Source organism: Patella vulgata, chromosome 8 (genome assembly GCF_932274485.2).
Source record: "Patella vulgata chromosome 8, xgPatVulg1.2, whole genome shotgun sequence".
Taxonomy (NCBI): domain Eukaryota; kingdom Metazoa; phylum Mollusca; class Gastropoda; family Patellidae; genus Patella; species Patella vulgata.
The window spans coordinates 45,730,286-45,983,461 of NC_065886.2; the positions used below are offsets into that span (position 1 = coordinate 45,730,286).

General features: G+C 32.8%; 7 protein-coding genes across 17 annotated transcripts; 3 read left to right on the forward strand and 4 right to left on the reverse strand.

The window, feature by feature from the left end:
• Positions 1-6,654: 6,654 nt before the first annotated feature.
• On the reverse strand, positions 6,655-8,657 carry LOC126829784 (putative Ras-related protein Rab-33). The gene is made up of 2 exons (XM_050559914.1): positions 8,283-8,657; positions 6,655-7,909 (listed from the first exon to the last, which is right to left on the reverse strand). Exons 1-2 carry the CDS (start codon positions 8,523-8,525, stop codon positions 7,412-7,414), a joined length of 741 nt encoding a protein of 246 aa, XP_050415871.1. The 5' UTR covers positions 8,526-8,657; the 3' UTR covers positions 6,655-7,411.
• A 186-nt stretch (positions 8,658-8,843) lies between these two features.
• LOC126829894 (N-alpha-acetyltransferase 15, NatA auxiliary subunit) lies at positions 8,844-23,905 on the forward strand. Its single transcript, XM_050560066.2, has 22 exons — positions 8,844-8,988; positions 10,124-10,208; positions 10,361-10,465; positions 10,980-11,068; positions 11,319-11,387; positions 11,958-12,092; positions 12,460-12,607; positions 13,137-13,256; positions 13,888-13,983; positions 14,568-14,674; positions 15,255-15,327; positions 15,865-16,040; positions 16,440-16,592; positions 17,071-17,199; positions 17,909-18,058; positions 18,326-18,392; positions 18,909-19,096; positions 19,217-19,325; positions 19,689-19,787; positions 20,130-20,273; positions 20,793-20,890; positions 21,193-23,905. The coding sequence occupies exons 1-22, from the start codon at positions 8,932-8,934 to the stop codon at positions 21,361-21,363; spliced, it is 2,568 nt and encodes an 855-aa protein (XP_050416023.1). The 5' UTR covers positions 8,844-8,931; the 3' UTR covers positions 21,364-23,905.
• Positions 23,906-25,045: 1,140 nt separating this feature from the next.
• Positions 25,046-39,487, reverse strand: LOC126829796 (signal recognition particle receptor subunit alpha). The gene is made up of 14 exons (XM_050559925.2): positions 39,308-39,487; positions 34,275-34,358; positions 33,875-34,068; positions 32,555-32,679; positions 31,532-31,679; positions 31,064-31,217; positions 30,599-30,705; positions 30,055-30,176; positions 28,894-28,980; positions 28,099-28,271; positions 27,364-27,577; positions 27,127-27,212; positions 26,691-26,867; positions 25,046-25,907 (listed from the first exon to the last, which is right to left on the reverse strand). Exons 1-14 carry the CDS (start codon positions 39,422-39,424, stop codon positions 25,779-25,781), a joined length of 1,917 nt encoding a protein of 638 aa, XP_050415882.1. The 5' UTR covers positions 39,425-39,487; the 3' UTR covers positions 25,046-25,778.
• A 2,825-nt stretch (positions 39,488-42,312) lies between these two features.
• LOC126829569 (upstream stimulatory factor 2) lies at positions 42,313-49,981 on the forward strand. 3 transcript variants are annotated; one of them, XM_050559509.2, is made up of 8 exons: positions 42,313-42,491; positions 44,298-44,365; positions 46,216-46,323; positions 46,501-46,604; positions 46,969-47,131; positions 47,272-47,409; positions 47,945-48,039; positions 48,231-49,981. In XM_050559509.2, exons 1-8 carry the CDS (start codon positions 42,460-42,462, stop codon positions 48,471-48,473), a joined length of 951 nt encoding a protein of 316 aa, XP_050415466.1. In that variant the 5' UTR covers positions 42,313-42,459; the 3' UTR covers positions 48,474-49,981. The 3 variants fall into 3 exon arrangements, with proteins under 3 accessions (XP_050415466.1, XP_050415467.1, XP_050415468.1); XM_050559510.2 differs by having other exon boundaries at positions 47,275-47,409; XM_050559511.2 differs by having other exon boundaries at positions 42,314-42,491; positions 48,252-49,981.
• A 509-nt stretch (positions 49,982-50,490) lies between these two features.
• On the reverse strand, positions 50,491-159,455 carry LOC126829532 (uncharacterized). 6 transcript variants are annotated; one of them, XM_050559469.2, is made up of 23 exons: positions 159,366-159,455; positions 157,242-157,297; positions 129,834-130,090; positions 105,747-105,805; positions 103,467-104,242; positions 96,701-96,800; positions 94,290-94,375; positions 84,369-84,453; positions 77,756-77,980; positions 76,813-76,905; positions 76,301-76,423; positions 74,433-74,510; positions 73,079-73,178; positions 69,259-69,408; positions 68,175-68,277; positions 67,547-67,691; positions 67,296-67,372; positions 66,714-66,821; positions 65,884-66,026; positions 64,457-64,649; positions 63,921-64,033; positions 61,207-61,341; positions 50,491-58,001 (listed from the first exon to the last, which is right to left on the reverse strand). In XM_050559469.2, exons 5-23 carry the CDS (start codon positions 103,613-103,615, stop codon positions 52,090-52,092), a joined length of 8,118 nt encoding a protein of 2,705 aa, XP_050415426.1. In that variant the 5' UTR covers positions 103,616-104,242; positions 105,747-105,805; positions 129,834-130,090; positions 157,242-157,297; positions 159,366-159,455; the 3' UTR covers positions 50,491-52,089. The 6 variants fall into 6 exon arrangements, with proteins under 6 accessions (XP_050415426.1, XP_050415418.1, XP_050415419.1 ...); XM_050559461.1 differs by lacking the exons at positions 157,242-157,297; positions 159,366-159,455 and adding exons at positions 63,274-63,459; positions 150,482-150,624; XM_050559462.2 differs by lacking the exons at positions 129,834-130,090; positions 157,242-157,297; positions 159,366-159,455 and adding exons at positions 63,274-63,459; positions 107,910-107,978.
• LOC126829540 (coatomer subunit delta) lies at positions 105,337-168,583 on the forward strand. 2 transcript variants are annotated; one of them, XM_050559487.2, is made up of 10 exons: positions 105,337-105,455; positions 162,018-162,057; positions 162,421-162,644; positions 163,082-163,261; positions 163,574-163,868; positions 164,192-164,264; positions 164,626-164,939; positions 165,818-165,926; positions 166,296-166,500; positions 167,073-168,583. In XM_050559487.2, exons 3-10 carry the CDS (start codon positions 162,447-162,449, stop codon positions 167,160-167,162), a joined length of 1,464 nt encoding a protein of 487 aa, XP_050415444.1. In that variant the 5' UTR covers positions 105,337-105,455; positions 162,018-162,057; positions 162,421-162,446; the 3' UTR covers positions 167,163-168,583. The 2 variants fall into 2 exon arrangements, with proteins under 2 accessions (XP_050415444.1, XP_050415443.1); XM_050559486.1 differs by lacking the exon at positions 105,337-105,455 and adding an exon at positions 159,848-160,005.
• Positions 168,584-175,749: 7,166 nt separating this feature from the next.
• LOC126829536 (ATP-binding cassette sub-family G member 1) lies at positions 175,750-209,063 on the reverse strand. Of its 3 annotated transcripts, none has more exons than XM_050559480.2 (15): positions 209,004-209,063; positions 200,364-200,678; positions 198,077-198,194; positions 196,009-196,198; positions 190,618-190,763; positions 185,303-185,426; positions 183,845-183,959; positions 183,094-183,428; positions 182,627-182,644; positions 179,972-180,073; positions 179,443-179,611; positions 179,144-179,244; positions 177,432-177,587; positions 176,747-176,865; positions 175,750-176,183 (listed from the first exon to the last, which is right to left on the reverse strand). In XM_050559480.2, exons 2-15 carry the CDS (start codon positions 200,596-200,598, stop codon positions 175,958-175,960), a joined length of 2,154 nt encoding a protein of 717 aa, XP_050415437.1. In that variant the 5' UTR covers positions 200,599-200,678; positions 209,004-209,063; the 3' UTR covers positions 175,750-175,957. The 3 variants fall into 3 exon arrangements, with proteins under 3 accessions (XP_050415437.1, XP_050415436.1, XP_050415438.1); XM_050559479.2 differs by lacking the exon at positions 209,004-209,063 and adding an exon at positions 200,834-201,063; XM_050559481.2 differs by lacking the exons at positions 182,627-182,644; positions 209,004-209,063 and adding an exon at positions 200,834-201,064.
• Between the last annotated feature and the right edge of the window lie 44,113 nt (positions 209,064-253,176).

The window sequence follows — 253,176 nt, forward strand, 5'->3', positions numbered from 1 at the left end:
GGCTTGATTATATCATGAAATCTTTATTTTTGGATTTAACATGGCAAGTGAAGGGGTGGGGTGGGATGAATGGGTTATGGTATGTCATTGAGTCAAGTAGCATGGTTTTGATTCCCCGCATGTGTGTGACAAGGAGTGGGGTTGCTTGTCCAACCTCATGTGATGATTTCATTGAAATGCACTGCAGGGTAGAGGCTTGTACCCTAAATTGTTTAATGGTCAAGAGCAAGACCATATGTTATATACTGAAACAACTCTCCGGCTAATGCCCTTGTGAAGTATCTATATAGTACCTAATGTCTTGCTCTTCTCGACCATTAAACCACACATAAAGAAATGTAGGACAAGATTTGTTGCATTCTGACATACCTCCTGGATCAAAAAGCCACGATTATGGCTTTGCACTCTCTCGTCCAAAGATTGTAGAGATTGTAAAAGGAATAGAGGATCAATGTTGTAGAAAGGGTAGCTAACTTGTTTATGAATAATACCTTAATTCTTGACTTGACCCACCAGGTTGGGAAACTTAAGGTGGATTGATGGGCTAAATGGTTTGGGAGGTCTGATGACATGAACATGTCTCGACCAGTGGGAGAAAACTCCAGAAATTTGGCAAGAGTGTCCTATTTCTCAGATTCGATCATAGAATCAAAACTCCAAATTGGGTATCGTAGGATCTATAATTTAACATTGTGGGCCGCCCTAACCTTCTTCTTCTTAATTACAGTGGTTAATCTCCAGAGCAAGCAACAATATTTCATCCAACAAGAATGCCTTTCCCTCTACCCTTTTTGGATATTTACATGTAAATTCTTGGCACATTGTTTTGTGGCAATGTCAGTCCTCGTCAACACTATTGAGAGCAAGGAAAATACATGCATGTGTCAGATGAAGTAAAAGGGATGTTGAAAACTGTTTTATTTGGTATCTGACAATTTATACTACTGTGCTTACATCTCTACAGGTATCGTATGACATGTTGGACTTATAAGTCTTATAAGTATCTATCAATGTAACTTTAATTACAAACAATTATTCAAGATATGAATGATTTTATTTTATAATTTATAATCATAATTACTTAGACATTCAAAATTTAAAGAGATAATATAATCATGCTTTGAATTCAACCCACAAAAATTTCATGATAAAAAATGAAATCAGTTACATTTAAATAATTCCATCTCGACCTTCCCCTCGTTTACACTGCAATCCTTATAAAAGTCTGAAAATTAATCAAGATTCAAGACTCAATATTTTATAAATCTAAAACAGACAACAACAAAAGATTTAAAAATATAGCAATACTTAATGACTCATAACAACAGAATTTTTTTAATTGTTTAAAGCTTTTTGAGATCTTGCAATTTAGTTGGCTGCTATGATCAAATCGTGACAAGAGACAGAGTGGGAGGAATGTGTAGATAAATTTCAAACACCAATGGAGATATGATTTAAAAATTAACAGTTTATTAATAGTTCATCAGTTGATTAAAAGAATCATGCAGACATCAACAACCACCATATAATAACAACATCTATAATAGATACTTTTTGAAATATGTTTTAAAAAGCTTGGGTGTGGGTTAGGGGAGACTGTTCATTTTTTTTTATCAGGTTTCACTTGAATCTATACTCCTTTTTTGGGGGGATGGACCAATTCTTATCCAATTTGTAATAGGCTACAATATGTGAAAAAAAAATTAAGAATTTCTATACTGAATCCACAACAAAATTTGATGAAATTGAATTTAATAATTAATTATTTTTCAAAAATAATGATGAAATATTTACAAATGGGGTATAATTTCAAACCATGCATATCACAAAACATTTTGTAGTTAATAATATTTAAGAGTTTTATAGTGCTAATTTTTATTTTTAATTGTGTCACAAATGAAGGCCATAGGATAATTATTTGAAAAACATGTTTACTGGTGTTGTTTCTAATTAAAAAAATAAATAAGTATTTTTATGTAAACCAAATGAGATATTATATATCATGGACCTTATAATACATATATGGTCTATGATAATATGAATGGAAGACATGTTCCTTTAGAGAAACAGTGCTGTGTAGTAAAATATACATAACAATGTCACAGCAGTGTTATATCTAGTCAGTTTGACTACAATATGGTCATATCTACCAATTAGGTCAAGTCTTCTACACAAGTGTCAATTTTAATCTCTCAAATATTTTTATTACTAATCCAAATACAATCTTAATCCAATTACTTAACAAAAGCTATATCATAATACTTATCAATTGCAAACCGGGACCAAATTTTGTTCAGAAACTACAAATATCTTAATTCTTACCCATAAAACTGCATTTACAGTGTATTTCAATATCCCAGAAAAATTTATGTCATGGGCTTGAAATCAATTTTATTCAAATCATGTGAGACACTCAATACTGAACCCTCACACACAGCTTGAAATTTCCAAATTCAGGAAAAAATGGTCACATTTGGTCCAATTAAGTGTAAAATCATGATTTTTATTTACTTTTCATAATGTTTATTCAATTACAGTAATCTTTTTTTTTAAGACCCTTCTTAGAAACAATATTTTCTGGAATATATGAATAATAAGACAATAGAGTGTTTTAGGGCCTAATGATAACATGCAAATTGACTGGCCTTAAAACTTTTCCCCTAGCGAATTGATTAAAACAACAAAGATGGCTATTCATGTAGGTACCAGTATTCGCTTTGAATCAAAACAACTAAAATACCTTAAGAAGTTCTCCAGCTCTATATTAATGTAGTTCCATATTATCAGGAAAATAATTGTAGATATGTACTCAATTCATGCAATTCCAATAAAACTTATATATTATTACATTCTTGCTTTATATAAAGAAGAGAGCAACAAGTACCAAGCGCTTATATATAGACAAAATTGATATATTTCAACACACAAAATCACAGACAACTTTAGGCAAATAAATTTTTGTTTAAATCTATTACACACTATTTACAAATAATTCATTTTGTGAACAATTAATACAGGCATATAAAATAACTGTTCTTTAAAAAAAAAAAAACAATAATAATTGATTATAGTGTATGTATTGTTTCTTTCAACCAAAAACTTATCACAGTTACTGTTGTGTTTTCAATCCTGACATGGATACAACTTTTTCAAACACAAATACTTTCAGTAAGTTTCCTACTGTCATTTAAAGGAGAAGTTCAGCTATCTCAGATTTTTTTTTCATATTTCATTTATTATCTAGTATTGAATCATTTTCAAGAATGCAAAATCCAAAACACTGATAATTTTGCCATTTAACTAACAAATTGAACAGAAATTGTGACATTACAAGGAAAACTGTACATAAACAAACCAGCATCATATGCCAAGATAACTATTCCTCATTCTAATGTGACTATGTGAACCTCATAAAAGGAAAAATGAATATTAAAGCACATTATTTTTTCATTTATCTACAGTGACTGACAGTTCCCTTCAATAATTCAAGGCAAAATAATTTGAATTATTGAAACTACTGTTCTAAAATTAATGTAAAGAATAAATAGATAAACAAATAGTAACAACTGCAGTTCTCCTTTAATATAATTATTGAAACTATCCTTCTAACATTAATGTAATGAATAAACAGATAAAGAAGTAGCAACAACTGCAGTTCTCCTTTAATATAATTATCCAAAAATGAAATACACATCTGATAAATTATTAAAAATGTAAAAAATTGTAATTTTCATGTATTTTTAATTTTCAATTGCTTCATCTCAAACTGTACAGACACAACATGCACATATATTTTTCTTTTTCCACATTTTCACTAACAAAATCAACAAATTTATAATACCCCAAACACTCATTTATTTTTTCATATACTATATTCAATCAAATAAGTGCACATATTCTATGGAAGACCCACATCTGAAAAATCCACCTATGATTTGCCATTTGCTCTATTTCTTTAAAGCTCTCATCTATTGCACATAATGATTCCGGTTGTAGGTAGAAAGAACCAAACAATTTGTGTCAAGGACATGTGGCAAAATACTGACCAGCAGTGTATATTGACTTGAATTTGGGAGCACATAGAGGCACTTATTTGGTTAAATGCGGTATTTAACACCATTTAACAGTACATCAGTAGTGACTAGATGAGACACATTTAAAGCAGCATAATAAATAAATAATCCTTGGTGTTAAATTGAAAAACAACATTAATATGATATATTTTGCTGCGATCTAACCATAATAATTATGTACATAATATGTAGATCAAATAACTTATAGCTACATAATGCCCAAGTGAAATGTCACATAAAAAGTGTTTGGTGCCTAACTTAGATTAGATAATAAAATAACTAAGTGCAGAATTATATTCTTATATTCTGAAATTGGTTAGTTATTAAACTTTTGTTTAAAAATTCAACGACTATAGAAAGATATACTTCCATGAAAATAATTAGGTCATCCATTTAACCTTTCTAACCATATTTTTATCTGAAAATATATTATTTGTAATGACCTGGAAAAATCAAATTATTGACTCATATTACCTAATAAGAACCAATAAAAAAACATAATTAATTATTACGGATTGTCAATTACTGTTTTTTATTTTACTGAATTAATATCATTTATAAACATTTTATACCGACAAAAAACATATCAAATTCCATTAGACTTAATTGATATCAAATAACGGATACTAAAACATCTGTTTGAAATACCTTGAAAAATGATTCTAATTTGAATAGTTAAATACTTGTTTGAGCTTTATTATAAAGCAAAAGCGTAGTAAAGTGAATATTTCTTGAAAACCCATTAAGAGATTTTTGAATTTTCTTTGTAATGCACCATAAGATTTCTATAATACAATTAATATATACTGTACATTCCTGTTGGTATTTCCCCTTTCAAATGAATGATTATTAATAGTTAAAATGTTATTGTTACTAACTCAACATTCATTAATTTATATCAAAGGAAAAAAAACAACCTAAATTTCAAATGTTACTACATACAACACAGTTTCATTCACATAAAAAATAACATCCCTTGAAATGAATCCTAGCTTCCAACTTATTTTGGGGGGTACATAATTTATACACTTTACTTTAATACTTCTCCATAAAAAAATTTACAATGTAATATCTATATATATGATCTTTAAAATAACAAAAACAAGAAACAAATATCAATAAATGTTTGTATAGTAAACGTAAGATAGCACACAACAATAAACATTCACTTTATATATAGGGAGAATTCAATATATAGACACACCATTTGCAGACTGGGAGTATAAATAAAGGGAATTTAAGCTTGGAGATCAGGGGGGTTGGGATGGCCTAGTGGTCTAGAGTGTCATGCTTCGACCTCTAGCTGGCCGGTCACCTCTGGCTTGCGGTTGTGGTTCCAATCCCTGATGTGAGCATATGTGGCTTGGAGATAGGGGCGCCTTCTCAACCTCGTGGGTTTACTCCGGGTACTCCGGTTTCCTCCCACAGGAAAGACCCCTGCATGTGCGCTAAGATAATGAAAATAAAAAATAAGACAACTTGTCTGCGATATCACCTTTGGTGGAAGCGGACGTTAAACACTAAGAACAACAACAGCTTGGAGATCATTTGAATTTCTGAAGGCAGTTGCATCAAATGTTACATGGTCAAACCAAGAACAAGTTTATTCTCATAAATCACAGATTTCACATTGTGAAAAAGACAATTGAAAACTAAATGACAATAAACAGTTTTGCATATTTAAATTAGTCCTGGAAAATGACTAATTTTACAAAAATACAGGATTTGAGGCTTTTCTGACAGTAGAACATTTTGCTACCTTGAAGATCTGGGATGGGCTGTAAATAAATATAATATTACTTTAATCTACTGTTTCATACTGTTGAAAAAATATCAACCATTTCATTTTATGATAATAAACTTATTCTTGATTGAAGTGATTTTAAGATATACCTTTTAGAAATGAGAAAAAAAGGCAAATGATAAAATTAGAAGGGCCATGAAAAAGCTATTATTCCCTTTATTTTAACTCCTTGAATGATATCATATATACATACTGATTCCTTTGGACCATCAGTGAGATATGTCATCTGAATCGCTTGAGATTAAATATACATGTATTACAAACTGTACAACAACGATGTTCATCTGAACCGATTCATTTGAAAAACAAAAAAAAACCAGCAAATATAATGTCTTACTGGTTCAAATAGTCAAATGAAAAAAGATGTTTACAGAACAATGTAAATGTAGACTACTGTAATATGTACCATTACATTAATCTTACGCAAATCCTTTTTCTTTGATTTGTTCGAGTATGAGAGAATATTGAATACCAGTAATAATTATATACATCAAAAGTCAGGTTCCCACTATTGATTTCAAGACAACTTCTCAATTATTTGTTTATGTTATCCTCTTTCTTTGTCAAAGTCATTTCAAATGTCTACAGAAAGAAACAATTAGATTAGATCTATTCTCCTTGATTTTAGCCACCAACTGAGAAGTTTATCAGACAAACTGTGACTTATCTATAGTTTGAACCATCTGATTCTTTAATGCATGAGGTTAAAATTTAAAACTCAACACTGTCTTTACAGATCTATAGTGTGAACCAAGCTTAATTCAGCTTCATATAATTTACACCATATTTTTGTTTAAAAACTATGACAAAATGGATTTTAAACAAAGAAACCCTTTTCCTTATTGAGAAATAAAATGGGAGATTCATATCGTCACAGTTATAATGTACCAGGGCGATAAAAAGATTGCACTCAATTTCAGTAAATCAGACTTTACATATTATTATTAAATTAAATCATAGTAATTTCAATTCCATTTGATTTTCCTTAAGGAACATTTAATACCAATCTGGTGCTACATCTAAGATACCAATAAATATAAAGGAATTTTTACATTCAGTAAAGAATGCAGAAACAGATCAGTGTATATTATCATAATACAAGTTTTTGAAAGATATGTTCCTTCAAGGTTAATAAGGCCATTGGTTTCACTGTCCAGTCACAAAACTTATTTTGATCTGAAAATATGATGCTCCTAACGACCTGGAAAATTGAAATTAGAGATCTAGGATATTTATTAAGCCTGCAATAACTGAAATAAGCATAGCAACTAGTAAAATCACAGTGATTTGAATACAGCCACAAGATCTGAAACCGCATATATCATTGCATCTGACAAAGAATAGTAAATATCACTATGTTTAACAAAAAGAGTCTCTAAATAAATTTGAAAAATACAAATGGCAGATGTTTTAGAACAGCCAAGAAACTTTATGTTAGTTTAGATATATTAGTCTCGATTCTCAAAAGGGATACATTTTAAATTGATGTGATGTGGTATATAAAATGTATTTTAAAACTACTGTCAGTATAATATCAACAAGCACAGTTATCAGTTTTTTCTTCATTAGGATTAATAGATTGAAGACCTCTATGATGTGGACTAGCCCGTACATTAATCACCTCTCTTATTTCACCTGGGGTATAACGTGACATGTGTGGTGACATCATGGGCTTGGCATTTTTCAGTTTATGCGCCATTGTCATAAATATAGCATCCACATGATTGGCCTTTTCATCATCCTTTGCTGAGGTCTCAAATAACGGCATGTTATGACTATCTGCAAATTTCTGGGCTAAATTTGTGTTTACTGCTATTTTATCTTTCATGTCACATTTATTGCCCACAAATATACGGGGAAGATTTTTGTCCAAGTTATGTCGATCACATTCTTCTATCCATTGTGGCATATTTTCAAAGGAGCTCATTTTTGTAACATCAAACACAAATACAACAGCATGCACATTTCTGTAATAATGTTGTACCATACTTTTTCTAAATCTCTCTTGGCCAGCAGTGTCCCAAAGCTGAAGCTGTAGAATAGAAGAAAAAAGATTATGATATAATACTAATTATGATTCATTGTAAATTTAATCAAATTCAATCTCCCTTGCAATTGCACATTTTGTTCTTGCATCCAATTTTTCTTAATTGATGTCCATATTTGTGCGTCATCTGCTAAAATATGTTTGTATATTGTATGTGACTTATAAAATGTAATAGGACCATCTAGTTATGTTTTAGATATAACATTACATTAATATATCTAGCATTATTTGGTGTGAACATTTGCAGATTCCAACTCAATGTTTATCACAGCTTCACACCACACCACACCACACTACAACTTGCAAACTACTATAATAGATAGTATAGTATTATAGTCTATTTTACCAATGGCAATACCTTTATTTGTTCCCCATCTAAATCCACAGTCTTTTCTCTAAAGTCAACCCCTATGGTTGCTTCAGTCTTGTCAGGAAATTTTCCACTACAAAAGCGGTATGTCAAACACGTTTTACCAACATTAGAGTCACCAATTACTATAATTTTAAAGATTCTTCGTTGTGCTTGTTTTTCAACAATTTTGACAGCTCCAGACGATGGCTTCACTTCCCTTGATTGATCTATTGATTGATGGGAGCTCATATTTGTTGTCTAAGAAAGAGACCTTAAAAAGTAAACTATGAATTTGAAAAACTATTGATGACTAGACGTCGATAAATATGGAAATTACGAATAAATTAGTAATTGATTATTTTTGACACAACTCACTGGAAGTTGCCATCTTGGAAATTTACGTCATTTGGTGCATTTCGGGAAAACTTTTACAAAATAATTTTTACTTTTTATTCAAATGATTACTGTTTAAACATGATATAAAGTATTTCAGTATTCACCAAATCGTGTTATAAAAATTATTTCAGGTTCCTTTCCTGCGTGACTTGACGGAAGTATCTGATCCGCCATATCGGAATTCGCACCACGAGGTGCTTGTTTTTGGGTTGAGATTTCAATACCTGTAAATTCCTTGATTTGTATAAAAGCAACCGATATGCCATCCATAAACCCGTTGCCTCCCAAAGAGAATGCTCTTTTTAAGAGAATATTGGTAAGTGCTCTAATTCATAAACAAGCAAGTAAATGAATGGGCCTATCCAAAAATAAAATGAACACTTAATTTGCAAAAGCGACAAGCGTCATTTCAGGGATGAAAGGGCATCGGGATCACCAAGGGGACAGGCATTAGTTTTCAGTATCACGATATTAACATTTTAAGGTCCTTTGGCGCTGTGCTAAATTTAATATACAACACCATTTCATTTTCTTCCAACGAATTATGCAAAACAAAAGTAGGCAAATATAAATTTATGGTTTTTGAAAGCAGAAACTTTTCATGTCATGTCCATTACCACATTAGAAGCCACAAACAATAATAAAACTGTCAGATTCTAGCCTACTAGTCAAACCTGTCATTTGTCAGGTTGCCTTTTGCTATTCCGTTTTATTGACATGATTGATGAAATGAAGAATTAGAGATGAAGTTCATGTAGAATAATTTTACATCTGATCTTATTTATTATATTATATTTAGCATCAACTCAGCATTGTAATTTAAAATACATATGATTGGATTTAATTCTGGCATTTACATGACAAAGACTTTGTGATTTTGCTTCAGGTGCTGATAGTAGGCTATCATTCAGTGTAGCCTAGTTTCTTTAGGAACAGTCTCTCATTGGGTGTTCTCCACAGACCGTACCTATCCATCCCTATGTCATAGTATAGCTCTTTCCCACCTCTGTGGTATTTTGGAATCCTTATCTTCTATTTTTCACAGTGATGCTTATTTTTCACTAAAAGGAATCATTTCTCGCCACATCTAATACAAATTTATAATGCAACACTATTTTCAAGTAGAATTTTGCGATTACAAAAACATGCAGTCTGTGCATGTTCGATTCTCGTAATGGTTCGTCAGTTCAAACATATTTTGTGTATGGTATGTTTTTTAATCACAAAATTCTACTTGAAAATAATGTTAAATTATTATAAACTTGTGTTAGATGTGGCAAGAAATGATTCACTGTTGTTTGACCTACAAGAAGTACATTTGATATACTTTAGTTTCAATATTGATATTTTACAAGTTGTCTTTGACATAATTTGTATAGTACATTATTTATTATATGCATTATACACAAAAAATGACAATGTAATAGAATTTGAAAATGATTTTGTTTCAGAAATGTTATGAACAGAAACAGTATAAAAGTGGGTTAAAATTTGCCAAACAGATTTTGACAAACGTCAAATTTGCTGAACATGGAGGTAGATTTTTAGTACAGTTATTAACCGTTTAGTTGGGGCTACTGTTTTATTGTAGCATGTATATGATTACATAGAGTCCAGGAGATTATTTATGACTTTGAACATTGAATATCTATAATGTGTGTATATTTGAATGAATTTAATAATTTCAGAAACTTTGGCTATGAAAGGTCTGACATTAAATTGTCTAGGAAGAAAAGAAGAAGCCTATGATTATGTCAGGAGAGGATTACGTAATGATCTCAAGAGTCATGTCTGTATCCTTGATATTAAACTAAAAAAACTGAAGTCTTATCGTTGGACATATTGTTAAAACTTACATTAGTCCAGTTGTTTGCCATAAAATGGGAAACCCTTCCCCCTATTATACGTTGGCATAAATTTTTAATTTTTTTTAACAACTTGACGATACTATTTATTATACGCATTCCAGTTAATATTCTCTGAACATCCGTGTCATAAGAAGTAAAAGCCTTTACTAAACCCTTTAGTACATTTCGTGTCATGATATTGAATAAATATGTCTAAAAGGACACTGGTTAATATGCCTTATTCATTTTAGTTAATTGATTTAACTGAAAATTTTGATTTTAATTAGCTTTTTATCTGACTTGGTATTCAATGTTGAATAAGCCTGTTACTTATTTTAACATCTAAGTCCTGAAAGTTCTTCGTAACCAAGCATCCAAAAGTTTAAGAATCTGAATTCTGCCAAAAATTGTATTTGATATTGTGACATTTAGTATTTGTGCTCCTTAATGAAGTATCTAGGTTGGCATGTGTATGGGTTACTACAGAGATCAGATAGAAAATACGAAGAGGCAATTAAATGTTACAGGCATGCTCTTAAGTGGGACAAGGTATTGTCAATATAAGTATATAAACTGTTTGAAGGAAAGTAGTTTTAACTTCTCTCTGGAGAAAAAAGACAATTATTACTGTATGTTGGTATCACATTGGTCTCGTCAGCATGTTCTCCGATTTGAATCTAGGTGATGACAGATAAGAATTTTTGACAAACTTTTACAATCCAGGTTGTCGCTTGTTTTGTGAGTCTTGTCTAATGGAATGGTGCCATTCACTCTTATTACATTTACTTGTTTTCTACAGGATAATTTACAGATCTTACGAGATTTATCATTGTTACAAATACAAATGAGAGATTTAGAAGGTTACAAGGTAAGGTCTAAAATCAACTACATATTACATTTTTGGGGTATTTTGACGTACCATACCTGGCACCGGAGAGCTATATCTTCATTATTTTGTATATGCTCCATCAAACCTTTAATCAAACTCCTAACTAGTCTGTCATTTGAAGAGTTATCACTTTCATCAAGAAAAGGGGGGTTGGGTAGCCAAATGATTAACACGTGTGCTTTGCATCATAAGGTCTGTCATTCAGTCAAGTGGCTTGGTTTGGATTCGCCACTTGTACCTGACAAAGAATAGATTTAGCTAATTATCGAAAATCTAACGAATATTTTCCACAAGTGTTCATCACATTCTTTTATACAAGCTTGTGAATTGAGAGTTCAAAATGATGGCTTGGCAGATTAGACTCATATTTGGGTACTGTTTAACCTTTAACTGCCCTATCAATCTGTATTACCAAATCACATCAATTGTTGTAAAAGGTAATACTTCTTTATATGGAAGATTAATGATATATTGTATTATTTGTTGTTGTTTAAAATGTAAATTATTTTGTTTAATTAATATAGACAATATATTCATTGAATGTTTTAGGATACACGGTATCAACTATTGGTATTAAGACCTGGTCAGAGAGCATCATGGATAGGATATGCTATGTCCTATCATCTATTAAAAGATTATACCATGGCGTTAAGAATTTTAGATGAGTTTAGAAAAACCCAGAGTGTAAGTATGAGGATGAACTTTGTTACTGGATGCTATTTGTCGACAAAACTCACATACACTTAAATTGATTAATTTGCTATACAGCGCTTTTGAATCTACTGGTGAACAACTTATGTAAAGTTTATGATTTATGACAGTAGCCTCTTCTGTTTTTTGTTGTAGGTGGATGTACAATAACCTAGCAATGTTATAATACAATATCATGAGATATTTTTGTATATACTCCTGTTTTCCTAGTTTCTCATTACTGGTAGTGATAAAAGGAGACACATAAAAATCTCATTTAAACAGTGTTGGTAAATTACACCTTTTCTTTTTTCAACATGTGGAGTTTGCTGTTAAATATAATATTTGTTATGTATTTCAGGTAAAAACATATGATTATGAACACAGTGAGTTATTGATGTACCAGAATTTTGTTATGAGAGAAGCAGGGATGTATAAGGAGGCCTTAGAATTTCTGAGTGAAAATGATGAACAGTTATTAGATCGGTTATCTGTACAAGAAATTAAAGGTAAGTCGATGTTATCTCATTAGTTTTTGTAGAATTAAAAGAAAGATTTTAGGCAATGGGCAAGTCATCCTATATACTGGGTTTCAGCCTTGCTTGGGTTTGGCATAATTTGGGGTTCTAATTTAGCCCAACGTTAATGGGCAGGGGGCAAGGAATGTATTTTAGTTATTGCTGATTTATAATGTTTTTATTATAGTTTTGTTAGTCATTTATTTGTTATATTATTGATAAACAACCTTTTACACCATAACCAGTTGTTTTAGTTGATTCTTGGATTGAGGTGCACAAAAAATTGAACGTATGATAAAACGGTACCGTTGCTCATACACCATGAATGTATACACACTATGGGCAATCAAGGCTTAAAGGGACAATTTTTAGGGTATGACTACTAATTAGATTTCCCTTTTATGGCTTATTTCTCTGTTAGTTATTTGTCAAACAGTCATAAATCCATCTTCCCCATATTCCATCCATTTAATTTTTAAACTAATTCACTTTTTGTAAATGTGTTCTTGTTTTCTTTCAGCTGAGATTTTATTAAAATTAAATAGAAGAGAAGAGGCGGCTAAAATAGCACAGGCTCTAACAGACAGAAATCCTGAAAACTGGGCATATTATAAATACTTAGAAGATGCACTGCAATTAGGTAAATAGTTGGATCGCTAACCTGGAGGTCCCATGTTCGATCCCTGCGTTGGCCGAGAAAGCTTAACAGGATTTTTGTTGTGGTTCCCCCTCGTCAGCGGTGCTGGACATAGACCTGGCAAGGAACAATGTATAGTCATTTGGACGAGATGAAAAAATACAAGGTCCTGTGTACACATTGGAGTACACGCAAAAAATCCCTTGACAGTTGGAATTTGATATAAGAGTAGGCCGTAGTTCCTCTATCCAGGCAAAATTTCCCTTAAAGCACACTGTATGGCATATGCCCGTCTTCATTAGCCCAGTAGGAGTAGAACAATAGGATGTTAAATCCCATATTATTTTATTTCATTCCATTTATCATCATTTATACCTGAATGATGTAGGCTAATTATTTTTACCTTTGTTTTGTTGTGTGTTGATCTATAGATGTCTCCCAGGATTCAGTTCACAACTCAAATACTTGACTCAGCAAGCAATTTCATCAAACAAAACAAAGGTTTATTCAAAAAAGGAAACGATATAGGATCAGTGTTTTAATTGGTTAATTAATGTTGCGAATGCTTTGCTTAAAATAGCTTTTCTCTCACCTTATCAGTTTTATAATATATTTCTGGTATATATTTATTCAGACAATGTGGAAGAAAGATGTAAGATATATTCCGAGAAAGAGAAGAAGTTTCCACGGGCAACTGCACCAAAAAGATTACCATTAACCTTTACAACAGGTAATGTATATCAAATATACAGATCTCTGATTAATTAACTTTTATTAATGTTAGCAGAGCTGGCTGGTAAAATTGTTTGACATACCAGTTGAAAAAATATAAACCCTATTAAAATTCAGAGTCGCACAACAGTCTGTAGAAGAGTTACTCCCCTTGTTGCAGAAACCCTCTTAATTCTTTGCAGATTTTTTTTTTCAAGTTAGCTGAGATTGTTCAGCAAATCCTATAGAAATTCAGATTTGCCCATCAATTATCTGCATTGTTAATGCCCATAACCTTTAAAACATGTAATCCAGGCTTCAAAATTCTGTGAATTTTCAAACTAATAAGTGCCTGTTGTAAACACCATTCCTTTGTAAATTTCCAATGAAGATAGACTTAAAATAAGATGTACAATTGTCATGAAAGTAAACCATCACATGCATTGGATCTTTTTGTTTGGTTTTGGTAATAAGTTCACTCTAATGTTGATCGTTTTAAGGAGCTGGGTTGGTGTAACATTTAATACAATAGTTGCATGAATTCTAAAATATTCTTTTTATATTAGTGTTTACATAGTTAATAAAACTTTATTTTTCTTTCAGGTGATACATTTAGAAGGTTAACAGACACATTTTTGCGGACAGCTATTAGGAAAGGAGTACCTCCACTGTTTGTGACAATGAGACCTCTTTACACAGACCCAGCCAAGGTGACATATTTGCTTGTTTTAATAGCATCTCAAATTTAAAGTGTACTTTAAATTATATAGTGGGGATACCAACATAATATTAAAAAGTCAGGAGTAATTTTCAAGCCCTATACCCATTTTACATAAATATCACAGTCTTGCCATTGACTCCTCCTACCATTGCATATGTAAGCTTAAAAATACACAATTATCTTTTTATACACTGACATTGAAATGTTGTATTTTGTTGTCGTCCCTGTCTATTGGTCTACAGACGACATTTATCATCTGATCTCTTTAAGATTTATATATGTTGAGATGGAGAAATCCTATTACAGCGATCAATTGATATGACTCGTAAATTGAAAGTTATGTTTGTCTCGACAATGCCTCAGTAGGCAGAAGTATCTCCAATTTTGCATTTAATTGGATTTGAACATAACTTGCTGTCTGTAACTAAAGTTGAATCAGGTCTTTAACTATGTTATGGGAGTCACCCCCTTTTTAAGTCCATGGTACACCATGGTGTCATTATTAGTAATAGATTTGATATATTTGTATCGCACAGATTATAAATTGTAATTGGATTATTATTTGTTAGGTGAAAATTATAGAAGAACTTGCTCTGAGTTATGTAAAGAACTTAAAAGAAACAGATTATTTTGAAGCTAACTGTAAGTAATTTAATGGATGATATTACTTATGATACATGTATATTGTTATCAAGTTACAATAATTTGATAAATACAGTTTTAATATACGGTTAATGACTTACTTCGTTAATGCACAGTTTTTATTGTCCTTGATAAACTCACCTTGTAAACCTGACAACAGATCGTTAAATCAATTGGATCAATGGAATTGTATAGAATTATACATGTTAATTATATCTATAATATATGTATCTTAGTTAACAACAAACTTTTACATGCTTATCTTTTCACCACTTCTATTTTCTGTTGTATGTATTGCATGTGCAGTTAATAGGGTTAGTGTTCAGTTCAAGTTAGCTTATATTACTGCTCAGATTTTGAAATGGTTACAGCTTTTTTTCTAAAGAACAATATGATGATTTTTGTTGTGGATTCCCCTTCTGATTCAAATTGATGAGAATTCAACAACTGATCGTTCTATAAAACCTGATTACCCTGATCTCTAATAACAATATTCATCGTTATTAAAAAAAACCTGCTTACTTTCTGTTTTATCAGGTGATACATCCGAAGAAAAAGAACCAGCCACTGCCTTATTGTGGACATATTATTATCTAGCTCAACATTATGATTATTTAAGTCAGACACAGAAAGCTCTAGAGTATGTAGATGCTGCATTAGAGCATACACCATTACTAATAGAATTATATGTTTTAAAGGCCAAAATTAAAAGGGTAAGCTTTATTAGATATAAGAAACTGTACTGTCTGCCTAAAATCTCACATTGCACCATAGACATATTAGATAAAGTATTAATAATAGAACAATATGATGAGATATGTTGTGGATTCCCCTTCTGATCAACACAATGATGAGAAATTCAACAACTGAATGTTTTATTAAATTAGTCAGATCACTTTCGATCCAAATTAGACCTAATCTTATTAAAAGCATTATTCTAGATTTTATATAGTTTTAATGTAAGATATAGCCACTGGGAGTTAAATCCTTATGAAATGAATTAATGTTGCTATCATTATTATCTGTATTTGTGAAAGATGATAATAGTTAAGAAATTATTTCATACAAACTATGACATTGTGCCCTAATTTTGTGTAATATTATAATTACAGCATGCAGGTGATATAAATGAAGGTGTTAAATTAATGGATGAGGCCCAGTCATTAGATACAGCAGATAGATATATTAATTCAAAATGTGGTAAATACATGCTTAGAGCTAATCTTATACAAGAAGCTGCCGAAATGTGTTCAAAGTTTACAAGGGTAAGTAGATTTATATTGTCTTGAGGGTTACCAACCTTTCTACCTAGTTCTTGTGTTTTTTGGCAACAGTAACCTGCGTATTCAGCACATACCTACTTAAATACATTTATATTAGAGGCTTTTATTGGCTAGCAAAAAAACCGAGGTCCTGTTTACACATTGGCGTGCACATAAAAGACCCCTTGACAGTTGGAATTCGATATATATAAAAGTAGGCACTAGGGCTGCTGTCTGTACAAAATTTCCCTCATAGCACACTGTATGGCGTATGTCCATCTTCATTATCCCAGTTCGGAGCAGAACAGTAGGACGTTAAACCCCATTTCATTTTATTGGCTAGCAGATAGTGCTCACCCGCTAATCAGCATTTTAAACCAATCTATTGAATTATGAAGGTGTGAGTTCAATTGAAAGAGTTTATTTTATGCCTGTATTTAGAGATGAATGTCATTGCCAATAAGAATGTATATTATTATAGGAGGGAGTATCGGCAATGGAAAACCTCAATGAAATGCAATGTATGTGGTTTCAATTAGAGTGTGCCTCATCATATCAAAGATTAGGAAAATGGGGAGAAGCACTTAAAAAATGTCATGAAATAGATAGGGTAAGTGAACACATATTACTTATTACAAGATGATTTGAATATTTAATAACAATTTGTATTGGTCAAACCAAATTGTGTTGCTTTCATGAAGAATCCAAGGAAATCAACAAAAACCTTTGTTTGAATACATGTGATACTAATAGGCACAGGAGATATTTGTAATCATTTACTACTCCTTTTGCAGGATATTTATGAAATATTCTTTAATTTGGCATATAGAATATAATTGGTTAAAAGAGTAATGCATTCTGTAGTTTACAAAAAATGACTGAAGAACAATATGATGAGCTTTGTTGTGGATTCCCCTTCTGATTCAGATTGATGAGAAATTCAACAACTGATTGTTCTTGAGAACCTAGTTCTTATAACAGTAACCTTTTTTAAATGGGTAAATTTTATTGTTAAAGAAGGACTTTTACGTAATTAAATTTAACAAAATAAAGATCAAAAGGTATTCAATGAAAATATAAAAAACGTAGGTAATATATATGTATACCATCTGTAATGATATGAGTTATTGTTCAGGTGTCAACATATGATTATAAAAATATAAAGATAGGGAGTAAAAATAATATGAAGTTAAGATGGCCGCAATCAACTTTAGGATTGAGTAATATGATTTTTGGTAATGCGACTTTCAATGTATATCGTCTGAAAGTCCTATATGTCTTTTGAAACTTAAGTTAAATTTGTTCTTTTTTTCTTATAGCATTTTTCTGAAATAATAGAAGATCAGTTTGATTTTCATACATATTGTATGAGGAAGATGACATTACGAGCTTATGTAGAGTTATTACAATTAGAAGATAAATTGAGAAGTCATCCATTTTATGTCCGAGCAGCTCACATTGCAATAGAGGTAGGTCTTTTAGAACAAATGTAACATAAAGCTATTTTTGTCTTCATAAAGAACAACATGATATGTTGTGGATTCCCCTTCTGAGAAAACTTGATGTGGAATTCAACAACTGATTGTTCTTATATCAATGATTTAGTCTGTTCACAGTTGTTGTTGGACAATATCTGATCTCCGCTTCCTTGATCCATCCTTTAAATATACTCAAAATGATTATTTAACATTTAATTAGGATTTTAACCAAAATATAATAATCTGACTTTATTTCAGATTTATTTACATCTACATGATCATCCCTGGACACCTGAAAGTGAACAGAACAATGATCTAGATTCAGGTAATTATTCTTCATAATTTATATTTATACGAATACTCATCTAGCTTACTTAAATATAAGGAAATAAAAGAAATCAAATTATCAGTCTATAAACTTTAGTTACCTGTAATCTCAGCTTGTATAATTGTTCTTCAGTAAAACAATTTAAATTCAAGTCTTCTGTGATGGTACATCGTGTGGGAGAAGATTGTTACATTATTATTACTTTAAAAAGTAAAGATTATCATGTGGAAAAGATTTTGAAAAAATTTCAGTTTTAAACTGTTTAAAAATTTCAAATCTTAAACGATTGTAGTGTTGTCTGCTTGAGTTTCACAGGTTTGGAGCTACCGAAGTGAGCAATTACTAATAAGTTCTTGCTGTTAGGAAAATGTATTTGGATGATATTTTTTAAAAGTCAATTTAAGAATAAAATGTGTGTTATTAATACTTCATTTGGAATTTTCTATTCTGATGTATTTCTTATAAATACATTCTGTGTACCTCATCATAATACAAACTTTGTTTTTATTGTAGAAAATTTAACACCAGCAGAATTACGAAAGTTAAAAAGAAAACAGAAAAAGAAAGAAAGGAAAGCAGAAGAAGAGAGAGAGAAACAGTTAGCTGAACAAAAGAAAAGAGAACAACAGAATAAAAAATCTCAGGATAATGATCTGGATGGACCGAAAGAAGAAGAACTTATTCCAGATGAATTAGCAAAAGTAAGATTATATCTTGATTAAAAATATAATAAAAACCTACTTTCAACCAAAAAATTGTCAATAAAACATATCAAAGATGTCTGCTGTATTTTTATGTTGGTCCTTGTTAATTTATTTCAGACTGATAATCCACTGGAGGGTGCCATCAAATTTTTAAAACCACTTCAACTGCTGAGTCCTAATTTAGTCCAAACTCATGTTGTAGCTTATGAAATATATTCTAGAAAAGGTAAATAGAATGGTATAGATATATATAATATAATCAAGGTTATATCATCTTCTACATAGAACTTGACTTGATTATCAAGGCACTTGGGATATGAAAAGATTTATTATAAGGTTGCGATTTGGTTCGTATAAAGATACAAAAGCCATGTTTCGACAGGCTATTGCATTCATATACACAGTTGAAAATTTGGCATTTGTCCCTCTGAATTGACAGTAGATAATATGACTTAGTGGATTCAAGATCTATTTCCTAGAGTAGTCTTGTGTGCTATCTTAAATTAGCACATTATTTTATTAGAGAAAATCTGTTAGAAACTGATATGCCAGATGTCTGTGTTAAGTATTTTGTTTAATTATGTTACAGGAAAGTTATTATTGATGTTACAGTCTATAAAACGTGGTTATCAGATAGATAAAGATGATCCTCAATTTCATACTTGTTTTATTAGATTCTTATTACATGGTAAGTATAATACATCCCTGATAAATGATTGGCTTCTCACAGGCTGACATGAAAAATGTGGGCAGTTGTTTGGATATTCTGGTTTCTTCCCACTTATTGATATAAAGATATCCATTATGTTAGTTATTGTTGAGTGGAGATTAAACCCCAAATTAAGTTTACTTTGTGTATGCACGACATGATAATAATTAAGTAAGACTTGCTGTACAACCTGTTTTATTTCAATTTTATAGAAACTTCTGATCTACATTATCAGAATTTGTCAGAAATTTCATGTTGGTACGTATGTGAATATTGATAATGGTTGATGTAAATGAATATATTGATGTTTGATATTTACAGTAAAGAAAGTAGGTGAATTAAGTGAAGGAGTTAAAACTGTGATAGAACAAGAAGTAGAAAAATTAACAGATAATAAACCAATAAGTCGAATAAATCAACAATTCCTAGATCGTAATCATAACTCTCTTCCTCATTTATTTGCGGGTAAGTTTTAATAATTTGTACTATTTGAAACTCATGTTTAATGCTACCTGTACAAGACTATATGTCTAGATAAGTTATAATTGCCCACTGTAATACCTGGAATGAACAAATTATAGTCTGAATCTTAAAAGAATATTTAGATTTAATGTGCACTGAGGTTTGATGTTTTGTGTTAAAGATGATTTTGAGTTAAATTTTGATGGTTAATTGGTACAGAAGATGGCCTTTTGTCTGATAAACACTCCAGTGAAATATATAACCACAGGTCTCTACAATTGTACCGATAAACAAACTCAGATAAATATACATGGTACTACACATGATTTGATCAATTGAAGTGTGCTGTTCGTAAATTTACGAATTCTTTGTGAAATGGACCCATGGTGAGGTAACACAATCACGTGTAAAAATTAACAAGTTTTGGTTGCTATGAATGGAGATTTCAGTACGTCTGTCCAGCTGTGGTGTGTCATAAACTGGTGTAATTATATTCTTCTGTATGTGTAATATGTATTCTAGGTGGTCAGATGATGTATTTAATTGATCCTTCTACAAGGGAATTAGCTATAAAATTAGCTACAACAGTATCAAGTAATGTTAAAGGTGTAACAAGATTGGTAAGTTCAGATAAAGATTTATTCTGGACAAACATAAAACTGATTCAAACAATTTAATGTTAGACAAGTCATTGTTAAGTATCTTCACTTGTCACATAAACAAGACGAATATACATTCAAATACGGAAAGACAAAATACTATATTTACTAGGTGACACTCAATCAAGGCAGTGTATTTAGATCACTGTTCCACTTAACCTTACAAAGACAAATTTTTGATAAGAGACAGAATGTGCTTACCATTAAACAATATTTTTTTTTATGAAACCGGCCATTGAAAATATGTTTATTCTGTTTTTCAGGTGTGTATAGATGTACTTGATTCTCTGTGTAAAGGAGATTTTGGAATGTGTGAACGTGAGGCAACAGACTATCAGGCACAATGCCACAATATTTTCCCTTATGCAACAGCATTTATGATACCGGACAATAATCCAACAGAACCCATGTTATCAAATGGATCAGCGTCTTAATTTACATAGTAAATAAATTTGGAGTGGATTAAGATATAAGTGTGGATAAACTGTGTGTCGAGTTGTTCTAAAGGAAAGTTTGGAGTGACCATCTATTACAGGCATAATGGGGAATATTAACCTACAAACTTTCAACTATGTTTTCCCACATTACGACAAAAAAATTGATGCAGTTTATATATAATGTATTATACATGTTATTTTTTATGAAACGTGTGAATAGAAGTTCTAGTTCAAAATAATATACAGAGACTGTTAATAGTTATTATATTATTATAACTTCTCCCTCCCTCCCTCACAATCCTATATGGCAAATTTCAAATGTAATTTTTTTTTTCCACAATTTTTTTTGTCTGATTAACGAATGAATTACAAAATGTTCCGAAAAAGAGATATGATTAAAAGTTTATTTTGATTGACAGCTATCTGTAATCCATTATAGTCACACAATTTGCATTTAATTGTATATATCTACGATTGTTGAATATTAAGTTAACAATGATGAAATATCTGATTAATTTCATGCTAAAATATGGAGTGTTATCCCTGATATGGATAACCATATTTTGTGTTTATTAGATTGTGATTACAGAAGATAATCGAGTCTTTCGATCAAACATAACAAATCTATAAGCAATACAGTCTATTAATCTGTAGACTTATTGTAATTTCTGATTTAAAAACTGTTAAATCTGTTCATGGAAAGATATTGTCTAGATATTGATCCATAGTTTTTCACTACATCAATAATATATCACTTTAAGCAAGCAATGCAGCTGTTACTGAGAGTTAAACACATATTTATTTGTTAGAAAATCTGAACTTGATGTATATGAAATTTTCTAGCCAATTTTGTAGATATGGAATATATGAAGCATCAATAGTTTAACACTTCTATTGGCAATAGGTTAAATAATAATTTTTAGGCAACTGTCAATTTTTAAATCAGGAATATTTTTTTCTATAAAGTGTATTTCTACTAAATTTTCTATCTGTGTTATGTTTAAAGGTTGATACCAGATGTTGAAGGATTTTAAAGGGTCATGACCTATAGAAAATATTTCAATGTCCTCAACTAAAGCCAAGAAACCTCAGCTTTCAGATCTTAATGTTGTGCTTGTTATGAAAATATTCCATTCATTAAATGGAATCAATCTATGTACTGTTTTTTTTTTTTTCAATGTGTTACTGGCTGTCATCTTTAGGTAATTCAGATTTTAATAAAACAGAAGACAGCCAAGTGGAGAAAATGTCTGCTGTACAACAGAAGTTTTGAGCTGGCGTTCCTTAGCTTTATAAAGTTCTTTAGAGAGAAGAAAAACTTTTCACATGACAAAATTCATGGCTTCTTCTTATATGGATCGTTTTTGTGTAATTGAATTTTGATTTAGTTGTTGTCATATTAATATTCTATTTATTACAGACTCTAAGTTATATTTGATGAATTTTGTTAAAAATAATTTTGTGGTCATCAAAACATTGTTGTGCTTAGTGTAAAGAAGAATTTTAATTAATCATGAAGAGTAAAATCAGAGAAAGGAATCAAATTTCTACTTAAAGTGGGTAGACATCTTTTACTCGGTGATTATATTTTCCACATCTATGTTAATTTCACAGTATTTTTATCTAATTTGTACTTTAATTTTTATACCAAATAGAATAATAAACATTTGTGTCAAATATTTTCATAGAAAAAACCAAAGTGAATTTATCTCTCAACTTTGAGTGTATATCATTTGGGATTGTTGGTAGATGAAATCATAACTTGAAAAATAATTATATTCTTTCACCCAACATGTAAATTATTTGTAATAGTACAGACAGCTTTATGGATAATGTTTCAATAAGATTACTGTCAATATCACTGCTTGATAACGGCGAGAGTAACCTTCTTATTGAAACGTTGCAGTTGATATATGTTGTTAATGTTATCCACAAAGTTGCCTGTATTATTATATATTGCTAAATTTATTTTGTACTGGATCATTGTATTGGAAATATTAAATCCATTATTCGCTTGAGGTTCGATAGTTTATTAGCAAGTTGAATTCTTTCATGGAATTAATTATTCCATATCTAGCTTGTTTCACATATCACTACAGATGTTCACCAGATTCATTGATTTCAACACATTTATTAATTCATCTGCCAGTGGTGATGCTTTTTATAAATATATTCTTTCAGGGAAGTTGTATGTAAAATTCTGAATACTGGTATAGTTATTAAATTCTATTGATGATTTTGCTTGATATTAAATCCTGTGTTTAATCAAATTATTCACAGTATTAAAAGTATTTAATTAAATATTATTAAAATCAGCTTTGGTTGTACATTGTACCAAATATACAAGTTTTAATCTTGTTCTGTTAAAAGCAATTTGCGTCATTTTCAACGTTATTGTACAGAGCATGATTTTGGGGTTTTTTTTCAAGATAATGTATTTTGTAAGTTTTCTTTGGCTAAAAAAAATATAGGTTTAAAAAATATTGCAAATGAAGGCAATTGTGTGCTATGTGAATAAACTTTCGTCTTTTTTTTATGAACATTACCTATGAAAATTTGTTTTTTTTATATGTTGGTCAATTTTATTATTGCCTATCTTTCGAGCAAGATAACTTTAATTCTAGAGAATTCATTATTATACACTGATGTGACTGTTGTCAAACATAATGAATCATGGTTGTAAACTAGACATGAGAAGTAAACAAACCACAGAGACCATAACTTTATTTTACAGGGAAAAGTAGTCACAAGGGGTAAAAATCAAGTCATTAACTGGGTGGGGTCGGCACAGATTAACATGTGAACCTCTTGCAGTAGGATGAGTACTGGTAGTGTGCAATTATGTAGTCTTTGTAAGATAACTGGTCGGTCTTGTCAACGTGCTGTTGTCCAGGCCCCTGTCTGCTGAAAACTTAGTCCCAGGATGGTAGGAATTTTAATTCAAACCCCATTTGTGCATAAAGTACTCGGCTACATGGTTGACTTATTGTGAATGGATTGTGATAAAAGAACAAGATCACAATCATGTACCAATGTTCGACCATGGATGACAACTGCAATCTGATTCTATGAAACCCATAACTTTACTTCCAGTGATTGGATATCAACTAAACCATGACTGAATTAACGTTATATCATCAGTAAGTCAGAAGATTAACATCGGAACATGTCTAAATAGCCTACTGCAATCTGATTGGTCTCGTCATTTAAAATGAAATAACTTTACTCTTAGTATCTGATTTTGAGTTTCCAGCGTATTTGGTTTCAAATAATGTCCTAAATCTCAAAGGCAAAAACTTGTGGGCATGTGGTGTAGAAAATTTCAACTTACAACTGGAAAAATTTTTCCACTGCATTGCTCAATTTTTTAGATGAACCCATTCCATGTTGGGTCTACATTGAATAATCAAGGTCTTCTACTGTTAGTACATGCTTGTTGGGTGGCAAAATGATCTAAAGCATTGGATTTTTGATTGGGGGAATCTGTCCCATACACACATACTGCATAATTAAATTTAGTGAGGAGCAAGCTTGTGTGCACAAACTTTTATGGGGATTCCCAGCAATGCTGAAGTGAACTGATGAATTAAAGATCAACTTTTTATTAATCTCGATATGCTATAGTGTTGGAGTACACTGTTAAACTCATTTTTCAACTTTCATATTAAATACAAGAAAATTTCAAGAATTAAACATTTTATTATAAATATAAACCCACACCAAAAATCGGACGTGGACATTTAGTAAAACAACCATAAAGGCCAAGTTCCAACACCATTATGACAAAGTTGTTTTTTCTCTACATAATATATTTAAATAAAACATTTATTTTATATCTGGATTGACAATAATTTAAAAAATTCAGATTTAATTTGGTAACAGACAGTAATATCATTTATATACAATAGCATAAATTTAACAGATATAATTAACATAAAGTATTTGATGTAGTGACAACCTTTAACTCGCTATGACACAGACCAATATTTTGGGGATAAAGAAAAACAACAGATAAATACTGAACATACATAGAGGCAATGCTACCTACATGTGGTTGGCTTTCTTCTCAGCTATTTCAAATTTTTTTGATATTTGGTGAGCTCTAATGCGTTATAAGAATCTGACTTTTTTTGACTGACGAACAAAAAAATTTTGATTTTGACAAAGCATTTGGTGATTCTTAGTGGACTTTTAGATGTACTTTTAATTATCAGAATATATCATAATATTCGATTTACAGAACATTTCACTATTTTACTGGATTAAGATTTATTTGCATGACCAGTGGTCACCATAATACCATACAAACAGAATTTGAGATACAGAAATAAAAACAGATGTGACAATATAGATACAATATTGTAGGTAAAATAAAGTTCAATGTATGTATGTACAAAGAAATAAAATTCAATTTATGCTTTCAAAAGAGAATTAACAACTGCCTTTGCATTAAGATTACGAAGGTCTGTGTAAGTTTGTCCAGTACCTACAAATACTATAGGTTGACCTGTGGTATAGGTCATAGATATAGCAGCACCAACCTGTAAAAATACATTAATAAAGACTGAAAAGATGCAGAAATATCAGAGAATGTGACTATGGGGACTGAACAATCCCTAACCTGGGTAGAATTCTGATTATTATTCAGCTCTGTAAATGACTATAATATTGAAACACTTTGAGAAGCATCTGCTGATGATTAGGTTATTAGAAGAGAGAGAGCCATGGGGTTTAATGTCCATTCAACACAACTAGGTCATTTCGGTACTGGGCGTAGAGAAAACGCGGTAATCCTACTCCTTATCAAAACCATGCCACTTGACTCAATGACAGACCTTATGATCTAAAGTGCATGTGTGTTGACAATTCAGCCACGCAACATCCAAGGTTTATGAAAATACATGTATTAATCTGAATATGACAAATAACAGAAGAGTGATGAGGTCAGTCAGTCCTGATAACTGACTAAGCGGTTCCAACGACGGCAGCATTATTCCAGCTTTTCTTACTGATAAGGTTCACAATTTTAATACAGAAGGGAGAGAAATGGGCTTAACATCCACTCAACACAAACTAGGTCATTTCGGGACTACCATATGGTTCAATTTTATTTGAATAATTTGCTTGTGCTTAGGGGTCTTTAGCAGTGGGAGGAAAATGGAGAAAACCCACAAGGCTTGACAGGCGACCCTACTAACTGTCACATACAAGCAGTGAATCAAAACCACACCACAAGACTCAATGACAGACCTTATGATGCATGCATTAATCATTCGGCCACCCAACCCCTCTTAATACAATATTGCCAAGATATTTATACAAACCTTGTCATCAATAGTGTCAAACTTGGTGAGTATAATACCATCTATAAGACGAGGATCAGTCATATTAGAATGGTCGGCTAAGGCCTGATTAAATTTAGTCAGCTGATCAACAGCTTCGTTCCCGACTAGAGCTTCACCCACAAATAAAACCAGATCCGGCTGGTTGACTTTGATTAACTGAAATATAAATACATCAAATTTTATTTATCTTCTGATAAGCAGAAAATAATATATTTATCAATGTGTGTAGATTATGATCCACTATTCAGTAATTATCATAACAAATTAAACAGGAATTCATTTATCTCTTGATATGCTTAAAGATAAATACGTCAAAATCTATTCATCATTTCTTCAAATATTCATACATTTTACATTGCTTATTTATTTTGAAAAAGACTATAGGTTTATTATCTAAGAAAATCCTATAAAATACCTTAGCTAAAGCTCTCATAAGAGGTTCATTATCCTGCATTCTACCAGCTGTATCAACCAGAACTACATCAATATGACTATCACGTGCTACAATATACAATATACTTTATTACTTAAATAACTCTTCTTCTCAATCAATAGAACAGATTAAATAGATCAACTATATCCGAACAATTGTAAAACATTTCTTCTTGGCTACTTCATCTGTATATCATACAGAAATATATAAAATATTTACCATAATTGATGGCTTCCATGGCAATACCAGCCGCATCTTTACCATAACCTTTCTCATATAGTTGTACCATCTGCTGACCACCATGAGCTTCTGCTGGATGGAGAGCGTTTAATTTACGAGTGTGTGTTCTTAGTTGTTCTACAGCACCAGCACGGAAAGTATCACAAGCAGCTATCAATACTTTGAATCCATTCTCAATCAACCAAAAACATATCTAAATAGAAGAAACAATCATTTATTATGATGTATAAAAGAACCGACTTCCAAGTTTTATTGGCAGATGTTTGATTGCCAGTACGGAACGTCCCGAATTGACAGAATTAATCACAACATGTTTTACCCTGAAATCACCCCATTTCACTCAATTGTCACTATTTTTGGGATGAAGATAATTGAATTTCAGTATATTGTATCATACCAATATATTTATAGTACAGATACTTGAATTATTTAGGTTTTCGATATAACATCATGATTGTAGTTGATCATGTGTGTAAGTGGACTTATTGGCTCTTGTTTCTAAGTCATCAATGTCATTAACATTAGGTAAGAAAGATCAGATTGAAAAAGACTTTACTTCAAAATTAAATTTACAAACAAATAGCAACGTGAAAACAATAATAAAGGGTGGAAATATTAAAATTTTACGGCTTTATATGAATTTTAGTGTTATAAATTATCAAAGACCGTAAATAATGGCGAGGTCTTAATACTGTAATTAGTATAAGGATTTACCTTGGCTAGATTGGTAGATTTACCAACTCCATTCACTCCACAGAAAGTTATACAGTATGGACGTTTCTTTATCTTACAATCCATAGCATCACGTAATATATCTATACGTCTTTTAGGTGCCAACAACTGAACACATGAATCTTGTAGAGTCGATTTTACAGTTGTTGTAATTCCTAGTAAAAATAGAAACAAAATTATTTGAAAATCACATGTAATTTGTATTAGAGTGATACAAATAAAATCTAAACTTGGCCATTACCCCACAAAATCCAGAAATCCATGTTGGACAAAGAAAAATACACTACACATCTTTCCATTCACAAATTTTATTTTTTTTACACCATAGGAAAATTAACAAGAGTTTTAGTTGAATTTTTAACCACATTATTTGAAGTTATTATTATTATTACAGCATATTCATAGTGCACCCTTTCATATAACATGTTAAGGGGCACTTTACAATAAATAAACAACAAGATTATGGACATGTTAACATTTAGAATATCCACCAAATGTATCTAATCAAGTATATTTATGAAACAGTAGAAAGTTGGTCCTCACGATCAATTCACTGGATTTCATATATACCTATGTTGTTTGTTGATTGCAATGTCTCTGTGGTTTATGTATCTTGTCCGCATGTTTGTCTTAACTATTTTATGTCTTGTGCGGTCCTCCTGCACGTAGTAAGTATAGTGAGAATCAAGTAATATTAAAATATACAAACTTTCAAATAAATGGAAATCATATTAATTTAAAATAACATCAAAACAAACAATAAAACTATCAACTCACTACTAAAAGTTCCAAGAACTTTTCCTTCTAGTTTTACAGCAACAGAATCACATAATTTCTGTGCAATGTCAGAGGCAACATTTTTGGCTGGAAAATAAAGATGACAAATCTATAGATTGACATAGGATACAATAAAAATACTGCCAGAAATCACCAATGGTCTAGTTGGAAAAGCTTTAAAATTAAGTTGAAAAAAGATTCAGATAAAGTGTCATAGTAATTATATCTCATCATATCCTGCATACATGGTGGGTCGATCCCACCTTTCATGGAAGAGTTTGCTCCCCTTTATTAGTTATTGGAGTCCTTTGGAGTTATTTCCCATTATGTAATTTTTGACTGAGAGACTAATCTCTATCATTCAGGCAAATGAAATGAAATGGGGTTTAACGTCCGAACTGGACTAATGAAGACGGGCATACGCCATACAGTGGGCTATGAGGGAAATTTTGCCCGGACAACAGCACTATGGCCTACTCTTATATCGAATTCCAGATGTCAAGGGATCTTTTACGTGCATGCCAATATGTACATGGGACCTCGGTTTTTCATCCCATCCGAACGACTCGACAGCTGTCCTTGTCAGGCCCTCCGTCCTGCATCACTGACAAGGGGAAATCACGCCAGAAAATCTGGATGAACTTTCTCGGCCAATGCAGGGATCGAAAACCCGACCTCCAGGCTAGCGAGCCAGCGTCTTACCCACTTAGCCACGTGATCCCCCTATCATACAGACAAATATGGGGCTCTGGCTGAAAACCTCCACTGCCCATGATGTGGCAGAAAAAAAGAGGGTTTTTGCGCAAAATATATTTTTTCTGAAATGTTTCGCAATATGATCAAGTAAAGGTGGTCACCCTAGTGTAGGATTATTCCGGGAAGGAGTGCCATTCATTCTTAACTTTAGCTAAAAAGTTCAATTGCCGGGAGTTGTTTTTTTATGTGGTTGATTATCCAGTAAAATTTCGTCAAATGTGAATAACTGACCCAGACCCTCCGTAAGATGTCCGAGGCTATTTAAAGACTAGAGAGAATAAATATGGTTGATCTCACAACAAGTGGTTTGGCATTAATTGTATTCTAATCCATACCATCAATGGATAACCAGATAAACTACCCCCACAGAGCAGTATTATATAATGTTGTTGTATAAATACATACCAATTAAATGGTCTCTCATTTTATCAAGAGCTGGTTCCACATCTGCTTTAGTTAAAGCTTTTGATCCAACTAAATTCTTAAACATACTAAACATTCCATATCCACCAGCAGATTTACTAGACCTAAAAAAATAAAAACATCAATACTGTTAATATAACATTGAAAGAATGAGGAGCCACCTGAAGATAGTTACCATGTCAGTAATACAGAACGAAGGGTCTGGCAAAAAACATTGTCTAGTTGTTCATACTGAAATGAAATGAAATGGAGTTTAACATCCTACTGTTCTGCTCCAAACTGGGCTAATGAAGACGGGCATACGCTATACAGTGTGCTATGAGAGAAATTTTGCCCGGACAGTGACACTACGGCCTTCTCTTATATCGAATTCCAACTGTCAAGGGATCGTTTACGTGCACGCCAATGTGTACACGAAAATGTTTACAAAGGATAGGTGGAAATGCTGCTGTAGAATTTTAATTAACCTTTGACCTATAAATGAATGACACCATCCCTGTATAACAGAGTAATAAATAAAACTTACTTAGCAGATGTAGTTACTGGTCTCTCATCATCTTCACTCTCCTCTTCTTCACTACTTTCTACTTCTATATCTTGTAAACTTCCTTTCATTTGTCCAACAAGAGCAACCTAAAAAATACAAACCTTTTAATAAAATATGAAAATATTCCACACTTTTTTTTTAAAGCATAATTAAGTTAAACAGTCGACACATTAAATTTACTATCATCTGTAAGTATCCTATTTCAAATGACAAGAAAATATAAATTAAAAGCTCAAATGGCACACTAAGCCTGCTATAAATGAAATAAGTAAATTATAACACACTGTCAACCACTGTTTGGCCATTTGTTCAGGAGTTTTTGATATATATATGGGTGATGATTTTTCGTTTCACAAAATTGGAAATTCTGTCTAATACAAGGTTGTATTGTAACATCCATTTATATCTATTCTTTATGAGAGACCCATGTCAGTTAAAACAAACCTCAGCTTCTGATGTAGCTATCAGTTGTTCCTCTAGACCATTGGACGATTCTTGACAATAATTTAAATCAACCATATCTTTAGTTGTTCCAGCATTATCCCATTTTCTAGCAGCTTTACCTTTCTTCTTTTCACTTTCAGCTACTGGACTTTTACTGTAATATATTTACAATACATGTACTTTCATATATAGATATTGTAAAGATGAGTTGACAGAAAGTTAACCACAGCAGTTAAATCTTATGAGCAGTCCATAAATGTGATCTGAATGAATTGACCACCATCTGGATTTTTCAATGATTAACGACTGTAATTATTTGAAATTGATGGAAATCAACAGCAATTTTCATCTCATTAACATTAGCTGTTTCATGCTAGGTCGTTGACATGCACCACTAACTAGGGTAAACCCAGCTGAAAAATCACGAGGAACATTCTCAGCCAACACTGAGATGGAATATCAACTTACGATTCTGCTTTTGGCTTCTTGCCTCTATTGAATAATTTGGCTCTATTCTTGAGAATAGTTTCTTCATCCAGTGCACCATTACTAGTATTAGTATTATACGAGTCTTCTACCACATACTGTTTAACAGGAGTTGCTGGTGTCTCAACAACTACAATAAATAAAATCAATACATAAAATTATATTCTAATGTGAGAAATAACACGTCCAGGGGACGTAGACTTAAATAAAATATTTCAGGCTGTTATGTCTAATCCAGTTGATCATATTAAGATCCCAGAGATATATTTCTTTAACAGTCACAATCGAAAATACAATGATAGGAAAATGGGAGAATACTTTTGTTACCAAACACATATTTTTGTGATACTTTAAGAGTAGTTCAAGTTGACAATCTACAAATGTTACTAGAATTTGTAATGATGTATATTAATTATACGGGGAAATTTTTGACTGTAGTTAGGTTCTTAGTATGTTACATAATAATAATAAATTCGCTGTTAAATTGGACACATTCAAGAACGCAATATTATTTCATACAACTTTTACAAAGTTCAATTGTGTGCCCAAATTTTCCCAGCATTTGGTGCCCAAAATGGGGGGGCGGCCACCCCCCCCCCCAGTACCCACGCCTATGAGCGATGCACAAGTAATAACTGTACTAAAACAGCAACATTAAGACACAGTGGTTAATGCTTCGTAATATTTGTTATACTTTCTGATATAAATAAGTTTTTGGGGGTCAAATAGATGGCTTATCAAAAGTATTTCTGTAATTAAGTTAAATACTTGATGAATTTCATCCCCAAAACATTATCTGCGTACATTTCTCAGCGGCTGGATATTCCAACTGAGAGAGAGAAATTAAGAGATCCATAACTCATTATGAAACCTAAGGATAATGACACAATAACAAAGACCAAGCAGCTACATGTATATATGTTTAATCATGAAGAGCATTATATCATTTGTGTGTCTTATTTTAATTCCTTGTTTGAATTTTGATTTACAACTATTTATTCTTACCTTTTGGTAGTTTATTTTCTTTTCCTTTAGGTTTTTTATTATCTTTACCGGTGTCTTTTTTATTTTCTATCATTGATGATACGTTTTTTTTAGATTTGTTGGATTCTTCAAATGTTTTCATCTGCCTGTAAGATAAAACAATAAATAACATAATTACCAAAATGTCTGTCATCAGTTTTCAGTGATGAACTTTATGAAACAACAGCTTCGAAGATTTTTTGTCAAGGAAGTAGTAATTAAGAAAGAATTTATTTCAGGTTAAATTCGTAGCTGTTTCAGAATTTAAATTATAAAATGTCTTCTATATCGTTGAAGGAGGTTGGGTGACTGAATGTTTAAAGTGTGTGCATTGGATCTGAAAGTCTGTGTGATTTCTGTGTGCCAAATATTTTAATAGAATGGAATGGACTGTAGTGCCATCTGTTTAAGTTACCAACTTGTTAAATCTCCACACTTGTTCAGACAAATGACTATTCTTTCCGTTAATTACAATGTTTGGGCTTTGAAATGGTAATGGCTTATCATATATCTATGGGAAAACCCCAATCAAAGCGAATTTCAGTGTATAATTTAAGAGATTTAACATCATCTTACAGATTGGCTGTACACATTGACTTATCTATACTAATATTTGTGACTGTCGTTTGTCTGTCCGTTTGTCTGTCTGTCTGTTCGGGGTTGGCGGCTACACTAGGTCTGCCCCGAGTCTGAAATTTGGGGTATAGGGGTAGCTCGGACCTGGGAGTAACATAGGCCAGGTGGCGTTAGTCTACCACTTCCGGTTTCGGGGTTATGACCCCCGAGCGAAGCCGGGCATTCTTCTATAAATTTATCATGATTTTGATAAATCTTTTAACAGGGGTTTGACACTTGTGATAGGAGATGGTATTATTTATAGGAGAGGTGAAATCAAACACATACATGTATACCCAGAAATACAGTTATTCCTCAGCTCCCGACTTAATTTAATTAGAAAAATGGTGTTCAACGTTCACTCAACACAAACTATGTCATTGTTTGGACTAACATATGGTCAATTTTTATTTATAATTCACATGCGTGATAAGAGTCAATAGCAGTGGGAGTAAAAGTGGAAACAAGCTACAAGGTTGTACAAGCAACACTAATCTTTGTTTCATACAAGTCTGCAATTGAAACCACGAAACATGACTCCTTGTGTATGACCTAAAATATATTTTTTAGAAAATAAGACCATTCCCCCTCCGCCAAGACTAAAACAATATGACATCCTTCAACACTTAGATGCTCATCTCAAGATTAATTGAAGCAACTAAGAAACACATCAAAAAATAAACTTACTTCGGCTTTCTTGCCTCTTCTTCACTCTCTCTTTCTCGAAGTCTTAAAATACTTTGAAAGGCATCCGAGAAATTAAAAGTCCCACAATAATTTTTATCTTGTAAGACATCTTTATACCGATTTCTAAACTCAATCTGAATATCGGTTAAAAACTTATCGACATACGACAGCTTCGCTATATTCTGATACGCCACCTGCCAAAAACAATTAAATTAGACTCTATTACATCAATGATTCATTTAGTATACATGTATATTTTGTTGATAATTTGACCTCCTAGCTATGTGTGTCAACTGTCAAGCAAGAACCACAGATATCACATGTAACTCAGTCCAAAATCATGTACCACTAGTACCAGTAATAATTGTTGTGATTCAAAACAATTCAGAAAAGTACTTACAACAAAAACTAATTCAAACTCATTGTCAAGTTTATATTTTAGTACCAACTTTTCATGAGTGAACGAATTGCTTCCACTTCTCTCCTATAAAAAAAAAAGTTAAAATGGCTTTCTTGTTTTAAAATTGTAAGCACTAGGGTTGTGCTGATATCGATACCAGACATGGATAGCCTATAATATGAGTTTCAGTCTGAGACAGTGAAAACACACCACTTTTTTTAAGCTCATCGTCGCTCTTGAACAACAATTTGCCTGTTAACCCATAGAGACAACAGTTTTGGGATCATAAGAGCCTAAGAGGATGAACCCTTTCAAATTTCATTGCTCTGTGACCTGTTGTTCCTAAGTTGTCCCCCTTTGCCTTTTCACCAAACCTAGTTACAACTCCTGTATTGCTGCTACTGTGAGGAGTTCACAGGTTCTTCAGTGCTGACACCATTCATCAACAACTATACTACATATTTCACTCACTGTAAAGTGGTAATTCAAATGTCAAGTTTACAATCATGCCAAAAGTTACATGTCAACTGCACTTACACAGTGGAAATAAGTGATACACGCAGGCTACATTTATATGATGATGATACATAACTTTCACAATATTCAAAATATTGTATCTTCCCAAACAATTCTAATAACAGTATATAATTTTATAGCAATGTTCCTTGGGTTTATTTTACCATTACTCTTGGGTCAATGCGAGTATTGAGTGTTATTAGTATTAGTATTATCGGTTCATTCCCATATCGCCGACTCACCGAATTTTAGAGGAAAAATTTTGGTCGACGTTATGGGAATGAGTGGCCAAGAACAATAGACCCAAGCTGAAGGATAAACCTCATTAAGCAGATAATTTTGGGAGCATTTATTTTTTTTTTTTTAAATTTATAATACATAACATAACACAATTTTAAATTTTTGCACGCAGTCCAACATAGTCCAAAAATTCTAATAAATTCAGTCTTCATTGTTAATATCTATAACATCGTTATGCACTCTAAGGAGTGCGGTTTCAGTGCTATGCCCTTCTCGATAAGCAGACTGGAATTTACCGAGCAGTGAGTTTCGAGTGAGATAAAATGATCTTTTCAAGCAATTTTGCTAAAAATGAAATATTTGACACTGGTCTATAACTTTTGAGTGCATCACGGTCAAGACTTGTTTTTTAATCAGAGGTCTTACAAAGGCCTCCTCTACAATCATCCGGAAAAATACCAGAGGAGAGCACATCATTTATAATAATCGTCAAAGCTGGTGCTATTTCATCCAGACACTCTTTTAGTAGTTTTGTAGGAATTGGCCTCCTCTACAATCATCCGGAAAAATACCAGAGGAGAGCACATCATTTATAATAATCGTCAAAGCTGGTGCTATTTCATCCAGACACTCTTTTAGTAGTTTTGTAGGAATTGGGTCCAGAGCACATGACTTACACTTCATGCGACACACCACTGATATTACATCATCAACATTCAATGGCTCAAAAGCAGAGAAATTACACTGGGGTGGGACATTAATGTCAGTGTAAGGGGGGGGGGAGTCAACAAACTTTTCACAAATTTTAATAATTGTTTCTGCAAAAAAGTCAATAATGATCTGTGGTAAAAATCAATTTCAGTGAACTATATTAATAATGACTGGTCCCTGCCTCATTAATGCTTTTAATCCGTTTTAATCAAATCAAAGGGTGCCGCGGTCGATTTTCCAAATCTCAGTGAGTCGGCAATATGGGAAGACCCCGTATTATCTCGACCTACTAAAAAATACTATAAATACCTGATTTGTGATGGTTTCATAATTATATTTATACATATGTAATTTATCTGATTCTTACAACATACGGTATCATTTTTGTATATAATATAATAATTAGATATATATTTAAATAATTACAATCTTCAAAAAATCTAGCTACTGTGTGAACCATCGTAAATTTTAAACGGATTTCTTCGATTATGAACAAACTACTTAACTTTGGTTATTATAAACTTACCTGTGTGTTTGTAATGAACTCCCGTTCGATAAAATCCATTGCGCAACTAATTATCACAACGATGAGAACAAGTTCTCTCTTGAAAAATTTGAAAATTTACTTGTAATTTCGAGTGAGTCGATGTCAACAATGTCTTCGTGACGTATTGGTCGAATCCAATATACCTGTTGCGGGGGTTGGTTAACATTGAAAGATAGTTTGACAGCGCGATCATTTTGATCGTATATGGGTTTGGGCGACGAAAAATATCAATTGAAGGCAATTACATAGGAGATTTATATGGAAACCATTGATCGCCAGTCTATCAAATTTTCTTCACAATTAAAATATCACTGATTGCTGGATACTCGTAAAAATAAAGTCATGTATAAACTATAAATATCCTATCTTCTTTATGTTGTCTTTGAAAGGCATTTAGTGAAAGTGATATATAATAACAGACAGCTTTATGGATGACATTCACTAGGTTTATTAACTGCAACATTTCAATGAGGTTACTCTCACCATTATCAAGCAATGATACCACTAGGTTTATTAACTGCAACGTTTCAATGAGGTTACTCTCACCGTTATCATTGCTTGATAACGGTGAGAGTAACCTCATTGAAACGTTGCAGTTAATAAACCTAGTGAATGTCATCCATAAAGCTGTCTGTTATTATACTTCTTTATGTTATAAATAATTTAACAAGGATCATGAAGCTTACCTCCGAATTCTCTGAGTGTATTTTTAATTTTATACGCATTCTTTCGATCGAATAATAACCGCTTCAGTAACATATATAATGGTATATAATGCTACTAAGCCCGTATGACCCCGTAAGAAGCGGAACATTAATTCTCGATTCGACAGTTTTGACCGAAGTGTGATAAAGCCCGTAAAACGAATGTATAGTTGTGTTTGTGCGGCATGCGTGTTCAAAAGTAAATAATCCCATCCGAGTCGCTAATCAAATAATTAGAACAAAAAAATTCAAAAAGTAAAGCTATAAAATTTGCAGAGATTTTACTAGAATGTAAAAGACGGTAACTAAATACAGGAATGCGGGTAGTTATGTGTGCAAACGCTCAAACTCAATGCCAATTGTCGTAGGTATCCAGACCACTCGGACTAAAGACTACTCGGACTAAGACCAGTCGGACCAAAACAAGACCAGTCGGACCAATTAAATTATATTATAAGGCTAGACAATATGCTATTTATTTATTATTAAATCACAATACAAAGAAGCAAATAATTCTTATACGGAATTCTTATATTTAGAGTTGTTTAGTTCAATTTTGTGTACGGAAAATAAATCAACGATTAGTTTTAAAATTAATTAATAATGGTGCCAAAAAAAATATCAATCTAATTTTTCTTATTTACTCTTGCAATGAGACTCGGTATGTCCAGACTTTTGACAGTTTCTACATATACGGGTATACTGTTCTTGTCTGATAGCCTAATTTTACTTTTTCCACATTCGCGGTATCCCCAGTGGTTTCATTCCGTTCTACCCCACTAACCCCTGGGTTACTATATATGGGGGGGGGGAGACACGTTTTCAAGTTATCCGCCCTTGATACGTTAATATAAACAGCACATAATAATACGAAGACCGGACGTTTATATGTCCCTTTTTAAAAGTGACTACAAGTGTGGTTCTCGATATTTTGCGATTTGGAATACAATTATAAATTTATTCAAACAACACGTTATTATTAGTTCGAGTAGTCATATTAAAACACACACAATTAGCAATTTATTCAAATAACACTTTATTATTGGTTCGAGTAGTCATATTAAAATAAACACAATTATCAATTTATTAAAAAATCACTTTATTATTGGTTCGAGTATTCATATTAAAGGCTCAATACCACTCTTGTTGTAACTGAATAATATGTCCCAATCTTTATTCTGGTCAACAAATTGTACTATTTTAGAATATTTCAATTAATTGATGATACAAATTTCATCTTAACACACCTTATTTAAAAATTTTGAAATATTCAACATAATGGTTTGAAACGTCTAACATAAACTTTTAAAAATATTTTCGAACCCTCTGGACAAGTAAAATAGGATGTAATGGATAATTTACACAACAGGTAGGACACTTAAACATCTAGTACTTAGATAGAGATATTATTTATTTTCTGGAGCTTTCAAGCCAGCAAGAGTGTTATTGTCCCTTTAAAACAAACGCAATTATCAATTTATTAAAACAAAACTTTATTACTGGTCCGAGTCGTCTTTCTGTTCGGTCCGAATAGTCTTTTTGTATGGTCCGGGTAGTCTATTTGTTTGGGCTGAGTGGTCTATCAGTTGGTCCGACTGGTCTTGAACCGAGTGGTGTTTGGTCCGAGTGGTCATGGATTCCTGTCGTAAGTGTACTTGAATTTCCTATGCTGTCACCCCTAATACAAAATGATATCTTCCGCAGAGTGACGTAACCATCTTCCATATTGGTATTTTTCTCTGGGAAAAGTTTGTGATATTTCAATTTTTCAAGAGAGAACTTGTTTTCATCGTTGTGATAATTAGTTGTGCAATGGATTTTATCGAACGGGAGTTCATTACAAACACACAGGTAAGTTTATAATAACCAAAGTTAAGTAGTTTGTTCATAATCGAAGAAATCCGTTTAAAATTTACCAAGACTCAGACAGTAGTAGTTATTCCAGTGTTTTTATTTTTTCATATCAGGCAATTCTTTTGTATATATGTTAGTATCTATAAATATACCGACCGGAACACGCAGTGAGTGAATTGAGATCCGTGTCGTGTTTTATTAAATGTCCAATAATCAACAACAAATATAAGTATCGTTACACTGTAAAGTTTTGTATCAAGGTACAACAAACTGGACCTCAAAGAACCGTTATACCCAAAAATTATTTATCGTCTGATTTCAACATAATTATTTATATTGCCAATATTGAATATTATTATTAGGCCTATATGGTTTCAATGTTTTGCATCACATTTTCATGATTTTGTTGACGTCTTGATTTGACTACATAGGAAGATCTACATAATTACAAAACTACTCACTTGTAAAATTACGCTTTTGATCAAAGCGTTCACAGATGGTGTGAAGAGTTGGGAAGTTCCTTGAAAACACCAAAGAACTATTCCACCTTTACTAAAAACACTGAAAAAATCCAACATCTTGAACAGATATTTTCATACAAATCTCACGTTGCTTATTTACCGGATATGACGTTTACACGGGGATTACGGAATCGGCAACGTTTTCATGATGGGAAATTTCTTGAATATATGACGTCATATCGCGCACCTGCCGTAGCTACCTAAATAAAATACCTCTTAACCGTCAACCGGGAACAAAATATTTTAAAAGTTATTTTATAATTAAAATATCACGTGAAACCCTTACCCTGAATTACAATCATCAAATTCCACTAATACTTCAACTTGAAAGTTATTGATTTGATTATTAATCAATCGCTGTTTTTAAACGGCTATATAACGTCGTTTCCATCAACAATTCGAAGCAGGTGATTATCTATAAAATAATTTTTTATTTGCCAGACCCTGCTTTTGTAACGCGCATAAATGTGAATATTTAGAATATTTGACTGAGAATTCGCATTCTCCGTCTGTGGCGAAGCTCATAACAATAAATTTAATAAATTTTTAACAATTTGAGAAAGGTTTATTTTTTATATTGACCATAATACATGTATGTACGTCATGCAATGTGCTAAATATATGGAGTAAATTTTTGTACGCCAACGTTAACACGGGATCTCGGTTTTTAGTCTCATCTGAACGACAAGACGCTGTTTCTTGCCCCCCCCCCTCCATTCTGCAATTAACTTCACGATTTCACCGCAATGTTTACCGACATATTGATAACTGTGCAATGTTTATACACTTAAGAAATCTGACCATATAAGCAAACATACGTCTTCGCCACCTAAGATCTTGTGTAAAATCTTTTGATGGGCTTCATTTTAATCCGCGCCAGCAGATTATCTACCGGTGATATTTGGATTACATTACGTGAATATTACACTATAAACAAGGAAATCCACTCTATCAAGCTCACCGTGACAAAAATAAAAATAAAAAACCGGACTAGCACAATTTTATGGACCCCGCTATTTAATATCTATTTGTAGAGAAAGGTGGTGAGAAATGGGGTTTAACGTCCACTCGACATAGACTAGGTCATTTCGTGACTAACATATGGTTTCATTTTATTTCAATAATTCGCTTGCGCTTAGGGGTCTTTAGCAGTGGAAAGGCGATACCCTACTCCTTGTCACGTACAACCGGGGTTTCGAAACCACGCCAGTTGACTCAATGACAGGTCTTATGATACAGCACGTGCTAACCATTCGGCCATCCACCCCCCACTATCTATTTGTATCTATTTTCATAAATGTATAGTGTGTGTGTGCTTTATATTGTCTGGTATGAGTAGGTAACTACGAGAACGTAGCTAAATAAATTGATATACTGTGATGTGTTTGTTTTTGGAGAGATCATGAGTAGGCTACTCGAAATTGGAGCCCGTGTATAATTTGTGTACTTTAATTTTATACTTTTGTATATATCATATACTGTCCTCAAAGGACGTTTCGAAGCAATAAAATTCCATTCCATTCTTTTGTTCGTGGGAATTACCGCACTTAAAGAAGCATTGTGTAAGATTCAGATAAAGAGCTGGTCGTTCTTGCTATAATATAGTTCAAAAATAGATAAGGCAAAATTAATATATTGAAAACTTCATTCAAATTAGGGCTTACTTTATTCTGAGCGAAAATATTAGCCTTTCAGGGTTAGACAAGATGTGTGCATTGTTTGTAACCACCGTACTGGTTGTTCGAAGCTTAGCCTCGTTTCTCCATTTTCAAATAACATTGGTTGTACTCGATTGAACGTTCCGGAATTGAATTCTCTCAATCCCAAAAATAGTGGCAATGGATTTCGGGCTACAACGCATGCGTCGACTGAATCAGTAAATATCTCAACCAACCATGCAGCCGATACATTTTAATTACGTCACGATTCTACTCACACCACCTCCGTAATTGTCGGGACTGACAGAACTGTGACAGAACTGAATTCCACGTTACTCGATTGCAATTCTGTCAATTCGGGACGTTCTGGACTGTGAATCGAGCATCCCCATTGTCATACCGTTTTAATCTATGTAATATCGGAGACATTTGTCATTTTTTTCTGTTCAATAATTTGGGGTTCATATGTTTGTAAAAATAAGTCATTTGTATATACACTCAACTTTAGAAGTGTCTCATTGGATTGAGGGGGGGGGGGCGAATGGTTAGCACGTGCGCGCTGTATCATAAGGCCTGTCATTGAGTCAAGTGGCGTAATTTCGAATCCTCGGTTGTTCGATCGTGACAAGGAGTAGGGTCGCCTGTCCAACCTCGTGGGTTTTCTCCGGGTGCTCCGGTTTCCTCCCACTGCTAAAGACCCTCACGCGCAAGCGAATTATTGGAATAAAATTAAACCATATGTTAGTCACGAAATGACCTAGGTTGTGTCGAGTGGACGTTAAACACCATTTCTCTCTCTCTCTCTCTCTGGATTGGTGCCATTGGATTACGTCTCTATATGAGTGACTGAATGGGCTAACCCAAAATACTTCATCTGTAAATTTACAAAAAAGTCACAAAAACTTCATAACGAACACTAATCTAATTCAAATTTTACACTCTGTTATATTTCTGGCGATACGAATTACCCAAATATTCTGTTTACTATCTATATAATAAATGTTTTTTATATCAACTAAAGTACTTAAAAGGAAGCGTTCGGTTATGATTATTTAGTAGAATAAATACGGCATTATACGTCCGGCTTTGCCTTCTCGGCCAGTCTGTTTGCTTATATTCGGCTTGCGATATAAAAAATAGTTCTGAATACCAGGTCCTTAGATACTACTATTATTTGAAGGTGGTACAATAGATTCCCATTTATATATTTTCCCAGTGTATATGACTCAAATGGCGATATTGAATCCTGATAATTCTACAATATATGAAAGCTGATTTCCAGAAATTTGTTCTTATGTTAATGCGCTATAAACGAGCTCTGGATCCGCCATTTCTGTCACATGTTCATTTTCCCTTCTCACATGACCTGTTGTTTGGCCCCGTGATCAAATTGCTATATTTCCTGGCAAATTCAAAACCACTTTAAAAAGCCACATGGATATGCTAGACCAAGCACTGGAAACAAGGTAAGTGATGATAGAAGAAAGAAAACTAAGACAAATGTGGGCGGATATCGCTTGTTTGCCCAGAAAAACCAGTCGCCGACATATCATGCAAATACGTGAACGAAATATACACGCAGTGACTGGGAATACTTCTGTCACCTGGAAGGCGAGTGTCGGCTGCTACAAAACTGATATTTAACGTGTGGTAGGCGTGGTCCATGGTCGATATTGTTTAAAGTTTTATTGTTAGTAAATAAATTGGCTCAAGTGATAAGGCAGTTTTTAGCTTAAAAATGTAGGTCATCATTTATGCCTAAACTAGGCCGCCGCATTAGTATTTGTATTACATGATACAAGCATGCCGGTTGCGGTTAACAACCAAACAGTTTGACACGGAAATGTCGCAAGACACTGCTGAATCACGACCCCTAAATGGACTAAAAATAGAAGATTTATGACATTATTTGTTTTGCATTGAAATATTTGAAAAAAGATGCTTGGCTTAAGCTTTATGTTAAGCTTATGTTAAATTAAATTTCGTGAAGGCATCCTTCCCAGCCTATCTTTAATATTATAAGTCTAGGTAGAGGAGTAGGGAAAACGAGTCCTTTTGGTCTTCACTGACGAATTATTAGGTAAAGTCAATGCATGTACCTAGCAGAAATGGAGAAAAACTTTACAAAATAATAAATAAGTTAACAATGAATGCATGTCTGTGAATGTGGGTGGTACTTGTTTTAGTGTATGAAAATGGAATTTATTTCCTCTTTGAATAGACTTAATAATCCAGCCTTAATAAACCATCACAGCAGGATATAAACCAAGTTGTGCATATGGTTATTTTTATTTTTTATATAATGTTATAAATAAATAAAAGTATGTGTTATATTAACACAGGGTATAATTTTATGAATACACAATTACTGAATTTTACAAGTTCTATGGCATGTTTAGATGAGGATACTTTCATCTTTATCAAGCCAACTCCTGTAATAGCATAAACTTTAGTTATCATTCATGATTCTTTTTTTATGGTGTGGTTTTTTTAGTCTATTAGGTTATCTTTACGGATTTCCTTGTTACATCTTCGTCATTGATTAATCTGTAATTGTTTACCCTTGTGCATTTATTTTAACATATTTTATGTTCTTTACATCCCACAAACATGCATTCTCTTTCAGTAATTGTTTACCTTTAATAGGGTTAAGTATCATTTCATCCTAATATAATTTAGTATCACCATATAAATTACAGTTTGACACGGAAATGTCGCAAGACACTGCTGAATCACGACCCCTAAATGGACTAAAAATAGAAGATTTATGACATTATTTGTTTTGCATTGAAATATTTGAAAAAAGATGCTTGGCTTAAGCTTTATGTTAAGCTTATATTAAATTAAATTTCGTGAAGGCATCCTTTCCAGCCTATCTTTAATATTATAAGTCTAGGTAGAGGAGTAGGGAAAACGAGTCCTTTTGGTCTTCACTGATGAATTATTAGGTAAAGTCAATGCATGTACCTAGCAGAAATGGAGAAAAACTTTACAAAATAATAAATAAGTTAACAATGAATGCATGTCTGTGAATGTGGGTGGTACTTGTTTTAGTGTATGAAAATGGAATTTATTTCCTCTTTGAATAGGCTTAATAATCCAGCCTCTGATAGGTCTGTAGGAATTATTATGCTTGTAAAGTTTAATTATTAGGTTACCGATTCATGTAACCCCCAAACCATTTTACTTGAAAACATCACATGCAGGATCATTAATATTTAGAGTACTACGTATTTGATTTAGTATTTATTATTATTTTCTTTTTTTCACAGCCAAGATAAGGGTAATGATTCACCAGTTTCTGAAGACCACATACAGTTACAAACCCATGTACAAGAAGGTAATACTAATACTTTTAACTTATTTTGAATTCAGAAACCTTTTGAAAAAAATTTTTTCCAAAAATTATAAATACATTAAAAAATTTGTAGTACCTCTTTCATTTTAGTGGAAGTTATAATTGTTGATTTAATTAAATTTAAACAGACATTATGCAAGAGCTAAATCTACCTATTTAAATTATTAATTAGACATTTATTAACATGACAATACCATAATCAAGTCTAGATGCAAGAGCTAAATCTTCCTATTGCAGGTCTTTCTTTAGGCCTTAAATGTTACATAAATTATTAATTAGACATTAATTAAGTTACCTTGACCATAATGAACTCCCTATGTCATTGGGTGGCTGAGTGACTCCGATATTAAGTAGATTTAAATACGTTTTTCAAGTGTTGATTTACAGTATAATTGAGACTTTGTTTATTATCGTAATAATGGTAGCAATGATAATCAAGGCTACAGCATAATTCACCGATAACTCAGCTCAGAGTGAAGTAATTGAACTGAAATATTGAACATATTTATTTTTCATTATCTATTTTTTAACTATTATAGCGAGAACTGTCAACTCTTTAATGCCCAATACCTAATAATAAGTAAAGGTGTGGTTATTTCCTACATTTAAGGTTTTTTTTCATAGTTTGGCCTGAAAGCAAAAATTCAAAATAGTAAACATGTGGTTAATATTTCAGTACCCGAATTTAATTGTATTAAAATATAATTGAAATAGAACATCTGTCAACCTGGTTCTTGAATATATTTTGATCTAAATTATATTCTGGTAATAAACTGGTTTTGATTTGTTAAACAAACAGAAAAAAATGCAAAGAATTGTAAATCTAGTTTCTTAGCTGTATTCTGCTTTATATTGTGGGTATTACACAAAGCTATAAATAATGATAATGAAATTCAGATAACCTACAAAAATAATAAAACATGTACACTGAAACTACAGACATGGCTTATTGTAGGATGGATAGTCCAAATTAACATGGTTACATTAATATTACATACATGTAGCTTTACTATATGATTATTATTTACTAGATGACAATATATATGAATGAGTTAGGGTTTTCTTTTTGGCAAGTCATAACTTATTCATTCATCATTCATAATTATTTCTATAAAAATTTATCAGTTTTTCAAACCATCACAGCAGGATATAAACCAAGTTGTGCATATGGTTATTTTTATTTTTTATATAATGTTATAAATAAATAAAAGTATGTGTTATATTAACACAGGGTATAATTTTATGAATACACAATTACTGAATTTTACAAGTTCTATGGCATGTTAGATGAGGATACTTTCATCTTTATCAAGCCAACTCCTGTAATAGCATAAACTTTAGTTATCATTCATGATTCTTTTTTTATGGTGTGGTTTTTTAGTCTATTAGGTTATCTTTACGGATTTCCTTGTTACATCTTCGTCATTGATTAATCTGTAATTGTTTACCCTTGTGCATTTATTTTAACATATTTTATGTTCTTTACATCCCACAAACATGCATTCTCTTTCAGTAATTGTTTACCTTTAATAGGGTTAAGTATCATTTCATCCTAATATAATTTAGTATCACCATATAAATTACATGTACCTAGTAGGGTTTCTTTTTGTGTATGTTTTAATTGTATTCATTGTTGTTGTTGCTGCGTAGTCTGTATGAATTTGACTACTATCCACATATCTATATTATGTGTGTTTATAGTACTAGTAGTAATTAATTTAGTAAAATTTTGTATGCATAAAATTATACTTTCTGTTAATATGTTCAATCAATAAATGCCTATCATCAATGATATTATTGTGTTACTAATGAGATAATATATTGTGTTATAGGTGAAACAACCGAGGAACAAGCAGCTGCTATAGCTAGTGTAGCTAATAGTCAAGGTTTAACATTAGATCCATCTACTGTACAGTATCAGTTTCGTGCCGATGGACAAGGTAACTTTGTATTGCTGTATTTTTATCAATGTATGATGAAAACAGTTTGGCTGCTCCTCAATGTATAAATACTGATGAAAATTAAAAGATATAAAAGAAACCATAATTGATTATTTAGTCCTCCAAGTTAGCTCAAAGTAAGAAATTTAGTCATAGATTTATTTTTTTATATTATAGGTGGACCAGTAACATATAGAGTGGTACAGGTTTCACAAGATGGATCTGAAGCTACTGCTCAGGTTGTTACAACTACAGGTTTTCCACAGGCACAGGTAGCACAGGTAACACATACATTTTACATGATTTTCTGAAAGGATTTGAGGGACTACTGTCAACAATGTACGAAGATGGTCCAATTGTTACATACAGAAAGTGATGGAAAACTGAACAACTAGATTAAGATACTAATAACATCACTATGCACCTGTTTCCGATAATAAATACATAATGTCAAAGTTATTCCATAAATTAATGTAGGAAAATTATGGAACTATGAGTCCAGCTTGGATTATTTTATGCCCCTGCATAATACCCTTTACAGGTGTCAGCGAGATGTACCAAGAGTATCTGTATATAATGTAATTATATTTATGTATTATTTAGTTTTGTGTATAGTATCTAATATTTATAACGTATATTTTATAGGCTGTCATTCAAAGTCCATTTAGTAATGGTGGAAGTCCAACTCCAGATGGACAGGAACAAAGATTTGCTTATTACCAAGGGGCTGGGGATGCTACAACTGTAACAACACAAGCATCTGCTGATGTCACAGCAGCAACTCTAGGTCAAGTGCAATCAGCTGGAGGTAATATTACTATTTATATTGCTAAGCTTTCACAATTAGTTGAAGAAAAGAGAACTTTCTTCTTTTTTTTAGATCTATTAAAATTCTCTTAGGTGTCTTAAACAAAATGGATTGTCACCTTGTTATTTTTATTTCTCAAGCAGGTCAGTTTTATGTTATGATGTCCCCACAAGATGTGCTTCAAAATCAGAGAAGTATTGCACCAAGAACGTCTTACACACCCAAAATGGATGGTAGATCACCCAGAGATGATAGGCGAAGAGCAACACATAATGAAGGTCAGTTGATGTTTTAATTTCTTCGAGGTTTTGTTTCATGGAAAGAGTTATTTCCCTTAAATTGATATCTTCAACATTGGATTGGTCGTTTTTAGACGAGTCTTGAACAGTATTGATGTCTATTTGAAAATATGGTGTTTGGTGTTGAATTTACATACATGTACTGTAGACAGAAAATTTGGTTTACAAAAAAATATCATATGTCAATGGTAAGCGACCCTGAGTTTAAAAATTCCTGCAATTTCTTGAAAGGTAACCCAAATCGTGCGGCTAAAATTAGTCGTGTAACATACAGAAGAAACAAATATGACCTTGATTACTTTTAGCTAGACTATCATAAAGTGTCTATGTGCAAAAAGAAGTAAGTTAACAACTGCATAAAACTATTTGTTGATTTAGTAGAACATTATATACCATAACATACTACTTTTAGTAGAACATTGCATAACATACTACTTTTGTTTTAGTAGAACATTATATAACATACTACTTTTGTTTTAGTAGAACATTGCATAACTTACTACTTTTGTTTTAGTTGAGAGAAGACGACGAGACAAAATCAACAACTGGATTGTTCAATTATCTAAAGTTGTACCAGATTGTGCCTCAGAACAAGCTAAAACTGGAGCTGTGAGTTATATTATTATTATAAATAGATAAATAAATTATGACACAACTAATTTTGTCTATTACAAAATATAATTGAATTATTAAATAATATTAATAATTATAAAGTAAAATTATGTATGATATATACATGTATGTGAAATGTATGCGAGAAAGATGGTAGATGTAGTATATTTTATTAACTTTGTTTTCAGAATGTCAATTTATCATTGCAGAGTAAGGGAGGAATATTATCAAAAGCTTGTGACTACATCACAGAGTTGCGTACATCCAACGCGAGGATGGCAGAAACCTTAAAAGAGACTGAACGAATATCTGTTGATAACGAATTGCTTCGGCAACAATGTGAAGAACTAAAACAAGAAAATGCCATTCTCCGTAGCCATTTACAACAACATGGGCTCGTACTTCCAGATAGTATGCCCTCGTCATCGTAAGAAATGATCTTAAAACTATAAAAGTGTGTGTCGGTGTATATGAATGAAGATATTCTATATTTTAATCTATTATTGTGTTATCTGAGATATATTTCTGAACTGATGATAACGATGTATAAGAGAAGACAAACAAGAAAGACATATTGTGGTATATTTTACATGTGTGGACTGATAAGGTTGTGGATCTTGACAACAGTTTAATATTTTATTTTCCTCTGTGTTTAATAAGTGCTTTTCAAATCATTGTGGTATTAATATCTTTGAAATGGTCCAATTATTATCAGTGTTTTTTATGCCTACGGTGTCATTCTTAAATCAAAAGATGTTATATATGTTTGTTAAAATTTATTACAACAATATGTTATTAAAAATTATATTATTGTACGACACAATTCATATTCTATTTCAACAAATATAGAGCTAAACATAACGATTTAAATCTGGTTCATATGGAAATACGGACATAAAAACAGGAGTTTTCTTGTAAATGAAAATGTTTTTAATTTCACAGAAATTAATATTGTTCGGATCAGTTAAATATTATAAAATGATATAAATGAGTTGTTTCGGATAAAATATATGTTGTGTGAAATGACAACTTGTCTTCAGAGATGAAATCTCGACGTTTGTTTTTTGGCAGATTATATAAAATCGTGGATATATTTAAGTGTGTGCCAGTGAAGATAATTTACAGATAATGTATTGGGATGGGGAGGTGGATATCAAATTAAACTTAATTTTAATAATTTTTATAGACTTATTGAAAATAATAATTTGCCTTGACTACCTTCTAGTTGCATAGAAGTACATATTAAGTATTACATGTACCCATATTGTTTAAATTATTAATTTCCTCAGTTATTTTATCTTAGAAACTATTTTAAACATTAATTTATTTCAAAACTAATTCCCATTGGTATCGATCAAATCATTCAAATGAAATATTATGAAATCAAATGAAACTGACAAGTCAAATAAAATTTGGATTGTTTGAATACTAATATCAAACAAACATATCTTTCCAACTACTCTTTTGTTATGGATGCTAGGAGGCCCACCGCTGAGACAGAAAGCAATCATTTCAATTTTTGGTTTTAGGTAACGCCTGTTTTGGTTGTCATCAACTTAAATACATCCTCTGATTAAAGTGGAATATGATTGGTTACCAGTGGGAATCAAAAGTAGGTTCAAGTTGATTAGCATGTATATTACACTGCTTGTCATTATGATCATTTGTTGGTAAAATTATCTTCACTTTTACAAATTTTAGCACAATAATTAGAAACAATTTTCTTTTGTTGTATATAGTCTTAGTCAAAATGATCATAGTTTCTATAATTGAGGGGTTTAATTTGGTGAAGAATTTTATTTTAAAGATGTACTTGTATGTTGGTAACTTGAATTGATCAGAGTTCAGTTTAAATATGCCGAAGTCCAACCTGTATTTGTGTGCTAGAAAACCTTTTTTTGTTACAAATCATGGAATAAAATGTATTATGTTAACTGTTTATGGATGTTCTTTATTCTTTTCTCAGTGTAATTTAGGAAGTAAGAAACTAATCCAGTATAGCGTTTATTACGTGTACTTTTGGATTCTAAACAGACTACAGGTATACTAATCATTGTTGCTGATGTGAATTTCACATTTTAGATTAATAAATGTCTAGATGATTCCATGTAGAGACAACTGCTCATTAAAAACAGATTCAACAAGAAATATCCGTATGCAAATTATTGCATTGCAGTTGACATGTGCCAGTGAATGCAATGATCTAGGAAGATTTCAGAGTGGAGCCATGGCCAACACATATTCCTGAAGCAATGACCTGAGAAATCCCCTTCGAGTGGGTTTATGTCTAATCAAAGGAAACACTGCGAGGAGTATTAGGATACTCCTATCCTTACAGGTCGGCATAAACCCCAATAGACACTTCATAAAGTCTAGCGCATTCTTAACTGACATAACCTACAGTTAAGACCATGGACAATATCTGAACAAATGAAAGCAAACACTGAGTTTACAAATAAATTGCTTTATTATGAAGTCCATAAATTATGAACAGCTTCCTAAGTATCTATACTCTCAACACTCAGTTATATATAACTTTTACTTCATTTAATCTAAAATATCAATTATACAATTTTAACATGTTATCTCTCATTATGGATTATTTGCATCTATTCATATTTTAATCAAACACTAATTTAATAAAAATTTATATGATCAACTTCTAAATTTGGATAATTCAAATTGAATTAACAGATAAACACTGCTTTTAAATTGAATTGTTTTTAATGATATTTAGTTATAGCCGAAGTAAAAGCTATATTCAACCTAAATTCATCCCTAACATCAGCAACAGACAACTTTGTTAAATAAAATGTTAAAAATTTGGCAGACACACATCTTTTTTAAAAACAACATTTAAAAATAATTGTGGTAGGCATACGTCAATAAAAAAAAAGAAGAAAATGAATTGAATAATTTACAATGGTCTAAATGTCTTATTGTAATTATGAATAATGTGCAAGAGTTTGTAAAATATAGCGGTTGTGGAGATACATCTAGAATTTACAAATGAATACACATTATGATAAAATTAAAACTCCATTATTCTATTATTAAGATACAAGTATTAAATGTACAAATTACTAATTAATGAGGCATGAACTAAAATAAAGGTGCAGAAATACGAACAAAAACTGCGGATGAAAGAAGAAAAAATAAGACAGCTACATAAATACTGGCAAGATTTATAAACATATGCACAAAAACATTTCTTAAATAATAAAATAAATACAAATATCTATAATCTTCACTTCAAATTAAAACTTTACAATTAAAATATTAAAATCAGCAAACCAAGCCATATATAATTCGAATGTGTCAATTTTTGCCATTGTCTTGGAAATAAAATTTTAATTTAAAATCTATGTACAGTTGGACTAGTCTCGTGTATCAAACAATATAAAGCAATACATATTATGTCTTATTTTTGATAATATACATATTGTGACATTAATTATTTATATATTGCAGATGGGGGATTACTTCATGAATTTGTTCTTAACGCTTTGAGCTTTATATATATTGAAATTTCTATAAAGATCTTGATAAATTTGAAGCATTAATTTCATTGTCACCAGTTTTGAGCAGCTACATTTTTAAAGTTTTGTCCCACTACATGTATCTTGCATCTTATGTAGACATTCTTGGATTTATATTCACATTCAGAGCTCAATCATGATATATTTAATTTCACACTCTCCATATCAATATTTACAAACGTATTATATTAAAAATATACAAAGATATATCAGAGAGCCTGCTGACAATCATAACATAAACACACTCAGAATATATTTGCACTTGTTTAAAATTCAAACTTAAGATATACATACATACAAATATTTACAATTGACTCTTTCCCCCAAGATAAAAAGAAATGCTTAGAGTCACACCTTGTACTCCAGTAAAAACAATATAAAAAGCTTTTTGAATTATGTAAATATATAGCACAATATTAGATAATACTTAACCAGCAAATAATTCTTTTATTTTATATTCCACATTCACAGAAATGAGTCTTGATTTTCACAGATGATTTAACGATGGTCACTTTTTGGAACCATAAAATGGTTTTGGTCCTAATCTCACAGCCTGAGGTTTTAGAACTCCTTCGGCATGTGATAATGTTGATCCACTGGGTAGTTCAAGACTAAACCTCATTGCAGACGTGGAAGATATTTCAGATCTACCAGACGTCTCCCTAAACGATGGAGAAACACTTTTGATTCTATCTTGACTTGTTTTAACAGCTGAAGAAGTTGATTCTTCTTGATCAGGGTCAGATTTACGACATTCGAAAAATTCACGTAATTCTTTAATGCTGCCTCTTCGTTGTAAATCACATCTTTCAGGAAGACTATCCTCTATAGATTTACGAATTGCAGTTTCGCGAAATCTCAGATCTGTTCGATTTTGATCCCTTAAAATAACATCACAATCGGTTAGTCTATGAAGGAGTGTATGATCATGATGTAGCGAACTTTCAGATTCTGATGTTGAAGATTCACTTTGAGTTCTTGTACGAGAGTTACTTCTATATTTGGGAGGTTTTCCCATACTACTATATTTTTCGGATCTAGATTTTTGTTTTCTAGATCTATCGGAACTACTGTCACTTGGTGAACCTTGAGGTGGAGGAAAATCTAAATCTCGAGTACGTTCACCACCTGGTGGTTTGCGGTTGGGTGTGGGACTCCTTGATTGCATACGATTTTCCTTGTCTGAACCAAGTCCACTGCTTTTTCTAGCTCGATCTCTCGACCGGGATCGCGATCTGTGACGAAAGCTATTAGTTCTTACCCTAGTAGGTGTTAATTCATCATCTGTGTCTGCCTCGTACTTTGATGATGATTCAATAGAATGTGTTAACATGGAAGGTTGGGATGATGTCATATGGCGTCTGTCTTTGGGTCTGGTACTGGGGCTAGAAGAATCAGAATCATTGTTATCTGACACACTTTCAAACAGTTCCACTAGTGACTTTAACTTTTGGGATCGTTTGACCCTTAAGGATCCTGTATTGAAACCAGGCTCTTCCTCTGCTTCTGGACCAAATATATCATGCCGTTCAGCTACAATTGTTAACAAAGATTCATCTAAAGAGGAACGACTGCTGATCATTTCATCCACTGCTTTGACTGATATCTTCACAGGATCACTGGAAACCTTTTCGATGCTTGAAACCCTTTCCATTTTACCTAAGCTTGCCCGGAAATCAAAATCCCTATTTTCAATTAATTTGTTTCTTCTGAAGGCTTGTGAACTTTCATTGACATCGGAAAAGACATCGTCATCAGTACTTGATAACCCAGATGGATCAGCATCTGATGGACCTGTGCTAGAGAAGTCAGTGGTTAATGAATCAGAAGTATCATCCATATATTCAGCTAAATGACGCGGTGGATAGGACATTTTACAGGAGTGAACTGATTTTGCATTTTTGTTTTCTTTTGGCCCTTTCTTGCCTTTTATTACTGATGGTCGAGTTACTTCAATGACCTCTTGGTGTGGAGGGGGTATGTCATTTGTGCCAATTCTAACCGATGTTCTAGCTTTTGGTGAGGGAACTGGAGCAACAGCGCTTGATATGAAAGATGGCGCACGTAAGATGTCCCCATGAGGTACGTTAACATTTGATACATCACTGGCTCGACAAACAGCAATGGGTTGTCCAGGTAATATCCTACTTTCCAGGGATGTATTTTTTTGAATAACCTGAGACGTAGGCAATATTTTTGTGTCGATATGAGCTTTGTCAGCCTGTATTAAAGCTTTACCTCTATTGATTACATTTTGAAATTCTTCTGAATCAATTTCCCCAAAACTTTCTACACGTAATAATTGAGACTCTGTTATTTCTCCTGTGGGATCTGGGGCTGTTTTTTCACATCTGCTTTCAATTACTGTGGCGGGAAGATGACTTGCTGGAATGAAAACTGCATTATCGGAGTTTTTTTTTGTACTGAAGTTTTTTTTTGTATCACTGTTTTCTGATGATGAACCGGACCAGGAATTTGACATTGAAGGTCGACCATGGTGTGAACCGGATGAATCGGAGTAAGAACTTGACATTGTGCTGGGTTTTTGAATGACAGTGTAATCGGCCGAATTTCTATTGCTTGGTAAATCTACTTCTATGTGCTCAAAAACAACATCTTCTAGCTTTCTTCCAGCATTTGATGAATCTAACATTTGGAGCATCTTTTCACCATCTTTAACAGTTCGATGAGCTCTTTTGATATCTGCTAATGTCATCCTTTCATCACCTCCCTTCTCATCCATTTTAGAAGCTGCTGGAACAGTTGTAAGTACTGGTATGTCATTTCGAACAACAGGTAATGGGGGTTCATTAGTAACAACTGTAAGAGGAACTTCATTTGGTAAAAAAGGTGATGGCACTCGATTTCTTGAAGCATTCATTGTTATATCCATTCCAAGATTTGTCATGGGATATTGATCAGGAATGATCATGTCAGGTCTAGGACTCACCATGGTGACATCTCGTGAATTATAATCTATTACTGGTATTTGGGATCTATGTTTTGGTGCTGCTTCCATTTGTTGTTCTCTTACCAAATCCTCCATTTTCTGTCCCGCATTTGAGGAATCCAGCATACGGAGAACTTTTTCACCTTCTTTCACAGCCTTATGAGCTTGTTTAATATCTTCGATAGTCATACGATTATGGTCAGATTGTGCAGGTTGTTCAGTCATTGGCCGATGTTGGATTTCTATGGGCTGTGGAGAAAATCTTCGAGAATTATCAAACTCCGGTTGACGTCCTGAAAATTGCCAGCTATGTCGTTGTGGTTGCTGATCAGCTGTAGGCCATGCTTCTAATTCTGTACGTCGTTCTGTAAAACTGCTTCTAGACTTTGGAGTAGGATCTAATTGCTCAAAAACCACATCTTCTAACTTCTTTCCTGCATTAGAAGAATCTAATACTTTCAACATTTTTTCACCTTGTTTGACAGTTTTATGAGCTTTTCTAATATCCTCATTGGTCATTTTATCATTACCATCATCTACAAGTGTATTAGGTACTGGTGAAGCTCTAATTGGTGCTGCTTCATCAGGTAAGGGAGAAGCCCTCAAAAAGAAATTTGGAGATGGTTCTCTTGGCACTGGAGAAGCCCTTAAAAATAAATTAGGAGATGGTTCTCTGGGGTGTGGCGATGATCTCAGAAATAAATTAGGAGATGGTTCTCGGAGTACATTTGTATTCTTTGGTACATCTATATGTTCCATGACAACATCCTCCAATTTCTTACCAGCATTAGAAGAATCCAACATCTGCAACATCTTTTCACCTTCTCTGACTGCTTTATGAGCTTGCTTGATATCTTCAATAGTCATACGATCACTGTCCCTGGTATCTTCTTCTGCCCTCAATTCCGAAACTGTTTTCCTGGGTTTTGGAACTGGCACATATGTGGATTGAACAGCTGGTTCTGTGTTGAATGATGGTTCTGTATTGAAACATGATTCCAATTCTTTTTGTATGATGGAATCCATCTCCAATTCTGATACAGTTGTGGACTTTTTGATGGTCGGTTTCTGAACTGTAAGAGTGTCTTGATGCACATGGACTTCTGGTAAAGAGGTGGATGTGTGGAGCTGATTATTCATGACCTGATCTGCAGACATGTTTAAACTTTGACTGAGTGATGTAATATTTTGTTGGGTGAACGCAGTGTTATCATCTGAACGTCTGAAAGTTCTTGGTGTCTGCCAGCCATCAGGTATGGGAGACGTAGTTTGAGGTAGAGAAGATTTGACAAAAAGATTTGAAGATGTCTGTTGTTGTGGCATGGACTGAAGATTTCGAGGACTGCAGCGGGGACTAGGTTTAGGACTAGCATCGAAAGTGATGGGACTGGTTGTTATTGTTTGTGGATTGGCACGATTAATCTGGCAGTAAAGCGGTTCATTATTGTTCAGTCCATCATAAGATGTATTAATTATAACACTGCTGTGTTTATCTTGTTGATGTATGCTCTGTAAGTTTTGACCAGAGCCGTTAGTCGATGCCAAAGTGGGACTAGTTATGTTTTTATTTATTCTAGCATAATCAGGACCATCAGATGAACCACTGTTTCTCCATGCTAACTCTCTATCTCTCAACTGTTGAGTATAAAGTTGCGAACTAGTAAGATCAACAGGGAAAGGTGCTGTTTGATCTTCATCTTCAGCAGGAAACATGGCATGGCCGCTGATCTCATACTGATGATGTAAAGATGGTTTATCCCCCAGTTGTCTAGTTACATCCACTCTAGCCATTTCGGTCGATGAGTCAGATGAAGAAGAGTTTCGTCGACGGTAAATTCCTGCTATAGAGTTTGTGTGAGTATCTTGAGTATAGCTTGGAGATTTATTCATATTGCTAGATATTTCTGTTGTGTTATTTTCAAATAAATCTAACGGTATACTCGAGAGAAAAGTTGGATTTTCTCTAGAAAGTTTTTCATGATGGTCTTCTATTAGAGATTTTGAGTTTGAATCTGGGATACATTCGTAAGAATTATGAAAACTTCTCTTTTGACCAACAGCAGAAGGGTAAGACTCGGACAAGTGTAGAGAGTGAACATTGTTTCGATCGTGTTCATGACGATGGTAACCTTCCCCTTCTAACTGTAGTGCCCTATCAACATTCTGCTGAAAAGTTTTGTCCATTTGTTGATTTATTTCACGTAAAGTCCGACATAATTGTGAATCGGCAGCATTTAAACTGTCACATGATGCACTTCGCCGTCTGCGAGGATCTCGAACATAACGACCCTCTTCATGATTAAAACTGTGATTAAAGCTGTCAACTGATTGAGATAATTCACTAATAGTAACAGATGACAATAAGTCCATATTACTACCGGCAGTAATATTTTCTAATGATTTAGCAATGTCAGACGGCACACTTAAACATTTTGACATTTTGTTTTTTGATGAAGACTTGTGGATGTGTGAACCGAGTTCCACAGCTTCTCTATTAGCACTAGCTGATGAATTATAGTTTTTAATATCATGTGACCTCTGACTATCAGTGTGGGTATAATCTAAACCAGCCACTGTAGGAGAGATTTGAGAGCCATTCTGTTGAGGTGTTCGCTTTTGAACCTGAGCGTAATCATACGAATCATTTAAACGTCTGTTAAATTGTTCATTATTTTGCCACGAAGTCTGAGAACCATTTGATAAGCGTTCTTTTTTCTCAGGAGAATCGTCAACATACGAACTCGATTGTTTATGCTTGGCGAATTTATTATCTATGTGTTCAATAAAATCTCTCATATCACACGGAGAACACAAAATATCACTATCACGATAACTAGAATCACGATTCCGCCCATTTTCCTCATCTGACATTATTTCGGCATAATCATGAGTCCGAGAGAAGAAATACTGATTTGTGTCAGACGGTTTTGCAGGTGAATCTCCCAACTTAATTTTTCTCCGTGCACCTGGACTTTCAGGCAACTGTACCACTTCTTTTAATGGTGGAGACTTAGGTGATTTATCAGGTGAATTATTTTTAGTTTTTTTACGACCTTTAGGCGGAGTTTTAGCTGAACGTTTTTGAGGAGTAAGTTCTTCAGCAGATTTAGCATATTTTGCTTGACTACTTATTGGAGAGAGATTGTTTTTTGGCTTTCCCGTGTTTCCATCAATGAAATGTTCACCATTTAAGCTTTCCTCGGATGAATGGATATATGTGTACACTTGTCTACGTTGAACTTGGGAAGGACTCTCTAAAGCCGGTTGTGAAAGAGTCTTCTGATGAGCCGAGACCTGTTGAGATTTAGTCGTACTACGTTCTTGATTTGGAGTATTAGGTGCAGATGGTGTACGACGATGATGTAACGGCAACCTAGACGAATCTCCACGAATGAACGAACCTTTTCCTGGATCCTCACGTCTCATTGGTCTAGACGTTCTTGATGGTGACATTTCTATGTCTTCCATAACTGAAAAACATAAATGGAAATCTAAATTTTACAGAAACACAAAAATATTATTCTTTAATACTGAATGAACAATGTCCTGTTGTTTGACAACAAGCAGATTTCAGAAATTAGGTCAACATCCTGACTTGGCCATCTAAGTAGATTTCGGCACAATAAGTCATTCTATGATTACATTTGAAAATAGGTCAGTAACATCAGTTCTATTTTTAGCCTTTGAATACACGACCTCATTGTCGAATTAGCCAATAAATTGCATGATCATATATATATACAATGACATATGAACATATTATTGGGTGTGACAGATAAACATGGTCAATATCAAGTGAATACTGTCTTCTACCGGAAATATCAACAATATTTCAACATAGTCGTTAAGTGTCATTTAGCGATTGTACTTGATAACAATAAGAAGATACTTGTCAAAACTTCTATAGAAATGTTCATATTACTTTAATTCAAACAACAAAAATCATTCTTCAATATAACCACATTGTTCAATCAAATGAGATTTGAAAATTGGATGATAAATTCAATCAGTACATATGAAATGTTTTTTATTTGAAGGAGGTGAATTACTATAGCTCAATTTATTTTATCCAATAAGTAATAAACTGTTGAAGATTAAAACATTATGTCATAATTTATTTTGACCATTGACACAAGCTGGTATAATCCAAAATTGAAATAAAGTTACCCACCCACCCTAAAATCAATGTGACCTGATTGATTTTATGAGCTTAAGGTTTTACAGAATGTGAAAAAGATTCTGTAATATACTGGTGACAATATACATATTACGATAATTACAGATGGTGATCTATAGAAAGTCACAATATCAAACATGTAACAACGGTAAAAACATTCTCAGAAACTAATTGTCTCTGTTCAAGTTGGATGGCAACCAAATCTGTTGCTTTTAACTTCCATATTACTCTGTTTAAAAAATAAGTATGAGCATACTATATGAACTAGGAACTGAGCAAGAGAGAGAGAGAGAGAGAGAGAGAGAGAGACATGGGGTTAACCTTCACTAGACACAAACTAGGCCATTTCAGAACTGACACATGCTTCAATTTTATTTCAATAATTCACTTGTGCGTAGGGGTCTTTAGCAGTGGGAGAAGACCGGAGTACCCAGACAAAACCCACAAGGTTGGACAAGCACCCTACTCCTTGTCACGTACAACCGGGGAATCGAAACCACGCCAGTTGACTCAATGACAGACATTATGATACAGCGCGCACGTGCAAACCCTTCGGCCCCCAGGAACTGAGCAATTGATGCATAATTTGCCAAGGAACAAGCATGCCACCTTTACATCGATCGTACTTGAATCGATCGAAGCCTTAGGATTTTTGAAGAGAGCATTGCCCCCAAAAAAAGAAGAACAGCAAGATGAGTTGTGGTTATTTGGTCCACAAAAAAAAACCCATCTAATGGCATCATTATATGCCTACATAGGAAGAAAAGAACAAATATGATTTGGCTAGCCCTGAGAGCTCATGTTTTGGAGACAATGTTTGATACATATATACATACAAAAATGATTTGGCAGGCAATGAATGATTTAGCTCGCCTTGAGAACCAGTGAAAACAGGGGAAACAAGCCAACAGTGAGGCTGATGTCCCCCGCCGAAATCCAAAAATAAATAGATGACACATATTTATTAATCGCACATTTATTTTTTTCAAAAGTATCGAGCAATCAAACTATACACTAAGTTTCAGCACTCTCCATCAGATAGAATCAAAGTTATCTTGTCCCAAAGCATCGACTAATGTAAATCATTGAACTCAGCCATGACATGACAGCAGAGAATATTCATTATCGAACTAAGTCAAGGTATTGATGTAATAAAGCTATACACCAAGTGTCCTCACTCTCACTTAATTCGAACTAAAGTTATCGTGTCCCAAAGCATCAACCAATCAAATTGCTTATCCCTGCTTACCCTAAGCAGAAAATTCTCATCTTCAATTTCCATCAAGGCATTCACCTATCAGACACCTACGCCAAGTGTGAACATTCTAACTCAACTAGAATGAGAGTTATTGTGTTCCAAAATCTTGACCAATCAAATTGCTTATCTCTGCTTAACCTAAGCACAAAATGCTCATGTTCGAACTCCATCAAGACATTGACCTAATTAACACCTACACCAAGTTTGAACATTCTACCTCAATTAGAAGGGGAGTTATTGTGTTCCAAAGTCTCGGCCAATCAAATTGCTTATCGCTCTGCTTACCCTAAGCAGAAAATGCTCATTATCGAACTTAGTCAAGGTATTGATGTAATGAAGCTATACACCAAGTTTCATCACTCTCACTTAATTAGAACTAAAGTTATCGTGTCCCAAAGCATCAACCAATCAAATTGCTTATCGCTGCTTACACTAAGCAGAAAATGCTCATCTTTGAACTCCATCAAGGCATTGACCTAATAAACACCTACACCAAGTTTGAACATTCTGGCTCAGTTAGAGAGAGTTATTGTGTCCCAAAGTATCAACCAATCAAATTGCTTATCTCTGCTTACCCTAAGCGGAAAATGCTCATCTTCGAACTCCATCAAGGCATTGACCTAATAAACACATACACCAAGTTTGAACATTCTAGCTCAATTAGGAAGAGAGTTATTGTGTCCCAAAGCATCAACCAATCAAATTGCTTATCTCTGCTTACCCTAAGCGGAAAATGCTCATCTTCGAACTCCATCAAGGCATTGACCTAATCAACACATACACCAAGTTTGAACATTCTAGCCCAATTAGGAAGAGAGTTATCGTGTCCCAAAGCATCAACCAATCAAATTGCTTATCTCTGCTTACCCTAAGCGGAAAATGCTCATCTTCGAACTCCATCAAGGCATTGACCTAATAAACACATACACCAAGTTTGAATATTCTAGCTCAATTAGGAAGAGAGTTATTGTGTCCCAAAAAGTGTGACGGACAGACAGACGGACAGACAGACGGACGAACCCATTTTAATAGTCCCCTGCTTTCTTCGAAAGGCAGGGGACAAATACAGAGACAACATATGATACAAATACACAAACAAATGATTCACTTAAAATAAACAGATACAGACAAAAAATTTCCTTGTTTTTAACCCAATTGCCTCCATTGTTGTTGTGAGACAATGATATTCTTTGAAAATAATGTGAATATTTAAGGCCCTGAGCGGACTAACACAACATACCATGAGGTACAACAGACGAATCAACATCTATAGGCATTTCACGCCCACTTTCAAGAAATATGGGAATATGGGAATGCTGCGATAAAATGGCTGTAGCATCGGATGATAAAGATCTTTTATGGTGGGGTCGCTCTTCTGAAAGATGGAACCAAACAAGAAAAATAAACAAAAGGCACACAAACAAAAAATCAATTTAAATAAAATAACGAAAAAAATTATAAGATTCACAAATGACTGAATAAAATAAAAGTACTTTAATTTGGTGTGCAAATAATGTGCTATAATAAACATGGAAGCATATTCAATAAGATAAATACAAACAAAATATCCAAGAAATTGGAATATACATTTTAACATGCAATTTATTTCATCTTTTTAAAATCATGGTACACAATTCAATATCTTAAATTAAGAGTTAGTTATACGGGTTATTTTTAGTCTAACATTATTTAGAGTTAGTTATGCAGTTTATTTTTAGTCTAACATTAAAGTTGCAATTTCATATTTTTAAGTTATATTTTTAGAATTTATTAAAATAAAGCCTTAAAATACCGTTAGATGGTATCTATAAACAGTCCTACCTTGATAGGAATAATCCTATTAATCTTATAATTCACTATTGCCAGTTGAGAAATTGGCAAAATTATCATTTTCAATTTTAAATTCAAACATTTGAAGATAGCTATTCCATGGGGGGGGAATAGAAAAACAAGGGAGGTAATTGTGTTATTATTTCCGGGGTCAAAGGATTTTTAAGTGGGAGAATAATACCTATGATCGTATAATAGTGAGTTGACAACCTATTGAGCAAAAGACATAGAAAATAATTATGTTTTGACTTTCTTAGAAAATATGAAATTATCGCTGTATTTTTAATTTTTATGATTTCATGAGCAATGGATTTTAACGGCCATTTTGTACAATGGTACAGATCATTTGGTACAATGTTATTTCAATTATTCAATTATGTGTAGTGGTCTTGAGCAGTAGGAGTAAACCGGACGACCCAGAGAAAACCTTGGAGGTTCGACAGACGTCCCTATTCCTTGTCAATTAGACGCTTGGGATTGAAACCATGCCACTTGACTTGATAACAGACCTTATGATCTAGTAGCGCATGCTTGTTCATATACTAAATATCTAATAGTATTTGTCTGTTGTCAAACATCATCAAATATTAATATCATATAGATTTAGATCATGCCTCATCAAATTTTCTGGCAATACTTTATAGTTCAGACTGTAAGTGATATTAGATGTACCAGGATTATAACATTGAAACAACTCATGCAAATAATATTACAATATAAACATCTAAACCCATGGTTCAAACTGAATTATCTCCCTTCCACAGAAAAATAATAAAAACTAATGGCTGCCAATAGAGAGAAATGGGGTTTAACATCCCCTTGACACAAACTAGGTCATTTTGGGACTGACATATAGTTCAATTTTATTTCAATAAATTGTTTGCATTGGAGGAAACCGGAGAAAAACCACTGAGCCGGATAGGCGACCCTACTCCTTGTCACATACAAGTTGGGAATCAAAACCACACCACTTGGCTCAATGACAGACCTTATGATCTAATGTTCACGCATTAGACCATTTGCACCCACCCACTGCCAACAGAAAGGTAATGTCAGGAATCTAAGAGAAAGACAGCGAGTATTCAAGTTTGAACCCTGTTAAAGTCATGATAGTGATTACCATTGTAAGTAGTTTTCAAAATGTAAGCTAAATAAAATAGTCCTAGTAAATTATTAAAGTTTAATCTACTTTCAGAAATAAAGATATTAACATGCTGTGATAAATCAATCAAAAATTTAGTGAAATAAACCAAAGGATCAGCTTATCAACTTAATAAAATTTCAAAACTTTAAGCATGTCTTTCTTGAACAGATTATTTTCAAACATAAGCCCTACGGATGATCATTTTTTATTTACTAATTTCTACTATCATGCTATTATAGTTTAAAGTGTGATGTGTGTTTACTATGATAATACTACAATAACAAAATGAAAGAGAAGTTAAAAGTGCTACGACGACAGATGAGCGAGACCAACCTTTATAGACATTTAAAACCATTGTGTTATCTGGTGCCTTAGCTATCCGACCACCGCTGCTGCGATTTGAACTGGCCAATGAGAGCAGAGATTCTGCACTTTTGGCACTTCGTAATCGCTTTTTCCAATTGTGGACGTCTTCTTCCGTGAGAGCTTTACCCTGAACTGGTGTTATGCTGAGATTATCTGTGGAAAAGCGTGCAGATGTCAGAAAACCAGAAACCACCCTCAGTGAAAAGCTTTATAAAAGGACGTAGGGTTGGGCAAGTGTATTCAGGGAAATTTTTTTTAATAAAATGATGTAAATAATCTAAGCCTAACCTATAAATAAAGCAGTGGAATCAGGGAGAGTTTGATGAAATATAAAGTTTAAGTAACCAGCACCATTATATTATTATAATTAATACTACAAATTGCCCATTTTTAACTTTTAAGGGAAAAAAGTGAACATTTATTGATAATATATCCTGTATTCCCAAATTTATTTTGAATTTGAATTGTTAGTGTATTTGTAAAAGGATATAATAGAAAGTTATAACAAGTAAGGATTTTGTTTGTATCACAAGAAGGGAAAATCAAATGTTACTCAAGCGACAATAAAAACCCAAACAACACCAAAGATAAGTTATAATGATCTATATACATACCTTGAATACTGGATTTACGTGCTTTTTTAATACTGCCAGATCTTGGTTTAGAAAATATAGATTTCCATCCACTAACTGGAGATTTCTTAGTTTTAGTTGAGACAGATTTTTTTCTGAAAATATAAAGAAGCAAATTATGAATATTTATTGTCAAAGTCTGTCATTCTTACATTTTAGAAAGTTATACTAATTAATTTTTATTGATCAAAACGATTGTGACCAAATGTGTTTTTAAGGTCAGATTATATACAGTATTGTTATTTCAAATTCAAACTGTCAAGGATTAATTCATGTGCACATGGGACATTAATTTTTCATCCCATCTGAAGGACTAGATGGTGTCCATGCCAGGCCCTCTTTCCTCCACCACTGACAAGGGGAAACCACATAAGAAAATCCAGGGGAACTTTCTCTTCCAACACAGGGGTCATATCCCAGACCTGGTTAGTGAGCTAGCGCCTTACTCACTGAGCCACTGTGGCTCAAACTGTCAGAAAAAAATTGAGGAAACAAAATGATGTTAAATAATAACTTACTTATACCCTGGTAAATCTATGACTGTATGATATTTAGCTGGAAGACTATCAGGACCTCCACCAACATCAATAAATTTCTGATTCATAGGAATTAAACCACCTACAAACGCCCTTTCCCTCGCTTCTTCTAATGTTAATAATCTTGTTGGTGTTGATATTGCCAGAGACTTCGGTCTCGGCTTTTTATGCGCTTCTGCCAAAACAAATAATTCATAGAACTGAGTTACTGCTTACTAGAAATAACTGCATAAAAATGAAGTAGTTCTTTAGAGGGAGACCATTAAATTACCTCCCTTGTTATGAAAATGATTACCTCCCCTTAGACCACAGAAAAATATATTTTCGTTTATAAATCATACTTTTAGTTAGATATTATTTATTATATTTTAATAAAAAAATTGATGTTTAAATACTGTTATTCTAAATATATTCAAACATTCAAACAACCATGAAGAAACACTTAAGATTGTTTCAAATATACATGTATATCAGCAGGGCTGCCGACAACCAGTATCGCAGCGCAATTTGCGATACATATTTTGTCCGTTGCTAATCAAAAATTAAAATCTAACGTTTTTGATTCGCAGTAACTGCGAATCATTAATATGCCTGTCATTTTGGATATTGACACAAAGATTTATCCACATTTCTCAACGCTTTCAACGTGTATAAAATATCAAATAAATCTTATAAACAAAACGGAATTCTCCGTGTGACATTTTCTTCTCGAACTACCCAGATTCAATTCATTATACTATATAATACAGGGACAGAACTCTATGAATCGGGACGATTAAACCGGAAATAGGGAATCAAGTAGTACCACTCACGTTGCGAGACATGCCAATTTCGAGTAATTATATCAGTATTCAATTTGAAAAAAAATAAATTCAGTGTATCCCCCACCTATTGTAAATAAAATATAAAAAATAAATACATGTAAACAAACGTATTGTAAAATGAGAAATCAAAGTAAGAATTCCCGTAAACTATTATTGTATATATCGCGTGCGTCTAGTTAATCGAGATTATTCGTAAAATACCGCGTGCTTCCGATTGAACAAAAATAATAACACACGATAAAAAGCAGACGAAATTGTTTTTTAATGAAGAAATAAGAAGCCACTGCCAAGAATTTGCTTCAGACATAAGGCCTAACCAAAAGTCTACATTCATTCAGAAATGTTCACAGCTACCTGTAGAAGTTCTAAAATTCTAAAAAATCTTAAGAATGAAATCTAATCATTTGTTATCAATTAAAATTAAAATAATCTTGTTATTTAGGTGTTTTATGTTGAAACTGAAAAACTGCTAATCAATTTTTAAATTTGCTAATCAAATTTGGCAAAATTGGACTTTTTGATTAGCAGTGCTGCTAATCATCTGTGAAAAATTACCGACAGCCCTGTATATCAGATAGAACTTACTTTGTAGTTCGGGTGATGAGTAAGATGGCATTTTATCACTAAATATAATATCACTATAACATATTAAACATTCTGTAACAACAGCTTGTATTCCTACACCCTGTAACGCTGCAGCACCACCACCCATCTCTAATTCTTTAGATCTAAAAATAAAAATAATTATAATCAAAGATATATTCCTAAAAACATAATTAGGTAATTTATTCAGGCCATTATACTTAACTGAAAGTATGATAGTTCTATTGGGCTAGAAAAATTAATTTCTAGAATAAATAAAGGTAATTACTTTACACTATTTATAATGGCACCTGCATTAAAGATACATTATGGGAGATTAGATAAAGAGCTAGCTAATGTAAAAGGTATTTTCTGAAAATTTCAGTCAAATTGATCAACTGTGAACCGAGAATTTAGCGATTGAATTTTCGGCCTAGCCTTGATCATCATTACTAATGTCGGTACGATAAAAAACGTAAGTCTCGATTATCCATTTCATGATTTAATCATGAATGAAAGTTGAGCAACAAATCAGATCCTAATCCAATAAATATCAAAGGCTAGCGATGAGATCGAGAGTCTGGATAAGTTAATTAATGTTTAATTAATAATTAAGATAACATTTCAGGCATAAAGAAAGACCTGCAATAGGCAGATTTAGCTCTTCCATAATGTATGTTTAAGATCTGTACTGCTTAAAATATGCTTAGTCTGAAGTAAGATATGTTTTTGGCAAAACATATTATTTTACTGGTAGTTTGAATTATTTTCTAATCAATGGTCATGTATCGTGTATCTTAAATGTTGAGCAAGATAAATAAATGTTAAATTACCTGAGAAGATTTGGAGCCCACACTATGGCTAAATTTTTTGAGTGCATACCAGTTTCATGGCTATGCTCTGCTACCCTGGCTAAATGTTTCATTAAATACTCTGTGGTTCTGAAAATAAATAATAATTTATAGATATATTCTTCTCTGCACAGAATTAAGTCGAGTTCTGTCAATCCCAATAACTGATCAGGTGGATTAAAACTATGATATTGATAAGCATCATTCGTATGTGGTAATGAGTGGAGATATTTTACAGGCATGTAATTAAATTTATTTGATTGTCACCGACTGCTGGATTCAGAAAAAGCAAGAAATGGAGATTAATATATCTAACAGACATTAACGAGGTCACTTGGGTAAAAATATATTGTTAATATTTATTTCAATAATTCTCTTGCATGCAGCATGGATTTAGAAGTGGAAGGAATGCGTAAGAAAAATAGTAAAGTTTAGACAGGCAACTATATAAATATTCCCCGGGGTTTGAACCCTTGACTTGCATAGATAACAGGGCACTCGGCCACCAAACTATCCCTTGTTTGATTAAGAGATCTGAAATATAGAATAGTGATATAGACAAACCTGTAATGTGGAGGAGGTAACTGTTGTACAACATCATGTATACGTAATAACTTGTTATCTTCATCTCGAACAGCATCCTGTAAATTTAATATCATTCAATTAATCAAAATAATAATTATCTAATATACATTATTGTTTACATAAAATAATTTTTCTTATTAAATAATCTAAAAGAGTGAATTAATAAAGAATTATCTGAGAACTAGAATATTTTTGTATTGTTTAGTATTGTATTAATGTTCTATACTTACAGCAAATTTATCATATAATTGATAAGTTAAGAGTGGATTAGGGAGTTCTCTAAGATACATCTTGAGCAATGAACTGATACTATGTATATCTTGTAAATAACAATCATCACGTAAATCAGGTACACAATCTTCATCAAAAGCTAACCTATAATATACAATATATAAATACACCACAACACTCTGATTTCCTCACACAGGAAAGATAATAAAAATAGACATCTTGTCTGCGATATAACCTTCGGTGGAAGTGGATGTTAAACACCACAAACAACAAGATTCCAACATCGATAAGACATTTCAACAAATCCATTACAATTTGATTTGAAACCCATGATTGGTTCCCAAATAATCTACGTCCTTACGAAGTAAGAAAATATGGTAATCAGAAGTTCTATTCTTTTCTTCATACAGAATAAAGATTTCATAATCATTTGGCAAAAATATTATGAACAAGTTACTTTCATTTTTTTGATGCACTCTAAATGTAAGAGGGTATCCAATTACATCTGATAAATAGACTTGTACAATGTAAAAAGATAAGGATTCGACACACCGAACCAACAACCGTGTGGATGCAGATGTAACTAAGATGAAGATATCAAGAAATATAATATTTCAACACATTTACCTGAGTTTTTGTATATTAGACGTTATTCCTGATAATCTATATATACCATCTACAATACCATCACGTTCAATAACTTCTGTACAACTTTTTAATACTAATGGCACTGTAATTAAATATAACAATTTCTTGATATATTTTCTTGCTATATAAAAGTCTGATTTGTTTAAATCAATATCATGTTTATATGACACAGGAACGACCATCTCCACAATGTACAAGTCACCAAAATTTACTGTTTTGTAACAAGCACCATGATTGGTTCATTTAGTGATCTTTTTTTGTCATTAATTAACTGCTTGAAATACTTCTCTACTGGTAGTACAACAAGTCAGATAATGTTGTCAAGGTATGGTATAAGTGTAAAAGTGTGAATATGTTTAAATGATGGTAAAGAATGGGGTTTAATGTCTCATATATACTTGACTTAAGTCATTTCTCCTCGAATTTCTGCCTACATATCTTTTATCAAACGCTGAGGGATCTTTTGTGTGCATTCCCCTTTTGTAAAAGGGGACTGAGTTTTTAAATGATAAGTGAGAACCCATCTGGAAAAATCAATATTTATATTACAGACATACAGGTATTCAATTATCATACTGATTCCTGTTATTACAGAATTTATCTTCTAGTCAATTAACTACTGACATTTCTACTTCTAAGACTTCTCATAGGTTCTACAGATTATTCAAATTACAAGCGTATTATGGACCTCAGTTTCACATCGATTGTACATGGACATGGCAACAAAAAATGAAATGAAATGAGGTTTAATGTCCTACTGTTCTGCTTCTACTGGACTAATGGAGATGAACATACACTATGCAGTGAATTCCAACTGTCAAAGAGTTCTTTTATGCGCATACCAATGTGCACACAAGACCTTACTTTCTCGTACCATTAGAATGACTATACCTTGTCCCTTGCCAGGCCATTTGTCTTACATCACTGACAAGGTGGAACCACACCAAAAATCTTGATCGAACACGGTACCTCCACGTTAGGAAGTCAACGTCCTACCCAATGAACCACTGTGGTTCCCAAACATGGCAACAATAAGAACAAGATGAGTAGCACTTCTACTTACCATCATGTCCTGAGTTGAGTAAATGTTCACCAAGATCACAGCCAAAAACTCGTTCTTTAACAATACCCGACTGTTTTAACTGATTTCTGGCTGGCCGTGTAGAGAAGAAGGTGCGTAAAAAAGACATCAATTTACCGTGTCGTCGTATTACTGAAATAATAAACACATTATTATTATTATTATTATTATTATAAAATCAACAAGGTCAAACCAAACCAAAGACATTTATACGTGGCATTAAACTAATTTAATTAAAGAATTTTTTTTGAATTTGTCTAATTCTCATGTTTAGATATTTTTTTCGCATTTATTAATAAGAAATAACTAAATATATCATTTTCATTATATCTTAAATTAAAATACATAGTTAAGTATACAGAATGACTTCCTGCTTTATTAAAACATTCTTTCATATGAAATTATTGCCAGATTTAAAGGAGCTAATCAAGATGTATATAAGTCAATCAAATGGGTTCATTCTGATGAAAGAATCCTAGACAGTTCTTTGCAATTAACGGTATGTTTTCGCAAAAATACAAATTTTTACGTGAAAAGCCCCTGAATTCCACTCTATTCCCAAATGCCTGGGTCGTCATGTCTACATATATGCATAAGATATAGTGGTAAGTTATCATCACAATTACCAAGTCCCCCAAAGGAATTCTTTAAATGAGTTACAAAACCCTGTTAAGAAAAACTTGCTATATGACTAAATATATGACTGTCCCTTTAAACCTACACAACTTGTAAATATATAAATAAATATGTTTATTACTGTAGTTTACATGACAAATATGTAGAAATATAAATATATTGTTGTTATTCTAACTCACAATCTCATGCATTAGACTTTATACTCAAACAATGCAATAAACAAATTCAATTATATAACTATTTTTACTTCTTCTGTGTGCAAGTGTCAACAGATCATGTATACCTTCATGGTTTTCACAAATATTGTGACTCCATCTAAAAGCATTTACACTTAACTTTATAAAGGAAAAAATGATAGAAACAGACTAGCTTTGTACTTCAAATTAATGACTAATTCTCATATTATGTCTACAAATATTTTGTTTTTCATTGAAAGTGCTATAATTAAGGATGCATTATTCAAGAGCTTAATCTGCCTATTGCAGGTTTTTTTTTAGGCCCCAAATGTTATATAAATTATTAATTAGACATTTATTAACATGACAAGACCATAATAAACTCTCTAGGCCAGAGGTGTCAAACATGCGGCCCGCCAAGGGGTGAATGTGGCTCGTGGAACAAATTCCAATAAACTGACATGTCAATAATTCTTAGAAACTAGAGATGGAAATCATTTATTATTGTTTTCCGGTTTCAGTAAAACTTTTGCACTGTGTGTCATAGATATATAAGTTGTATGTAATACAAGACAACGTTGTGTTCAATATTATATCTTGGCAATTTGGAAACCAGTCTAAACCAGCGGTTGCCAGGCAAGGAACGCCCACATTTTGCAAGAAATGGATAGAGAACAAGCTAAAAACAAAAGTGATTTTTCGTACAATCAGGGGACATAATCCAGAAAGTTATGGCCTGAAATGCGCAAATATTGAAAGGGACTGAGATCTTTGGGATATAAAGATATATATTAAGTTTCATCAAAATCGGATAAACAGAGTGACCTGTCGAGTGTCAACAAACAAATTGTGGACGGACGGACAGGGGTGATGGCATAATACGTCCACATGAAAATGTAGGCATACAAAAATTACCTGTGTCCAGGACTTTGGCTTTGTTTTTAGTATTCGGTAAAGTTCAAGGACATTTGGCTTTATCGTGATATTTTTATATATCTCTGGCCCACTTGATGTAAAATTTAGTTTATGTGGCCCCTGAATCGAAATGAGTTTGACACCCCTGCTCTAGACCATCGGTTGACTCCGGTTTTATGTAGATAAGAAGGATTTGGCTATTTAATGATTTAATTTAAAAAAGGAGAAGCGAGGCTAAGTCTGAAAATACCAAATACGATAATAAACAAGCAATGCACACATCGTGTCAAAACTTCAAACTGTGATAACTGCGCTCAGAATAAAGTAATTTGAATGAAATTTTTGATATATTCATTTTGCATTATCTATTTTTGAACTTTTATATCGAAATCTTACATAATATATCTTTAATAGAAAATCATACGAAATAATATAAAATATTAATGTTTAATATTTTATATTATTTCGTATGATTCATTGTTAATTCTCACTTAAAACATCACTAAACCTCTGACTGCCATAAAAAAAAAAATAAGAGGTTTACTTCCATTAAGGTATTAAATATGCATTATGTACGATTTTGATACTGAACTAGCCGTACTTGCTAGCATAATAATTCTAAACAGATGATTCAAATTTAATATATTGAAAATTTCATTCAAATTACTCTAAGCAATGTTATCACTGTTTGAAGTTAATAACATAGACTGTTTATTGCCGGAACATTACTTGTTAATCGAAATTCAGCCTTGCTTCTGCATTTTTAAATTAATTCATTAAATGGCAATCGTATTTTAATAAGTTTACATCTACGCCATCAGATGGTCTAGGGGGTTGATTATAGGCTTGTCATGTGAATAAATGTTTAAATAATAATTTATATAACATTTAAAGCCAAAATGAAAAACCTGTAATAGGCAGATTTAGCTGTAACATAATGCATCTATAAGAATTATTTTAAAAATAAAACTCATTGCTTCACTTGGCATTTATATTCTTCAAAACCTCTTTAATTTCTCATTTAAAAAAAAAAGAAAAAAAAAAAGAAAACAAATCTTTAAATAGAATAAGATTTAATTAGGTGATTTATTTGACCCACTAACCTTATTTCTATCAGACGTTAATTTCTAATAACACACAATTATATTTTTCAAAACCTCTTAAATTTGTACTGTTTTTTTTATAAAAAAAGAAAACAAATCTTTAAAGAGTATAAGAAGATTAAAGATCTAATTAGGTCATTCATTTGACCCACAAACCTTATTTTTATTAGATATTAATTTCTAGTGGAGACACAATTTCTTTAGCATGTCATTCGTAATGGCATGTGTGATAATATTTGTATTTTGATCATATGCTTGATTTGAAGTATCTCTCAAGAAATATGTTTTTCCTGGTAATTAGGTGATATTTTACCGCGATGGTTATGCATTTATCATCTCGACTGTTGAGGAAATATATTTTTAAGGTGAGAACATTTAAAATAATATAGTTTAATTTCAGTGTAGATTAGCAATAAATTAACCTAGAGTTTACATAGAATATAGGTATTGTATCCTAAATTTGAGAATAACTGTTTTACACAGAAACCTATAAATTTATGGCCACCACAATATACCGTCTAAAAATTATAATAAAATAATTAAATGCCTCTTTTGAAATATGTTAACAATTCTTTGAACCAGGGCTTCCACTTTAAAATTTTGATTGATTATCATTTCTAGTAATGCCCAGCAACTTTGTAAATAAAATTCAGTTTTTGTCAGTCTTGTGTACATACAAAATAAAATCTTATTACAATAATTATTTATTATTGAAATATTTCTATTCATTTATTCAATGAGCTTTTATATTAAAATCTGATTTTTTGGTTCAAGAAAAATAAAGAACTGAAAAGACCATTTCAACATATCTTACAAGTTTTACTACATGCTGTAGAAAACACACTGACCTTGATTGTTTTGAGTAGTTTAATAACTTTGATTTATCACATTTAATCTATCTCGTGTGACATTACTACAGTTTTAAAAATTATGTTTTTTATAAGACCAATGAACAGCAATCTAAATACTTACAGGGTTTTTTGGAGGCAGCTCGACGCAAAATACGAGTGGCCATAGAATTAGGAACTTTATCACCGATAACTTCCACACATTCTCCAGGGAAAAAACCAACCTGATAATGAAGCAAAATGCATTACATGCAGTTAATAATTAAACAAACTAATGATATTATTAGTGGTGTAGCTAGAGTTCTTCTACGGCATTCAGGTTTCTAAGGTATCAGACTACAAATTTAATCTCCATCTTCCCAGATTAACCCCATGTTGAGGGACCGATGATAGGTTTTTTTTGTTTGGCCTAAGCAAGGTGCATTAATCTTTAGGCCATACCCCCTCACAAACCTAGCTACGCCACTGTATGTTTGTGTATAAGTAAGATATACATAAATAAATAAATGCTATTATATGAAGGAGGTTTTAAACTATGTTTTGGGATAAAACACAAATCGCTTGGTTAATCAAAGCTGTAAAAATATAAGTAATAAAACTCTTCAAAACTAAACCAATCAAATAATGCTACTTTAGTTGAAGTTACAGGACATAAAATTTGTTGAAATTTGATTTTCTCAAAGCATTTAAGAAAGGGATAAATGATAGAAAAATTACCCCCAAAAATTATGAACTCAAATAGCTGATTTTAATTTAGACACTTACAATTTCAACAAACTTTACGAGATCTCTTTTTGTTTAAAATAAAAACTGAATGTATATATGTAAATAACATTATATTTCAGTTATGGTTCATGCATAGGATAGTACGTCTGTTACTTGTATACCTTCAGACATCATAATTTTCCAACAGATAAAAGGAAATAATAATGTGAACTTCAAACATTATTTTAAAATCATCTTAACTGATGTTGATCTGTTAAAGGTTATTAGGATGCATAAATATTAAAATGGTAAACTATTATTGGCTATGTCTGCCATTAATGATGTTATAGTCTAAATATCAGTAAATCATTGAAATACACTACATGCTCACTCTTTCATGCCATCAAATACAATCACACCATGCCATCACTCACAAATATATTCTGGTATTTTAGAATCCATGGACGACGGTACTTTATCTCCGATCAGTTCTACACATTCACTTGGAAAAAATCCAACCTAGGAATGGATTCAGTGACATTAAAGTTATTGACTGTTTGATTTAATTACATGTATACGTTTATACCAAGCATGATTCTACATAAATAATACATTTTAAATGTCCCCATACTGACTATAAATAAGATTTTGTTATTTATCAGGAAAACCTGCCTCATAAAACAAATATCAAGTAATGGCGTTTTTCAAATTTATAGACTTATCATAGCAAAGTACATGTAAGCTACAAACTAAATAATAGAAACAATTCTCACCTCAAAACCCCTTTTCCCTCGCCACCATATTGTGTCTTCAGCTGGCGGCATGTCAATTACAGACACTATATCTCCAACCTGCAATGAAACAATATATTTTTTATATTAACAAACGTTTTGGTTGTGTGGGATGTATTTTCATTCTGCTTTTAAATCTGACATTAAACTTAAAATGGCTAGATGTTTTTGATCTGGTTCCAAAACAAAATGTTGATTCTATTGTTGATATATATTGTGGGATGACAATCTGTCTTGGTTCAAAATTATAGTCCACAGATAAAGAATGTGTTGATTGATTATTCATGTGTCAACACAAGAAGCAAAAAATAAAAATAAAGAAAACAGTAAAAAAGCTGATTTTTCCTTAAAATCTCTTGAAACAAACATTTAATCATCCCATTCACTTTCTGATAACAATACGTGATAGGTCACTTTGTGATAATACATTGTTGTAATGTGATAGGTCACTCTGTTGTAATAAAATGTGAAAGGTCATTTTATTGTAATAGTATGTGGTATTTTGTGACAGAACACTTTACTGTGATGTGAAATGAAATGGTGTTTAATGTCATACTGTTCTACTAATTGCAATACAGCCCAGGTCATTTTGTGGTAATATTTTATAGCAATAGCATGTGATGGGTCACTTTGACACAATATGTGTCTGATCACTTTATTGTTATAATATGCGATAGGTCACTTTGTTGCAATAAAATGTGACAGGTTGGTCATTGTGGCAAATTATTTTATCTTCATGCAGCATATAGAATAGAAATTTGAAGGCACTTTCTGTTACTTGCATCTGTCTTGTTTGTCGAGAGATTATAAACAGCTGTAACCATTGTTATAAGATAAACGATTTATTGTCCTCATGTACAACCACTCGAGACAGTGTTTTATAAGTTTTTTACGTCTGAATTCAACTGACATGTCCACATGAGAAATCACTAAAACCATTTTCAGATAATCATTGACTGATGCATGCAGCTACAATCAATTCCTACGAAGAGGATAGAAAGTTATTGGGATTTAGGTTCTAATGATTGCCATGAATAGTTTTTTGGGGGGATAAAAATAAATCAGTTCAACAGAGAATTAAATTCACAATATTACTCTGAATTTTCAAGGTGTCACATGATCTATCACCAAAATATATCAAAGATCTTATCGGTCTATACAGATCCACAAGAACTCTTAGATCCACAGATAAACAACTTATATATCAAATATCAGTGCATCTTAAAATCAGAGAAAGATCTTTCTCATTCTCTGCTTCTCTCTTTGGAATTCATTGCCTTACAACATTAGAACCATTGACTTGATAGATGTATTTAAAGTTCAAGTGAAGACATTCCTATTTACTGAGGCAGTTTCCATAGTGCTATAGAGAAAACTTCAAAAGCGCAATAGAAAGTTTGAGTATCATCACAAGGATTATTATAATTATACTCCCATTTAAATAAGAAAAACAACCCGCATGGCTTAGTAAGAAATCATTTTCGATGTGAAAGGATAGTCACACTTCCATACTAAGACAATCAGATTAAAACATATTAAAATTCTATTAAATCTATCAATCCTTCACTGAGATACAGATGTTTTACCCTTCATTATGAGTCATACAAAAATAAAGCCTTTAGCGGTTCAGTGTGGACAATCCTAATATAATGGTTGATTTATGTACATTGGTTTTCTTGCCTATTTAACAAAAGCAAGCATTCTTTCACAAAAGAAGCGAGGGACCACAGTGAATTCATAGTATACATATCTGTTTTGACTGTCAATTTCTCTCTAATGCATGTTGTATACCCATGCAACAAAGATAATACAAGTAGATATATACATCATAAGTATATTAATATTCTTACCTCTAAAGAAATCTCATCGACTGCTTGTGCGTTGTATCTTTTAATGGCGTGAGCTGCGGCTATAGCTGGCGTGTTAATACCTGAATCATCTACAGCTAATAAACGATTTCCACGATTATCCAACTGGAAAAAAAAAAGACAATCATTTAGACAGGCAAAACAACCAAAAATAATAGATCATTTTCTTGAACTAATTTAAAATTTCAATATCACGCCAATATGATGTTTTAGTAAACATTTAATATTAAATTCCATCTTATATTCATAGCCTATAAATATTTATAAAAACATTCACTACTGGAGATTATGACTCAGTATTGTTGAAGAATAAAATATCTATTACAAAATCAAAAGTGAGGTAATTGCTTGTAAGCCATTACTAGAATTGATATTCTTTAACAATAATGGAAACTGTAAGAAATCTATTGATTTTCTTCAACCAAAAAATCTAAGTTAAATAATTCTTTCTAAAATCAATAAGACAACAATTGTTGAAATCAAGTTCCACTAACCTCTAACCAGTTTAAAACTGATCCACAATTGATCATGCTACCAGCCAAATAGGAGAATCTTTCCAGATATCGGCGTAATATCCTCCGAAGATCCTGAAACGTTCAAATCCATGAATCAGTTGAGTGAATCAACATCAAGTCACAAAATCAATCTAGCTTTTACTAGTCCGTCTGCTAGGAGAGATGATATGCGAGTAGCTTGATTATATCGCTAAGTGTGCATTGCATGTCAAAATGAAGGTATTCTGTCAGAAACAGTATGGTTCCATGGTGAATATCAACTTTACACAGTTATTGACCGCAGGTTTTTGTTAGCTATTGAACATATGTACATTATATAATACGACGACAGAGATGAAATAAAATGGTGGTTCTGTCAGTGTTCAATAAATATTCTAGAATCTGCTTAAATATTGTTTAATCTGTTCATCAGGTTCACGGTATTCTTAAAGATCACTGAAGTTTTAATACATCAATCAATGCTATAGGGATAATTGCAAACCTTTTAGATTTAAATGCACATGAAAAATGTGGTATGTGTGAGAGAGAGAGAGAGAGAGAGAGAGAGAGAGAGCTCATTATGAGACTAAAATAGGGATCAAATTTATTTCAATAATTAGATTGTCAAGGAATTTAGCAGTGGGAGGAAACCTGAAGAACCCTGAGAAAACCCATCAGATTGGCCAGTTGACCTTAATCATTATAACATACAATCTGGTAATCGGAACCAATGACAGAACTTATGATCTAAAGCGCACAATATTGTAGTTTTCAAAGGATTTAAAATCTCTCAACGACGATCAGGAGTTTCAATAAATGTATCAAAACCAATATCAAAACAAATATTCATCTATATCAACTTTTAATACAATTTTTGTCATTTGATATAGCTTGATATCAATGAACAATCAATATTTTTTCTGAATAATAAGTTAAAACTTACTGTGTTTTCTTTCTCTTCATCTTGACGCTGTAATTCTACAAGTTGACTAAATTTACGATCAAAGATGCATCGATGCAACTGCTTATCCAGACTACGAAAGTTACCAAATGTCCGTCGAATGTTCCAAGCCTTTTCATTAGATTTGACACGCATGAGGAATGTATCTTCGATTCCTTCCTCTTCATTATGGTGGTAATTTTCACGGTCGTCATCACATAGGTGGACCTGTAAAAATTTAATTTGTATTGATAAGACTTTGTATCATTTAATCTGTCCAAGTTATATTAATAGTTTTTTTTTTACAAATAAACAGTAAATATTCAGACAGACTAAAGAGAGGGGAAGAAAATAAAGGCGGTCCGGTGTTCAAATTTGAAGTACACGCAAATCGTGGAATGGAACAGGGTTTAACATTTCAACACATTTTGGGACTAACATATAACATTCATTTAAATTGTCACGAATGCAATGGGAGTGGAAGAATTTTGTCTACACCTCTTTGAATTACATGCTAATCTGTACAATGGGTTTTCTTTGCAAATTATTCTTATTGGCCCGTGACAAGTGAGAACTGGGCTTCAAATTTTCTTCTTTGCCTATTCTAGTTGATTTATTGTTTTAGTGGGATTGAGTATGAGGTTAGGTTGATGATTTTTATGTCTGATCAATGTGAAACTGGGCCATATTTAATGGGTTATATTATCATAGTTCTTGTGTATCTAATCTACGTATCAATCTGATTATAATACACATCTATATTTCCATTCGGTTTTTTATACTTTCGATAGCCTACACTACCTGAAGATCTGACCGATTGTAGCAATAGGTGGCGTCAGAGGTCAAACGAGCGGCTTTTGACCCTATGATGTCAGACATTTGATTAACCAATCAGCAATGATGTTACTAGTGGATTACCCACAGTTCCGTGCAAAATACGTCTAAAGCTCGCTGTAACAGACCGTTTCATTGGCTAAGCCCTCACACCATTCAGAACACATCAATGATAACAACTCTTCCAGATCCTAGTGTAGTAAAGACATGTGAAACGAAATTTTGAACTATAAAAACGAAACGAAATAGGATCTGTGATTTAATCAGATTGATCTACATATGTGCACTTCTGAATTTATCTCTTCAGTGATTGTGAAAATATACCCCACTTAGTATCTACAAAATAACGGAAAATTCAATCTTTGTTATTCAACTGAAAATGCTTATGTCTTTAAGTTAAAAATACTTTGTGCAGTCAAGTAAAGACATGTGAAACGAAATTTTGAACTATAAAAACGAAACGAAATAGGATCTGTGATTTAATCAGATTGATCTACATATGTGCACTTCTGAATTAATCTCTTCAGTGATTGTGAAAATATACCCCACTTAGTATCTACAAAATAACGGAAAATTCAATCTTTGTTATTCAACTGAACATGCTTATGTCTTTAAGTTAAAAATACTTTGTGCAGTCAAGTTGTTCCTGTATATATGACAACGAACCCAAGTCAACCATTTTAAATTTGTTCAAAAACTCAATCCTTTAATGTATTACAAGTAATATAGTGTACATTTACATGTACTTCTAAATTTTCTCTTTTGGAGCACAATTTAGTCAGTCTACATCAAATTTTAACAAGTTGGTTACACAGTCACATGACACACAACAAACAGTGACATAACACACAATAAATACATTCCGTTCGCTCAAAGGTGATTGCTGTCATTAGTCATACTGTTCACATAAGTCTTCTGAGATGAAATGCAAAGCCTGTATAATGGAAAACATTCTAAAACATGATGTCTGTGAAAATGAAGAAACTTACAAGGCAATTTAAAGTGCAGTCGTTTATTTATTTATTGTAATATCAAACTGATATATTGCAGTCTCCAGTGCAAATTATTTATATCATATTTATTTTTAACATCCATTGATTATATTTACATATAAATTATTTATTAAATAGTTCGTTAACATACATTCTTTATATTTTCATAAAAATTATTTATTAAATTTTTTTGTTAACATCCATTCACAATATTTTCATATAAATTATTTAATAAATATTTCTTTAAAATCCATGCATTATATTTTCAATAAATTATTTATTATATAACTTTTTAAACTTCCATTCATTATATTATCATATAGTATTTATTAAATATTTATTAAACTTCCATTCATTATATTTTTATACAATCTGATTAAAACACAGATCCAATTTCGTTTCGTTTTTATAGTTCAAAATTTCAATTTTACTTGTCTTTACTACACTTGGATCTGGAAGCGTTGTTATTTAACTCGTGTTCTGCTTTAAATGAGGGGTCAGCCAATCAAATGGTCTGTCAAATCGAGCGTTTGAACTGTGGGTAGACATTAGCGGCAATAGAAATCAAAACAAAGTAAAAGTAGATAAAAATATATATGGCGGTCGCTAATTGGTTAATCGAATGACTGACGTAATCGGGTCAAATGTCGCTTGCTTGGTACCTGATGTCATAGAACGTGAACTCCCACTATAACTTGTTAGATCTACGTAGTGTAGGCCATCGAAAGTATAAAAAACGAAACGAAATATAGATCTATATTTTAATTAGATTGATTTTTATAGTATTTATTAAATATTTTTCAAACTTCCATTCATTATATTTTCATAGAAACTATTTATTAAATATTTTTTCAACATACATTCATTATAATTATTTTTATAGAAAATTATTTATCAAATATTTCTTAAACATCCATTCATTTTTATAGACTTAAGAGTAGTGTTACAGTAGTTACCTGATGCAAATACATATTAAACATTAAACAAAGTTAAAATAATATTCTGTTGCTATGACATCTGTGCCTGGCAGGTGCATATACAAGTTTCACTTCCAGTTTACATCAATTGAGTATAACTAGTTCAGGTAATAACCACAGCAGACAGCATATTGTATAATTTAGCAGGTCTATGGTTTTATGACTGTATCATATAAGATTTTATATCATTCATTAATGCATAATTGCATATTTTCTAAGAAAGTCAAAACCTAATTATTTCTACATCTATGTGTATTACCTAATAGGTTGTCAAATCACTACTATACAATCATAGGAATCATTTTAGCACTTAAAAAACATTCACATGAAAATTTGAAATAATTCTGCTTGCTGACGGTATTTGGAAATATATCATTTCTTTTCATTGGAAACCTAAGTCTACACAATGAATGAGGGAGTTGTCTTGATTGTTCGTGGTTAAACAGATATGGATAATGATGCTTGGTTGAGCGAGACTTTTCAAACCTGCACATGTGATAACACCATAAAATCCAACATTAAATTTTATTACGAAAATAAAATTTGCCAATTTCTCAACTGACACTTCAGTGAATTATAGTATTTCGGATTACTGTGTTTCAAGATGCCATGTATTCTAAGGCTTTATTTTAACATATCTTAAAATGCACTTATCATTTTAATATAAAACCATTTCAATCATAAAAACAATGTTCTAATACATGAACTGGTTCAATAATATTGATTAATTGAACGGGATGAAAATAGCCAGAATTCGATGCCCTGTCTATATTCTGATACATAAACGTGTTCAGAATATTTCTAAAATCTGTTCACTGGGAACAAAGTTACTGGTCTACAGCCTTGTTACACCTGACAATAAAATATTCATGATGTTAGTCTACATTATTTCATATTGAACAGCTAATTCATCAATTTAAATTTAAAACCAGAGATTATTAAAACTACTTTCATCATAGTCCAGAGATTATTAAAACTACTTTCATCATAGTCCAGAGATTATTAAAACTACACTTTCATCATAGTCCAGAGATTATTAAAACTACAACGATTGTTCTTCTAAATCTCTATAATAATACTTTTTAACTCTTTATCTGTTCACAATTCAAATGATGAAATTATTGTATTGGCCTTATGGATTTCAATTTGAGGAAATTATATGTTTTAAATTCCCTATTTAAAAATGTATTAGCAAAATTGTACAATTAATGAAAGTGAATCCTTCCTGTGTGTAATGTAATCTGTATAATATCCAACTTAACATGTGAATATCAGACTAAACTTTCCTGGTCACATCATGCCACTTGAAACTCAAGTGCTAGCCATTAAACTGGCCCATTTATCAAGCTCGACTTTAATTCAATACAACAACTGGAATTTTAAGTTAAAAGAACTTTAAGAGGAAACATTAGGTCAATGTATATTTGTGATCATAAAAATATTTCAGGGTGGGGACTGAGAAACAAAATGTTGAATAATGACAGATGTACAGATTGAAAGACTTGTTGAAAGGATTGCAAATTCTGAAATGCAAATATATTTTTCATCGGTGAAAATTTAGGATGCGAGACTCTCTTAGTACAAATACGAATAGATCAAATGAATTCTTAATAAATATGCAGCTCGATGCTAAAGCACATGGCCACTAAAATAAAGTGTTCGTTATTTTAAGATTTGTTTAGAATGCATTTTTCCTTGCTAAATTCCTTATGGTACATATTTTCAAAGTCGTTACTGCACATGGCTAACAGATTTTCAACAAATAAATGAAATAATAACCTTCAATAATAACTTGAATCGATAATTCAATGAAATAACTCTTTTATATGTCTGAAATAGGAATATATCTCGGAAACTTTGGGAAGACAACAAACTTCAATAAGATAGAGATCGAAATCAAGGAATAAATTATTCTCAAATTACAGAGCTATGTCAAATTTTGGCTGGATCAGTTTTAATTCAAGTGAATGAAAGATATTAAATGACTAATGTGTGAAATATTATTTTTACAATTAATCGAATCCAAGTGAGCGTCATGTATGATACAGGGTATGATCAAATACACAAATACAGATACATTTTTATTTTGACGACCAAAGCCTTCCTGCAAATTTTCAATGTGAGCATAACAAGCACCTGACTCTTGTGCATAAAGGAAGTGAGTAAATATAGCCTTGATTATACCAGACTGACTAAACCATTCTACTGACTTCTAATAGTATTCTTGTACCACAGGAAAATATTATTGTAAATTACATTTAAACCAAACCCACCGAACTGACGTAATTTGTACCACGTGATAAACAGATTTGTGCATAATCATCTAAATTGCAGTGTCTACAATAACTACAAAAAAAAGGAGAAGCTGTCATTTTTCAACTACAAGAATTGAATTCAATTATGAGGTGTTCCAGATACTTGTTGACAGGGGAAGATGTCTGGAAAATTAAGACTATGAATACAAAGGTGGAAGGAATTAGGGGCCAATTTTAATTTATTAATAAGCGCACACAACCCCCTCCTTTTCACAGATGAAATTTCATTACCTGTCTGCTTTAAACAAATTCAATTGTATTTATCACGATTTCTGTCGAGAAGCATAAATCACCCAGGGCGTGGGGGCAGTAATTACGGGGGATACAATATAATGGAAGATTAATGTATAAATCTACGACAATACAATAACTTGACTGCCTTTATTGGATAATTTGACAAAGGGAACGCATCATAAATCTCTTAATGGACTCATGGCAAGACCCAATAATCCAAACACACTTTATATAATAGACGAGGAAGAACTAACTTGCACCATTAGGTATGGTAAACGTGATATCAATATGTCCAACTGTTCTGTTTATTTTACTCAACCTGACCCAGTTCTGGTGTCTAAGACTATAACAGCATCATCAAGGCATCCCGAACTTAAATCAATTCACAATCAATTACATTCCACATTGTATTTACTCAAGTAGGTTTTAAACAAATCAATGTAGGTCAAATTAATGTGATTCTAATATGTATGTTAAACTAGTGGATTCCTATCATCCATTATTCAGACAATATCTAAAAGCTAAATGTCAATGGTAGAGATAATCAAGCAGCTTAGATTTGAAGGGAATAAAAAGTCACCATCACGATTACTGGATATTCTCAATTATCAAGTACACAACCCTGATTAATGACACCAACCAATCATAAAGTGACTCACGGACAATTAGTTATTTTCTTGTAAACAAACTTGTATTGAGCTTAACATACAATAACACCATTATAGATATGTAACTTGAGAATTAGTAATTATGTAAGTGAATTCCTGTGAACAGCTATTTTTGTGTAGCGGTATGTTTAAAATCAAAGGGGGAGGGAGAAATGGGGTTTAACTTCCACTCAACACGAACTAAGTCATTTTAGAACTAACATGGTACAATTATATTTCAATAATTCACTTGTGCGTAGGGGTCTTTAGAGGTAGGAGGAAACCATATGATCTGGAGGAAACCCACAAGGTTATCCAGGTGACCATACACTTTGTCACATAGAAATGTAGGATTGAAACCATGTGACTCAATGACAGATCTTATGATCTAAAGTGCACATGTTAGACCAATCAACCACCTAACCCATCTTGAAATCAATACCTTTACTGTCAATAAGACAGTTATGTAAGAAGAAATGTCTCATGTTGGTACTATGTAAAAGTTAATCTATATCAGATCTTGTGTGTTTATACAGTCATTTGTTTGTTATGATTATTGTAAAGGTTATATATGTTAGGACAAGGTCAAGATTAGAAGAAGATGTGAATCTGCTTACCTCAATAGGTCCTAGTTCTACTACATCATAATGAAAGTGTGCACATTCTTCTAACTTGGGAAATCTAGTTGTTCCATCCAGTAAACTGAAAGAGATAATATCATCAAAATTAGTTACACAGGACCAATAAATATATATTAACATTTATAAAGCACATAAATACAATAATTATAAAGTTTCTAATGTGCTTCTGGGTTCTAGTGTTATCACTAATTATTTTTTCCCAAGGTATTTTAAAACAGAAATGTTTAGAGCTGGGATTTGAAATTTCCTTGGATTTTGAAAGTCTTAATGATGATGATATCCAGATTCCATGACATGTTACAAGAGTTCCAATTTCTTGTTACATTAAACATAATCAAGCTAATCGTAACATTTGATCCATCAACAAATGACATTAAAAAAACACATCTAGAATAATGAATATGTATGAATGATTACATAATGATCTCACATATTATCATACCACAAAACAAATCAAGCAAATGAGACCAACAACTTTATTTTTTACCAAAATAAAACTTTAAAGGGGTCTGATCATAATAAAATTTAATCATGAAGGGTCTGCACTCTTTCATCCCATAAAACAATTAAACAAATATAAATTCAAATAAAATCAATGAATTAATTTTTTTACGCAAAATAAAACTTTAAAGAGGTCTGATCATTTTAAGATTCAAACCCAAAGGGGTTCTCACTCTTTTTGTCTACTTCCATTTTAAATCCGGATTTATCAACAGGTACCCTGTAAAAACAGGGATGCCTCCTTTAAGTAAGATAGTGACAGATGACCTTTTATAGTTTGATCAAATCAAGTCACAAATACTGATAGATGGTGTACACATGATATCAATGTGTTTTCTATATGTATAGGTTAACATCAAGTTTAGTTTGGACAGAAATCAAGTTAAGATATAGACAATAACAACTTTCTCCATCATCAACATAAAACTTTGAAATGTTGCTGCTTGAAGATCTACATAAAAGTCAAAGTACTATATTTATTTCACAAAAATTTGAACTGCAGGAAAACACGAAAAGAGAGCTTCAATAACCATTAATACCTCAGAAAGAACTAGATCATTTCTGGATAATCTTAATTCAATATTTTGCTTGTTGACCAGGATGAATTTGAACTGGAAGGAAACAGAAGAACCCAGAGAAATCCCACAAGACTAGGCAGATGACCTTACTCCTTGTCATAATACTTTTGTTATGTTCACTGTGTTATATACAGTTATAATAAAGATAATTTCTTGATATGAAGGATATGTGGTCACACAGTCTAATCAGTCAAACTTTGCTTCCATTTAAACTTAAAAAAAACCTTTTCAAATCTTTGGAAAGAAAACAAATTGTCCGCTTATAAATATGCACTTGAATGTACTATATTTTCTAAAAAAAAAACCAACACCATAATGTTCAGATAGGAAGATAAATCTGCGGATAGGAAGATAAATCTGCGGATATTTTGAGTTAAACCTCTTATTTCTATAGATGTGTGCAATTTGAAGAAGGCAAATTTTACCCAGACAGTAGCATTTCTGTCTATTCTTCTTCCAACTGTCAAGGGTTCTTTAATATTTCTATCCTACTCTAATAACTGCACACACGTTCTATATCAGTCTCGCAGGTTTGAACCCTGACAATGAAGAATCTTCTGAGTTCCTACAGGACATCAAGAGCCCAGTGTCCAGCATATTCATGAAGCAATGGCCCGAGAAATCCCTCTCTGGCCATTGCTGGATTAGCTTCTGATACTTGCGCTTTTGAGGGAGTGTGTCTATTCTTCCCGTTCAATCAAATCTACCCAAAAGCACAGCAACATGAAAGCCCTTCGCTTAATCAGGGGTCTTCCCTAAAACTTTGGACAGTGATTTAAGGTATTAAAAACGGTGAAAGTGTTGTTCGTCTCAAAACAATATTGTTTACATTATATCCACAGAGTTTTTCTGCAATATTCTGCTATGCACTGGTTAATTGGGCATAATCAAATCGTGAGTCATGATGTAACGTTATGTAAACATATTTGGTCCAATTTGGAGCTCTGTTTGGTATTGTTACGCAGTAAGCTATTGGTTGTTAATCGGACTATTGACCAGTCATAATTTAGAACAAGAATTTGCTTTGTTTACAGCAGTGAGTAGTGGGATTAGCTCTAATCAAACGAAACACTGCGCAGAGTATGAGAGTCCTGATGACTTGACAACCCCCTGTCAATCCCCACCCCAGAAGAGTAATACTAGGATGAAAGTATATCACACAGCAACTCACTATACACATCAATATACAGGTTTACCATCATACTATTCAACTATTCTAATTACATCTGGCTTTAACTCTATAATAGTTGGCACATATTTACTCATAAAACTTACATGTTATTCACTAATCTTTATCTTTTAAAGATGTTTACATTAACACATGCAGTAATCTCATGTTTTTACTGGCTACTATACCTGTGTCTAGATGACGGAACCGTATAAAACTTTTTACACAGATTCTCTAAAGATCTTGAACAACGCTTCCAATCAAATTTTGACACAAAACATCCTCTGGAATAATCTTTATCCATTTTATAATAAATCCTACATAGGCACGGCACTCCCTACAGTTACAGACAAAACATACAACACACAGCACACGCACAGACATCAAATGCAGAACTAGAGGCAATAGTTTCCATGAAAGAAGAGCAGTATGAATTCACCTTAGTCCTTCAAATGTCACAGACTCCTGATTAGATTCATACCAGGAACCAAATACATAACATCATCACCACCTACATATACCATAACACATACGTATGGAATGACAAATACGTCAAAAATATAGCACCACAACTAATATGAAGAAGTGCATTTTAACCTCATGCTGCAAACAAGGCTCAACAATTGAGATAAATATATTTTTCAGTGCAGTAAATGATGCTACATACATTTACCAACAGCTATTTCAAGCTAAATATAGCTCAATTCAGAAATCTAACAGAACTAGTAATAAATAGGTGTGATACACCAGGCAGTTCATACTTATCCATAGCTAACAACATTTAATGCATTTCTTAAAGTATATTTTCACGTTTTCTAACTCTTGTCAACTTTCTGTTTTTCCATCATGTGTAACCTCACACAACTGGGTGTATGTATTAGAAGTTATTTTGAAGGATTCAGTTTCCCATACATGTTCACACAACACAGCTATTTATATAGACTGATCTGTGTACTGCAGCAGTGCCAGCTAAAAATATATACCTGGGTGTACATCATTAGAAAAATACTCATATCTACTACCAATGACAGACAGGGTGATGAAAATACCAAATATTTTGTCAAGTGTTGAGAGATTTTCCATGTTTATACCACAAAATCACCAAATCATAATCAGTTACATGGCAACATGGCCACCATGGAAATCCAACCATTTCTCTTTTTTTTATACTTTAAAGAAAATAAACCAACACAAGAAGGTGTGAAGCATTTCTACTGTTTTCTGAAATCACAGTAAACTGATACCAAACACAAGATCGTGGTCTCTGGGAAGTTTTAAAGTCTTTCCTAAACAAATCTAATCTGACCTGTTGTAGGAATCCACCTTACATTAATACTATAGGCCACAGCTTGTTCCTAAAACATAGCCATCAAATTCCCACCCTGTATAAAATCTTATAATTTGGCACAGAGCAAATGTTTTGAGATTTTTCTGAGCGCAAGTCATTTGACAGTAAGTTCCTTCCATTATTTTACTAAAGCAATGGTTACAAGCCTTTTCAGCTCAAAAACCATGGCTATATTTACTATGCTAAAACAGTGTTTTGATTACTTATCTTCTTGTAGAAACTTTACAATGTCAACACAGGGCAGGATAACATGAAAACAGACATGTAGTTGTTCCAAAACCCAGATGGATTCCAATACACAACTTATGATTGATATATGAACTATACCGTAATCAGTGTTAGGTTGAATGATGTAAAAACTGTTGTAATATAGGTTTATTAGTAATACAAAGCAGACTGATGAAAACAATCTCCCATTATTGCTATAAAATGTGGCAATGAATGATTAATGAGCCAATGTTTTCTACCATTGCTTTGAGAATCGTAGGTTATCCCAACTCCTTGGGCATTAAACATTAATTGCCCTTGCAATTTTCCAGAAATAATAAGTATTTTCATGTAAAATTGCAACAGCAAACCTCAAATCACTAATTCAATATGGTGCCTTAGCAATAATACTGCTTAATGTCATGGAGCACATGCAGTGGTGGTATTCTTTTTCTGACAATAACCCTGTAGGATATCGATGGCAATGGATGTCAAGAGAACTCGTGACTTGTGTTTAAAACCAAATTCCAGCATGTGTAATTGATAATTATTGTCAGTAGAATGTCAGTGAAGACATTAAAACAACAGACCAAATCACAAACAGGAAGTCCTATCTATTACTGATTTAGATGACCCATATTCATAGGTCAAATCACTCTATTACAAGCAGACGGCAAAACCACAAGCTGCATATTTGCATTTTGTAAACTTAGGTAACAAGTATGTTTTGCATATGTGCAGTATTCCATTTCTGTTGCATAAATAAAGCGTGTACGTTTCCTCTATGGGTATTTACAGCTTATACTACATGTAGAAAATGTATTTCAGATGAAGAAATAAAAACAGAGTTTGAATGATGTCCAAGAGCCATCTGTTGTAATATTATATTATAATACTCACACCTATTATCTGGTAGCTATATATAGAGGCATGCTCACTGACACTTATTAATATGTATACAGATGATCGTTCATGTAATATTCAACCATTATAGGATATTGAACTGGAGAGAGGATTATCCTAATGTAACTTTGATTGGCAATATTTCCATGATATAATCTACAAAGACATGTTTTAAGCTGCAAGTTCTTATCGTCTTATCGTATGAAAATACTTAAAAGGCCAGACAGTATAGGAAGCCAAAAATTCTCTGACACTATTCATTAAATTGTTGGTCATTTTGAGAAACCAGTAATTGCTCTTTAAAAAGATAGTCATTCTCCAGTCATTATCCAACACCAATCATTCTCTGACAATATTCATTAAAAGGTTGGTCATTTTGAGAAACCAACAATTGCTCTTTAAAAGAATAGTCATTCTACGAAAGCAACTGTTATATGTCAAAAATCAGATCAGTCTTAGTAACCAAACTAGTTGCAAGACCAGTTATTCACAGAAACCAATGATAACTCATTAAAAGGCATTTTCAGAGGTCAATTGTCACTTTCTAAAAGGCAGGTCAGTCTTAGTAAACTAATCATTCCTAGTTAAAAAAAAAAAACCACCAATTGTGCTCAGAAACTAATTAATCGTCACACATTAAAATCATCATTTTACAAGTAAGCGAAATTGGATTACAGAGAATGAAGGCCAAGGTATGTTGTTTCAATTCAACAGCAACTTTGGGTTTGCTAATTATCCAACAAATATAGATTTTAATTTTGTATGGCATCTGGTAATATGCTCTATTATCAAAATATATCCCTAGCTCATACATGATGTATTACTAATCCCAAATATACATTAAAATATACAAGCTATTTTGTAATTGATTAATTTTAACAATAACATGACAGTAAGTGATGATGTTCAATCATGGATTTTGTTATTTGTTTACCAAGTACAGTTGGTCTAAATACCAATGTAATGCCTTTAAAAAAACTCAATTAGTCTGTTATTATAATAGTAATTTGTCATACCTCAATAGCTGTAATGGTTCAGTAGGACAACAGTAAAATTGTGACAAACCGCATTCTTTAACATTGACATTTTGTATTAAAGATCTGAGTGGTAGAGATGGACTTCGTGATGCCTTTGGTTTAGTAAATTTAATATAATCCATCTGAATAATGCTAATCTGAGGTTGTTACATCAATCCAAAATTTAATCCAGATATGTTCCATTTCTTCTTTACATTAAAGGTAATCGTATTAACTGATAGCCTTTAAGCTACCTTAATACACTTTAACTTATTTAAACGAAAGAATTTGAGTAAATGCCAAATTTCAAGTACACCCTTCATTTCTGAGCCACCGACTTTTATCAACATATGTATAATAGCAGTAATTTTTGAAGAAATTTCTTTAAGAATACTGTTTGTTGAGAACTTGTCGCCACTCATTAATGCAAGTTTATCTACTTTGTGTGCTATGCATCCATTTAATCCTTACATTTTTGAAAACATATTCCCGCTTAAATTTGTGGTAGCTACATCATCGTTTATAAAATCATATTACAGATTCACATTACTATTGTACATTTATTTCCTGTCTTCATGAGGCTTGAATTCGTCCATCTACACATGAAACAATAACACTTGACCCAAACACTCAATAATAATCACAATCAGTCCAGCCTTATAAATTTCTGAGTTATCTCTTCTTGATTATCAAATAATCTTTCATAAATTCTGTCACATTCAATCTTCTAATCTTACGTCTAATTTGTAAAAATACAGTTCATTTAACCTTCACCTAGTCCTTGCTACATGTCATAAAAAAGATAAATCACGAAAAAGAACTGAAGGAATTATGGTTTGTTTGTTGATTCTTGGGCTGCTTCATTACCAGAAGAAATATCTTTACATCCTCCTATCCTTTCTTTCCAAGTCATTACACAGAATAAGCCAGAAAATGAAGTCGGTTCTTTCTTAAACTACTTTAAAATTACACTGCTTCCTTACGCTGCTCATTACTATATTCGTACATGTGTTTGAGTCGAGGAAAACATACGTGGTAGTAATGGTAGTATGTATATTATAAATATTGCTCGTATAATTACTCAATTTTACTCTCCTGCCTTAATTTAAACATTGGCTTAAAATGAAGTAGCAGTACCAGAATAGCTTTAAAACCTCTCTCTCTCTCTATGTATATTAGTCTTGTAGAGAAATTGACAGCCCACCTATCTGCGTAAGAAGTATTTTATAATGAACGTTTCTTATGGTCTCTCCAGCTGTTCAAATCATCATAGTGTAAGTTTTGAATAAAGTTACACTTTCTACTAGTATTTTTACCTATATCTAACGACTGGTAAACCGCTTACCTACAAATCTTAACTCGAACAGGTATAGCTCAGTGATGTCAGTACTAAATAATTCATATATTTTCAGTTCTCAGTTTTATTTTAACATTCAAGGTGCTGAGAAGACAGCTGCATCTAATATTTTTGGAACTCGGTTGCTGTAACTGTAACAATAAGTCTTTATCTGTCAAAATCTTTAGAGATTTAGGAAATTTCTACAATTGCTTCATGCATCTGGTGAAAAATTACTAAAAGTTTTTTCATTATCCTGTAACACATTACTATGAAACATCATTTAATAACTTTGCCATACAATGCAATCAAAGCCTATCATTTAAATTAATTTTTACTATTTATTAGAAATACATCATACTTTGATATAATCAAGATACAAACTGACCCCTATGAGTGTTGAATTCATATCCTAATTAATCTCTTATAAAGAAATGAAATGAAGTTTAACGTCCTACTGTTCTGCTCCGACAGGACTAATGAAGACGGGCATACACCCTACAGTTTGCTAAGAGGGAAATTTTGCCTGGACAGTGGCACTATAGCCTACTCTTATATCAAATTCCATCTGCCAAGGGATCTTTTATGTGCACACCAATGCATACACAGGACCTCAGTTTTTCGTCCCATCCGAAAGACTCTCATAAAATGTAAGAGAAAGGTTAAACATACATTATGCAAGAGCTAAATCGGCCTATTTCAGGTCTTTCTTTAGGCCTGAAATGTTATCTAAATTATTAATTAACCTATCCAGGCCATAATCAACTCTAGATGGCAGGGCTAGCCTGCGATCTTTAGTGGATTGTAAGCCGATTTACTGCATAACTTTCCTTCTTGATTAAACAATTAAATGGATAATCAAGACTATGCTGTTTATCGTACTGACTTTAGTAATGATGATCGAGGCTTATGGGAATTTCAGTCGCTTAGTTCTCGGTTCATAGTGGATCAATTTGAATGAAATTTTCACAAAATTGCCTTGACATTATCTAGTTTTTAACTATTATAGTGAGAACTGCCAACTCGTTACCGAATCCCCCATAATGTATCTTTAAGTTATTAAAGAATGTCTATCTTGTTTTAAATTAATTTAACTAGTGACAAAACAAAAGGCTCAAAATTATTTTAAATTAAATATCATTTTGAATTTATATAGAGGATCTAAGTTATTTCAATAGAATTAGGGATGGTTATTTTAAAGATTTTTTTTTTTAGAAACATAAAAACCATTTAAACTGTAACCGAATTCTTTTATATGTTTGTACTATACGCTATAGGGTATATAGTGATGAAGATTAAATATCTTATGTTGTTGAGGAATGGCTATAAACATACTAGCAGGTAATATTATTTACACCTTTACAATATAAACTAGATCATATCAGGTGCCAAGATAACGCTAGAGAAATATAGTCTACATAAAAAAAAGGTATTTTACTGATTGCCATAAACCTAGTACACCCTTATTACAACTAGACATTATTATATGTAGACATCTGAAGACATTGTCAACTGTCTGGATCAAATTTAACGATTCATGAATCACTTAATTAACCACTATTATTGATTAATTAACGTATTACCTTATTATTACATTAAGATATAATACATGTAGACATCTGCAGATTCATAAAACACTCACATACTTTTTAATTAAAGCATGCTCACCTGTACTAGACAATTCACCCAATCTAGCCAATTATTAATTTTTCAGTGCTTGTATAAATGACGTTTTAATATGTGACTCCAATAAAACAGTTGCTCACTGATATCAACAAAGTGAATTAAACGCAAATATTCTTTCAATGAATACATCTTTTGCAACAACTGGACATTTATGGTTCTCAAATTGACACAAATATATTCTATTAGTCTATATATAGAGAGGGGGTTTATTTGATTGTTTGTGTGCTTGCTATAAGAAACCAAACAGTTGAACATTATAAATTTTCTAATAACTTCATAATAACCAGATTTTCCAAAGAATTTAATGGTTCTATCTATTCTTACTTTGATGCAATAGTTAATGATTAAATTCGCAATTACTAATTATTAATGACCAAAAATCCAAGGCTGGGTTGTGGGAGGTACATGTATCTTACCTTGCATAATACGGTAAGGAAGTGAGTTCAAATTAACTTCATAATAATCAGCTTTTTACAAGAAATTTAACGATACTGCATTGTATTTGATGATGAAATTGACAATAAATGATTTTTACTTTATTATGGATATTAAACTCTACCAGTACCATGCAGCTCTACTATGCTGGGTAACATACCTAGTAAACTAATAAATAATGAAAGAAAATTGTTCATCAAAAACAATAAAAAATATGACCCGGACAGTACAAACTCACACATTTTTGACAGAAAGATTCAAGAAAAGAAATATTATGAAAATGTCTACTTCACTAACTATCAAACACATCTATTTAACTTAGAAACCAGGTGAATGATCTTTAATGTATTGATTTTAATGTTATTTTAGCTGACAATTTCACAGAAACAATCTGATTTTTCATTGAATACCTAAGATATCAAATTTATTCAACTGTCTCTCCGACTACAAAATCAATATGATAAATTGTAAAAAAATTATTTTACACTTAAACCATTTATAAAACATTTATCAAACCTTTACGATACAACACATGTTTTTATTAATCTGTTATGTCTACCCTAGTAATGTAGTTGTTTCATAAAACTGATATAACACTGACATAATATTTGGTAAAACCGCCATATTGATTTCTTTCATGCCATCTTCTCCTCCATCTTTATCAAATACTACAAAAAAAACTACACTTAAATATTCATGCTATCAAATGAGAAAGTTACCTTGGAATTCTTCGTATTTTCATACCAGTACTGCTACGCTTAGAGTCCAAGCTATCGGTACTGTCATAGATAGGCAGTATACCATGCTGAAAGATCAAATCATTATAATATTAAATCTTCTCCAAAATCAGCAAGATATAGAATCTAGTCCATCGTAGAAAATCTAAAGAAATTAATATTGAAAGACTTACGTAGGAGTAAATCTTCATGACGTATTAGTGTTATTGATTATGCTAGTGGTAAAGATGATAAAATTATGATATGACAGCTCTCTATTCCTCAAGTCCTATTAAGTTTCACACCAAATTTCGCCAGCTGATTACAATTATTAACCACCAATACACTTTGAATGGTATGTCATTAACGGTTAACATTTTGTGACGGATGCAAATAAATGCTCAAAGTTTTGTAAATCACTGCCTGGAGATTTTTTCCTGGTCTACACCCCCCGAAAAAAAAAGAATCGAAATTGACATTGAGAGATTGGCTACAAAATCAATAGAGCAATAGTGAGTCACAGTAACGAGTTCTCTCATCTAGCGAGTGCTACAGATGTCTAGTAGAGACTGACCGAGTGAAGGACTGTTACTGTCCTTCCCCATACTTCAATACCCATGAATTTCTCCGAGACATTGACGAGAAAAATGGTCTTCAACCCTGATGAAAATGGATGTTCGTATTATCAAAGCCATTATTCTGGCAGACATTGTTAGATCAATCCAATCTCTGCCATTTGGGAGATTTAGACGGCTTAAAGCTATACATATTCAAGCTGCAACAGCTTTGTAAATCAACGCAAGAGATAACACAGAACAGAAGCCATGAAAAACTCATCATTATAGTTACCATTATGTAATGAGATAACCTTATTTTGCCTCTAAGCCATCCTCAGAATTTCCATTACACATATTTTTCCTTGCCTTCTAAACATGTGCTTGCTATTTTTAAGTTTAAAAAGCTAGAGATCATTTTTTTTATGGTTGCTGTCACCCATGTAAAGGTCAGAGTATTAAGAGAAATTGGAGCACATCAGTTTCCCCACTGGTACCAAATTATTAAGTCAAATGAACAATTTAGTCTGTGCCACTGTTAGAATTATGAATTATCCCTGTTAACAGTACTGTTATCTTAAACATCAATAGTCTAATTGCTGCTATAATTAAATACAAATTTGCTTCACTGATTTCATTATCTTTGCTTGTCACAATGCAATATTTTCAATTACCCAAATAGCTGTCTGCTTTGGTCACCATCAAATTAACCAATAGCGGATTCCCCATAGATTTCTGCAGCATAGTTATTTCAAAGGCAAATTAGACTTATTTCCCCTCACTATCCGTTGATGACATAATATTAATTGATGAGATAGGGTATTTCGATTAATCTCATGAGATTTGAAACTTCAAAAGACATCATAGGTCCAATTTGTATTTTAGTTAATGAAATGTATTGAAAAGAAGTTCTTAAAGTGTATATTAGTTCACTTAAAAGAACAAAATGACATTGCCCACTTTTTAAATCAAAAACCATTATTTTGCAATTAATAGCAAGTAGGGTGAAGCTTACCATCTATACTACAACAAATTCCAATTGGGACTACATGGAATGGGATTTTAACAGAAATGAAATCAAATAGGGAGAGAGAGAGAGAGAAATGGGGTTTTACGTCCACTCGACACAAACTAGGTCATTTCGGGACTAACACATGGTTCAATTTTATTTCAATAACTCGCTTGCGCGTAGGGGTCTTTTTAGCAGTGGGAGGACCCTGAGAAAACCCACGAGGTTGGACAGGCGACCTAACTCCTTGTCACGTACAACCGGGGAATGAACCCCTGCCAGTTGACTCAATGACAGACCGTATGATACAGCGCGTGCGCTAACCATTCGGCCATCCAACCCCCCAAATCAAATAGGATTACGTCCTACACAGAACTGGGCATTCGACATACAGTGTGCTATGAGGGAAATTTTGCCTGGAGAGCAGCACTACAGCGTACTCTTTATATCAAATTCCATCTGCCAAGGAATCTTTTACATGCACTCCAATGTGTACACAGGATATCAGTTTTTCATCCCATCCGAACAACTATACTTGCCCCTGGCCCACTGTTCTGCACCACTGACAAGTAGGAATCACGCTGTAAAATCCCGGAGAACACAGAGAGAGTTTAACCTGGACTCGAGACAGACTAGGTCATTTCGGGACAAACATATGGTTCAATTTTATTTGAGAAAACCCACAAGGTTGACAGGCAAGCCTATAAGCGAGGAATCAAAACCATACCACCTGACTCAATGACAGACCTTATAACGCAACGTGCATGCATTAACCATTCAGTTATAACACAAATAGTTTTAATATTTCAACTATTACTTTCCTAGTAGCAGAATGACTGATCTTTACATACCTTGGAGTAATACTGTGATGCAGGTAGACCGCCCTCAGATCGGACAGTTCCCGAGCTGGATTTTCTGTGTGGTACATCTTCCTCTGATAATGACACATTTCTGAAAATGACAACAAAAAAAATGTCTAAACAAAGTAGCAATTGTTTTCATTATAAACATTATCAGTTTGCATAAAAAACTAAGTAACTTCTATGCATGTTTCATGAAACTGTGAGTAAAGGTTAATAGCAGAGATATAGAATCTAATATTTTAAAAAATAACACAGAAAACATGTTGATAAAATGTTTATGTAACAAAATAAAATTCTGCCTTCCTTTTCTGTCTTGTCAAGCAGGGTTGACAAGATTTCCCATTCAAATTAACCTTCTTCAAAACAAAAGTGTTTATTTATGTGAAAACTGCAGCTGTGTAGTTAAGTGGGAAAAAATTAAAAGCCCAGATTCAGAAGATTTAGTTAATGGCTTTCTCTACTATACATGCATCGTTGGAACGGATATATTAGACTTCCATGTTTTGTGCATATTATATCATGTAAATGTTAAACTGACAAACACATTGCTTATAAATAAATCAGATGCTACAAAACTGACTGGAAAAAAAAATAGGCAATTACTAAAATGTAATTATACCATGAGTTTGAAATAAAGAAAGGACATGCTGATGTATGTGTGTGTGGGGGGGGGGGGGGGAGACATACACATGCTGATGAAAATAGACATAATTCTAAAACTATGTAGACAACTGATTGTTTCACTTTAAATGAGAAATTAAAACCAAAATATCAACAGTAGATAATCTCCTGCCATCACTTCAAACAGACTAAAAACAGGCTGATCAAAACATTTGACCCAATGCATATAGGTGGTGGTGATGCCGAAAGTTGACAAATTTCCAATTCATCACTGGACCATTTTTAGACTGATATACTTTGTAGTTTTATGAGATTCAAAATGCAACAAGATATTTAGTAGGTTTAAGGAACACTTGTGATATATACCTTATCAAGTAAATGAGTCTAAGATTATTTTGAACACAAAATTATTTTGTTACGATGGATTATAACTAAAGTATGTGATGACTCGGATGATATGCCATAAATATAACAAGACATCTTAACAGTTAATACCGGTATTTAAATTGCTACAAACTTAAAGCAAGTTTATGTTAACAAATGTATAATCCAGTTACTAATTACAAACCTCATATTGCTTTAGTTAGTAAGAAACGGTTGCATAATCCGAAAACTAAATGTATTCCAATATCTGTCCTCAATTTTACACACAAAAACACTTCAAGTATTAGGAGGAATATATGAGATCACATATGTAGGGTAGCCAAACTTTTATCCCAATCTCAACATTTGGTTAAAAAATAGGTAAGTTGAGTTTACAAGCCATGTACATCTATAAGTAAAGTAGATGTTCAACAGTAAACATCATCTATTAGCTTCTAGATCTTCTTACACACCAAAAATCTATCTTAAATTTCTGTACATCTCATTCTGTGTGTATATGGGGCCATCTGTTTTAACAGGCAGCCGACAGTCTCCAAAATTCCCATTACTTAATCTCAACATTTGTCTGTATCCCTCCCCATACATACACACCATTATATACAGACAAGCTCAAGGGCAATCTAACGAGCCAGTTAAGTTGAGATGCCTGTCACTCAATTAAAATCAACACTTTTTTTTTAAAAATGAAATATATATCTCATGAAATAGGATAAACCAAAGCCTTTTGTGCTCTGTTCGAAATATAAACTTTTCTAACATTTTGTTTACAAAAGATGCATCACTGTCGTCTACAATGTATGTCATATACATGTATGAGCTGTATATTCATTCAAATGTAGTAAAATGAGGCCATTTTCTTTCATTGTGCACTTGTATAGATATGCAGACTGCATATTGTTGTTAAGGTTAATATAACCATTTCTATGATCAGTCAAAACATTTTTGAAAATAAAATATTTTCATTCTTTCGGATATTGGTCAAAATCATAAAAGCAGTGGCAAAAACTAGGATACCGCCCTAATCCAATTATATATTGCGAGCAATGTTTTTACAAGAAGACATGGAGGGCATTAGTCTACATATCAACCTGCCAGAATAGATTTACTACATGTATCATGGCACTAAATTTAAAGTACCTAATAATAAAATGATTGCTCTTTCACTGAGGTAGTCATACATGTATTAATAATGTGTAGGTTATTCCCCAAATCAGAATATATAACAGCTTTTTCTCACTTCATTCATGATTCATACATTGAAATGGATGATGTCAAATTCAGAAAACTTGAAATGGTTGATGTCAAATTCAGATAACTTGAAATTATCTTTAAACAGCAGGTTCTTTTAACACTGAGTTATTGTTGTATTAGAAATATCTGGAGTTGAAAATAAAAACAAGGAATATTTGTATATTAATATTAATCTTCATATTTCTTGCTTGTTTTCACTCTGCCTTGTGTTAAATGTTAAATGAGTCAGCCATAATGTAAAACCCCAACATGACAGAAAGAGTTGCAACTGAGTTTGGTAGGTGAGTCATGCAAGGCTCCTAACTAAATGCCTCCTTATTTGTTTGGTGTGACCGAAATAATTGCCTCTTGTTTTAGAAGTGTTGAGGGCGCCACTTCTACCCTTCAGGCCTGTCAATCAATTAAATCAATATTACAATTGCTGTCTGCTGTGAAAACAAATCATGTTTACTTCCCCTGATTTCTAAACAAATTACATTTATTTATACACAGCATTGTTTTAAAAAGAATTGAAAACTTCTTCTGGTCAACAAAATTAAATCTATTGACTCCAGATGAAACTAAAGATCATTAGAAAATTAGATCTGAAGCCAATGACCTCCATTCTAAAACAAACTTTGTATATTTTCTCAGGAGAAGGCGTATCCTGATACATGTAATGTTAACATCTACAGAAAGTAAATCTAAACAACAAAACAAAAAAAATTCATCTTCTTCAAGTCTTTTATTGCATGTAAATTTGGCAGCGTTACGTCATAAACTATTATCAAATTTCAATCCAGCCACAAAGTAATTTTCAAGAAACTGATTGCCATACAACAAAATCAATGTGTGTCATTAAGATGGAATTACTTCAGTAACGAAGCTTAATTTAGCTGTTTAATCAAAATGTTCATTTGCTAGTTTGCACATTAGCCATAAACTGTCTCAAAAGATTAAGGAAAAAGATATGAATGAAAAAGATGACCAATTTTTTTTTTGTCACTCTGGCCAATTAGAGAGAAAGAGATAGAGATGAGTTTTAATGTTTACTCAACACAAACTAGATCCTATCAGGTCTAACTTGGTAATTTGTTTCCCCAATAATTTGTTTGTGTGGAAGAGTCTTTAGAAGTGGTAGGAAACCAGAAACAAAAACTCAAGGTCAGGCAGGCAACCCTACTACTTGTCATGTACAAGCCTGAGATTGAACCCATGTCTAGCATAAGTGATAGGAGGCCTTATCATCTTTTTTGAACTGCTTTGCCATCCAACCTCTCTACAACCTAAAACTGCATAAAAGGCTACTATAATGTTGATAAAGATAATAAAACCGACTCCATTGACCATGTCAGCTATGCCCTTAAAACATTTTATCATAATTCGAAAAGGGAAATAAGTGGATTGCCTCTAATAATGGAAATCTCAGCAACCGTTCGTCAAAATATTGATGGGGAACCAATGGAATTATTCCTTAAAATGGTACAGTCAGTTGTTATTGAAATAACACCCCAATGGTATCAGTACTTGTGATTATGGATGGGACAGAAACAAAGCTGAAAAGAAGTGATAGAATTAGAGAGTATGACTCATTGATAAGAACTAAAGAGCGATCTGGAAAGTTTCTTTTTCTGACAACTCACTCATCCATTTACCAATATGAAAAAACTACATCAGGAATATGAAGGCATTTATCATTATATTTGTTCGCGTGATCACCGATGTGAACTCACGCTGTATAAACATCGTGCAATAACCTTTTTAAGGTAATGAAATGATGGCAAATCAGGGGGTTCGTAAAACACATCCTAATGCCAGTGCTGTCATGACTAATCCATAGAGATCCGTTAAGTTGTTCTGAATAAGAGATAAATGAATCCCTCGCTTAGTATAAACTGATTAAAGAGGACTTAAAAAAAACAACAAGTTTTACGGGTGATTCAATCTGGTGTGCACGTAACAAGTAAAAATCAATCTGTATTAACTAGCACTGCTAAATGTAACCATTTTGATTTCTCAAGACTTCAAATAGAACAAACACTACAGAAATTGATTCAAATTTAGAGAGACAATTTCCAGTAAGACGATCTTGAATTATAAAGTCCTATCCTTTTCAGAAAAGCACACAAGTCGATGACAATACAATAGCCTTACTTTTTAGATTGTTGGAAACCATGCCTTACAGTAAACCTGTGTTATAGAGAAGTATAATAAATTCTGACATAATTTAGTTTATTTTCCATCAAACTATTTACCATTTCCACCCAGATGTATGTGTACCATAAGTGAAATGTACTTCTAAATGACTTCAAAATGTGTGAGAAATACAAATCTTTTCTGTTGCTTGTAAATGTATTACATGTCAAACCAAGCACAATGGTACACCTTCATACAAAAATCTTAACAAGGCAATCCTGATATGCATGGTTTTCTTTTTTTTTTTATACTGATGTCCAATTAAAGTCCCGATGCAATATTTGCATTTTTGGTAAAATATCAAATTTCTCATGGCTTAATAAACAGGCATTATGCAAGAGCTAAATCTGCCTATTGCAGGTTTTTCTCTATGTTAGATAAATTATTAATTAGAAATCAATTAACTTACCAAGACCATAATCGACCCTCAATGCCATCGGATGGCTCCGATATTAAATAGATTTAAATATATTTTGCTGTTGATGATTTACTGTAAAATTGGATAATCGAGGCTTTGTTTATTATCGTAAAAACGTTAGCAATGACAATCGAGGCTACACGGTTATGGTATGGCTGATATCTCGGCTCAGAATGACGTAATTAGACTGTAATTTTCCACATATTCCCTTTTCATTATCTATTCTTTTAACTATAACTGTCAGCTCTCATCTACTCTTACTTAATTCCCCTTTAATGCACATCCACACTAAATATATATGTACCCAGATTGATTATTCAACATTTAAACATAAATTATGGCAGGTCTTTCTTTAGGACTGAAATGTTATCTAAATTATTAATTAGACATTAATTGACTTATCCAGACCATAATCAACTCTCGATGTCAACGCTAGCATGTGATATTTACTGGATTACAATCAGATCTGCTGCTCAATTTTCATTCATGATTTAATAATGAAATGGATAATCGAGACTTATGTTTTTTATTGTACCGACTTTAGTAATGATGATCGAGGATAGGTCCAAAATTCAATCGCTAAATTCTCGGTTCAGTGTGTATCAATTTGACTGAAATTTTCAGCAAATTCCCTTTACATTATCTAGTTGTTAACTATTCTAGTGATAACTGCCAGCTCTTTATCTAATCTCCCATAATGTATCTTTAATTAAGAAAGCAAAATCTAATTACCAACGCTGGATAATCTTTTAAATGATCTTTATATCTTTATATGTTTAAACATGTTTCGAAATGATCATTATGTTCCATATTAAAAAAATCATTATATAATTGATCATGTTTTAAAATGATCATGATATTTAATATGTTTTGAAATGATCATTATGTTCACTCATGCTTTGACATGATCTGCAGCATGCCTTTTTAAAAGATGATACAAACATGTTTTCAATTTATCATATTTAATTCAACTCACAGCAGACATAGTCATCTAACAGTCTCAAATATACATGCACACCACAGGAGGAAAATTGTATCAATACGAACCAGGCTAAAAAAAAACTAAACAAATTTTCAATCGATTCTATAAAATGTGTGACTAATCACATGGAATGAATTAAACTCGACACAGTGTATTATTGATTTGCTCTTCAATTGAGGAACTCAAAGAAGATATCTTTTATCAAACTTGCCGTCTGCTGTACATACTTAATAAGATGGCATGGCATGACCACCTCACTATCAGAGCAACAGTTGGCTAATCTCAAACAATTAATCAATTCTTTACTGCCATGTTTTACAGTTGGTTACCATTTGTACTGGATGGTTTATGTGCTTTTAAGATTGATTGGAAGCACTAAAACTCAAGATATCGGCAAATAAAACAGTATGGAGGATTTGATTTACAAGTTGTTTATAACAAATTTTGTAACTAAGAAAGATGTAATGGAAAGTTAATTTCCCACTGAGCGATTAATTATTTAACAATCTGTGTGTTACAAAGATGGAATAAAACCTCAATTAAATCAGTCAAAGATGAATTAATAGTAAATGAACTGTCCATGATTTTAAAAACACAAGAAACAAACAAAACACAGAATTAAAATTTAAGCATGCAAGTTATGCTTTGTTTATTTAAATCTTCAAACAGAGCAACTGTAAATAATATCTTTGATTCAATTTGTTTAAAAAATAAGTGAACAGAATACACAGTACATGCAGAAATGTGTAGAACTAAATTTTCTAAATCATGCCATTCAAAATGCAATTATCTTCAAAATGCAATTATATTCATTGGTACAGTACTAAATTTTTCTAAAATGTCCAACTGGATCTATGACAGGTCAAGGTCTTCTATAAAACAAGTGACAATGCAGCAGGCAGAGTAATTTATTGTTTATATACCTCAGGTCAATCAGGGTCATTCTCCGAGGTCGCACCTGAATACACGGTCGTTTCCGTGGAATCTGTGGAGTTCCATAAATATTCTGTACATTGAATAAACGCTGTCCATTTACTGAGGCAGTGTCAACTTCAGTCGCCTGTCCCTCCATCTTGACTGTCACAAATTAGCAGACGTCACACCTCTTCTAATTTTTCTTGACTTCGAAAAAATGCACATGTAGAAAGTCCAGGTTAATTCCATAGTACCACATCTTATCATAAAAATTCCAGTGGATAATCCAATCACAAGACAAACCTTGTAAGAAAAAGTAAATTTCTCACTCAAAACATTAAAACTTACATTGTACTGGGATGGTTTTCCTTCACAGAACAGCACAAGTCCATATCCAAGACGCTCTGTTGGCCTTAATCACTGACTCAATTCACACACTAATTCATCAAAAGTGTATTATGTCATATCCGAGATTGTAAAGCACTCTATATCCTTTTCCTCAGTACAATCTTGTTTATAATATTACCACAAGTCTGACTGTTTCAAACTAACTTCTTCCGTTAACAATGTACATGAATACACTTAATGGATTATTTTCACAAAAATCAATAATGCATTCTTTAAAAAGTGTACACATATTTGCCAGCGAAGTCAAATTCAGCTACACTTTAAAAATGGCTCAGAAAAGTTGTTCAAATATATAGTGAGCTCTTTACGATACAAAGGTTATCTTAAGGTGTGGTTTTTGTCTCCCTCATAACTGAGATTGTGTTTAGAAATCAATCTGAAATTTAACAATATACTTGTAATTCAGTAGATTTATGCAAATTTTACGTTTAAATTTATATATCACCTGGAGCATGCTATTGTAAACGACAAAAGGAAGGGGAGATTACTGGTGGGGAATAGAGTTTGAACAGATTTGATTGGTTTAGCAACATGTTGACATAAATCAAGATTATCATAATAGTCATGACATACAGATAACTATGTGTCATAAAAACTGAAATAAATTATTTTTTAGCAATAGCATTTTTCATTCAGTGTCTGTTTTATAAATAGCAGATTTCATTCAACAGGTTTCTCTATATTCACAGTACATATTTCAATCATTCACTCAGGTTTTTTTTCCATTCTGAAATTTTTGTTTAAGTTTGAACTAAAACCGCCAATTTTATAATCCTGCCCCTGGGCTAAAAATAATCTGTATGTATGTATGTACTAACACCTCCTTTAAAATAATTTATTTTAATCAAGTTTTACAATCATTTGAATTTAGATACATCTAAGTTATACATGTCTGTTAAAAGGAACGATATAGTTGAAAAAATTAAATGCTACTAACATTGCATAAAACAATTTTGTTTATAAATAATCACCATGACTATTAATAATAATATGCCATACGCCTCAAAACATTACAGTTTTGTTTTACATAAGATTTACCAAATGTAAAATAATAGTGCCTGCTGACTTGCACATGGCTGATAAAAACTACAACCATTCTTTCTCACATTGGTACAAATTGTACATTTTTCTACACATGTATTCTTTAATTAAAATTACCTTGCAATTCTTTAAGCATGTGTTTATGTTTATATGTAGCATTAACACACATGGTTCTATTCTTTCATGTTCAAATAACAGTTGTCTTGAATTACATTTTCCTTTTCATATCAAAAGAAACAATAAAAACTTTTCTACTAGGCTGCTGTCTTACTTCATTTCAAAGCGTAGCATACAATTCTAGCATTTAGATAATTTGATTCAAAATATTACACACCATGTTTGACCTTTTACAATGTAATAATAGTTTCTTAATGTTGATATTTAATATGTAATAAAACATAAATTTGTAAACAGAATCATTGTCTTATGGATTGCATACATGTAGAGATGCTTTTCTTACAAGCCATTACTAAAATAAAACAGCAAGCATTTCTGAAGAAGACACCGTTTCATAATTCTTTTGTGCATACATTATATTTTGACTACAGGTAAGACTTGAAATTGAGCTATTTTTTAATTTTATGTTTAATATTTGACCTCTCGCAATAAGTTGAAGAATGAATGGAATGTGATTTCACAAACCAAAGATCCTCCAAATTTTGATTACTTGCAATAATTGGTTTAAAACAGCCATTTTCTTTTGCCTGTTTGTAAAAATGAAGAAACACAATCCCTTTAAAAGTAATTACTATTGGTTATAAACATGCACTTTCCTCCATGTTAGTGTGTGTGTTTTGGATTATAACACACCATGCTAAGTATTAGTTATCATCAAATACCTGGCCATTATTCTGTGTAATTTTCATTCAAAACTCTCATCTTCTAATTGTTCATTTCACTGAAAAATGATTTTACTCAAATAAGAATTTTGAACTTCTGTATACACTCTGCCATGTAAATAATAAAATTATAGAAATGAGTATGCATGTTTCTTTATAGAAATTTAACAAGTTTGTATATCGAATGTAGTATGGTCAAAGGACAGACATATCTTGGTTGATTTATATCAGCATGAATATAGTTGGTTATCTTAAATATTTTGACAGTTGTAAATAATATAGTCTTAATTTATACTCGTACAAGAAAATCATTGTCAAAACCTGTTGTTATATCTGCAGAATCAATGATACTGTCAAAGGGAGATCACTCACTTTTAACATGTCAAAATATTGTTATTGTTAAGACTATTTGCAATAGAACATTGGTAAAACCCAAATTGATTTCAAACAAAGTTTTAGTGTATCTTAAAGGGACAATAACACTCTTGCTGGCTTGAAAGCTCCAGAAAATAAATAATATCTCTATCTAAGTACTAGATGTTTAAGTATCCTACCTGTTGTGTAAATTATCCATTACATCCTATTTTACTTGTCCAGAGGGTTCGAAAATAATTTTAAATCGAATTTTCATTTGAAAAGGTCTACGTTAGACGTTTCAAACCATTATGTTGAATTTTTCAAATTTTTTAAATAAGGTGTGTTAAGATGAAATTTGTATCATCAATTAATTGAAATATTACAATTTGTTGCCCAGAATAAAGATTGGGACATATTATTCAGTTACAACAAGAGTGGTATTGAGCCTTTAAGAAGGCAAAATTTTAAAGATTAGAATTAAAAGTTAACCATCCATGGAAAGTGCAAACTATCTATTTTATAACAATCCAAAACTGTATAAAAGAAACAATTGTTGCTAATACAATTCCTTTCACTCAACTATTCAAATTTCTAAATAAAATAGTTCAACACTAATTGAACTATGTTCTGAATTTTAAGAAGAATTCATACTACTGACATCTACATTCAGTCACTGTCAATAATTTATACTAGAAAAATAATAACATTTAGTCCTTAACATACTGCGCACTTGGACAAAATATCTACTATATAAAACCAGATTCACTATCCAGTGCATCCCTACACAATAAAAGTTTAATGAAGATATCTTGATTGGTTTCTGAAGTGTGCTGCAGAACAATAAATGCATACCAATAATTAAGTCAAATATGTTGCTAACACAACAATTTTTCAACTGAGAATAGGTTGACACGAATACAAAGTTTTATAAGATATCTTGAACAGTTTATGAAATATGCCCCAGAATAATAATCATCTACCAAAAACAAACTCAAATTGCTTCAGTGGAAACACAGAAATAATTCAATCCTAGAAATATGTTTTCATGGAAACACGAAAATTATTAAATCCAAGAAATGTCTAATTGCAAAATGGCCTAATATGTCATTTTTCCTGAATATTGAGCAGTAATGTATGTATAATTGGAATTTTTCACAAGAGATTTTGGCATTTATTTCTATGAGAATAATTATCTCTTCACTTGTTCTTGTGAATATAAACAACTGAAATAATACGACCACAAATAGTAAGTTCCGAAGAACCGTACCTACACAACAACCACATAGAAATACATGTATAGACCTTCATAACAATAAATTAATATTTAAAATAAAATACCAGTAGGAGAGTTTTATATATATCATGCATCCTCAATCTAAATATAATTTAAGTTGAATAAATTATTATCATCTGAATTATTAAATGTTTTTTCATTATCCATATTGTATTTTTTTGTTATGAAAAACCTATGAGTTAATGCATAAAAAAATTATTAAAATCCATTGTAGAATTTATGGGCAACCATAATATAGGCCTTTCGAAAGAAAGCAACAAACTAACATGTTTCTTTACTTTATAACGGAAACTGATAGAGCACACCTTTAAAAATGAATCAACACTATTTACACTATACATGTAGATAAACACAAACATAGGATAACCATCCCAATCGACTCCCGTATTCACATGAACATGTGTCACACAAATTTTAAAATTCTAAGTTAAATTTCTGTGTGGCATTATTTCCACAATAAATATTCAAAAATTTCACAACAAATAAAAACAAAACTGTGTATGTAAACTCACTTCATGGTAAAACATGTGTTCCTATAACATTCCTGGCTTATCCTATTTTCTGTATACAATTACATACTAAACAGACGGCCATTATCATTTACCAATGCCAAGGTCACTCACCTTGCCTTAAAGGTGAAGGATCATCAAAGGTGTAAGAAGTCTATTCAAATGTTAAACTTAAGCAGACTATATTATTAGCAGTAAATGGACAGACAGAAAGGAATGTAATAGATAATAGTGTATCGAATTCTTTGTACATTGATTCTACCGAACTTGGTCACACCTGACTGAACCAAACATTCAATTGTAATCGATAGACATACAACTCCATTTACCCGTAATTTAGTTTGACTAGGAACATGTTTGAATACAAAAGTATTAACTTCTGGACTATATTACTATCCTAACACTATATACCTCCAAAAATACTTAAAATATCATAGATTAGACAATCCTGCACAATTGCACTAAGTGACACATTAACCCACATAAAAAACATGAAACTTATCATACTGGTTATAAAGAATATCCGCAATTAACATACTTGTATCAAGTTTCTACATCATGAATTACTGAAAATATTCTTGGTGGCAATTTAGTATGCCACTTAATTAAACATACTGTATATTATTACGCTTAATCGTTATTTGGTTTTCGCCAGTGTATAGTCTGTAAGACAGTGAGAAATTCCTTCTTAACAGTGCCAAACAATATGTTGCAAGTATGGTGCCACTGTGTTTCAGTGAGTAAGACCCTGGCTCACAAACCATGAAGGTCCTGGGTTCAATCCCAGAGTGTTGTCCAAGAAAGTTTCTCTGGATTTTCCAGCTCGATTTTCCCTAGTCAATCAGTAGTGCCTGATGGAGGGCCTGACAAGGAACATTGTCTCATATGAATTTGGATGTAATGAAAAAAAAACCCAACACATTGACCTGCACATAAAAGAACCCTTGACTGTTGAGACAGAATTTCCGTCATAGCACCCTGTATGACGTAAGTTTATTTTTATTGACTCGGTAGCAGCAGAAATGTAGTACAGGAAAACCCCATTTCATTTCACTTCAAATTAAAGCGGCATTATGTGAGATTAGATAAAGAGCTGGCAGTTCTCACTATAATAGTTAAAATCTAGATAATGTAAAGGGAATTTGTTGAAAATTTCAGTCAAATTGATCCACTCTGAAGTGAGAATCTAGCAATTGAATTTTCGGCTTAGCTTCAATCATCATTACTAAAATCAGTACGATAAAAATATATAGTCTCAATTATCAGTTTTTGGATTAAATCATCAATGAGCATTGAGCAGTAAATCGGATTCTAATCCAGTAAATATCCAACTAGCGATACCATCGAGAGTTGATTATGGTCTGGATAAGTTAATTAATGTCTAATTAACAATTCAGAAAGACTTGCAATAGTCAGATTTAGCTCTTGAATAATATATGTTTAAGTATACAGAAAAACATCATAAAACATACCCCATAATAATAACCAATGTCTTCAGAAACACCAAATTATCTTTAAAAAATCAACTTCTTTAATATTACTGGTACTTTCAACATTATTCCACTTCAGCAGAAAATTTGACATCTCTTAATTACATGTAGATGATGTCCACCAGATTTATATTTGTGAAGGATGAAACACCATAAATACAAACACAATTACTGTAAGAAGTTGTCCAAATATTTGGAAATCACCGAAACACTGTAACCCCTCACATATCTCCAGCCATTTAACAAGATGAGCTGGTCATGTTCCAACATAATAAAATGACTGCTGTCCACATCAAATAACCATTGTTAACGGCCAGTAAAACAGCCATAGCTAACAAGAATTTGACCGGTATGTGACCACCTTAACTCATTCATGTCACAGCCACAGTAGAGGAGAAATATTTGTCGAGAGACAAGACTTGGTGTTGAAGCTAATGAAAGTATTGTACTGTTGGTATGATAGACTGTCCTGTTATTGGAAGTTAAATTCTCTGTGGACCGTTGGTCTGGTAGAAGGCTATTTTACAGAGATCAATTCATGAATAAAGAAACAATTTATATGTCTCCCCTTATTCTAAATTTAATTCAGTTTCTCTAATTTCCTACCATGGTGTCTGTGAATAAATTGATTTTGCGATGATATTATAAACAGCAATCGTATCATAAAAGTATCATAAATTGGGTGAATAGATCAAAACTTGTCATAAGTCAATTTCACGCTTTTTAAATTACACCAGCATTTTGTATTAAATTTATTCTTGAAGAATGCAAAAGAATGATGATGTTTACCCCCTCACACACTCTGTAATCTACATGTATAATTATTGATTCTCAAACAACGACTATAAGAAACATTTTCTTTTTGTATATAAAATCCATACTGTTTCATAAGATTAATCAACCTAATTATCAAAAAAAACAAGGGAACTGTAGTTACAATCCCTGACTTAGTATAGCAGCAACAGTTATACAGACCTTCATATTAACATACAACATAAACTCTCAGCAGGCAATCTAAATCATGTTATTACCATAGTTGATAATCTAATGTGTGTTGACCCTAAGTGACCATTGAGAGCATATCTATTTAAAATCAATAATTTGCCACATTGGCTGTAATCCATCAATAGTCTCGAAGATGATCATTGTGCCTTTCACCTCCCTGAGCCATTATCAAAATTAAATTAGTAACTAGACATTACGAATTGGACATATATCACTATGATAAATAACTTATTAGTTACCCTGTAGGCGAGTCATAATATTTATATCTTATAAAGTATTACAGTCAATTTATGAAGTGACCCATGCTATTTTAACATTCTCATCTTGCGATCAACTGTCCATTTACAACCAGTGTTAAAAATATTTCAGTACTTCATGGTTTATTTGGTCTTGACAATGCCGGGTTAATATGTCATCGGTCAGATAACATGACTGGGTTAGTCCACTTGGGCTTGGTTCACATTGTGATTAGTATTCCAAATTAGGATTTTGATGATAAAGTTTGAGTAGGAACCCAATGATTCCCTACCCATGAGATATCTCGGAAGTGTACATGAGAAAATTTCTGGACCACCAAACAGACTAATCCATTTTTTCTGTATACAAAAATTCTTATATTGTCAAGTATGAACAAAACGTTGATTGGAACGTATTTGGTTTAGGTATTTTACTTCAGATAACATCATCAGTTATCTAAACGTAAATGTTTAACAACAATCGGACGGAGATTCTGGCAAAATGACTGTGGTACTATGTTGATCACCCATTATTTTCATCTTATTTTGGTGCTGCTATAAACATATATATTTAAATGTAAAATTTCACCGGCTCTGGATTATATTTTTCACTGGAGATCTGATCATTACATGTAAAAGCTAAAAACGAATCCATGAGATTTGTAGAGTTATTATAAAATAGAGCTAGAATTGACAGCTGTTTATATTGATCTGCAAGGTAACTGGTCAGGGCTAGGCTAAAACAATAAAACTACATACCAACACACCTTTGTACAGGTTTTAAGCTGAAATTTGAACCTTCCCTTGCATTAAATCCAATGTGGGAAGGACGAAGGTGGGTTATTTTTCATTTATAGGGTTCTTAAGACGACCCTACTCCTTGTCACGCCAGCTGACTCAACGACAGACCTTATGATACAATGCGCACACGCTAACCATTCGGCCATCCAGCCCCCACCAGGAATACAGAGTGTCAGGCTTTAATATACTCATTCTAAAACATCTGATGTCTTTTTTTAGTTCACATACAAGTAGCTAAAGTTTTTGGTCTACCTTTGTAATGACAAGAAGTGATTCTGCAAGTCTAAAATGCATATACAAGTTAGTAAAAGTGTTAATTGTAATCCAATAATGGCTGTAAAACATTGTCTGACATTTTCCATCTGTTTCTATTGAGTTATATTATAAACATTTATATAACAACCACTCTACAACTCTGTTTTACATATTTCAATTATATATAATGACTTGTAGATGTACATGTTACATTAAAGCAAGATGTATCATGTAAATATATTTAGCAGCACTTTTTTGAATATGTCTTAGCTAAAGATATTCGATTAGCATGAATCATTTAATAGAACATGAATCATAGTTGACTACCCTCTCTATAATCACCTCAACAAAATAAATGTGTTTGTTGGTAAAGATGTTGTCATCACTACCAATAAACACTTATCTTAATCACCTATCTTCTTACCTACATGTATCCTTGTTTCATCAATTTATCTATTATTAAACACTGGCAACATCCCAATCTTTTAATCTACTTGTAAGACCTTTGACCCAGTATCTAACACTCAGTCAACCTTATAACACTCACATTTTATTCATTTACACATTTCCACATAAATAAATGGCAAAATGAAATATACCATTAATTTAAATGTCAAGATTTTAAAAATTGGGGATAAAAAAATCTGTCTGACCGGAAAACTGTATTATCTATAATGTCTAGTTTGATTATTATAGTAAAAGGGGCATTAACTTTGTGATGGTGGTAATAGTCTTGTAAATGGCACCATTAAATATACTAACAAGTCAGATATTTTAGATATAATTGATATAACAGTGGAACACGCAATATAATATCATAAATCAATATAATCATGTAAAAACTCAATATCCACCAGAACATGGTATATGTATAGAGGAAGCAAATTATTATCATTATCAGGACAAAATTATAAATAAACTCAATAAAGGCAAAACCAATTTTATATTTTGTTCTTCTGGACACATATTAAAATTCTGTCTCCAATTTCTTTAGGAAAAAAACTAATTTCCAAACTTAGTAGCTCTTCTCAAAAGCTGTTAGACCCAAATATTTAAGTTTTGAAATTAAACAAAACATCGCACATAGGAATTCATTGAGTTATTTATTGATCAAAACTATGAGAAACTAAAAATTAAACTGGTTTGGGCTAACTGTTCACTTTTATTTTCAAAAACATGTATTGAGGCATTATTCTTCCTAGTGAATTCTTTACTCAGATTAGGTATTATGCTAGATATATGTATATATATATATATAGTAACATATAATGAAGTCAGTTTCTTCTATTTGCTTCATAAATTTTTGTAATCCTTTGGAACTTTTCTTCTACATTAACTAGTAATAATTGCAGAATTCCTGATATTATGAAAGAAGATAAAACAACTAAACAGGAATAAAATTACTCTCTGTAGTGTCAAGATCTCATTCTTTTCCCACCAAAAATATTTAAACAATAGTGATTTGGCACTAGTACCTGGTTATAATAAACTGTAAGATAAGCCAAAAGAAGGTGCAGGAAGGTGGTTTCTTTCTTTCCTACATATCTTATAACATACACATTTCTATAATAAGATTTGTTATTAGGTTCCAACACTAAAAAATGGCTGACTCATCTTCCTGCATGTATTTTGAAACATTTCTGATCAAACTTTGTGCCTTTTTATACCACAGAAATTGTCTTCTTGTACTCTCCTAGGTAAATGTTTTGCGTTAATTGTTCTGGCAAAGTGACAAATGTATCTTTGATAGAGATTGTATGAAGTTTTTTTAAACAGGTTGTCATCAAGACAACCAATGCTATGTAATTAAAGATCCAAAATGATCGACAGTTTTTATCTTAACTCTATATTTCTCAAACAAATCAGATTTGATTTACCCTCCAAGTACAGTTTGTGAGAATCAATATAAAAACATAAAACGTAATCCTGCTAGAAAATTTACATACATGATTTACTAGTTGTTTGAAGAGAAGCAGGAGCTGTGTGATCAGAACCGTGGATTCATCGAGGGCTGAGAAGAACCTTAGGGATATTTCAAGCCCAGTACTCACATGACAGGAAGTGTTGTATCTATGGAGCACCGACAAGGAAACTGTGTCTAGTTGTTCAGATGGGACAAAAAAATGAGACCCAATCACAAATTTGGTAGTGATAATAAAAAAATAAGAATAGGTAGAAATGCCACTGTACCTGCTAAATTCTCCCTTTTGCATTTGAATTGCAAAAGTAATCCAAGCAATAAAAATTACTTTATGTAAGCCTAAAAGTGTTGATGAGAAACCAAATCATATTCGATTTGAGGAGAAACTCCAAAATACAGTAGGCCTAACTAATCTCGATAAAGATGTGCATCTATTAATGAATCAAAATGGTGGCTGAACCCATTAACATTTCCATATCAATTTGCTAATCACTCCGGTTTATTTATATTGCCTAGATTTGATGGTACTATAGCTGACCATGAAATTACAATGAGGCATCAAGATAAGCTGTAAAATAGTTGATGTAGAGAAAGGAGTTTATCTCAAATCATGTGTGACCTGATAAATCAGACATTAGGACAAACATTGATGCACATGCACCAGCTGAACTCTCATAAAAAATGTGATATGTAATAAAGTAGAGGTTGCTTTATGGAAGCTTTCAAATATAAATAATCAAACTGATAAAAGACATTTTTTATCTTCACAGTAAAATGGGATTATAGTCTCAATAGCAGACTAGATGTATTTCGGGGTGATTCTATGAATAACTTAGAAAATCTATATCATGGCCAGTAGGCAGTAGCTGTCCAAATTTCTCTCATAAAGCTAGTAGTCTTGTTCTTATGCGAACTTTTTAGGCTAAAGTGAGACACATATATTTATCTTTTTACAAGTATATTGCTCATCTGTATAATGCAACAAAGTTGTTTAATAAAACTCTTCTCTTTTATATACGTTTTATAAAAATGAATGCAAACCACAAATTGTTTATATATTGGTATGGAATTTAATTGAGGGTATAAAAAGAGAACCATGTGGAAATTGTTGTTCCATAATATTGGAACCAGTCACTGGTGATATTTAATACTGGTGATATTTAAGTCTGATATGAAATATACTTGACCATCCATATTTCAACCCAAACAATATGGATGTAGATCTATTATTATGACCTTGAATTATCAAAGAATTCTAAACAAAGCTCATCTACATCTTATACTGATTCACAATACAAAATATTAACATGTGAAAACTGACCATTGATAAATATCCAGAAATTGGAACAACCTGTTTCAAAGAATAGGAGAATATGATACTAATACGGCACCATTAGCAGATAGCCTGCTGGGTAATGGAGAGCCAATATCATTCTATGTGGCTGTTGTAAAGCCCCTAGTTCCTGGTAGTAGAGTTTTGGTTAATGCTAAGTAAATGGACCTCCTCTCTGGAATGTATACATTGTTTACATGATCTATCTACAACAACATGCAGAGAAATCTCTGTACATCTTTCTGTCCATCACATGTTTCCAGCAGCCAGGTCAGTTAAAGAGAGATTCAGCTGGGTGAAGATCATTAAAATCAGTTTACTTGCTGATGTAAATTCAGTGTTTGCATGTGAAATCAGTGTTTTTAACAAAATAAATGACCATACAGAATGACATGCTTCATTAATACTCAAATCTAAACTTTCTTAGGTGTTTATAAACAGAAATTTCAGATGACAATCAGCATTGGACACTGGAAGTTCTGGAACTCAAAAGGCACTGTTACACCTTAATTAAGAAAATGGAGGCGGTAATATTTCTTAATCGCTCCTCTATCTCTAACCTATGTTACAAAAGTCTAACATCTCAGACTCGTATCTTATGTAAGTTTCTTAGGAAACATTATTCTGCAATATGACCCTAGGTGAAAGTGGAGGTTAAACACTGTGAACAAACGAAAGATGGCAATTAGAATCCTAAATCTAAAACAGACTCAAAATGATGAAGAAGTTGAGTTCCTCTTAAATGACCATGCTGGTTTGCACGCTACAAGGTAATATGGCGGAAAAAAAGTCAATATGAAAAGTGACAAGGGATGTAGTTGAAGGAAATCAAGCACAGAAAACAATCATTAATTCTACTTTCTACCACAAATACCCGATCACATTATCATCAAGTTTACTTTGATCTATGGTAATTACTAGATTGACTTTCAGTTCATACACAATTATCTCTTTATATTAACCATTTGTATTGAGATAGAGATCAAAGAAGAGATGTAGACTTAGATCTAGTGTTGTAGTGTTAAATAAAAAGTCAGGGAGCCCATTTTGAAAGTCTTACTCAAGAGTCAGATGGTGGGAGCACTTGGGGCCACATTTGCCAGACAGGAAAAGAACAAGATAATAGCAGCCACAAGCCTTTAAGAAATGGGAGGGAGCAATAAGGACTGGAACAGATAATGAGTCTTTCCCATATCCCAATTAAAAATTCCACTACATTCTAGAATTGTCAGTTTTTATGTATGGTACTTGGAATTATGAGGGATTGTTATTCCTCCTCCCAATCAAAATAAGGGAATGTCGTTCCCACAACACTATACCACTGCTTATATCTCTAACTATTAATATACATGTATTCAGATTTATATTTGTAGCACAATTATTTCTCTCTGCTCTTCAGTCCCAATACAGCCTCTCTCTACATTTAATACCAATTTAAGTCATTTTAAAATTTTTTTCCCCACACTTCATCCTTTTCAGAAATCCTGCATGGAGCATAGCTACTCCACCCCGTTTATCCTAAAGATAATTTATTGATGTCTATGAACATAAAGTTTCCCATTGTTTGTTCTACTAATTATCCTTTCTTATCTGATAATTTCTATTGGTCATCAGGCTCAAATCAAACAACATTCCTAGCAAATGGTCATTTTGATAAGTCCTCGTTTCAAATTTCCATACAAATACCATGTGTACAATTTTACCTCTATCACAGGATGGTTTTGGAATATAAATAAAGGCAATGGCTGATGTTATCAGTGATTCAAGAACCTTGTAGCAGAAGTCAATTTGAGGATGGTATATTTCTTTCTCTAATGTAGTAAATTAGTCTTGTTTAGAGGGAAAATAATGCTCAGTATCAAATATCCTGGTATTGGAAATACATGGGGAGAAAGCCAGCATGTACATTTCAATTTCTGAGAAATGACACTGATAAACAGTGAATGATATATTGCCTATATTTATCATTGAAACTTTATATATACATTAATTTTTATATTTTCACAACATGTTTACACTGGAATTAATGTACAGAAAAAGTATTTAACATGAATAACATTTCTGATAATGGCTGTAGTTATTTTTCATGCTAGTGGGTTTATCAGGGTAATAAACAACTGATATTTCTGTTCTCTCTATTCCCATTAACATCTAGTAATTTTGGGCTGGTGACAACAGCATAATAATATCTTGGACTTTGAGTCAAAATAATTTGTGATTTTCTGTATCAAAAGTTTTAATTGGTAGGTTGACCAATCACAACCTGAACCATACTGAACGCACGCTTTAATGAAATGTTTTCATTAATGAAATGAAATGAAATGGGGTTTAATGTCCTACTGTTCTGCTCCTAACCTGGGCTAATGAAGACGGGCATATGCCATACAGTGTGCTATGACTATGAGGGAAATTTTGCCTGGGCAGCGGTGATACAGCCTACTCTTATATCTAGAATTCCAACTGCCAAGGGATGTTTTACGTGCACCCCAATGTGTACATAGGACCTCAGTTTTTTGCCCCATCCGAACGATTAGACAGGCCCTCCATTCTGCATCACTGACAAGGGCAACCACGCCAGAAAATCTGAATGAACTTTCTCGGCCAATGCAGGGATCAAACAAGAACAAGATGAAGGAGAGTACCGGTACACAACCAAAAAAAAAAATGTAGCAAACTGTTGATTAATGTTAATTAGACTTGGTAACAAAATATGTTGAACAAACATAACTCTTTGTGACTTGTCCCAAGATGAAATAGTTTACCTACAATTTAAAGGCAGTTATCACTTAATGAAGAACAAATTTAATTAATTTTCATATTGAAAATAATCCTATAGATTAACCTAATTATTGAAAATCCAAACATATCCATGGATTGATCGATCCGTTCCACATTTTGAATGCAATCTAATTTACTGGTACCGGTAAATGTGCCAGATGTAACTATACAGTCAAATCACATTACTTTTTAACAACCAAAAGGTACACCAAAGAGCTAATGCTTGTTTAAAATATCAATGTCATTAAATATACCATATTATCCTATTTATTGAGCGATATATCAATTTTACAAGATATATATCATAGCATAAATATTTGAACATCGTTAATAATTTAGATTGGTAACAGTTGTTTACAAGAATTGACATTTTTATAAAAACAGTATTTTGCTATTGAATCAATACTAAAACATGGCAGAATGAATGTTATTAGTGAAAATAACAAATCAATTAGACTGAAAAATATTCAGCAGTTATTCTAGTGCATATTGATTAATAATTAACCAACAAACTTTTGTTTTTATTTCCAGATGAATTCATGCAGGAATTCTAGATATCTATATGGAGACTCACTTTGTGTTGAAGCTGAAATAAAACGTATCATAAACACGCAATTGTCATTTTAAATGTGCTGTGTTCTTGTGCTGACGTAATTCTGCAAATAATGGACTCGAGAGTCATTTCACCTGTTCAAATAAATACAGAGCTACAAATTTTGTGATTTACATCTCAATTTGTTTGAAATATTTGTGGTTTGTTCGATTTTGAGGACAAATATTTCAAAGCTTTCAAATTTTTGGCTCTAAACTGACAAGACAACAATGAAAAAGCTTGAGTAGTAAGATGATTCACATAGCCATGGCAGACGGACATCGAGGCTGGAATACATCTTCTTATACCAAACACAATAACAACCATTACTGATCAATTTTCCTACCTTAGGTTACCAAATGATTTAAATCGTTTCTTCCATGATCCTTTATTAATATTGTCCTCCGCTTTATTTTTCTTTTTCTTCCTAGCCACCATAGCCTGCATGGACACTATTAAAAATCCTCACTATAAAAAGCTACACAACCATTATTGTATTAATCCGTTCAGATGAACTGTGAGCGATGCTACTCAAAGGTGGCCGACTGCACAAAGCCATTGTCTGATTTTTCACCTGCTGCCTGCTAGCATGGCCTGAGTGATATAATCAATAGGATATATGACATCTAGGGTGATAGATGAAGATGTTTTATCAGTATTTTGTACTGATTATAGTTTATAACACTACACTGGCTACATCATAATAATGTCAACAAGTACAGCCTCTTTATTTGTTCTTTTTTCCACAAATAGATTAGAATGTGTTCACTTGAAAAACATGTAGGCCACCATTTTTTGAGACTTGAAAGGACAATATGTTATTATCTATTAATGAGCTCATTGTTATTCAATTTTGTGTTTAAGGGATAGTTCTTTTGGAGTCATTTTTTAATTTCTATCAAATTATTCATTATGGGATTTTCATGTTTTCTATGGGTGCCATTACTCAAGGCCGCATTTATCTTCGGATTAGTATCTTAAGTTAATTTCTCACAATTTTCCACTTAGTGTTTGGGAATGCTGATACATGTACTACAGGTAAAAGTTCAATGACACACACGCCTTCTCAAATATAATTGACTAGAAAAAGCTGGTGCATTTTTACGTGCAAGTTAATGTGACATTTTTCAACCACCACCAATAGACAAAACCATTTTATCTGCTTAAATGAATATTAAGTCCAATCAGTAAGAATAAAAAAGTGGACATGAACCTATATAGTTAAGGTGAATTGCTTCAGGTAATATCAAAAGATTAATACTTCTTGTAATATTACCATCTATATATCTGTTTGTTATTAAAACATTCACCTAGATATAGTGTTAATATATAAGTAGCCTACAGCAATGTATAATATATAGATGTGACCTGATGACAAGATGATATTGTTTATTATATGTGACAGTATTTATTACTAGAGTGACATAGTAATAAATACATACATCTTTAAAATGATGTGACAACCATAAATTACATATAAAATTTTTTTTTTTTTTTCAATCTTTATTCACATGTAAAACAACCACATATAACAGTCAAGTACAAGTACGTTCTCCCCTGGAAATCCTCCCACACACTCAGTTTTTTAGAATTTTTGATCTAAAATACTACTAGTACTATATACTAAAGAAAAACAATGCTCTACATAACTGAGATGAGCATGCATACCTTGTCTCGTGCATGACACCAATTACGACTTATAGTTATATCAATAGAAAGGAGCTACTTTCCAAAACCTTCATTTTTTTAAAACTATTCTCAAATTCTTGAAATCTGTTAAACATATTTTATATGGTAATGTATATATGTAGGCCTATGTAAAAGAACAAATGAAATACATGTATTGATTTAAAATATTTTAAAATCATTGACATTATATCTAAAATCATCATGTTTGTCACATTTCAGAAAAGTGGATATCAAAAGTCATACAGGGTAGAAGCCTATGTACACTATTAAACCTCTGGGAAAACTATAGTACAACTAATCGGATATCATAGATTTTACTGACAACCTGTAATATAAGGCGTGTCTAAGCTTTTGACAAATTGCATGTTTATAAGCTGCGACAGTAACGCCTGCTTGACGAAATATAAAACCTTAAAAACTCCACACTAATTAACAAATATTGTCACTGATCAATCAATGCTATGTGATAATTAATAACCATCTATTGAACATGTATTAGGACAATAGAAATTAGCAAATGGTCATCCTATAATCTTAACCTATTAATTAATAGCTCTAAGCTATGATGCATAAAATTCTTATTAACACCCATGAAATAATCATTACTCCATACCTATGTATTATAAATTTATTGTGTTGATATTAAACAGAATCAACATCAAATTAGGTTCAATTACCGGGGATGGGGATGGCCGGTCACCTCTGATTTGTGGCCAGTGGTTTAATCCCCAGGTGAGAGTACGTGGCTACTTGACTTCTCTTGTCATACCCCTCCCCACACCCCCTGGGCTAGGATTGTTGTTACTTATGTTTCATTGTTGTGTGAAATTAGGTGATTTTCTTGCCTTTGAAGATATGACAAAATGTAGGTGTCACGTTTTATCAAATTCAGTTAATGAATCATTTCAGGGTGTTTGTATGATTTATAATTCTCTTTGATCAAAATATCCAACAATTGTACGTACTATCAAATAATCTCTTTAAATTGATCAATAACCTAGATGCAGTTAGTAATCTTTTTCTCTAATGACTAATGTTGAAGAATGATCAAATTGCATGAGAATGTGTAAACTATATTCATCGTTCAATTGTCATCTTCATGATCTAATTCAGTCAGATTTCCGCTGCATCTTAATCACACAATAAAAATGCTTTGAAGAAAAATATCAAATTTGTGATTAAAATATAAAAATTAGTCATGGTTTTTCATCTTCAGAATTTAAATCGGTCAGATTTCCGCTGCATCTTTATCACTCGATAAAAATGCTGTGAAGAAATTTGTGATTAAAATGTAAAATGTGTAAAGTATCTGCACCTTTTAATTGTCATAAAAATTAGCCAATGTAAAAGCTTCCCTATGATCTAAGTCGGTCAGATTTCCGCTGCATCTTAATCACACGATAAAAATACTGGAAAGAAATACTTGTAAATTTGTGATTAAAATGTAGTAAAACTACAAACAGCTGTATATCTCATCATGCTTCCTACATCAACTCATCACAAAGAAATAAAGGTCTTTTTTATTTTAAGAACTTCCTTCTAACAAGAAAGGCAACATTAGATCATTAAAAACTACTACCCAGTAAAATTGAAAGGATGTATAGAAGGATGTTCACATGATAAAAATAGTTCACAGTTCATCATTCTGCGTTATTTTGAAGTTTAATTTATATCGTTAAACAGGATTTTTCGAACCCTGCTCATCTAAAATAAACATTTACCAATTTCACTGACAAATATTTAAAAAGAAAATAAAACCCAAATGTTCTAACGCATTCAACATTTGATACAGATCTATTCTTGATGAAATATCTATTTGAACTTCACCATAACAACCATGATTCTGAACAGTCATTGCATGAGATTATGAAGAAGTGGATTTGTCAGTTGACTGCATACAGTAGATTAAGATATTCTAAACAGAAAATGCAGGACTGAAGACCATAAAATACATTTTAAAACATGGTTCAATAATATGTAATACAAGTTACTTATTTCTGACGATGTTTTAACCAGGGTTCTCTATTATTTCTCAATCAAAGAATGATATAATTTATCATTGAATGCTTTCAATGTCATTAAACTGAAATGAAAAACAGGACACAATTCTTTGGAATAATAAATGATAGTTTGGTAATAAACAGAAATTGTATTCCAATAATTGTGTCCTATGCATAAAGACAGTAAAGAGAAGACCGAAGTGTTTGCACAGTAAAGTTATTATCTATCAAATTATTTCATATTACCTGTACATACATTGTAATATCCCCATAGATTTTACCCAATCATTTTATAAAACCAGAATACATGTATGTGTAATTCTTATGGTAATTACATCTGGATGCACTCATTTATGAAATACTTCAATTATCTGGGAAAATGAACAGCTTCATTTATAAAATATTGACTAATTACTACCTTATACCTGGTACAGTTAAATTAATAGATTTTAAATTAGTATGTAAAAAACTTAAGAAAGTTATGATAATATGATCCACTTGAAAGTGCAAAATAAATAGCTTAAAGACCTTGTAGAGATCCTAGTTGATAAAGAAACTAAAATCAAAGTGGAATTCAGCCTTAACAAGCCATTCTAAAGAAAATCACACTAAAACTTGAGGGCCATATTCCCAAATGCTAAGGAGGGATAATCTATGTTTAAGTGTTCTTTGCCCCTTTAAGTTTATGGCCCTTAGTGTCTACACCTAATTTATGATAGTCGGATATACTTTAATATTACTATCCTATCTCATTCAAGGCGAGATATTCTAACCTGCAGATTGTAAATCTAAATTACAGAAATACCTGTCTCACTGCCATTGAAGAACACAAACAAAAAGATCATTATTATCACCATTTTGTTTGCATCTCCGAACAAATTTCTAGTCTAAAAAAATGAGGACCCTGTAAATGAAGTGTTCTTAATCCAGATCAATTGCAATACTTTCAAAATTTTAGGTGTGTAAAAATACGATTAAATGAGAGGAAATGAGTGTTGCTGCTCCTACTTGGATTTTTGTCATTCAATCATACATTTTGATGGATTAGTTGTTTCCAAGATCCTCACATTTTGTCGCTTTAACAGTTACAGTGTCGGAGACATTCTTTTAATTTTAAAGATTTATAACGACACATACATGTACATGTGAGGTAAATGTGTATTCTGAGATTATTATCACACTGTTTGTCCTGTTAGTAAATGTGTAACCTAGATTAAATTATCATTTGTCTTGTTTGTAAATATATATATTATTTGTCATATTGCTATATCTTGATGTACATGTTCATATTGTATGCTGTCCTCAATAATAATAGGAACATTTGTATAGCCAATTCCACACTTAAAGTATGCTCTATGCGCTCAATGGATGTTTTGATACAATAAAATCTTGTAAAATTAGCCAACTAATGTAACCAGCCCAGATATAAATGTGAAAACTTTTGCTACGACTTTAAACCTACTGATAATATTGAAACTCATAATTTATCTACAACTCTCCAGTAAACTAGTATATGGGTTTGGTGGACATTGATTTAATGGCTGAATTGGAGTTTTCACATGTCTGGGACACTGCTATTTTTCACATATATTTCCACGAATAAATGTCGAATGAAGAGTATTATTATTGTTTTCTTGTCACTTTGTTCAGTCACAACTAATATAGATGATCTACAGCTGATGTTTCAAGATAAATTTAAACTGAGCAGACACCATGATCCATGGGAATTGTCTAGATTATGATTGTTTCTGAAGAAAGTTGATGGCTAGAGTTGTCTCAGGTGAGTTCCCACAAATCTATCACCGAATAGTGATACTAAATTCTACTTCTTTTTCAAATTTTATTTTAAGGATATACAGAATTTATTTCTTAAAGTATATAGACAATATAGCTAATAGTAAGGTTATCATTTGGTTTTTCTTTACTTTTAGTGTTAATATTTTGATTTAAAGTCTATAAAAAGTAATTGCCTAAAAGCATGATTGGCTTTGACTGTTTTATAATCTTTGGATGCCAGTGGGCTTATTAAGAGAAACCTTGAGCAAAGATTTATACAGTTAACAATGCAGTCTGATCAATGCCAATCAAGTGTCAATGCTTTTTAATTCTTTATGGCTTAAAGCTTATTAGATCCTATAAATTATATTTCACTATGAAACTTTCAACCAATGAAATTTATATATTTATTTAACTTCTTTTCATTTGATGTGTTACAATATTTTTATCTTTAATTTGATTTGTTGAAATCATTGTCCTTTGTCTGTATACAAATTAGTTACTTTAAAAGACCTCTACACACAGACAAGAGGACTTGTCTACAATATCACCTTAGGTGGAAGTGGACGTAAAACTCCAGAAACGAACGAACGAAAGACAAGAGGGCAGATGAAATTAGAGACACACAGACAAGGAGATCGAATGCCTTGTATATAATTTGTAAATAATGTATTTTTAAAACTGTATATAAAGTAATATTGAAATGAATTTGGAATTGGACTTTTAATGAACAGTACGACCGCCTTCACCAGAATACTTCTCCAGTAATGAGCTATACACCCCCAATCCTAGCTCATCCATATGTATGAAATATTACATATGTACATATGTATCACCTGGGTGCATATTCGAACCAGAATAGCCCCCAAACACGCCGGTGATAAATCTCTATTCATGAAAACTTAATTAGTTTAAACATACATTATGCAAGAGCTAAATATGCGTATTGCAGGTCTTTCTTTCGGCCTGAAATGTTATCTAAATTATTAATTAAACATTAATTAACTTATCCAGAACATAATCAACTCTCGATGTCATCGCTAGCCTGCGATATTTACTGGATTTGAATACATTTTGTGATGGATAATTTAATTCCTAAATGGATAATCAAGACTTTAGTTTTTATTGTACCGACTTTAGTAATGAGGATCGAAACTAGGCCTAAAATTCAATCGCTTATATCTTGGTTCAGAGTGGAGAAATTTGACGGAAATTTTCAGCATATTCTCTTTACTTTATCTATTTTTTAACAGCGAAAACTTTCAACTATTTATCTAATCTCCCATAATTTCCCTTTAAAAATACTGATGGTTCACTGACTAAGCACTAAAATCATAGCTCAAATTTTAGCCAATGAAAAGGCTGCATTCTTAAAATATTTTACTTTCTTGAATAGGAATCCTTTCACATACATGTAGCAACAGTAAAAAGTCAACTTACACATTAGCTGACCTAGTTGGCAATGGTACAATCATTTCAGGTTGCTTCTTCATGATCAAATATTTTTTTACCAATAAGCCATCATTACACAATACATTTAAGGCAAACCTATACAATTCAAGAGTTGACTTTAAAATCCCATGTATATTAACTTAGTTCTAAAGAACCAGTCATGCAGAAATTAGTTAATTTCATTTGACTATATTTTATTACGTGATTAGTACCTACTAATATTATACTGTATACCTACAAATTTAATGCAAACTTTGTGTGATTAGTTTTCTATAAAACCTGATCATATTAAATGTCACCTGTCAAATGTAACAAATGATTTATTAGTCGTAATCATATCAATCAACACCTTTAGCAATTCTATCATTATTATGACAGATGATGAATTTCATTTATAAAGTTATACAATATTAATTCTGGTATTTCTTTTGTTTCTTAAATTGCAATAAATAAATGTCCTATTATTGTATTTAACTATTACATGCAGCATTATTGGCTTAGAAACCTCTCAATGGACAGAATTAATATTGGTTTATAGAAAGACAAATGGGATTTAAGGTCCAACTGACACAAACTAGGTATTTTTGGGACCAAAATATGGTACAATTTAGTTCAATAATTCGCTTGCATGTAGTGGTCTTTAGCAATGAGAGAAAATCAGAGGACCCAGAGAAAATACACGAGATCTGGCGGGCGACCCTTTTCCTTGAGACATGCAAGCTAGGGATCGGAACCAGCCCATGTGATCTAAAGCGCACACGTTAGACCACTCCCCCCTTCCCCCTCTCTGCCCCTCCCCCCCCCCCTGGCATATACACTTGAAAGAAATAACTCCAAAGACTTTCTTTTGTACTTTATATGATTTCTTATGTTTCTATAATTTAATGTAATAAATCCTAATTCTTTTTTTACCATACATGTATATCAACTTGCTTTATGGAAGGAAACTGTTTTTAAGTAATCACTTTTTAAAAGTTTTATCTTTTTCCTTGAACAATTTTTATCTTAGAATACACAGATTAAAGCACAACAATTAAATATCTTTTTACCATAACGTTTCTTCAAAAAATTCCTAAGATAGCAGAGACCATCCTTGTCATTTACTTTACTATTAATAAGAACCTGAACATAAATTAGAATTTTTACAAGTCTGCTTGGCTCCAGCTTTGGCATTTAATGCATCTCAAGTGTTTAATTAAATGGGAATTGAGCATTTTATTTTCTTCTGTAGATAACCTAAACAATGCAAATGGCTGTGGTGATATTATACTGACAAAAATAAAGCAGACATAAAATCTTTTAAACCAAAAATTTTATGGAATTTTTCCAGAAAATGGAAATGAAATGGAGTTTAACGTCCTACTGTTCTGCTCCTAACCTGGGCTAATGAAGACGGGCATACGCCATACAGTGTGCTATGAGGGAAATTTTGCCAGGACAGCGGCACAACGGCCTACTCTTATATCGAATTCCAACTGCCAAGGGATCTTTTACGTGCACGCCAATGTGTACACAGGACCTCGGTTTTTCGTCCCATCCGAACGACTAGACAGCTTTCCTTGTCAGCCCCTCCGTCCTGCATCACTGACAAGGGAGAACCACGCCGGAAAATCTGGATGAACTTTCTCGGCCAATGCAGGGATCGAACACCCGACCTCCAGGCTAGCGAGCTAGCGTCTTACCCACTAAGCCACGTGATCCCCCCAGAAAATGGAAGGTACACGATAACTTTTCAGATCAGAGAGCATTTTAATGCAAGGCATAACTGTTGGGAAGTTATCAGCTCCCCAATGTACAACAAATTCTTCATTTCCTAATGTATGAAAAAATTTTGTTGGTCATTCGTATTACTGGTATTACTTGTCAATTTCCGACAATAAAATAGATTTAAGCAGGCGGCTCATTATTTTTCCGGAAATAAAAACATGGAGCATTCAAAAAGGTGCATGATGCGTACATAGATGGCAGGCTAATATAAGATGGAGTGAGCAGAAACATTAATTATAACAGATTATGTGACATTGGGTTAAATAGACAGGAGTAGTGAAGAAACTGGTAGTATGTCACTTAGTTTACAGACGGTATATGGAAGCCGCCATTAGACCGGTAAAATCACACTGTAGTAAACAGGTGATATGTGCTGTTTCGCAGGATTTGTTTATTCAGACTACCGAAAAAAGCAAATGCGTCTAATTAGTATGAACTAGTCAAACAAGTTCTCAAGGCTGACCAAAACAGTTGTTCTTTTGTTTGTAAACTCTGCCATGACACTTAAAATGGCGATTCAAACCCATTTCTGACAATCCCAGCAGAAGATGAAAGATTAAGATGGTTGAATACCAGACTTAATAATCAATTACGTCTGAAATGAGAAGCAAACATGGTCAGGGCAATATGCTTTGATGTGACAGTAAGATTCTTCAAGCAAACTAATCACATTATTCAAGCTCCTCAAATTCACCTATTTCTCTATACTGGGTAAGCAAAGTCTATTCATGTACCCACACATAGGATGTTCGATGGATGATGTGTCTATTCGGGCATCCAACTTCTACTGCATCAATGTGCCAACACGACTTTTTTCTACTTAAAGTATAGTCGACACAAAACTCTTGTCATTTTGAAACTAACATATAGTAAACTATATTCTAAAGTTATTTGATCAGCACAAGGAAGGAGAATTTTGCCCATACAGCAACCAACTCTTTGCCTACTCTGTCTCGATTTAAAACTATCAAGGGTTCTTCTTACTTTTTGTTCCACCCTAAAGACTGCCAACCATTATTAGAATACAAAATCTATAATTTGATTATCATCCCATATTGCTGGGTATTGAATTTGAATGAATGAATAAAATGGCATTGGGGTTTTTCTCCACCATCCAGGCTAATGAAGAAGGGAATTTAAATTTTTACTATGATGTATGCAGAGACAATTTAGGAAATAAAATAGACAAATGGAACTTTACATGGAAACTTGTGAAAGAATGTCTGTTATTTGGTTTTGTCAACATTGTTTATGGGCTGTTAAAACAGCTGTATATTGACAGATGGTCAGTGAGAGAATGAACATAAACAACCAATGTCCACACATGACATCTCTTTACTTCTTCTTCATTTGTCCAGTCATTGTTTCAAATTATCTTCTTAAATCCTCAACCCTCCTCAATCTTTATTCTGACTTCTTCTGTGAAAGTATTGCAACAGATTGGGCTGTACAATCCTCTTTCCAGACGTGAAGATGTAATGACAAGAATTAGAAGTAAACAATCGTAACATCTGGTCCCAGAGTTCACGAAGCATTCTCCAGACTTAATATCCTGGATCAGACGCAAGTCACATAGCATTTATCTCTACATGACCTTAAATAATACTGAATCCAAAACATAAATACTGTACACAATGTTTCAATCTGTTGTCAATTTGGCATTTCACAAAACAATACTACATTTTGAATTCAACAAAATCTGTAAAATTTGGAAATGAATCTGTTAAAAGTTTGTAAAAATTGGAAATGAATCTGTCAAAATTTCGTAAAATTTGAAACTGAATGAAATTGAGAATCAAAAAAATTCCAAATCTTGCAATTCTTTCCACTCAATGGTAATTTGCTATTTTTTATTTGGTTAAGATGTGCTATCAATCTGTATTAACATGAATGTATCAACATCAAAACTAGAAAATAGCATTAAAGAAATACAAACGGCTCGAAAAAAAAAATAGTGATCATAAAACGTAATTGAAAACCAGCAAAATCCTATTTTAGTAAGCTCTATGGACGGTTAAATTATAGATTTGGTTCAGTAAATCAAATATCAATCTTCTGTTCCTTTCAGCTGTCTTTCATCACAGAAAACACCACATTACAATTATATCCTCACATTGTAATATATTGGATTAAAGAAGATTTGACAAGAACAAAACGGATCCTGAACAGACAATGTATTTCAATAGGAATATGATTGAAACAGGAGAAACAATTGATAGATGAAGTGAGGCCTACATAGTCTATTCCAGTTATGAGACTCCTCCCAATCCCCCACCCTCATGACAAGAGGAAGATGAAAGTGTGTTGTTTTAAACACAATTGAACAATGTCGAATATGACAACAGATGTTTAAGACTACAGTGCACGTAAGAAGGCTCATATGTGTCAAAAATATTATACACCTTGGCCGGCGGAACTAGGATTCAACGGGAGAAGCCTATAGGTAGATCTGGCATATTACACACTGTACTCCCAAATCTAACAAAACTTTAAACATGAGAATCAAACACTGTAATGACTTTTACTGTTTTAAGACAAATTTAAGATGGAATCATAATTGAGCCATGGAATTTCTAAAAGTACACGCGTGGATTGATATCAAATTTCAAAAGTTAAGTTGTGTTGTAGAAAATTAAAAACACATTTCCAATTATCTTTGATTGGCATTTAGACTCAGAATCTGTTTTAGTTTAGATTACTAATTGTAAGAGATTAAATGTTTTTGAAAAACATCCATTGTGCATCTGCAATTTAGCATAGTATTTTTTATTCAGAGAACATATGTTTGAAGTATTTTTCTTTTGTTCATTATATAGTAATTTTAATACCAACCTCTTTCTAAAGGACATGTGCTCCTAATTTATTTCCTCACATGGGTTTAATCACAGTTTGAATCTGTATTTCCCCGTCTGGCACCAGGCGCCTAATAATCACTATCCTCAGTCTTTAGTCGTACTTTGTCTACTACTACATATATCCGGTTTTAGATTTTGAAGATATATCCCTGATCTTTTATCCGATATTTGGCATTGACGTCAACATGGGTAACCATTTACACATCTCAATAATCCAACTTCTGATTTGTGATTCTGGAATAAAAATAAGAGGATGAAAATTAAATGGGTTGAAAGCTGAGATACTCTGTGGTAACAAACAAAAGAAATGTTAATAGCTTTCTGCAGTTTATTGTGCAGAAGTTATTGATTTATTTCTAGATCTGATATTAATTCACTTTTATGGGTTAGATAATCGGATAAGCGATTGGCATACATTAATACAATTTACCCATGCCAAGGCAATCTCTTTCTACTTTCCAAAACAATGGTTACAAGCTTCAATTCATCAAGTATCAGACAGAGATTGAACATGTATCAAATGCAGCTGTCAATTTTTCTGTGTCAAAAACAAACAGAGAGATATTCATTTTAAAGAACTAAAACGGATTTTGAACTTTTTCCAGATAAATTAATTTTGAAAAGACCCAATTTTCTTATTAGTTATTTGTCTCAAACGTAAATGACAACTCATAAATGAGCCAGCGACGACAGAAATCTTAAAAAGGTACAACAGTTTTTTATAGATTTATCTTCTGTTCGTGAATATTTCAGTTAGATTCACAGATATCTTCTATTCCAGCTACAAATAACTACCCCTATTAAAACCGCATTTCTTCACTCAAATTTTAAAATTTATACAATTGAATACAATACAACCACATTAAATCCAAATAATACACAGTATTATATCCATTATAATCAACATACAGTTAACTTTGTGAGTTTTCTAATATCCTGTATTCCAAAATAATTAAGCATACACTGTCTTGTGCATGATAACTGCCACACTCTACTTATTGCACATAGTTTACATATAATTCACAAAAAATAATATATCAAAGCAAGGGCTTATAATAAACTTCCAAATGAATACCTATATAAAGTGAGAATCCTAAATTATAAGTCCAGTTGAGATGATTATAATTCATATGTTAATGACTAGTAACTTGTTAATTACAAACACAGGGACATGTTAATTTGATCAGTGAATAATTAATGAGTGTATGTACTGATATACATATAAGCCAAGACTTGTTTGTGGCACAATTTATTGAAAACTCTTGCCAATTTACACACTGTATAATAAAGACTCACAATATTCAATTCAAAATTTTGAAGAGGTAAAGACATGATGTATGAATGCATTGTCAGTGCTTATATTGACAAAACAGGTCACCTGTAGCTAAAATCTGAGCAGGAATAAATTTGTTTAGTTAAAGTACATCACCTATATAATAAACTTGGGAGAAATATGTTTTAATGTCCTAAACAGGAGATAATATTTTGGAACCAACATATTATTTTGTTTCAGTCGCATGCATGCAGAGCTCTTTAGTTGTGTGAGAAAACAAGAAAGAACCTTGAATAGGATAGGCAGATGACCCTATATCTTTTGACATACCATTTATAGAAGTATAGATCCAAACCCAGATCTGATCCATATAAAGCTAGTCAGCTACCCAACCACCAGCCATTTAACAGATTTCATATAAGTTCAACAAAAAATCTTTTTAAATGCCAATTATGTCTTTTTTATATTATTTCCTTTGTACCATTGTTAGAAATTTGTTACAATTAATAAGGTCAGTGATTTTTTTATCAACTAATCTGATAATCTGATTACCTGTTGTTATTATATATATATATATGTATCAAGTTATTCAACTATGTATACTATGTGGTGTTAAAAGGTCAGATTCCTCACACTAAATTTGTAATGCAGTTGACCACAAAGATTTCCACACCTTTAATTCACAATAAAGGTCAGTGAATTATGACACCCACCATGCGCAACAAAAAGTTATCTAAGATTTAAACTTCGGCAATCACACCCTTTCCCAAGACTTTTTAATCATTTGGACAGTCTAAATGAACTAGTGCTAAAATGAAAACAACAATAGTAATTTGGAACACTGAATTAAATCCCAGTCAGTAAATTTCAACTAGCTCATCGGTAAAATGTTACAACATGATTATATTGTAAATGTACCTTTTTCAATGTTCTATCATTTAATTTGCTTGATAGAAACCTCTCATTGTTGTGAATCCCACTAATTACTGTCTTGACAGAATTGGTTCTCATTTCAAATATTGGTACTTGATTATCAATTGGGATCTAATATGTGTCTTTGTTTTGTGAAATCAAGAATTTTGGATTTATATCTTTCTGCAATTATTCCAATTATTCAATAATTATTTGAAGCACACAGACAACTATCTACTTGGAGAATAGCAGCCATATCCAAATAATTAATATTAGTACTGTATACTAATTTGGAATATGGTTCTGGTCCGTTTCACATCTGTTATACATTCAAACACTAAATAAACCCTTCCAATTTTATTATATGGAAGTGGAATAAATATTTCTAAAAATTATTGAAATTTACTTAAAGATTGGTTCCCAGAAAAGTATTTATCGGGTGGTTATTTCCAACAAAAGTATGGTAATTTTGGTATATATGGAAAGTAGAGATATCCAATCTTACTAGAAAAATACTGGATTCCCCGAAAAACACTCATGTAGCGTACAGAGGACAAAAATGTAAGGGTTCCCCTAATCAACAGCCCGACGATTAGGAATTTCTGCACGCGTGATGTCAAAGATCACACGCGAACATTGAGCGCTTGATGTACAAGTTGATAACTTTATGAAGAGTTAGACGTACAACACTTTCTGAGATAAAAATGACGCGGGTAGTGGATAATCCGAGAATTTAATTAGGATTCGATATTTGTAATAAATATTAAGCGATTAAAGACAACATCGTCTTATGTATGCAATGAATTCTCCTCTGACTTCCAAGAGAGGTAAGTCACATGATGTAAACATGACCTGGTTTGATCAAATTTTTATAGCAGGACATTCCTTCGCAATTACAATGTTTGAGAAGGATTTGAAGCAAAGTTATGACAAATTAATTAGTTTGAATATGTTTTTAGTCCATATATACCATTTAATCACCCAGTTTGTACGCGGGAACCCATCTTTAAGATTTTTCGATTTAGGTATGAAAATGTTGGCCAACTAGCTAACTGTTCTCTGGCTGAGCTAACTGTTGACAGACCACGTAACTTTAGTACGAGTCGTCCATTCAGTCTATTTCAGGGTTACCATATAATTGAACTAACACCAACAACAGCAGGGATCTTGTAAGGTATTAGATAAACAATGAACAGATTGAACCCAAATTAAACAGGAAGGTCCTATTATTATCAATGAATCCACAATGGTCCCTGCTGTGTTTCATGTAGTCTTAAACTGTAATGGATAGAACATGTTCAACTCCATGAAACAAGTGTTACCAATAGTTAATTAAAATGTCAATGACCTACATATTGTAAAACATGTCACCAGAAACATAAAGACAAATGTTACAGTCTGCACACTAGAAAATTCAAAGGTAATATCCCAATCATTATTTTTCAATATTATTGTTTAAGTTTCTGCCATCTGGTTACAAAAATGTGTCATTTTCCCATTCAATTAAGAAAAAAATTCCTCAAGGACAAGTTCAGTCACCCAAATTATGTCGTCAAAAGCCTGAAAATCAAGTACCATAATGTTGTAGCATACAGGAAAGTGATTATTTAAATAAATTACACAGAGAGCTAATGTATAATCAACTCTAATGTAATCAACACACACGGTTAAGTCTATATAATTTACAGTTAAATACTGTGTACACATAAATTTACACCAATATACTAATTCATGTAGACATTTCAGATCCATAATAAACATGATAATTCATGGTGGTTAGAGATATTTACCAGTGATAGATATACCATGTATCTATGGTAAATTTATACCTATTATATGGTAAATGTTTTATTACTGTAAGTGTAAATACATGTGCAAAAGTGTCTTAAAATGATTGGATACAACCATCAATTTTGTTTGGTCCAATTAAATATTAATAGATTTGGACTAAAATCAATTGCTTCTTTACTAACAAACAGAAATGGTGAGTAAAATAAATTTGTCTACAAACCTATGAGTTTACAATTAATCCTCTTAAATATGATAAATTCCTTGTACACAAAAATCACCAGCCAGTCAAAATGACCACAGCATATAGAATTTCCAATCAAAATATGGACTCCTCTAGCAGTCTCCCCCTTTAATCCTGACCAAAGAATTGCCTTTTATCACACATATTTGTGAGCTTTCACTATTGATAAATACTCTGCACCTAAATCCTTGAAATAAACTCTACCTTTGTGTATGCGACTCTACAGACTGCATGTAGTTGGCTAATAAACCGGCTGAGCAGTTACACTTTTAATTGACCACTATTTTCCCTCTCATATTGTTATCCCTTCTGGGCTTTTGACAGGACTGGTCCATTCACTATAGTAAGGGGTGTTAAGGTGGCGTAATGACTGACAATAATGCCACGGTTTGTGGGTTTCAGGCTGTAGACGACCCTGTATAAGCTAGGTTAGGTAATAGAAAATAAGTTTAACCTATTAACTCCCCGGCTTTTATTGATCTAAACTCCCAATGAATCATGGTATTTATGCCTGAGGAAAGAGAGGCTTAATATTATTGGTTTAAACATAAAAATATAAATATTTAAGTCGGGCTGAATCCGGTCTACCTCCTTAATTCATTACTGGCTCACTTCGTGTTGATTTCTTGCAAATGGTTTACATTTTGAACCATGGTAAAAAAAAAATGAAGGTAAACAAAAAGGATTCCTTTCTTGCAAATATGCACAGAAAGGTATTCCGGCACACTGACAAAAGAGTTTATTATGTGAAATTGACGTAAAAATTCTTGAGGATATCTTCGGGCCTTAAAATATGTAGCTGTGACAAAACATTCCCGGTAAAATCTAAAAGCAACTGGTGGTACCGATCTCATACAGAGAGAAGACAAGCAAATTAATACCCACATCAACACTCGATAGGTTATAACCTAAACACAGTGCACCAAAGCTGTCAATAACTGATTGTATCTTTTAATAACATGCCAATTTATTCAGATCCTACATACAGATAAGCATCAGCTTAAGAATATCAATATGACTCATGCAAAACTCTAGTTTAAATCAGAATAGCAGGCAGAGTCTTTGATTCTGCTGATTCTGACTCCAAATGCATCAAGCCTACCAAAAATCTTCAATTATAATATTAATCTGAGCTGACAGGGCTAATGAAGACGGCCAAAGGGGAAATTTTGCCTGGACACCAGCACTACAGCCTACTCTTATTTCAAATCCCAACTGTCAAGGGTTCTTTTATGGGCACCAGACACCGTTCCTTGTCAGGCCCTCGATTCTCTACCACTGAATGACAAGGGGAAACCACGCCTGAAAATCTAGAGGAATTGTCTCTGTCAACACAAGGTGCGAACCTGAGACCTCAGGGTTAGTCAGCCAGCATCTTATTCACTGAGTCACTGCGGCTCCAATCACAAGTAAATCATGTATCACACAAGAGTAGGGGATAATGGGATTCATCAGATTATATATCTTACAAATGATCTTAATCAAATAAATATCATTAGATACCATCGGATAATAAGTTGGATCGGATCTGGTCTCATTATAGACGTGATGGTATTTCACAGTGATGAATCATAAAGAAAATCATAAAAATAACAATTCATTAAGATATTGGCAATAATATTATGATACAAATTCTTAATATTTCCAGTTTATTTGAAGTTTCGGATTAAACAGGGATACACCACGCTTCTGTTGAGATTTTCGACTGTCTGTCTGACCTGCAACACCAACAACCAATCTTGGACGGCCCCAGATGGGCGGTAAATCAATCAGATGAAATCATGAAAAAGTTATGATCCATCCAAATGGTTGCAGCTCATTTACCAACAGTTGGAACTCTTCAAAGTTATTGCTGTTGAATCAGAGAACTTGGAATTAGCAGAAGTCAAGAATACCCTTGTTACTGATTCCAAGCACACTTCAACATTATCAGGAATCAAATGTCTTGGACATGATTTCTATGGTATAAAGATCTGCTCTTTTCTATGAATAAAATGGCTTGTAATTAGCCCACTATTGATTTTGCTGAGTTGGTGTCAGAAATGGGGTGATATTTTAGTTTTGAAATCAATTGGTTGTCCACAATATCATATAATTACAAATATTAATCATTTTCCAAAATGGTTGGTTGGTAAAAACATGAAAATCCTACTTTCAACAGAAATATATTGAGTCCTTAAGACATATATATATAATTACTTTTGATTTAATGTTTTCTTTTCTTTTTATCTAGGTTTTACTGTCTGTTTTGTATTCTAGTACTGTTTGTTCTGTCTGTGTCGTACTGTGCAACCATTCTGCTTTTTCTACTATCAGTATATGAATGGAATAGAAGGATAAGTAGCATTAATATTTTTGTATAATTTTTGTTCTCTTACCACTAAAAATTCTTCATGTGTTATGCTCAATGGAATAAAGAATACTTAGTCATCAGTGATTATTATGCAGCTGTTCTAACTTAGTGCACACCACTGAATCTTTAGTGGATAAAATACAGTAATAATGTATAATTCAGAGAAATAAATATTATTACACCACAAGTTTTTCCTACTGAGACTTCTGTAATGGTCCTAGAACAAAATAGCATTAAAAGCTGGTACCAGTTACTGAAACTTCACAAATCAATACAAATCATATTAGAGTACCAGTAAAAGTCAGTCAATGTTTCCAACATTTACATATTCACCAAACAGTTTTTTATAATAAGATCCAATTCATGTAGTTCTGATATTAGCAATAGGCTGTTATTAGCCATTCACAGGAACAATTTTGCATATATTTGTGGACATGCACAAAATACCAAACTAATAATTTTTAATTCTATATAGTAAACAAGTGTGAAAAAATCATGAGTATTTTACAAAAATCCTTAAAACAATTGAAATAAAGTAAATTTCCTTACAATTAAAAGTTATATTAATACAAAGATCGAACAGTCTCTTTGAAAATAGAGTGAAAATATCAAAACACCAAATTTTGATTTGTGATATCTATAACAGAAGACCTGTATTCGAACATATCTATTTGACAGCCCTAATTAGCATATATCTGTATCGGTGTATTTTTGGGTTTTTTTTTTTTAAAAAAACCCAAAAAAACTCCAGTTTAAAACAAACTATATTTATCTTTCTGGCAGATGTATCTGAACTCATTAAGCAATACTTCCTGTTTATATATTAAAGTAATTGTCACTGAAGCAGCAAATGGTTTCTGCTTTTAATTGCTCATTACCTTAGACTTGGAATGTTTGATGTAATTCAACTAATTAGTTTTGACAAAACCTAATTAATTATAAAACCTGCAAACAATTCAGAATATTTGCTACCATAGTGATAATGTTCAAATCAAATATTTTCTTTAATATAAACTATAATAAAAATGATACCATGTATTGCAATTTTGAGATAAACATAATTTTTCATGACAATTAAAAAGTTTTAAAAATCATTATGTGATTGAGAAATTTCATATAGTGACAATGCAATCAACAACCATGTCACTATCAAGAAACATTATTTCAATGAAAGAATTAATGTGCCAATTAGCCCTACTATTCACTTCATACAATTGTGGAGATGTTCATGTACCCCCCCCCCCCACCCCCACTACCTTTGCTTTAAACTATCTTTCTTCGACGCAGAGGTAATATGTGTCCTGTCAATACTGGACATTCAACACAAATGCTGAAATATCCATCCCCAACCCCCACCTCCAATTTTTAACAATGGAAAAATGATAGTGCTTCAATTATTTTACTGTAAACAAATCATCACTTCTGTTCAATAGATCCAATAGTAGGCTTATATTAAAGATACATTATGGAAGATTGGATAAAGAGTTGGCAGTTCTCACTATAATATACTCTTCAAAAAAAGTAGGGGATATTGAAAAGCAAATACTTATGCAGGTTGTGATATGATAAACAGTCATGGACACTTGACATGCTTTGAGAGTATGTTCACAGATGAAGAACTTATCGCCCCAACAGAACCACTGAGCTGCATGTGCGACACGCAATAGCCCCATACAGGTGGGGATGGTGGTGTCATTGTCAAATTTGACACTTCAAGGAAGGGTTGATGAAAACTGCCACGTGCTTGTTTATACTATCCATGTTTGCTTTCCTATCGGTTCTTGAATAAGATTTACTGTTTAGTGTATCTTTGCTTTAGTGTGTTGCGTTTAATTTGCAATGAGACATCTTCAACATGATGAACGTCTACATGCTATTGCCATGCTTCAAATGGGTTCTACAAAGCGAGAAGTAGCCAACATGCTTAATGTGTCACAGCCAAATTATCACTGTATGTTGTTTTGACAAGATGTGTGCATTGTGGTAACCTGGGCACTTGTATATTTGGGACTTAGCCTCGCTTTCCAATTTATAACTAAATTTTTAAATGGCAAACCGTTCTAATCTAGTTAAAATCTTGGGTATCTTATGCCATCGAGAGTTGATTATAGTCTTCTTTTGTTAATAAATGTCTAATTAATAGTTTATATAACATTTCATGTCTAAAGAAAGACCTGCAATAGGCAGATTTACTTGCATGTATGTTTAATATTTGGTATTGCATTGATAAGTCAAATATGTTTCCTTCATAAGACAATTAGCCACATAGTTCTACTGAAAATGATCCAAAAGTCATATTATGATTAACTTGTGTTACCACTTTGTAGTGCTTCCTGAATTCCACAGAACATGTTATTGCGGTGGATAACAGTGCAAACTTCTAACATAACGCTAAAATATGTTGTACATTGTTTTATTTGTCAGCAAGATTGTGATTTGTGTATAAATAAGTTCAATGTTTCCAGAGCAAATACAATCTTTCGTAACATCTCGTTAGTTGTTTTTATGAAGGTTGTTGAATACAGATGTAGATATTATTACCCCATATTGTCTCAATTACCGTACCATGTTGTAAATCCTCTCTACAAGAACTCATCCAGTTACCTAATTCTACCAGGTAAGAAAGAAACACAGGCCACTGTTTTATATCAAGTACCACTTTGCATGGTTTATCTTTACCTTCAGTTTAAAAGAGTAGAGCTACATATTATCAACCAATTCTTCCAATGCTTTTACTGATAAAATTAATCTACAAATTGTGAAGAAAGTGTATGTTTGGGAAAGTATGATACCACTTCTCAATTTTATGGACAGTTTATATAACAAACAATTTCTGTTGTACCAGTTTCTAGCCATCTGAATATTGAGAAAAAATCATAAATAATCGTACTGAAGATACTGTCGTTCTTAGTTAAATTAACAACCAATTTGCATGCCACCCATGTTTTTTATGCATGGCTTTGTTTGGCAGCTAACATCTTGTTATCAGACCTTATTTAAGATGCAAGAGACTACTACAATGCAGTCACTGTCATCATATAATGCATCCAATCAGCTTCATTTTAGAAATCTGACACAGAAATGCTTCCTTTCACGCCACACAAAGTGACTAGTTTTCTTATCCTTAAACATTGACTAAAAGTTTGCTGTATATATCAAATCTGAAAAGAAATAAATACTAATATTTGTGACTGTCGCTGGTCTGTCTGTCTGTCTTTTCTGGACTGGAGGCTACACTAGGGCTATCCTGAGGCTTCGGAGTTAGGGGCACTACTTGGGCAGCGCCAGGTTATTCGCTGGTATATTCATAATTTTAACATGAGTTAGCCTAGTTGTACTTTTTGTACTTAAACCACTTCACTGGTAACTATGGGATAGTGTCTGTGGGGCCATGCTGACAAGGAAAGTGTCGTTCAGAGATCAACCAATGACAGTGGGAATTAAATGAATAATACACGGAAATGAAGCTGTCGGTGCAAAATTCTCTTCCCTAGTATCGCACATGTGACTATAGAAACAATAACCCATATGTTGGTCTCAAAATGATTTCAGTACGGCTGGCAAGACGTTAAACACCATGAGAGGACAAACCTTACCGATTTTAAGCATTCCATGACTTTGGTTCCAGAGTTATGTCCCTTTTTCCAAAACCCTTGTGAAAGCAATAAAGACTATAGTTTTTAATGGATCTTTTTCACATTTGGCTTGTTCAATGTGGTCATTGGAAGCAATGGGGTCATAAGAAAAATGAACCCTATAGATTAGATTTCTTTAAGGATCCTAGATCTTTATCAAATTTGCTCAACATCCAAGTTTTCCCTTTGGATTAACTGCAGTTGAGACAAAGCTGCTGTGTGGACATATTTATCTTTATTCGATTCTAAACCCTAGACTATTCAACTTGTTAGGCTTTTGTTTTAAACAAAATCGAGTAAAGCCGAGGATAATAACGAGTGTCTAACACTATATTGTGTAAGAATGGCATATGGCATTGACAAAACTATTATTCACCAAGACCGGAGGCCAATATAGGTAAATCTGGCACTGTATTCTGTTAGGTCTGAGGTTACCTTCTACAGTGATGGTTCTATTATATGGTGTCAAATCTTATGACTGGCCAGGAGATATTTGGTACAATTATTAGAGATCAATAAATCATATCAGCTAAAGAATTATAAATGTGATCCACTTGAAAGATAAATTCTAGAACAAAATTGCAAGACTAACTCATCTGCAATCTGTAACAATCATATAAACATCAAAAGATTTATTTACCCTCAAAAAAACATAAACAAATTCAAGACATTACAGTAGCTAAACTCTATAACCGTCTGCTATGGCAGACATTTGCAAATTTAATGATGATAAATTCTAGTTGGTGTATTAAATGTATGAAGGCTGGTTTGCTTCTATCAATATCATAAAATTTTACCATCTGGTTCACAAATACACCTGCTTCCTTATCTCAATGGAAAGATAGATTCTTTGATTCACAAGAACAATGCTTTATAAAATCTTGGTTTTCATAGCAACCAGACCTCCTCTAAATATAAGGCTATAATATACTACAATATAAACCTATTTTTTCCCTGCTTAAATCGTGTGTTAAAAAAAAAAAAAAACGCATGTAACTAATTAGGATTCTTAACTCCATATGGAGTTCTATAATTTCTGGCTTCCTAGCTTTCAATTTATTTTTTCAATGCGTATCAAGCACAGTAAAGAAGTAGGTATTACATGTTACTCATCTGTTATTTAATCTTTAGCTTTCTATTTTCGGTGAAAGATTAGCGTTACATTATTTCAATGTTTATGGGCACAAATCTGTTATCATTATTTCAAGTGTTCGGAAAGTTTTTTGGGTCGGTCTGTTTATGTATCTAAGGTTCTAATGATTTAAATCAAAATATCTTTTGACAACATTAAATAAATATACTCAATGTGTGGTATCACAATGGTCTTCTGTTTATAAAGACTTCTTTTTTTTTGTTTGGAAAACAGAATTCTTCAAACCTTAAATTTAAGCTAGCAGTTGCAGATGTAACAGATTAATGCAACATTAAGCAAAGTCAGTGTGCACACTGACAGAATTAGAATCTGTACATTGCAGATGACAGTATGGATTAGTCGACATCATGAATTAGTCGTTTGGTTGCTTTGTAATAAGAAATCATATAGAGATACAGTCAAGATATGATGTGTTCATATTGGAATTCACTCAAATTGCATCAAATAATCAATAGAAATTACATCATCTGAGACTAATTGAAGTACCATATAACCATATTATTTCTCACGTGTCCATGTAAATAATTATATTCTTATGGCAGCTGTGGACAGATTTCAGAGCATATGATTCTAATAGGTCATTAAGGTCAGATTACATCCTGTAATTTGGTCAGTCTACTTCCTCTAGACACAAATCAGAAACTATGACCATTTGTTGCCAGTTATAAAACATTTGAGTATAATTAATAGTAATTGTAATAAAGGAAAGAAAAAGTCCAGTTTAGTACATACAATATTTTGATCGTTTGGAGACTAAAATATTTTCTTTACTAGTCATATGCAATGTTTGGAAGTAGTATTTTGCATCAGACAAAACTGAGTGGTATTTTATGACTTGCAAGTTATACATTGGCAGATCTTAGATTTTCATCCCAAACAAACCACTATACATATTAATGCCAGCCAAGCAGGTGCTACCCGTAACAAATACATAGGAACTGGGGTTTTCAAACTTAAAACATTCTAGTCACAATAGTCCAGTATCATATGAGGCCCTATTGAATTGTAAAATTTGAATGTACTAATATTTGTAAATTTCTGGGTGCCTGAAGGAATTTATAATGAAGGATTGAAGCACTACACTACAAGTTGGTTAGATAAATCTTAGATTAACATTATTCCAACTAAATTATATGATATACAATTTTCTTAAAATCACATATTTAAACAATCGGATTAAAACACAGATACTATTTCGTTTTCATTTTTTATAGTTCAAGAGAGAGAGAAATGGGGTTTATCATCCACTTGACACAAACTAGGTCATTTCGAGACTAACACATGGTTCAATTTTATTTCAATAAATCGCTTACGCATAGGGGTCTTTAGCAGTGGGAGGAAACTGGAGGACCCAGAGAAAACCCACGAGGTCGGACAGTCGACCCTACTCCTTGTCACGTACAACCAGGGAATTGAAACCGATTGACTCAATGACAGACCGTATGATACAGCGCACACATGCTAACCATTTGTCCATCCAACCCCCCTTTATAGTTCAAAATTTATTTTGTTTTACTTGTTTTTACTACACTAGAAACTGGAAGAGTTGTTAAATAACATGCGTTTTGGCTGATGTGAGGGAGTTGCCAATGAAACGATCTGTTGCAGCGAGTTCTAGATGTGCGATGCACAGAACTGTGGGTAACCTACTAGAAACTACAATGTTGATTGGTTAATCAAATGTCTGACATCATATGACCCCTGATGCAACCTCCCACTACAACTGGTCAGATCTTCATGCAGTAGAGACCATCGAAAGTATAAAAAAAATAACGAAACGAAATATAGATCTGTAATTTACTCAGATTGATAGTTGAACAAATTTCAAATTAATTTTATAGATACTCATAACAAATGTTATAATCAACTGTAAAGTTCATATTGCTACTACGTACACAAGAAATTCATTTTGTAATAACAAAAGTAATGACACACATGGGACGTGTACGTGAATAAATTAATCAATTTCATCAGTCATTTATACATGCCAATTGTGAATAATTCAAGCGAGTCATAATGACCTGGTCAAATTGTATCCTTACTGGTATAACAATACTATTACCTAGCTTCTTTTCAATTTGGCATTTAGCCATTTTAATTCAATGCTTGAGTTTAGTCTATAAATATATTTCAGATATCATACAAGATGGCAAATAAAATTGATAACCAAATTTTATCGTAATGGATAATCCATGTCATAATATGTTTACATAAATTATATATATGTTACTTTAATATTATTAGAAAAGTTTCCCATAAATTAATCTTATCAGTTTATTTAATTATAAATTTTCGCACAACCAAAAATTTGTATGCACTTTAGACCATTGGTGTAAATGTCCATTCTCCCCCTTTCCCCCTCGAGTTTAAGTGCCAGTTGTGTGTGGACAGTTGCAGCTTGTCCAAATGACATCCATTTGCAAGTTACTGTCTACAAGTAGTTCTGCTTGAGAACATCATAGACACAAACATTTTAATTCCTAAATTGAGGATTTTAGTCGAAATCACCAGGGATGCTTTGTGTATTTTTTAAAAGAAATTTATTCTGCTTCCATTTAATAAAATTGAAAATATTTATTTAGTCTTTGTGTGTATGACAGATGTAAAATGGATTAGAACCACAATACAAATAGTATACTAGTTTTCTAAAATGGAAGGCATTTGGGGCAGAGATCTATTCTAAAAGTCAATAGTTCTCTACAATGTAATTTTTGAACATTATCTTGGTTGATCAAAAATACAGAACAGGGTAATAAAGCCTGTCATTGAAGAATAGTAATCTGCCATAACTCTTGTCATTTCTAGACCTCTAGGTAATTTCAACATTTTCAAAGCTTGCCATTTAAGGAACAAGAATAAATACATTTTGACAAATGATTGCATTAACATTCTATATGACCCTTTATATAGTAAACGCAGGGGGACTGCACCACACATAATTACACAAAACAAATCTACGAACAAGACACAATACGTAGAAATCACAAACAAACGTACATATCAAATTAAGTAAATGGATATGTACGCAAGCAACTAATTATTTATGGGATACTCTTTGAACATATAGTCACATTCCAAGGCAGCAAAAAAACCTTTTCTTTTCAAAACGGTGGTACAAAAGATTTATTCAAAATTTTGCCTTTAGGAATTGTGGTCAGACGGGTGTGCCGACAATACACATACTATTGTGGGTGTGAGTAAAGCAGAAAGTTTACATTCTAAGCAATGTCGCTAAAGAAGAAAATAACTAAAAACTTACAGATGATACAGATAAATATTTCTAAGAATCATCACAGAAGTTGGAATCTAAAATTTAAAAAGAAATTCGGTCATTTCTCTTTGAAGTTGATGTTGATAAATTTGACAAAGTTGATCAAAGCAGGCTTTATTAAAAAGTTCACACCCATCTACAAAACATGGTCTTCAGATGTTAGAGAGTGAGTTTGGACAGATTTATTAGAGAGAAAGAAGGTTGCTGTAGACAGGTCTAGGGGTCAAAAAAGTTCAAAGACATATCTAGATGGACACAGGAAATGGACAGACAACTGACCATGATGTAAGACTCCACTTTATCTTCTTGTTCATTTAACACATTATGAATAACAATAGTCTGTTAATAAAATTAGTAATAATTCTGTCAATGTGATCATTATTTTGCTAAAATATACATACAAGTCACATCCATAAAATTTATCACTTTTTAAGCATGAAATACACATGTTATTTTGGGGTATATTCTGTAATAATTTATTGTGGGCTTATTGCATTACCTTATTTTTCAGGATACATGGCTGTATAAGATACTAAGGTATTAGTCATTATATATACATCTCATAAAAACAAGTTTTGAGATGTGAACATATGACCCAATTATGTTCCAGGCAAAATATCGGCAACTTTGGAATATGAAAAATATACATACCTACATCTATAACAAACCTGATTTAAACAGAGTGATAAAATGTCATGAGTGACTTGGATTGTGTTCCACTGTCAAAGTAGAAATAAGCCCTAAAAGATTACAACATGCGGAACAACTGCAAATAAACCTAAATAAATCCAAATTTCATTATCCATGCAACAGATTGAATTTCCTTTCATAAAACAAAGAAACGGAAATTAATCAAATTCTAATTTGCAGAGTTTCCCTTTCTAATCATAAAAATGAAAAGGAAACTTTGAAATGTTATAATCTTGAATAATTACAGACTTCCACTTCTTTCATCATATATACTCATACATGTGGTGTAAGCTTTTAGTTTTAGTAAGAAATCAACCCAAACCAAGGTCTCCTAACAATTCTGTTACATTTCAAATTGTCCACACACATGTATGTCAATTAACAGTGAATATTAACTTATTTCCTAAAATATATGTGAATGTGATGTCAAACTATTCAAAATCCATCAGGAAGATAGGTTGCCAAGCTACAAAAAATACACACACAGCAGAAGAGTCATCCAAGTAGTTCACAAAGGCTGTCGCATATATTCTTTTATAGGTAATGGGAGCATTTATAACATACTAAAAACTGAGCAAGAGTAACAACCCATGAATTAATAAGAAATTAAATATTGTTTAGCTAATAGTTCTTCCTAGTGCTAACATTGTTTTAATACAAACCAATAATCAGATGAAGACCTTAGTTATTGGAAATCATGAACATCAACACTGTGTAATAATTTCAAATAAATCAGATTAAAACTATAACCAATAAAGGGTCCACAAGATTTTTCAATTTGCTCAAGAACCATACCTCTGATGGTAATCATCAGAAATCAACTGAAAACATTAGACTCTCCTTAATCAAGGGCCATAACTCTGAAAATTACAGGTTTCTTGGTCTCGTGAAAATAAACACTGTGTACAAATTTCAAATCAATTGGAGGATAACTTTAGCCTCTAGTGTGTCAAAAAGCAACGTGGACATATAACAAATTGATATAATGATCTTGATTATTAATCACTAATGTTCATTTGTCTTCTAAAAGAATTGTCCAGAGGATCTGAAATATAAATATTCCCAACAAAACATATATACCACTGCATATACCAGTACAAATAAATTGGCTATAGATAATTGAATAGAAGCAAAATAAATATAGACCATAATGGTCTGAGGAATGGCATGTAGAGCAGAAACATCAATATATACCGTGTGAAGTTAAGCACAAACTAAACCCAAGTCTATGGCATTTCGACCTCTGTACATGTCATGCTGTCCCTAAAACCTTACATGGAATTACCATAATCAGTAAGATCATCAAAACCTTATCAATGTCAGATCTTCGTGATCTTTCTGTCTTGCTTTGATCACTTTAACACTGGATAATCTTGTCTAGTTTGATTTGTGTCTAAATAAATGATCGACACTGGTCACAAAAACTGATCAGATGACCTAATATTTTTGACTACACATAAAGTAAATCTAACAAAATTAAATTCACATCACAGTCTGTTTTACTCCAATTTTTAGAAACACTGAGGTCAATTATATTTTTAGTTCTTCTGGGTGTTGATCAAGAAATAACCCACTCAATTCTTGTGTACGATGTTTTGTTCAAATTTCAATATCAGGAACTAAAAGCTTTTATAATAAAAAAAGAAAAAAAATTCAAATTGATGTGGCCTAAATATAAAATATTATCAAATGGTATTGTGACTGTTAATTAATATGTTTTCTGTTTTAATATGTACAGGTTAATAACAGGTTATATAAATCAATATGTCTGCTTGTATGAAATATTACAACAAGTAGAGATCATTACGTCTGCTCTATCAGGCTATATAGTAATTACATGCACAATAGCGTTTCATATCTACAGGTAGTCGAATTGTATGTTTTATTTATAAATTTGAATATTATTACGCAAACCCTAACCAAAACCTGATTTTGAAAACTGACTTTCCAAAGAATGAATGAGATTAAATGAAATGGGGTTTAACGTCCTACTGTTTTGCTCCTAACCTGGGCTAATGAAGACGAGCATACGCCATACAGTGTGCTATGAGGGAAATTTTGCCTGGGCAGCGGCACTATCGCCTACTCTAAAATCGAATTCCAACTGCCAAGGGATCTTTTACGTGCATTCCAATGTATACACGGGACCTCGTCTCATCCGAATGACTAGACAGCTGTCCTTGTCAGGCCCTCCGTCCTGCATCACTGACAAGGGGAAACCACGCCGGAAAATCTGGATGAACTTTCTCCGCCAATGCAGGGATCGAACACCCGACGTCCAGGCTAGCGAGCCAGCGTCTTACCCACTTAGCCACGTGATCCCCCATGAATGAGATGGTAGAGATGAGCCACTTTTCATCAGATCAAGAAGGCCAATTGAAATGCTCAATACCTACACCAAATCTCAAATGTAAACTTTTTGTGGTGGTTGACCTTTTCAAAAAAAAGTTCCAAATTTCTTTTCTAATAATAGACATGAAGCCATCTGTTAAATATTAAAATATAATCAAAGGTTTACTATAAATGCTTAATTCATATTCTTATTTTTTTATATGAAAAGAGAATTTATGGTCCAAAAAAAAACTTCCTTTTGAAAACAAAACCATTTGATAATTCCTGCCTTATATTTGGAATTTTTGATCTAAATGCCATTCATTTACGGCTTAACATTACATATTTTTAAATGTTATTCAATCGTGATATCCAAAGATATGGCATGTCTTGTAGTACATACTTATGTCATCAGTTAGATATCAAAATATAGAATTCCTGCAAGCCTATGCTGTATTTTACAAATGGTAGGCGTTAAGGTGTAACAAAATGCCTGTACCTAAACCTGTCTGCTTGTACATGCATTTAAAAGACAAATGAGCAACATATCAGCACAATCAATAAAAACATAGGAAAGCTGTTGGATAAAAAATTCAACATGTGATGATATATGAACATTTTTATTACTGAGCCGTGGTATAAAAAATGTTAAGACTTACACGAAATATCATATTTCAATCTTACCCACAATTTATAGCGTAAACTTTCTGGAATATTCAGATCTTGAAAATTAAACAGGTAATTCATGGAGGAGCTCATGTTAATATTGTAGTCCGGGCATTACAAAGAAAAATCGCCAATTTTTTAAAAGTGATTTCCTCTCTCTTGCATTGTTTGAAAACACACGCACAATAAAGTCAATTTAGAATATGACTTCAGTCATATTTGATAGATTTCAAATCGGAATAGCAAGATAGAAATTTGTTTTTATCAAACATGGCCTAAGATGGTCAACTCTTCAATGATAATTCCTAACAACAACAACAACAACAACATTGGGTATTGGTCAATAATTAAGGATATCCATTAATTATTTAGTTAAACAAGAAGATTGAATGTTTTTGTTCATCATTAGAATATTACTATCTTTTGAACAACAAATAAACAAAAAGTGATTCTACAGTTGACTTCTTTAAAATATGATAGATATATATGAATCACAGATATGACTACTAAACATAAATTATGCTTCCACAGTAAAATCAATCCACTGGTCCTATATTATTGGCAAAACTTCCTGATAATTAGTAATCATTTAAGACAGGTAATTGAGTTAAGCAGATTATTTTGGTTGAAGTACATGAAAGGCATATCTCAGATGAAATGCCAGGTTATTGAGTTTAGAGAAATTCATCTGAATATCTAATATGCAGGCAGGGAAAAAATGGTTTTAGTAATGTCAAGCTTTATATAAACTAGTACCTAAGATTTTTAACTTTGTATTCACAATTAACATGTATTAAAAACATTAATAAAATGGCTGAAAACTTTGCCTCATCTAATGACAGGCAAAATATAGATCGTGTCTAACAAAGTCTGATTTGTGCCTGACATTGTCTGTGACTGCTGCCTTATTTCAAGGCTTGCTATAGATTCTTGAATGTCAAGCTTTTGAATTAAATTGGAGTTAATTTATTCACCCATTCATAAATAACAGTATCTGCACTATAGTGCATTCATGAATTTGTGTTCATTATATAACCTAATTGATGTAAAGGTCTTTACCCTTTGTGAAACAGGTCAGGATATTTGTCACTTCTGGTAACATTTTCTCTTGTAGTTAATTCTTTGTGAATCATATAAAAGGAAACATAAAAACTATCTGTGTTGTATTGTACATTCAGAAATAGATGAACCATCTTTTTTAAATAAAACAAATACCATAATCAAATAAAATCCAACTGAAAATATTAAATATCATTAATATCGCATAAACTGTATTTGACAGAATATCATTAAATTAAAGCTAAATCCGACTGAAAATATTAAATAAAATAAAATTAAAACTGAATTTCAAAGAAGTGAAATGAAATGGTGGAAGATAGACAGAGCAATACAGTTCACTAAATAAACAGATCACAAAGTACTAATCTACCGTGGATAAAAAAAACCAAAAACATATTATGATGAGTAATAGATATTACAAAGAATATTAGGTGCTAACATCTCCTTTACAACTAGATCTACGCAACCTTTGAATCATTTACCAGGATTTCAAGATGGCAGAAGTCAATGAGGCGAAGCCAAGACTTTCCTACCTACCACAAGTATGTAACAAACAAGATAAGCAGGTGATAAATAAGTATATTATAGTATGTACTAAGATAGTAGCAGAACTGATGCCTGTAATTTTATATATGATCAGGATTAATTGAAAGTATAGATACTACTGTGTGTCTATATCTAATGTCAGAATCGACATGATTCAGATAACAGAAACTTTGTCTAATTGTTAAATGTTAGTACAATTGGTGCATGAAATCAATTAACATGTATGATAAATAGTGGCATTTGTTTTAAAATACAATTATACCAATTCCATGGTTACAAAAACCTAACATGCAAATGGAAAGTTGTACAGTACATAGACCAGCATCTACAATCAAAACTCTCTTAAATCCCTCTTAAAACTACAATTATCTTTCACCAGTTTACAATTTCTTTTTAAACAGTACACAATACAAAATTTGATAAAGATCTATATTAACCTTGGTCTTTAAAAATAATGGTTTAAAAATAGCTTTAAATATTATATTTTAGGAATAGTCGTTAAAGAGGTATTAAATAATAATAAATATTTTTAGAACAAAATAAATGATTCAAAATTATTCTCACGACTATCATCTGGTTTATGAATTTCACTGAAAAAAGTAATAACCACCTCTATAAACAGTACAATACTAATATGTGTATGTATAGCCAGAAGCTGTGATATTACGACGTACAGTCGTGTAAAATAAACAAAAAAAACATACCTAGTTACCCACATTATAGCTATTTTCTTTTATCCCAATACGCAATAAGTTTACCAATAATACTCCACTGTTATCTATTACCTGAGAAATGTGTAAAGGATGGCAAAGGAACAATATCATAGATGGGCAATAAGAGCTGGCCGGCCTGGGAATCTACTCTCACTGGATTATAAATAGCTCGCAAATAGATAACAGACGTCGAAACTACCAACTCTGGTCTCTCACTCCACACGTGTTGTAGACCACAACAAACCTTACACATCACTTATCTATAGTTTTTTTCTCTGTGTATTTCATCTATACTAGTCGTGAACATTTAACATTTATGAAAGATGTAAACAATAAGAGGAGTATCAGGAAGAAATAGCATCAAAACACGGGATCGTCAAGATTGCACTTGGCATTAGTCATACTAAGATATGGTCAGCGTGATAAAAACAATCTTATTTTAGAACCCTGGCTAAATCTGTAGTAATTGTTCATAAAAGACAGCTTCTGAAGCATTTCTGCTATGATTTGTTTTCCAAAAGGAAGATGGGCGATAACAAAAAGTAAAGAGACCGGATTCTATTTTTTTGCTTGTGAATGCTGCCATTTGATAAGTGCTCAAATAAAAAAAAACATTTGCTTTCCAATTTGTTACACCAGATTGTTCAATAAATTTTCAATCGTTAGAGATTTTTGCCAAAAGCCAATTAAACTGTTAGATAATTATTGTTTAAGTATTCTTGACTCATTCAGAATTAAACTGTTTAGAACCATCAATGTTCAAACATACAGAAGTTAGAGGCATAAGCACTTAAAAGATGTCTGTCAATCGGTAATCTTTTTTCAATTATCGTGACTTGACTAAGCAGCAGATACATCTTCAAACTAGATTGCAAGCAATATTTCAGCCAATGCTAGCTGAGATACTGGTGCCTGAAGATTAATATAGCCTGTAATGATTTTCACAGAGTTCAAATTCTTTAAATTAATAAGTGCAGGAGGACCACTCCACACACAAACAAAGCAATGAGACAAGACACACAAATTACACAGACATTAGACAGGTGCTTGGATTTCCGAAGACTAAACGAGTCTATTCTTAGTTTGATTACAATATTAGACAAAAATAGTTACATTTATTTTGTTGTAGAAAGTGATAATTTCTCTTTAATGATGAAAGTATCATAGAAATTGATAGAAACAAATTATTTTTAGACTTGATCATCCTGTATATCCATTCCAAACCATATCTCTAGAGCTAACAAATCATAGTAATGTTGATCAGACAGTAGAGACTACATGTATATATTTCAAAATTTCTCTGGTTATAAATTATTCATCATTGCATTTAGAACATTTCAGTAAAAAACAGTGAGGTTGATGTTCCTTAACTTAATCTCAAAATAAAGATGCCACTTATTAACTATTTATTTATTGAACCATTAAACTACTTATCAGTCTGCTTAACGTGAGCAGAAAATGCTCATAATCGCACATAGTCCAAGGTATTGATGTAATGAAACTATGCTATAATTCTGATCGTCAAACTCAATTAAGACATTATATAACAAACATCTACTGGTACACCAAGTTTGAACATTTTACCTCAATTAGAAGCAGAGAGATAGTGTTTAAAATGGTAAGACAGACAGATAGATGAAAGTATTTAAATAGTCTCCTACTTTCTTCAAAAGAACCAATGTGTTATTATTTAGAATATTCCTATAATAAGTCTTAGACATCTTAACATAATTCCTATAAGCATAACGAACAGCGAGACAAAAATTACACAATTTCTCAATTTGATTCTGTTTGTTTATTACATCACTTTCGATTTAACTTGTTTTATTTTATAACAAAAACTTTTATCTCTACCATCTGTAAATGTTCAATATAGAAGAGTTTATCATGTTTTCATATCTATACATAGGTAATAAATTATCTTGAGAACACACAAAATAAAATCAACAATCATACATTACTTGGATTCTATTTTAACTGACAACCTCTCATTTTTTAAGTATTCTAAACTTAAAGGTACAACAACCTAGAATAAAATTCAAGTTAAAGCTTATAAGAGGTAACACTTATAGAGTGCCCACCTCAAGTAAGGCTCTAAAAATTAAAGGTTCACCAGCTTATAAGGGATATGTAACACTTATAGAGTGCTCACCTCAATTATTCAGTGAGTGACCTGTTCAAAACTGTTTGTAAAACAATGCAATAATCTGAAAAATTCTTTTACTTGCTGTAATGTTTATGAAACCTAAGTTACTATCACAATATTAATAATTTTTGCAGTTATTTCATTATAATTTAAATAACGACAAGGTTTATTGGCCTTCTGCTTCTTTAACAACTTAATTTTTTGGCAGCATCTAAATGGGTAACAGTAAGTTTATATGTGAATAGTCTTTGTAATGTCTCGACAAATGTGTGAGAATTCAAAGTTAATTATTTTCACATCTACTCCAACTAAATGTCAAATGCAGTTGCTGTCTGTCAAAAAGTGATAAACTACCACTGACTATGTTCGATCAAAGTACACATAGCCTAGGTAGGTGTTAAAAAAAAAGTGTAATGTATCCAAATTTTTGAGGCTACTTACTTTCCTCTTCAATTACTGCTGTTGCTATTTTCAACAAGCTAAAACCTCTCTAATATATACATAAAAAAATGACTTTTTTTCAGTTCATAAGAGAGAGAGAAGAGAGAGAGAGCATCCACTCAACACAAACTAGGTCATTTCAAGACTAACATATGGTACACAGGTGATCTTAATTTGTCATGTACAAGTGTGGGATTGAAACAAGGCGATTTAACTCAATGACAGATCTTGTGATCTAAAGCGCATGTGTTAGACCATTTGGACAGCCAACACCCAAACTATCTACAGTCCTTTCTCCTAACCAGTATTATTTCTTAATATTCATATAACCATATTATAACCACAGATCAAGAATCAACAAACTTTTAATCAATTTAAATCCGCACTAAAGACTTTCCTGTTTCAACAGTTTTACCAGTAGAACCATTACAAAAAGCGTTTTGAGCATGTGTCAACATGGAGAAGACGCTATATAAAACTTCATTATTATTATATTATTATTATTACAGTTTTCGCTCAGTGGTTGATTTTACCATCCAAATTTGGTTCAAATCATGCCTTCGGTTGCTAATTAAGAGCCATAGCTTACATAAATATAATATCAGTAATGGTGTGTCACAAAATGATCAAGTTAGTCCATTATCAACTGAGAGATAATATTCCTATAGATGTTTCCACAAAATACCAAATAAAATTAGAGAAATGATGAAATATTGTTCTACTTCTAGACATGCTTTGGTGGTCATATACCCTTTCTGGAGAACTATCTCAATAGTAAGTGCAGGAGGACCACACCACATATTATCGAAAACTATGAGACAAAACAACAGACAAGACACACAATTAATGTATACACAGACATTGCAAGCAACAGAAATGAAATCAAATAGGGTTACGTCCTACTCCTACTGGGATAATGAAGACAGGCATTCGACATACAGTGTGCTATGAGGGAAATTTTGTCCAGACAGTGGTACCAAGGCCTCCTCTTATATCAAATTCCAAATGCCAAGGGATCTTTTATGCGCACGCCAATGTGTACACGACGATTTGGGGATCAGTCGTACAGTCTCATGTCTGGCATGATACAGACTTCGCTCAAAAAGAAAACAAACTCGTAATAAGGGAGACAAACCACTAAAGAAAAACAGGAATATTTCAAAATGGTATAGGAATTTTTTGTACTGTTTGCATTCACAATTAATTAAAACTGGTGTATTTGACCGAATAGGAACATAGTGTAATATAAAGAGATATTAGATTTTATAACAAAATTTTAATTCAGATGACACAAGTAAAATTTTAAATATCTAGTTTCTAGATTTTTTTTTTATAAAAATTGGATATAAAAATAATTTATAATTGTCTACAAACAAAATGAGATGAAGACAGTTATTTTATCTTATCCTAAAGTGCAATAATAATGAGACCTATGATGAACATGGGTGTGTTAAAATACAATGTTTTTGTCAATAACCTTTACTAATTAGTTCTATTTCCTGGAATAGTGCCAAGATATATCTTAACAAACCAAAAACAATACAATGCACTCTATTAGAAGAACAATTGCTTCAACTAGACTTAGTACCTTTCAGAACAAAACATCCTTTTGGTGAAACATGTTAGTCTCTTGTTTCCAGAACTAAATAAAATTATTAGTCTCTTGTTTCCAGAAATAAATGTATATTGTTTACAGTTGACTGAAGAATAAGGTACGATATGTGCATGCATGCATGTCCAAATTTGAAGTGTAATTTGATTATGAATGGGGAACAAATGATTCGACAAGCACGACAAGGCTTATAATTAATATCAAGAAAAACATCTGGTCAACGGAATTAGCAAATTATTTTTGTTCTTAGTTAAATTTTAAATTCTAGCAGATCAATTAATCCTGTAAAACATGTATGTGTTATCGAAAGATATGTTGCCAGGCAACGAAACATACGCCCACAGCAGCTAAATCGTCCGGGCAGTCAACAAGAGTTGTAGCATATTTTTACTTTTTTCGGTAATGAAACATTTATAACACATTAAAATCTGATTAAGAGTAACAACTCATTAAGTAATTATCAGAAAACCATTAGAATTTGTTTGGTTTTTATAAAGTTCTGCCCCATGCTAACGTTTAGTATACGAAACTTTTAACATCATGGATTTAGCTGTTCAAGTCATAAAAATTCATTGAAAATCTCAAGACCTTAAACTCTGTGTATCAATCTGAAGTCAATCGGATGATAACTTTAGCCTCTAGAGCGTCACAAGATTTTTCAAAGTGATCAAGGACCATAACTCTGGCAATAATTATCGGAAATCAATATGATTCTTCACTTCATGACCTCAAACACTTTGTATCAATTTAAAGTCAATCGGATATTAACTTTAGTCTCTAGAGCATTTACAAGATTTTTTTGAAGTGATCAAGGGACATAACTCTGGCAGTAATTTTCAAAAATCGCTGAAAATGAATAGACTTCTTCATCTCATGACTTTAAACACTGTGTATAAATTTAAACTCAATCAGAGAGAGAGAGAGAGAAATGGGGTTTAACGTCCACTCGACACAAACTAGGTCATTTCGGGACTAACATATGGTTTAATTTTATTTACATAATTCGCTTGCGCGCTGGAGTCTTTAGCAGTGGGAGGAAACCGGAGGCCCCGGAGAAAACCCACGAGGTTGGACAGGCGACCCTACTCCTTGCCACGTACAACCGGGGATTCGAAACCACGCCAGTCGACTCAATGACAGACTTTATGATACAGCGCGCGCACGCTAACCATTCAGCCATCCAACCCCCCCAAACTCAATCAGTTATTAACTTTAGCCTCTAGAGTGTCCACAAGATTTTTTAAAGTGATCAAGGGCCATAACTCTGGCAGTAATTATCGGAAATCGCTGAAAATCAATAGGCTTCTTCGTCTCATGACCTTAAACACTGTATAAATTTAAAGTCAATCAGATATTAACTTTAGCCTCTAGAGTGTCCACAAGCAATTGTGGACGCCGGCCGGACGGGGGCGACGACAATATACGACCCCATTTCAATGTGGGCGTATAAAAATGTTGTTGGGCATATCCTTTTATTTACTGTTCGAGAAGCTATTTATAGAACATTAAACATGCATTATGCAAGAGCGAAATCTGCTTATAACAAGTCTTTCTTTAGGCCTGAAATGTTATCTAAATTATCAATTAGACATTAATTAACTTATCCAGGCCAAAATAAACTCTCGATGTCAAGGCTAGCCTTCGATGTTGGCTGGATTAGATTCCTATATGCCACTAACGGCCACTGATAATTAAATCAGAAAAAGTGGATAATCGAGACTATGCTGTTTATATTAATGATTTTAGTAATGATGACCGAGACTATGCAAAAATTTCACACGCTGAAATTTTCAGCAAATTACCTTTACACTATCTAGTTTTTAACTATTATAGCGAGAACTGCCATCTCTTTATCTTATCTCCCATAATGTATCTTTAAGTTTAGATTTGTCATTGATTCTATGATAATTGGAAATCTTATTCAATTTACTACAAAATGATACCAAGGTCGCACAATAACTAAGATGTCCCGGATCCAATCCCTGTGTTGGCAGAGAAGTTTGTTTCCCCTTCTCATTGGTGCAGGAAAAACGGCAAAATGACAAAAAAATCACAAGGCTTATTATTGTAAAAAGAATCAATAATTAGGGTGAATTATGAGCTTTCAACTCAATTAAGAGCAACACTATTAGTCTGCAACCCATCTTGATAAGATAAGAATTATTTTAGTGAATAACCATGCACCATCCTGTTTAAAGATTAGAGTAGGTATTTTTGCAACTTTCACATAAGCTACTCTGATCAAAGGGAGATAACACTGTTTAGCACCAAAACATAAAAAGACATGGCAAGTAATTTTGTTTTTTTCCCTTTAAATGACATTTTCATGCCCTTTATATTTTTAATTCGTTGCTACAATGTATTAAATATTTATACAAAATAGCAAGATAATCATGTATGTATTGATTTACATCATGCTAACTTCATGTCTTGATTATTTTTAACATCGTACCAAATAAATATAAGCCTCCAAAGCAACATTTAGAGGAAAACATTGCATATGGTTATGGCATATCCTTGAAATCTGTGATCTAATCTATGTGCTTACTTACCTGCATTTAACAAATATTCAACTTTCATTTATTGATGTGCTAGTAACTGTATAGTGCTGTAAAAATAAAAAATTTACAATTAAAACAAAGAGTCCTGGGTACTCTAATCACCTATCTTTAAATGATTTAACTTTATATTTAAAATAAATTTCAATGAAAATTTTTCCCATATTGTTTGTCTATGAAGCACAGAAATTCGTCAAATAAGTAAATCTAAGTAAATTTAAATCCTTTTCACCTGTATGTACAATACTCAATACACTTAATAAATCTAATGGTGTTTTATCGCAAGTCAGTACCAAGCCTACCCAATAGAAACTTTTGGTTGCAATCATTTCAACAGTTCTGCAGAAGTCTGCAAAGAGCATAAACAATGTAGAAATCTTGTCTACAAATGTGTTATTTCAATGCATGGGAAAATTTGTAAAAATCTGTCAATATGTAGTTGAACATGCTCATGGATTTCAGTGACCTTAGTGTACATATTCATGTATGGGGGTTTTACGTCATGTGACCATTATAGCAGGAAATCAGACAGCCATCCCCCGAAAAATAGCCAACATTCAATCTACGATTTTGAATTATTGTTTCATTTAATTATACTTTACTGGGATTATTTTGGAGTCAATCAAACGATAGATAACATTTTTCTGATTATTTTAGTAGTTGATAAGACAGTCTACAATAATTACACCTGTAGAAAACAGGATTTATCTATTTCCATGACTGAAACTTGCTAAATTTTGACTGGAAGTAGCCCGTTTTTTTATCTGTTATCATTAGTCAAATTGGTACGGGCAACACAATAGGGGAAATACTGCTTTCGCATCACACATCAACCGAAAAGCATTCATCTTGGTGCCACAGACCTACTTGACTGTTATAGAGCATATTGATTTCAGATTCAATAATTCCGTAAGTTTGGATCTATCTATTTGGAATATTTTGAGAAATAAAGTTTTTAGGATAGGATTTTATGTATATTTTCATAAAACAGTTTAAAAAATTTAAAAAAAACATATTTCTGTCATTTAAACAGGCTAAATCTGCCTATTGCAGGTCTTTCATTGGACCTTAACTGTTAAATAAATTATTAATTAGACATTTCTTAACATGACAAGGGCATAATCAACTCTCCATGTCATCAAATGGCTCTGATTTTAAGTAGATTAGAATGATTTGGCATTTAATGATTTAATTTAAAAATGAAAAAGGCTAAGACTCGAATGACCAGTACAGTGGTTACAATCAATGCACACATCTTGTCAAAACTACAACCATTTATAACTTTGCTCAAAATAAAGTAATTTGAATGAAATTTTCAATATATTCATTTTGCATTGTCCATTTTTTAAATATTATGGCGAGAACGGCCAGCTCTTTATCTAAATCTTACATAATGCCCCTTTAATATATTGACACGGAACCCCTAATAGATGGCAATTGTCATCTATCATAACGGATACATGTTAAATCGTCCACAACCAAACTCGTCCATATAGTATTACTGACTGGAATTATTTTTAGATCAATAACCAGCAACCATGTACCATATTTCGTGCACAGTAGTAAGGTGGCTGATGTAAATTTTCGCTCTTTGCAAAACATGACATCACTATAATATCAAATTTGCGTGCATGTCCAGTCGGCTGTTGAATGCAAATTATTCCGTTTCACATTAAAGACATATAGCTTACCCAATACTTTTCATTACTGGGCTACTTTATTATAAAACTTCAAGTACTAATCTTGGCCATGATCGGTCAAACAAGCTCATGTACTATTTGATAAAACAAAAACAACTGATGAGTAAAATTTATTTATTCCATTGATACAATTAACAAATGTGTACGAGTGTTGGGGGGGGGGGGGGGTCGTTTCATTCTAAAATCGTTTCACCTAGGACTGTTTCATCCAAACCTTTTTTTTTTTGATAGGGCTGTTATTGTTATTGATAAATAAAATATTAAAAATTCATATAATACTCTTCTTTTTTTTTTAATTTATGGGACAACCTTGTAATTTATTTAGTAAGTGGGATGAAGAAACGACCAAATTTCAGGGATGAAACAGCCCGGTGTGAAATGGTTTCTTTTTGTAAACTGAACAACCTGTTTTTGTTACCTTTACTCAATAAACTATAACTTCTCAGGGCTATGTTCAGATTTATATTCATAATATATAGGTTCTTAAAATAATCATGAAAACAATCCGATTTCACGATAAGCACCAATTCTGAACTTCCGGATTGACATGATTTACCTCTGTCCTGTTATATTTTTAAAAAGGCAATATTAATAATTTAATAGAAACAAATTCATACATAAATATATTGCAAAGGCTCCAAAAATAACAATAAAAACTATTTAGAAATATACTTATTTCTTTTTCGGAATTAAAACACATCTGAAATTACAAAATCCTCGGAGCTGATATCCGGTAATGTGACGTTCTTCCGTTTAGCTGGCAAAATAGTTCCAAATTATATTACCATTTCTTTGCTAGAATAAACATTATATAACAATATGCATTTGTGAAAAGTAGTATATTAAATATACTTAAAATTTTAACATATATCGAAATTATATTTATATTTCATTTAGTTAGCAGGTGCGCGCGTAAGAATACATGTACACCGACGTGGCCAGATCCATCTTGGAAGTAAACTTGAAAGCCAACACGAAGTCAAATATTGTACATGTGTCGATGAAAATCGAACAATTTTCAGTCCATTGTTAGTTGCAAAAGGAAAGAAATAATCATGGTAAGATATGGTACTTGTAGGAAAATTATGTATCAATCGTAAATCTTAAAAAATAGCCGTCAAATATTTGTTAGTTATCGGTAAATTATTGGATGGAAGTAAAAAGTTGCAAATTTATTTTTTGTTGACAAGTCAATGTCTGTATATTATTCTACTTGATTATTATAATTGTTTGATTTCTTAACTTTTGTTTTGTAAAAATGTATGAAAGTGTGATGTTGAATAGCATTCAATACCAAAAAGAAAGAGTTTTTGAAAAGAGCTGTCAATTCAATATCTTTTTTAGAATTACATTTCTTTCCTTGTGGTTAGCCTAGTCTTAATAATTTACTGATCATGTCATGTTGATATGGAAATTGTTTCGTAGGTTTAATGACTCATTTCACTATGTAAATAACACAGACAGTAGAAAATGCAATGATATACAGGTGTTGCGTTTAACACTACCTATCTATGGTGTAGAATTATTATATTATACTGTTACCGTAGGCCTAAATTTTTTGTTGTGATTTACTGTACGGTGACTGTCACTGTACATGTATGTTTATAAGCATAACCTTCTAAACCGCTTTGAAGTTGTATGCTTTGTAATGACTTTAGTTTGCAAAATGGCAAAAAATTTGACTTAAAGTAGCTAAGTCTAGAACTCAATATCATCCAAAACCTTCAACATTGAAAACACGAATTAGTTGTTAATTTTAATCAACATTGGTGTTGTGATCTTACCGGGAAAAGATGGGCTTCTGTTATCCAATATTTAAGACAAAATAAACATTTTACATCGATTGGTACACATATTGTGTACCATAATGCGTTTCAGCGCAATTTGTAACAAACCACTCGAAGAACAAGGTTAGACATATTCCACAAGTCATGTCAAACGGTGACCCCATATTCTTATCTGGAGAGGGGGGTTGGATGGCTGAATGGTTAACGTGCGCGCGCTGGATCATAAAGTCTGTCATTGAGTCGGCTGGCGTGGTTTCGAATCCCCGGTTGTACGTGGCAAGGAGTAGGGTTGCCTGTCCAATCTCATGGGTTTTCTCCGGGTCCCCCAGTTTCCTCCCACTGCTAAAGACCCCTATGCACAAGCGAATTATTGAAATAAAATTAAACCATATGTTAGTCCCGAAATGACCTAGTTTGTGTCGAGTGGGCGTTAAACCCCATTTCTCTCTCTCTCTTATCTGGAGAGCATGCGCAATAAATACTATCGTTGTAAGACTGGAATAACCAGATGCTACAGATTGCCATTTGATTGAGACTTATGGCGTATTTAGTCGAACATAAATGCCTTGAAATTAGAGTAAAAACGGAAACGATTGAATGTTAATCAGTTTATTTACATTCATATTACATTATTATGTTTCGACCCATTTGTGTCAATTGGTAGATCCCAAATATTAGCGATTTAGCTCCTTTAACTAGGAGACTGCTAGCAGGGGCTATGCTTGCACTTTCAGTTTCATTATTGCTATTTCCCATGACATCATCGCATGACATGGAACTGAAGTCAATAAAACTGTTGATTCAGCGAATGGAGATTTAATATGACATATGGTTGATATTTGTCATAATATTACTGCAACTGGCGTAGCTTGATTATTACCATCTTATTATCTGTCATAATTTAAATTGACTATTAAATCTGCATGATTTAAAATAACATAAAATAACATGATCTGATAATGGAAAAAACACTGTTATATAATTAACACCTGAGTCTACAACTTATTTGTACTTAAAGACCTTTAAAGCTGATGTTTAAAAAAGCTTGTAGTGAATAAATATTTTTTATGATCTGGCATTTTAGAGTAAAAATGTTGTCATGTTACATGCATATTTATCCATTGTCGAGACATACACAATGGAAAAAATATGTTTATTATTGGATGTTTTATTGAGGCACATGACTTTTATCTTGCATATGTATAAAGTGTATTCCAACTTTTATTGTACAATGGTTTGATGTTGATATTACATCTAATTCTGTTTTTATATATTTTTGACAGGTGCTTTTGGCAGCCGCAGTGTGTAATAAGACTGGAAAAGGTACGTCTTAACCTGTCTATTTTCAAAACACAAGAATGTGTTAAACAGTATATGGATGTTATAATGATTGTCATCCATGTAATTCTTGATGCACAAGTATAGCAACTTGTTACATGAACACAGCACACCGTTTTTTTCTCTCAATAATTTATGTCCAACTCAGACAGTAGCTATTTTAAGATTTGGTTGAATGAACATGTCTGTTTTAAAAGTATGATTGTGTGATAGTTCATTAGTTGCCTAAGGATGTGAGGAATACCCGGTAGATGATTTTATCTTGTGGAATACATGAATTGTATTCAATATTGGTACATCAACTTACAATATGTAATTATTATAAGATTGAATGTATTTATTTTTTAGCCCTGGTATCCAGACAGTTTGTTGAAATGACCAGATCCAGAACAGAGGGCCTATTAGCTGCTTTTCCTAAATTGATGAATTCTGGTAAACAACACACATTTGTAGAAACAGAAAGTGTGAGATATGTGTACCAACCAATGGAAAAACTTTATATGCTTCTTATTACCACAAAAGCCAGTAATATATTAGAAGATTTAGAGACACTTAGACTATTTGCTAGAGTTGTAAGTTATGTTTAGAAAAGCATTCTTTTTTGTCTAACTTAGCATGAAACCCATAAAATGTTAATTAATTTGCCATTTCCTTTTAGTTGCCATGTCCTTTTAGATCTTAAGATTTGGTGACCCTTCTCTCACTCCCACCTAAAGAGCATCGAAAACAAATAACTAAGTTATTGTGTTAAAGATCTATTGTATCTTAGGCCTGAAATGTTCCAGGTGGTTTAAGTGGATATTGAACCTCGATCTCCATTCTCATCCATTCTTATCACAAAATAGCAGATGTTTAACCTTTGATAAATGTAAATCATTATTTTGTTGCATGGCAACACATTTGAAACGAATAACCTTAGAGCCCAAATTAAGACAAGGACAGATTCATTATTCTAATCTTTTCTCATAAATTTCTGATTATATAATGTTTTAAAAATTTTCTTTTTCAGATACCAGAATATTGTAGAAATATGGAAGAATCTGAAATAATAGATCAATCCTTTCAGCTTATATTTGCCTTTGATGAAATTGTAGCTCTGGGTTATAGGGAAAATGTTAATCTTGCCCAAATTCGTACCTTCACAGAAATGGATTCTCATGAAGAGAAAGTATTTCAAGCTGTCAGACAGGTGAGTTTTCACCAAAATATCTTCTATTCTGAACACAATTATTATCAAATTAGAAAACTAATGATTTCCAGTACCATTATGATAAGGAATACAATGTTAACATTAAACATCAAGATATTATAAATCTATCAGACACTACTTTGCAGATCAGATACAATAGATTTGTCTGTGTCCTATTGGCGTGAGTGAAGAATGTATGAAAAATGCTCCTCCATTAATTAACATATTTACAAGAAGGGACAGGAGGTGAAAAGGGTTAAATTAGAGTAATATTGGCAATGTGTGACATGTTAATTTCTTTTCCAATTCTAGACCCAAGAAAAAGAGGCAAAAGATCAAATGCGAAGACGTGCCAAAGAAATACAACAGAAACAACGTGAAATGGCTAAGGGTGGTAGAGGTATTACTAACAGTGGATTTGGTAGTAGTTCATATAGAAATGATACTGGTAGTTCAGTTATAGAATCATCTATACCTGAACCATCATCTAAACCATCTTATACTGCTTCTAGTACTAAACCATCAGGTCCATCTAAAGCTCTTAAACTCAGTACAAAAAAGAAAGATGTCGACAGTTTTGTTGGTCAGTTAGAATCAGAAGGAGAACGTAAGTAAAATTATTTTAACTAATCATGAATAGTTCAGAATACACGTAAACTATATCTAACAGAATACAAATTAAGAATTGGGCGTGATATCTTGGGTATTTTTAGTAACCTGAGATATTTTCATCTCTATGCCTGTGGACATCATTTTGTCAGATATTCATTTCCTTGTTATATATCAGTGAATTCAATAACATGGTATAACACAACTACTACTACTCTTTTCAATTCATTCTCATTTTGAAAAGTAGAATTCCAAATATTTCTCTCCTGATAATAATATTGATACCAGTATTACACAACCATTTGATATGTTTTGTTTCAGGAGTTGTAAGTGTAAATAAATCCGTGCCCAATGCAGTAACAAAATCAAGTACACCTGCAATAGATCAAGAAGCGTAAGTATGATTAGTTTATTGTGTTACTTATCACTGTTCTCCTTGCTGGACTGAATCTACAACATATTACGGTTGGTTAATAAATGTATTAACAACCAATCAACTACTGCATAACAAATTAAAACTAGATTAACTACAGCCATAAATCTAAAACTTGTGTGAAAAGATGTTGTCAATGGGTCTGTTGTTTGTAATATGGTGAGCTCTGTAATAGTAAGGAGTGACATGAGATCTTGAACTTAGTCTTCAAGGAGACTTCTGAAGACTTCTATAAATAATTCATAGGGATGTATAATTTGATAAAACCTCTGTGTCATCCTAGTGTATCATAATGCTCATTAACTTTTCTGTTTTTTTATAGAGTTCATTTATCAATTGAAGAAAAAATATCACTCTCAGCTGGTAGAGATGGTGGTCTTAATAATCTGGAAGTACATGGTATTATTCAGCTGAAAATCAACGATGAAAAATTTGGTCGTATTCAAATAGGTGTTTTAAATAAAGATAAAAAAGGCGTTCAGTTACAAACACATCCCAATGTAGACAAAAGATTGTTTACAGGATCTTCTGTTATTGGTTTAAAGAATCCAGATAAAGCATTCCCACTGAATCAAGATATTGGTGTGCTCAAGTGGAGATTTCAAACACAAGATTCATCTTTTATGCCTTTATCTAGTAAGTCATTACAAAGTTCTTAGGCTAAATTATAGATATTTGGGTTGACTTATGACATTTTTGAGTCAGGTTCTCAACATCTATTAAGCAGTGTTTCCATAGTTGGAGAACTGGACTTTAAACCAGAATATCAAATCTTGGTACCATCAGAAATCTGTGGTAGGACCTGTTGGACTGACGAGAGAGAGAGAAATGGGGTTTAAGATCATTCTACACAAACCAGGTTATTTTGGGCCTAAAATGTTAAACTTTATTTCAATAATTCGCTTGCAGTCTTCAGAAGATAGGGGACCCAGAGAAAATCCACGAAGTTGTGCAGGGAACCCTGCTCCTCATCACAACCAGCTTGGGATCCAAACTATAAACAATTTTACATTATTAAAATACAGTACATGTATGATTAAATAAAAAAATTATTTCATGGTCTCCATAGAACTTCTGCTGGTAGTTAAAGATGAATTATGTAACATTTATGTAAATAGCTGACTTTCGCTACAATAGTTTAAAAATGGATTTTAGAAAATAATTATTTTAAAAATTTCAAATTACTTTATCCTGAGAACTATCTGATGTTCTAGAGAGTTGATTATGAGCTTCTCTTATGCATAAATGTTGAGATAATAATTTATATAAAAGCCAGAAAAGCATCTGCAATAGACAGATTTAGCTCTTACATAATGCATCTATAAAGTGTAAACATTGTAGAATCAATCTCCCTGCTGAACAAAAATCAGAAAAAAAGACATGCTCTGAAACAGAACAGACAATTATATTCCCAAACAAAATTTAGAATACTTAGTTATGCAAGTGTTGATATAGATAGCAGAGTTGAGTTTTGAATGACCATGTGATTTTAATGATTTATTTGTATTTTTCAGTAAATTGTTGGCCATCTGAGAATGGAAATAAATGTGATGTTAATATTGAATATGAATTGGAACAAGATGAATTAGAATTAGAAGATGTTTTAATATCTATACCTTGTCCGTAAGTGGAAAGTCTTATCAATAATGTGCAAAAACCAGTAATATTGTCAGGGTATAACAAATCCATGATACCACAAATCCAAGAACCTACCACCTACATAATTCAAACCATCGTTCACTATGATCAGCTGAACTTTTGAAAACCACTATCGACTATAATGTGTACTAATTTTATATCTATGTAATGGATGGATAGACCAGTTTTAGATTTTGCATGCATTCTTATTTATACACCATGGTATACACACAGAATAAAACGTTTTTTTATAGCCGACCTGCGAAGATCTCCCAAGCTCTTATACTTCTTTTATGTAAATGAAATTTGTGTTATTTCCCTTGGGATATATATGATGTATTATTGTATTTATAGGACTGGTGTAGGAGCACCTGTTGTTGGTGATTGTGATGGTGATTATACATATGATTCACGTAAAGCTACATTACAGTGGAATTTACCTCTTATAGATACAAGTAACAAATCTGGTAGTATGGAATTTACTATAGCTGGACATCCGGATGACTTTTTCCCAGTTAATGTCTCCTTTATGTCAAAGAAATCATTTTGTGATCTACAAGTAAGTACATGTACCAGAAATTATAGAAATACGCTGGACTTTCAGCTAGTTAGTAGTTCATCAGAAATTCTAAGTTTTTTTCTTGTGCTGGCAAAGATGTGTGTTTGGGTGGTTGGAGGTCTCGGTTGCGCAAAATCCTGGATCGTTAACACAATTTTTGACACCCAGCAAAATGCATCTTTTGTAAAGTCTCTTTTCTTATTGCAATATGTTTCTCTTTTAAAATGAAATATATTCAACTAAAATGATGAGTATTAATATAGCTGACTGTTATACCATAGCATGGACTAAGAAGAATCTAGAGGATCTTTCATTTCTTACCATCACAGGTTAAAGATGGTTCTTTCTGTGAGGCTGACAAGGAAATCACCTCTTGTCATTCAGATCCTTACGAAGTTGTTCTTTGTACAAATTGATGGTGCACATAAAATATCCCCTGGTAGAAGAACTGACATATGTTGTCTAGACAGTGCTTCAATCCTCTGGCTTTCCACACATATCAAAAGAAAAGAAGAACTTAGCATATTTTTTATATCAAATCTTGAATTAATTATACTATTTTTATATTTCAGATAACCGATGTTAAAGAAATAGAAAATAGTGAATCAGTCAGATATTCTAAAGAAGTCCTTCTCTACGTTGATAAATATGAAATCGTGTAATAGTGTCCTAGCTTGTATATATAAATATGAATTTACATTTGTGAATAATCATGTGACAAAAAGACACAACAAGGACAAAGAAAACATTCAATATTGAATTCTAATTTTCAAGAGTTGGACTTATGGAAGAGAGGTATTTTTGACAGATGGAATATGCTTGGTTTGTTTTTCACTTGAAAAGAAATCATCGTATCACAGTTTAACTTATTCTGTTATTTACATCTTTAATGGATATATTATTTAATCACAGTTCACCAAATTATTTAATAGAACAGTATCACCACATTTCTGGATGAAGTATTAATTTGCTTTACTAATTAAAAACTTACAAGTAAATAGGCCTTAGAATGGGTTATTATTTAGAGATGCAATTATGTAAGAATTAGATGAAAAGCTGGCTGTTTTTACCAATATAGTTTAAAAATAGATTTTGAAAATTATATGGAGTTGATAATGAGCTTGTCATGTTAATAAATGTTTAAATAATAATTCATATAATATTTGATGCCAGGATAAAGCGTTGCAATAGGCAGATTTTGCTCTTACATTATGCATCTTTAAAGTTTTGTCTGATAAAAAGTTCCTCTTCCACAGATGGTTGAAGTTAAGTTGTCATGCCAAGCATCATGTTTGTAAGAAGGTTTAACCCAGTTTCGAGCGCTCTTAGAATAATTCAGATGTAAATAAATGGAAATCGTGTACATTCTATATGTTTGTACTCTCCTATTTAATATCCATGTTTTCGTTATTATTGTTATTGTACATACATCTAATATTTTGGATTTCAAATCTTGTGTGGGAAAAGTCAAATATTATATTCTTAGTTTAATATATTAATGTATGTAAGTCAAGCCAATGATTTGATGTATATAAGAATTAAAAATATATATCAAATAAAATGTACACTGAGCAGCATTTTTGAAGTATTTTATGAAATTTCTGAAGTGCTAAATTGTTATTTGAACCCTGCTGTTAAATGTTAAAATAACAACCCAATCACAAAGACATAAGTAGAATTAGATTATTTATTCCATTATAGTGTTCAATTTCCTTATTTCTGTCTAATTGTATTAGAAATATAAGAATTATCCTTTCTGCCAGTTAAATTTTTAACACAATTCAGAAATATTGATATTGGTTGGAAAAGGTTTTACAACCATAAAATGGTGTCTAATCTTATAGAATTAACAGAAGATATCTTATATCTGTTAATATACATTAACACTGTTAATTAACTTCTCTGTTTATTAAATGTCTATGTATCTCTATGTATCCCTATATGTTTCTCCTTTATAAACTTCTGTAAAGATATATTTTCTATTGGGGTCCAAGAAGAAACCACTGTGCATATTTTACATAGATATTATGTATATTATCAATATAACAAGCTCAGTGAAATAAATAAAATATTTCAAGTTGAATATCACCTTTTATTTTGTGTTAGAGTAGAAGAAAAGTTAATGACAACTAAAATAGTGTCAACAAATACAAATGTGAAAAATGAGCTAAAGCATTTTTTTTATCTCTACAGTAAAATTGTTTCAATGACATTTAGTAATTGAAGTATACAGGTCACAATTCTATGGAATACAATTACTACTTATTACTGAGCGACGTTTTGACTAGGCTCTACAATTGGAAGAATAACCTCTTTTTTATCGGCACAGATTGGCAAATGAAGAGGAGCAGTGTGCTACGAGATAATGTAAACAACATTCTTGATTTGTAAAGAAATGAAATAGGATTTAATGTCTACTGTTTTGCTAAGACTGGGCTAATGGAGACAGCCATGCACCATACAGTGTGCTATGAGGGAAATTTTGCCCAGACAGCGGTGCTACGGCCTACTCGTATATCGAATTCCAACTGCCAGGGATCTATCATGTGCATGCTAATGTGGAATATTTTTAAAGGCTCTGTGTATTGAAAGTTAACAGTATTAAAATGTGTCTTGTGTTTCTAAAATAATGTCTTTCCAGGTGTCTTGCTTGGTTCAAGTGCTAAATTCTCCTGGAATCGCTCTGTACATGATCAAAGACAATCTGATTCAAATACACATCTGATCAGTTGTAGTGGAGGTTGTGTCCAGGGTCATACAAGCAGCTTTTGAGGCATTTGATTAACCAATCAGTGTTGATGTTTCTAGTAGGATATCCACAGTTCCGTGCATCGCACGCCAAGAATTCGCTGCAACAGACTGTTTCATTGGCTAATCCCTCACATCAACCAGAATGTTGGTTACATAACAGCTCTTCCAGATCCTAGTGAAGTAAAGACAAGTAAAACGAAATATCGAACAGATTTGCAACTTCACATTAATAATGTGGATGTATTATGTTGTCACTCCTTTCTATATTTCCTGCAGGCTAAAATTCTTGCATACTTACACCCTATATCTTTTGGTCAACTTGGCCTTATTAGGTACAGAGTTATGGCCTCTAATTAAACATGCAAACAGAGAGGCTGATGTCTCTCGCTGCAATTCCAGTATAACTAGACACATTAATTAATTGCACATTTATCTTTTTGAAAAGTATCGAGCAATCAAACTGATTATCTATACTTAGTCTAAGCAGAAAAGGTTCTCAATAGAACTCAGTCAAGCGTTTGAAGTACCTGGTAGTGAAATTTTACACTAAGTTTAATCATTCTTCATAAGTTACAAAGCCATCTTGTCCTTAAGCATCAACCAGTGAAATTGCTTAGTTTTAGCTCGAAATGTTACTCACTTAAAGGACAATATTAGTGTCAGTCATTATGAAATATGTGATAGAACTGGTTAAATACATCCCAAATATAATTTTAACACAGAGCTCAATGCTACGGGAGATGTGTAACAAGCACAGGAAGTGATGCCAAACATGACAAACACGAGTTATCCTTCTATATAACTGATTGAATTAACAAGCGATAACAGACATGCGATCGAATTTCATTTCACTGATAATTCAGTTGAAGATGGAAAGTTATTATATGAGACGGTGAGAGGATATCTGACAATTCAAAAATAGAATTGGCTGTCAGTAGATAAAAGATAACGAACAAATTAGAAAAAGTCTGTGTATTACCATGTTTTTATTAAGAACAGAATGAATAAAAATGGGGGAGTGCACAGGATTTTTCTACTTTTCTCGTTTTCCCTTATCTAGTGACAGCCAATTCTATTTTTGAATTGTGAGATACCCTCTCACTGTCCTATATAATAACTTTTCAACTTCAACGGAATTATCAGTGAAATGAAATTCGATCTTTTGTCTGTTATCGCTCGTTAATTCAATCAGTTATATAGAAGGATAACTCGTGTTTTGATGTTTGGCGTCACTTCCCATTTCTTCACGTGCTTGTTACACATCTCCCGTAGCAATGATCTTTTTGTTAAAATTATATTTGGAATGTATTTAACCAGTTCTATCACATATGTAATAATGACTGACACCAATATTGTCCTTTAACTCAGTCAAGACATTCACCTAGTGAACATCCACTACAAGTTGAAACATTCTACCTCAATTAAAGGCAGAGTTTTTATGTTCCAAAGTCTTGACCTATCAAACTGCTTATTGCAACTTAGCCTAAGCAGAAAACTCCTTTCGTTGACCTTAGTCAAGGTATTGATATAATGAATCCATACTCTCACCCAATTAGAACCAAAGTTATCGTGTTCCAAAGTCTCAACCAATCAAATTGCTTATCTCTGCTTAGCCTTAGCAGAAAATGCTCATCGTTAAACTCCGCCAAGGCATTCGTCTAATAAACACCTACACCAAGTTTTAACATTCTAGCTCAATTAGAAAGAGAGTTACTGTGACCCAAAAAGTGTGACCAACAAACGGACAGATGCGATTTGACATCCACTCAAAACAAGATCATTTCAGGACTAACAAATAGCATATCTTTATATTACACAGACAACCCTTCTAAATGTAGGTCTGTCATTGAGTCAACTGGAGGAGTTTCGATTCCCCGGTTGTACGTGACAAGGAGTAGGGTCGCCTGTCCAACCTCGTGGGTTTTCTCTGGGTCCCCAGGTTTCCTCCCACTGCTAAAGACCCCTACGCGCAGGCGAATTATTGAAATATAATTGAACCATGTGTTAGTCCCAAAATGACCTAGTTTGTGTCGAGTGGACGTTGAACCCCATTTCTCTCTCTCTCTTTTCTTCATGTACAATCAGCACATTTCCAGACATGCACTGCAGCACACTGTCATAAAACATCACGTGGCTAAGTGGGTAAGGCGCTGGCTCGCTAGCCTGGAGGTCGGGTGTTCGATTCCTGCATTGGCCGAGAAAGTTCATCTCGATTTTCCGGCGTGGTTTCCTTTTGTCAGTGATGCAGAACGGAGGGCCTGACAAGGACAGCTGCCTAGTCGTTCGGATGGGACGAAAAACTGAGGTCCTGTGTACACATTGGCGTGCACGTAAAAGATCCCTTGGCAGTTGGAATTCGATATAAGAGTAGGCCGTAGCACCGCTGCCCGGGCAAAATTTCCCTCATAGCACACTGTATGGCGTATGCCCGTCTTCAATTAGCCCAGGTTAGGTGCAGAAGAGTAGGACGTTAAACCCCATTTCATCCCTCAACAACCTATTTGATACAAAACTTGTTTTGATCACAGGTTTTTAGAGGTTTCCAACTCAACCCTAATCTGAACCTGTTACCACCTATTTAACCTTTGTGACTGAAACAATGGTTTACTGAAAATACTTTGATATTCATTTAAAACAATAAAAACATCCTTTTCTTTATTTTCTTTATTTTACAACTTGTGAAGTACATAAAATGGAATTGAACAATAATATATACACAAGATAGAAGAAATCATTTCAAATGTTACCCTACATGTGTATTATACTTTTTCTAAAGATAAAATTTAACTAGAGTTACTATTGCTTTTTCATTATTTTGCACTTTCCATGAGACAGTTTGAAGCAATTATTGTTGCACAGCACTATTTAGTATTTTGATCTTCAAAATTGTTATGTTTGAAATAACAATATGATGCAAGCTTTTAAGTTAACAGCAAAAAATGATAAATGCTTACTACATCTCTAATCATTATTAACGCATTTTTGTAAAATTTCCTCCATAATAGCCTTATCCCATGCAATTTAATGTAACAACAATGTTTAACCTTTAAAACTTGTTAAGACATAAGAAAAACTTGTTTTATGCATACTTAAGGTTAGCTACATGTTTGAATTTTTCTTCATGTTTTTCTTTTTTTAAAGAAAAGGAAATTTCCATAAAAATATTGTTTGATGACATACTAAAATGAATATGTATACTTAAATATAAAACAAAAAAACACAATAAAATATATAATACATAAATAATAAATATCTTATATTAAACTCGAAAAAAGTAAATTTACGAGTATAAATTGATATATACAAGGGCTGTATGCATCTCTTTAACTTAAGTCAAGTACTTTCGAAATTTTTAATTTCTCAAATTTTCTCAGGATTGTAAATAATTTATATTTTAAAATGAAATGGTTGACATTCACCTACTATGTAGATTAAATATTTTCTTTTTAAATTCACAACAAAATTTTTGTTTAAAACCTCACAATAAAATTTTAATTTAAATAAAGTACGAATAGCCATAAGTGTGGAGCATGCAGCCCTCAGATTATCACAGAAACTAGATACTGTCTTTAACAAACCTATACCACGGTGAACAGTTCACTTCTCCAGGCCACTCAAATCTGATTTTCTGTTATTTTTGTACACCTATTAAAACTTTGCTTCCTATTTTGCAGGGGAAAATAACAAAATATATTTCCTTACTCAAAAGCTTTTTATTTTTAAGTTTTAATATTTTACATAAAACATTGTTCATGAGAGTCAAGTGTCTATTAATTTATCAACCCCTATAAGAACTAAAAATTAAACTAAATTGGCCTTATGGACATTAGTCTATCTGTCTTGACAGTTATCTATCAGCCCCATAGCATTTAAAAAAGTGAACTGTACACTGTGGTATATATATATGAAACAATTCCAACAAATTAGTAAATTGAATTAGCAATAAATGGGTTACTAAAGAAATGTGACATCAACTACCTTGTGATGTTATGATTTCACATGAAAGTTCTATAGTATGGTTAAATATGTGAATTTTACTTTAATTTTTATAAGGGAAACTGTTTGTTCTAATTACATATTGCTTTTATTAATGCCTTGGGAAGGCTAACCATTATCTATGTCATTCTAATTTTTGTTTTTATGCATTAAAGTTGAATAAAAGTGTATATTTTTTTGCAATATATGTGATTTTACTAAATCTGTACTACTTTTTTAGAAATAATGACGGCACAAGGTATTTGATGTCATATATTTAGTAACTCATATTTTGCCTATTAAAAGGACAAACTGATAAAAATGTTACAAATATAAAATATATATTTTAACGGTTATCTTAAACCATTTTTCTTTTACAAAAATTTTGATCAATTTGTCCATTTAAATCTTTACAAAAACAATCGACTTAACTTCTGCTCCTATAAGTATTCCTTTATTTTATATTACACATCGATTTCACTGTCTCAGTACTGTATTTTAATACATAATTTGAGACAAAGAATTCTTAAACTAACAACTTTAACAATTCCATCATCAATCACTCAGCTATAAAACTTATAACATTCATTACAAATATCCATCTTCATTAGTGCAGAAAAGTAGGTATTAAACCCCATTTCATTTCCTTACAAAAATATCATCTTTTTAAAAATCATCTCTTTATTGTTCAATCATTAACGCCATGAAAAAACCCCAAAAACTCAAACATTCTGATTCTCAGAAAATCCTTCCTAAAAAATCTGATGCAGGCGGGAGTTTTTGAATTTTTATTTTTTCAAGCATCACAACGGCGCTAAATGACTTTTCATAAACATCACCTTTCAAGGCTCCACATTTATCTCTTCACATCGTTGATTATTTGATTATCCAGTATGATTTACGACTGTCAATATTTATCATGGTTGGATATTTGATAATTAAGCCTACAGTACATTTCCATATTCATTCATTCCTGTAACCTGGGGACACTATTTACCTGCTGTAACTAATGAGAGTTATTATTATTTAAAATAAAAACCCAATCATACAGCTCTTTTTAAAGAATGATGGAATATCTGAGAATAAAAATATTTTTTATTATTTGGTCAATCACATCCATCATTATAACCATTTAGTCTTGATTAACCTCGTTCTCCGTTCATTTTCATTATTGATTGCTAATACATTATTTCTCTGATCACATTATTAGTATTATCATATTAGAAATACAATTACGACTATATAACAACACATATCCTAGCCCTATCTTGGCAATTTTAACCAAAAATAACAATAAAAAGTATCCTCTTTTAAAATCCCTAAATTCTTCTCTGCCCACTCCCAGATTAGACCCCAGAAATACTAAATGACTACCTTGGCCCCTTTTTCATTTAAATAAGAGCTGGTGTATTATTGATTATGGTTTCAAGTTTTTCTATAGAAATCTAAAGTCATAATAAACATCATATAGACAAGTTAATCAAAGAGCAGAACGGTTTTTAACAGATCAAAATGATGATAAGATAGCTTCAATTTCTAAAAATCCAGATTCTTTAAAATGAATTTGATTTTACACAATTCATAAATATCATAACCAAAATGTTGGAGAAAAAACATTGGTAATAAAACATTAATGCCAGTATTAATTACATTATTATTCATTGCAAAAATAGAATTATAAACATGATTTGTTGAATAATTTTCAGGAATCATTCCACAGAACCAAATTTTGTGTACAATTTAAAAACATCACATTGAGAACACGATAAACTTTTTAAAAAAAAAATTCTTTTGCTAATGTTACCAATTGGTAAAATACAATGCTTAATTTAAATGCTATTCCGCAGAAATTACAAAATTCAGTTATTCACAAAAACGAAATCATTATTTATTTACATACAAACATAACAATATATTTTACTTTATGATGTCATATATTGATTACATTAACAATTAGTTGAAAGAATCAATAAATTATACATATAACAAAATGGAGGATTAATCCAAAATTCAAAACCTCCAATTTAAGAAATTAAAACTTTTTTCTTCCTCGAGTCAAAATAATAAGAAATGAAAAGAGAAAGAAATTGATGTTCAGTTGTTAAGAGAATTTAACAAATTTTCTAAGCTTCACCTAAAAATTTGAGAAAGAAGAAAGTGCTAAAAATTCTAAACTGACACCCATCACAGAAGCAACAAGTAGAGAAATGGAAGCTGGCCAGAAATATGAAATAGATTCTAAAAAATATTTTACATTTATAAACGATTGATTACATTATTGCACAAGGAACATATTTGTGTCAGTAATTTTACTTTAAAACAGTCGATGCTTCTCAAAATTTGAAATGATGACAATAATGTTACAAGTCTAAACATAAAATGTTTTTTATTCTCTAAATGAAAGACTGTAAAGTTCAATTTTTCTATTTACACACAAAATATGTCTCAAAAGATTTCAGAAATCAAATTTGGGGTTAAAATCCCACCAATATTTACAGTTGATACCTGATTGAAACTTACAAACAATAGCCTATACTTATTTTATATACAAAATATTTCAATTCTGTTTACAGAAGTTAATCAAGTCCTTTAATTTATCAGATCATTTGGACTAACATGTAAATCCTTTCATTGTGCTATTGTGAATTTCTTTAATCTCACATAATACTTGGTTGTCATGGATACTCAACTCCATGTCTTTTAACGCTTCAAAACATCTTTAATTCTTGTTTTATCGTTGAGCTTTGACTTTCCATCGCAAAACAAAATAACATCCAATTCTCAAAATCACAAAAAATATACACAAAACAATGAAATCGATCCAAAATTCGGCATGCTCAACATCCATTTGTTTCAAAACGTCTGAAGCTTTTTTGAAAATGCAAATTTTTTCATCACAGTCTAAAGCACCTCTATCGAAGCCATAAATAGCCTGCAACACTCCTTCAAATGAGTATCTGAAATCAGAAATGAGCAAAAATTGAATACTTGAGTGCAGTGTGGTTTAATTTTTAAAATTATCAAAATGTTTAACTGTGTTTTTGCAATGAAAGAAAATATTTGATGTGGACTGCCAATGTCTTTTACTATGCCATGACTAGACACTCTTCTTTATTATTTTAACAGACATTACTCAATACATGAGAGTTAGACTGCATAGAGGGCCATGTTATGTCCACAAAAAGCATGTGTTACAAACACTGACAATTTGAGTCAACACAAGAATATTCGAGGATAAATCATTTGCCAACTGAATAAGAAAATATCACCATTATTTGTCACAGCTGAAACATGTTTGGGATTGAGGTGGCACGATTCTACTCAAAATTATTAATTAACGAAAGGGACAGAAATTGATTCAGCTTCACTTGATAGCAATTCTATTAATTTAGAATGTGCCATCATAACAGTATTTCCTTTCAACTCCAGGGCAAAGTTGTAACATATCAGTGTTCTAGCAAGTCATTCTTGTTTTTACTGTTATTATCTGTTTAGCTTGATAAATCAATGTATTACTTACCGAATATAGGACATATATGACAGCCATTGTAAGTATGGGGGAATTGTATCAAAATTAACAAAGAAACCACTGAACAAGAGAATAGGAATGGCTGTTACTGGTCCCAAAAATACAGCAACCTGAAATGATATGAACAGGTTTTTATTTAACAGGCTACATACAGAAGAAATTAGAAGAATTACTCTTTATATCATCTTGTCCACCGCTGGTGAACAGCTCAGATACAAAGTTTACCTCAAGGTTTAAGGGAAGGTACTGAGTTTAACAGCTCAGGTACAAAGTTTACCTCAGTGTTCAAGGGAAGGTACTGAGTTTAAAAGCTTTGATACAAAGTTTACCTTAGGGTTCATGAGTTTAAAAAACCAGTTCAGTTTATAATTTATCTATTACAGAATACTGAAATGATTTTGCCTAAATTACAAATTGTTTCGTCTATAAATAATAAACTGCCATGCACAGCACCATGAATTCCTTTTGGATTATTGATTAGCAGGTGTTTCTTGTTTTTGTATATAAACTTTCATTTGCTTGCCAACTATGAGGGAATCCTCAACAAAACGTTGCTTTAATCAAAATAATAATTGTGTTCCATATTATGATGCTATTGTGTTCATTAAATATGTCAATTGCTCAAAGAAGTTAAAGTATTAATTATGTGAAAATGTATGAAAACTGTGTAACTGACCTGTAGTGATGTTGCTGCCCCTATTAATAACCCTAGTGATTGGGCAACTAGTGATGTCTGTGTAGCCAACGTTAAAAACATCACAAATCGTATAAAATCATTTGGTTGTGATGTCATCCAGTACACTATACTCCCATACACTATTGGAAATATTATCTGCAAAACATCAATGCAATGGATTACTCCATTTTGTGAGCTTGTGCATAAATTCATTGAGAGAGAGAAAATAGAGTTCAAAGCATGACTGAGTTTCAAGGTATATTATATTAAAGAGGATTTATACTAGTGGAAAATGGAAATATTAAAAAAAATAACTTGAATAATTAGGAGATAAACACTTCCTGTTACGTATTTAGAGGGGGATTATTGTCCATTTAACCATGCTTGAATCATTAGAACACGAGACGCGATAGCGTCGAGTTGTTCTAATGGATAATTCAAGCATGGTTAAATGGACAATAAACCCCCTCTAAATACGTAACAGGAATGTGTTTATCGATATTGTAGCACAAATATTTGGAGATTTTCTTCGGAACTATTTAGGAAACATTTTTACACTCATTTTAAAAAGTCGTTATTTGGTCACGCGCTTGCATTCATTTTTCAAAATATTTTCAATAGATATAGACGGTCTCTTGCTTACCTGCAAATTTAAAATGTTTGAGTCTCGAGTTACTGGTAAATGAATTATGAAAGAAAATGTTATTCGGATATCGACAACAAAAAATATTTTTAAAGTTTGAAGATTTTTAAAAGAACAAGAAATTAGTATTATTGCGGTATTTCGAGACGAGTGTCAACATGATTGAAATAATTCCGCCCTGCTATCCGAGACTAAAAGAGGAGTAACTCTTGGCAACAAAAATGACTTCGCTTTGGGAGTTTCATGTAAGTTTTCAGCATTTGTTATTTTATTTTGCAGACTGTTATCACAATGTTGTAGCTAGTTCTTCTTTACACAATTGAAGTTCATACTTTCATCCTCTAAAATACCATATAAACCATGACAATGATGTCTAGTCTAAGATGCCAGTGGTTGCTATGTAGCTGTTCTGACGTGTTGTCAAATGACAATTTTGGCAATGATAATGATTAGGCCATAGATTAGGCCTATATTTCAGCTTCTATATTCGACTCCCTCATTGTATTCTCAAGCAATTCCTTGTGACTAATGACTTATTATTAGGTAGATCATGCTAGTCAGATTTTGAAAGCATGATTTTTAAAAAGAATCCACCACCTGATTAATAAAAATTGGTGAGTGAAGCTCGCCTACCAAAAAAGAAAACATATAGGCCTACTGACACTGTCACTGCCTAGTTACGAAATAATATGGATACCTGAAAACGGTTTTAATTAATTTATAACTGATTTTCTACTGTTTTATGTATTTCAGAAATGTGATTTCATAAAAGATGGTGTTTGAAAATGGTGTGATAGTCATGTGTGCAGAATTCCTTAAAGATATTTGCAATAAAGATTTGACTTGAGGAAGATCATTGAGCACAAAAATGAAAAAAAGTACACTGTTATATTTATACGCAGTAATTCGCCTTGATAATTTAGAGGGGGTTTATTGTCCATTCGACCACACTTTTCGACCAATCACAATCGAGGAAATTTCTAATTTGTGCTACAATTTATATTAAATAGAACATGGTACTATATGCAACATTATATATTTTATTTGGATAGTAACAATAATGAATTACCTGAAATGGCATGTCTGCCATTGTTTTTGCCAGATAATACGCCTTCAGGCTATACCAATAATTCAAATGTTCTCGAACAAATACAGACATTTCAATAGGAACTGCAAATAAAAAAAGAAATTTTAATATTTCAACTACTTGTGTGATGACAACTTGTCTTCATTTCTTATATAAAGATATATATACTGATAGTTGTATGTTCTGTTAATGTAATTTTTGCAGTGTGATGATTTTCTTGAACTTACTTTTCTTTTAAATTCAAAGTTAAAAGAAAATTGGTATTTATTTGAAAGACTTACATGTAAGAACGGTTGGCATCAAGGCTGTAAACATGAGAAACAACATACAGAAAAACAAACATCCAGCATTATTAAATACTTTACTAGCTTCATTTCCAATACCCAAATATAGTAATCCTATCAATATACCAACAGTTAGATGTGATATCAGTCGCAATCTGGTTAACGTCTGTGAAATACAAAAAATAGGACATATCGTAAAATATATATTCCTCACACTAATCAGTAATCAAGTGCAAATATTCTTTACTTATTGAACATAGCAGAAAGTTGCTAGGCAATGAATAATATCACAAAACAACAAAAATTTAGCATTGATCAAAAAAGTTATAAATCAATATTTACATTTGTTCCTTAAAAGTTCTAATAGCAATTACATGTATTCACAAGAAATTCCTCAAAAAATTCACTCCCATCACTCCCTCTCTGAATGAGCCAAGTTTTCCCAGCTAGTAAATAACTATCATTCCCTGCTGCTGTAGATAACTAAAAGAGATCTATCGTGAATTAAGCAGAGAAAAGAACTTACCGCATCTCTCATTATAGACATAAACGTCCTGACAAAAAGAATACGAAACTGTGTAAAACAACTTGTATTAAACGTGTGACATTCTTGATCCAATGGTAAATCCTGAAAAATAAAACATTGATAATTGAATATACATAAATATAACTCATTTCTTATCCTAAAGAACCACTTTCAGTTTGATTTGTTAATCATATTCACATCGTACTTGTATATATAATGGTTGATTCATTTAAATATGTCAGGGTTCATTAAAGTGACTTTATAATTACAGGAAGCTAAGCCGAATATGGATGGTGTTTAATACACAAGCTGGGAATTCGTAGAGTATGGTTCCGATGACCAACAATGGCTACAGTTATATTGTACCAACAAATACTGAACGTAGATTCACGATTTTTAAAGATGTAATAACTATTTCTAGTGAATGAATGGGATTTAAAATCTTTTCTTGTTACAAATTAACTGAAAGTGGGCTTTTAATGGAATATTAACAATAAATAAAATATCTTTATTAAATATAATTCATTGTATCTTGCTCAAAACAGCAGTCTTGTATTTCCTATTTTAAATTTCTTAATATTTAACGGATAAATAACCACACATGAGTTTTTAATAACAGAAATTGTAAAACTTGAATAAACAAGCCAACAGTGAGGCTGATGTCCCCCGCCGAAATTGCAAAATAAATAGATGACACATATTAATTAATCGCACATTTATTTTTTTCACTAAGTTTCATCACTCTCTATCAGATAGAATCAAGATTATCTTGTCCCAAACCATCGACAAATGAAATCGATTAGCTCTGCTTAGCTTCAGCTCGAAATGTTAATTATTGAACTCAGTCAAGACATTCACCTAATGAACATCTACATATACAGCAAGTTTAAACATTCACCTAATAGACACCTATGCCAAGTTTGAACATTCTACCTCAATTAGAAGGAGAGTTATTGTGTTCCAAAGTTTCTACCAATCAAATTGCTTATCACTCTGCTTACCCTCAGCAAAAAATGTTCATTATCGAACTTAGTTAAGGTATTCATATAATAAATCTATACACCAAGTTTCATCAATCTCACTTAATTAGAACTAAAGTTATCGTGTCCCAAAGCATCAACCAATCAAATTGCTTATCTCTGCTTACCCTAAGCGGAAAATGCTCATCTTCGAACTCCATCAAGGCATTGACCTAATCAACACATACACCAAGTTTGAACATTCTAGCTCAATTAGGAAGAGAGTTATCGTGCCCCAAAGTATCAACCAATCAAATTGCTTATCTCTGCTTACCCTAAGCGGAAAATGCTCATCTTCGAACTCCATCAAGGCATTGACCTAATAAACACATACACCAAGTTTGAACATTCTAGCTCAATTAAAAGTTATCGTGTCCCAAAGCATCAACCAATCAAATTGCTTATCTCTGCTTACCCTAAGCGGAAAATGCTCATCTTCGAACTCCATCAAGGCATTGACCTAATCAACACATACACCAAGTTTGAACATTCTAGCCCAATTAGGAAGAGAGTTATCGTGTCCCAAAGCATCAACCAATCAAATTGCTTATCTCTGCTTACCCTCAGCGGAAAATGCTCATCTTCGAACTCCATCAAGGCATTGACCTAATAAACACATACACCAAGTTTGAACATTCTAGCTCAATTAGGAAGAGAGTTATTGTGTCCCAAAAAGTGTGACGGACAGACAGACGGACGAACCCATTTTAATAGTCCCCTGCTTTCTTCGAAAGGCGGGGGACAAAAATACTCTGAATCAAGAGTAATGTGAAAATCATGTATAATATTTTCATTATGTACACATAAATGTATTCCAACAATGCAGAGATGAGTTGTCATCAAAGTTTGTTACAAAAATACTGAAAGCACCCAGTTAGTAGCATAACTATGTGAAAGATTATTTCTGTTAATTGTGCTGTGCTTAGCATGTTGACTTGCTAAAACCAACACGGTGAATCAAATAATTTCAACCAATCTTAACTGCATTACAATGTATGGGGTGGCAAACTAAATAAAAGACAAGAAAAAGTTGAAAAAAAATAAATAAACGACTTCCCATGCAATTATTTCCCTACACACTTTTCAATGATTTAAAAGAGATGGTTGCTATTCTAACAAAAGACAGATTGTAGTGACAGCTACTCCCCCACCAATCATGTGACACCCTTAATGATGGGTTAATACCCATGTAATACTATGTAGTCTTTGAATATGACACCCCTAAGCTTAAAAATTGTGATTTCGGTAATATTTTTTATGGACTGAAATTAACTGTTAGTCACATTCTCAAATAAAATCTGGTATTTGAGTGGAGAGTTTTTTAAACCTTAGTTCCAGTAGATGTCATAATTATTTATCTATTATTAGAATGTAAAATTAAGTGGACCATCTCTTTTAAAAGCAATCCCCAAACCAAGTAATTGTGGTGTTTAATATCTACTGCATAGAACACCTGATATCACTTCATTTTTATTTTAGAAATTCACAGCCCTTTCGTAATCCAAACATTTTTAATTGATTCGCCATTCCAAAGCCATGCAAGGTAATTATATAAACCATAAGATAGCAAAACAACGAAAAAAAGATTAATAACAAAATTCATAAACCCCATTCATATTCACAAATATTAACAAACCTCAGATGATTCTGTTTGCTGAAATATTGTTAGGAATTTGTTCACTAATTTTCTATTCAATTCAAGCTCAGATATAATATATATACAAAGACATATAAATAAACATATGAAGAAGAAATTAATTCTAAAGAATCAAAATTATTTTTGGCCCTTTACAAGAATTATTAATATGCATAGAAAAACTCAACAACTATACATACAGAGCTTTGATTTTGGCCATTTTTGTAGGCCATTTTCCGGACACCATCAAGGGTCTGGCAGAGAAATACAGACAATAGTCAGTCAATTTTGGCCAAAACCTCCATTTAAAAAATTTCATTTCTTAAAAATAAGAAATAAGTATATTTAGGATCTGAGGATCTGAATGTTGAACTGTATCACGCTGTCTGCTTGACAAAAGTAGGAACTTTAACAAAATATAGATAGAAAAGTTAACAATCTGTAACAATCTGTTAGAATTTACACACCTCAGTTTTTGGTACCATGGGGAAACAATACATTCCATTATATTTTCCATTACTTTTCACTGGTAGTTGACCATTAGCAGACACAATAGGGCCGCCATTTTCAAACTCCATTAAACTCTTCTTCTCTTCAAATATTTTGTGTATGCCCTGCATGGTAGGATCTTCTAATGATACTGATGGTTCTGAAGGCGTTGATGCACAAGATGAGGCTCTAGATGACAAAGAATGTTTACGTCTAAATTCCTCCTGAAAGGGATCACATCTTCCTGACTTAACCGCCATAATAAGTCTTTGGACTTTTTCAAGACCATATTCACCAACTGCGACCTCCATTGCTGAAAAAATTACATTCCCTTATTACATTCAAAACAGATAGCCACACAAAACGAGAAAATACACCCATACCGCAACTCTGACTCAAAAGATGGCTAAAAACAGCAGTTTATCCAAAAGGAAAACTTGGATATTGGCCAACTTTGCCTTCAGGAAACCTGATCTTTATTGTCAAAGGGGACATAACTCTGGAACGATAGGTCATTGAATGATTTGTCCTCACAGGACCCCAATGCTTCACAACAAAAGTTTAAAAAATCTGTTAAAACTGTAGCCTCTCTCATGTTCACATCAATGTGGGTGTATAAAAATAATTCATTTTTCATACATTTAATGGACTATCTGAGATCTACGAAAAGCATAAATTTTGAAATAACTCTTTTTTTTTATTAGAAAATGGTGAAATTATTTCTCTTACCATAATCAGCTGGATTGTGGTAATTTGGACATTTGAAACCTTGAGCCTCAAAATATGGTAATAAAGCAGCTATACTGCCACGGTAGATACACTGTCCTTCTGCTAACATATATAACTGTAAAGAACAAAAACATTATGAAATGCAACATGAAATAATCAATAAACTAGTCTATTAATGCAATGTTTCACTGCAATCATTAAAGTAATGATATTTGGATTAAATCGGATTTAAAATAGGCCAACCAATGATTATTCGTGGACAACAAAATGTGGTGGGCTTCTTAAATAGCAAGCAGCACAGATCAATGAAATTTCCATTCCTGCACATATCTTTGTAAATACCGAATAGTATTGAACCATATTTGGATCTATATTCCTACTAGAGATTCAACTTTTACAATATTGTAGTTTACTAAAATGATGCAATGAGATTTTAAATAAATGTTGATATAACAGTTTAAAATTAACAATAGATTGTTGACTCATATTTCAAAAGTGAAAAATATTCACTAATTTAATGCAAAGACTTGAGTATAAAAAGAAGAATGAATGTAAGAAAAGATAGCATGATTATTATTATATTTGTCTAAGAGAGAGAGAGAGCAAGATGGTGGTGTGAAATCAATATAAGTTTTAAATGGCCATAACTTAAAAGTTCGAAATGATCAATATGTTGGGTTTTTTTTTCAAAATTACTATTAATCGTGTATGGTGTTAAAACTCAATGTTTATCTCTATTTTGGGGTCTTAATATGATCTAATATCAACTTACATTTACCATATATGATTACATTAAAAATAACCCAATATCAACAATGTATCTATTGAAAGGTAACACTGAGGTACAATGAATCAAATATGACAATTTTTCTACTAAAATGCAATGTGAGTGTAACCCTAATTCAATCCTTAACCCCATATATGTATGGCAATCCTAAAGTAACATATCCACGCTAATGTATGGTAACCCAATATCAGCATTTTATATGTCACAATGTCTTGTTACCCTAACCCAACAATAACATTTTCGTCTATCAAATAAAAGATTAATGTAGCTTGACTTCATTGTAACTCCACATGACTTTAATGCTTATAAGTTATCAGGCTGTTTTTCAATTTGTTTTATATTATGTATTTCATTTTTTTACCTGAGTCAATCTGACAAGTTTTATCAGTATGTCATTTTCTTAGTTGTATACAGAAAACAGCCAATGATAATGCTGCTGTTACAATAATGCTATGTACATATTCACAACATCAGCCACCTGCTGAAGCACAGCTGCTCTGAATATATGTTAGACCAAGCAGAAAATCAGAGAAACAATGACAAAATGAAATAAAGATATATAAATTTATCTAGATTGATTTCAGACATCTGTTTTTCATTTGGTTGCTTTAGTTATTTCATGGACTTTATAATACATTACAAGGTCCATAGTTATTTTAAATTTAACTTACGTGATCAAACATTTCAAATAATTTAGCGCTAGGTTGATGTATAGTACATATAATTGTTCTTCCACCAGCGGCTAAAGTCTTTAATAAAGATACACACTGGAAACATGAAGCACTGTCTAGACCACTGAAACAAATATAATTATTAGATATAAGCATTTTTTTTTATCTTAATATGAGTTCATATTAATTCTGCCCTAAAATCATTACCTGAGGATAACAATGACACATGAGGGTAACACTGACACATGATTAGATTTATGGGAAGTTAGTTTGTGCTGTTATAATTTGTAGACAATAAAATCATGATCTATGAACCTGTCAGTCTGTTGGGATTTAGCATCAATGAATACTACTAGATTACAGCTGTATTTAACAGTGCCATCTTAAAATTTTATCATTTATACTTATTCCATTCTCAAGGCATACTATGTCTAGGGTTGATCTATATGTCTTGCATTGCTTAATTTAAGAATAGCCCATTTTTCTCCAGGAAATACTAATCTTCAAATGTAATAAGTATAAATTTTATGCTAATTTTAAAAGAGGTAATATTTTGAAACCAAAAATAGATATGGTTAGGAGGTACAACAGATATCTTATATATAGTAGATTCCTTTTATCAATCTCTTGAAGCCTTGATCGTACATAATAGAGACTTTTGGCAAGCAGATTTTTCCCATCGGTATCCCGTATCCGTATCGTATACATGATACGTTGCGTCAATGTAGTTTTAGAGTTTTGGCAGATTTTAGCAATTTTTGGTTTCACTAATGTTTCATTTCAGAAAGTTTAGCCTGTAGATCAACCAGTATGCAGACAGGTGGGAAAAATATGAAAATTATGAGAAAAACCAACAAAAAATAATGATTAAATTGCAGTCGTTATCACTGTTAAAATCACATCAAATATACACCTTCGTGTTCTAGGATACACATAGATTCATAAAAACGCTATGATGCAACATTTCAGCGTCTAAAAGTAGCAAAAAAGACGGTAAAAAGACGACAGTGTTATACAGACCATTTCTGTATGAAAGCCGTTCCATAAGAAATACACAGACATTGATGACGTCACACGCAAAATCCATACGGATACGCGATACGGACCAGGAAATTACGCTTGCCAAAAGACTATAATGTATTTCAAATTACCTTTTGTAAAAATATCATTATTTCCCTTCATAATCTGATTAATAACACAATATGAATAGTTTTGACTCTTCCCCCATCCTATTCTTATTATCAAATTATTAATCTGTTAATTGTGTATAAATCATCAAAAACGGTCATAAATTATGCACAAGTACACACATATACTTGTGCGTTTATTTGAACTTATAATATTTTTTATATTATCTGGTATTGACCTGATTATTTGCACTATTCAATGTGAGGCCAACTCAAACAAACTGTAGAGTAATATGACGTACTGTATACACACAGACTGATTATTTGGATCTGCGCTACCAGATAATTTTTACCACCTAACTAATTGCCAAAAAATCATGGCAACCGTTGAATGTTGACTGAAAATCAATAAACTTTCTATAGAGTTAATACAAATAGCTTCCATATAGTTTATCTGGTTAATTTGAGAAATTTATCACTGATCTGTGCAAATTTCTTTAACAATGCTATTCTAAATTCCTTAAAACATTAAGGAATGAGGAAGAGTAGAAACCCTCTGTTTTATTTATCTGCATTATAATTGAGATCCATAAATATATTTTTGTTAAAAAATTTTCAGCATAAGCACTTGAGAGAAACTAGGTAATTTGGGACTAACATATGGTACATTTTTTGTTTCAATAATTTGTTTGGTTGTCGAGTGTTTAGTAGGGGTAGGAAACCGGATGAACCTGCTGAGAAAACCATACTCTTGTCACGAACAAGCTTGGGTTTGAAACCATGTCAATTGAAGCAATATTACAGACCACACAACCAACCTGTACAATTAGATTCCAAAATAAAATATAGCCATGAACGACGAAAATATAAGACCACATTTCAATGGGGGGCATATAAAAAGTAATGTTAGGTTCCCAATGTCGTGCGATGCTTTACGGTGCGATTGGGTCCATGATCTGATACGTGCAGATACGTTCGGATACGCTTCGATACGATCAACACGACTGACCTCATTATATGAGAAGACCTGATAGGATCACAACGATTACTCCACGATTTTAATCGTGGCACAAATCGTGACAGTGGGAATCTAGGATTAATTTTGGAATGATGATTTAAGTCATTTTACCTGATAAACTAACAATGAAAAATAATGTTTATTAACCAATCTTCAAAACCATTTATTTACTCCACAACCGTTTCCTATTTCTCACATAATGAAAGTAATTCTTGGAGAATTTCCAACATTTAACTTCTACTGAAGCCATATGTTTTTTTTAACCTAGCTATAACATGTGCATCATGTATATCAGTAAATTTCACCTTGACCATAAACTATTAAAAGTGTGTAAACCTTCAAAATCAAGGTTTATGAGATATTTTATATACCAGCTTAATAAATTCATGCTTTTTTTATGTTTATTACCTGGTGATAATAGGATGGTTTTAGATTAATAGGACCAAAGTAAGAGTAATGAAAAGAGGTGTCATTTGCAGACTATAATGGTTGATTCCCTGAAGAAATCATTGACTACATATTTCATAACTATCTTAATTTACCAATTCTAAAATTCTGGCATCTGTATAGCAAATTACTGCCAATTTGAAACGGCTCTTTTTTGTTATCACATGATCTAGAAACTTTTAGAATGTAGTAGCCCATTTGAAATGTGACTGCTAAGCCTAATCAATATGGCACTGCCTTTCCTTTGGGTCTTTAATTTTCTATCCATAACCTATTTCATGGCTTGAGATGTTTGAGACAAGGACAATTGAAAACTGCTACGACGATTTAATGAAATTAGGATATGATACTGTAATCTTGATTATTAATACTTGAGACAATATCTTATCATGGAACTCCTATCTTGGTTGCTTACTGTAGATAATATGCCATCATCAATATAAATGATATCTCTATTATCTACATAATCATCAAATCAGCAAGTATTATATAGAATTTCTCTTCATATATAACTTCAGATTTAGGTCATTTTGTATGATTTAGGCCATCAGCTAGACTTAAGGACTTTAAGTGGGAATGACCTTATTTTATGGGGTCAAGTTGATAATGATGTATATAATGATTAGTGTTGAAGGTTACATAATAATATGAATGATGATAGATTAATAGATTTATTAACATCCTATCCCAGAAATTCAGCCAATTTAATATCTAATTTTTAACACAAATGACGAAAATTCTTGAACAATAAATCAAACTTTTGCCAAAGATACAAATTTAAGGAACCATCTTAAATGATTCAATTATTTTGGTTTAATTTATTGAATTTGTTGCTAATATTCAGTCTTTACACAATAATTTTATGTATGTACTACAGCGCCTGTCACTATATAATTAACATCTACTACTACATATTGTAAAATAATAGATTTCTGAGAAAACTACTCAAACTAATGGAGAATATGCATACATTCAATATAACAGTATTATTCACATGCTGTTTAACATTTAACATTTATCATACCAGAGCAGTATCTGTTAAATATGATGTAAATAAGTAGTACCATATATATGTACTCATTTAAATTAGGTAATATAAAGGATATATCTTACAAAGATGAAACAGTATTTTCATCTAGTATTTAAACCAACCCCTAGGTTGAAGTACTTATCAAGATGTTGTATAACCCAACATAACAATATCATACACAAACATGCTGTGTTGATTCCTTTAATAAATATACCCAGTCTTAACTGTAACACCTGCCACTGCTATCATATTGAATGAAAAGCTAAGATAAAACATTATTACATTGAATAGACCAATCATTTGCAATAATATGCAGTGGTGGCTTAAAATTGTTGGATTTACTGTGAAATGTTAATCCTTAAACTTCAATAGCCCAATCGGAGCAGAACAGTAGGACGTTTAACCTCATTTTATTTCATTTCATAAACATTGACAATAATCATACATACTATACATGTGACCCTATGGACAGTAAAATGAGTCAGATGTTTGTCATCGTTTGAGGATATAATTGAAAAGTGTTGCACTGGGCTAATCTTCTCTTATTTTAGCTTGCTTTGTTTAATTAAAGATTGACTGTCAAGCAATGAAACATACGCCCACGCCCACGAGAGCTTAGCCATCCGGGCAGTCAACATGGGTTGTTACATATGTTTTTCTTTTGTCAGTAATGAAAACATTTGCAACACTCTAAAATCTGATTACAAGTAACAACCCATTTGGCTTCTAGCTCAGCCCGATACTAACTTTTAGTATAAAAAACATTTGATATCAAGGGCCATAACACAGACAGTAATTATTGAAAATCAATAGGCCTCTTAGTTTAATGGCCTTAAACAATGTGTATAAATATAAAGTCAATCAGATATTAACTGAAGTCTCTAGAACATTCTTAAGATTTTTCAAAGTGATCAAGGGGCATTACTAGGAAATCGTTGAAAATCAATAGGCTTCCTCGCCTAATGATCTTAAACATTGTGTATAAATTTAACTTTAGTCTCTAGAGAATTGGTTCTCAGCCTCTGGGTCGATACCCATTTCGTGGGGATGTGGCGGAAAGCATATATCTATATATATGCCAAATTGTCAATTGTCTTTCCTCTCTCACACCCATGTTTTGTTGGATATTAACTTTATTTTTTTTTTTTTTTTTTCAAAAGTTATTACATAACAAATAACAGGTACATCATACAGTATTAATACATTATAGGGTTTATCATTACATCATCTGTACATATAATTATATCATACAATTTCAAAATCATTTATTTAACATTCATTTATTATTGCCAGTAGATGTTTTGTTTATCTTTAGTATTGTGTGCAGGGAATACGTTACTTCTATTAGTCTCAAAGGGTATAGAGGATATTTGTCGTTTTAGAGTGAATAACATATTTTATTTCATCGAGAAGCAAGAAAACTTATATTTTCACGAATGCGTAGCATGAGTGAAAATATAAACGTTTTCTTGCTTAGAGATGAACTTTAGCCTCTAAAGCGTCAACAAGCAATTATGGACGCCAGTCCGAAGGACAGACTGACAACAATATATGACCACATTTCAATGTGGGTGTAAAAAAATAACATCTTTTGTATATTTGGATATATTTGTTAATATTGCAAACAATGACTTGTGACATCTGACTCGTTTTGCTGTCACAGGTCACATACATATAACATATATGTACTTACCTAGTAGGTTCATCGAAGAACATTATTGGTGGATTATTAACCAACTCTAGGGCTATAGAAAGTCGTTTTCTCTGTCCACCAGATAAATTAATGGTTCTAGTTTTCTTGGCTTCTGTTAATCCAAGGGTATCTAATATTTCGTCAACCTGAAGATACCAAATCAAGTTTTTTCATAAATTATATCACATACATTTGTATTGTGCTGTGTATTATCTGTTCTGTCTGAGTTTGTTATATGGTTCTCATGCATTGTCTATTAGGGAAAAAAGCCTTGACATATACATGTACACTCAATGAATACAAAAACCACCCAGAAATAATCGTTTTAACTTTTGCTAAAGGCCTTAAAATATATCACACACACAATTCCCCCTTCCCTGCCCCCTCCCGAACCTTTTAACACCTTTAATTTCATCCTGTACATTTTCTAGTATCATTTTTGTAAAATATAAAACATGGTTTACAGTTTATGAATAATTTATAAAACATACATTTTTTAGTATTACTAATAAAAAAGATAGGGTTTACTGATCACTTCATAAATAATGAATAAAACATTAATTTTTATTACACTAAAACGATATCAGTTACTTGCAACTGTTGTTGATAAACTGCCTGCACACTTAATAACAAAAACATAGCATACAATATCCATAATAATGTATTTGATGACACAGAAACTGACAAGTACTGACTTTTCAACAATAAATTCATCAGCTGATGACAGCAGCTAGGTCAAAACAACACTATTACCAAGCAGGCGATATTATTGTGTAATAAAAATATCACTTGATCTGATATGTGTGTTTGTTGTTTGTCTTGTGTAATTGTTTGTGTTTAAAAGCCCTGGGGATCGTTAAACCAGTTTAAATTTGTCGTCTGAATGCAAATGTGGTGCAAATAAACCAGTTTAAAAAAAACAGTCCGCGATCTTGTCTTCGAGAAAGTTTTTTATTTTAAACTGGTTCATCTTGGCCATCTGAATGGGTTGGCTTAAAAAAACCCCGGCTCCAGCTCGCTTTGGACAAGCGCAGTACACAGTAAGTTTAATTCCTAGGAAAATGGTGGCGTAATGCAGTGACATTTTTATCGAAAGCGTGCGAGAACTGAATAAAGAATATGAAGCTACCCATACGTAGATAACTTTAACCTCCCACCGAAGAGGTCAGAAAAGTTAAACTGGTTTGGCTTTTAGTATGTGTGAGCGCAACACAACCTTATCTTAACCCAACCACCCCCGATTTTAAACTTGTTTCAAAATAAGCGCCTGAACGGTATATAATAAAGACATAAACTTTAAAGCTGCATTATTACTAACCCCGCCCCCCCCCCCCCCAAAAAAATTAGATGTTTTATATGGTGTCTTCCCTCTTCATTATCTATTTAAGGGGAGGCAAGGGTCGACAAATGTCAATTTTGACTCAAATTATCGATTTTTTATATTTGCATATTTGTGATGTTCATTCATTTTTATTTCACTTGTAATTAAAGAAAATACATATAAAGTGGTTTATGATAGAAAAAATGCACTTTTGAACACTCTTGCAATTCAAATTTTGCTGTTTTACCTCTTTATGTCTTAATTTCTCAAAAAGTAAAATATCAACAGTCGACAACCTTACAAAAAATCGTTCTTGAAAAGTTTACAACAGATATGTCTGAAACTTACACACATACTTAAGTAATGTTAGTTCCATGCAAATAAGGATTTTCAGTACTCTAAATGAATTTTTAGTGTAGTAAATTGGCATTTGAAATCTCTCATTGAAAACAACATTTTTCATAATTTTTGTTTTGTTGAATAGAATGACATGTAAGGACACAATAACAACACCATATTGATAATTGCACAGAGAAATGTCCTAGGAACATTTTAAAAAAAGTTCCAGGCTTCTACATTTGATACTTTCAGAGAACGATTTTTTTTAAGCAGTAAAAATGATTTTTTTTGTTTCCATGGTAACCAGTAAAGCAGATTCCCCCAAAACTGCCGATTAGCCTATTTTGTCGATGTGAACAATTCCTGAAAATTTCAAGTTGATAGCATTATTAGAAGCCAGTTATTTTAAAATTCATATTTGTCGAGCAGTGCCTCCCCTTAAACTATTATAGCGAGAATTGTCACCTCTTTATCTAAATCTTATATAATGCATCTTTAATAAGCCCTAAAAAGTGTTAATGGCTCTTTGTATTTGAAATTAACAAGTTTCAATAGACAGTGTTTTTTTTAAGTGGTCTATTTTAGGTGAATTTACATGAATAAATAATTTGTATTAGCATGTTATTTCATTAGTTGGGAGTATATATTAATATTTATAACAATCATGCTTCAAAGTCTAACATTACACTTGTGTGAGTATTAAGAGCGAAAATTAACACAATATTACATAATTAAGTATTTTGGAATCAATGATCAGTTCAACATATTTGGCAGCAATTGTATGTTTTTAATCTACACCTTCATGTATAGTCCTCACAAATCTCACCAAAACAATAATCTATAATGGACTTAATGAAATGATGATAAGAGTTTGACTACACAATGGAATAAATTCATCCTCCCATTATCTAGATTAGATAGGAAAACTGGACCAGTATCTTTTATGAAATGCGGTATAATGTCCTACTTTTCTGCACCGACTGGGCTAATGAAGACGAGTATATGCCATGCAGTGTGCTAGGAGAAAGATTTTGCCTAGATAGCTGCACTACGGCCTACTCTAAAATTGAATTCTGATGGTCAAGGATTTGTTTATATGTACGCTAATGTGTACACGGACAGGACTTGGCAGCATATAATGTCAAGACATATCTTAAGATTAAGTAACCTTCTTCTGGCAAAATTTCAACTTAAAGGTGAACAGTATTCAATTCAAAAAGTTAAGAGGGAAACTTTCTTTAAACAGTAATTGATTGAAAAGTTGAGGTCTAAAAACCAACTTTAACATTAATGTACAAGTACCTCCTCAAGTCCTTGTGAATAAATTTAATTTATCAGAAATTAATCTATCAATCAGTTTTATTACTTTTCCATTCTGATGTATTCATGCAGGAGGCAAATACCGAAGTATATGTATTATTTGACATATGTTGTACAAATATACCATACTAAATTTGGAGGTTGTGCCAAGTACAACATCATATATCTACATAACATGTAAAGGTAAATATCCTAGTAGAACATACAGTATAATTACTAGACTTTATGTACTTGGTTGGTATTTGTTCTTTAGTGGATATATTTGACATTAACCTACTCCTACTGTAGGAGGTGAAACATGTTTAGTACAGATAGAGCTTGTTTCACTACTGACACAACTAAACACCAACCGAGCTAATAAAAAGGGTATACAACATGCAGTCTACTATGAGGAAAATTAGGCCCAAACAGCAACATTACTATGTACTCAATCTCCAATTTACATGCATAATAAATCCTCAAGATTCTTTGAATAAAGTTCTATTTTTTCTAAAATATTAAACTAATTTAAACTCTTTCTTTCTGTCTAAACTCAATTGATCACTTCAATGGTGAATTGTCTAACATAAAAAACTGCATATCATATCTAACCATAATACATTTTTTTGGCAGCGTAAAAACTTAAACTGGTATTTTGTTAAAATAAATGAACTGAATAGCTTAGCTGATATAATTGTGGGGACTTACTAAAATTATACATAATTTGAGGTAATTCGGTGCAAGCAATTATCTTTAATAAACCACTTAAATATGTCATAGTAAGATGGCTTGAGAACAAGTAACCATCCCCGCAATACACATGTTCTCCCCCACAAATAACTATTCTGTAAGTTTGAACTAAACATTTAAAACTAAAGTAGCCAAGTCTTTAACTCTGTATCATCCACAGTCTTTGATATTGCAAACACGACTTATTGGTCAATTTAAATCAACATTGCTGTTGTTATCTGGTATCCAATATTTAAGACACTATCAAAATATTAAACATGGCACACGAATCGCGTACCAGAATGCTTTCGGGAGCCATGTGTAGAGTTATTCAGTGAACAAGGCTTAGCATATCCCACAAGGGAAGACTACCAGAGTAGACTGGAATAACCAGACGCCAAAGGCTGCCATTTAATTTGAACCTTTCGCATATAACTGATTAGAAATTACAGTAAAAACAGAAACGATTGAATGTAAATCAGTTTATATTCATTCATATTACATTATTATATACGTTGCGACCTATTTGTGTCCATTTCTAGATGCCAAAGAATAGTGATTTAGCTCCTTTAAATTGTTATCAAACATAGATAAATTCTTCATACTAGACTAAATAGACTATCTTTCCACTTTGGATTTCACTATCTTTGATAAGAAAATGAAGGACTCAGATAGAACAGTATTTTACCCGAGAAAGAATATTGCACTAGAAACTGACCAAAATCAAATTTTATAGTTCAAGAGAGAGACTAACACATGGTTTAATTTTATTTCAATAATTTGCTTGCGCGTAGGGGTCTTTAGCAGTGGGAGGAAACCGGAGGACCCAGAGAAAACCCACAAGGTTGGATAGGCAACCCTATTCCTTGTCACATACAACCAGGGAATCGAAACCACGCCAGTTGACTCAATGACAGACCTTATGATACAGCACACACGCACTAACCATTTGGCCATCCAACCCCCCGATCTAAGTGGGGAGTGTATGTACAAAAATGTGTTCTGTCTATAATTTGTTGTGCATCATTGCATCATTTCAAAAGTAAACAGAAAATTCAATCGATCCTTTTTATGATTCATATAATTTTTAATGCACCTCCCCCCCCCCCCCCCAAAAACAAAATAAAATCCATAATATTCGTCAAAAACGTCGCTGTCAGCTTAGATTGGCAAAAGTTTGATTGCAGATATGTCACATGTTTAATAATATGTTGGATTAACTAACCAAGTACAGTGTTCTACAACTAACCAAGTACAGTGTTCTACAACTAACCAAGTACAGTGTTCTACAACTAACCAAGTACAGTGTTCTACAACTAACTTGACTGACTACTTAATCTACGTGGTTTTCTTTTTTTTAAATCTTAATCCTGAAAAAAATTTGTGGTTTCTTATTTGTAGGACATTTTAATCTACTTGATGTTGGCCAATGGCATGTAAAAGTAATCAAAAACGTCACTTATTCTAATCGTATATAACACCTCAAGTTTGCTGACTATTCATACCACAACTAGCCTACAGATATCTGAAATTATTTTCTAAATGACAAAAATATAAGTGGTGCCAAGTTCAATCAATCATTTTCCTTTTTAAGAATTAACTATATGGTGAAAGCTGTTTTGGCCCTTGTATAAACGTGGTCACTGAACTGTTTTCCCTGTCTCTTTTTCCCTAAAAATAAATTAAATAAAGCATTAACATACCATTCCAGCCTTTTCTGCTGTTGTTAATTTTTCATCTAATTTTAAATTAGCTGAACACATCATTGATTCTTCTATAGAAAGATGAGGTAGAAGATGATCATCCTGCATGATGTAACAAGACATCTTCCGGAAACTACGGAGATCTCTTTCCCTTCCACGGACTAATATCTCTCCAGATATATTCTTTGTTCTGTAATGAAAAACAAAATTGTCACAATTTGAGAACAACAAGATTAATTTTTCCTAATATTGTAATAGGATCCATAAATACACTATCATGTTAAAGATGCCTTGGTTCTCTTGAGATCTTCGCCAGTTGGTAATAATTTTTGATTTGATTATACAGTTACCAGTACATGTACATCAAAGATGTTCGAATTGGACTGTACACATTGTCAGACCATCATTGTGATATGGATGTTTTACATTTCTTTTTTAGTGTTGTGAAATTTTTATAGTGGTTTTCAATGTATAATGAACCCTTGTCAAAAATACGTTGGTCTAAGGAGGTAAGAACTTGAGGTTTCCATTATATGGTGAGTCTAAGAATATTCTGTATAGGAAGAGAAAGTTAACTAGGATTTAACGTCTACTTGACAAAAGCTAGGTTAGTTCGGGACTAACATTTGGTTTAATTTTACTTCAATACTTTGCTTAACATAGGAGTATTTAGCAATGGGAGGAATCCAGAGGAAACCAGAGGACCTGGAGAAAACCCACAAGGTTGGACAGGTGACCCTACACCTTGTCACATGCAAGTGGGGAATCGAAACCAAGCCACTTTACTCTATAACAGACATTATAATCTAAACCATTCGGTGGCCCAACCCTGCCATTCTGTATATGACAGCATTCATCTTCTTGTTAAAAGTGATAATACCTCTTTAAAGTAGGTATATAAAGTTCTTTTAATACGTCACAAGTAGTATCGCACGAGATCAACTTGACATTGTTCAAATTTCAACACACAGCATATAGCATATTTCCAGACTTTATAAAAATTTAACATCCTCTTCTATAGATAGACTTTATAAAGATTTAAGATCCTCTTCTATAGCGGTAAATTTGTGTATTAACCGTTTCTCATTATTCTTTTATCTATTTTTATCCAAACTCTGCTCAGTCCTACTATCATATTTATTTTCAGTTCAGGACCGCTCTGCATCTACATGCCTGAGCTTTTCTTAGAACAAAAACAGAGTGTTGTTAACATAGCATATAACAAGATATTGACATCAAAGATTGCAATATATGAAATATATCATTTGAATTTGATACAACTAAACAAGAAATTTGAATTCTAGATACTTAGTAAAATCTAGGTGACCTGTCAGTCATATCATACATTTTTTTTTTTATAAAATGACAATTGTCGGTGAAACAGTTTTTTGTACAATCAATAATTAGATCAGTGTTATCATGACAATGATTGGGAGTATAATTAATCCATCATTTAATTTTATTGCTCTATTTTTTTATAACCAATATGTTTATTTAGATATAGCTATTTACTGAATATGGATTGGAGGTCAAGTAATTTTATTTATCAAATGAAATGGGGTTGAATGTTATTCTTTTCTACATGGGATCTTCATTTTTTGTTCCATCCAGATGACTAAACACTTAATCCAGAACCACTGACAAGGGGAAACCTGAGTCGGAAAATCCCAAGGAACTATCTCAATCAACATGAGGTTCGATGCAAGGACCTATAGTTGAGTCAACTGCAGCACAATTTTAGGATCATTTTGAGACTATTTTTGTTTGGTTATTACTTCTATGGTTGATCTCTTACAAATACAAAGTGGGGAGGATTTTGTCTGGACAGTTATTTTTCTGCATAGATTCCTCAAATTCAAAATGTCAAGGGATTTCTTACAACCTTTCCTCTCATCTTAACGACTAGATCCCATGTAAACCTTACAGGTGCTTGCATTAATTTATTTGTTTTACTGTATCTCAAGAAGTAAATAGCATAAAAGGTGTATAAATATTAAGAAATATTTGACCATTAGAAGCAGCTTTACACAAGACCATGCATGAATAATAAATACAAGTATAAACTTGCCTGTAGCCAGCTAGTATGTTCATTAATGAAGATTTACCAGCTCCTGAAGGGCCCATTATAGCTGTTAGATGTCCTGGCTTAAAATTCCCAGAGATGTGCTTTAATATGGTTTTGGTCTCTGAAATTATAACATGACATTCAAATTTTCCATTTTATCACACAATATAAATAGCCCCCTTGTGGATATCTTGTAAAGTACTATGTTTAAAGGGAATAATATAATTTCTATTCTTTCACACAATAACTTGCCCCCTTGTGGACATCTTGTAAAGTAGTATAACAATATGTATACCGGTAATTTAAATTTTTTAATTTCTACAACAACTTTCCCTACAATGTTTTTTTATGAAATGATTTACTAATCTATATAGATGTGTATTGGTGGATCCAAGTACAAGTTTAGTCTAATCAGTGACAAAATATATTTCTGTAATGTATATTAATTTGTTGGTAACAAATAGGAGTGTCAGATAACTGAATATACATAGAAGGTGGGGGTTTATTGTCTTCACACCTTTTTGTCCTTTGCTCCCAAACCCCACTACAGGTAAAAAAAATATTGATATTTTGGAGGGTCAAATATGCTGGGATAGTTTTAATATTAAGTCTCGAGGAGGAGCTCTAACAAAATATATACCTCCGTGCAATCTTTTTAGATGGGGTTTTTGGGTCATGCAAATTATTCTGGCTTGCACTAGCTCATTGTCGCTTCAACATTGTACATGTACATTAATATTTACATGTAGTGCATATCACTCTTCTGTATCGTTCTAACTTAATATTTCATTGCCCTTTTCTCACAACTTAATGTATTGGAAGAAGAAAAGTTTATCTCCCAAAGAAATAAGAAAACTTCAGGATTTTAATGAAATGTAATAAATTAAAAATATAGACTCCAAATCAACAAGGATTGTCATGTTGGCCTATGAGATGGTGGAATTTTGCCAATCTTTACATATTGAGTAGACGTGTTAAACTAGTGGGGATCAAAGGTCATTACTTATTAATTATTATCCTGACATGTACGTACAGAGGTTAAAGTTATAGCCTTCGGCCAATTTGAACGCAAATAACCTGACCTAGATTGTACGATATTATTTGAACAACAGGAAAAGTATGTTTTTCTCTACTGTGTCTTAAAACAGATCAATCTGACAAAAAGGCAAAAGTATACACAGTTTTTTTGGTTTTTTTCTAGTATTTGTCAAAATAAATATAGAGTTTCTTTAAATATAAAACAATGTATCAGAAATTTTTTCAAACAATAGCCCAGTAATCATCATTAAGAATAAATGCAAAGTTTCGTTACTTTTCAATAAAAACCATCATAAAAGAAGCAGTATGGAAGATTTAGACAAAGAGCTGGTTGTTCTTGCTATAATAGTTCAAATATAGATAAAGAAAAATGAATATACTGAAATTTCAGTCAAATAAATTTATTTGGTGTGAAGTTATGAATGTTTGAAGTTTTGACAAGATATCTTAAATTGTCTCCACCAAAAGCCAATTAACAGTTTATATTCTCAATTGTAAAGTACCATAGCCACAATAATAAAACATGTCTTAATTTTCAGTCCTATCGGTAGATATTGTCTAATCCACTCAATACTTAAGTCACCCGATAGTCTAGAGAGTTGATTATGGGCTTGTCGTGCAAATAAATGTCTAAATAATAATTTAAAGCTAGAAAAAAACATGCAATAGACAGATTGAGTTCTTACATAATGCATCTTTTAATAATATTTAATACCAATCATGTATGTCATCTGTATGTCAACTGAACATTTAAAATTGCAATCTTGTACCACTCTAAAGATATGATTGTTTCATGAATTGTTGTAACCCTATATGTATATATTAAAGTTTATCTATGTCTATAAGTATTTATACAAATATTTATTGATCATTAAAGTACACAATCAATGTGGTGTATTACATAATACAATAAATATACAATAAATATACAATATACAATTCAAAATCATTTTTAATATACCTGTAGTATTTATTTGTAAAAGAATTAAACCATAAATTCATAAATGAATATTCTTTTAAAATAATTGATATATAAATTCATCAGATTGTTTTTGATATTTACCCCAAAAATGGTACGTCATTTCTTATTTCATCACTAATGAATTAGGCTAAAATTAGCTTTTCATTAGTCATGTTTTGTTACATGAAGTAGTTTTTATATGTTATTATACAAACACGCTATTCAGGAAATGTTTCTCAATTTAGTAAATCATGTCCACGAACTAAAAAAACAAAAAGATTTTACTTATACCTTTTGAGTGGGAATCCTTGACTATATACGCTAGTTCCTTGAACTGTATATCCACAGGTCTACGATAAGGTAGATGAGAAAATGAACCTTTTGTTTCTTTACTGACCACACTTATATCATTGTGTGCTTCTATATCACTTTCCGAATCACTAAACATAACTTTCTTTGGTCCGTCATTCTGAGCTTTGCTCAGATGCGATGGTAAATGAACATGAACAGACAGTAACTCAGCCATTTTTCTTTAAGTATTATCGACAATTGTTACTTTTATCCGGTTGATTCAACCATTTTATCGTCACAATCCACCAACTCTGTCTGAAAATGGAGAAAAAAAGAAATTTTAATCGAGTGGGTCTGTCAATACAAGACCATATGTTTCTTCCTGTGAATGAGTAATGTTAAATAAAATCCATCATCTATAATGGCTAACCAGTACATTCTTGTTACAAATGATGTCTGTGTAAACTTACAAGATTTTAACAGTTGGTTTATGTGAACTAGATAATTTATATGATTAACAGTCAACACAAATTGATATTTAACAGATCAACTAAATGAACTAGTCGTGGATAAGAAATGGATTCTCCTAGAAGCAAATCGGGACATCCATGTGATCAAGTAATAGGTCAAAATTCACCAATGACCCCTAACCTCGAACCTACGTTAAGGAACACAATGTAACAGACTTTGGACAGCGGGTTTAGCCCACTGTTCTAAATTATTATCTAGTGTAAATTAAGTCATACAGAACCACCTTTGTCATTTTATCTTCATTAATAATGAATCTATACCACTAATATTATACACTGGCTGTAGCTAGCAGAGTTACTCAATTTCATTAAAAATGTCAGTGAGATTAACAGTCTGTATACAATGTTGAGTAATAAGTAGGTGGTATGAACAGCTTCATCTTAAATTAATGTATATATCAAGATCTGTGTCAAATATTGATATTTTCTATTACAGTGTTTTCAGTCTCACCAGTCGGTTTTTTAAATATTGTCAATAACTGAATTTGGTATAAGTATGTGACTTTTTGACATTTTATTTTTACTGCATAATAAAATGTATTTGAAGAAATTTAAAATTCAAGGTCCTGCGAGTTCACTGATATAACCTTCAGTGATTCTGTTAAGAGTCAACTAGAAACCAAAAATAATATTACCATGTTATAACCTTCAGTGATTCTGAGCTAGAAACCAAGAACAATATCACCATGTTCATGCAATTTACAAGAAAAGATAACCTTTATTCAAGGGTCTGTGTTCCTAATAGCAGACAGCACCAACATGATTTCCACATTAATGGTATTCGTGGAATGACACATGTATGCTAACAATATCTAGTTATTCTGAGGGCTGTCATTTTTACTTTAACAGACCAATATTTCATACATATATAAAGATAGGTTGCCAGGCAACACAACAGCTATATCGTCCGGGCAGTCAACAAGAGTTGTTGCATATTTTTTCGGTAATGAAACATTTATAATACACTAAAATCTGATTAAGAGCAACAACCCATGAAGTAATTATCAGAAAACCATTAGAATTTGTTTGTTTGTATAAAGTTCTGCCCCATGCTAACGTTTTGTATACAAAACTTTTAATATCATGGATTTAGCTGTTCAAGACATAAAAATCCATTGAAAATCAATATACTTGTTCGTCTCAAGATCTTAAACTCTGTGTATCAATCTGAAGTCAATCGGATGATAACTTTAGCCTTTAGAGTGTCACAAAGTGATCAAGGGTCATAACTCTGGCAGTAATTATAGGAAATCGCTGAAAATCAATAGGCTTCTTCGTCTCATGACCTTAAACACTGTGTATAAATTTAAAGTCAATCGGATATTAACTTTAGCCTCTAGAGCGTTCACAAGATTTTTCAAAGTGATCAAGGGTCATAACTCTGGCAGTAATTATCGGAAATCGCTGAAAATAAATAGGCTTCTTTGTCTCATGACCTTAAACACTGTGCATAAATTTAAAGTCAATCGGATATTAACTTTAGCCTCTAGAGCTTCCACAAGATTTTTCAAATCAAGGGCCATAACTCTGGCAGTAATTATCGGAAATCGCTGAAAATCAATAGGCTTCTTTGTCTCATGACCTTAAACACTGTGTATAAATTTAAAGTCAATCGGATATTAACTTTAGCCTCTAGAGCGTCCACAAGATTTTTCAAAGTGATCAAGGGCCATAACTCTGGCAGTAATTATCGGAAATCGCTGAAAATCAATAGGCTTCTTCGTCTCATGACCGTAAACACCGTGTATAAATTTGAAGTCAATCGGATATTAACTGTGACCTCTAGAGCGTCCACAAGATTTTTTGAAGTGAAAAAGGGCCATAACTCGGGCAGTAATTATTGGAAATCGCTGAAAATTAATAGGCTTCTTCGTCTCATGACCTTAAACACTGTGTATAAAATCAGATATTAACTTTAGCCTCTAGAGCGTCCACAAGCAATTGTGGACGCCGGAACGACGGATGGACCAAAGTTGCTGAATGTCATTTAAAGGACTTTGAATAAACTGACATTTTCAAAGTTGAATCTCTAAAACTGAGAGAGAGAGAGAGAGAGAGAGAGAGAGAGAGAGAGAGAGTTTAACATTGATACAACACCAACTAGGTGAGTTTGGGACTAACATAATATGGTACAATTCTGTTTTCATTAAATTTGCCTGTGCGTTGGTTTTTTTTAGTCCAGACAATAATAAACAACTCAGCACCACCTATAAGTTGCCCCTTGTGGGTAAAATCTAATTATATTTTCATGAACATCAATGACCAAAAAATTTGAAATTGCTTCGAAAATGCGCAATTGCATGGGTAACTTTCAAATCCATAAATCCTGATATAATTTTTGACAATCCAAAGTTCCCATCTATTGATTTTATTGAACCATCTTTAATTTCTTTTAATTGTCAACTTCTGGATGATAACTCATTTCAATCCACGAACATCAAAGTAAAGACGATATGTAAACAATGATTTTAGTTTCGATTGCCTAAATAACTAAACTCTTATTTTGGCTGAATTTAAGTACTGGTAAGCAAAATGCTTCTTGGCCTTCTGCCGTGTTGTATCTATAATATTAACATGTTGTGAAAAACAGAATCTCAGAATGAAATATTAAACTACGTGAACTTCAACACAATTACTGATCTTCTTAGTTCTGTTAGAAATCAATAAATCTCTGATACGGTACCTTTTATTAAGTTTCATATCTAATTTTGACCTATCTCTAATTACTTTTACAAAAATCAACCGTTAAATTGATCCTTGCCTGTAATCAAAATACAAAGTCAAATGGATGCATTGAGTAAAATCAAGTGGGATTGGACTAGCCACATAAGAAAATTCGAATTATGGAAAGTCAAGTGGTACCAGATGTTCATGGAAGGGTTGTCATACCCTGCCATATGCCTGACACACTAGTAAATGACTGTTATTATGACAATGTTTTTAGAATGTGTAGTCCTATTTGTCAATCTCACGTACACCAACAGCACAGCGCTAGACTTATTACTGACATTTAGAAACAGCAGTCCACAAATAGATAAGCTACTAACTAACCTGATTGAGCCATTGAAAAAGTTTATCTCAGTTGACATAATAAGGTTGAAAGTTTAATATCCTTAAAGAGGTATCATCATTCACAAAGAAAACAAATGTTATCAATTTTGAATATATTTCAAAAAAATATTAAAGACTCTCCTAATTAGGCCTATCAACAATCCAAGCATTGTCCAACTTAGTGCACATCACTTTCTGCCAGCATTTTTAAACTCCTTGAAGTCCACTTAAAAAGGTAAATGAATCGTAAATTTTAAGTTAAAATGTATCATAGCTGTGGCATGTCAAATTTGCCTCAATTTTTACAATATATTGAATCTAATTTGAACAAACACTGTGTAACTGGATAGTAAAATCTTTTCTTGATTTTCAACAACCAGTCAGACCTCCTACATGTTAGTGCTAAGGCCTCCTTTAGGACACAATGGTCAAGTACAATTTCACCACCAGAAACCTTTCTTTGAAATATTCAATATTTTACTATACTGTGCAATATCTACAGCCCAATAATATCAGTTAATATATAACACAAGTTAATTGTAATACTCAATGTTTAATGTGATAAATATACACCAGTCTGTTTATTAGTTAATTTATTCTGCTGTAGCTCACAGTGAATATACATATAACGCCCACTGTTCCCATAATTTATACCAATGATTCCCAATAACAACCAATACTGAACATACATATTACCTGGGCCCTGGACTCTACAGTGCTTATTTCTTCTTTGTTAGATGATGAATTCAAAACATTTAATCTAAAATTAATTCAGTACTTTTTTGTCTCAATATATAATGACAGGTATAAACCTAGTCTTAGCAGGTGCTTGACAAATTGTTTATGGTTTATTATTGTTTATATTTTGAATTGTATACTATATGGGGGCACCAAAATCTCCTAACTGTTTAGGACCTCTTTATCCCTGCAAACATCTTATAAATGATCAGAGAGAATAGAGAATACTTAATCTTTCTAGAACACCTTATACCACTTCAAATTTTGGTTTACAGGTAACCAGTCTTTGTTTCCTTTACTTTTTATTAATTTACTATGGATAGAATTCTAAGCCAGCTAGGATTTGAATATATTGTTGTCATGATTGTTTAAGGTGAAAATAATGATCAATACATAGGATATACAACATTATTTTCCGACCATCCATGTATAAAGCATGCACAGGTACCCGGACCAGTCGGACCAAAGACCACTCGGACCAAGACCAGTCGGACCAACCTAAAAGACCACTCGGACCAAAACGGAGACCACTCGGACCAACCTAAAAGACCACTCGGACCAACCCAAAAGACTACTCGGACCAATCAATTTATGTTGGAAGACCACTCGGACCAATATTTATGTTGGAAGAACACTCCGACCAATATTTATGTTGCCTCTCGGACCAATTAATTTATGTTGGAAGACCACTCGGACCAATATTTATGTTGCCTCTCGGACCAATTAATTTATGTTGGAAGACCACTCGGACCAATATTTATGTTGCCTCTCGGACCAATATTTATGTTGCCTCTCGGACCAATTAATTTATGTTGGAAGACCACTCGGACCAATATTTATGTTGCCTCTTGGACCAATTAATTTATGTTGGAAGACCACTCGGACTAATATTTATGTTGCCTCTCGGGCCAACCCAAAGGATCGCTTCTCAATCCAATTATTCACTTAAGAAATAAAATACCGATTTTAAATTAAATAAATATTATTTATTTAAAAAAACAATACAAAGAAGCGAATAATTTATAGGTGAATCTATACATAATTTAAAAATGTCCTCCTTCCTTACATAAGAGCAAATATTCATATTTATTACATCAACAATTTATAAAATAATTTTTTATTTTTAATATGCCCGTGACATATGGTACAGGTAAGTAGAATATTCATATTTTTTTTTTTTAGTTTTTGATATGCCCGTGATATGTCTAGTGACCTATTCGCTGGGACCGTAAATTAGACCAATTTTTCTTTAATAGTTGGCTTGTGCTGATTGCTTCTTCATTGTTTAGTTTCCAAATCGCAAAAAGTTTTCCCTGTATTGAACGGTTCGGTTTTTTTGGGTGTCTTTTTAATTTTCCTCCAGATATCATTTTCATCTGTTGAGGCAACACATACTAATGTATTAATCACTACTCATTTATCGTTGTTTTGTTAATTAATCTTCTTTGATGTGCTTCATTATGATCAAATACCACGGGTAAGAACATAACACTTATAATTTTCATATTAAAACAAACACAATTTATTAGCAGTCCGAGTAGTCATATTAAATTCTATTCTTTGAATGGCATTTAGTAATTGGAACATAATCAATTTGATTAGTCATATTAAAACAAACACAATTTATTAAAACAACAATTTTTAGTAGTCATATAAAAACAAACACAATTTATTAAAACAAAACTTTATTATTGGTCCGAGTGATCTTTTTGTTTGGTCTGAGTAGTCTTTTTGTATGGTCCGAGTAGTAATTTCCATATTAAAACAAACACAATTTATTAAAACAGCAATTTATTAGCGGTCGGAGTAGTCATATTAAAACAAACACAATTTATTAAAACAAAACTTTATTATTGGTCCGAGTGGTCTTTTTGTTTGGTCCGAGTAGTCTTTTTGTTATGGTCCGAGTAGTCTTTTGTTTGGTCCAAGTGGTCTATCAATTTAACCGAGTGGTCTCGGACCGAGTGGCCTTTGGTCCGAGTGGTCATGCATTCCATGCACAGAATAATGCACACAAATACAGTGCAATATTGCTTATACTTATTTTTTGTAAAAATATGACACTATGAAACAATGTTTATAAAACGAGTATAGTTAGTTTATAAAACTAGTACAGTTAATTTTCGTATATATTAAACAATTAGGAACTACATTCAAACGGAGAGAGGAACTCATGGAGTTTAACGGCCATTCAACACAATCTCGGTCATTTCGGGACTATCATGTACAATTTTGTTTTTGTTTCCATTATTCTCTTAGTTGCGCGTAGGGGTCTTTTCCAGTAGGGGGAAATTGGAGGATCCTGAGAAAACCCGAGAGGTTGGGTAGGTGACCTTACTCCTGGTCACATACAGACTTGTGATAGAAACCAGGCTACTTGAATCAATGACAAAACTCATGATCTAAAGCGTCTTGTTAGACCACTACACCTTTCAACCATTCCTCAACTTCTAAACACCCCTTGTTTCAAATTTTTATTATATCACTTTTTCTCATAAACTATTGGACTGTAAAACATTATGAAAATAAATTCCCAGCTTAAATTACAGATTAAATTTAGTGGGTTGTTGATTAATTAAATTTGTATAGTCTCCACAGCTCATTATCTACATTAAATCTAATTAATCATCCTACATGTACCGGTCATTAATCAATATGATTCATATATATATACAACACAAATTTAAACAATGTTGAGTTCACATTGAGATATAGTTCAGGAAATAATGTGGCAAATAACCTAATTCCTCAGTATGAACAAAAAGATTGTTCTAAAATACATTTGGTAAATTGTAGGATTATTTCGAGTCACGTTTGAAGACACATCTATTCGATGAAAATAAACACTAAAAGAATCCCCAAAAAACTTATATGCGCATTAGGAATCTTATCAAAGTATGGTTTGCGCTATACAAATTCTGTGTTGATTGATTGAGACAATTGTCGCAAAATGAAAGTTTCCATGACCACCAAAGCATATAATACATGTAGCTCAAAGACCTTTAATTAGCAATGCCAACACAGGTTTATTCTCGACACTAAAATGTGTGCAAAGAAACCGTTGTACTTACTGTTCTGTATGTCAATGCAGTCCAATAAGCCAGTTTTAACCATAAACAAAAATTAAGCAAAGGAACAAATAAATTTGACTGATATAAAATATATGCACCATAGGTAATCAAATAGATACTGCAAACTCTAGATCAATGTTCGGGGAATTCAGCCAATCAAGGAATTGGTACGTTAATTCTACCTATAGCTAGATTGACATTTGTTTTCCCTCTAGTAAAATATTATTGATACACGGTAAATACTTCCTAACAATTATTGGACTAATTAATTGCCAGTTTTCTATTGATGCAAGCACAATTCTAGTTCAGTGTAAGTTTTTCCAGGAGAGGAAGAATGATGGTGAATGATGATGTACAATCGTATAACTAAATCTAAACAACCAGAAAGAATTCCTAGGTCAATTCTTAGACATCATATAAACAAATTAACTTGTCACTCACCACTTGACTTCTAACTAACCATATAAATAACTACTTTAATAGACTAGATACATTCTAGCTTAATCGTTACTCTGTTCTATAGTCCTTTAAGTATTGGGTACAGCCTAACAGCGAGGATATGTACTTAATCCAAGCTTATGTCTTTAGCTGGGTAAGATCAGCTGTTATTATAAACAACCCAGCAGATATATATGGGAAAGGCTGGACTAAAATCTATTGACCTTCTGTTCCAGATGATCACCTTAATTATCCTACAAACATTGCATGTTTCATAATAATATTAATACTGTTATTCTAAGTTCTACATATGGCTGTACTTTTAATAATAAACATCTACATAACAACCACCATTGCCATGATTAATAAAATTTAGTTTCCCTTCACACACATCTCTTGTAACAAAGCCCTGGTCTAAAGCTAAAAATAGAAATGCCTTCATCACCCAAGAAAAAATAAAAACAAACCGTGTGGCCTCTAATCTTCAATGTCAGCAAAAAAACCCTCTATTGCCGTCAGTAAAAACGACTGTTCTTCTAGTTATGTAGTAATCCAAGATGAAAGCTGCGCGATTTGGGGGAATTAACGAGCTTTTTGCATCCAAACAAAAACACACATAAATTTCCTTACTTCATTGACATACGTCACAGAGCACCTCATTATCATAAAGAATCATAACAAGCCATGATTATAGATGTACAGAGTTAACATTTCTCGGTGTTTATTATTTCACTCCCGAGGAACATTACATTTACTTTTCCCTATATTGCATATTAAAGTATAAACTGATATTAAAAGTACAATACTGTTACCTTTCCTCTCTGTCTGTTATCCAAGCACAATTTGATGTAGCACGTGACGGTATAACTAATATCCGTCGTTGATCAGTTTCATTGGCCGCCCTTTCAACGTCATGGCGCGCGCTTCAGGATCTATTTTAAAATGTTTAATACTATAATGCTGGCTGTCACTGTTCATTTAGAATTGTTTGGAAATCCATGGAACGAACAATTTAAACTGTCAATTATTCAAAAGGCACTACGCCTAGAAAGCTTACGCCTTTTAAAACATGTGGTAAAAACATTTTGGCGGGAAAAAATATCCCCGGATTTTTTAAGAGAGAAAGATATTGGATCGAAAAAATCGCCCAGTTTCTTTTTAGAGATACTAGAGAGAGAAAGTCCAGTCCACACAAACTAGGTCATTTCTGCACAAACACATAGTACAATTTTATTTCAATAATTTGCTTGATAGGGTTTCTTTTCGCAGTGAGATAGGAAAAAAGAGGCGCCGGAGAAAAATCACCAGGTTGGACAGGCGACCCTACCCCTACTCCTTCTCACTTACAACTTTGAGATCGAAACCACGTCACTTGAGTTTGGTTCCTTTCGATATTCGCGCCTATCGGATTGTGACTTTCTGAATTATGGCACCTGATTGTACGAAAAATCGCGTTTTATCTTGTGGTCTCTCTACGTCACAATTTTTATGCGATTTAAAAAACCGTTTGAATATACATGTACCACCGTTACACCATAATGATGGCTGAGTTCGAATTTCGTGAAAATCGGACCAAAACTGCCGGATAAAATGGTCGTCTCTCGTACACAAATAGTGTAAAAATAGGGTATGTCAAGGTTGTGGACTCTCTAGAGGCCACAATTTTGATCCGATTTTGATGAAACTTTAAATTTATGTTTATATCACAAAGATCTTGGTTCCTTTTGATAATCGCACATATCCGAACGAAACTTCCTGGATTATGGCCCCTGATTGTTCGACAAATCGCATTTTTAGATTCTGGACCCGTTAGAAGTCACAATTTGTGTTCAATTTAAAAAAAACAAACGTTTAAATATATTACGGTTACACATCAATCAAGGTTGAGTTTGAATTTCGAAAAAATCTGGCCGAAACACCCGGACAAAATGGCCGCTCCTTGGTTGTGGACACTCTAGAAGTTACAATTCTATCCGTTTATGATGAAACTTTAAATGTATGTTTATAGTCTAAAGATCTTGGTTCCTTTCGATATCTGCGCATATCGGATCGTTACTTCCTGGATTATGGCCACTGAATGTACGAAAAAATCACGTTTTTAGCTTGTGGACCATCTATAGAGATCACAATTTTTATCCGATTTTAAAAAAAGTTTAAATGTATCACTATCATCGTTATGCCCTAATGACGGTTGTATTCGAATTTCGTGAAAATCGGACCTAAACTCTCTGCCAAACTGGCTGCTCCTTGTACGCAAATATTGTAAAAGTATGTCATACCAAGTTTGTGGACCCTCTAGAAGTCACAATTTTTATCAGATTTTGATAAAACTTAAAATATATATTTATGTCCCAAATATCTCGGTTCTTTTCGCTCTTTGTGCATATCAGACCATAACTTTCTGGATTATGACCACTGATTTAAGAAAATTCGTGTTTTAAGTTTATGAACCCACTAGACGTCACAATTTTTATCCGTATGTGATGCCAAGGTTTTGGACCCTCTAAACTTAAAATATGTTTAAATCCCGAAGATCTAGGTTCTTGTAGATATTCACGCATGTCGGACCGTAACTTCCTGGATTATGGCACCTGATTGTACGAAAAATCAATTCTTTTTCAGCCTGTTCTCTGTCCATCTCTTGCAAAATGTGGGCGTATCCTGCATGGCAACCACTTGTTTAAAACTGTTATCTTAGAGCAACTGGTTTCGAGTTCAGTCTGGATTATTCTTGCCTTTTGGCAAAAAAGTTTACAAAGTTGCCACTGCCCGTACACATCTTTAAAGTGTCTTAAATCAAGTTCTGATTATTGCCATAAATAGGCATTATGCAAGAGCTAAATATGTCTACTGCAGGCCTTTCTTTAGGCCATAAATGTTATATACACTATTAAACATACATTATGCAAGAGCTAAATCTGTCTATTGCAGGTCTTTCTTTAGGCCTGAAATGTTATCTAAATTATTAATTAGACATTAATTAACTTATCCAGACCATAATCAACTCTAGATGGCATCGCTAGCCTGCGATCTTTAGTGGATTGTGATCCGATTTACTGCATAACTTTCCTTCTCGATTAAACGATTAAATGGATAATCGAGACTATGCTGTTTAACGTACTGACTTTAGTAATGATAACCGAGGCTAGGCAGAAATTTCATTCGTTTAGTTCTCGGTTCATAGTGGATCAATTTGAATGAAATTTTCAGCAAATTGCCTTTACGTTATCTAGTTTTTAATTATTATAGTGAGAACTGCCAACTCCTTATTGAATCTCCCATAATGCATCTTTAATTAGACATTTATTTATTAAACATACATTATGCAAGAGCTAAATCTGTCTATTGCAGATCTTCTTTAGGCCTGAAATATTATCTAAATTATTAATTAGACATTAATTAACATATCCATACCATAATCATATCTTGATGGCATCGCTAGCCTGTGATATTTAGTGGATTATGAGCCGATTTAATGCATAACTTTCCTTCACGATTAAATAGATAAACGAGACTATTTTGTTTATCGTACTGACTTTAGTAATGATGATCGAGGCTAGGAGGAAATTTCAATCACTTAGTTCTCGGTTCATAGTTGATCAATTTGAATGACATTTTCAGCAAATTGCCTTTACATTATCTAGTTTTTAACTATTATAGTGAGAACTGCCAACTCGTTATCGAATCTTCCATAATGTATCTTTAAGATGATAAGTCCACAATCAAGTCTTGATGCCATCGGATGCGTCTAATTTGAAGTAGATTAGAACGGTTTGGCCATTTAATGATTTATTTAAAAATGGTATCAAGGCTCGAACAACCAGTACGGTGGTTACAATCAGTGCACACATCTTGTCAAACCTTCAAAGGCGAATATCTTCGCTCAGAATAAGGTAATTTGAATGAGATTTTCAATATATTCATTTTGCATTATCCATTTTTGAACAATTATAGCAAGAACGGCCAGACATATTTCTAAATCTTACATAGTGTACCTTTAATTATTTTCTAAAGTACCTGAAGAATGGTTTATCCAAATATCAACCTGCATCTTCTTATAAACAAAATGCTTGCACTTATAATTTATGACCAGCTTCTTTATTTTCATTTTGTTTTATAAAGTATTGCATTACATAATAACATAGCATAAATGTGTGTTTTTAATGGGAATATTGCATCTGTCGGTTCTCCTTCAGAAAGGATAACTACGTTTGAATACATGAAATTTGGTACAGTTCCCAAAGTACGTCATGTTTATCGTGTTATCCCCCAGAGATCTAGAATTGTTACCAAAATGCACCTATAGAATGAATGTCCACCAAACCAAAATTGTCGTGTTGTGGGCACTGGGCACTGGACTGTTCCGAAGACTCTCGGGGGCTTATAGTGAGCAGTGACCCCAAGTTAGTTTACGATCTAGATTTGTACTATGGAATGACCGTTTCTGTTAATACCACGGCTGGCTACACCCCTTTACAATTTCTAACCTTGTCATTGATAAGAAGCAATAAATACAAATAGTACATTAATGTTTAGTCAGTATTTGGAATATTAGATGATATTCGGTCATTAAATTAATGATTTACGAGCTGTATTAAACCTCTATAATCATGTTTAAAAACATATTTTGTAATGAAGGATCACCCCATCCTCGGTATCCCAAGTGGTCTCATTCCGTTCTACTCCATTATATACCCTGGGTTCATCCATCGGGTATTCACTTATTTAAATTATCTGCCCTTGATCGTAGCTTGATTCTACGAACCAACCAAGAGAGAGTTTACAAACCAGCCTTAGCCATATTGTTTACGTTCACAACAATAATATGGACAGATGCCCTAAAACATTTTTTTGATGGGAGAGATGTTTTTATGTATTTAACTTTTTTTTTTGATTGTTCGATAAAAATAGCACAACCATTAAGGGCAGATAATTTCATTACGTGTCTTCCCATGGATGAAACCAAGGGTTAGTGTAGTGGAACGGGATGAGACCACTGGGGATATCGAGGATGGAATCGCCCCTGACTCTCCTCCTTACAGTATCAATTATCCTTAACAAAGTTTCACTTTCCCACCATTGGGGATGTGGTCTTTTTATTGCCCCCCCCCCCCCCAGCGCCTTTCGAAGAAAGCAGGGGACTATTAAAATGGGTCCGTCCGTTACACTTTTTGGGACACAATAACTCTCCTAACTGAGCTAGTATGTTCAAACTTGGTGTAGGTGTTTATTAGGTCAATGTCTTGATGGAGTTCAAAGATAAGCATTTTCTGCTTAGGGTAAGCAGAGATAAGCAATTTGATTGGTTGGTGCTTTGGGACACGATAATTTTAGTTCCAATTAAGTGAGAGTGAGGACACTTAGTATATAGTTTTATCACATCAATACCTTGACTTAGTTTGATAATGAGCATTTTCTGCTCAGGGTAAGCAGAGCGATAAGCAGTTTAAGTGAGAGTGATGAAACTCCGAGTATAGATTCATTATATCATTACCTTGACTAAGTTTGATGATGAGAATTTTATGCTTAGGCTAAGGAGCGATAAGCAATTTGATTGGTCAAGACTTTGGAACATAACAACTCTGCTTTTTTAATTGCGGTAGAATGTTTAAACTTGATGTAGATGTTCATTAGGTGAATGTCTTCACTGAGTTCAATGATTAACATTTCAAGTTAAAGCTAAACAGAGCTAAGCAATTTCACTGGTCGATGCTTTGATTCTATCTGATAAAGAGTGATGGAACTTAGTGTATAGTTGATGATCGGTTTGATTGCTTGATACTTTGAAAAAAATAAATGTGCTATTAAGTAATATGTGTCATCTATTTATTTTGGGATTTTGGCGGGGGACACCCGCCTCACTGTTGGCTTGTTAATTCAAAGTTTTGTGCTTTTCATTTTTTTTTTATGAAATATTTTGGCAAGTTTGTGTGTCTGTTGATTTGGGGGACTTGTTCACCTAGGGTGCATAATAGTCTGGCACCAGCCTTGACTCTGGAAAAACCCCACTGAAATTAATCTGTATGATTCTGAAATGGCTCCAGGGACCAGGGTAGTGGCATCATTTCTGGGGTAATGTCAACTGGACTGTCAAGCAAAGTGTGTCATGTCATTCAGAATGGATATAAATTCTGAGATTCCATGTAAAATATTCCCAGAGCATTTTTTTTAAGGAATCTAATGTACTATGGGGAGTATCTCCCCAGCCCCATGAATTGTTGATATTCAAACCTTAGAGGAGCTTTGGGATGTGCTCTGTGTTACAAGTATGTTTAAGTATGCTACCAAATGCTTGTAATTTTCACTTCACATCATCAGTATTGCCTTACTGCTTCTTTATTTTTTGTTCAAAGCAGTGCAGCAATTCTTTTCAGCAAAAAAAATACCCTGAAAATTAATAATGCACATAAAAGATTCCTTGGGAGTTGATATCTGGAGTAGCGGTAGTAGCATAGTATAGGCAGCAACACTACCTTCCTACCAAATTCTCATCCCTGTCATTGAGCAAGAATCATAGAAAATACATATTTGCGAATCGTAACCCTTGGCTAGCGAAGATGATTTACTGCAGGATGGTGGACTGAGAGTCTAAATTGTATCCAACATATTTTATGAAATCTGACATCAGTATTTAATTGCACACTATTTTATCTAATTTCTTAACCAATAAAAAAAAGTCTTTATCTACAGAACTATTTTAGATAAAATATCACATTTTGTTACCATATCATTATCATGACTTTCCCAACAATTTGACAATCTAAGTTTGATACATTTTGACTCTGCAATGTCAATATGTTAGTTTCAAAATGACCAGAGTATTTTGTTGATGAGAAGTTTAACCCCTACAACTTCACCACCTTACCACACCAAGCTGATTACTTTTTAAGATAAAACAAGAAATCATTGTTATTGTCAACATAAATTTAATAATATGTTAAAACTAAGGAGCACACACATTGGAATGTAAGCTATGGCTAACATTAAATAAACAGGAACTAAGGTAATCAAATTACTCTCATAGCTCACTTACTATCTTGAGAAAACTAAAATATCTTTTAACCTACATGGTACAAACAAAAATATTTCAAATATTAGATTTATTTATTTAAAACATCATTTTAAATTAGTCATGAAAAACAAGATTAGCTGATATATCACGATAGCAGAGAGTTTTCTTATTTTTTAAACATGCATTAATTACTGGGTCTATCAAACTGATTTGGATAATGATTTAAGGCATTTTAAAAGTTAAGAGATAGACACAAGTAATTAATTTTAAAAGATTAAAGCATCAATGTGGTTTGATTTACACAAATATGTGTTGAACAAAATATAAAAAAAAGAGTAAGCACTTTAAGTTAATAAATCAAATGTATAATAGTAATCATATAATAAAAATACATATATAATAATTTGGTTAAGGATTTTTCAGGTATTTTAGCTCATAAAATAAATTATTCTATAAATATTCTATATATCTTTACATGACTATATTCACACATAAATAAGGAGACAGTTGACAGATTTTTATTCTAATCATGACCATTCCCCCTTTTTTTGATTTAAATGCTTTTTTAGCGTTTAACGCTTGCGTAACCATACATTTATCACATTTATTTGAATACAGAAATGATGAGATATATCTAGCAAAATGTTCATGATATTTTAACACTGAAAAACCCTTGATTTAAAACTATCATGTAAGTTTCACACACCACAGACCTAAAGCATAGTACATGTAATACTATAACATATAATAATTATATATTAAATATGGGATAAAAATAATTAATACACATTCATTGCGGGTCTGCAACCATCCCTTTAAAAATCTTTCTATGCTGGAAGCAGGTAATCAATTGTTCAGATTCCATTCTCAAATGATTAAGTAGAATCTTTCTTTGAACTTCAATAAACTATAAGCCAACATAATATATACCTTCACTGTATGTGTTGCAACCCAACTTCTCATCCTAAGACAAAAGCTATTAATGTGTAAAAACATTATTATAATATAAGCACCAATTCTGTGAAAATGGAGGTATCTATTTATGTGTACCAAAAATCAACACTGCTGTCTAATGTTACCAATATTCTACTATTTACAATTTTGTCCAATAATATAATTAATAATACAAATCAAAACAAACTTCATAACAGTATCCCCATTATTGTTTTCACAGGTAAACTTTCAGCAGGCACTAAATATAGCAACAATCAATCAGTATAAATATACTGTGATACATACTAAAATATACACAAACAGGTATTTTCCTACCCACTAGGCAAGGTCTGGGCTAATCTAGACTTACAAATAAAATCAAAGAATTCAATTCATTTTTTCACACATCAGTCCAATTGGAGGGAATATACATAATATGTGATTAATTGCCATTTTACTTTAAAGGACATAAAAATAATATTTTGTCATTTCGAATAGATAGAAATGATGATTATGTATGGTGTTTAAATTGAATACAGCTTTTCTTCTTTTTCAAAAAAAAAAGAACCATCAATGTATATTTTACTTCAACAAAGTGAAATCCACTGAATAATGAATGTAATGAAATGTTACGATCTGTGATATCTAATTTTTCAGCTAACCATTCATTGTTACCACATACAAAAAGGTAAAAAGATATAAGTTTTTGGTATAAAAGATTTAAACAGAATTTTCATAATGTAAAATACCAATAAAGAATCTGATAGTATGATGAGTCTTATCACTTAATGTACATGTATGTGCAAGCAAACTTTTGAAAAAAGGTGTAATACTAGCTACATATAGCATATTTTTTGTTTTCAAATTTAAGGAGATAGATGACAGTATATTTTTTTCAGAAATATTTTTTACACTATTTAACATGAAAATTTGACAGCGAGAGGATGAAAAATTCATTGATATGTTATTTTTATACGAAAATACTTATTCTTGAAGGATGTACAACAATTTGATATGTGAAACTACATTATGATTCTTAACAAAATGAAGAAGGGATGATTTATAAAATATAAGTTTAAAAAGTAAGACCTTTCCTTTTCTGACTACTTACAATGGGGGGATTACATAAAAGTTTGAAGACATGATTCTTGTAAAAAAAATTAAACCCGCAGTCGGCTGCATTATTTATATTTGGACGTTAATACCCGTAGCACAGCAGATGCATTTTATGGCTCAATAATAATCATAAATACAAAACATCCATTCAAAATTGGTCTTACTTTCATAATATATTAAAAAGACTTATTACTCCATACAAATTTGGATGTGATTAAGAAAAAAATCTACACAAGCTTGGTTGAACAAAACCATAGGTTTCTGGTGAACATTATCCTTCTAGCATATGAACATGACTAATTAAATAATTTGAAAATAAGATATGAAAATGAGTTTGAGTCCAAATGATCAAATTTGCATGGAGTAATAATTCAATTTAACAAAAAAAGTGCACAAATATGTATACAATGTAAGGGCCATTCCACTTAAAATCACCTGAGGGGTGTGAATGCCACGTATAAAAATGATCTACACGTTTTTCATACAAATTCTGGAAAAGAAAATTCTCTTGGTTGATTCCCACAATACACATCATAACCAGGAACTGAACAATATTTTATAATATTCTTATGTGTAACACATGCACCATCGATAAAGAGTAAAGGCTAATCCTAATTCTATTATACAAATCACCTTTTTTCTTTATTTAACATTTGATATAAAAATCATATAATCTTTAAATAAATAATTTATTCGTAGATCAATAAATATTCATTATTTCATCTGAAAACAAACCTTGTAAATTACAAAATGATGTGACTAAACTACTAGAGCAGTGTAGCTAAGCTTGTGACACAGTTATATTGGATTTTTTACACGCCCAATGGAAACGATCATTGGATAAACTTTGGGAAACTTCAGAGGATTTGGACCCTTTCTTTGTTAAAAAATTCTTGCGAGATGAGTTGAGATTTTTGTTTCGATGAGAATAGCTACCAGGATGCTGCCAATGTACTTGGTCGTTGACAAGGGTGAAGGTTTGGTTGTCATGATTGCCATTGGATTGGCGTGGTTTGTTGTGAATAATTTGGTTGAAATTGTTGTTTGTGTTGGCGTAGAAATTCCGAGAGTTCATGAACTGTACATTTTGCTGTTTACTACGTTCCACCAGATCTTCCAAGTCTATGGTGTGTGCCTTATTATCAATCTGACCATTTTTAAAAGAAGCAACAAGGCAACAAGCTCCTGTAGTTTCACCAAATCTACAACAGAAAAGATTGCAAAATTGTCAAATATGATCAACATATTAACAAAAGTACATTTTTTTCACTAGTTAAACATACGGTACATTATGCAAGAGCTAAATCTGCCTATTTGCAGGTCTTTCTTTAGACATGAAATGTTATCTAAATTATTAATTAGACGTTATTTATTAATTAACTTATCCAGACCATAATCAACTCTCGATGTCATCGCTAGCCGGCGATATTTATTGGATTGGAATCTGATCTGCTGGTCAACGCTCATTGCTGATTAAATCAAAAAATGGATAATCAAGACTATGTCTTAACGTACCGACTTAAGTAATGATGATCGAGGCTAGGCCTAAAATTAATCTCTAAATTCTTGGTTCAGAGTGGGTCAATTTGTTTGAAATTTTCATCAAATTCCCTTTACATTATCTAGTTTTTAACTATTATAGTGAGAACTGCCAACTCTTTATCTAATCTCCCATAATGTATCTTTAATGGTCAACTGTTTATACTGTATTGCACAAAATGCCCACTATGAATGATGTTCAGTAAGTTGTCTGGAACTAAAACACAATTTTCCTTTGAACTTGAATAAATATTATATGTACATGTACAATTCACTTTCTTTTCCATCTAACTTGAACAAGAATTAAAAGAAGCCATGGGTTACTTTTGTCGACAAGCATTTAAACTTATATTGACACCACCAGCAGAAATGTCAAAATAGCTGAAATTACATTACTAATTACCTGCAGTACACTTCATGTGGGTCAACCCAAAGGGTCATCTCACTGGGCATGTTCAAATCCCAGAATTTCAGGCCACATTCCTTTGCAGCCTGATCAAGCACATCATCTTTGGGATCACATGGATTAATTCTAATGCATCTGTAACCTTGTCCTTTAAAAGGCTTGTCATCATACCAATGATTTCGAAATCGGGTAACAAGAATACTAGAAAGGCAATTGGAAAATTCATCCACTTTATCTTTGGAAAGAGACTCATTCTTTTGAACAAGTCTCTTTACAAACACAACAGCTGCAGCTATTTCTTCCCTCATGTCTATTAACTTGAATTATATCAATTTCAAACATTAATATATCACGCAACTTTGATGTAGGTTATTATGGGGAAGAGCTAATTGGTGAACAACAACTCCTGCTTCTCTTTTTCGGAATGGTAGACTGTCTTCTGAAAGAAAGAGAAAAATAAATACTGTTTATTTATAATGCTAAGAAGGATGGTTAACTTAGGCCTATTTGTTCTACTAGTTACACAAGTGACTGTGCCAAAAGTGTGTTTTAATCTGATAGTTTATGTACAGCACATATAACTAAAGATACCTAGCTAATAGTCCTCATTTCAGTTTAATCCACTTAGTGATCTCAATCTGTTTCAGCCCTGTCATGTAAGCTTACAAATTAATGGAACTTTCTATATCGTAATGGTATTGGTAGCATACATATGCCTAATACACAATTTTAAACCAGGATGGTATAGTATTCACACAGAATACAATTGGAACTAAACAGTGTCGATCTGAGGTTAAAAGGCCTACTGACACTATGACTATACATACTGTGCAAAGGTAAACAACATTCCAAAGTCATTCTAACAGCGGTCTGAATTTATTTAATGATGGTTGGGACACAGTTTCAGATGGAATAGACAATAAGAAATGATGAATATCATTATCAACAAATAAATCATTGTTGAAAATTTATGCTTATTAGTAATAGCCTATCGGCAGAATCTGCTTCGTTTTAGGATTGGGATTTTAGGTGAGAGTCTGATCGATGTGGGACTGATGACAGTTTAAATAATGTGGGTTGACAATAAGTTGAATAACAAATGCTAAAGAAATACAATCATGGTCCATATACAATGTTGTTTTTTTAATAATGAAATATTTCCCATGTTGATCTAATTATGTAGATCTAAATAATGACCAAACTGACTCGGATGAATAATCAAAAGACTGTTGAACAATGAACATTTGTATCATATATTTGTAACAGCTGTTTTTTTGGGGGGTTTTATTTGAGTTCGATAGTTGTTTTGTTTTATTTAATTGATCAACAATTCTTGAGACCGTTAATAAAAAGATAACACTGATTTTACACTGCTTGTTCTATTTAGTTTTGTTTCATCGGCGAGTATTGAACTTGACAATACTGCTAATGTTTTTATAATTGTGAAAGCCTAAATGTCTTTTACGTGAGTCGGAATAATCGAATCAACACATAGCCGCTATTATCGCTGATTGACAACTCACGTTTTTCCTCATCCGCTAAAAAACTGTAAGGTTTCTTTACACATACTACAATAACATAGGGATTATCGGTTAATTAGCTTTAGTTTAATTACCCACTTTGATCGTTGCCATTTCTAATATTTTCCAAAAAGAGTTTTCTTTGTACGCATTAATTTATCGATTAGTACTGCTATCTATGGCAAGCTTGTCAAGGAATGCATGTCAACGTGTAGCTTCTGGATTATCGTTAAAGAATTATAGGAGCTTGTAAAAACAGTGCATGTCGAGTAAATATTTACTTTTGTTTTTTGTGACGGTCATTTTGAAATAAATTCTACAGCATATTATTCTTTTTTAAAAAAAAAAAATTACTTTTAGGGGAAATGATGACAGTTGTGTTCAACCTTTCCTTTCAACTTATTCCTGAGTCCGAAACGTCACCTGCCCGAGTCCGAAACGTCATGGCCATATTATTTTGAGTCCTAAATGATGCGGGACCAAATGACATGTAATCGAGTGAAATAGGCCCACTTACTGTCTGTGGCCAGTGTGCTGTCAGTTGGGGAAAAAAGGAAACGAGTTTGCCGTCCATTTCCATTCACCATTGTCCATTAGGCCTAATAATTTTAAAAAGAGGCAGTTTACATTATCCACCATTTTTGTTTCAACACAGTTACTATTGTTAGTCACTCACCAAAATAATTAATGTACGCTGGTGTTGTCCTAAAACAATATATTATGCTAAAGCTTGGTTGGGTTTTTTTTTGACATTCATTTTCAATAACAAAATAACAAATAGGCCTACTTACTAATTTATCTACGCCTTTTTTACGATGAGTTCACTTACCTAGTAGATCTACTTCTTATCCGTTATCTCATATAAAATACCTAAATCTGAGTTTGAGGAAAAGACAAATACAGAAGTATTGAAAATAAAAAGGGTGAATATGTCCAAATTATCTGATTACCTAGATAAATCCTAAGCCGGAACTTTCCTTCTTCTTTTGCTAATGTCTGCTGCCGATGACGAAGAATGTTTTGGTATGGCAAACTTTAGCCAATCAGCAGCGATAATTTTGACATTTGTGACCAATACTGCCATCTATAGGAAATACCCGAACAAAGGGAGCTAATTCTTCTGTGTGTTGGAGGCAGACCACCATTAATTTCCCCATTGACTTCAATGTTAATTCTGGCCTCTTTGCCCACCTCCAACTTTTCCCCAAATTTTCGTTGGGCTGAATGCTTTTCACTACAGACAGAGGAACAAATGGTCATGTCTTTGCACTAAAATTTGTATGAGGTTGACCACCAAAATTTTGAGATACACAAACTTGAAGAAGCATACTAAAAACATGTAACTAGTTGCCGTACATATCGCCATAGCTACCCTGATAACCCTCTTATCCTTCCGCCTCAAAATCATAAATATTTACCAAAACCTGGCAGAAAATGTTAATTCAAACCTTCTTCGTCCATTCTAGACCAAAAAATCAACAAAAATGGGCATGCAAAAGGGGAGAAAAGAGAGAGAGAGAGAGAGAGAATTGCTATAAATAGACGAGATGATGAAATTTAATGGTGGTGGAGGCAGAGCAACAATTGGTCATCATGTTGTCTCTGCCTTGGTAGTTGGCACCCCTCTTCTTAAATCCCTGACACGCTTCTGGAAATTTAATGATTGGCCCGCCCAAGGAAAGCGCTCAATCAATAAGGAGTCAGACTAGTAAATCTCTCTCCAATAATAAATCCATGACGTTTCTTGGCCTATAACATTTATTTTCGACGTTCCGATGTTAGGAGCTAATTAAATCGCTAATAAATATTTGGGACCTAGAAATTGACAAAAATGGGTAGCAACGCATATAATAATGTAATATGAATGTATATAAACTGATTTACATTCAATCGTTTCTGTTTTAACTGTAATTTCTAATTAGTTATGTTCGACGAAATACGCCAGAAGTCTCATGTGAATGGCAATCTTTAGCGTCTGGTTTTTCCAGTCTACATAGATGGTATTTATTGCGCATGCTCTCCAGATAAGAATATAGTGTCACCATTTGACATGACTTGTGGAATATGTCTAGCCCTGTTCTTTGAGTCCCTTGTTCCAAATGGCACTGAAACGCATTATGGTACACGATTCGTGTACCAATGGTAAAATGTTTATTTTGTCTTCAATATTAGATATCAGAAGCCCATCTTTTCCCTGTAAGATCACAAGACCAATGTTGATTTGGATTGACAAATAATTCGTGTTTTCAATGTCGAAGATTTTTGATGATATTGAGTTAGAGACTTAGCCACTTTAATCTTAACCACATGTAACAATCATCTGATGGATTTTCTTAATTCATGTCTCTTTACTTTCTGATACTTCCGCCGGAAAAGCATGACTATACTACCAAACCCGGCAGAAGATGTAAGAAAGAGAAAAAAACATAGCTTTAAACCTCGGATTTTAATAGATTTCCCTTGGCATGTTTTCTTTTAAAATTTCCCCGGGGTTTATGAAGACGGGGATAAACGACACAGTGTGCTATGAGGGAAATTTTTCCCGGGCAGCAACTGAATTTCAACTGTCAATGGCTGTTTTACGTGCAAACCAACCTGAACACAAGACCTCGGTTTTTCGTCCCATACGAAAGACTAGACACCTTCCTTGTATAATGTCAAACACAACACTAATGGCATATATCCAATATTACATTAGCACCTTGGTATGAGAAAGACTTACAATGCAGTCATACCCCTCGCAGTGTTTCGTTTGATTAGACTAATTCAGGAACATACAATGTAGTAGTATTTAAAAAAAAAAATTCACCAAGTTCCAAAATCCGAGTATCAGGAATCAGTATATTATCAAAGTCGCCAACTACTAAATACAATACAACATGTTGTTCGCTAATGTGTGAAGAGTAAGCCTATAGTGCAATCAGAGTTTATGCAGCGAGTCAGTGCTAGGTTTTTCTTATAGTTTAATAGAAATAAGTACTTCTTTTCACACGCTATAACGTTTTGAACCCCTTCGATTACGGTTTAAAGTCATTTATTTTTTACTTGACCGTTTTTTTTAGCCCATTTCTCGAAAATGACATTGACATTTCTTGTAGCATTTAGCAGATCATGACTTAAACAATTGTAGATGCAGTGTTTGGAAAGTATTCGCACCGCTATTGCGGATTGTCTCCCTTATTGTGAGTTTGTTTTTTTCATTTTGCGTGATTATAGATCCATTTACTTGATTTGATAGTAGTTGTATTATTTATTAATTATAATGTTCGTGTGTTACAAGTGTGGTGTGTTTGTACACAAATTCACCATCCGGGTTTTGGGGCCACCGTGGATCAATGCTGGCCAACTAACCAGGAGTTCCCGGGTTCGATTTCGGCGTTGAAGAAGAAAGAGCCACGGGATTTTCCGTTTGTCAGTGGGGTGTGACGATGTGCTCGTAAATTAAACCATTTACTGTTGGAATTTGGCGGAAACGCCGCTGTATGTGCAGAATTTCCCTCACAACACACTGCATGGCGTATTCCGTCTTCAATAGCCAAAAATAGGGTGTTGAACACCATTTCATTCAATATCTTCCGAATTTCTGTTTGTTAATGTGTGCAAGTTCACTCATTTTTACTATAAGTCTAGAAATGGTTCGAATTTGAATACTATATTTGTAAAAGTCTTTTCCGATAGCGTAACCTAATTTACTCATGGAAATGAAATGGTGGTTTAACATCGTACTTTTCTGCATAGGCGTACGGGCTCGATGATAGTTAGGGGGCGGAACCCGAAATGCCCGAAAAAATTTCGGGTTTACAGACAGCGGCGTCGGTCTTCCTCGAGAGGCGAAAAAGCAGAGCTTACCTTGCATGGTCTATTATAGCCTAATTAAGATGGCTGACTCGAATTCCAATCAAAAGATCAATCGTTTACAGTCCACGAAGACGGGACCGTTAGCAGAAAATTTTGAAAATTTAACTGCCGCAAACGCATTTTCCTGCTATTCCAGCCTGTGAATACAGCAACTTCAATTTGGTCTAATATAGCCCACCTGGCTGACCCGAATTCCAAACAACCAATCAATCGTCGCGGAGTATGGAGGCCTCACCCTCCCGGAGAAAATTTTGAAAATTTAACCACCGCATATATGCGTTTTCTGCTATTCTAGCCCGTGTAAGCAACTCCAACAGTATCCAATGGTTTTGTAACCCAAATCCCATTTTGAATTCCAACCATTTAATCAGACTGTTGCAGCTGCATTCACAAATAATAATCGATGCCCGAAAAATAGAGTGGCTCCAGACAAAATGTTTTAATCCATAGTCAACTCAGTACAAATTCGTGGTATTCAATTAAAAGATAAGTAAAATTAGTGTTTTATTAGGGCTCGGTGACAGGGAAGCAAAACTAGAAATGCCCAAAAAAATTTCAGGTTTACAGACAGCGGCGCCGGTTTTCTTCGAGAGGCGAAGAAGCGTAGCTGACCTTGTAAAGACCCCCCAAGAAGAATTTTGGAATATTTGACGGCCGCAAACGCGTTTTACTGCTATTCCAGCCCGTAAAATTAGTGTTTTATTAGATTTCGGGCACTTTATTTTGCCAAGTAGATGAAATAAAAATTTTTTTTCACTTTACCCGTCTGCCCGAAAAGTCAGCTTGCCCGAAAGTTAGGGGGGCAGCTGCCCCGCCCCCCTGGCTCGTACGCCTATGCTTTTCTGCAATTACACTTGACGGCATTCTCACGCTTTCCAACACTCGGGGTCTATTACCGTTCAGCCCATTGTCGCCTAAACGTATATGGAATTCTGGAGCGAATATTTATACATTCATGTTCAAAATAAGAACTACAAACAAGTTAAAATCATTAGTATATCTATATATATATTATAGACTTTGGTGCTGGTGGGAATTTAATGAAGGTCGCCTGGCAAACCCTATCAATGTTTAAAAATGAAAATTACGGACCCTACAGACACGTGATGTTAAGCACAGAGATATATTTTCGGTATGATTATTTGGTGTATAGGCTAATCGAATTCCATTGACCAATATGACATTACAATGGTAATCATAAAATAGGATCCTATATTCAATAGTTTCATTACTGGTTGAACCTTCGTCTTTTATAATATATACCTACATGCTAACAATATGATTACCATGATAAACTAATATTTTCATTTATGACTTTAGTATGTTAATGTATAGAGAGTGTTTGTTTTTATGACTTGATCCAACTCGCAAGGCGTTAAAAATCTAAATAACGCCATGGAAATACGACATAATACTATGCCGAGAAACATATGGCATCCGATGGCATCGAGAGTTGATTATGGTCTTGGTAAGTTAATTAATGTCTAATTAATAATTTATATAACATTCCAGACCTGCAATAGGAGGATTTAGCTCGTGCATAATGCCTGTTTAAATCATGTAAAATGTTGAAAATTAATTACCAGTTCCCAATGTTTCATTTCATTCTTCACCCGATTATTATAGGGATTTTCTCACATATCATGTTTTTAATTTTCCCAATTCCTGCGTTTAAACAAGCGGTTGTCAAGAAACCGAGATCTCTGGGATATAAATACATTGTATTTAAGTTTCATCAAAATCGGATAAAAATTCTGACCTCTAGAGAAGGGCTGTCAAACTCAATTCAATTCAGGGGCCTCGTGAACTAAACTTTTACATTTTTACATCAAGTGAACCGGCGAGATACAAAAATATCAAGATAAAGCCAAACGTCCTTGAACTTTACCGAATTCTGATAACAAAGCCAAACGTACTTGACACGTGTATTTATTTTTTTTTTAGACTGGTTTCTAAATTGCCAAGATATAATATTGAACACAGCGTTCTCTTGTATTACATACAACTTAGATATCTATAACATACAGTACAGAAATCAAGTTTTACTGAAACCGGAAAACAATATATAATAATGAGTTCCATCGCTAATTTCTAAGAATTACTGACATGTCAGTTTGTTGCAATTTGTTCCACTGGCCACATTTAAGCCCTTTGCGGGCCACATCTGGCACGCGGGCAGCATATTTGACACCCCTGCTCTAGAGGGCCCACAACCTTGGCATTACATAGGCTACTTTAACACTATTTGCGTACAAATACCGCCGATATGGGGGCTGGGTTACACTAGAGTTTGCCAAAGGGAGAGGACGGTCGAGGGGATATCGACGTTATACCACACTTTTACACCAGGCATTGGATATACTCTATCACCGCTAATCACTGCTAATTTGTTTGTATTGTCAATAAAATGTGGAAACTGACTTGGATATCATAATTTGGATTTCTGCCTCTGAGTATAAGATGGCAAGACATCATATCAAAACAGGAACTTCCAGGAAAGAATAAACCAGAAACTATAAGCATAAGAGTGCACGTGTAGCGATGGATAAGACATACCCTAATTCAATTACCATACGTCAGGTTACATATACATTCGAATGTTGGAGGTTTGTTTAAAAGTATATTAAGGGTTTTAGTTTACACTTGGCTTATCGAGACATTTAATCTAAAAGAGTTATTTTAAGATGATTATACACCTATTTTTACTCTTAAATCGTCAGTGTTATTTCCCTTGGTGCAATAATACTTTCATGATTAGACATTTAGGTAAAACTGTTCGATATTTCGGTTTGTTTGTAGTCTTCGCAATTTCCTTATATAAATACTTTATTCATAGTATTAAATAAATTACAGATGCAGAAAAATTCAAATTAAGACGCCGACTGTGACGTAATTAGGGTAACTGTTCAACACTGTTTATAAATAAAACTATGTGGTACTATAAAAGCTATTTCTATATTTTGTAAACTCTTGCTTTAGAAGATTATTATAGACCGCGTATGTGTAACAATTATCCCCATAACTTCACAGTCCGCATATTAATATGCTAATTAAAGTCAAACTATTTCGAATTGGAACTCGTGTGAAACATGACTGAAACTATTTCAATAATAGGTAATAAAAAAATATAAAGAATCTGCAACGGCTGGACCACCACGCCTTAATGTCTAAAGGCAAAATGTATGTTGTTAAATTGTCAATATCTGAAAAATAGCCCTGTCCCTGTTGCTATATTCACGACTGACTTCCCAATGATCTCAACAGTCATCTGAAATCTAGTCTTTAGTGGGAGCAATACTACTTTAACCTCAATCACCCAATTTAAATATACTGTCACGTTTGAGCGCTGTGCTAAAATATTGGCAATGGTTTTACATATAGCACCGTTTGACGAATCAATTGGAAAATTTGCTCCATTGATGTTTTATCTGACTACACGTTCTATCTTTTATAAACCGTTTTTCCTGATATTACAAGCGCTACTGGGATCACGTGGCTAAGTGGGTAAGACACTGGCTCGCTAGCCTGGAGGTCGGGTGTTCGATCCCTGCATTTGCCGAGAAAGTTCACCCAGATTTTCCGGCGTGGTTTCCCCTTGTCAGTGATGCAGGACACCTGTCTAGTCGTTCGGATGGGACGAAAAACCAAGGTCCCATGTACACATTGGCGTGCACGTAAAAGATCCCTTGGCAGTATGAATTCGATATAAGAGTAGGCGATAGTGCCGCTGCCCGGGCAAAATTTCCCTCATAGTACACTGTATGGCGTATGCCCGTCTTCATCAGCCCAGGTTAGGAGCAGAACAGTAGGACGTTAAACCCCATTTCATTTCATTTCACAAGCGCTGCAAAGTACAGACGTTTAAGTGTGCAAGGAATATAATACATGCACAAAATATTTAACTTGGCACACAAGGGTAGTTCTAAACTTAATCCAAATCATAATATATTATGGCGAGACGAGAACTTTATTTACACATAAATACTTTATCAAAGCTTACTTTTAAAATCCTACAAACAAAGAAAGGGCTTACCTAGTTTTTACTGTCCTACTATTCCGTACATCATTAATAAAGAAGACATTTCAGGTCATTATTCTTAGACGTTATTAAGTATTTTGTTCTAGATAAGTTTTTATTTCTTCTCCATTTGTTACCTAAAATAGCCTTTATTGTGTTTTTACTTTTGCCATCTAATTTTACATCTAATTTGCTTAAAAATACACATTTAAATTTTTTAATTTCCATTAATATGTCTCCAATGTCCAATTAGAAATCCTGTTTAACACATTTAGATTGTTCTCAGTTGTTATATTATATTCTATAAATATAATGTCATGTTTGTCACAGACGAGACCATTAAACATCCGCAAGCATCACTCACCAGGGTATTCAAGCCATAAATGATTCCTCTTTTTTTAAAAGAAAAGACTTGATAAACTTGAATGAATTATTCAAAACATGAACGCAAAGTGACAAAAACAGACGAGTTTCGAAAAACGTTGAGACGTTTTGGGGGTTACACAATGACATTAAAGGTTGAATTAGTAAATATGTATTTTTGTACCTATATTACAAGCACGTTAGATACCTATTTATTATAGTAGTTTGTTACACTCGGTGGGAGCTATACACATTAAAGGATTAAGAAAATAAGTGTTGTTATAAGAGGTAAGTTCCGAGTTAGTTTCATCCCAAGACCAGTGGCGGACTGGGTCTGAAAATATTGGTTGCCAGGAGACAAAGGGGGCCCACCTACCAATACAATTCTATCATTTAATTTTTAAAATGAATAAATTAAATTTTCAAAAAATATGTAAGTGGAAACAAAAAGATGTAATTAAAATTTTCATGCTAATAATTTGTTTCTAATATTTATGTATTTTTTTGATAATTTATATTTTAAATATATTGTCTAATGTCTAAGGGGGACCACTTCCTCAGGGACCCACTTGCCACTGGGCAATCTGACAACCTGGCCAGCCCACCACTGCCCAAGACAATGCATTTCTCAGGAATTTATCTATATGATGTGCCCGTTCTTGTGAAACATGTTGGTGTTGACTCTATTCCAACAATTTATATATTGCAACTATAGAAGTTAATTTTGTTTTATTTATTCGGTTGGTTACCCCGATGATTAACAGCTGACAATAAATCGGTACGAAAAGTTCGCTTTTAATCAGACTGGTGCATATGTAACTATCGCTCGAAAACATAACATAGCTTGCTACCTATCTGTAGGTATACATAGCGTGTATCTTATGGTCAGAATAATGGGTGTTGTAATACAGAAATACAAAAGAGCTTGAAAACTTCAACAAAATATATTTTTTTATTTCGTCTAGCCAATGATTGATAATATAGAAAAAATTTAAAATAAAAATAACAATACAAATTTATATACATATGACTTACTGCCATTATTACGACAGTAAATTGCAACCTTAAAATTAAAAGTAAAGTCAAGTTATAAACTGAAAATTTAGTGGAGAAGACGTAGATATGTCAGATATAAATCTTAATTACAAGAAACTATAAAATTTAACTTGTTCATCAAACAGTTTTTTGACGATGACTTTTATGACCTAAACCTTAAATTATTAAACTTTATGTCTTGATTACCATGGATACCATGATAAGAATATTAAAACCAATGTTTTCAATTATAAATATAACAATTTAAAAAACTCTAGCTTCTATGAAATACACCCACTAGGGATGGATTTAATTGAAAGATGGCCTTGGCTGAGAAATAAATATATGCAAGTGTTGTTTACAGTGTTATATAGTGATAAGTCTAGTTACATAAGTAGTTAATTGTGGTCTGAATCTTAGTTAAGCTTGGAAGAGTTACTTCCCTTTAACTGTCTTTGCCTTTGATTTATAAAAAGACTTATTGATGTTTCTACTTTGTATGAGTGATCTGCCCTTGGGGAAGAATAAACATGTGGATCATTGAATGGTGTTTTCTTTATTGAGAGTTAAAGATTGAGAAATAGGGACACCCCCAGTGGGATTAAACCCACATAACATGGTGGAGACGCCAGATCTTTCCCTGAAGTAACTTTATAGTCATTGAATTTGAGTGGATGCCATGACTTTTCTTCGATTGAATTGGATTTGATTTTTATTTTGTGCCAGCCAAACTCGCCTGGTTTGAGTCAAGCCCAGCTTTAACTTTTCAGGCTGCTTACAGCTTAATTAGGCCTATCACTGTGAATATTCGCATTGTCATTGTGTGAAAAGACAATTATTGTGCCTATTTGTGGTTGCAGTTTGACTTTGTTCAAGAACATTTTTATCAGTTTCATTGTGAAATTTTGGTGAGGTATCCTAATTCATCATAGGCCTAGTTCGTTTGTAGTATTCCACTTCATTCAATTATTAGCCTAGATCTAGACATGAACACTGCCAAGAATCAGTTAGACCTAATTTAGCCTGTCATGCCTTTTATAAACATTAAAGCAAAGATGCAGTAATATGAATGATGACGAATGAAAATGATTACAAACTTTTGTGTAGATGTGCTCAGATCAGAACTTATTTACAAGCTGAACAATTTCAACTTTCAGTTTTTAAAATCATTGAATGTGTGCTGTGTCCAGTGACATTTGATTCATTTTCAACTCCCTAGCGATTCCTGTTACATGTGCTGTTTCGAAAGGAGTGCAGTGACATTTTCATCCATTTTATCTTTTATAACAACATTAATTTTAGCTTTTATAACAACATTAATTTGATATTCTGTGTTTTATAAAACTGTTAATTTAATTTACAGAACTGTTTAGTAACATTTAGTCAATTTGTCCAAAACTATATTGTCAACTCCTTGATATGTAATATTTGTTTTCTTGTAGGAATCAATTGCATGTTACTAATCAAAATTTCTTTTCAGGTTTACGTTTTATGATTTATGTGTAGGCCTATTCTTTTATTACCAGAAAGTGATCAGTGTCAGTGTGTGTAAGGTCCTAGGTACCGTCACTTTAAATGTTATTTTTTGGCCTAATATTTATTTTCTTATTATCTGCAATGGAGAAAATGATTGATCGGTTCGATGGGTCTGTCATTGATAGGGATACTGCAAGAGCCCACATTCTTAGCTTTGAAGATTACCTCAACCATCAAGACATTGCTATTGACGATGAAGAATTTGAGCATATATCACAACTGTTTAAGCAATCGCTCAAGGGCAAGGCTCGTCTTTGGATAGAGGACATTGAATTTGATTCTTACGCTAGTTTGAAAGACCAGTTCATTGACAAGTATTCCTCAACTAAAACTAAACTTGGATTGTATAGCCAATATTCCAATATTCAATATGATTGTTCATTGTCACCTAGTGACAATTTAGATAAAATCAAGAAATTAGCCAATCAGTTAGTTTATAATTTGTCACAAGTTAGGGATATATTTATATCTATTTTACCAACCAACTGTAAACAGGCTGTTATTATGGCAATTTCAGATGACACAACTGCACAAGCACTTGCGGTTCAAGCTCAACGCTATTTTGATGTGGGTAGTAATTCATCACCAACTACTGCTGCTAAAGAGGTTTCCTTTAATTTGTCTGAGAATTTGTCCAGTTTACGATTGCAATCCCAGAATTCCCATAGTCCCCAAAGGAGAACCCCAGCACATTCTGATTCCAGCAGAGACACATCTCATTCACCTTTCCGGGTTCAGCGACCTAAAAGTCCCTCAAATTCTAGGTTGCGCAATTCACAGTCACCCTTTAGAAATAACAGTCCAATACGTCGTTCGAGGCGTGTTATATTTTGCGATTATTGCCTCAATCCGGGTCACACATGGAGATCCTGTTTTGCTCGGCAAGATGATCTTATGAGTAGGCGTAGACATTTGTCACACTCTTTCAACCCTACTAGTTATCAGTCACCTTATACGTCAGATTTTCAGTCGCAGCCTTCTGCTGTTGACAGACTGGGTTTTCGACAACCTGATGGATTATCTAGGTCACAACGCTCAGATCAACGCACACATAGTTCTCGCAAGGATTTTTGAATAGGGGAATATTTGATAATAATGCTCCACAAATGTTCCCCCAACTCAATCATCTAGCCAAACATGTTTCAAAGGACATTAACTCGGATGTCATTCTTCAGTTAAGTCCCTTTAATTACTGTAAGGGTAGTTTATCAGATAGAAAATCTGTCCTTATTTTATTTGATAGTGGTGCTTCTAAATCACTTATTTCACAATCCGTTGTTAATTCTTCTCCTTATTTGTCAAGTTTACCCGTACATAAGTTAGAAAAATGTTTGGAATTTCGTATGGGTAATGGTCAAATGTTAAGTTGTTCAACTTTCATGTTTATACAAGTCTTTATTCAAGGTTATTCGTTTCGTTTAAAGGTTTATATTGCCCCAAATTTAGTGGGCATTGATCTTATTTTTGGTCAGGATACCTTATCAGAGTTACAAGGTTCCTTACATTTTGAGGATAATGTATTTCGATGTAAGCCAAAAAGAGTCAACTTTTCCCCAACACACAATGTGTACATTAAGCCACGTCATACACGCTATGTTGCCTTATATGGTCATGTCCCAGGTCTATATAGGAATCGTGAGGTCCTCCTACAGAAGAGATCAGATAACACATGTTCATCATTTATACTCGCTACTTTACAGCGTAACAGAACTGTTGTTCCCATATCAAACCCTGGTAGTAAAACTCTTCACCTTAGGCAATCTCATCCTTTGTTCTATTTCAACACAGGTACTGTTTTTGTGTGTGATTCGTCAGATTTTGTTCAACGTGCAGAACAATATTCCCATCTTAAGAAGGATGATCCTTTATTGCAGTTATCAGAAGATGAGATTTTATAACAGCAAATTAACTTGTATGATAATTGTATTTTGTCACCTAATGAGAAGAAAGATTTTCATAGACAACTATCCCAAAGCAGAGAAGCATTCAGTCTTTATGGTGAGATTGGCCATTGTTCAAACATTGAAGTTGACATTAATGTTAATGACCCTCGTCCATTTTATATTCGCCCATATCATACCACTGAATCTGATAAAGAGGTTATCGATGCTGAACTTGATAAATTAGTAAAATTGGGTATCATCGCCGAGGGTCACCTCCTGTTTTAATTCTCCCTAAAAAGGGAACTACAGATAAACGTGTTGTAGTTGACTTTCGTCACTTAAATAAGCGCATTAAGACGTATAACCATCCATTCCCTTTATTATCATCTACCTTGCAAAGAATTGGTCATGCTAAACCCACAGTTATCAGCTGCCTTGACCTTAAGTCTGCTTTCTTTTCTATGCCCCTTTCCCAGAATGCTCAACAATACACGGGTATATCGTCCTATCACGGTGGTCGCCACTTTTACTTCAAGCGCTTAACACAAGGCTTAAGTGTATCCCCTGCTATTTTTCAAACCGAAATTGATAGGATTCTCTCTCAAGTACCCGACAGCCGTCATTACTGTATTGCTCATCACGACGATATCATTGTATTTAGTAAGGATGTCCAGTCACACAGTAGTCACTTACAGGCTGTCTTTCAAGCACTTATTGATAATGGACTGAAGATTTCTCCTCGTAAATGTTCGTTCTTCAGAAATCAAGTTGTGTACATGGGTCATTTAATTAAGATTAATAACGAAGGACTTGTTATCCTCCAACCATTGGCAAATCGTTGCCAGGCAATTCAACATCTTGTTCGTCCTAAGTCTAGTAAAGAAGTTCGTAGGTTTATAGGAGCCGTTAACTATGTCTCAAACTTTCTGCCAAGGCTACAAGAAGTTATGCAGCCCCTTCATCAGATTTCTTCCAAGAGATCTAAATTTTCATGGAACGAAGAACATGAAAAGGCTTTTCAAGATGTAAAATATCTTCTTAGTAACCCACCTGTTTTGTACCTCCCGACTGCAAATGGTCCTTTGAGTCTCTATAGCGATACATCTCGATCAGCTACTGGATCGTACATTACACAAATCATAGATGGCAAGGAGCGCATATTGGGTTATTATTCTAAGAAGTTACCTCCGGCATGTAAGAATTACAGTGTTACCGAGTTGGAAATGTTTGGTTTTCTCATAAACATCACAAATTTCCAGTACTTACTCAAAGGAGTTGAGTTTACTGCTTATGTTGACCACTTTGCAATAGTTCAACTTTACTCCAAGAAAGAGCCTTGTTCTCAACGTCTCACTAAGTTAATTGTCAAACTATCCCAATATTCATTCAAAATCTTCTATAAAAAGGGAACTGAATTAGTCTTAGCAGATTTCTTATCAAGGAGTTCAACTGATACAGACGATGAAATTGATCAAGTTGTGCCCACTGCTTTTACCCTTTCTGAGCTCGCATTTCCTGTTACTCAGTCAGCAAGTCGCCCGGTTACACGGCAATATGCAAAACAGACGCAAATCGCCATTCCCGAACTCTTCCCCAAACCTTCCACACGCACTACTACCGTTAGTCAACCAACTTCTAGTACTTCAACTGAAATCCCTTCTTCCATTGTGTCTTCCAATAATATCTCTTCACAGTCAAGGAATTCTAGAACTCACCAGTCAAAATCTCAACAGAACTCTTCCATTCCCCTTCCCTATATACGCCAACCAAGCCAGAATGCTGTCCCACCTAAACCACCACCAGTTCTCGCCGACGCACAAGTATCTTCCTCTAATGATTCTATACCTGAATCTCGTCTGGTCTATAAATCAGTAGACATTGATATAGATGGTGATACTCCCATTGATCTCTGTATTCCTCCCAAACCCCTCATCCACAATTGTGAACGGCTGGTCACTAATCATTTCCCAAAACAAGCTGAATTGGATAAGTTGTACAATGTTATTAAGCGTAAAATCATCAGAGACTATAATTTGACATTCGATCAGAATAAGCTTCGGCTTGAACAAGCGTCTTCTCCCCAATTTAAGCCTATCTATGATTATTTGTCTCACAATATATTGCCCAGTGATCGCAAAGCTGCGAAACGTCTCAAACTCCAAGCAGAAGAGTACATTTTAGCAGAGCATATTTTATTTCGTCTTCTCCTACCCAAGGATGATCGCTTTACTCTCCAACTTGTCATTCCTGAGTCAATGTGCACAAATTTGATACATCAGTATCATGATAGTCAGTTATGTAATCATCAGGGAATAGTTCGGACTTATTTGACAATGAGAAAGCTATTCTACTTTCCCAACATGTTTCAGAGGATCGCACAGTACATTAATACATGTTCTACTTGCCAGAAATTCAAATCCAAGACAGATAAAACCAGAACATTTCATCCTAGGATACCTGAAGAATACAATGTTTTTGACAAACTTAGTATTGATTTCAAAAGCATGACTGCATCCATCTCTGGTTTTAAGCATCTTCTAGTTATCTGTGATGAGATTACTCGCTTTACCATTTGCGTCCCAACTAAGTCAGTTGACGCCGAAACAGTGTGTGAAGCTTTAATCCAGAAAGTAGTCTGTCTCTTTGGTCCCCCATCTGTCATAGTAACAGATGCAGCTGCAGGTTTCATCGGAAAATTGGTTACCTCTCTTTGTACAACACTTGGTATTAGTCAAAAAGTAATTAGTTTTGCAAATCATGGTAGTCTTCTGGCAGAACGCCACATTAGATCAATCTCTGATTTTCTCAAGGTTAACTTAAATCAGTATGGAACTGATTGGGTCAGATATGTGTCTCCCTGTTGCTATGCTTACAATTCATTTGTTTCACCACAGTTAGGTGACTTTTGCCCTTACGAGTTGGTATTTGGTAAGAAGCCCAAAAACCTTACCCATCTTCGTTGGCAATTCGATGGAGTTTGTCGTTCATATTCCGAGTATGTTTCCCATTTAAAGGACAAGTTTGATCATATTTCTAAGACTATGCTTGAATTACAAAGATGTCAACAGGAATCTCAGAATATCAGTATTGCACACACCCTCAGTAAGAATCCTATTTACGGATTAGGCCAGTTAGTTTATGTACTCAAACCGTCATCATCAAGCCTTACTTCACATTCACGTAAAATCAAAGCTGATTGGTGTGGACCTTTGGTTGTGCATCAAATTCTTGATCGAACCCATTACGTTCTCTCTACGTTGGATGGTAAGGTCCTACAGGACGTCTATTCGATTAATCGGTTAAACCATGTTTTGTTAGGTCTCCTAATTTTGAGACAAAAATTACCCACATTGATCAACTTCAGAAAGAGTTAGGTAATATTCCTAACAATGACAATCTTAATGTTTTAACTGAAACTAATCAATGTTTCATTACGGATGAATGTGATGTTATCTTACCTAGATTTGATGAGAGTGATATTGTTTCTAATAGGTCTACAAATCCTATTAATATTTGTCATTATCTTCCAAATAGTACAAATAATCATAATATTGCTTATGTAGATAAGTTATCACACTATCAGTTATCAGAACAATGTAAGATGTTACAGGAAATGTCTAATGTCTTCTATGGAACTGCATAAAGCTAGGTTCAAATGTGGTTCATTGCAAGTTTTGATAACTACCTCTAATGTCAAGAAAGGTCAAACTTCTTCCTGGATACCAGTTAACTCATCTCCTGTTTTGTTTAATGTAGCCAATGGACTTATCAATGATAATAAACTACAAGTAACTGGTAGCCTAAGGAAATATCAGACCTTGTTATAATAATTATTGTTTTACATTCATTTGAGGATTATAACATAAGTGTTATTCTAACATCTCTGAATCGTGTTTATTCATAGACCCACCTGTATCGCATATTTTAGAGCAATCTTTTCTTGGTAATATATACTACATGCTTTTGGGGTTTTTGGAGCATTTGAATAAACCTATTCTGATTTGTTTACTCATTTTTTTATGATGTCTTTGATTTGTTCAAAGTTTCATGCCTTGTAATATATGTTACACATTAGTATTTTTAAGCACTTATACAAACATAGATGATATGTATTGTCAAACTAGTTTTTCCAAAAACTGTGTTTTTGACTTAGGAGGGAGGGATGTTATATAGTGATAAGTCTAGTTACATAAGTAGTTAATTGTGGTCTGAATCTTAGTTAAGCTTAGAAGAGTTACTCCCCTTTAACTGTCTTTGCCTTTGATTTATAAAAAGACTTATTGATGTTTCTACTTTGTATGAGTGATCTGCCCTTAGGGAAGAATAAACATGGTGTTTTCTTTATTGAGAGTTAAAGATTGAGAAATAGGGACACCCCCAGTGGGATTAAACCCACATAACAACAGTATAACTTTCTTTTTACATAAAAGTTGGTGGTTTTTTTTTGAGTAACGAGTTTTCCTGCACTGTCTGTTATCTTATTATGAGAGGGAGGTGCTGCAGTAAAACACCGTAAAAGTGAGAATTAGAATTCTGATTATCAAGATTGTTATCCCATAAAGTATTTTAGTGCTTATAAAGATAAGAAAAGATAAACGTTTGAACATGCTTATTATATTTGAGTAAAGGGGAGTGGTCATTTTGTTAGATTCTTTCCGATTTTCACGAAATTCGAACTCGACCGTAAGGTGTAACAACAGTGACGTATTTGAACAGCTTTTAGGGTCAAATAATAATTGTGTTTTTTCGTACCAGGAAATTACGGTTCAATATCCACCAACGAATAGAACCGAGATCTTTGGGTTATAAACACATATTTTAAGTTTCATGAAAATGTGGGCGTATAAAAATTGACAGTTTTGCTTTGTGAATTCCTATGTGATTCACATTGACATCTTCCAGAAAGGACTATATAGTACCACCTCTTGCCTCGAGCCACGCAGGGTTGAGAGATGAGATTTCTTATCTACATTAATCTCCACACAGATTAATGATCGCGAATTATATTAGTCTAACACACAGACGAAGAAAACCCACCTTGTACCAAATATTACAGTACGACCATTTGCACTTTTAATATATCGTATTTAATGTAGGTTACTTATGGAAGATGATATATTTATTATATATATCAATTACATTTCAGTATGCAGTATGTTAGGTCATTGCAGTGTGATCAAAGATTAGTATGTCTAATCATAACTTTACCGTTACTAACATTAGATGTTCAATATTAGATAACCTCACAGGTCATTGTATTATCACCAAAACTCTGACAGAGGACCTTGGAATAAAATACAATCATAATCTATACAGATCATCTACATATACCTACAAGCATCATAAGGACTTGTCTCTGGACCAACATATTTTACTTTTTGTTTCAAATCTTATATTCGGATTTTCGGTTAAATTTTTAATTGAAATATCTTCACCGGAATTTAGTCCATAGTAAGTAGCACCGTTATTATTTTTACAAATTTTAACATAAAACTTTTTAAAAAAAGATATTGATCATTGCTTGATAAAGATACCTGTAAGAGTATTGAAACATTGCATGTAATAAACTATGAAGTAGTAAATCCATAAAGTTGTGTAATTATGAATATATTTGTTAATCTAAAAGCAACCTTTCGGATTTATAAGTTTGTAACGTGAGTGTAACATGAAATATACAGCACACCCCAACATCCCAAAACAAAGCAAACCCAAAGGAACAGTTGGTTAGTGTTATACTGTATTAGGTACTGATATATACGAGGATTAATTTGCTTATATGCAAAGATTATATAGTGAATCACTAATGATAGCTTGTGCCCCATATAAATTAATCATAACTCCTCTACGGGTTACTGCTTGATTATTTTTAATTCACAAGACGGCTGCTTGTGAAGGTAATTCAGAAAAGAGATCCCCAAATCTTCTGATAATATAGGATAATTAGGAACAATAAAAGCTCAAAATAAAGCAGATCATATAGGCCACCTTAACAATTTACAATCGTAAAGTTTTCAATTTAGACCTCTTTAGAAGTTCAGTAGTATAGTCAGGATAGTAAAAACTGTCCCTTTCTAGTGAGTATTTTAGGGTGTCTAATGGGGACAACGTCGGTCGTTTAACCTTCTATATAGAGTATGTGACCCCCAACCCAAATTGTCGCCTTATATTAGAAATTATGTAGGATTTATAATTATGTCCTAATGAACGGTCTCTCCAGTCCCCGAGTTTATCACGAAGAGACACTTGTGTTGTCTTAAACTTGTAAAAAAAATCCAAATAAATAAACAGATCATGCAAATTAAAAAAAAATAATGAAAATGTATCACTATCGCCATGGGTGAAAATTGGACGGACAACGAATAGATATAATAGCTATAATATACACAGCGATATGGAAGCGATTTGCACATTTTTTTGGGGTGAATAGAGAGCGTTTAGATATTCTTGTAGTAAACAGTCGATTTAGATTCTACCAAATTAACATGCAAAATGTGGTAGTAGTTGCAGTACTAAAAAAGACACACCCAAGAAATGAGCGCATGCCTGTTACAGGTTTTTACGGACCTTAAGATTATGTTATGTCCACGGTGATTGGACACGTCTGCTCTGAGCAGCTAAACTTTACCGTCACAAGTTTATCGTCATTGTATCCTTAGCGTTACTTCAGCAGGTGTTGACTTCATGTAAGAAGAAATGAAATGTATTGTGTTCTTAGATTTAAGGAATAATTGAAATGGTTCCTGTGCAGAATTAACAGGTAGGCTATATGTGAACGTAAAGGTAACTTTACTATCGCAAACAATCACTATAAGATATAATGTAAGGCACCACTCTCCTAGACATTACCAAAATCCCTTCCGCGAAAACACTTATTTAAATTACGTGCCCGACGTAGCGATGAAACATATTTTAGTGGCCGTCTTTCGTGACACCATTTTGACTTTTTAACAAATTTAAAAAAAAAGAAATTCACGGGAAAATTTGTCGTTTCATTTAGTTAGGACATAGTAAGCGTTGATATTTGTTTCATTGAAAGATTGGCTATATCAAGTAGATACCACAAATATTTCGTTAGGTGAAATACATGTTGCGAAATGAGAAATAAAATAGGATCTAACGTCCTACTTTTCTGCACAGACTGTGCTAATGAAGACGGAAGTGCGCCATACACCGTGGCTATACCCTTTTTTCAAATTCCAATAATCCAGGATTCTTTTACGTACACACCAACGTAACATAGGACCTCGGGGTTTCTTAACACCTGAACGACTACAGACAGGCCCCCCTGTTCTGTAACAGGTCGTTAAATTCATGTAGAGGTGTAATTCGCTGTCGGGATCTTGAAGGCAGCAGTGAGGATGAAATGGTGGAATACCTTTCATCTCAAGGCGTCCAACATGGTAAAAGAATAAGTGTGCATCGAGGAGATAAGTTGATTGCAACTAGCACCTACATCCTCACTTTCAATCGTCCCGAAATACCGAAGATTCTCAAGGCAGGTTATTTGAATATTCCTGTTGATCCTCTTCGCTGCTATAAATGTCAAAAATTTGGACACAGGAAGACTGTTTGCAGAGGTAAAGACACCTGCGCTCGTTGTGGTCATGATGATCACGAGAGCGCTACCTGCCAGGCTGAGTTTTGTTGCGTAAATTGCAAGGGGAAGCACTTTGCTTATTCCCGCGAGTGTCCAGTATTGGAGAAAGAGCAGAAAATGCAACAAATTTCTGAGTGGAAGATATCATACTTCGATGCTAAGAAACAGGTAGAGCTTACTGCATCTTTTTGCCATTGCACCACAAGGAAAATCATTCTCATCAAGTGCAGTCAAAGCATCTACAAAATCCATTTCGTTTCAGACAGATATAACCTGGCCTAAAAAAGAGAAAATGCCTAAAACAGTAAAATCAGATCAGAATAAAGGGGCGTCGAGCTCCTAGCAGACGTGTGAGAGCTCAATAAAAAACGGAAGAATCCTGGGGAACTTTCTCGGCCAACCCAACATCGAACCCCGGACCTCCTGGTTAGTGAGCAATCGCGGCTCTCCAACGAAATGATCATCAAAACATCTTTCATTAAAAGCAGCGTACGCGTGCTTTAGATCATAATGGTATAGGGTTTGTCGAGTAGATGGTGTACTTTATTATTCCATCTAGTTTAGAAAACGGTAACAAAATCCAGACTGTACACCGTTTACAAGAATTATGTGCGGAAATGGGGGTATCAAAAATGACTTTGTTAATTCACTATCTTCTGAAGTACGGGACGCTCTTATCCTTTTCATCTGCAGGGTTTACCTTATTTAGATAACATTTAGATATGTGACTTTTATATCTCTATTAATATATTTATAAGTTTTAAAAGGATTGGTAAAACAATTTGCAGACATTAATATATGTAGGTAAAAAAACATCATGTGTGGTAAGGTGTGCTACTTGATAATTAGAGAGGGTAAAATATAATCCGGAAGTGGAGCGATATATGTTACCAATGTTTGTCGTGTATTTTGTACACGAGGAGCAGTCCATTTGCTGATTACACTATTTTGCTTGAATACACTATTTTGCCTATAACGTTTTTTAGGACTTCGAATTCTGTCTTATGGTTTGGATTGTTCGTACTTGGTTTTATTTTATTTATTATTATTTGGTTTTTATACGCCCACATTTTCATGTGGACGTATATTGTCGTCGCCCCTGTCCGTCCGGACGTCCGTCCGTTAACAATTTGTTTGTGGACACAGGTCACAATTCTTATCCGATTTTGACGAAACTTGAAATATAGGTTTATCTCCAAAAGATCTCTGTTCCTTTCGATATTGGCATGTATTGGATCGAAACTTCATGGATTATGGCCCCTGTTTGTACGAAAAATCACGTTTTTAGCTTGTGGACACTATAGAGGTGACAATTTTTATCCGATTTTGTTGAAACTTGAAATCTAAGTTGATAATCCAAAGATCTCGGTTCCTTTCGATATTCGCGCATATCGGACCGTAACTTCCTGAATTATGGCCCCTGATTGTACCAAAAATCGCGCTTTTGGCTTATGGACCCTATAGAGGTCATAATTTTTATCCGATTTAAAAAACTGTATTTTTATATCACCGTTACACCCTAAGGATGGCTGAGTTCGAATTTCGTGAAAATCGGCCCAAAATTGACAGACAAAATGGCCGCCGTTCGTTCTCAAATAGCGTAAAAATATGGTATATCAAGGTTGTGGACCCTACAGAGGTCACAATTTTTATCCGATTTTGTTGAAACTTGAAATGTAAGTTTATAACCCAAAGATCTCGGTTCCTTTCGATATTCGCGCATATCGGACCGTAACTTTCTGAATTATGCCCCCTGAGTGTACGAAAAATCGCGTTTTTAGCTTGTGGACCCTATAGAGGTCATAATTTTTATCCGATTTAAAAAAACGTATTATTATATCACCGTTACACCCCAAGGACGACTGAGTCCGAATTTCGTGAAAATCGGACCAAAAATGACAGACAAAATGGCCGCCCTTCGTTCTCAATTAGCGTAAAAATATGGTATATCAAGGTTGTGGACCCTATAGAGGTCACAATTTTTATCCGATTTTGTTGAAACTTGAAATGTACGTTTATAACACAAAGATCCCAGTTCCTCTCGACATTCGCGCATATCGGACCATAACTTCCTGAATTGTGCCCCCTGATTGTACGAAAAATCGCGTTTTTAGCTTGTGGACCCTATAGAGGTCATAATTTTTATCCGATTTAAAAAAACGTATAATTATATCACCGTTACACCCTAACGGTAAGTTTATAACCCAAAGATTTCGGTTCCTTTCGATATTTGCGCATATCGAATTGTAATTTCCTGAATTATGGCCCTTGATTGTAGGAAAAATCACTTTCTTTTTAGCTTGTTCTCTATCCATCTCTCGAAAATGTGGGCGTATTCTGCCTGGCAGCCGCTGGTTTTTTTAAATATAAAATAGCGACCGTAATCTTTGAAATAGAAATAACCAATATTTTGATAAGTGTGAGAACGCTCTATCAGAGTGTTATGCCCCCGTCAGACCGGGGTGGTGACCTTACGGAGACCAGAAAATGCTCAAAGTCGCTGTAAAGACGATAGAAAATGTCCCCAAAAATTACAAACTTAAAAAAAGTCGCGTTCTTACCGCGACCTGCGCACAATCTCACCGCGTTTGGCGTTTCAATTAAGATCTACTGGCTTTGCAACGGCGATCATCGGCGAACCCGCGGCGCTCTAACCACGCTCATGCAGTCATGGGGTTCTTACCACACGTCTTCTAATTGTATCTGGACTGCACGTGTGTTTCTATCACGTGATCACGGCGGCTATATAAGCTGGTCAAATTTTTGGAAAATTCAAGATGACGACATACCCACTGATGTATGAACTTTGAATCGCCTGTTTTTACAGCAAGTCGTAAATAAAAAGCATGGTCACCGCGCCATGGTCGTATTAGGAACTCTCGCGACCTTCAATACCCCACCACGTTCTCACAGCTTTCTAGGTCAGATCGCCGCGACTCGGCGATGATTAGCGACCATGGGGACCACAGCACGATATCGAGCGTTTCCACCAAGCTTCTATTACGCCCTGAGACCATTTGCCATCGCCGTAGCACCGCAGCAAGAACGCCACCTCGGTCTGACGGGGACATTACATAAAGACAAGGAAGTATAGGAAACCTGATCAATTAACTTTTGACGCTTATAAAATAGGTTCAATATATAAAACCTGGGAACAAATCAAATAGACACGCACTAGACATGCCCTATGGTTTCCACTATCCGGAAAATATGCCATTCCGAAATGGGTGCCTCCACAGCCCAGTCTACTTTAGCTGTCTATACCCTAGTGTCTACACTTTCAACGAAATAATAGTAAAAGTGAACACTTATCTTTTCGCCTTTTTTGACAGAACATATCATTCTACAATCTTCTATGACTGTGTGGCAGGAGCATTGTATTATACAAAACCCAATTATTTAAGCAACTGGCAGTCTTGGCATAAACCAGATATACACGGCATATTTTCGTTAACCATAATGTTCATCACCTTAATTAAAAGGGTGCGTAAATCTACAGTTATTATTAAAGTTAAGATGAGAACCTGCAGGCTGTACGTACTGTGTTATCTATGTACAAATTAGTTATGTGGATATATACACAGTTTATCATTAATCAAACTCTTGACTAGAATTCATTTTGTCACGTACAATTCACCTGTCTGATATAATAATATTACTATTTAGATATGGTGACTTATAAACAATGATAAACACGTCTGTTGGTGTCGAGAAAGTTGAAAATAAAGAGATTTACAAAAGCTCCAGGACATATGCTTTTCTGATAATAAATGGTTTTAGAAACGACGCTTATCCCAAAAGATAATTAGATAAATTTAACACTACTTTTCAAACAGAAGTTTTCCAGTGATAAACAAATGTCAGGATTCATGTCACCTTCACCGATGTTATTCTTTGTATTATTGTATAATAACAATGTGTATATTTCAAGGATATCATGTAAAAGATCTAGAGAATACAACTTGTTCTAACCAATGTCTTCTGCTGCCAAAGTATAGCCGATGCATCTGTGCAAGGTAACAATAAATGAGCGGACCGGAAGTACTATAATCCGAATAAACGGCGCAGCCGATACGGTCCTTTGTGGTGGCTTTTAAACCATTCAATTTGGTAGAAAAATTATTTTCTTTGCCCACTCAATATCTAGGGTCATTCAAACCATTAATGCCAGAGAGGAATGTTGTCTTGAGATCCGGACACTTAATCCCACTATCGCTAAGGCGGTTTAAACGTTTGTAACCGAGTTACTTTTTTTAGGCGGTTTGTTGTAGGTTATCAAATTGGTTAGTTAGTTAGTTATACAGATATCAAAGTTGGTCGATTCTTTTTTCCCTTCGCGCTTGTTTGGTAAAATGTTTCAAATTCAGATATTTGAAAGGCGCTATTACGAATTCTAGAATATATTTGAGTCCTGGTAACATGCAATCAAGAGTTGGCAGCGGATATTAGAGACTTTTGGCAAACGTAAATTCCTGGTCATTAATGTGTCACATATCGAATAGCTTTCATACGGAAAAGGTCCGTATATAACATCGTCGTCTTTTTACCGTCTTTTTTTGCTACTTCTAAAACCTGAAATGTTGCGCCATAGCGTTTTTATGAAGCTATGTGTATCCTAAAACACGAAGGTGTATATTTGATGTGATTTTAATCATGATAAAGAATGGAATTTTCATATTTTTCCTGTCTCTCTGCATAGTGGTTGATCGACGCGCTAAATTTAGGGAGGTGGCACCTTGCAAATCTGTAAATGATGTGATTCTATGGTAAAGGGGTATAAACTTTCAGAAATGATACATTAGTGAAACCAAACATTATTTTTTTTAATTGCTCAGCGACTGTCGAGCGACTTTACTCCCTTAAATAATTTGTGGGCTAGGCACTTGACTTGTACTGATGGTGATCTTGGTAGATATCTGCCATCATGCTGTAATTGAACCTGCCAAATCTCTAAAACTTCATTATGGCAAGGTATCACGAGATACGGATACGTGATACGGATGGGAAAAATTCCCCTGGCCAAAAGTCTCTAATATGAAACCTCCGCATGCGCGCCAGTGATATTAAAGGAGCTAAATCGCTATTCTTTGGCACCTAGGAATATAATAATGTAATATGAATAAATATAAACTGATTTACACTCAATCGTTTCTGTTTTTACTTCAATTTCTAGTCAGTTATGTACAACGAAATAGAGAAGAGTGCAAATTGAATGGCAGTCTTTGGCGTTATTCCAGTCTACTCCGGAAGTTTTCCCTTGTGGGATAAAGGTTTAGCCTCGTTTATCCAGTCACGTCATTACAAATGGCGCTCTAAAGCATTCTGGGGCGCGATTCGTGTGCCAAGTTTAAAATTTTCATTGAGTCTTAAATATTTGATACCAGAAGCCCATCTTTTCACGGTAAGATAACAACATCAATGTTGATTTAAATTGACGAATAAGTCGTGTTTGAAATGTCGAAGACTGTGGATGATACTGAGTTAAAGACTTGGATACTTTAAGTTTTCTAGGTGTGAAATAATTAAGACGGTACATATATTTCAAATTCTAGTAAAATACTTTTTATAATTCTTACACAAAACATGTTATAAACTACAATGTTGATAGAAAAACGTGTGTAAAAAGACCAACAAGAAGTTGGTTGGCCTTCTGTTATACACAGATATAACTCGGGCTATAATAAAGAAAAGTTCCTGCAACTATCAGGCTGAGCGAAACTGCCACAGAGCAAAGGTGTTTTAGTGTATTGTACGACTAGTTTTGACGTAATGTTTTGGTTTTCAAAGTGTGTGGGATATGAATGCCAAGAAAGGTGTGATTTATTTTGAGTTCTGGGTTGGAAAGCACATCTGGTTTTGATTATATTATGTTGAAACTGTTCCTGGCTCTACTATTTGACAGCGTTGTGTTTTTTTTAGTTTTTTTATTTTGGTGGAATTGTGTTGGATATTTTGTTTATTATATAAAGTTATGGACTATACTGTTAATATGGTAAGTTATATTCTTTAACAATAGTCTCTGATCGTCATTTGCACTCGCAAAATTTTTTTATGCTCCTATTTTAAATCCGATTGAATCCAATCAATTATTGATATTTTTGTTTTGTTTTCTTAATTAAATGTTACATAATCAATTTATGTACATTTGAACGTTGATTAAACGCAAAAATTTGATATTTTGAGAAACTGAAAATGACGCACAGAAACTTTAATTTAGAAAATTAACACGAATCATCAGTGTGAAAAGAATTCAATAATTTTAACTGGTATATGGGGATATTCAAAAGAACAACATACTCATACATGTAACATACTTGCAAAGTTTGATTAATATTCATAATTCCGACGGAATATATGTGTACGCTTATCATCTGAAATCCATATGTAAGTAAAACAATGCCAACCAATTTGTTAGTGAAATGGAATAAAGTATTCTTAATGATTCATCGACTTCTCCGTTTTAAACCAAACAGACCAGCCAGGGTTCTTATAGATTAATAATTATAATAATTATGTATCTAGATTATATATTTTGATATTGCTGCTTGTGTGGCAAGGGTTAGGTCGGTATAGCTTGATATAAGGTTGTTTTTTTACAGAAGGAACCATAAAGCAAATCGAGTTAACAGATATCAAAGTGGACATAAATTAACCATAAATCGTGATGATGATAAATATTTTGATATCGTATATTTTAACACTTTTGCTGTTAAATATAGAACTAATCATATCAGTTGAGACACATCATTTCAGTATTTATGGTATAAAATGAAATATGGTTTAATGTCCTACTGTTCGGGCCAATGAAGACGGGCATAAGCCATGCAGTGTGATAAGAGGGAAAATTTGTACGGACAGCGGAGCTACGGCATACTACGAATTCGAACTGTCAAGGGTTCTTTTACGTACACGCCAGTATGTGCACGAGACCTCTCGTTTTCGTCCCATCCGAATGAATATACCTTGTCCCCTGTCAGGCCCTCTGTCCTACACCTCTAACAAGGTGTCACCACGCCTGAAAATTCCGATGAACTTTCTCGGTCAACGCAAGGATCGAAAACGGGATCTCCAGGTTAGCGAGCCTTTTTTTTTTATATAAACATATTTTATTCACTATAAATGAATGGGAAATTGGGGAACGGGCAAAATGCCTATGTCAGACCCCTATCCCTATTTACAATAAAAACTATATACTAATAATGAAAAGCAGTATATACAATATATACAACCCTTACTTAGTTGAATACACCTAACAGTAAGTGCAGGAGGACCGCCCTACACGTAAAACAAAAATCTACAAGATAAACCTGCGGACAAGACAGAAAATAGACATTGCACCAAATAAACAAATATCAAATTAAGTGAATGGATTATAGTATGTAATAATAAAAATAATATTAATAATAATAACAACAACAATAATAGTTTAAAATCTTTTAGTTAAATTGAAGTATGATTGAACTGTTGTAAAGATAAGGTTATTAATTTCGTTTGTGGAGTCATGCAAGCCGTAGAGTAGAGTTTTGCTGTTCTTATACTCATCAGGTAATGTAGAAATGGTTTTTCGCCGAAAAGTATTGAAGTTTGGACAGTGTAAAATATAGTGTTCGCTATCCTCGAAAAGGTGACCACAATTGCAAGCTGGATTTTCAGAGATGTGTCTAAAAAACAGGTGACCATTTAAGTCACTGCATGAAAGTCGTAGTTTGCTGTTTTCCTAGAGTCAATGTAGAAATGTTTTGGGGGTTTAGAGTCATGTTCGGAGAGCTTCCGTTTAAAAGAAGAGAGACTTGTTGCACGTTTTGTTGACTGGTCTAACCGGTTCCATTCCTTTATTGCGGATGGTACAAATGAGTTGGAAAATATTTTCGTTCCACACCGATATTCAGTGAAATCATTTATATTTCTAAAAATGTACGAAGATTTTCTAGGGAGTGGGAATAGTGTAGAAAGATAATTTGGTGTAGTATTATTGAAGATTTTATAGACAAGTTTGTGTCTTCGTCGACGTTCTTTTAGAGGAATGAAACCGGTCTCTTTGTAAAGAGAATCGTGGCTCGTACCTTTAAGCGGTGGCTTAGTAATTTTCGCTTTAGTGCTGATCGTCAGAGTTTCAGTTTTAAGGGGATTAAAGGTAACCAGCCAGGTTTTAGCCCAGTCATTAATAGTTTCGAGATCAGTATTAAGAGTATTGGCGCTTGCAATCGGGTCATCGATTTTGAGGAAGAGCGAGGTATCATCGGCAAATAATCTGACATTTGATTTAATATTCTCAACAATATTGTTGATGTAAATAAGGAAAAGCAAAGGACCGAGGGCCGAGCCTTGGGGGACACCAGCAGGGATTACTTTGGCTTCAGAGGCAACTCCATTTAGTACTACTTTCTGTTGTCTATTTGAAAGATAATTGCCAAACAAATCTAGCAAGTCTCCCCTGATTCCAACGCCACCTAGCTTCCAACATAGTCCAGCGTGCCAGACACGGTCAAAGGCCTTGCTGATGTCACAGAAGACAATTCTGGTGTGTGAATGGTTATCAATGGCTTGATAAAACATATGTGTTAATTCTATTAGTTGGTATATAGTACTGTCACCTTGAAGAAATCCGCTTTGAAACGTTGTTAGTATTTGACAATCCCGCAAGAAGTTAAAGACATGCTTATAGATTACTTTTTCGAATACTTTAATTATAATGCTTAACAATGAGACAGGTCTGTAGTTTCCACATTCATTAGGAGATCCTTTCTTAAATACGGCCGTGACGTTGGCAAATTTCCAAATTTGGGGAACCTTTTTTGTTTCTAGAGAGAGTTTGAATAAAGTACAAAGTGGAGAGGAAATTTAAGTAATTTGGCACTGATGTCATCGGGGCCAGATGCTTTTGATATATTCAAACTGTTGATGATATCTTTAACTTCTTGATGGGTTGGTACGATCTGCGTTAGTGAGTTCGGATTTTGTCTAATAGGGGAAAAGCGGTGTTTAATTCGGATTGTTCAATGAAGAAATTATTGAGTGCATTGGCCTTTTTTTCTGGGGCAAAAAGGGTGTCATTGTTAACAACTAAAGGTGGCATATCTGTCTTTGTTGTCCCTTGGCCTTTCACAAATGAATTACGTCATCACTTCCATACATAGAATGCACGAGTCAATGTGAACTTCTCAAACGTTTTAGAAAGCGTAAGCATGTCCCGCCTCGTGTATTATAACCTGGAGTGATGGCTTGGAGATGGATTTCTAGTGGTCTAGAGCATAGCGCTCCAAGGTCTAGCTGTCCGGCCACTTTTGGCTTGCCGCCGTGTTTTTGATCCCAAATGTGAGCGTATGTGGCTTGGAGACAGGGGCGCCTTCTCATTGTCGTGGGTTTACTCCGTGTTCCACCCCCCCCCCCCCCCTGCGCGTGCACCAAGCCCAATACTAAAAGAGAACTTGTCTGCGATATCACCATCGGTGGAAGAGGACGTTAAACACTAATAAAAGAAAGTTGGGGGGGGGGGGTACAAATTATCGTTTATAGAATTTGATACGGCCTGTGCACCAAGCTTTATGTAACTTAAATGTAGCTAATGGGGCCAATACACGTTCAAAAAAAAACAAAAACATCAAACCTTTGACTCAACATTTTGATGGAGAAATTTGATACATAATTTTGATGTGCAATTGTATGGAAGGGTATCGCTGCCAATATTAAATGTTCTGCGACAAAGTCTTTTCTATTGATTATATGCAAAAAATACAATGTACAAAGTCCTAATACCGATATTGATAAAGTCAAAATACCTCTAAGGCAAGAGTTACATGTAAAACGTCAAATGTTAAGTGTTAAATGACAAATGTTTTGTGTGAAAATGCTTTTTTTGACGTGTCTACATTTTACATTTCTCTCATTACATTTTACATTTGCTCTCTGCCACATCCCATTTGTCCTTCACGCATTTTACATAGCATGTTTCGCACAGCATCAACTTGCATATGCAAATGTAGGATATCACGTGACTTATTAACATATACGGAAACCTGGCACACTATAAGCCAGAACAAGGATATTCACGACACTATAACAGGAAATCAGCCTAGCACACAATAAAAATTTACTCACCTTGACACTTTGGATGGCACTTTATGATGATTACGGGGGGGGGGCTATGCAATGTCCAAATACGAAATTTCAGGTATCATGTTACATACTAGTGAAAATAACATTCATTTCTGTTTGTAAATATGTAAATAGTTTTCTGGTACAATCGTATTTTCATAATTTAAATCCAATAAATATCACACTATTAAAGGGGTATTCAAGTAAAAATACTGATCTAAATACGAAATTCCAGATACTATGTTAAGTATCACTGATTGCTCTTTACAAATATGCAAATAATTTTCTGGCACATTCATATTTGCTTAACTTTACAAAATAAGATTAAAGTTGAAGTGAAGGAAGGGGGGGGGGGGGAGAAACTAAACTAAAATAAAGATACAGGGCTTAATCCAAAATTCTCTATGTCCATACTAAAATATGTATAGTCAATCCTCTCTTTAAATATATTATTTATTTGTTGGGCACAATGCTTATATATTGTTGTTTTTTTAATGGATCAAAGTAGGCTACTCAACTCTGTTTATAGAGAGACCGGAAAGAATGGGGGTGTTTAAAATATAAAAATACGGGTATTAATACGAAATTCCAGTTATTGTGTTATAAATTACTGGAAAGTATGTTTCTTTGGCTGCTTGGATCTATCAATTATTTCCTGGCACATTCAAAATTACGCACGGTCGTCTAGATAGTTTCTTATGGTGTGCCAGCTTGATTTCTTTTGTCGTGCGGTGAATATCCTTATAGTGTGCTTGTGTCGGGTTTCCATATTATGTTAATAAGTCACGTGATATCCTACATTTGCATATGCAATTCGATGCTGTGCGAAAGTTGCTATGTAGAAAGCGTGAAGGACAAATGGGATGTGGCAGAGCGCAAATGTAAAATGTAATGAGAGAAATGTAAAATGTAGACACGTCAAAAAAAGCATTCTACCACAAAACATTTGTCATTTAACATTTAACATTTGACGTTTTACATTTAACTCTTGCCTTAGAGGTATTTTGACTTTATGAATGTACTTTGTACATTGTACTTTTGTACTTTTAATCAATGGAAACGACATTGTCGCAGAGCATTTAAAATTGGCAGCGATACTCTTCCATACAATTGCCCAATGACAATTCAATGATTTTCCACCAAAAATCAGTCTTGTCAAAATCTCTCAGTCAATGCGGTTTTTTTTAAAAATCAAAACGGCTCATACACGGTCAAAATTTCATATCAAAATTTTGATTTAAAATTCTGTTGATGTTTTTTTTTAAAGTGTATGGGCACTTTTAAATTCTGCCCTGGTTCCTGTATATAATATGGATACAATAACAAGTGATGCGCCTTAGTTAAACTCGCTTGATTTATAGTTAGACATGTTATTTAATCAGCAAACTTTACAGTGTGCGAGAACGGTAGCATTTTTTGAAATAAACAAATACAGGTAAGTGATCATAAATTTAAATACAGAAGATTTAAAAAGATGTCGATGACAAAAAGGCAATATACACAATTAATATATGAGTGGTGGTGTGATTTGGATCCACGTGCTAGTTTTAGTTGAAACGAAGTTTTTTTTTTAACGTTTACTTAGTTGATATACGGTTTTAATAAAACGATGACGTATTAATTATGATATATGTTATGTCACTTTGTAACCCGAAAAAAAGATTAAAAACTGTTAACATGCCCTGATGAATAAATAAAAGAATTCCCAACACTCCTTAAACTGTAAATGACGTTACACAGCAAGGGGTCTCAAAGGCTGCAGACAATTTTATAGTAAATTAGGCATAATTATGAAACTTTATCGGGAGTAGGTCTATGTATAAGAATTTTCTACCCCCCCCCCCCACAAAAAAAACGACAGCTGATTAAGGTATGGTCATTATTTGCAATTAATTTGTTTCAGATATATTTGTCAAACTGAAAGAATGATGGCTCGTAAATTTTTCATTGAAATTCGAAAATGTTCTTACTTACATCTGATAAAGTTTGTTGTCTTGGGGCAGAGCAGATTATGATTTTAAAATTTTTCACAAATTTAAACCATATTCTTTGGATTATCTGTTAAAACAAGTTT

What these genes read in the sequence shown, in the direction of transcription:
- LOC126829536 (XM_050559480.2), bottom strand. Translation starts at nt 200,598, where the DNA reads ATGGCTGAGTTACTGTCTGTTCATGTTCATTTACCATCGCATCTGAGC. An exon ending in GATGCCAACCGTTCTTACAT is followed by an intron (nt 179,245 to 179,442) that starts GTAAGTCTTTCA and finishes TTTTATTTGCAG; the next exon opens with TTCCTATTGAAATGTCTGTA. An exon ending in TCATATATGTCCTATATTCG is followed by an intron (nt 176,184 to 176,746) that starts GTAAGTAATACA and finishes TTCTGATTTCAG; the next exon opens with ATACTCATTTGAAGGAGTGT.
- LOC126829784 (XM_050559914.1), bottom strand. Translation starts at nt 8,525, where the DNA reads ATGAGCTCCCATCAATCAATAGATCAATCAAGGGAAGTGAAGCCATCG. An exon ending in TAGATGGGGAACAAATAAAG is followed by an intron (nt 7,910 to 8,282) that starts GTATTGCCATTG and finishes TCTATTCTACAG; the next exon opens with CTTCAGCTTTGGGACACTGC.
- LOC126829532 (XM_050559461.1), bottom strand. Translation starts at nt 103,615, where the DNA reads ATGGAGGGACAGGCGACTGAAGTTGACACTGCCTCAGTAAATGGACAG. An exon ending in TCTAATATACAAAAACTCAG is followed by an intron (nt 67,692 to 68,174) that starts GTAAATGTGTTG and finishes TGTATATTATAG; the next exon opens with GTTAGCTTTTGATGAAGATT. An exon ending in ATAGATTTACCAGGGTATAA is followed by an intron (nt 64,034 to 64,456) that starts GTAAGTTATTAT and finishes TTATATTTTCAG; the next exon opens with AAAAAAATCTGTCTCAACTA.
- LOC126829894 (XM_050560066.2), top strand. Translation starts at nt 8,932, where the DNA reads ATGCCATCCATAAACCCGTTGCCTCCCAAAGAGAATGCTCTTTTTAAG. An exon ending in AATGTCATGAAATAGATAGG is followed by an intron (nt 17,200 to 17,908) that starts GTAAGTGAACAC and finishes TTTTTCTTATAG; the next exon opens with CATTTTTCTGAAATAATAGA. An exon ending in CAGCTCACATTGCAATAGAG is followed by an intron (nt 18,059 to 18,325) that starts GTAGGTCTTTTA and finishes ACTTTATTTCAG; the next exon opens with ATTTATTTACATCTACATGA.
- LOC126829540 (XM_050559486.1), top strand. An exon ending in GTGTAATAAGACTGGAAAAG is followed by an intron (nt 162,058 to 162,420) that starts GTACGTCTTAAC and finishes TTTATTTTTTAG; the next exon opens with CCCTGGTATCCAGACAGTTT. An exon ending in TATTTCAAGCTGTCAGACAG is followed by an intron (nt 163,262 to 163,573) that starts GTGAGTTTTCAC and finishes TTCCAATTCTAG; the next exon opens with ACCCAAGAAAAAGAGGCAAA.
- LOC126829569 (XM_050559509.2), top strand. Translation starts at nt 42,460, where the DNA reads ATGGATATGCTAGACCAAGCACTGGAAACAAG. An exon ending in GTTTCGTGCCGATGGACAAG is followed by an intron (nt 46,324 to 46,500) that starts GTAACTTTGTAT and finishes TTTATATTATAG; the next exon opens with GTGGACCAGTAACATATAGA. An exon ending in AAGAGCAACACATAATGAAG is followed by an intron (nt 47,410 to 47,944) that starts GTCAGTTGATGT and finishes CTTTTGTTTTAG; the next exon opens with TTGAGAGAAGACGACGAGAC.
- LOC126829796 (XM_050559925.2), bottom strand. Translation starts at nt 39,424, where the DNA reads ATGTTGGATTTTTTCAGTGTTTTTAGTAAAGGTGGAATAGTTCTTTGG. An exon ending in AATGAGAGACCATTTAATTG is followed by an intron (nt 28,981 to 30,054) that starts GTATGTATTTAT and finishes TTTATTTTCCAG; the next exon opens with CCAAAAATGTTGCCTCTGAC. An exon ending in AATCTACCAATCTAGCCAAG is followed by an intron (nt 27,578 to 28,098) that starts GTAAATCCTTAT and finishes TCTTCTATTTAG; the next exon opens with ATATGTTTTTGGTTGATTGA.